Source organism: Enhydra lutris, unplaced genomic scaffold (genome assembly GCF_002288905.1).
Source record: "Enhydra lutris kenyoni isolate GAN:26980312 unplaced genomic scaffold, ASM228890v2 scaffoldscaffold8, whole genome shotgun sequence".
NCBI lineage: Eukaryota > Metazoa > Chordata > Mammalia > Carnivora > Mustelidae > Enhydra > Enhydra lutris.
The window spans coordinates 7,471,546-7,759,903 of NW_019154092.1; the positions used below are offsets into that span (position 1 = coordinate 7,471,546).

General features: G+C 42.3%; 3 protein-coding genes and 1 pseudogene across 11 annotated transcripts in view; 2 read left to right on the top strand and 2 right to left on the bottom strand.

Moving 5' to 3' along the window:
* Positions 1-127: 127 nt before the first annotated feature.
* LOC111142473 (thioredoxin domain containing 2) lies at positions 128-2,065 on the bottom strand. Of its 2 annotated transcripts, XM_022495659.1 has the most exons (4): positions 1,975-2,065; positions 1,385-1,650; positions 665-1,339; positions 128-532 (listed from the first exon to the last, which is right to left on the bottom strand). In XM_022495659.1, the coding sequence occupies exons 1-4, from the start codon at positions 2,063-2,065 to the stop codon at positions 128-130; spliced, it is 1,437 nt and encodes a 478-aa protein (XP_022351367.1). The 2 variants fall into 2 exon arrangements, with proteins under 2 accessions (XP_022351367.1, XP_022351365.1); XM_022495657.1 differs by having other exon boundaries at positions 128-1,384; positions 1,430-1,650.
* A 17,513-nt stretch (positions 2,066-19,578) lies between these two features.
* LOC111142468 (RAB31, member RAS oncogene family) lies at positions 19,579-150,129 on the bottom strand. The gene is made up of 7 exons (XM_022495642.1): positions 149,978-150,129; positions 94,118-94,197; positions 84,231-84,312; positions 62,217-62,288; positions 60,778-60,884; positions 35,558-35,667; positions 19,579-23,080 (listed from the first exon to the last, which is right to left on the bottom strand). Exons 1-7 carry the CDS (start codon positions 150,014-150,016, stop codon positions 22,983-22,985), a joined length of 588 nt encoding a protein of 195 aa, XP_022351350.1. The 5' UTR covers positions 150,017-150,129; the 3' UTR covers positions 19,579-22,982.
* Positions 150,130-176,721: 26,592 nt separating this feature from the next.
* Positions 176,722-177,310, top strand: LOC111142707 (annotated as a pseudogene).
* Positions 177,311-248,686: 71,376 nt separating this feature from the next.
* The window catches only part of LOC111142444 (protein phosphatase 4 regulatory subunit 1), a 61,209-nt gene continuing 21,537 nt past the window's right edge, over positions 248,687-288,358 (top strand). For 3 of the 8 annotated variants that reach the window (XM_022495583.1, XM_022495586.1, XM_022495589.1), the window contains exons 1-10: positions 249,005-249,088; positions 249,302-249,346; positions 268,671-268,806; positions 269,624-269,730; positions 274,363-274,505; positions 275,171-275,317; positions 277,757-277,864; positions 278,002-278,067; positions 278,746-278,904; positions 283,132-283,259. In XM_022495583.1, coding sequence (XP_022351291.1) covers positions 249,082-249,088; positions 249,302-249,346; positions 268,671-268,806; positions 269,624-269,730; positions 274,363-274,505; positions 275,171-275,317; positions 277,757-277,864; positions 278,002-278,067; positions 278,746-278,904; positions 283,132-283,259 — 1,046 coding nt within the window. In that variant the 5' untranslated portion in view covers positions 249,005-249,081. Of the gene's footprint in view, positions 248,731-249,004; positions 249,089-249,301; positions 249,347-250,335; positions 250,355-268,462; positions 268,807-269,623; positions 269,731-274,362; positions 274,506-275,170; positions 275,318-277,756; positions 277,865-278,001; positions 278,068-278,745; positions 278,905-283,131; positions 283,260-288,358 lie in introns of those variants that run through there. The other 5 variants (XM_022495591.1, XM_022495585.1, XM_022495587.1 and 2 more) reach the window with 5 other exon arrangements.

Below are 288,358 nucleotides of genomic sequence, written 5' to 3' on the forward strand. Positions count from 1 at the left end.
AAGGTGGAGTTAATACTTGATCACTTATGAGCAGACACTTTATGTCTCATCTCTTTTGGTAAATAAATTAAAAAAAAACCACAGACTATAACCAGCTGACTGTTAACAGTGCTTTCAGAGTCCACAATTACTTTAATTCTTCAATGCTTGCTTCAAGTTTTTCCTCAACGGCACCACAAAATTCTCCCACCTTTTCTTCGTTTTTATAAAACTGGAAGGTTGGGATGCAAATGATCTCCAGGTCCCTCAGCAGCTCCTCACACTCATCAGCGTCCACTTCCAGGAACACCACATCCTCATACTTCAAGGACAGGGACCGGAAAAGGGGCTTGATGGTCCTGCAAGGCCCACACCAGGTGGCCGAGAAGTCCACGGCTACCAATCTCTCCCCAGCCTCCTTGAGTGCCAACTCAAATTCCTCCTTGCTCAGGATCGCTTTCACCAGGTCCCCCTCCAGGAGTTCCATTGTCTGTGACAGCTCCAAGACATTGCCTTCTGTGGGCTGGATGACTTCTTGTGAGGACTTGGGAATGTCATCCTCCTTGGACAGGATGGTTTCTTTTGAGGACTTGAGGAGGTCACCCTCCTTGGGGTGGATGGTGTTTTCTGAGGACTTGATGTCAACCTGTCTGGGCAGGATGCTTTCCTCTAAGGACATGAGGATGTCTCCCTCCTTGGGGTGGATGATATCTTCTGACGACTTGGTGTCACTATCCCTAAGCAAGATGCTTTCATCTGAGGACTTGGAAGTGTGGCTGTGCTTGGACAGGATGGATTTTGCTAAGACCTTGGGGCTGTTGACCTGCTTAGACTGGGAATTTCTTGCTGACAACTTGGGGGCGTTGGCCCCCTTGGGCAGAATGGATTTTGCTAAGAACTTGTGGCTACTGACCTGCTTAGGCAGGATGGATTTTGCTGGGGAAATGGTGTCACCCTTCTTGGGTGGGATGTGTTGTTCTGAAGAAGTAGACATGCCATCCTCCTTTGGCAGGATGATTTTTTCCGAGGAATTGGGGATGTCATCTTGCTTGGGTGGGATATTTTTTTCTGAAGAATGGAGGGTGTCAGCCTGCTTGGGTGGGATGGGTTTTGCTGAAAAATTGGGGGTGTCAGACTTCTTGAGTGGGATGGTTTTTGCTGGGGAATTGAGGCTATCAGTCTGTTTGTATGGGGTGGTTTTAGTTGGGGAATTGGGTGTATTGCCCTGCTTGGGTGGGGTGATTTTTGCTAAGAAACTGGAAGTTTCAACATGTTTGGGTGATATGGGTTTTGCTGAGGAATTGAAGATGTCCGTCTGCTTGAGCGGGATAATTTTTTCTGGGGAGTTGGGGGTATCAGCCTGCTTGGGTGGCATTGTTTCTGCTGACAAACTGGGGATGTCGGCCTGCTTGGGCAAGATGGGCTTTGCTGAAAAACTGGGGATGTCAACCTGCTTGGGCTGTATGGTTTTTGCTGAGAAATTGGAGATGTTAATTCCCTGTACAGGTGGGAATATGTCCTTGGGCTGTGGACCTTTGGGCTCCACTGCAGGCAAGTATTGTATGTTGTTGTCCTCGTGGGCCAAGGCCTCCTCCTGGATATGTGCTGGGTCCAAGAATTCTGGGACCAACGGAGTCACATGACTGGACAGACCCTGTAATAGTGGACTTTCTGAACAAAAAAAATAAATAAATAAAAATACAGAAGACACACACACACACACACACACACACACACACACAAATTCTTATCACATACTCCAGGGAAGACTCACGTCGTTCTTAGAGCTCACAAATGTAGTTTTAGGAATGATGTATCAACTTGCATAATCACATTCAACAGAAGGCCAGGCAGTATGTGATTACACATATCTTTATATAAAGCTGTTTTTCTTTAAACACTACAACTTTTCTCTGCTTCAATCCTGTTGCCTCCTCCCTAAGCATGTGGGTGCCTAAGGTGACCCTCCTTCCTCCCACTCACCATTAGCATCACCTTGACTGGCTTCTTCTTGTTTCTCCAGACTCATTTCCGGTTCTTCCGGGGCTCCCGCTCTATCACTTTCCACTTCCAGTTCCTTGTCCATACCCACTCATACTTCACGCATGCCTCACAGTGAAGACGAGGTGGTACCCTTCAACTTCTTCCAACCTCACCAACCTACATCACACAACGAGGAAAAACTTACAGGCGGGTCGTGCTTACAACTGGTCTTCCCTAGTAGTTGAGAGTTTCATGACAGCCTTGGTTCTGGAGGCCGAGCTGGGTGTTGGCCTTGCCCGGTGCCTGCTGTGTGTTCACAGGCATTATTTCCTATAACACAGCAGACCACTGAGGTAAGTACCATTATGATCCTAACTTTACAAATAAGAAAGTTGAGCCTTGGGCAAGTTATGTAACTTGCTTAAGCTCACAAAGCCAGTAGACGGGCGGGTTCCAAGCCTGCCCTCTGCATACTACACTGAACTCTTCTGTTTGCCAAAGGATGATAACTCGAAACCATCTTTCCTACAGCCTCCCTCTAGGATTCTTCAGCCCCAGCTTTCTTTCTGACGCATCACTCTAACCATCATAGTGTCTCCTCCTAATCATGTTACTCTCCTCTACAAAGTCCTGCCTGCCTGTCAGGTGTCCTATTGAGCTATTTGGAAGGGAGTAGATATAACTGAGAAGAAGTGAAAACATCACACCTTTCATCCAAATAGATGGGAATCTGAGAGGACAGGTACCTGTGTCCTGGCCTCTGCTCTGCAAGAATGAAACCTCAGCATGGACCCAGGTTAGATGTGTTCAGAGGAAAGCTGACAGCAGAGGAGTATTTGCCCAAATTCCATTTTGGAGGCCAGGAAGAGCCCACATCCTTGTGAACTCCAAACCAACATGGCAGCTAGGGGTCCCCGGCAGAGGGCATGACTGGGTTCTTGGGCCTGGGGCAGGCTCCTGGCCGCATAGCCTGCTATGTGCAAGCCAAGGATCTGGAAATCCTGCACAGCCTGGAGTGGGGCTGTGAGAGTCCTGGGAAGACCATCTGACCTACACAGACCTCAAGGAAGAAGAAAGAAGCCACCATGAAAGGGGATTTGGGACCAGAGGCAAGAACTGGAGTCGCAGACTCAACCAGTGGGTAAGAACATGGCGGCCCACCTCCTCGATGGGACCTGTGGTCTTCAGCTGTCCTCAGTCTAGGGACCAGGCCAGACTAGCCACTTGATATGGGAAACCAGAGGCAGATGGCTGGGCCACAACCAGGCCCCATGACCCTGTGCACCCAAATATTATGGAGAAAGTGGAGGAATGGGAAAGACTGAGCTGCTACCAGAATAAGAAAGTGTTCATCAGGCTGAAATTTCACAAATAGGCAGATTAAATCCCACCCCTCAACATTCCCCCACAAATTCCCTAGACCTAGGGCTCATGGAGAAAGTAGATCCACTGTAGAACAATTTTAAAGCCACATTCTATTTGCACATCTTCATAAAAGTGAGGGGATCTGTGACCCTGTTGTGCTTAAATCTGGGGGATCTAAGCTGTGTTTTAGATTTGGCAGAATGGTTCCAGTCATTTCTACTCTTCATTCTGCAATTCAGATGCATTTCAAGCAACCTGAAATATCGATGCCTCTGAATAGTCTTCATTCAACTTGTCATAAAATGTATTTTCTCTTGAAAATACTTTTTTTCCCCCTTTTAGCACAAGCCGGTCGCCAAATTGCTCACAAACCCTTATGTCAGTTGTGGCTCTGTCATGGAGACAATAAGTCAGCTATTTTTAGGCATAGAAAGATTCATCTAATTATAAAATAGCTGGAAAGCCCACCTTTGGGCTAGGTGTCCTGGAATAATTTCTAGAACAATGAGCAGCATCACAGAACTGGGCTGCCAGAAGGTTGCGGTCTGCATGATATCAGGAAGGCAGGGAATCAGAAAGTCATTGACTCCAAGAACTTCCTGCTCTAGCTGCACTCCAGGAGAGAGAAAGCCACTGCCCCAAACCCCCTCTTAGCTCAGAGCTAGAGCTGAACTCCGGCAGAGAGGGGCAAATCTGCAAGGTGATGGCTTTCTTCTCATGCAGGTCCATCTACTGGTACAATCTATTTTGAACTCAAAACCCCCGGAGGGTAGGGGAAAGGTGCACAAAAAGTGTGGCTTTCAGGTTTCCAGGCTCTGCAATGCAGGGAAACACACAAGAAGTTGGAATAAATCCCGTGTGGAAATTCATTTCTACCCTGAGCTTACAAAAACAGCATAGCAGTCTAGTCTTTTCACACATTATGCTGGCGTAAGTTTTTTGGTTTTATAATTACAAAAATAATACATGTTCATAATAGAAACATTAGGAACAGAAGTTGAGAGAAAATAAGGATTATTCTAAGTGCCCGTCTTCAAGGATCACCACTATTAATATGGTGATATATATCCTTTGCTTTTCTTATATTTACACACAGATATTTTCAAATGAGGTAATTTTCCAGAAGGTACTTTTGCAATCCTTTTCACTGAGGAGTATATTCTCAATCTTCTCCACAGCAAAACCTATAGCAGGGGTTCGCAAACTTCTCCTGAAAAGGGACAGCTTTAGATTTTGCAGATCTCATGGTCTTGGTCACAGCCACTCAACTCCGCATTTGTAGCTTGCGAACAGCTGTTGCAGATTGAAAGATGTCCTCCCAAAATTCCCATGCTGCCGTCTTAACCCCTAATACTTCCAAATGTGACCTTTTCTGGAAATAGGGTCATTGCAGATGTAATTAGTTAAGATGAGGTCATACTGGATTAGGGTGGGCTCCTCATCAAATCTCACTAGCCTTCTTAGAGAAAGGGGGCATTTGGACACAGACAAGTATAGAGATAAGACACCGCGAAGATGCAGAAGATGGACATCGACAAAGCAAGGAGAGAGGCCTGAAACAGATCTTTTCCTCATGGTGTTCAGAAAAAACATCCCCTGTGGACACCTTGACTTTGGATTTTTAACCTCCAGAACAGTGAGAAAATACATTTCTGTGGTTTAAGTCACCCAGTCAGTTGTATGACAGCTCTAGCAAGCTAATATGGCAGCCATACAAATGGGCATGGCTACGTCCTAATAAAACTTTATTTACAAAAACAGGTAGCTGGCCAATGGACACAGTTAGCCAATCCCTGACCTACATAATCATTTTAATGACTGATGAGTGTTCCTTTAAATGGACAACCTACAATTTAAACAGTTTCCTATCGATGGACATAAAGGCTATTTTTATTATTTGCTGTTATAACCAATTTAAAAAGAAACATTTATGGATAAATGTCTTCAATTATTCTTTTTTTTTTTAATTTTTAAATTTCTTTTCAGTGTAACACTGTTCATTGTTTTTGCACCACACACAGTGCTCCATGCAATACGTGCCCTCCTTAAAACCCACCATCTGGTTCCCCCAACCTCCCACCCCCTGCCCCTTCAAAACCCTCAGGTTGTTTTTCAGAGTCTTCAATTATTCTTAATTATTTTCTTAGAATAAAATTCTAGAAATGGAATCCCTAAATCAACTGGTAGACATTTTAAAGACTTCTGTTTGTCTTTAAGGTATGAAAGTACAATTTGATGGACAAAGAAAGTTATGTCATTAGTATCTTAATTTGCATTTCCTTATTAAGTTGAATTTGTGTACGTTTTAATCATTAACTTACATTTCTTCCTTTGCAAACTGTGGTATCACAGCCTCCAGCCTCGCTTGATCATTCTTAATGGGGAGGTCGCTCCATACATGTCCATTCCCTTAACATTTTGCCAGTTATCACAGTCTTTCTCTGTGTGTCTTTTAATTTTGTTTGTGATTTTTTCGGAACAACATACAGATGTTTCCATTTTTGTGTAGTTAAATCCATCAGTTTTGTCTTTTATGATTTTCTCGTGGCATATTTGTTTATAAACTACTGAGTGTCTGATTCTAAGACTGCCTCCTCCACAGTCCCAAATGATGATAATAATAAAACCCATAACAGTAATAGTGCTAAAACTTCCCAGGATTTAATTCAATGAGAATCCCAATAATTTGGAGAGAAGTCAGTCTGTAGGTCATTCCTTTGGCTAACTTATTGAAAAGTTAGCCATCTCAGACAGATGGTAAAAAGAATCATGTATAGACACTTAGAGCTTTAATTTTTCTTCCTTCCTTTCTTTTTTTTCTTTTTCTTTTTTCTTTCTTTCCTCTTTTTTTTTTTTTTTTTGAGAAAGTAGTGAGGTGCAGAGGGAGAAGGAGAGAATATTAAGCAGGCTCCACACCCAGTGGAGCCAGATGCAGGGTTCAATCTCCCGACCCTGAGATCATGACCTGAGCTGAAATCAAGAGTCAGACGCTTAACCGACTGAGCCACCCAGGTGTGCCAGAGTTTTCATTTTTTTATACACTGCATGTATCAAACTGACCACCAACTTACTATGGAATAATAAAAAACATTTTCCCTATATTTAGACTCTTTTAGTTATTTATCATATCATTAATGGATAGGTGACAGAAAGTGAGGAAATTTAGTATGAATCAACACTAAAACACCATAAGATATAAAATAAGACGTTTTGTGCAATTTTGTAAGAACTCTGCTAGAAATCATATTTTCAATATAAGATTTGGAAGTAAAAGATTCTCTCTATTAATCACAAGTTCTCTATACTTGTAAAATCACAGTAAAATCTGGAGCATGAGAGGGTTCTCTGTGTCTTTTTTTTTTTTTTTCCCAAAGATCCTATTTATTTATTTATTTGAGACAGAGAGACAGACAGAGATAATGAGAGAGAGCGTGAACAGGAAGGAGAGGGAAAAGCGATTTCCCCACAGGAGAGGGAACCTGACGTGGGGCTCGATCCCAGGACCCTGGGATCATGACAGGACCCAAAGGCGGATGCTCAACCTACTGAGCCATCCAGGAGCCCCGATTCTCTGCATCTTTACCTCTTATATACTTTCTGATTTTTATTCCAGGAGAGAAGACAGTCTTCTAGCACAAGAATGCATTTTTATATAAATTTTAAATTTTATAATAGATTTATATCTTCAGAAAACTTGCCAAGGTTGTGCAAAGGGTTCTCACATACTCCACACCAAGTTTCCCTTATTAACCTCTTACATGACCTTTGTCACAACTAAGAACAAATACTGATATGTTATTGTTAACTAAAGGGCTATGCTTGATTCAGATTTCATTGGCTTTTCCCTCCTTTTCTCTGTTCCGGGATCCCACATTGCATTTGGTTGTCATGTCCCCTTGGGCTCCTCTGGGCTGTGACAGTTTCTCAGACTTTCTTTTTCTTCATGACCTTGGAAGGTTTGAGGAAGTACTGGTCATGTATTTTGGACAATGTCCCTCAATCTGGGACTTGTCTGGTGTTCTTCTCAGACCAGGGTTATATGTTTTGGTTTGGCGAGGAAGACCACAGAGGTAAAGTACCATTTTAATCACTTTATTATTAATTAAGCATATCAAGGGATAATATTTCAAAGTGTTATCAGGGTGACTTATCACTGATGATGTTAACCTTGAACGCCTGGCTAAGGTAGTGATTGTCAGGTTCCTCTGCTATAAGATTACTCTCTCTCCACTTTCCTTAGTGTAATCTTCGGAAGGAAGTCACTATGTAAAGCCCAAACTGAAGGCATGCCCCATCTCCTTGAGGGAGGAGAATCAACATAAATTATTGGGAATTTTTCCTGTTTGAGAGATTTGTCTCTCTCATCCTCCATTTATTTATTTGTTCAATCATTTATTTACACTAGTATGGACTCATGGACATTTATTTTATTTCTATTTATTTATTTTGTTGAGAGGCAGCGAGCAAGGGAGGGATAGAGGGAGAGGAAGAGAGAATCTTAAGCAGCCTCCACACCCAGCGAGAGCCCGCTGCAGGGCTCAACTTCACGACCCTGAAATATTGACCTGAGCTGAAATCAAGAGTTGGAAGCTTAACCTACCGAGCCACCCAGGTGCCCCTGGACATTTATTTTATACTTGGATCATAACTCAGTACTATGAAATTTATTTTTTGCTCAAATTGTTCCAGCTTTGGCCATTGAGAACTCTTTCAGATGGCTCCTGTGTCCTTTTATTGTACACATGCCTGTGGTTTGGTCTGTTGAGCACTTCCTTACTTTGGGGCACTACAAGATGCTCTAGGCTCATTCTATAGATTCCCAGCCATATCCCTAGAATCACCCATTTATCTAATGAGTCCTGCTTCCTCTTATTGGAGAATGGTATTTAGAAAACAAAATCTGAGCCAAGTGTGCTCATTGATACTGGGTGCCATTACCTTTAGACTTAGTGAGCATAACTAGGAACTATATACAGATGTAGCTAACCTGTACATACACACACATATGCAGTTATTTCTACGTCAGTATCTGTATTAAGCTAAAAGAGTTGACTTTGATTCAGTCCCACATGGTCCATTGTAGCATTTCCTCCAAGCTTGTCTGTTAACTTCTCTTCCAAAAGCGACTTGGTTCCCACTGGCTGTCATTCATTTACTTGTTCGTTCAGTTCCAGCACATGGGTAGAATGGTTTCAGGATAATTAACCTGTCCCTCCATGATTAACAACTGCATCACCTAGAGCACATTCCTTAGTACAGTTCTTTTTGTCTTTGGGCTTATCATTTCTAGTCATTTCTGAAGTTATTTAGGTCAAGTCTCTCTGTTCCCCCACCCCTTCAGTGAAATTATACCATACATTTGTAATAGGTAATAGGTATATTCTTTTGTCACATTCTGCATTTCACTCTGGGATCCCCTGCCATCTGGGTCATTGTCCCTTCCCCCCAATTTGCATACATTAAGTTCGCTCTGTGCTGCAGAGTCCTATAGGTTTGACAAATGGGTAGTATTATTATTCATCCCTACAGTACCATACAGAATAGTTTCACAGCTCTAAAAAAAGTCCTGTGCTTCACCTAGTCAACTCCCACCCTACTGCAAATTCCTGGCTGTCACTGATCTGTCTCTGTAGTCTTGCCTTTTCCAGAATGTCATATAAATGGGATCCTATCATATATAGCCTTCTCAGATCGACTCCTTTCACTTAGCAATATACATGTAAGATCCCCCATGTTGATTTTTGTGTCAATGGTTCCTTTTGATCACCGAATAGGTAATAATGCATTTTAATGAAACTGTGAGAAGCAGATCTAAGACTTTGAGTGCAGGTAGTTTATTTGGAAGGTAATCTCAGGAGACACTGGTGGGGCGGTGGGGAGGGAATTAAGCCAGCTGTCACTGTGACCATTAAGGTTCGCTCTCTCTGGGGACTGGAGGAGAGCACAGAGCATATCTCAAGGGATCCTTCCTTCCTTCCTTCTGAGTACTTTTTCCAGGGGCATTAAGTCAGCACTTCTCCTTTCCATGTACACTTGCTCCACCTGTCCCTGTAGCCACCTGAGAGAAAAGCAGGTGTTTGTAGGAAATGGTCATTTGAGAATAGAGGTGGGTGTTGACAGGCTGTGCGTGGAGCCTGGTGTCAGCAGTGTCTCTTACAAGAGATGATACGTTTGAGCAGAAGAAAGTTTTGTTTGTAGAGTCTTCAACCCTAACCAAGGGTGGCCCTGGGCACCCCTCCGGGATGGAGTTAAGAGTACTGGTCTACACTGACTTCGTGACTGTTTTTGCAAGAAAGAACTGGTATTCTGGGGAAGTGAGATGGGAAGAGAGACCCCTTCCGCGCATCCTGTACAGCTGAAAAGGGACCCTGCACAAAGCAGCTTAACTGAGGAATCAACAGGAGGGAGTAGGGAGACGGCGTTTCCCTCTACAGTGGGGTTCACGCTGTCTTTTCGGAGCATTTAGAGCTCCAGAGAGTGGGCGCTCAGAAAGAATCAGCTAGATGGTCTTGCCACGGTGCCTCTGGTGGCCATAATGGAAGAAGGCAGTCTTGGCAGACTCCCAAGGGTCTTAGGTGCCTAGGCTCAGATGGTCAGAGGGGGCTAGAGCAGGACAAGGGAGGGGAAAAGTGGATAGGTATGTGAAAGGGGCAGGGCATACAGAAGTAGAAAGGAAGGAGCTAGAAGAAGGAGCTCCATGGCCAGAGAAATGCTATTTGAACTCTTCTGGGGATCTGGGTGCGTGTGTGTGTGTGTGTGTGTGCATGTGTGTGTACCTACCATAGTGAAAACACCAATGAATGCCACTTCATAATATTTCATAATATACCGGCAGATACTAGCCAGTTCAACGTTTGTTGAGTATTTACACAGGATACAAATGAGGTTACACGTCAGGGATAAAAAGGTGAGCAGGCTCTGTGGCTACCTCCTTAGAGCTTTTATTGTAAGGAGAAAAACACACGCCATAAAATGGGGTTTCCAGTCCAAAATGGAAGCAATACAATTTATTTACATAGACAGACATATCTGTATATATGCATTTATATGTGTAAATGTACAAAATAAAGGGAAAACTTGGCTCACAGGCTATCTACAACACTCACTATTCTAATTGCTTTGAGCGGGTGAAGGGAGTAGGGAAATGGGTCTGGAAAGAAGATTAAAAGGGACTTGAGCTTTTCCTGTTATATTCAATTTCATTTTGCTTAATTAAATATGTGTGAACATGTCTATCACCAATGCTTATAAAGAAAGTGTTAATATTTGCTAACTCTGGATGGTGGGCACACACACATGGGTTTGCTGCGTAAATCTTTGAGATGTTCTATATTTGTAAGACTTTACATAAAAGAGGTGGGACAGCCACTGGACGAGGGCCTCGGTGGGTGGTGACGATGGCGTCCCTCGTGCAGGTGTCTCATGCTGCACTGGCATGTCAGCTTCTGGAGAACAGACACCTCTGCAGGGATTTAACTGGAAGCTTCAACTACCATTTTATGTGGTTCTAATAATGTACTTATTAACTGATAGAGAATATCACTTTGAGAGAGAAGTGTTCGTCACAGAGTCACTCTTCATTAAGAGACAAACCATGAGAGACTGTGGACTCTGAGAAACAAACTGAGGGTTTTGGAGGGGAGGTTGGGGGGGGTCGGGTGAGCCTGGTGGTGGGTATTAAGGAGGGCACCTATTGCATGGAGCATGGGGTGTGGTGCACAAACAATGAATTTTGGAACACACACAAAAAAAATTAAATTAAATTCGAAAAATAAAAAATGTCAAACAGTCCCCCCCCAAAAAAATTTTTTTAAAGATTTTATTTATTTATTTGACAGAGAAAGGGAGAGAGAGAGCCCAAGCAGGGGGAATGGCAGGAAGAGGGAGAGGGAGAAGCAGACTCCCTGCTGAGTAGGGAGCCTGATGCAGGGCTGGATCCCAGGACCCTGAGATCATGACCTGAGCCAAAGGCAGATGCTCAACTGACTGAGCCACCCAGGTGCCTCAAGAATTATTTTGTAATCAGATCAACAAAGTGTGGTTGTGGGCTCGCCACTAAAATATAAGAATGCTTATCTTCATAGAAGCCTTTATTTCAGCAGGGACTGCTCTGAGTGTAAAGTCATCTACATTTCATATTTCCATCCTATTTTTTTTGTCATTGATGTGACCGCCATTTAAGTATTTTTTGCGAAGGAGATCAGAAAGCAGTCAGTTGGGCAAGTCATGACACAGAGCTAGACTCAGTTTCTCTTCAGTTTCACTAGGTTCACCTACCATACCCTACTTTCCTTTAGACGATCCCCCAAATCTGCAAGATGTTATTATGGACTCGCGTGAAACAAATAGAGCCATAAATCCGTTTGAACATCTATTAGAAAATTATTTTTTACCTAGTTTGTCAGTGACATAGTAACAAACACTAACAAACTCCTAAAACATGCTAAGTGCTTTGGGGGCGCCTGGCTGGCTCAGTTGGTGGAATAGGTGACTCTTGATCTCAGGTTGTGAGATCAACACCCACTTTGGGTGTAAAGATTACATAAAAAAATAAAATCTTTAAAAGAATTCTAAGTTCCTTGAATGTCAGGCTAGACGAATAAATTGCTCACAATACCTTCTATTTTTCTAGATTACCCAAAAAGCCAAGAATGGACATTTTTAATGGGAAAAAGCTTTATTTTTTTTTAATTCAATGTGAATGCTCTTCTTTTCCACCTCCAAATGACTGGTCACACAGAGGTTTTGTCACGAACAATCAGTATTTTATCTAAGTTGTGGATCTCATGCCCTTTGTACCTGGTTCTCTGAGTTCAGTACCCCACTCATTCCTCATCAGCTCTAAGCACAGTGATACCTATGTTTTGCTCAAGGAAGAGTGGGTTAGTGACTTCACTCAGTCCCTTTGTCCTAATATTTAACCTCCAACATTTTTGTGGTTGGAAAGACTTCTGGTATAATATTTAAAGCTCTCCTGTATGAATATTTACTAGAAAAGTGTTCAGAGATGTTTTGGTAAGATTCAGGTGAGTTGTCAATTTGATGGTATTTTAATATCAATAGGTTGCTAAAGAAATTTTTAAAAATGCAGATGACCCAGCTCCTCACTCCTAGTGCAGGGACTTTGCTCTCTGCCTTGGTTCCTTGACTCTCCCAACACCCACCTGCTAGATACAAGCAGGTTAGCAGACCCCAGAGCATAGCTGTAAAAATAACACCCCCAGCATAACAGAGCAAAGCAAGCATTTCCATTGAATATCTCCTGGCACATGAATTGTGGCTTTGATGCTCAGGGTCACAGCGCTGACCTTCCTGGGAAGGACCCAAGCTCATTGTCACCATATGTGACTGTGGCATTCCAGGGGCACTCAGTGAATGGATGGATAAAAGCATGATGGATTTCAGCATGTATAGTAAGAAACCACTGAAGAAGGTTTTACATGAAAACCATTAACTTAAAAAAAAGATTTTTGCTAAAATTATCTTTACTAGCAACTGGCAGACCATCATCCTTGCCTTGGCCTCTGAATAAAGAAACAGGAGAGTGGTAAAAGGAACTATTCTTATAAGACTTTTCCAAACCATCCATACCACATACAAAATCAAAACGCGGAAAATAAATGTTTAAACGAAAAAAGATTTAAAATGTCACACCCCACACTTCATCCTGGCCACCCAGCCCTTCCTGTCAGCATCACACATTGAGTGAAATGATGTCATGCGGCATAAATCCATAAATCCTGCCTAATCCAAGTGTAAACTTCTTAAAGATAAGAGAGATTGCCTTGGCCTCTCCAGTCTTTGGCCTGGTGTGCAATGTACCAAACACTCAAGGAAACCTCGCTTGTGAGTTTTTCTTCTTTCCTTTTTTTTTAATTTTTAAAAATCTTATTTAAATTCAATTAATCATCAGTGTATCATGAGTTTCAGAGGCAGAGTTCAGAGATTGATCAGTTACATATAATACACAGTGATCATTATACCATGTGTTTACCAAGAGCAAGCACGGCTTGACTTTAACTGACAGGCTAACCTGCTACCCCAAACTCCACAGAAAAGAAGGTCTGTTACTCGCTGGTGGGGGAGCTGGGAGAAAGCTCCTAGAAGCCAGGAGAGAGGCGCAGATGGGGACCCCCCCCCCCCCCCCCGCACAGGAGAGCCACCCAGCAACCATGTAGTGAAGCAGGAGGGAGCCGCCCCAGCCCCTGCCGGGGAGAAACTGAGGCCCAGCCCAAACCAGAGCACTATTTCAGCACAGCTCACACACTGGGGATTTTCATTGTATTTGCAGTAGGGACTTACAGAAAGTTCTGAGGGGATGCCATAATCCGATCTGTACTTCAGCAAATTCGCAGTCAGCATGTTCAACAACAGACCTGTGGGCCAAAGACCTCAGGGATCAGCTAAGGAGCCGTGGCAATAGTTAAGACAGAATATATCACCCACCGCCGGAGAGGGGAAAGAGGATTCAAAATGTTCGAGAAATTCCAGAAATAGAATTTCCATCGTTTGACAAACGCCTAGGAGAAGCTGACACAGACTCTCACATTTGAAGTCTGAGCCACCAAGGGACTGCAGCTTGGGCAGCGACAGGCATCCTGGCTGAGGACGCTCCTGGCAGCCCGATGGGGGTGGGGAGGGACCTGGGGCGGGACACCCACCTGTGCCCCCACCAGGCCACTGGGAGTCAAGTTCCCGTCTCCGGAAAGAAGCCAGGCCAGACCACAGTTTGAAAGTCGAAATCATCAGACTGGATGAGATCATAAAAAGGGGGATGATCTGAGCAGCATCGGGAGCCTGTTTGGAGGACCTACCTGCAGTTAAGCAGCTAGGAGTCTAAGAAGATTGGGCAAAGGGAAATGAACAGGTGCATGAAGGAAGTTACCGGAAGCATAGAGCCCAGGCCAGAGAAGGAGGGAACGGCAGGAGGGGGGCAAGGGGACAGGCCAGAACCTCAAGTTCCTGCAGGGATGCAGGGAGAGAATGAGGAGATAGAGGCAAGTAGGGAGGTGGCTCCTCTGTATACCTATCCCTTTGAAAGTGCAGAAGGAAGGATAGAGGCCCAATTCTAAATTCAGGTGAGGAGTGAATGAATCAAGATTCTCTTTTAAGGATTTCATCAGTGTGGAGGAGAAAGGGAGGAGTTTAAGGGGGGAGGAAATGGAGGGCAGCTGAGCACCTCTAGAAGAGGTTTATGGGTATATGTCAGTTAATGTTGTGTGGGAATCAGCACAGGAGGACTTTCAGACGGAAGAAAGAAAAATTGTGGGACATGCTTTAGAAGCCAGTTGGGATCCTCTTCCAAAGGACAAGGAAAGGAGAGTGAATTAGGTACCCATCGAGAGAAAATGCGAGGTGAGGGAGAGCAAAGGAGGCTGGTCGGCCTCGGGTCACCCAGGCTTGGAACTGGGTCCTCGGACGCGTGTTCTGCCGCAGCAAAATTGCGGGACTCTGATGCCAGAGTCATTTCAAAAAGCCCGTTAAGAACTTCGGTCAGGGCTGAGCAAATGATGTCAACATCAAGGTCAGGGATACAGAGAATATCCATCAAGCTGCCGGAGCGGTGGGTCAAGGAGAGTCCCACGTGCACTTTGGGACCAGATAATAGTTCCTTGAAACCAGCACATCTCGCTAATGGAGTGATTCGGGCCTTCTGGCCTGAACTGCTTAACCCAGAGCTGCCCAGCCCCCCACTTCCTCCCGAGAGCTGGGCCTCCGCAGGGATAGAAGTTCCTCTCCAGGAACCACAAGATTGAGAGTCAGCAAAGCGCCCCGTGTTCCTTCCACACAGAGGAGAACAACAGTGCAGCAACCGCGCCCCCGCACTCCCCGCTCCCCCGCACCCCCCCCCCCCCCCCCCCCCCCCCCCCCCCCCCCCCGCTCCCCCGCACCAGATTTGTTTTATGGCTGAAATGAGATACAACTTGGAAGTATTTAGCTCACGGCAAGTATTCAATGAAGGTAAAACTCCTTTCCTTCATGCTTTGTTTTTACAGTGCTTCTAATGAGAGCAGAGAAGACAGAAGGGGATCAAAAGCTAAAAATCCCAATTGTAAAAGAAGTAAGTCCAGAGCATATCAGGTACAACATGGTGACTATAGTTTATATGCTGGATCATGAATTTGAAAGTTGCTAAGACGGGGCATCCTGAGGGGCTCCATCCGTTCAGAGTCTAGCTTTGGGCTCTGGTCATGATCTCAGTGTGCTGGGATGGAGCTCCTTGCCCAGCCCAGCGAGGAGTTGGCTTCCTCCAAGGAGAGGAACCAAAATAAGCAAGTTGCAACTAGGAGGTCACATCACAAATCGAGGTCAAAGGTCCAAGCCAATGGCATAACTGTGGCCCCAAGGTTGTCTGGGCTAAGCTCCTCATACAACAATTTTGCTTAATGTTGACATCAAACCTATGATGTGGGCACTATCCCCATTTGACAGGTGAAAACTGAGGCTCAGAGAAACCAGGTAACTTGTTCAGGATCTTATGATGGGTGAGGGGTGGACTGATTCCTACCGATGTGGTCGCTGGGCTCCTCCCAGTCAGGCTGACCTGTCTACCCCTAAAGGAACATCTCCTTCTCATTCCTGCCATTCCTGGTTCTTTTGTCTTTTCCCTTATGTTTGTTTCATCCTTGGTAAGCTTGAAAATTGCATACATCTGCTGGGGCACAGAAGGCTCATTCAGCACTGGCTCATAGTGGCCCTCAACAAATGCTTCTTTTTTTTTTTTTTTTAAAGATTTTATTTATTTAACAGAGAGAGATCACAAGTAGGCAGAGAGGCAAGCAGAGAGAGAGAGAGGGAGGAAGAAGCAGGCTCCCTGTCTAGCAGAGAGCCCGATACTGAACTCGATCCCAGGACCCTGAGATCATGACCTGAGCTGAAGGCAGAGGCTTAACCCACTGAGCCACCCAGGCAGCCCCAACAAATGCTTCTTGAATGGATGGATGGATCAATGACTTTACCAAGACAGCTATGATGAGCTACTTATGTAGGAACGGAGTTTTCCCACCCACCTCTCAAACACCACCTTCCACCTTGCTAGATGGGTAAGAGCTGGACCAGAATGACCATATGTCCTGGTGTTCCTGAGACTATGCAACTTAATCCTCTTGTTCCAGCTTGATATTAACCACATCCCCTTCACTCTCAAAGGCACCCCAGTCAGGACAATGAAGTCTGCATGTATGCAAAGGATTTTGGAACTCAAAAAGGCAAGCCCTGACAAAGCTAGTATGAATTTATGGCCTGCCTCTCCCCACTCCTACAGCACTGGACTATGGGAAGTTGAGACAGCTCGCATGCAGGCACAACCTGGGTAAGGTGAGCCCAGCACTAGCTTCCCACCAGCCTCCCAAAAAGAGGACTGAGAACTGTACCCCGCCCCAGGCTGTCATCAGGGAACCCCAACAATAGAGGAACACCTTCACTGACAGAGCACCCCCATTCCAGCCCGGGCTGCTGTCCTACCCATCTCTGAGGACCCCAGAGGAGCTCATGCTCCCATCCATAATCTTCCCAGGAGTTTTATATGGGGTACAGAAACAGACTTGAGGGGGCTGGGGCCCAAGACAAGGGAGACAGAGAGACCACTGTGCGGGCCAGGCAATGAGACCCAGGAACACTACAGCGGTCCTCCAGAAGCTTCGATGCCTTCTGGCCACCCCTTCAGCCACCCCCTGGGAGAAAAGGAAGGTTCAAACCTGAGAGTACACTAAAGCCCCCACAGTGATGGAAGCCAGTGAGTTAATGAGGTCGGACCAGCTGGGAGACCACGTCCAGCTTTCCACACTACACAGAAAGGGGGCTCAAGGTAGAAAGGAAGATATGGCAGAAAAAAGAAGAGAGTAAATTTTCATATCTCGGACTCTTATGGACAATACCACTGATTTTTAATACTGTCATTTTTAATGATTACGGTATTCTATTTTGTGGTTCTATTATAATTTATTTATTTAATCTTTTATTTATTTTTTTATTTTTAGTTAACTTCCTATCATAGATCATTTGGATTATCCCAGGCTTTTATTATTATAAATGATACTGGGACAAACACCTTAGCATGTGCGTGTCACTAATTAATAAATCCACGCTAGCCAGCTCGCATGACATGATGTCACTTGAGCAGGGTATGGAGAGAGCCCCCCGCCAGGGCAAGGAAATGGGACGTCCTGTCAAGAGCCGCGTGAGGGAGGCGATCAAGTCTTCAGTCGCTGCAACCAATCGACATCCCCAGTTCACCTGTTAAAGACCTCATACCGGAGCCACCCCGCTAAACTGTTCCCAAATCCTGCCCCTGGAAACCGTAAGACACAGGTATTCGTGGTTTTAAGACACTAAGTTCTGGTTGAATATGTATTCAGTAATAGGTAATGTGTATGTGTATTATATGTATGGCATATACATATATACCCATATATATACACACACAAGCACACACAATAATTCCTACAAATAGAAAACCAGGATTCATGGGTCACAGGATGTAGTCTTTTCAAACGTCTCAGATACATGTTATCAAGCCGCTTTCTAGAAAGATGGTGGATTTGCACTCTGACCAGCATGTACAAGAGCGCCCATCTTCCGTATGCCAACCAATGCTTGGGATTCTCTGTCTGGTGTCTCCATAAACACTGGGATGGAGAAAAGGATGCTTCACAGGTGTACCAGAAGCCAGTGGAACCAGACGGGGCTGTGTTCTCAAAACTTCGGAGAAGTCGCTCCTGGACATGGATGCTCATGAAATTAGCATCTTCTGACCGGCAAGCCTAGCTCTTGGGACAGCACTTGCCTGAGCAGGAAATGTTTAATGACTACTTAGAACAGTCACAGGCAGTCCTCACTGGTCAAGCTGAATAAAGCTCTGGGCTTTTTGCCGTGTTTTTCCAGAGCCCATAAGTCAACCAGAGTTGTTTTGTAAAAACGTGTGAGGTGCCTCAGTGCACAATTCCTCAGACCCTGGGTCCTACAAAATAAACCCTCCAGCTGGGATGGAGCAGGACGGAGGGACAGAGGAGAGGCGGGAGCAGCTATATAGAATGCTACTGACAAGGAAGGCTGGGCTGGCTAAATCCAGCAATCCATTGGGCTGTTCTAAAACATTTCCCCATCTTGCTGTAAATAGGTAACCACTTCCCAGGAGATGCAAAAGAAAGACTTGTGTTCTCACAAAATCGGAATACCGGGTCTCTTGGAGAGGATGGTTTTTATTTTGTTTCTTGTTTGATTATGTACTGCAAGTGGCTTCTCAGCACGGGGTGACTTGAATGCTGAGAACACGAGGCCCTGCCTTCCTCCCTCTACACACTCTTCCAGGTCCATCTACACATCAAGGATGCACAGAAGTACAAGACGCACAGGTGTGCGAGAGAAAGTCTGCGCGTGTCAGTGGGCAGGCGGGAGTAGCTGGGATGACAAAAGGATGCGTCAAGTCAGCCTGGTAAAATTTACTGAGAGCATGAAGCTGGCAACTACACTTCTGAATTCTTTCTAGCACATTTACGATGTCAGCTTCATCCTTCATCGCTTGTTTCCATAGCCTCCTCTCTTTGAAATAACTTAATATGGCAAAATGCATTGACTAATAAAGCACATACCTTGAAATTACCAAATGCTCTCATTTTGTCATATTGGCTTCAGATTTTTCTATCATGAAATAAATACCAGTTACTGCTGGTTAAATGCCCTTTGTTCCCCTCCCTGATCCTGTCTACTTGCTGCTGCCTTCCCACAGGTGAGCGCTGTCATGGAAGTTGATGTTTTGCCTTCTAATTCCACCTTTTACACACTCACGTTCAGCAACATACAAGATTGTTTTTGTGTAAATGTGTGTGCTTCTGTACTTCTTCAACTTGTTTTATTCGCTCATTCAGGCCACAGCTCTGTTGCTCAGGCTGTGCACTGCATAGCTCCTGAGGTTCCATTCACACAGGCCACTAGGAGAGTGGCTCCCTTGGGGGTGGGCAGTATGTACCCCTGCGTGTTTTGAGATACGTCGTTGGTGCATGAGAGATCCTGCATTCATTTTAATTACCCTATGGTTTTCATCATGTGGCTGTGCCACATTTTATTACTGATTTCCTTAGGGGAAGGCATTTTGCTATTGCAAACAGCGCCAGGGAACAGCCCCCACACATGTCTCTGTATGTAGTCCGTATGTACGATTATCTCTGGGGGATCACCTTGCTTTATTCTGAGTAACTGTGATTTTTTTAAAAAATGATCCTACTGAACATTATAAGAAAAAGACCAACTTGGTGAAACTTACAATATTTATTAGTACAAATCAGTGTGTGTTAAACCCCAATAACATACACAATGGGGTGATGTTGAGGGCAGCGCCTTGCTATAGAATACAAGGTGGAAAGGTCCTAATTGTCTGCAGCAGCGTCTTCTATACGTGAGAACTGGGTCCAGCCCAGCCAGAAGCCCTTTATAGAAACACGAGAGAAAGGAACGGTTTTCGCAACAGAGCACGGACATTGGATCCCTGGGTCTGCTTTCAACAAGGATGGCTGAAAAAGTAGACTGGATACCGAATGGATCTGAATACAGCTCAGAGCCCTTTAGTTTCTAAGCTAGCTTGAAATTCAGCTGGCTGTGAGCATTGCAGCGAGTGGAGTCCCATAAGAGGAGCTCGGCTTCAGCCCGCATACGCCATAATCCTTGACCGTAAAGGAATTATTCCCATCATCCAAACCTCCCTCGGCCCATGAATTCAGTTCTCCTTGGGGCACAGCCTTTCCATTGGCTGAAATAGTTTCAGGTCTTCAACCTTCTATAGTCTGCAAGGTAACGTCATCTGAGCACCCTGATGTACCATTTCAAGTATAAAATGGCAAGTCAATTACGTACCGACCTAAAATGCGTGCGCATGACTCCAGCGCCACCGTAGGGGTTCCCACGGGGAAATGACCCCCAGGAGAACCCAGGCCTATGCTGCACATCACATAGGCACGAGCTAGGCTCAGCCAGTGAAATGCATTACATGTCGGTGTCACAAATACAAAATCCTATTTACACATATACACGTGCGTGGAAGGAAAGAGAACGGAGGGGGGCAAAAAAGCAAAGTTTGGAAAATGATGGGAAGGATTTACATCACATGAAACAACTTGACATTCTGGAGCAACAGTCATTTCCAGGCCTTTATGTGGTATTACGTGGTTGGAGTTCAACGATCAGAACAGCCAGGAGGTAACTGCAAGGCAAAATAAAGGAAGGAAGGAAGCTTCCTCGCGGGTGAGACTGAAGCGTCTCTCTGAAGAGGAGACTCCAAGTTTCTATGAATGCATGTGTGCCCAAGTGCTGTGTACTCTTTTCCCCAGTTGCTCTGAGTAGTGATTATAAACATACTGTCATCTGACCGGCTGGAAGAGTTAAGGCAGTACGGAAAGGTAAAAGAGTGTTTCACAGCCTCAATTAGATCCTGAAATAAGACCTCGGGCTTATTCGAGGGTTGCTCCCAACATGTGATTAACATCAGCTCTTGCAAGCAAGACGCAGTCACTAAGGACCCTGCCCAGGACTGGGAACCCCGCGGGGACGTGGCCCGCCCTAGCTGGGCATCCTGAGTGACTATCTAGAGAGAGTCCCAGGTTCTCAGGGACAGCTGGATGAGGAAAGCTTCCACGATGAGGCTTCATGTCCCCCGCAAAGAGGTCATTCGATTTGCAGCCCCAATTTTTTAACTTTTGGAAGAGGCATGGTCATCCCTTGGCCTGTAAGCAGCATCATGCCGGCTGCTAGTGAAGTTGTGGGGAGAACCCTAAAAAGCCTGGAAAAGACTCTGCCAAGACTTTCCAAATGCCACTTGGAGTTTTTGAGTGCCTGCTTCGGAGAGCTAAGAGGCACGCTTGAACCAAAAATAAGTGTTTCTGGCCTGCACATCCTACAATTGTCAGACTATTCTAGCAAGCTGAGTAGAGCAGTGGAGATATCCGATTGACAACCTATTCTTGAGTTTTTCTAGAAAGAAAAGAACAATCCCTAAATCTGTGATTTCTACCTGTTTTCTTGATCGCAGTCCCCATAAATGATTGTCAACTTGGCTGTGACTCTCTCAAAGACCCCAGCTTTTTCTTGATGGCGATCTCAGTGTTCCTACCCATCAAGGGCAGGGTGGGCACAGCCTCGAGAGGATCACACTGAGTTACTGGAGTCTTGAGGTCTTTTGTCGGCTCACCATCTCTTTCCAGGCTTTTGTGTTAGAGGTTTTCTATTAATGTTTGCTGGGCCTTGAATGTTTCTAGCAAAAAAGGTACCATCTGGCCCTGTTCCCACACTGCCTGATTAACCATTCCTGAGACCAGCCAGTCTTGACGGTTTCCTAGTCCTCACAGGAGGCACGGATCCAAACATCCTTTAGGAATTTGCCCCCAGTATAAGCCCTACTAGGAAACCAACTGCATCTTGATCCCAGGTATTTATGGAAGTTAGAGTGGTAATAAGATTTGGATTTCTAGTGGAAATAGCTTTTCTTCCCTTCTGTGTCTTCTTTCCCTTTCCTTCCATTAGATTCAGACACCTTTAATTAATTGAGCAGATGGGGGAATCTAGAGCGGAAGGTTTTCTGGAAGTCTACTCACAGCTAACAGGCATTCCAGGGTTGGACCTCTGGTGAGTCCTAACGCCAGCTGCCCAAGCTTGGCATCTTCTAAAACACTCTCTTCAGTTTTGTAATTTGCCAGGGGTGGGGGTGGGATAGGGGTGTCTCGGATCTTAAGGTGCCATTGCTTCCTCCGGCTGGCTTTCCTGTAACCTACTGATTGATAATATTAGAAGTTCGCCCTATGATTTAGATTCAAACACCCTCCGGTTAATTTTCCCCCTAGATATGACACCATGACATACTGTCTTAGTAAAACCCTACTCTGTGAATTAGCCTTCTGTAAGAGAGTGGGAATTTATAACTCTAGAGATGATGTATCCCAGGCAGTTTCTGGAAAAATATTTATACCCTATATCTGTCACCATTTATACGGTAACTACTCAAATGACTCTTTCAAACTGGGCCTCCCAAGCCCAAAATTGCATGAAATATTTTAGTCGGATCTGGTTTGTTTGTTTATATATAACCAAAATGTAGAAAAACAGGCATCAAGTAGAAGTCAAAGATGTAGACAACAGTTTCTAATACATCTTTCTCTGCTTTTCATAATGGCTCAAGTGTCTAGCTTGAGTGATGATTCAATTACACTCCACTGAAAGGTAAATGAAATGAAATGAACCTTTCAGTGAAGGCTGGTCAGGTAACAGAGGCAGTGGCACTGGGTAATTTGCCAGAACTGGGCTGAGGAACCCAGGAAGTCGGAGGGAAAGGCCACCTCAGAATCCCACACACAGATAAGTCAGTGAGACTGCTATACAAATTGAAAAGCAACTTAAGGTTTTTAACAACAACAAAAAACTCAACTATACTTATTACCTAACATCTGTTCCCTCTCATGTGCATTTCATGTACAAAGGCCATTTTGTGGCAGTATGGCAGATTTTTCTGGAGTGTTCTAAAAGCCTTTTCCAGGGACATTCCCTGCCCCATGGCGGCAGGTCTTCCAGGATGCCAAGCCAGCATCTCTCTTCTCCCTACGTGGGGTGCCAGGCCGCCGAGAATGGGAGGTCGGCTCTGGCTTCTTCAAGTACAGCGGACCATGGCCCATGGGTCAGCAGCACCGCCGGCCGGCTTGCGTGGTTTGCTTCCCAAGTTTGATTGCTCCGTTGTTTCCATTCTCATGGGGGTCCAAGGGTGGGATCTGGCGACCTGGAAAAGAGGAGGCCAGTATTGATTTCCTTTTTTCCAGTCGACACCACATATAGACTGTCACCCTGCTTCAACACCTCCACTGAAAGTTTGGGTTATACAGGAAGTGGGAGGGGCCAGGAATGGCTCTTTTCCCTCATCCCTCCCTCCTTCCCTCCATCCCTCCTTCTTTCCTTGCTGATGCCTGAATTCAAGCTTCTGTTTGGAAAGTGAAGGTAAAGTAAAAGCAGCTTCCTGACCACGAATTTCTCTGGTTTTGGAACCCCACGCTCCTAAGTAAAGGGGCAAGTCCCCACCCACCTTTTGTTCATCAGCATCAGCCCAGGTGCTACCTCCCAAGGGTCGGCCCCAGTGCTGTGAGCTGCTTCATGGCCTCAGGGCTTCCGTGGTAACCATGAGGACTCATCTTTCTGCTTCTTCAAATAAAACTATAATCTTCCTAGTAATACCATTGGTTAACACTTAGTTCCCCATTCCCCATCCTGCCGTGCACGAGTCAGCTTATTTTTTTTTAATGTAATTTAAAAAATTGTCCTAGAGTCTCCGTAAATAAACACAAAGTACAAATTAAGAAGGCAAGCCTAAGGGGTAGGGAAGGGGGAGCTAAAAGGTACATGGTTTCTGAGATGATAGAGATATTCTAAAACTGTGTTGATGAACAGCTCTGTAAATGTACTAAAAACCATGGAATTGTACACTTCAAATGGATGAAATGGACAGTAGGTGAGTTTTATCTCAAAAAAGCTTTCTTTGGAAAAGGCAGTGGCATCTGGAAGTAATGAATATGTGTTTAGGACCTCACAGTTTTCAAAGATGTTCCCGGGCACTGTCTTCACATAAGGCTGTGAGGTCGGTGTGATGGTTTCTGTTGTCGTCATTTGACTAAGTCTCAGAGAGCTCAGGTCATAGCCTGTAGGTCATGTCCACAGCAAAGTGGCACAGGTGGTTCTTTGATTATCTTGATTTTCTGATGGGTCCCAAAGCCCATGTCCTTCCCACTGCACCATGTCTGCTCTCTCTGCTGCATTTCTATCCCCCATAAAAAGACATGCAACACTAGCTCTAATATAAAGGTTGTTAAAATCAGTTCATCGGTGTATCAGTTTACTAAGTAACCAGTCATTAGAAATGGAAGGGAAATTAGTTCCAAAAACAAAGACCTTCAGTGCAGGTGGAGGTTACCACCAGACTATACCGAGAGTCAAATCATCCCGGGAGAGGTACATCTTCCCCAGGGGCAGAAATAGTTAATGACAAAGGTATGGTACACTGTGTACCTTGGGTGCCATGGGCACTCATCAAAGCTCAGGCATAGAGATTAAGGTCATTGGCGATTACCCAAAATCCAAAATTAATGGTAGAGCTCTTCATTTGATGATGAAGCAGATGAGAAGGTTATAACAATTTCTGAAGGCACTATTCGGGCCACTATCCGGAAGAGCACAAAGCTAAGCAGAGCTGTCACTCATCGTTCTCAAAGCAGTTCAGTCCTGACCCAGAAGCAAATGAGAACGGAAGTACAGGTACTTTCCTCTTTTGGACATGCTGCATTTTTTTTATTAGTCATAATTAAAAGGAAGTAAACAAAATGCCTCTTCTACTTTGTCAATCTTAAGCAATGAATAGAGGGGGAAGCTTGGAATGACTACCAGTGCTGATTTATTTAGGTCTGATCTTGCCAATCGAGTTCTACTTACTCCTCCAGAGCAGGGGCTGTGTTTTGGAGGGATGACGGTGTCACACTATATCAGTATTTAAATCTGTAAGACCTCAGGTGTCTCCTGACTGTGTTAGCTGCTCCAACAGGGGCTTTGGCTTTTGCCTCCGAAATGCTCTGGGACAAAATTATAATTCTGATGGGTGTAAACTGTGGCCCTAGTTAACAAAGACAAGTACTGTCCACTGATAAGTAGTTTTGACAATTTCAAAATCAACATCCTATACTAACATCCACTTTGTGCTCTTATTGTGGTGTTAGCTCTAGAGTTAGCCAAAGAGTGGGGTGCCTGGGTGGCTCAGTCAGTTAAGCGTCTTCCTTTGGCTCAGGTCATGATCCCAGGATTCTGGGATGGAGCCCCACGTCAGGTTCCCTGCTCAGTGGAGAGCCTGCTTCTCCCTTTCACTCTGCCACTCCACCTGCTTGTGTGCACCCCCTCTCTCAAATAAATAAATAAATAAATAAAATCTTTAAAAAAAAAAGTCTGTGGAAGAACGTTATGCCTTTAGCCCTCCTATCTGTGACTCGTTCTCCATGCTTCATGTGGTAAGATCTTTCCTAGGAAACGTACGCCAAATACACCAAATGTTTCTGCATACAATACACACTGAAGTCACAAAGGTCAAGTGAAAATCTAGAAATCAAGGGGACATGGAAAGCACAACGGGAATGTCGGCAACCCTCCTTGCCCTGCCTGTCCTCTTCCCTCTTTCCAGCCTCCCACTTATCTCCTCAGTGGACAATAAGGAAGACAATATTTAGGTTGCAAGATCCAGTAGACCCAAGTCAGGCCTCGCGAAGACTCCTTTCTTTATTTGTTTTAAATTGTTAGCCGTGTTTTTGAATCAGTTTTCAAATCTGGCTTCTTAGCGACACCAGATCAGTCCCGTTTCTCTTCAGAATATTCAAAATCTCACTTATTAGAACAATGTGTTTCTCAAAGAGGGAGTTACAGCAGTTTCTTTAGACTTTGTTTTTCTCCTCTAGTACAAGGGTTCTGAGATCTGAGAATCAGTGTTGCAGTTTAGTGAACTTGGACAAGCTACTCAGTATCTCTAAGATGGCCTTTCCTCACTGATAAAAAGACCATGAGAAAGTCACCGGACAGCCACTCTGCCATATCATCTGCAGCTCTCACCAAGATGGAAGGAATCATCGATGATGAACAGGTCCTAGGGGTGTCTCAAGTGGAGTTTGCCTGGGGACAAGGGTTCAGGTACTAGGATGGGGATCCATCCTACTCTTCTACAAAACACAACCTGGGATCCCCACTTCAAAGTGAGGAGAAAGGAAACTCTTCCACTTTAAGGCAGAGGTGGAGGAAGGCCGGTCATAACAATGAGGCAAGCACCTTTAAACCAGAAGGAAGCCAACAGTGCTGTGAAAACACAACGAGCCCTGATCTTGTGATCTGAGTTATTTGGAACTCACAGAGAGGTTAAGTGTACTTAGACAAAGGAATGGTTCTGGAAAATGGCCAAGGCGTTTTGTACCAAGGCAATCATACAACTGAATCTGTATTCATTACAGAGGCACAGAATAGGACAAATACACACACACACACATACACACACACACACACACACACACACACACACACACCTGAAAGGCTCTGGGCATTATTTTCTGCAGGTTTCTACTCTTAGAAACTATCCTTTGAGTACACAATCTCCATAACAAGTCATCCTGGGGTCGAAATCCGAGGTTAGGGTGTTTATTTTAATAAGGTTGGAATTGTGTAAGATTCTGCTTGGGAAAAAAGTTAAAGGACTTTTTTTTTGAAATTCAGTTTTCCTGAAAGTTGACAGCCTTGAGAAAAAGCAGGTTTTATAAGTGATGCCTCGGGAATGCAATATGTGAAAAAAAAAAAAAAAATTCCAAGCCTATAAATTTGATCATGGCTCTGGACCGAGGGCTGACATGCTTCCACACACAACAAAAATAAAACAGTGAGCTTGGCTGCAGCTGTTCTTTTTCCTTGTGTGGAGGATGGGCCGTTCCCCGTGTGAGCCTGGAGGCCTCCCTGAGATTTCTGCTGTTCGTACTCTTCTCCCCTTTCCCTGCAGGTCTGGATTTACTTGGCTCGGCTACCTTCCGTTGAGCATTAGAAGCGTGGTAGTTGCTGTGTAACTTTATTTCTTGATCCTGATTTTCTGAACCATCCCAATTAGTAAACTGACCAATAGGACTTGGCAGTATTTACCCCTGGTAATGGCCTTTAAGCTTCTTCATTTGGGGGTAGGGGAGGTTTTCTGTGGAACACAGCAGTGGCTCACAATCAGGGAACACTGCCCTTAGAGTACAGAACGGGAGTGGGGGCAGGAGGCCGGGCATGCCACTTGAGTCATTCCCTGAACTGTCCTTTTGCTGCTGTAGAGGAGATAATACTGGAATTACTAGATGACCTTGAACATTAGAGTCTAGACCTGAGAAATGAGCTAGCATTCCTTTTGGGACCAGAATGGCTTAGGAGACACAGAATGAATGATGCTACGAGGCCTGCAGGAAGTCCAGTCAGGGACAAGGAGAGCCTTGATCTGGATGCCAGGAAAAGAAGCAGAAAACAAAGATGGGAAGGACTATGGGAAGACACCTGACAGAGAGACAGATAAAGCAAAGAGAGGGACAAAGAAAAGCAAAGATCAATGTTTAGGTTGCTGAAGGCATGGTGATGCCCACAGAGAGGAAAGAATGGGGAGGTCACCATGGGCTGTTAGTCCCAAATGCCAGAGGTCTTCAACATGGAGGGGTTCAAGTTACTCTAAAATCATTACTGAACCTTACTGTTTAAGGGCATCTCTTTCATTTTTCTTTTTAAATGAATAGGCTTTATTTATTTATCTATTTACGGAGCAGTTGTAGGTTTACAGAAAAAGTTGAGCACAAAATACAGAGAGCTCCTAATATCCTCATCCCCAACTTCCCCTGTTTTAATGACTAGCACAGCTGTGGAAGATTTATTACGAGTGATGAGCCATCACTGATTATTATGAACAGAAGTCCTTAGTTTATATTAGGGCTCATTCTTGGGTGTTGTATATCGTCTGGGTTTTGATAAAATGTATAATATTAACCATCCTCCATTACAACACCATACAGAAGAGTTTCCCTGTCCTAAAAATCCTCTGTGCTCCCTGATTCATCCCTCCCTCCTTCCTACGATGAGCCTCTGGTGACCACTGACTTTTCCACTGTCCCTGTAAGTTTGCCTTTTCTAGAATGTCTCATAGTTGGGATCATACAGTGTAACATAGCCTTTTCTGATTGGCTTCTTTCACTTAGCAATACACATTTAATGTTATACCATGTCTTTTCATGGCCTGATAGCTCATTTCTTTTTATTGTTGTATAATATTCCCTTGAATGGATACGTCCCTTTCATTTTTCTATTTTAACATTTAAAAATTATAAGACACAAAAAACACTTGCCACAAGGGGAAAATCTAACAAGACAGACTTCATCAAAATTAAGAACTTCTGCTCTTCAAAAGACATTGTCAAGAAAATGAAAAGGCAAGTCACAGCCCGAGAAAATACTCGAAAAAAAACAAATATCTGATAAATACACATGTATCCAGAATATATAAAAAATTCGATAATATGAAAGCAAACTCAACACGAAACAGGCAAAATCTGAAACAACATTTCGCCAAAGAGACACAGGAATTGCACATAAGCATATAAAAAAAAAGCAGACATTATTAGTCACCAGGAAGATGAACATTAAAATTACAAGGAGATACCACCAAAACCCCATCCAAATGACTGCAACTTTATCAACTGACCAAAACAAGTGTTGACAAGGGTGTGAAGCTACTAGAGCTCTCCCACATTTTTGACAGCAATATAAAATGCCAAAAACACTTTGGAAAACTATTTGCACTCCCTTAAAACGTTAAACATTACCGAGTAGATAAGCCAGCCATTCCACGCCGAGGTAGTTATCCATACAGACTCGTACGTGAATGTTCACAGCAAACTTACTTAAAATTGCCAAAAGCTGAAAACACCCCAAATGTTAAATGAACGAATTAACACATTTTTCCTTATGCAATGGAATACTACTGAGCAACCCGGGAACCCACCCAGCAAAGTCCATACTGTGTTAGACAACGGACTGATCTCATTTCTTGAATAAAGAAATTACATGAGGGAACAAAGGGAGAAAGATGGAGAAGGACTCTCTGGCTTACGAGAGGCTTAAGAGACATATCCACTAATCACTGTGTGTGGAATTCATTTGCATCCTGATTCAAACAGTAAAATGCAAACAGAGAAACCATTTAGGACAAACGAGACATTTGGAAATTTGAACACTGACTGTTTGGTGATATTGATAGGATAACAGCATTATTATTACTAAAGTAGTAATGAAATTGTTGCTACATAAAAAACATTACATTCTTTTTTTATTGTGTTGTATTTTATTAACATATAATGTAAAAAAGTTACACTCTGAAAACATTTACAGATGAAATGATGTCTGGAATTCCCTTCGAAATAATTCTGGTGGGGGGTGAGGGGGAGTGTGGCATAGAGATGAAACAGCTTGGTTATGCATGCATGCTGGTTCACTGGGTTATTTGGTTTACTGGTGTGCGTTTTTAAAATTTTCCAAAATAAAGCCTGTTTTTGTTTTTTAGCTCCCTGGAACCTCACCACCATGAAACAACCACTGTTAACATTCTAAGTGTATTATGTATCCTTCCAACCCTCGCCCGGAAGAATGTATTATTTACCAATATATATTATATGGTGGATATTTTTACGAAATCAAGATACTATACAAACCAGTCCGTAAATCCTGTTTCACAGTCAGCCATTTACCTTTCCACGTCAGGAAATACAGATTTACATCATTGTTTTTAAACATTAGTTTATAGTGGTGAGAGCATGGCTTTTTTAAAAAAACATTTCCCAACTTTTGGACCATTAAGTCATTTCCTGTTTTTTTTTCTTGTTTTTTTTTGTTTTGTTTTTTGTTTTTACCATCATTAATAACATTACCATAAGCTGCCATAGGCAATGAGCAGTGAGACAGACTAGAAGTTCCAGAGCATCCTGCCAGGCTTCTAGTACAGGCTACTCACTTACCAGCTGTGTGACCTGGACAAACTTTTTCATGCCTCAACTTCCCCTTATGTAAAATAGGGATGATAACAGTGCCTATTTCTCAGCAAAAAATGGTGCACAGAATGAGTTAATAAACCTTTAAGCAATTGCAACAATGGATCAGAATGAAAGCTGTGCTGTGTGCTAAACATTCCTGCTACATTTTGCACACCTGATCAATTTCTGCTTTGGAATCATTGGGATAAAGGATACGCAGGTTTAGGAGTTTTGATATCCCACTTGTACCTGTTCTGAAAACGACATTATTTCATGGACATCCTTATTATTGTAGTCCCTAAATTAACTTTTTCAGTGTCAGAAAGTAGACAGGCTTTGTCTTTGTCCTTTCCTGTCCCTTGGTGGCTTAGCTAAACCTACTTTCATTTGACAGCTAACTGCACTACTATAAAATTTGCAAACACTTCTTTTTGTTTTTAAATCTTCTCCAAACAAAAAGTAACTACTGGAGAATTGTCAAAATCCAGGGCACTTAACAAAGCTAACACTGTGCAAAGAATGATTATAAAACAAGAGCTGATCCCTGCCCACAAGTCGTAACTTTCTGCCTGTTGTAGGAACACTCTTATTTTTCCAAACCAATACGCTTGTACCTCTAATTATACTCACTTGAAAAAATATTTCTCACCTTGTTCCCAAACTACCAACAAACAAAAAAACCTAGCTTAATGTCCACAGTGTCTCCAGATGTGATTTTCAGAAGAAAGCCCTGTGTTCTCTTCTCCATAGTCAGCATTCAAATTAACTGGAACAAAAGCACAGCTGTCTGGCAGAGGTCCCACCCCAAAACAGACATTTTTCTGGTGAGCCTGCAGCCCATTTCTTTTTGCTCTTAGGGAGAGGTTTTTTAAAAAAAACCCAAACAGTATTTAAGTTGAATAATTAAAATCCACAAACCCAAACCTGTGCTTCTCACGCTCCAGAATGCAGCCTGGTAGGCTCCCATCAGATGCAGCCCCAAGATAGCCTTCATGGGCCAGAAAAGGGGACCTGGGGAACGAGGATCAGCTTGTACCACTCTCTCCCTAGGTCCCCATGCCCTGCCTGTTTCCCGTGTTCCTGATTCTACTTCCAAAAGATTTCTGAAATTCACATCCACGTTCCTCCACCCCATCCCACCCTCCCTTCTTCTGCACTACAGCAACAGCGCCCTGCCTGGGGAGCCTCATCCCCCCACCTGTCACTATCCCCATGGTCCTGTTCTTTTGCTTCAAAGCATTTATAATAATGTGTAATTATACATGTATTCGACTCTGTACCGATAGTCTGTCTCTGGCCTCGATGGCCGGCTTTGCTCGTCTTGGTGTCCTCAGTGTCTACCAAGGTACCTGACCCACAGATGAGTACAGGATATGTTTATTAAACACATGTATGAAGAGATACCAGGCCTGTCCGATGGACTGGGATCATCCATCCTTAAGTCCCCATAGTAGGGCAACGGCATTTCTCTTGATCTAGCGATCACACTGAAATATTGCCTCCGGCACATCATTAGGGAGGGTGAAGATCCAAATTCAAAAATCTGAATTCAGCCCTATCCTATTTACTCATCTTAGCGTTACGGAGAATATGACAGATCTGCTCGCAGAGACCTTGTTGTAGGTATATACCTAAAGCACCTGGAGAACCATTTAAAGTATTCATTTAACATGTTCATTTAATTTAATCATTTAAATGTGTTCAAATGTCAGAATGATGGGGAAGCCATAAGGAACCTTGGGAACCACCCAAAAGAGTTGGGGCCAATGACATTTCCATAAGGAAAAAGATAGGAACTGCACCCTTCAAGGAATTAAGATTGGCCGGGAGGAAGGAGGAGAATCACATTCAGGGTCTGAGACAGCAGATGTGTGATGGAGAAGGTAAAGCGTGATGGGGAGCAGACACGAGACCTCCAAACCCCACCTGCCAAGACCAGAGCCCAGCAGAGAGAGGAGTTTCACAAGGAAAACCATCAGGAGTTTGGTTTTGATATGTAACACCATCAAGAGTAAACAGCAACAGAGTATCTTTGTGCTTTCATACACCAGTTGAAACGCTCAAATGTACCAAAATTTTCTTGGCCAAGAATAGTTCTTTATCTTTCAACTCAAGGAGGAAAACGTCAGTGTTCCAAATAAAGGTATAAGAGCTCAAGAAAGAGAAAGGAACAACCTTGGGGAGAAATGCATGGAGGAGAACAAGCCATAGACAGCGGGGTAAAGGAGCTCCAAAACCAGGAATGGGAAAAGGGTACGTGGAGGAATGCCAACCTGAGGACACCACGTGAGGACAGGCTGTGCCCAGCTCCCCACCCCACAAAACAAGGCAGTACCCAAATCCTTTACAAGGTAGCTTCAGCCTTCACAAACAGATAATAGTTCACTAAACAATTTCCAGTTCGTAAGTACATTAACTCATGCCTAGGAAACATGGTTGTCTCTTTCTGGTTTATGAACACTCTGGGAATATAGAAGAGAATCATCTGTCTCTTCCTCCAAGTCAGCATGAATTAATTTTGTTTAAGCACACCTTTTCAAAGGGCCTTTATTCTCACCATTTTTTTTTATTGCATCTTTTCTCCCGGGCACGTTTGTCTCTGGAACATTGCTTTGGGGAGTGTACAAGTCAGCAATATCCCGTTCTATTTTGAGCTCAGGGAGGAGCGCATGTAATACAAGTAGGAACAGGGAAAAGGAAAATAAACAAAATGTCTGCCGCAGTGTATTTAGGTGTACTTGGTACTGCGTTTTAAATTAACCTGTAATTAGGCTACAACACTCCGTTCTGAAGAAATTCACCTGAAGGAGTAAAGAGGCACCAGAGCTTACAGGAGACACACGGCTAGAGGTCTTGCTGCAAGCCGTGTATAATGAGAGAAATAATTATTTGATACAGAAGATGAGGTGGTACATCTACTCTATGGCTTATATAGGAATTAATTATTTGAAGCCATAATTTGAAGCCCTCATTACCCAGTGCTTTAAACAAAACACATGCTCTTTCTTTCTTTCTTTCTCTCTCTTTTTTTTTTTTTTTTAAGATTTTATCTGTTTATTTGAGAGAGAGAGAGACCATGATTGGGGGAGGTGTGCAGGGAGAAGCAGATTCCCCGCTTAGCAGGGAGCGGGAGGTGGGGCTCGATCCCAGGACTCCGGGATCATTACCGGAGTGGAACGCAGACCCTTAACAAACTGGGCCACCCAGGCACTGCAAACACGTGCTTTTTCTCCAGTGAAGCAGACCACCAAGATCTTGGGAATTCCTTACTCAATGTCATCATCACCTTGAGCCATAAAGACCTTATGTGGGTGAAGAGATGCACCATACAAAGAGGTATATTTCTGGTAAGATATCAATACTTGCCGCTTGGGCTTATTTTCTTTTTTTTTCTTTTTTTTTTTTTTTTTAAAGATTTTATTTATTTATTTGACAGAGAGAAATCACAAGTAGGCAGAGAGGCAGGCAGAGAGAGAGGAGGAAGCAGGCTCCCTGCTGAGCAGAAAGCCCGATGTGGGGCTCGAACCCAGGACCTGGGATCATGACCTGAGCCGAAGGCAGCGGCTTAACCCACTGAGCCACCCAGGCGCCCCTGGGCTTATTTTCTTCTTTACGGTTCCTATTTCCCCCTTTATTTTAATCACGATCTGTGCACACCTCAGAAAGTCTTATAGCTCGGGCAGAAACCTCAAGCTGAATTCCAAGGGTGCAGAGCACTGTGCTTCCTTCCCTGGCCGCTGCCTTCTGCACCACCTGCCTGCCAGGGGCTCATGCTGGGGAGAGGGTTCCAGAACGGATAAGGAGCTGCACAAAGGAAAGGGGTCAATGTCATAGTCCTCAGGAGCTATCTGGCTCCACTAATTAAAACTTTTAATCAAAACAAAATGTTGAATACTTGCCTAACATACCAGAAAAGCTGAACGCCCCTGGAAAAGAATGAGTTTGACAGGAGGGAAAATGAGGTTAATGGAATGAGTTCAAGACAAAAACTCTAAGATGTCACCCAGTGTTCCACAGAAACAGAGGGCAGCCGAACAGTCCCTTCACAGCTGAGCATTGTGGCCATGACCCATTTTCAGGAAGGAGCAGGAGTCTGGGGATCCAGGGTTTCCAACATAAAATGACAGCCTAGCATTCTGGAGTTCAACTGCTAAGGTCAATGCGTTTGGAGAACATCATTCTGTTGTGAGTGTAAAACAACAGCGGGAACACAAAGCCTCTGAAGGAGGATGGGAGGAAAGGTAATGTGAACCCCAGTGAACAGTAAGACTGGGGCTGTGTGTGTTTTTGTGTATTTCTGTATCATGTAAGTAGCCCATGTCAGAGTTCCCCCTCTCCAAGTGAAATTCCCCATCAAGCCAAGAGAAACAAACAAAATAATCCCTGCTATGTGTTCTTGGAGCCTAGAGTAATGAACCAAAACTAGTTAAAAGGAAATCAGATCAGTTCTGGGAAGTGACGGCCCCTCTGACTTTGAGTGCCCCGCCAACAATGACCTCAGGGAGAAGAGAGATCAAACCATCAGTTTCCCCTCTGGAATTCCCTTCTGGAATTATCTGGAACCAGATAAGACCTTTGAGAACAACTGTCAACTGTTCAGGGGTTCAACTTTTCCTAAGGCGGGTACCCCAGGCCTCTGAGTCCCAGCCCATCAGTAAAGGTTGATACTTGGGTGAAGTCCCCCGTTATGCTCTGGGGACATCCCAGGACAGTATCCCAAGAAAGCGGGCAGCAGGAAGCTCTCTGAGGGGACCCAATGCAGAACATTTTTACCAAAGAAGTTGTGAAGGGGAAATCTGGCCATCAGCTAGAACACAGGTCTTAGATAAAGGTTATTTATGGGGAACAGCATAAAGAAAGGGAATGATAATGTGACCCAGAACAGGAGACAAAAGATGGGGCCACCTTCCCTGCCATTAACTGGCTAATTAGAAATGAGAAAAATTGACCGTCCGCCTAATTCCCAATTTCAGTTCTTGTGGGATGGAGACTCATTTTTTTTGACGACCACCAGGCGAAAGGAATTACCAAAAGTTTCCTTCATTTTGTTTGCCCAGAGTCATTCCGTTTAACACGTGACTTGAATTTCCTACACCTTATCACTGTCTGTTGTATTTCTCTCCCCCTCAACATACTAACACAACATGCTATAAAACACACACCCTCGGGCGCCTGGGTGGCTCAGTCATTAAGCGTCTTCCTTCAGCTCAGGTCATGATCCCAGAGTCCTGAGATCGAGCCCCACATCAGGCTCCCTGCTCTGTGGGAGGCCTGCTTCTCCCTCTCCCACTCCCGCTGCTTGTGTTCCCTCTCTCGCTATGTCTCTCTCTGTCAAATAGATAAATACAATCTAAAAAAAAATAAACAACAACAAACCCACATACACCCTTCTAATCATAATGACTTCTTTTGCAACACACTTATTTCATTTTGATTCATAAAACAGAGAATCGACAGGTTAAGGCACAAGAACTATGGAGTTTCCGAATCTCCATACATAGGTCAGGAGTAACAAGTGCAGACTCCAAGTTCTATATCCATGGCACCAGACAGAGTCCCTCAGAGGGAAAGCGGCACCCAGGGATTGTATCCTGTGACTCTCAGAAGCATACAAACGTAAGCAAAGTCAAAAACGCAGTTCAGATACTTACTGATTCCTTGAAAGAGCTCTTCGATATTAATAGCATTTTTCGCGCTTGTTTCAACCACAACAGCACCTATGGATTCAGCATATTCCTTAGCGTCCTTCAAGGGAACTTCCCTAGAAAAGAGGTCACACCCAGACAGAAATGAATGCTCATTTGTATAATACAAAAACCCAAAAACCAAACAGGAAGCTCATGCAGAAACAGCTCCTTTATCTAAGTTCTGTTGAATAACCACTCGGTCTCTTGGCAAATACTGAGAGCTAGTATTTGTGAAAATGGTGAAAGTTTAAAACCTGGTCACTGGCATCCATGGAGTTACATGACCTTCGCCACCCCCCATATGTAAAATGCTGTGCCCGGTTCAACTGAAGGAAAGAATTCTAGAACATTAGAAAAACTCTTTAGGAAGATGGCCACATCCATTTCAGCTTACAGAGTTCGGGCTGATTTCAATTCTTTTCCCATAAAAAATGACTCATAGTTTTTTTAACTTGTCGTGTGTATGTGCACGTACACACGTGTGCACGGTCCTGCAACACACGTGCTCTTGCGGAACTTCGTGCATTTTGTCTTTCACACGTCAGGGAGAATATGCGACAGGATGTGAATGTCTGGAAATGACCATGGTTATAGCTAAAGGCTGTGACACAATAGGACCGAACCGGACTTTCGCCTGTAAAAGTCTCTTCCTGCAGAGATGTTAGGACTTGAACTCTGCTTAAATGAATAACCTAGAAAGACATTTATTGACCTATTTTTAATAGGAAGATGCTGTGGTGGCTCCGAAGATTAAAAAGACACCGTTCCTGTTCCCCCAGAAGTTTAGTCATTTATTCAACAAATATTTATTGAGTGGCTATTATACGCCAGTCTCTCTTGTAGGTGCTAGAGAAAGCAGTAATCCCTGCCTTCTGGAACCTACCCTTGAGAGCAAAGACAAACATCCATGGTTACTCTAACCCACAACATTATAATATTTGCAAAACATGGATAATAAAGGCGATAAAGCACTTGGAATGAGAGGAAGTACAGAAGTACCAAAAGTACAGAAGTACAGGAAGTGTACAGAGGTACAGGATATACACAGAAGTACAGAAAGTGTACACAAATACAGAAAGTGTACAGAAGTACAGGAAGTGTATAGAAGTACAGGAAGTATACAGAAGTATAAGAATATAGGTAGTTTACAGAAGTATAGGAAGTGTACAGAGTACAGAAAGTGTACAGAAGTGCAGGAAGTATACAGAAGTACAGGAAGTATACACAAGTACAGGAAGTATACACAAGTACGGGAAGTGTACAGATTCACAACTGAATGATATGGTGTCAGAATGGAGAGAAGGTCAGAATGGAGCTGAGAAGGGAGGGGGTTGCCAGCAGCAATCCCGGCAGAGAGGCCGGCAGACACCTGTCTCATGCCCAGTGGCCACTAAAGAACAAGACGACAACAGGGTCAGCCCCACATTCTAGGGGAAAACGGTACACCACAGAGACAGGAGTGGGGAGGGAGGAGAAGAATTTGGAAGCTCTCGAATGCTGTGGGCGAGGGAGAATACAATGCTGGACTAGACAGATGGCTACAGGAAAAGCAGAAAGGCGGACTGAAAATCAAAACTGGGAGCGGGGTGAAGAGACTGTATCCCCCTCCCAACTCCTTCCCTTCTCTCCACCCCTCCAAATGCCTCCAAAAAGGCTATAACTGGATTATAAAGTTACTGGGGAAATCCATCCTTGGCATTTAAATTCATTATAGACCCCAAATCAAATGAGAGGAGGACTTTTCAGGAGTTTGATGGAAAAGGGCTCAAGGAGAGGTTACCATAGTAAAGGCAGGGGCCCCAGGATTCCAAACCAGAGAAAAGAAGCCTCCTGAGTTGTGTCAGTTACAATCTGTACCGCCATAATCTTTCTTACCAAAGACCCACTGGGAAAAGCTATGCTCCTTAAGCTGCCCTCTCTACTGTTTCCAACAGACAAACCCCAGACCTCTCACAAAGATTGAAGGGGGAAAAAAAAGAAACTTGAGTTTTTTGGTGGCAATGAATTTTACATTTGAAACACCCCAGAAAAGGGTTTTTCGATGTTCAATTTGGCATGTTACCCTACTTTTTATTTCTTCCTGGCAGTCACAAGCACAAATAGAAGGGTGGGGCTCATTTCTACTCAAATGAGGTTCAGGTAAGACAGGGTGTGCCTTGCTAATCTCCACCTGGGGGTAGGGGCGAGTCTGGCCATCAAGGAGGCCTCGGAGACCCCTCAGGTTGAGAGCAGATTACAGTCACATGCTTCCCTAGCCCACCTCTCCTTAGTCCCTTTGTGAGACAAAGAGGAGTGAAATAGGTTTTGCCAAGATTAAGGCAAGAACAAAGTCACTTGCTACAGAGTCCAAAATGTCCATCCTAGCATAACAGTAAGCCTGGGGGCGGGAGGCTCACCGTCTCACAGTCTACACGCTGCACCCGGAAATGGACAGATAAGAAAAGCATGTCCTCACACTTCTTCCGTGTTTAGAAATGGTCTTATGAAATAAATTATTTTCCCAAAATGACACAGTGAGTCCGGGCTGGAGGCAGGGTCTAAGACCCACTGGCTCTGCCCCTTTGCTTCCATCAGGCCTTGACACCCAACAGGCACCCACATTTCAGAGGCCATTCTTTGGATCTTTATAGACAGAAAAAATGTGGGGTTTGAAAGATCCTCAAACTGTAAGGCACCAGAGTCAGGGGCGGAGGCAAGAGAAGGGCATATCCCGTCCTCCTGAAGAACAGGTTCTTACTCAGCCTGGAGGGCCAGTGGAAGTCCCTCTAACAACAAACTGAAATCAGAAGGACCAACCACTCTTGAAACTGTCAAAACAGGTTTCCTCTACTGTGGTATAAAAAGAAATACGTATTTCCCTTCTCCTTGCTTCTTGGCACAGAGTTCCTGAAACCACGAAGTTACCTAGGTGATAGGTGTGTCCTTTGTTATTTGTAAAGAGCTCCAATATGCCAAACCTGAGTTTTTTATAGGTACGGGCCCCTAGTGAGCTTCAGATAGGGACTGGTTGCCAGAGGACCCAACCCCACGATTAGAGGGTTGAAATTTTCAGCCTCACTCTCCAACCCTGGGGACAGAAGAATTGAAGATTTAATCAATCACGACTAAGTAAGGAAACCTCTGCGAAAACTCTTGAACACAGGGCTTGGAGGGTTGGACTCGGTGAACACATGGAGGGGCTGGGAGCCCCTTGCTCTATGCATCTCTTCCCTTTGCTTGGTCCTGACTTGTATTCTTTAGAGGAAACCTATAATTATAAGTCTAGTGCTTTCCTGAGTTCATAGAACTCTGTTCTACTGAATTATCGAGCCTTCTGTGGAGGGGACCTAAGAGCCCCCGAACTGGTAGTCTGCTGGGAAGAAGTGAGGTTAACTTGGGGATACCCAAGACCTTCATCTGCCATCTGAAGTGGAGGGAGGGACAGTCTTGAAGGGCTGAGTCCTTAATCTGTGGGATCTGTGCTGACTCCGGGTAGTAACTATCGGAATTGAACGACCAGATGCCTGGTGGCATCGGCAAATTATCATTGGAACAAACAGGCACAGCTACACACAACTACAGTCTGAAGGAAGAGCCTTAAAAAGGTGAGAATTTCCTTCCTTGGAACCTCTTGCAGGTAAAATAGAAACCACTAGGAACGGCCCCAGCTGCATATAAGGATAGGCCCGCCACCCACAGCTAGAAGGAGGCCATCACTGGTCTTTTGTGATTAGGATTGCATGAGACTATGGCATCTAATGGCTTTCGTTCATTTTTTTCCAACAATTATTTACCAAGTGTCTGCCATATGCTGGACATTGTGCAAGGCATTGGAACAGGTAGATTGAAACTAATTTTCCCAAGCCAGAGCGTAAACACAGCTAGTCAATTTTGATGGGAAAGACGGTTTTTCGACTTTCTAGACCAACCTGTGTACAGAATTCTGGACTCCCAGAAATCACCCAGAAGAGTTACTGCCAGGGGCACCTGGGTGACTCGGTTAAGCCTCTGTCTTTGGCTCAGGTCACGAACCAGGGTCCTGGGATCGAGGTCCTAGTCAGGCTTCCTACTCAGCAAGGAGTCTGCTTCTCCCTCTCCCTCTGCCCCTAACCCCTACTTGTTCTCTCTCTGTCTCAAATAAATAAAATCTTAAAAAAAAAAAAAAAGACTTACTGCCAACCAGCCAGGAAGTGCAGGAAGTGTAGACGGGGCATCCTTCTCCCTTAGCACCCTTCCCACAACTGCCCCTTCAGCCCCTACCTTACATATCAGCATCACCGAGGGTTTCTTTCTTTCTTTCTTTCTTTTTTATATTTATTTATTTGATAGACAGAGATTACAAGTAGTCAGAGAGGCAGGCAGAGAGAGAGGAGGAAGCAGGCTCCCCGCTGAGCAGAGAGCCTGATGTGGGGCTCGATCCCAGGACCCTGAGACCATGACCTGAGCCGAAGACAGAGGCTTTAACCCACTGAGACACCCAGGCGCCCCCGAGGGTTTCTTTCTTAACTGTCTGATGTCCTACCCCCCACCGGAAAGCAGCCACAGGCAGGCGCAGCTGCCAGGATGCAGAGCCAACTGGAGACATGAAAGGCAGAGAAAGTGGGAAAGCTGGAGATCTGGGGAGGCTACCATCCCTTCACCAGGAAAACACTAAATTCAAGGGACATCAGAATAGACCAGAGTCAGGGTCGGGACCAAGAGCAGAGTGATGGGGAGAGAGAGCAATATGGCTCAGGCTTAGGGTGGAAACACACGGAAGGGGAGTCTTCTTTTAACCCAGGTCTGATGTTAATCAGCTTATACTTCGGCGTGGCCCACACAGCAGCCTGTCACATGTCTCAGACCTGGGCAGAGGCCAGAGCAGGCTACAGCGCTGGGAGGCTCTCCATAGGGGAAGAGGTCACAAATCAGCATTCTTGTGGGCTCCAGAGTTTTCAACGGCTGCACTGCCCTGCAAGGGTCCTTGTTTCATTGTTCAAGAGGTAACCTGGTAACATGGCAGCTGACTCATTCTAATTTCAAAGGTGTTTAATTCTCCGTGATCCTCCCCCATTGATGGCAGAGGAAGAGGAGGGCAACCACCCCAAGAAGGAATTCCTGAAGCCCTACCTGAGAGGGAGGGCATTCAAAGCTAAAGGTAGACTAAAGGCAGAATGATGCTCTGTCCCCCCTAGGGGTTCATCAGGAAGGTTCAGTTCCATGGGTTCCTCCTAGAAGTCAATAGAGATAGGTGACTCCCACGGTACCTCCCCTGCCCCAGGTCTTATGCCCCTCATTCTACCAGATGGGATGAATGCTTTATAGCAATTCTACATGTTAAGAAATTTGATATTACAAAGTGCTCAAAACAATACCCATAACATAATCAGTGCTATATCAGTGTTTCTTTAATCAGTTACTGCAAAGCTATATCAGCAAGGATGGTGGCATGGCACCATTTTCTTACAGAATGCCTCCAGAAAGACTGAGGAAATTATGCAGGTGGAGGAAACAAGTGAACAGGAGGCTCAGACTAACTACTTCAGAATCTGAAGGTCCTTCACAGGTTTATGTGACTCAACCCCTTCATTTTATGGTCCAAGAAGGCTTGCGGGCCAGTCATCGCTATTCCACAGAAGAATGAGTGAATATAGGCTACATCAGCCAACTCATTAAATACATTAATTTTGGTAAATTACCCCAAAGTTAAATTGCCTCGTATTTTGAAGTCTTTGTCTATGAAAAAACCTGACATTAATTCTGAGTAACTTGTATTCAAAGTAATAACTTCTCTTTTCTTTTTTTAAAAGATTTTATTATTTTATTTGACAGAGAGAGACAGAGACAGTGAGAGATGGAACACAAGCAGGAAGAGAGGGAGAGGAAGAGGGAGAAGTAGGCTTTCCACTGAACAGAGAACCCGATGTGGGGCTTGATTCCAGGACCCCGGGATCATGACCTGAACTAAAGGCAGATGCCTAATGACTGAGCCACCCAGGTGCCCCTAAAAATGGTAACTTTTCATAAGCATGAATATATCTTACTCTGTGACATTTTATGCATGTTCTCTAACTACTTTGGTTCATATGATTTGAATTTTTTTCTTATTTATTCATAAGTGCTCTGTGTATATTAAGAAACCTAGTCCTTTGTAACATATTTTCCACATTTCTTCAGCTTATCTTTTGTGTTTAGATCTTTGCCACACGGAAGTTTTTATGTAGTCAGACTTTTCAATTATTTTCCTCTATGGTTTCTGAGTTTTATGTCATGGTTAAACAGTTCATTCTAACTCCCAAGATTATTTTTAACAGTCATCTGCTTTCTCTAACTTTTATGGTTTTGTTATTTTACATTTAAATCCTCGTCCCACTTTCAATTTATTTTTTCTCACTTTCCCCATGACTAGTTAATTATCCCAAGACCATTTATTGAATTATCCCTTTTTTATACTTACTTAAAAATTATCTTTATCATATACTAAATTTCTCTTTGTATTTCACCCTGTTTCTTGATTCTCTCATCTATTCAATGACTTTCTGTGCAGTTCTGTGACAATGCTATATTGTTTTCTTACTGAATCATTAAAATAGATATCAATATCTGTTGGGATTTGTCCCTTCGATACTATTTCTACCTATTTATTATTATTTTTTTAAAAGATTGATTGATTTTAGAGAAAAAGAACAGGGGAAAGGGCTGAGGGACAGGGAGAAAGAATCCCAAGCAGACTGCGCAGTATGGAGCCTGACCTGGGGCTCGATCACACGACTCCAAGATCATGACCTCAGCTGACACGAAGAGTCGGATGCTCAACCAACTGAGCCAAACCAGGTGCCCCTCTGTTTATTTTTCTAGATGAATTTTAGGATCATTTTGTAAAACTCTTTTTAAATGTCTTTTTGGTAATTTGAGTGGAATCTCAGTGAATTTGTGGTTTAATTTAGAGCAAACTGACATTTTTACAATACTGAGTTTTCCTATCCAAGAAAAAGTACACCTTTTCATTGATTTAAATGTTTTGTGTCCTACCATAGCATGTATGTTTTATCTATATAGTTCTTGCTCATTTTTTGCTAAATTCATTCCTAGGATTTAAAATATTTCAAAATTTGAAAAAGGACACACATACCAGAAAAGTTTATTTCTAGTTATTTCAGGTTTGTATTGCTATTACAAAGTGGGTTTTAACATTGATTTGATTGATTTTCTAGTTGGTTAATATCTGTAGATAGGTGAAGAATAGTTATGCACTAGACAACCTTGGTTTTCCTAGTCCTGCTAACAATTCAAAAACCTCCCATGAAAATGAGGATCACGTGATTCATATATCAGATTGGCCAAGATGAAAAAGTTTAGTATCTGCAGTGTTAGAGCACAGAGAGAGAGGAAAAGTGATGCTCACACACTGTTGGCAGAATGACCATGTATTCCAAAGAGCTCATGGAAGTTTAAATGCAGAACAACCATATCCTCTAAGAAGTTTCCAGAACTTAAGCACATAAAGTTGAAAGAAAAAAAAAAAAAACAACACAAGTTGATGCTAAAAACAAAGACAAAATGAGGACAAACATTCAAGATTTCTATAGTCTGTCACAGAGCAATCATAATTCAGCCTTCTCTAGACAACCTCAGAGGATGCCCATTAATCTTTCAGAGCCTCATCTCTCAGGTGTGTTCTATAGACCACCGTCTTCATGATTATTCTGGACTCATTAGAAAAGGAGAATCATTCTGAACCAGAAAGGCCCATTAGGCAAGGCCCAGAAATAGGTATTCGGGCAACTTCCCAACAGTTTCTTATGCATTCTATGGCTTGAGCATTACTCTTCTAAGGGGTGGACTATAAAACACTGAGTTTGGTATTTCTGCAGTCTATCCAATTCATAATCTGACACTACGAAGTCATGAGTTTGGAAATCTGTATTAAGATGACTACACCTAGGACATAATCAAATACACAGGTCTCAGGCAATATTTTACAAGTGATAAAATAAAAGAAGAGTGGCCCCATGAGCTCTTCCCAAAAGAAACTTTCTGATGGCCCGGGTGTGTTCTAGAATGTATATTCTATTTCTAAACCACCAGAAAAGCAATAACCAAGCATTTCATATTCTGCCAAACTCCTGCAATAAAGCAGTTAACATTTCACTTAAAAAGTTTTGCCCCATCAGGATGCCTAGATGGCTCAGTCAGTTAAGCGTCTGCCTTCGGCTCAGGTCCTGGGATCGAGCCCTATGTCGGGGGTGGGAGTGGAGATCCCTGATCTGCAGGGACCCTGCTTTTCTCTCTCCCTGTGCTCCTCCCGCCATTCGTGCTCGCTCATATTATCTCTTTCAAATGAATAAAGAAAATCTTTTAAAAAGCAAGTTTTGCCCTATATTGTTCCTCCCTCCCCCAGCCACAGCCCCCTTCCAAGGTCAAGCTTAGAAGACCAACTAAGGGGGCGCCTGGGTGGCTCAGTGGGTTAGGCCTCTGCCTTCGGCTCAGGTCATGATCTCAGGGTCCTGGGATCGAGCCCCGCATCGGGCTCTCTGCTCAGCGGTGAGCCTACTTCCCTCTCGCTCTGCCTGCCTCTCTGCCTACCTGTGATCTCTCTCTCTCTCTGTCAAATGAATAAAAAAAATTAAAAAAAAAAGAAGACCAACTAAGCAGGCTAGGAGGAAGTGGCAAGGCAACAGTAAGCCGGATGCGGTTGTTCAATGTCTGGTGGAATTCTTTTTTGTCAAAACCATCTAACATGTTTAAGGTATTCTTGCCAAAAGCAGTAGCAATCATTCACAACATTCTGTCAGAACCCAGCGGAGGAGGGCTTGCTGTCTGCAAAGGCTCCCGTGAGCCACGAAATGGTCTCAGCCCTCAGCCCTCCCCACTCCCTCAAGCAGCCACTGAATGAATAAGCAGGGCAAGTTGTGTCACATTAGCTCACACTTTCTCTAACTGTGCAAGGTCTGTGTACCAATTCGATGAGGCCACCAGTTTAGCAATAATTAAAGCAGCAAAATTTAAAATGTTTAAAATGCTCATTCTTATAGACAACCAGATTTGTTTCCCTGTGAGGTGGAACTAAAACCAAAATGAACTTTAAAAAAAAAAGAGTAATTACCACCTTTGCAGCAAAGACCTGATGGGTCTTTCATTTACAATGAGATAAGTGCTTACGGTTAAAGCCCTCGCCATGTGCACCCTGGGAAGTGTTTCTGTTCCCATGGGACCTTGCTTACTTATTCATGTGTGTCCAGAACTGCTGTTCACCTGGGGCCACATTCCTGGTGTCGAGTTCAAACAAGCAGTGTCAGGTTCTCGCCACAGACTTAAATGGATTGTTTCTTATGGAAAATGTCAGCCTTTGAACTGAATGAGAATGGAGCAGAAAACACAGGTTCTTTAGGGAGACCTGGCCATTCCTTTGCTTCTTAAGACTTTCTCCAGACAGAGACTGAAGCTAGTCCTAAGAAGGCCGGAGAGAACCACAGGAAAGAGTTTCAAACCCTCTGAGGAGAAGCTGATCGGCCGCCATCTTCCCTCGTTCATTTGGAAATCCCTCATGGATTGTGTTTGTCCTTTTTATGAGATGCAATAGAGCATGATGGTCAAGAACACGGGCTCCGGGACAGATGGGCAGGTGTAAAGCTGTACCAACACCCTTTTAGGTACAGGACCTGACACAAGCACCTTAGCCTCCATGTCTCAATTTCCTCATCAAGGCGGGAGAAGGAGAAAGACCCTTTTACAGGATTGTGAAGATTATCGTGAACTACTTATAATAGCATGTGGCACATAGGAAGAATGTCCACTACCTAAATGAACAGTATAAAAATAGAAGTAATTATTGTGCTACTTCAAATAAATCATTGAAGAGGCTATAATCCATAATAGAAGTGACATTTTGAAACTCTGAAACTTTGGGCAGCATGGAAAGTGCAAAGAAAAAGATTACGGTATCCTCTGGGATGCCTGGCTGGCTCAGTTGGTAGAGCATATGACTTTTGATCTCAGGGTTGTGAGTTTGAGTCCCACGATGGGTGTGGAGATTACTTAAGAATAAAATCTTTTTAAAAAAAAAAGATTATTGTATCTTCTAAGAAAATCTCTAAGAACAAAAATCTTGCCACTCTGCTTTATAAACACATCTGTTCATGACTTTACGCTTGATCTTGGCCAAAAGGCTAAGAAGTGATTACATTTGTTGATGACTTCAGAAAACATCCTTCCCCTGCCCCCAAAGAAGGTTAAAATGAACTGTGTGCTTCTGAATTTAGAATCCAGAGGCATCAAAATGAACTAATGTTTATTTCACTATAGATGCAGACGGATAGATGTAGAAATAATTACAGTTGACTTTTGAGCAACATGATTCGAGGGGCACAGGTCTATGTACATAAATTCTTTTTTTTTTTTAATATTTTATTTATTTATTTGACATAGAGAGAGAAGCAAGAGCGAGCACAGGCAGACAGAGTGGCAGGTAGAGGCAGAGGGAGACGCAGGCTCCCTGAAATTCTATACTGTACTTATAAATGTGTTTTCTCTTACGATTTCCTTAATAACATTTTCTCTTCTCTAGTTTGCTTTGTTATAAGAATACAGTATATAATACATATAACATATGAAATACGTGCTGATGACCTGTTTCTATTATCGATAAGGCTTCTAGTTATATTTTTGGAAAGTCAAAATTATACCCAGACTTCAGGTGGAATGGGGGCGTCAGCACCACTGACCCCCATGTTGTCCAAGAGCCAACTGACAAAAATGTATGCACACTTGAGCAAGTATACATACCTGCATTTCCTAGCTCTGCTTGCTCAAAGGTCCTAGAACCAATGACACCCAGTGTCAACGAGCCAATACAGCCCATATTTTAGCTTTTAAATAACATTCTTCAATAAGAAGAACCAGAGCTCCTTGGAGACATGGCTGATTCTAGGGCTGAAGCCCAAAATATGCAGGAAGAGTCCATAACATCTTGTTATGCCAGAAAGGAAGGAAGTGCTTAAAAATCCAAATGATAAGCATATGTTAAAGGGACACAGGAGCCAAAAGAAAGAGCTCCCAGTGGCCAAAGCTGGAACCGTTGGAGCAACAGATGAGATAACACAGTACTGCATTATAACCTAAAGCACAAAATAAACATCTGTGAGTCCATACTGATATAAATAAATGACTGAATAAACTAGTTAAGTGGGTAGAAGTGACAAATTTCATCTGCAGAAGAATTCTAAATAATGTATGTGGATATTCCTCTCTCTCTCTTTTCTTTTAAAGATTTTATTTATTTATTTGAAAGAGAGAGAGCACAAGCAGGGGGAGCAGCAGGCAGAGGGAGAAGCAGGCTCCCCGCTGAGCAAGGGGCCCCATGCAGGATAGATCCCAGGACCCTGGGATCATGAACCGAGCCAAAGGCAGACGTTTAACTGACTGAGCCATCCAGGCATCCCTAGATCTGTCTCTCCGGGAGGGGGAGCGTAATCCCTACCCCTTGAGTGTGAACATAGACTTCCTTCCAAGAGAGCAGTAGGGAAAGTAGGGGGAGGTAACTGTACGGTGCAGAAACCTGACAAACACTACCTCAGCTGGGTAACCAAGGTCAACATCACCAGTGGTAAGTAGTAAGTAATGAAAATAGCACTTTATCACTGTGGTCTTCCTTAGCCAAACCCATAAACCCAGTCTAATCATGAGAACAACGTCAGACAAACTCTAATTGAGAGATATTCTCCAAAATACCTGACCAGGACTCCATAAAACTATTGAGGTCATCAGAAAAAAAGAAAGTCTGAGAAACTATCACAGCCCAGAGGAGCCTGGAGAGACATGACAACTAAGTGTATTATGATATCCGATATTCTGGACGGGATCTCAGAACTAAAACAAAGGAAATCAGGGAAAAATTAATGAAATCTGAGTAAAGTATGAACTTTAGTTAATAATGAAGTATCAATATCAGCTCCTTAGTTGTGACAAATGTCCTACTGTAATATAAGATGCTAATAATAGGGGAAACTTGGGGCATCTGTGTGGCATAGTTGTTTGGGTGTCTGACTCTTGGTTTCAGCTCAGATTGGGTCTTGGAGCTGTGAGATTGAGACCCCCTGTTGAGCTCCATGCTCAGCAAGGAGTCTGCTTGGTACTCCCCTCCCTCTCCTTCTGCCCCTCCCTGCCTCTAAAATAAATAAATAAATAAATAAATAAATAAATCTTAAAAAATAATAGGGGGAAGTGAGTGTGGATTATATGGGAACTCTTCATACTACATTTTCAATTTTTCTATAAATGTAAAACTATTCTGTTTTTTTAAAGATTTTTATTTATTTATTTGACAAAGAGAGACACAGAAAGAGAGGGAATACAAGCGGGGGAGTGGGGGAGGGAGAAGCAGGCTCCCCGCTGAACACGAGCCCTATGTGGGACTCAATCCCAGGACCCCGGGATCATGACCTGAGCTGAAGGCAGACGCCTAAAAACTGAGCAACCCAGGCTCCCCAACGCAAAACCATTCCAAAACAAAAGGTTTACTTAATTTTTTTAAATTAGCCATAGAAATAAATACACACACACCCAACATACACATTACCACATGTAGGTTTCAGTCCTAACACTCCCCCCACTTTCACCAGACCACAACATATCCACTTCCAAACCATACACACTTTTGATATCTTCTCTGGGGCCAACTAGGAATATTGGTTAAAGTGATTACAGACCATTTATCAGAACCTCTGATAAAGCTATACGAATTCAAACAGGTAGTTTTGGCACATAGATGGATAGACAGGCCAATGGAACAGAATAAAGTGCCCCGTTCATACATGACACGTGACATATGAATGAGATAGTGTGCATCTGTGGGAAAAGTATGGACTTTACAACCAATGCAGCTAACCATCTGGACAGCTATCAGGGAAACCTTAGACAGCAGATATAAAAATCAATTCCCAGTGATTTAAAGACAGATAGGGACATAAAACTGTAAGGTTTTAGAAAGACAATCAGCATAGGAATATCTTCATGATCTCAGGGGCGTGGAAAGACTTCTTAAATAAGACTCTTTCAGCAGCCAAAAAATATATAAATAAATAAACACCCAAAGCACAAAGGGAAAACATCAATAAATTCTATTACATAGGAATTAAGGACTTCTGATAATGCAAAGACAAAGATCGGGAAGCTGAAACATAAATTTGAAGAAAATATTTCAATATATACATATGTTTAGGGAATATATATATATATATATACACACATGTATACACACACACACACACACACACACACACACATATTTTAAACCCTTTAAATACACAACAGAAAAAGTGGCAAAGACTTGAATAGGCTCTTCACATAAGAGGAAACTAAAGGGACCCCTAAACATGTAGGAAGATGCCAACTTTCTTAGTAACTGGGGAAATGCGAGTGGAAATTACTCTCAGATGTCACTCCACACCCTCACATCTTATGGTACTAAGACTGAAGGAAGTAGAGCAACAGGAGGTCCCACACACCACTGGTCCCCACTGCGGAAAGCATTGGTGTTACCTAGGAGAACTGAGTGTGTGCTCACCCTGCGGCTCAGCAATTAAACTCTTACCCACTGGAGTCCAGAGAAATGTGTACACACAGCACTATGAGACATATGAGACTATCCAAGAAGCCATAGTCACAGTAAGACCACGCCAGAAATAACTCAAATACCCCTCACGAAGGATGAGTAAACTGTGTCATGCTCGTAAACTAGAATAGTATACAGCAATGAGAATGTACAAAATCCAGCTAACATTCATCAGGATGAATCTCCCAGGAATGTTAAGTGCAAGAGACAAGTCATCATATAATAGGTACAGTCATATTCCAATGAAAATAAAATTCAAAAACTGGCAAACCTAAATTATTTAGTAATGCAAACGTGAGTCGTAAAGCATAGAAGCAGCAAAGAAACGATGATCCCAGAAGTCAGGGTTATTTCTGGGGGGAGATGGGGGATAGGGTTGAGGAGGAAGGCTTACTCATTGATACAAGGTCATTTGTTTTATTCTTTAAAATTCCCATGATCCTTTAAAATATACATCAATGTTTTATATATTCTTAATTAAGAATATTTTACAAGGGGAAAAAAGGGGAAAATTCCAGACATCCTCGCTGGGCTCCCTCCCGAAGCTCAGCCTTCAGTTCCTTCCCTCCCATGTCCATACCAGCATCAGAAACGGGTTTACCCACTGGCACAGCATCAGAAGGAAAAGCGCATCTCGGAGCACAAAATGCACACTTAGCAGCACACACTTGACTCATGTCACATACAGAAAACACTGTGTGCATTTTAATACTGGCCATGATATTTCCAGACCTTCCATGGTGGCTTTTGATGTTCCTTGGCTTTTGGGCTTTAGTATTTGGAATAAGTTGGATTTTCACGATCTAGCATCTCAAGTTCCATTACTTGGTTTGTATCATATTAAACAAACTCTTATACTCCTTTTTGGCCCACCATCATGATGGGAGTGAGTTCTGGAGGCATATATAAGAAATAAAAGCAATGAATGTATTCTTAGCAAAAACAACAACAACAACAACAACAACAACCCCCCCAAAAAAACCCATTTATTTCCAGATGTATCTTTATCTGCTAAAGGCCCCGGGTTGATCCAAAAAATTGAAACATCCAGTGCCTGGTGATTGCAGACATGGTCGGTGTATTTGTGGGAAAGCTGTAGGAGGATTATCCTGGCTGCCAAGTCCAGGTCCCCATCCAGCTCTCACGCAGGAGATTGTACCGGTCGCTTGCTCAAGAATCTAGAATGGCTCCCACAGCCCTCCTTGAGGCTGGCAAGTACATTTCATCTCCTTAACTGGTGATAACCACAGGAAGCATTGTTAAGAAGGAGCCTGAGGCCACATAGGCTCAGGAGACAATAGGGCCAGGACTGGCAGGCAAATAATGGTGTCAGGGGTACAAGAGATGGGCACATAGGAGGAAGAAGCCCCAGATCCAATCACTCACTCTTCATTCTTTTAAGCCAGGCATAAACTATCCCCTCGGTATCCTTGTGCCTTCCGCCATTCCCCAGGCAAATGATAAGGTAAATGTTCTTCATGATCTCTGCTCCATAACACATGCCAAACTCCCATCCACCTCCATGCCTCTGTCTATTACCTTCCCTTCATGGAATTTCCTCCTACCTGACTGATCCCTGACAGGGCAGCTGAGGGCACACTTCATCCGTAAGCCTTTCCAAATCACTCCAGATGACTACAGACTTCCCTTTTCCTGAATTCTTTTGTCCCTTCTGCACCATGACATTTGGAGCTTTATTAAATATAGTCTTGTATTTACTCGTTAGATAGTTTCCTCCCATGTGTACTACTCTTGGCTTTCCAAATAGACGCAAATAGCTCTATGGAAAATACTTTTCTCTATTTTCTTGTACTTCCCATAGAACATTGCTGCACACACAAAAAAACCACAAAATTACTTGTTAATTTTAGTTAAACACTGAGAGGACCAATTTCCTTCCTCCTACTATAACCGAGTTCCACTTAGACCCTGAATGTTCTTTTCTTGGACTATCACCTCTTCACTTCAGGGAGTGTCTTGCCCCACTGGGAGCAGCCCCTCCAATCTCTCTCAGTGTTGTGCTAAGAGATACCAGAGCCTGGAGACCCTGATTCCAAGAGGGGCGTGAGGAAACTTGGTCCCTGGTTAACTCCTGGGTGGTATCTACAGGGGATGGGAGGAACCTTGGGCAGAGGGGGCTAGTGATAAAGGAGCCACCCCGCTGAGTAGAAGCTCCCTTCCAATCTCCAAGCCCTTGTCTCCATCATCAGTTGGGTTGGCTAACTTCCTACGGCTACCATTTGCAAGATAAAATATCTTAAGCTTGAGGGGAGTTCTCCTATCAGCACTTCTCCTCCACGATCCCTCCCTCACACTTTCTGATTTGTTTACAGCCCTAACCTACCAGTGAGGTGTGGGATTCCAAGAAAAAGCCAGTGGGACACACCTAAGCTTGAAGAGCAGGTCAAATTAGAATCCATTACAAGAAATCCAATGTCCAAATGATGAAGAAAGGCAAGAAGAGTTTGGGGAAGTCCAAGGGGATTTGTAAACAAGGCCAAGAGTTCAAAATAAGGAAAAGAAGATCAAGCCAAAGAACAGGCCTGGGATCTACACGAGGTAGGACTAGGGTGGAAGTAATTTCTACCAAGAAAGTACTTACAATGATGGCTACAGGTCAAGGCTTGTTTGCTAGGCTGATGGGGAAATTTGAAGGGGCAGGGGTTCTGGCCAAGAGAGGATAGGATCTCCTTTCCTTCCTCTGACACCTGAAGGATCTTGCCCCCATTGCCAACTACAACAGATGGTTCTTCCTGAGCAGGCTTTCTTGTGAAAATACCACAGCCATGTGACCCTAATCCCTTGCCCAAGCTAAAGGCAGCCAAGACAAGCTGGATATGAAGAAGTCCCAATGTTCCAGGAGGCACAAGGTGCTGGCCTAAACAGGAGCCTGAAATTAATTAGATGGAGACAAACCCACCACATCTTTCCTTCTGGCGACTCTCAGTGTGAGATGCAAAAGAGAGGGGGCCAGAGTACGGGAACGGCTTCTAAAGGGATGACACGGTGATGGGTCAGGGGTACTGGATCCTGAAAGCTGGAGAGCCACGGTTTCCATTCTCCCGAAGGGCAGGAGGGTAGGAGGGAGGCCCCAGAAGGTGTGGCCCACACAGGCCTGGGTCTATGCCCAAGTTTTCTGCACTACCTCATTCTTCCCATCATCAACTCCTATCACCTAATGCAGTGCTTTTTCAAGGATGGACCTTGGAGGCTTGTAAAAGGACCACTTTACAAAATTCACCTATCCCCAGCCTGCCACTGCCCGTTGGATCAGAATCTCAGGAGCTAGGTTTCTGGAATTGGCATGAGTCTCATGTTCATGGAACTTTCCAAACTACTGAAGCAAGGTGACCTACTTCTCTTTTTCTTTTCAAGACTTATCTGCTCCAATTCTCTGCCAGACCCAGGACAAGGCCGGGCAGTCTCTTGTGGGCTCCCAGACTTCCTGAAAAGAAGGTTTCTTTTCTCTCTAGACCCCAGGCCAAAGCTGCCCTCCTTAGAGCCACCTGGAATGAGCCCCATGCCACACATTACTTGTTCGAAAGTCCAGTGACCCACCACCGCTTGGCACTCATGCCAGCGTCTCCCACCATCCAAGCAAGACAAATCACACAGCTTCTCCTGTGTGCTCTGGGCTGCCCCTCCCTTCTAGTCCGAGGGCCTCTCAGGTCCTACACGATCAATCCAGCGGAGGTTCTGCTACTTTCTTTCAATTCTGTATTTCCCTAGAATGTCCCCAACTTGGCAATGGAGCAGGGGGGAGAGAGATGGAACCTTGTTTCTCAGGCCCCATCAGGAACAGCATACTCTCCTGCCTGGGAAGCTGGCATCGGAACTTTTCTCCAAGGCACATCTTCACTGCCAGGAAGAAAAGTGACAACCACGAGCACCTACAGTGTGCTGTATCTCCTGGGACAGAGCTACGTACAGTGTGGCCGATTCCAGTTTGCCTCCAGGCCACAGATTTCATAGTCACTTGGGCACAAGGACATTTTGTCGAGAACTCAAGATAGTCAGAGAAATATCATAAAGATCAGGTGCCTAATAAAACAAGCCAGAAGTCCTGAATTCACCCGACCAGGAGGTTTTGAATGCCTTTGACTCTGCATAGTGTGCTCAGACCTTCTTCCATCTTTTAGAACATGGAAGCATATAAAACACAGTGATGGGATGTTAGGACGTCTCCTCCATGAAGCACTTCTGTACACGCATGCCTCAAGTGGGCTGTGTCAAGTTCACAGAGTTAAGTCCATTTAAATTCCAGTACACTCTCCAAACAGGCCAGGCATACCTCTTCTTACTGACCTCCGAGCTTCCAGAACCGAAGTCCGTTAGAGGACACCGCCTCCACCTGTGGCCACGGTTACACGTGCACGTCAGATCTACACCCTCTCCAAGCCCCAAGGAAAAATAAAAAACAGCTTTCTGGCAACTACAGAAGGGCAAAATGTTTTAGGATTAGAGTAAAAGAAGGTCAAGCTCTAAATAAGGTCTGGAGTAAAGAGGTTTGGCTAACTCCCCAGAAAAATCATACCAGTGGGCACAATCTGGAGCAGACAGATCGGCTGACCGAGAACTTGATTCCACCGCCATGGAAAGGAGTCAATGGCAGATGCCCACTAGGCCCTATCATTTACTGGACTATTCCAGTCTAGCAGCCGGCGGTTTATACAAGGACTAATACACCCGGCTTCCCCTTCCCTGCTTTCCTAAATGGTAGTTTTAATATAGTTATCCTGGTTTTCTTTTGCACATTAGGTTTGTTGGGGATGGTGAAATTCATCATCTGGCCCAGTGTGTATATAAAACTTCTGTCGATCATATATAATGCATCTATAACATGCAGATATAGGGGTGTGCATGTCTCTGTGTGTAATATATACATATATATTCACATATATGCCACTGTTCTAATATTTCCTTATTATTTCTATCTAAATCAACCTTTTGTTCACTAAATTTTTTTATTGAGATCATTGTAGACCCACCTACAGTTATAAGAAATAAATTTCTCGTACACTTTGTCCAGGTTCCCCAAATTGTAACATTTTGCAAAACCATGGTATGATACGACAAATAGGATACTGACACTGGTATACTGTCTTATTCAGATTTCCCGTCTTACTGGTACTCATCTGTGTATGTGTGTGTGTGTGTGTGTGTGTGTGTGTGTTAGGCTCTATACAATTTTAACCCTTGTGTAGGTTCATGTCTCCACCACCACAGAGAAGACACCAAATAGTTCCAACATCACGAGGATCCCTGCTGTTGCCCTTTTAGAGCCACACCCACTTTCCTTCCCTTCACGTGCCCACCACATCACCCCTAAACAGACCTCCTGGCAACCACTAGTCAGTCTTCTATTTCTAAAATATTTTCAACTCAAAGTCCCATATAAATGAAATAATATACAATGAACCCTCAGAGATCAGCTTTATTCGCTCAGCATAATTGCCCTGGAGGTTCAATCCAAGTTGCCTATAGCCATGATTTGTTCCTTTTCACTGCTGCATACTATTCCGTGGCCTGGATGCACCACGGTGTGCTGAGTCATTCACCTTTCACAGGATAGCTGGGCTGATTGCAGTTTGGGGCTATTATTTTAAAAAAAGAAGCCTCCATGAATATTCATGTGCAGGTTTTGTGTGAATGTAAATTTTCATTTCTCTGGAATAAGTGCCCAAAGTATGATTGCTGGGCATATGGTAATTGCATATTTAGCTTTAAAAGAAACTGCCAGACTGTTTTCCAGAATGTACTATTTTACACGCATACTGGCAACATATGAATGTGCCAGTCTGTCCACATCCTTGCCAGCATTAGGTCTTATAACTCTTTTATTTCAGCAATTCTTACAGGTCTGCTTATGATGCTTAAGCACCTTTTCATGCCTATGCTTACCACCTTGATACTCTCCAGGGTGAAATATACTTTGCTCGTTTTCAAATTATATTTTCTTAACCATTAAGTTGTAAGCGTTCTTTATATAGCCTACATGCTTATCCTTTGTCAGATATATGGTTTGCAAATAGTTTTGCCCAGCCTGCAGCTTGCTTTTCAAGCTCTTCACACGGGCTTTCACAGAGCAAAGTGTTTTCAGTTTTGATGAAGTCCAATTTATCAATCTTTCCTTTATATGGAGTGAGCTTTTGCTGTCAAGTCTCACGATTCTTTACCTAGCTGCAAATCCTCAGGATTTTCTCACAGGAGTTTTTCTAAAAGTTTTACAGTTTTACCTTTGACATTAAGCTCTTACGATTTTTTTTCTAGAATAATTGTTACATAAAGTGTAAGATTTAGGTTGCAGTCTTCTCCCTTCTATGGATGTCCAATTACTTCAGTACCATTCATTGAAAACTAGGGGAAAAGGAGCAAAGCAAACCCAAAACACAGAAGAAAGGAAATGGTGCATAGAGAGAAAATAAATGGAATAGAAGAAGAGTGGAAAGAAATCAGTGAAACTGAATGTTGGTTCTTTGCAAAGATCAACAAAACTGACAAGCCTTCAGGTACAAAAGAAAGTTAAAATTTCTAAAATCTGGAATGGAAGAGTAGACATCCCCGCTGACCTTACAGAAAGGAAAAGGATTACAAGAGAACACTGCGCACTACACAAACAAATGAGAGAACTTAGATGAAATGAATAAGTTCCTAAAAATGTATAAATTATTCTAACTCAAGAAATAATAGAAAACTTGAACATACCTATAGCAAGTAAAGGAATTGGATTAGTATATAAAATCTTTCCACAAAAGAAAAGCCTGGGTCCAGATGGCTTCACCCGTGATTTTATCACTTAAGGAAGTTAACACCAATCTTTCACAAACTTCTGGGCAATAGAAAAGAATGGAACACTTTTCAATTCACTCTACAAAACCTCCTGCATTGATATACCAACATCAAACAAAGACAACACACACAAAAAAATGAAAACTACAGACCAATATCCTCATGAATACAGATACACACCCTCAACAAAATGAGTAAACAGAACTCAGAAGCATATAAAAAGGATTATGCATCATGGCTAAGTGGGATTTGTCCCGGGAATGCAGGTGGTTTAACATTAGAAAATCAATTAATGTAATACGTTATATTAAGAAAAAAGAACAAAAACCACATGTTCACCTCAGAAGATGCAGAAAAAAGCTGTTGGCAAAATTAAACATTCATTCATGATTAAAACAAAACAAAACACCTAGCAGACCAGGAATAAAAGGCAACTTCACCACACTGATAAAGAAGATCTACATAACACACCTGCCAACATCATAGTAAGAATGACTAAATGCTTTGCCCCTACGATCAGCAAGATTATAATGTCTGCTTTCACCATTTCTATTCCAATTGTATTGGAAGTTCTAGACAGGGTAATTAGATAAGAAAAAGAAATAAAAGGCACCCAGACTGGAAAGGAAGAAGTAAAACGGTTTTCACAGACAACAGAATCTCGTATACACTAAAAACAAACATACCATAAACGAAATTAACAAAACAATCCCATTCACAATAGCATCAAGAAAAATCAAACACTTAGGAACAAGTATAGGAAAAGAAATGCAAAATTTGTACACTGACAACTACAAGACATGAGCAAAAGAAACTAAAGAAGACCTAAATAAAATGGAAAGGCATCTCATATTCATGGATCAGAAAACAATATTGGTAAGATGCCAATAATCCCCACATTGTCCTAAAGAGTCAACATATTTCCTATTAAAATCTCAGTAGCTATTTTTTTGGTAGAAATTGAGAATAGGATCCTAATGTTCACATAGAAATGCAAATGGAAATGCAAAAGGCCCAGAGTAGTCAAACAGTCAAACAATCTTGAAATAGAAAAACTAAATTGGGTGCCTTATAATTCCCAATTTCAAACTTATAAAACTACAACAATCAAAATCATGGGGCATTAACAGAAGGATGTGTAGATCAACTGAATAGAATTAAGAGCCCAAAATAAGACTTACACTTATGGTCAACTAATTTTTGACTAAAGTTCCAAAAAAAAAAAAAATTCAATGGGGAAAGGGTTGTCTTTTCAACAAACGGTGCTGGGAATTAGATATCCACACAGGCAAAGATTAATTTGGACCCTTACCTCATAACGCACACAATAATTAACTCTAAATATAAATATAAATGTAAATACAAATATAAATGTAAGCTCTAAAATTATAAAACTCTGAGAAAACATCCAAGTAATCTCTGTGATTTGAATTAGACAGTCACTTGAGCATAACAAATAAAAAGGGAAAAATCACAAATTGGACATTACAATTTTGCACTTCAAGAGACATAATAAAGATTTTAAGGAGAGCTCATGAAAAGGAAGAAATATTTGCAAATCATGTATCTGATAAAGGACTTGTATTCAGAATACATAAAGAACACTTATAACTCAATAATAAAAAGACAAATAACTCAATTAAAAATTGGGCAGAGGATTTGAAGAGACATGTCTCCAAAGAAGATAAACGAATGACCAATAAGCATATGAGAAGGTGTTTAACATCATTAGTCATTAGAAAAATACAAACCCAAATCACATCAGCACAACTTCACACCCACTAGGATGGCAATAATGCAAAAGCCTGATAATAATGGTGTTGGTTGAGAATATAGAGAAAATTGGAACTTCGTACATTGCCAGTAGGCATACAAAGTGGTGCAGCCACTGTGGAAAACCATTGGGCAGTTCTTCAAATTGTTAAACACAGAGTTTCCACATGACCCAGAGATTTCATTTCTCATAACACACCCAAGAGAAATGAAAACATATGTCCACACTAAATTTGTCCATGATTGTTTGCAGCAGCACTTTTTAAAGTGGCCAAAAAGTGGAAACAACTGAAATTTGAAGTTTCATTCAACTAGTGAGTGGGAGAATCAAACGTGGTATATTCATATGCTGAGCTATTATTCTGCCATAAAAATGAAGGAAGTGCTACAGGCTACAACACTGAGGCATTTCAAAAACCTTATGCTCAGTGAAAGATGCCAGTCACAAAAGACCACGTAAGTGTATGATTTGTTTTCTACAAAATGTGCAGCAAAAGCAAATTTAAAAAGACAAGAAAGTATGTTAGTGGTTGCCAGGGGCTGGAAGGAGTTGGACATTGGGAGTGACCCAATTGGCATGTTCTTTGTAAGGTGATGGAAATGTTCTAAAATTAAATGTGATGATGACTGTACAACCCTAGAACTGTACAAAAATTTATTGACCTGTACACTTCAAACAGGTGGATTTTATGGTCTTTAAATGAGTTCAGTGAAATATATTTATAAATAACTTAAAATTTTTAATGATCTATTAATAAATATTTTAAAATTAAAAATCTACTAACATCCAGGGGTGCCTGCGTGGCTCAATGGGTTAAGCCTCTGCCTTCGGCTCAGGTCTGATCTCAGGGTCCTGGGATCGAGCCTGGCATCCGGCTCTCTGCTCGAGGGGAGCCTGCTTCCCCCTCCCCCTCTGCCTGCCTCTCTGCCTACTTGTGATCTCTCTCTCTCTCTCTCTCTCTGTCAAATAAATAAATAAAATCTTTAAAAATTTACTAACATCCAACTGGTCTTTCTCTTTGACCTAAGCAAACTGGTCTTTTTCACTGAGGTTGGAAAGAGAATTGCAAAGGGAGTCATTTCTTTGTCGCATGATTCAGTAACAAGTGGCATCTAACACAACATTGTGGGTAACAAAAGATATACACTCCACACTTTAAACCACAACTGCAGGATCTTGAGAAGTCGCATGCACACCTCACTGAGGCCAAACTAGAGAAGAAAGGGCACGACGCAGAAACATGAACTAGTGGGACAGCGGCCCCATGATGTGGCCACTGGAAGTAGCACCTAGGTTGTCTCCCACTGGGGATAGAGGAGCTGTGTGTGAATCTACGGTTGAAAGGGAGTTGGATGGACGACGTTAGCTGGCGCATCTTGAAAACTATACATATAGGCTTGGCACAAAGCAGAATGCCTGCCGAGAAGAATGCAATACCAGTGCATGGAAGGCAAATTCTACCCCAAGACACGGTACGTCTGTCTCCAGCTATCTGTGGCCAAGCCAACATGTCACAGACATGTTTGATCAGGCCAGGCTGTACTCTTCTAGAACGCCCCCCTCTTCAAGACTGCCTATGTTCCCACTCTCATCATGTCGATGGTGGGGAAAATCCTCTTAAGCCACCCTAATCCCCTCTCTTGGCCACAAATGCCTTGTCATGGTCTGAGAAAACCCTTCCATGGCCATTTAAACTGAAACAGAGAAAGTGCCAGAAACTAAATATGGAACATATCGAATGCCAGTCAGCAATCCTGCTTTTTAGTTCCCTTTTTCCCAAAAATAATTGAAGTGGGATTCAGTTCCATGTCACCAAGAATCCCAATTACAGTCAACTTTACAGCATTGTCTGCTTAAATTCTAGCCCATCAGTTCTGTCACAATACGGAAGGCTTAGTACCTTTAAAGTCACACCTTCACTACAATCCAGTGTTGTCAGATGACTGTGCCCGCACTCAGCAAAGAGTGTTCCTACCCTCCCAACCCACCCGCTTCTGACGACAAAAGTTAAAGGGATTCTTTTGCAATTCTAGACAAACAACCTATTACAGGGTTACAGTAAAGAACGTAGAGATCTGAGCTAAGTCTGGGGAGTTTAAAGATGTGCCCAGCCCCCGGGAGAACAAATGATTAAGTGGTGTTTATGGCTGTTATCATAAACCGATCTGATGCAATGTGATACAAAGCTTTTGAAATCCCAAAGAAACAGAGCAATTTGTCAAAGGCCATGTTAAGAGCTTCTGCAAGATCTGTTTCCATTGTTTATCAAACTTCAGCTTAATTGTACTTGGATGTGCAAAGCCTGAAGCCTGACGTTGTTGTCTTTATGAAGACCCATGACTGGAATTGCAGAGAGTTAAATTAACCAGGGGGATGGAGATGATGCAAATTCACTATTCCTTTTTCATTGCATTTTCATTTATTAAAAAGACCTAGCTTCTCAGGCTGCATAAAAAAATCTCTAGTCCCTGTGGACTGGCTCCCTGTAAACCTTGGTCCAGGTAAAGAAAGATCAACAATCCATTGTCTTTGAGGGAAACCAAAGTGCTTCTATACCATAGGTCACCTTCAAATCCTACAACAAAATAGTGAGATTTTATAGACCCAACTACACCCATAAGTTAAAGTTAGAACTGAAACAAACACGGGTGCTATGAGAAATGTTACAAATCCTAGCTCTCCTTACCATACGAGAGTGTTATTAAAATGGCCATCGTTCTAATAATGTCGATAAATAACAAAGAAGGTGACAACAAAAGTAATAAAAGCATTTAGCCCAAAGACCTCTAGAGTCAGGGATGTGACCGTGCTCAGTAGAGGAGATTAGGTTTTAATATGCACTCCTAGGTGATCCATCCAATTTGCATCTCATTATTTTCCCCTACGTCTACTCTGGTTGAACATGTACTACCCAGACCTTAAGTGGATGACCATCGATTAAATCATTACACTGAGAACAGACTTAACAACACAGGCTTGACAGCTTTTTACATGTGGACATTCAGAGATGGAGATATTTACGACACCAAAAAATTTTTTAATGCATCTTACCTAATATCTGAGAGATCACACTTGTTTCCAGCAATAGCCATTACAATGTTTTCTGGACCATGTTCCTTCAGTTCTTTCACCCATTTCTTCAGGGTATGAAATGAATCCTAAATCCAAAATGTAAATCAATCAATCACTATAAAGACCCACCAACACAATATTTCAACCAAGTAGAAATATAAACCCAACCCAATGTAACAAAGGAAAATATTTTTAGGAAACTCAAATACATTAATATCCTACCTCCATCTTGGCATAAGACTTAATATTAAGCTAAGTTACACTTAAATAGCTGTAAAAGTTTCCTTTTCTGAAACCGAGACTTGACGAAATTAAGAAAATCATGCCAGTAATTTTTTCTATAAATAACATTAATTTAAAATGATAGCCTTGGGGCACCTGGGTGGCTCAGTGGGTTAAAGCCTCTGCCTTCGGCTCGGGTCATGATCCCGGGGTCCTGGGATCGAGCCCCGCATCGGACTCTCTGCTTGGCCAGGAGCCTGCTTCTCTTCCTCTCTCTCTGCCTGTCTCTCTGCCTACTTGTGATTTCTGTCTGTCAAATAAATTAATAAAATTAAAAAAAAATAAAATAAAATGATAGCCTTGATTCAACATGAAAATGACTGAAGTCATAGAACTAGACATGTTCATGCTTATTTCAGGGAAGAAAGAGAAAGAATACAGATATACGTTATCTCTGTCTCTGTCTCTGTCTCTCTCTCTCTCCCCATTTCCCCCTCCCTCTCTTTCTCTTTTCCTCTCATCCTATTTTCTTTTCTGCTCTTCACTCACAACCCTCCTTCAGCAAACCAGTCAAGGTAGACACCACATTTATGTAGAAGAGTTCAGGATCCCATAGGTGGTAACTGTGATGGGTCATTGAACCTGCAGTCCTGTGTGCTGAGTCAGCACTCCAGGAGTGGAAAAAACCAGCCAGCAACCACTGCAGTTCCTTGACGGATATCCTAGATCCTCAATGTGATAAAAATATGGTAATACTATATATATGCAAATACACTACACATACATAAACATTATCCCTGACATTTTAAGTAGTGTGATTGAAACACTAATAGAAAATCAGCATTCCATAATTACAAAACATGCAGGACTTAAAAATAATTTTCCTCTTCCTGAAAAGCTGGCGTTCCGCAGAGCTGTACTGGCAGGCATGACCTTGCCTCTATGACGAACAGACAGTCAATTTTAAAAATAAATGATCATTGTTGTTTATTTAATTTGGCTGATAAATCTGAAATGCTTCACTGCATATAGGTTGATAAACTCAATATATGGTGATTACCTCTGCCTACCATGCTATGAAATCTGATCCCAGGCTACTGGCAAGACTCAAACCGTCAAGCCTCTGCTTCGGTCTTTCTAAGACAGAGAATCAACATACAGGGCATCAAAATTTTAAAGGGCTTTTATTTTCTTACCTGTTTCGTAATATCATATACTATGACAGCGGCAGCAGAACCACGATAGTACATGGGAGCCAGTGAATGAAACTGTTTAAGAACAATGCATAGTTTTAGGCCAAAGTCAACACATTTTATGCAACCCCAAATTAAATATAAGATTTTCCTGCTACATTATCCCTACAGGATCCCCGAATTCCCCCTAGAATTTTCCCAGGAACCCTGTTAGGCAATAAATTCTCCCCCTCCACCACACATGTGCTTGTGGCCAACAGACCATGAAATTCACTTTTGGGCAAAGGCCAAGAATAAATTTTATTTTAAATGTACCTCTTCTATGAATTTTATTTTCTCTACCGCTCATTACTTATCTAATACGACTGACCCAGGGCAATCTCATTAGAATTATTCACTGGTAAGAAAAAGATGTTTGCCAATGGGAGGACAAAAGGAGACTGGCACAGATCACAAGACCCTCTCTGAGTCCTTAATGAGGGCCACTGAGCAAGGGCGACTCTGAAACCTGCCCTCAGCCTGCACGGCTGCTGTCCCTCAAAGGCACACAGTGACACAGACAAGCTCCATTCCAGAACGTGAGCAAAGCACCCCTCACTGGTCACTAAAAGGCTCACCAGTCACTTTTGGGATAGAATCCTTTATCTCAAAAGAGGATAGATAGTTAAGCTGAGGATACATAGACATTCTATGTCTATTTTGAAGAATAGCTCTTTGAATGCATTTGAAGATGATATCGTGGAAAGGTTTTGAAAGCTGAGAAGTAAGAGATAGCCCAACAGACAAATAGACAAAAGACAGACATAGATAAATCTCCAGGGAAGAGACGGAAATTACCAATAAATATTTTAAAACATTCAATTATGCTAAAAGAAATGAAAATAAAAGCAATGAAGAGGCATGTATTAATTTATTAAATATCAAAAAGATTTATTATATCCATTGCTGGTTTGGATTTGGGCAGGGGGCCACTCTCACATGTTACATGGGGATGTGTTTTAAGACCTTCTTTGGGCACCTGGGTGGCTCAGTTGTTTAAATGTTTGCCTTTGGCTCAGGTCATGATCTCAGGGTCTTGGGTTTGAGACCCGGGTCAGGATCCCTGCTCAGTGGGGAGCCTGCTTCTCTCTGCCCATCCCCCTACTTGTGCATGTTCTCTCTCTCTTTCTCAAGCTCTCTGCCTCTCTCAAATAAATAAAATCTTTTAAAAAAAAAAAACCTTCTTATAAAAAGATGCTCAACATCACTAATCTTCAGAGAAATACAAATCAGAATCACAATGAGATATCACACCTGTTAGGATGGCTATTACCAAAAAGACAAAACATAACAAATATTGGTGAGGGTGCAGAAAAAAGGGAACCCTGATGCATCATTGGGAATATAAATTGGTGGAGTCACTGTAGAAAAGAGTACGAAGGGTCCACAAAAAACACACAACTATATGATCCAGCAATTCCCCTTTTGGATATATACCTAAAAGAAATGAAATCAAGTACTTCGAAAAGATATCTGCACTTCCACATTCATCACAGCCTTATTCACAATGCACAAGACATGGAAACAACATAAGTGCCTACTAATGAATGAATGAATGAATGAAGAAAGTGTGGTGTGTGTCTATATACACAATGGAATACTACCCAGCACTTAAAAAGGAAATCCTGCCGTTTGCAACAACATGGATGAATCTAAAATATAGTAAGCCAAATGAAAGAAGCCAGGTGTAGAAAGAAAAAAACTGCATGATCTCACTTATAGATGGAATCTTAAAAAGTCAAATACACAGAAGGAGAGAGTAGAAGGATGGTTAACAGGAGTAGGGAAGGGAAGGAATTGCAGAAATGTTGGTGAAAGGGTACAAAGTTGCAGTTACAAAGGGTGAATAAGTTCTAGAAACAACACACAGCATGGTTACTGGTTAATTATATTGTATTGATTTTGGAAATTTGCCAAAAGAGTAGATTTCAGGTGTTTTGGTCATTTACAAAAGGGAAAAGATAATTGTGAGAAGGTATGTTAACTAGTTTGACTCTAGCAATAATTTCACTACATCTATGTACCTCAAGCCATCATGTTGTACACTTTAAATATATCACTTTTTCTTTTAAAAGAGAAAGACTTTCTTTAAAAGCCACTGTTAATAATATGTATCAAAACTTAAAACGTGCATATTGTTTGACCCAGCAATTCCACTTTAGGAACGTATACTGGAGTGATCGTCACACACACCAAGATACTCATCCCTGTGTTATACATGGGAGCAAATATTTGAAAACATCCTAACGGTTCACCATAGAGAACCCATTAATGGTCTCTGAGTATAATGGAATATCCTCCAATAATTAAAACGATGGTGGGGATTTTCACATATAGGAAAAGGTTACATACTGTTGAAGGAATAAAAAACGTCTCAAAGCAGCCTATGGAGCATGCTAAGATTTAGGGTAAAATGTGAGTGGGTCTGTCTGTGTGTACAGTTACAACAATGTTTCTCAAAATGTTCATGTGGGATTTCTAGTGATGTGCACAATTTTCTTAAAAGAGCACTATACATAGCATTATACATAGCACAAATGTTTACAATGTTTTTTTTATAGAGAAAGATAGTTTCTTTTTTTTTAAAAGATTTTATTTATTTATTTGGCAGAGAGAGATCACAAGTAGGCAGAGAGGCAGGCAGAGAGAGAGGAGGAAGCAGGCTCCCTGCTGAGCAGAGAGCCTGATGCGGGGCTTGATCCCAGGACCCCGAGATCATGACCTGAGCCGAAGGCAGAGGCTTAACCCACTGAGCCACCCAGGCGCCCCCTGTTTTTTTCTTTAATAAAATAGGTTTTCAAATTAAAAAAGCAAAAGCAGCCATTTTTATTGGAGAGTAGGATAAGGAGCAGGGAGTAAGGAAGGATGGATCCTGAAGCTTTCCCAGTGAACAACAGAACCACCGTTCATTCATGTTTATTTCTCCCGGAATACTGATCGCTGAATAAAGACCTGCCAAACTGAAATGATCCTATTTGGAAATGTGAAGCACATCGGTTCCCACAATTTCCCTTTTAATGCACTGAGGAAGGCTAGTGGCGCACTCTCAAGAGTGTGGAAGGAAGCAGGCTCTTTCTTAACTCCTAGCCCTTGTGCAAGCGTCTGCCTTGAGCAGAAATCTTCCTGGTGCCTCTGTGGTTTTCATAAAAGGGAATGGGTTGGATGGGGCTCAGGATGAACCCAGGAGTTCCCAGCTGACGGCCCTTGGCCTCTTGCCAGGACTCACTGGAGGACAGCGGGCCATTTACCATGCGTGCCTTGCATATTCACTACCCAACACTGTGTGTTTGTTGTAATTGTTAGGCATCAATAAATCTACTTTTAATCTGTCCTTTGGCAATCCACTCCACGTATAGAAAATAAAAATCAGAATTCTTACCCAAAGGGAGGAAAAAGCAATGTATTTTTGAAACATTCCTGCTTTGCTAAGGGTAAGGAATGCATATAAAGTGTCCTTCAGCCCAATTACATAAAATGCCCATTTTTTTTTTTTCAAAATAGCTTCCATATAAGAAAGGTCCACTTAAACACAGCACGTAGGTACAAAATTTACATCTCAAAAAATCAAGATACTCATGGACTCAAGCACAGAGAGGAGTAAATTGTGAACATCTTCTTAAGACAGAGTCATTTTCAGCTATAATACCATGAGCTGAATCTGAAATGGTCACTGGTGTGCAGGACTCATGGATTATTGAATAGATCTTTGTATATAATGCATTACTTGTTCCTTCCTTCCTCCAAATGGAATCATGCTGAAATAAATCTGTTGGTGAAGCCACTTAAACGACTTTATTGCCGGGGACTTGGGGGTTTTAACGAGTTGAAAGTTCATCTCTAGTCCAAAACCCAATAATGCATTGACCAAAGGATAATATTTGTGGAGGACAAAAGGATAAATCACTTCTAGTTTACAATGTATACTCTTCCCCACACAAACGTAAAAACAAAAGCACCACAACTGACTTAAATACTCAACATGACGTAATTCAATTTCCGTAGAGTCCAAATTAAGACTGATGAAAACACTCACCTAAAAGATTCTTCTAGAAATACAGTTTTACAATCACAGGGGGTTGCTATAATTTTTAAATCTCACCTTGAAGAGTTCTTCAAAACTTAGGACAGACACCAGCTCAAAATTCCTTCTTCCCTAACTACCCAACAAAATATCTAGAATACTAAAAATCAGAGTACTCAGATGACTCTCAAGTGACATTTAGTTATTTAGAAAAAGCACAGGGAATTGTGAAAAGCAAATCTGACCCTCAAAAGAAATGGCTGTTCATGTACTTAGTGTGTGCAACTGTGCATTTTTAAATTTTGCGTGTCTACAGAATAAAAGAGAAGGGAACAGTCTCATTCAATGTTCTCAGACTTCTCAGCTTTTACAGATGGATGCTAACCCTGTCCCCACTACCAGGAACTGGGAGACAGAGGCATAACCTTTCTGGAAAGCAACGAAACAATGAATAGCAAGAGCAAGAAAATGTTCATACACCGATTCAAGGATTGTGCTTCTGAAGGGAATGGTCAGAGATGGTCACAAAGTAACCAGATTTCACTCCAGAACTATCAGTCATGCTGAAAAACTGGAACTTATTTCAATATCTAGCCATCAGGGACCAGAAAAGTAAATTTGTCTAGACTCCCTGTGAGTCTACATCTCTTCATACTTTGCCCTTAGCCGTGCAATGGACTGCCAGGCAGCAGTGAAACTCACGTTTCTGAAAAATAAGAGACGGCATGAGACATAAGGGGCACAGTCTGGTATTTCCCAAGGGTCTTCTACCAAACCCTAGGTTCATGAGGTGCTTTTTGGAACAAAAATATTTCTTAGCCAAATAAGTTTCAGAAACACTTTACCTAATAATGTCCCCCTGGAGATTTGTGAAGTATTATTAGTATATTAAAGGCTCTGAAAATTTCTGTAGTGAAGAAATCTTTTTGTTTTGGTTTTAACTCAGACGTCTCAATTGATTTTTTTTTTTTACCTTTGTTCAAGTAATATTTATTAACATCTTGAGACCTAGTATGCTCAGAACCCACATTAAAGGCAAAGCATGAAGAGATCTAGGGAGTCTAATAGAGCCTGGCTCTATTCTGGTAAAATGCAGGCAGTGATGTGGGAAACAAAAGCAAAAGCAAAAGAAAAAAATTCTATCTCCTTACAACTTACACACATCCTTGAGACAGGCAGAGTGACCTTCCTCTAAGGACTCAACAGTCTCGGTGTTAATAATTTAGCTTAACTTTAGCCCGACCTCCAGGATCCTATAAGTCTCCTTTCATATATAAAAATTCCTTTGGAAATTTCCTTTATGTCTACACCCCCCCAAGGTATGAGTTAGCAATCATCCTCCAAGCATATGGCCCACTGATACACATCTGAAGGGACCCATGACTAAAGTGTCACTAGTAGTAAATGACCTTTTCCTAAGAACAGCTAACCCTCCAAGGTCCTTGCTTCCAAATTCCTTAGAGACTGATGCTATCCCTAATCCACTTCCAACTTAAATGTATATAAACAGCCACTCTTCCTGACTCCAGTTCATTTCTTTCTGCCCGTAGGTCTTGTCCCGTGTTTTAATAAAACCACCCTGTTTACTTCGAAGATGTCTCAAGAATGCGTTCTTGACCATTGGCTACAAACCCCAATATTTTCAGATCAGATAACAGTGGGGGTGGGGTGAGTGGTGGTAACTAAGGTTTTTCCAGCTCTGTGATGTTACTCATGGCCAAGGTAAGGCAGACTTCAAATGGAACCTCTTTCCTTCGCCCTGCACTTGATTCTTCCAAGTGCATTACCTACAACAGAGGCCTCCTTTCTTCCCATCCCATGCACACACTGTTCAGCACACAGTGGAAAGTCTTATTCCAGGAAATATCTGAATCCTCCAGACCACCCAGTCTGCTTCAGGCAAAATTCCTTAAATGCAGGTTTGTGGCATCATAAATTCCATAGCAGCAAAAATTCTGCATGTCAAGAATGAGCAGTAGTGGAAAACTCACGAATTTTCCAAACAAGGACAGGCTCCAGCTGAGCTCTGCCTCCCTACATGAGAATTATCCAAGCCAGGCCGCTCTTGCATCAAGTCCAGGAACTTGTAGGAATGGGTCACGTGTAACGATTTTCAGACAACGCTGTCCCTGGTGAGTCGCTTGGATGCAGCCTGGGAGAACCCAGGCTGGTCTGTATCCAGTGCCAGCACACAGTGAAATTCTCACATCCTGCAGAACCCTGAGGCTATGGGCAGTCAAGGGCAGAAGCCAAAACATATCCCGAGGTTCCAAAGGATTCAAACAAAGAGGGAAGTGGTAGAGGAAAATTCTTGACATTCCCAACATTCTCAGCTGGCAAAAGCTGAATGGAAAAACCATTACCGAATGTTCTTTCTGTGCCATTCAGAAGAACGTTTCTGGTGTCTACACAGACCCTCTCTTTCCACGGAGAAGCAGAAGTCCTATTTAATAGACCCACTCAGATGTCCTAAAATCCAATAGTAGGTAGAGGTGAAGAGAAAAAGGGCTGGGACTATTAACAGTTATTTCTGAATAATAACCATGATAGGCAGAGCACCACTTATTATATGTCCAGATTGTTTTAAAAAACATTTTAATAGGATACACTACTTTACAATGAGAAAGGATTTTGACAACCACCCCCCTTCTTTCTTCTTTCTTTCAATTTGCTAATTAAAGACAAAGAGTTCCCTTGGCATCCAGGGGTCAGGGGACTGAAGCAAAAGCACCAGGAGAAAGCTGGGTTTTAGAGGTAACTTCACCTCCGGTGGACTCTTTTTTTTTTTTTTTTTATAAACATATAATATATTTTTATCCCCAGGGGTACAGGTCTGTGAATCACCAGGTTTACACACTTCACAGCACTCACCATAGCACATACCCTCCCCAATGTCCATAACCCCACCCCCCCTCTCCCAACCCCCCTCCCCCCATCAACCCTCAGTTTGTTTTGTGAGATTAAGAGTCACTTATGGTTTGTCTCCCTCCCAATCCCATCTTGTTTCATTTATTCTTCTCCTACCCCCCTAACCCCCCATGTTGCATCTCCACTTCCTCATATCAGCGAGATCATATGATAGTTGTCTTTCTCCGATTGATTTATTTCACTAAGCATGATACCCTCTAGTTCCATCGGTGGACTCTTTTTTGACAAGGAACAATGCAAACCTCCTTGGGGAGACGATGATACAACACAAATCCAAACATCCTTCCACAACATAAGGTGTTGGTGGGAAGGGCACAGATTTGTGTTTTGGAAAAGACGAGGTAATGAACTCGAGTATTCTCACCCTCAGAATAATGTGTAAGACAAAAGTCAAGGTTTTGAAATGAGGTAGAAATACATTTCTTCCCACCCACGTAATACCCAACTACAGAGAATCTCAACTCTCCTTCCTGTCTGCTAGCAAGCCATAGGAATTGCCTCCAAGTCCAGAACTCTGCCCCACCCCATCCAGAAGCTATCTGCGTTTCTCATCGCACACAGTCTCCATTCACGGGAAGGAAATGCCATGAGGGTTGGTCATGAGTCTCCCTCTCTCCATACTCTGTTCAGGTAGATTTGATCTCTCCCATCTGCATACAGCCCTCCTGTTCACAGTAAACATCCCGTCCTCGAGAGAGGTCTCCCTGCAGAATGGGACAGCAAAGCAAACATCACCTGGGATTACTCCCAGAGCAGGACAGACTTTGGCCCATGGGATTCAAAGCAGGGGCCTGACCCAGCGCTCCCCGGCGGGGGTACCTGTCCGTCCTACAGCCCCCCCCCACCATGGTGCCCCCAGGGAAGCCTGCCTTCCTGGGCACCCACAAGGAGTTCCTTGAGTCTGTGACAGCAGCTTGCTGGGAAGAGATCAGAGTCACACAAAACACATTCTCAGGCGTGTGGTTTCATTCACCCCACAAAGCGCCATGCACCCAGGCCTCTGTGCCATGTTCACCGAGAGCAGCCTGCAGACCCATCTTTCCTTTGACTGGATATCTGGAAGTTTCCACTGGAGTATTTAGATACTGTAGTGGCCACACAGCAGCCAGAAGGTTCCTGTTTTTAACTTGTGAGTTATGTTATTTACACATACCATTGAATCTATTTTTGACTTTTTAATTGTGGAAATTTTCAACCATCCGCACAAGAAGAGAGTATGGTACAACGTGCGTCCATGCTCTCATCTCCTAGTCTCAAGATCAGCCCGAACACATGGTCCCTGGCATGTTTCCACCTCCCCTCCCACCCCCCCCCCCCCCCCGGAATCTTCGGAAGCAAACACTTGACGTCATAGTCTGTTAACTGTAAAGCAGAGTGGTTTTTTTCTTCCAACAAAGTCAAATGGTGTCATTTTTCAAAATCCTTCTAACTTACTAGGCAGAAAATCCAAAGTCTGTCCTATGGTGTCATTCGGGCACTCGGCCCGGCCTCCCTCCCTCTCTCCCCAGCCCCTGGCCTCCTCCCTGCTTCCTGAACACCCAGCCACATGGAGCCCTCAGGGTTGTCCCACAGGCCTTCTCCAGACTGGACCCACCTCCGCTAGACATCCTCACGCCCATCTTTCATTCACACCTTTTTCAACAGCCATGTCTTCTGAGATCCCTTCCTGAACCCCACTCTGGGCCATAGCAGGGGCTCAAGATACACGTAAGGGCGGAACACACATGATGAATCAATAACTCTGTGAAGGCAGGTGGGCTAGGTAAAACTGTTCCCATTTTACAGATGAGAAACTGGGCTCCGAATGATTCAGTAAATTGCCCACAGATACACAGCTCTTAAAGGCTATAACCAGCCCTTGAACACAGGTCTTCTGACTCCAAATTCCATACCCTTTCCATTCCTCAGTTGCTTCCCTGAAATGAAATGCTGTGTAAATTGATGTAATGCTGATACGGTCTTACACTAAATGTATTCAGTCATTCAACAAGTATCTCCTGATCACCCGGTACATGAAGGGGGACTGTTCTAGGGAGGTGGAAGGTAGAACAACAGTCCCCAGAGATGTCCATAACTTAATCCCTGGGACCCGTAAATATGTTACGCTCCATGGCAAGGGGGCATTGAGGTTGCTAATGGATTAAGAGTGCTGACAGCTGACCTTGAGATGGGAAGACTATCATACAGTGTCCAGCATCATCATCAGGGTCTGCACAAGTGGCAGAGGTTGGCAAGAGAGTCAGAGAGTTTGGAAGATGGCTCTGCGGCTGGCCTTGAAGATGGAGGGAGGAATGTGGGCACAAATTAGGGAATGCGAGCACAAACTGGGAAATGCGGGCAGCCTCTGAGAAAGGCCAGAAACACATTCTATCCCAAAGCCTCCAGAAAGGAACACAGCCCTACCTATGTCTTGCTCTTGGCCTGGAAAGCCCTACTCGGACTCCTGACTTTCAGAAGTCGAGGGAGCTGTGAGGGATCTTTTGGAGCAGCCCCAGGAAACAAACAGAAGGTGGAGAAGAGGGGTGGAGTCAGGCCGCCTTCAAAGGGGCCGCTCTGGGGATAACTGTCTCCAAACAGCGAGCTCTGTGTTCTAAGGACACTCCAGCTGTTCCTGCTTAGACAGGTCCTTTGGCACCTCAGGAGCATGCTCTTTTGTTATTAAACGAAGTCCATGTGCCTAATTCCCTTGTCACGAATGACATTCACGGGCTTGGTCTGTATTTGAACCAGACTTAGGAAATTAGATGCAAGAAAGTAAAAAGCGAAGGGGGGAGGAGTGGGGAGGGAGAGGGGGGAATGGGGGGGGGGGGCAGGGGAGGAGAGGGGAGAAAAACACAACCAGATAAAGTGCTTCTTAGCTTCTTCTTCCTCAGCACAAGTCTTTGCCCGCAGAGAGTAGGAGAACGGAAATTGGCCTCAACCCAGGAGGCACAGACAATGCTTCATAATTAGAAGCTACTTAGGCCATCCCAGACCAAAATACACACCAGGAAAATGTCATTGCCTGACTTGTGAAGAATCTTCCCCTGGTGGCATAGCCCTCCCTCCCAGAACACTCCTGTCGCCATCCCCCCTCCCCCCACTGCCCAGAGGGACAACGCAGGCAGGTCTTGGAGGAGGGGAGACCTACCAGGGCACAAAGGACCACCGTGGGGTCTACTATGACAGAGAGGGGGCTACAGGGCCAAGGGACCGGGGCCACTTGTGGGCAGGAGCAGCTCATTTTTGCTTTGTAAGACTTGATGCTTGAGGCTACCCTCTCTGCTGTTCCTGTCTGTCCACTCCCCATTTCCTTTCCCTCACTTCCCGCCTTCCCATCGCACAGGCTTGAGGGCACTAGTGCTTGGAGTTTCCCTTAGGACTTACTAAATTTATTTTAATATATGGACATGTCCTTCCTCTTTCTTTCCCACCAGTGGCATTCTCCCCCCATCTCCTAATTTCCTAAATGACACCAACACCCCCCCAACAGGACACCTCTGGGAACGGGGCCTGCCCACAATGGTGACTCCGGACCCTGCTGCCATCGGACACCCCAACTCGAATGCCACAGTCACCCTTTCCTTGCATAGCTTCTGTCACCGAGTTTTAAACATCCCTGGAACTCTTCAGCTGTAGGGGATTCCTGAGGCTTCTTCTAAAAGGAGATGATGGGGCACAGTCCTATCCCAGGAACTGTTTACCTCATTTTTTTTTTAAAGATCTTATTTATTTATTCGACAGACAAGTAGGCAGAGAGGCAGGCAGAGACAGAGAGAGGAGGAAGCAGGCTCCCTGCCGAGCAGAGAGCCCGATGCAGGGCTCGATCCCAGGACCCTGAGATCATGACCCGAGCCGAAGGCAGAGGCTTTAACCCACTGAGCCACCCAGGCGCCCCTGTTTACCTCATTTTTAACAGCTTTTACCAGATTCACAGGCTTCTGTGTGTCTCCTTACTACATAGTCTTCATCGGGTTTTCCTTTTGAGGGGGAGTGACAGGAGTGGAGTCTGGCGAGGAGGAATATTTTCCCAATCAGGATGTCAATGCGTACTGATTAAAAGCAGCGTTCTCGGGCGCCTGGGTGGTTCAGTGGGTTAAGCCTCTGCCTTCGGCTCAGGTCATGGCCTCCGGGTCCCGGGATTGAGTCCCGCATCCTGCTCTCTGCTCAGCAGGGAGCCTGCTTCCCCCTCTCTGCCTGCCTCTCTGCCTACTTGTGATCTGTCTGTCAAGTAAATAAATAAAATCTTTTAAAAATAAATAAATAAATAAATAAATAAATAAAAGCAGTGTTCTCTTGCAAAAGGCGGGGAAGGAGAGCAAAATTACCACTTTACTTCCACTGAAGGTAAATTCTCTCGTGGGTGTGGGAAAGGTTTAAGGGTGAAGTACTTTCCCTCCAGCCATGGGTGAGGAGCAGAGTCTGCCTGTGCTTTTTGCTGCTACCGCTTGGAGCCAAGCCTGAGGCCGCAGGGCAAGCAAGAAGGAAACAAAGATCAGCTCATTCTGAGCTTCTAACAGGCCCCATTCTTCAAGGACATCCAAAGGTCAAAATTTCCTCTGACTTTGGCCACAGTCGATGAAAAGAGAACCACTCTCTTGACCACAGAGTCTGGGGCCCCGAAGAAAGAAGGAAAGAAAGCCAAAAAAAGTTTCTTTTGATGTTTGTCAAGCCCCAACTTGACCTCAGCTATCTGCTGCCTTAGTTCTCTTTTCTTTCTCAGGGACCCACGGGGGCATTTCAGCCTTGGCCTGGCTTGGCTGCCTCTCAGCTGTCTCTACATATGTCGTCCTGTCCCTGTAGGAGCCTGTGAGGGCTTGCAAAATAAGGACGAAGGAGACGAACACCACCATGGTTCCACAGCCCACTAAGCCGTCGGCTTCTGGAGGGCACTAGCGGGAGTTTGCCTTCTTCGGGTACCCAGCTCCCAGGAAAATTCCTTTTTTTTTTTGAGATTTTTTTTGAAAATTTTTGAGACTTTATTTATTTATTTGACGGAGAGCATGCACAAGCAGGGGGAGCGGCAGGCAGAGGGAGAAGCAGGCTGCCCACTTAGCAGGGAGCCCCCATGTGGGACTCGATCCCGGAACTCCGGGATCATGACCCGAGCTGAAGACAGATGTTTAACAAACTGAGTCACCCAGGCACCCCAACCAGGAACAAGCAAAGAGTAAACAAATCTTGGTGGTGTTAATATACTTATCATATTATTTTCTGGAGTGCTCGAAACATCTTAAAATTGGTGGGGAAAAGTCTGTACACTCACTACAAGAGTCACTATAAGCCTTTGAATCAATGGATTTTAGCATATTGTCACACTGTCTTGAATAGTATCTATTAAAGTAATAAAGTCTGGTCCTGGGTTAGATAATACTGCTGAAAAAAACTAAATCAGCGGCAATTAATACTATTTTGAAGATAGGTTCATTTTTTTAAAAAAACATAATTCAGTCAAGTATCATGCAATTCAAATCTAGTAATATTTTGGTAAATTATAAGTGATCACTTCACAAATATAACCTTATTTAGAGTTCTATATGAATTTGTTACAGGAAACACATTTTGACATTTCAAAGATTTAACATTGTATTCAGAATTTTTTCTTTAGGTACCATTCTGAGGTCAAGGCTGTACTTCTGGTCCACAATTAGAGATGAAAACAGCGTGCAACTTGCTTATCACATATAACTTCAAGGCTTAAGGAGTAGGTGACCTCATATTCATCTGTAGATTTAACATAATCCTTAACAAATACATCTGGAGTTTTTGCAAAACCGTAAACTCCCATCCTAAAATTCCTGTGAAATGAAAGGGATGCAGAAAAGACGAAACAATCTTTTTTTTTTTTTTTTAAAGATTTTATTTATTTGACAGACAGAGATCACAAGTGGGCAGAGAGGCAGGCAGAGAGAGGAGGAAGCCGGCTCCCCGCTGAGCAGAGAGCCCGATGCGGGGCTCGATCCCAGGACCCTGGGATCATGACCTGAGCCGAAGGCAGAGGCCTAACCACTGAGCCACCCAGGTGCCCCTAGATGAAACAATCTTGATAAAGGAAAAAGGCAGAGGACTCATGCTTCCTAATTTTCAAACTTGCTGCAAAGGATTGCAGCACCGTGGTGTTGGCAGAAGGGTAAAAATTAGATCAAAGAAAGAACTGAGTCCAGAATTAAACCACACATTCGTGGTCAACTGATTATCGTATCAACAAAGGTGCCAAGAAAATCAATTTGGGCAAAGAATAATCTTTTCAACAAACTGTGTTGGGACAGCTGATTTTGTATGATAGCCACACACGGAGAGTAAAGTTGAATCCCCTCCTTACAAGATATGCAAAAATTATAACAAATGGATCATAGCTAAGGGCAAGAGCTGAAACTATGAAGTTCTTAGAAGAACATATAGAAATAACCCTGAGTCTGGCAAAGACAAGTGTTGGTGGGAATGCAGAACCTTGTACATTGTGGGTAGGAATATAAAATGGTGCAGTGACTTTGGAGAAGTTTGGTGGATCTTCAAACTACTAAACATAGAGTTACTAGAAGACCCATCAATTTCAGTCCCAGATATATTCCCAAGAGATTAAAGAACAAAGCTATCTAAATAAAAACTTGTACGTAAATGCTTAAAGCAGCACTACTCATAAGAGCCCAAATGAGGGAGTGATCTAAATGTCCATCACCTGATGAATGGATAAACAAAATGTATGGCATCCATAGAATGGAGTATTAGCCATGAAAAAGAAAGAAGCACTGATTCAAGTTACAATGTGGATGAACATTGGTAATATTATGCTAAGTGTAAGAAGCCAGTCCCCAAAACACCCAGCATGATTCCATTTATATGAAATGTCCAAAGGAGGTGAATCTAGAGGCAGAAAGCAGCCAAGGGCTGGGGGACTTAGGAAGAAATGGGGGATGACTATTAATGGGTTTAAAATTAATTGTGGCTTGGGACGCCTGGGTGGCTCAGTTGGTTAAGCAGCTGCCTTCGGCTCAGGTCATGATCCCAGCGTCCTGGGATCGAGTCCCACATCGGGCTCCTTGCTCATCAGGGAGCCTGCTTCTCCCTCTGCCTCTGCCTGCCATTCTGTCTGCCTGTGCTTGCTCTCTCTCCCTCTCTCTCTCTGACAAATAAATAAAAAATAAAAAAAAAATTAATTGTGGCAACAGTTGCACAATCTAAAATACTAGAGTCCACTGAACTGCACCCTTTAAGTGAGTCAATTGTATGGTCTGAGAATTATATCTCATTAAAGGTGGGTTTGTATTTTTTTTTTTAATTTTATTTATTTACTTGACAGAGAGAGATCACAAGTAGGCAGAGAGGCAGGCAGAGGGTGGGGGGTGGGGGAGCAGGCTCCCTGCTGAACAAGGAGTCCAGTGCGGGGCTCAATCCCAGGACCTGAGATCATGACCTGAGCTGAAGGCAGAGGCTTAACCTACTGAGCCACCCAGGTGCCCCTGTTTTTCTTTTCCCCTTTTTTTTTTTTTTTTTTGTTTTAAGATTTTATTTATTTATTTGAGAAAGAACATGAGCAGCAGGGAAAGGAAGAAGCAGGCTTCCTGCTGAGTAGAGAGCCCGACGCGGGGCTTGATCCCAGGACCCTGGGATCATGACCTGAGCTGAAGGCAGACACTTCACGGACTGAGCCACCTAGGCACCCCTCAATAAAGCTATTTCTCCAAAAGAGAGGTAATACCCTACATGCTGATAATCCCCACAGAAACAAATGCAGACAAAAGCATTTATCAATTCATTTATCAGTTATCAGCTCAGCTGCTTCACAGGTGAAACAGGGAATGAAAACAAAAAGCTGATGAGATCGAAGCTTCAAGCAAGTCTAGAATGGGTGCAGGAGTGGACAGGAAAAGAGTTCCCCTGTCAAGGAACAGGTAAATAGAGAATTTCACACCACAGCTACCTTCATTGGGCTCTTTTCAGAAACATGGGGAGGGACCATCTCAGCGACCAGGAAGTAATGAATATACAGTAGACCATTGAACATGGGTTTGGAACTGCACAAATCCACTTAAAGGCAGATTTTTTTTTAAAAGTCCAGTACTGTAAATCCATTTTCTGTTACAATTTTCTAATAGCATTTTCTTTTCCAGAGCTGGCTTCCTGGTAGGAGTAAAGTGTATGACATGTATCACACACAATATGTGTTCTCAAGAAGGCTTCTTGACAACAATAGGTACCAGTAGTTATGTTTTTGGCGGGGGGGGGGGGCCAAAGTTGTACGTGGATTTTCAGCTATGTGGAGGGTCAGCACCCCTAACCCCCATGTTGTTCAAGGGTCCGCTGTATCTCAAAAGCCACAGGAGGGCAAACATTATCTCTACAGTTTCAGATTTCTTCACAGGAAATTCATTTTGGATGAAACATTGTAAAGTGGGTGAAAGTAGAACTCAGTGGGGAAAGACTGAGGTAGGCTCTGAAAAGAAGTTTAAGACCACACAAAGTGGAGCCTCCTAAGTACACAGATTGAGAGAATCCAGTAGAAGCCTGTGGCAGACGACATTATGACCAACAATTAAGTGTTCACCTCTGCGTGAACCGCGGTTCATGCCAGTGTGGTTTCTCACTTCCTCTAAAGGCCGTGTCTCGCTGTCACTTGACTTTGGGCTGAGCCACATGCCTTACCTCGGCCAATGGAATGTAGGCCATGTGTCATGCGCTCAGTCAGACCCTAGCATTAAGAGGCCTTGCGTCTGTGCCTCGCTGCTTGTGCTTCTGCATCGACCATGAGCTTCCTCAGGTACTACTGCCTCTCTAACCCCAGAATGAACAAGCAAGCCTCAGCCACCACACAGAAAGACCCACAGCTTGAGGAGGAGCCACTTTAGCTAGAGAGCTCTGTAATGTTTTTTTAAAGCTTTTATTTATTTATTTGACAGAGAGAGATCACAAGTAGGCAGAGAGACAGGCAGAGAGAGACGGGGAAGCAGACTCCCTGCTGAGGAGAGAGCCCGATGTAATATTTTTATAAATTTTAAATTTGAATTTAAATTTACATTTACATTACAGAGCCGAGCTCTGTAATATTTTTATAAATTTTCTGTGGGTTTAAAAGTTTTTGTTTTTGTTTCTGTAGACTCCACACCCACTGTGGAGCCCAACATGGCGCTTGAACTCACAACCCTCAGATCGAGACCTGAGTGGAGATCAAGAGTCAGCCATTTAACTGACTTAACCACCCAGGCACCCCAGTATGAGTACTTTTAAATAAAAAGATTTTAAAAAAGAAGAAGAATTAACACACACAGCCATTATTAACTAAACACCTGAAATAGTTAATAATAGTATTCTAAATTCTAAATAATTGTATTCTAAATTCTAAATAAAGTCTTGTTTATTTAAGATCATATGCAGAATTCGACAAGTTCCATCTTTTATTAGATCATACAAGTCCTATACAGTATTCAATATTGTTCTTACTTAGCATTTCTTGCATTTTCAGTGTTCCATCAATTTTTTAAATACCCCAAAAAAGACAGTAGTTAAAAATTATATACCTTCCTACATAAATCTTTGCATCATGTCATTTTTACCATTAAGTTCAAAACTCCATAATTCCTACTAAGTATTGGGGAGGGGCTATTTTTTAGTCTGCACATGTGTTCTCCAATTTCATCTTTAAAAAGTATATAATGATGAACTTAATTTCAGAAGTTAATCTAGTCAACTCCAGATATGTTAGAGTCAGAGGAGAGAGCTTTTATTCTAACCAAAGAACCATCAATTCACCTTTGTGGAATTTGTGACTGTGGTGCATTTGAAACCCAAATTTTATAAATATGACAATTCTTTCTGAGGCAGTAGGGCAGATAGATAGCCAGAACACTGACTTCAACCCAACTGAAACAAGATAATGAGATGATGTTCATATTTGTTCATGTTAGATTCTTAGAATAATATTGTTCTCACAGATCAGATCAAGAAAATGAAGCATGGAATTCTTTCAAGATATGAACATTTTAATGGAGTTATCCTATGAATTGCAATTGTTTTTTTTTTAAGATTTTATTTATTTATTTGACAGATAGAGATCACAAGTAGGCAGAGAGGCTGGCGGGGCGGGGGTGGGGGGGAGCAGGCACCCTGCTGAGCAGAGAGCCCAATGCGGGGCTCGATCCCAGAGCCCTGAGATCATGACCTGAGCCGAAGGCAGAGGCTTAACCCACTGAGCCACCCAGGCGCCCCTGCAATTGTGTTTTAAAGCAAAAACAGAATGACTTCGAAGCACACATCTAGAACGTGGAGACTGCAATTCCTATTGATGAGACTTTCTTTTCCAGGGGAGGGCGAGGGAGAGGGAGAATCCCAAGCAAGCTCCACACTCAGCATGGAGCCCGATGTGGGGCTTGATCTCATAACCCCAAGACTGTGACCTGAGCCAAAATCAGGAGTTGGCCACTTAACCAACTGAGCCACCCGGGTGCCCCCAAACATTTTTAATAACAATGAGGATATTCTAGACCCCAGTTTATGTGGAAAAGCAAAGAAGGGAGTGAAAAGGAAACCCAAAAGGAAAGATGGATGTGTTGACACAGTAGGACAGAAGTCTCAGCTCCCCATTACAAACCTTGATCAGTGGGAGACAGGAGGACAAAGCTGGGCAGATAAATTCCTTTCTCTCCCCTGGGACCATTTTGAGCTCCTCTGAGCTCACAGGAGTCATCTGCTGACCTATTGCTGAGTTCTCCTCACAGATCACAAAGCAGAAACCAGCACAACAACTCATTCCAAGAGGACAGGATAAAAACCCCCAAAAGCCCACACCAACACTACAACATGGGCACTCCAATGGCACTCTTGCCCCCACTCCACCCGTCTTGACAGCAAAACACTGAATATACAAATCTCGAAAACGGTAAGCTCCTAAAAAATTGGATTCAACAATCACTTGGTTAATTGAAAATGGTTGAATCTGAAAACACTTTTTTACAGAGGTGGTTTATGGATTACTGTTTGCCATTGAAAGGATCACAGGATGTCCGCCATATATAGCTGAATGAAAAGCCTAATTAAGACAGCATATCAAGAACGAACACTCTCTTCTACAAGAGAGGGAGGACGAGAGAGAGGGCTCCTTTTATATTTCCCGTACTCAGATGGAAGAGTGATTTTTCAAGACTATGAATTTGTGCCACAAATGTAGTCCAGAATTAATATCGTGTATGCTAGGCAGAAGTGTTTAGATAGTTCCACAAATAAACAAATACTAAGTAATTAACACATGAAAGCACTGTACTGAACATTCCCCCCTTTGAGGACACAGAATCGATGTCTTCATCTTATCAAATGATAAATCCAAGGAGATTTTGTTTGTTTAAAATTGTGAAGACTAAGAAGTACAGGAGCCAATTTCTACAAGGATATGGAGGGATAATGGAAAGCGCTGGACTCCAACAATTAATGAGACAGAACAAATAGCATAAGGCACACGCAGCAGCCGGGAAGGTATTTTTAGCTCCAACATTAGGCAACGTCATTACAAGCACGATTAAATCCAGCAACAAGCCACTAGCACGGCTGAGAAAATGCCATCACTGGAGAAATGCGAGACCGCATGGAGGGATAGCAGACAAGGACGGCCTGAGGATAACTAAATCAGGCCTTCGAGGGTTAGAGGGTTCGATGACCACAAAGGTTGTGCAGGCATTTCTCGCACGCTCTCCACAAATCTAAATTCTAAAAAGCATCCCCCTGAAGTTATCACCCAAAAGTCAGTCCCTCCTCCCTAAAGCACAAGTGTGCACTTGGCCTTCTACACATAATACTAATAATTACAAAAACAGATACTAGTAATAATATATATAACTCTGATACAATAACACAATAAATAGTATATGATACAATATGTACAATATAATAACATATATAATACTAAGCTTTTAAAAATTACATACATTGCAACATAGGCACAGATGTCTACCATCTCCAATCGTCAAATTTCAGGAAAAGCAATTAGAATAATTAGAAATCTGGTCATACGGAAGATTTTCTATTGCTGTTTTGCTTTAAGATGGTCAGAGAGCAAGCTACAAACTATAGTAGTTACTTTAGAGGACCGAATTTCATCAAAAGCAGTCACCTACTTGAATTATATCAGAATAGGTAAAGACATGTCAAATACTCTGTTTAGCTTATACAGAAATCTCTCTTCTGGAACACTGTTATTACCAAGTGAAAATGGCAGGTCATAAAGAACCCTGAACGCTTTGGGATGCCTGGGTGGCTCAGTGGGTTAAGCCGCTGCCTTCGGCTCAGGTCATGATCCCAGAGTCCCGGGATCAAGTCCTGCATCCAGTTTCTTGCTCAGTGGGGAGCCTGCTTCCCTCTCTGCATCTGCCCGCTTGTGCGCTTGCGCTCTCTCTCTCTCTCTGACAAATAAATAAAATCTTAAAATTAAAAAAAGAAAAAAAGAACCCTGAGCGTTTTGATATGAAGTTACCAACACACGCATAGTGAGAGAGCTGCAGAATGGTCACTAATGTCAATAGTGGAAACCAGGGGCACCTGGGTGGCTCAGCGGGTTAAAGCCTCTGCCTTCGGCTCAGGTCCTGATCCCAGAGTCCTGGGATCGAGCCCCGCGTCGGGCTCTCTGCTCAGCTGGGAGCCTGCTTCCCCCTCTTTCTCTCTGCCTGCCTCTCTGCCTACTTGTGATATCTGTCTGTCAAATAAATAAATAAAATCTTAAAAAAAAAAATAGTGGAAACCAGACTTATTGCGGGGATCATTTCATAATGTATAAGAATATCAAATCACTACGATGTACACCTGAAGCTAATATTGTATTACTTCAATGTAAAAACTAAGTTTAAAAAACAGTGGAGATATCTGGGTGGTGGGATTTTTGGATAATTTTACTCTCGGCTGCATGGCTTTTGTGTGATTTTTCAAGCAGAACAAAACTACAAAGCAAAGCTCAGGACCCAGACTGTTGGATCCAGATTTCAGCTTTCCACCTAATGGGCTGTGTGACCTCGAGCAAGTGATTTAACCTCTCTGTCCCTCTGTGACCTCACATATAAAGAGGGATAAAATAGTCCCCACTTCAGAGTGCTGCGAGAGGACTAAGGGTGTTTGTTAGTACACGGAAGTCATGCGAACAGTGCATGGAATGTAGCTAGCCCTCAGGAAATACCCACCAATAGTAGAAGCAGTAGTATGGCTAAGACTTTTGGTAAAATTGACTGAAGCTCATTAAAAGTGGCCGCAAAAGAAGCTACTTCATGGCCAAAAGTAAAAATGGGAGCAAAAAAGCTTCTCTGCTTAAGTTTAAATTAATAACCAAAAAACCAAACCCCAAACCCCCAAACCCTAGCAGATCGACATACTACAAATAAACGTACATAGTAGATAAAACGGAAGTTATGTAAAGATGAGATCCCTGAGTAGACATTTTCTCCTAGCATCCGTCCTCTCATTTCAGAGGTCAGCAGGCACAGCGGACTAACAGTTAGAGAGGTGCTCTAGGTAGCGACTTCGTGTGTGCAAATCTGTGCTCTCAACTTAGCAGCAAAACAGAAGACGTTCTAATGAGGTCAGCGTTTGTAGGCCAGAAGATTCGTCCTGATTAAGGAGAAAGACATCTTTAAAACCCTAGTAGCCTTAATCTATAAATGCTGGAGTAGGGAGTTATATAAAATGAAAGTTACAGAAACACACACTTGACTAGTTAGGAGTCGATAATGAAAAGGATACTTTATCCCTGGGTTCTCTTGCTTTGAGGGATAGATAATCAATAATGGAATTCAGTAGCATATTACAAGGTGGTAAGAGCTGTGGAGAAAAAGAAAGTGAGTGGAGCAAGGATGGGAAAAGGGGAAGTGTTAACCTTTGAATAGGATAGGTCGGTAGAGAAGGTGACACGTGAGCTTGAATCAGACAAGGGGAAGCTCAACCTAGTTTACTCCATAATCGTTAGCTCTGATGAAAGTTTTTTTTTTTTTTTAAGATTTTATTTATTTATTTGTCAGAGAGAGGGAGCGATCACAAGTAGGCAAAGAGGCAGGCAGAGAGAGATGGGGAAGCAGGCTCCCTCCTGAGCAGAGAGCCTGATGCGGGGCTCCATCCCAGGACCCTGAGATCACGACCTGAGCCAAAGGCAGAGGCTTAACCCACTGAGCCACCCAGGCACCCTTCTCTGATGAAAGTTTTGAGCAGGATGGAAGCCCCCATGGAAGACAAGCTAGTGGTTATCCCTGTCACTTATCTGGACTGCCCCTTTCAACTTTGATAATACACACTCCAGTGCTTACACTGTCCTGTTATAGACAAACTGTGTTGGTAACCATTTCATTTTTTTTAAATCTAAAAACATGAGCTTCTTAAATAATCTTCTCCATCAACATTTTAGGCAAATCAAAGGAATTAGGAATGAGACAAGTCATTGGATGTTTCTGGTAACCCAACGTCCATTGTCCCATTTTCCAGTAAGAGAACCCAGATTTTCCTTGGGTAACTAAGTCTACGGGACTTCCCACTGGTGTGGCTCAGGTGGGGCTGATGGCAGCTCCTACCTCTAGGGGTAGTGTATTACTGGGCCCTACAAATAGGAGTGCCAAGTCCCCCTTGAACGCTACTACAGAGTGTCAGGTTCAGGAGAGGAACACGTGACCAAACCAGGCAATGAGACACGGGGCATAACTTGCAGAAAAGAGGAGCTGTTGTCTGTGGGACTCCTCAGGTGGCAGAATGCGGGCCTAGGGTCACAGATGGAGACATCCTTGCCACCCTTAGGGAAGAGAAGGATGTGAGTCTGCCTAAAAATGAAGCCGGTCTAGAGGGAAGCAAGCAGAGAAACAGGAACAGAGCAGGGTGCCTCTGACAATACATTTGGAGGACTTGAACTTGGCCCTGACTCAAGAGGGTGACCCCATACATTTTTCACACAGTGGAAGAACACATTTCCTTTTCTGATTAAATCACTGAAGCTGGGTTCCTCTCACTCACAACCAAGTGTCTTGCCAAATACAAAAAAATCTTCCTTCGGGGACGGGGCTCAGTCTTTTCCCTAGAAAGCCAACAACCCATACACTTACCCGTTCCTGCCCAGCAGTGTCCCAGATGAGGAACTTATGAAGTTCATTTCCACAAGGCACGGTTTTGGTCATAAAAGATGCCCTGAAAAAGAGAATCAACATCTCCACGTTACCAGGCACCCCTAAAATCTTCACAAAGACTCCTGTTTCACCCAAGTTCCTCTTGCCTCAGTAAGACTCCCCAAGGTCCCTCCTGGGGGGGCCTCTAAGAGGAAAGAAGGGCTGCTAGAATCCCATCACCCAAAAGAAAATATTCTTCATATTCTGTTAGTCCAAATGGAGGCTTAAGGAAGGAAATTGTTTTTAAAAAGCCAAGAATGCGGGGCGCCTGTGTGGCTCAATGGGTTAAGCCTCTGCCTTTGGCTCAGGTCATGCTCTCGGGGTCCTGAGATCGAGCCCTGCATCGGGCTCTCTGCTCGGCAGGGAGCCTGCTTCCCCCTCCCTCTCTCTCCCTGCCTCTCTGCCTACTTGTGATCTCTGTCTGTCAAATAAATAAATAAAATCTTTAAAAAAAAAAAAAAAAGCCAAGAATGCATTCAAAGCCCCAGGCTTCCAAAAACACGGTCCTGAGATAGTATGCTCAATTGTTCTCAGATAATATGCCCCAAATCTCAGGAAAGAAAATAAAACCTAAGATTTTAAAAATGTATTATTACAACAGTGAAGAATGGACAGGGCAGCTAGTCTTTGGGCAAGTCACAGTGTGGGCCCTGCGATGGCACACAGAAAACTGCCTTCCATATGCACCCAGGCTAGGCACCCAACACTAGCAGCAATACCATATCTCATTCCCACCCTGCTTTTATACATGCAGGGGTAAAGGTTGGTGGTTCACCAAATATTTACGTTTTCTCCCTTTAAAAAAAAAAAAAAGGAAGGATTCGAAACCCTCGGCAGATAATGAAACACTTGATAGTTTCTTTTTTGCATATTTCCTGTTAATAAACCTTTTCTTTGTGTTCATGAAAGACAGAAAGATACAGTACGTGGAAAGTTTATACCCTTGACTTTTTTTGTTTTCTGATAAAGCTTCCCATTCATGAAAGTGTAGTGAGTCTCCCCAACAGTGGGACAACCAGACAAGAGAAGACTCCTCACGTGATGGAATTAAGAAGCAGATACAACCCCTGAGCAGCATTCTGGCCAAAACCAGTTCACCTGAATGTAATCCTAAGTAACCAGTAAAGCAACTCCAGAATGTGGAGCATTCTATAAGACAACTGGCCCAAATGCTTCAAGTAAGTCAACGTCATGAAAAGCAAACAAGACAAAAGGCAGGAAGATTGTTCTAGAATCTAAATTAAGAGAGAAGAAAGAGGTAAAACAACCAAATGACCCTTGACTGAATCTGGAATTAGGAGGGAAATAACTTTTAAAAGACATTTTGAGGACAACTGGAGAAATTTAAATTTAGATTTTATGTCAGATATTATCATTGAATCAGTATTAATTTTTCTAGGGGCGCATGGGTGGCTCAGTCAGTTAAGCATCTGACCCTTGCTTTTAGCTCAGGCCAAGATCTCAGGGTCATGGGATCAAGCCCCTCATTGGGCTCCACACTCAGCATGTAATCTGCTTGTCCCTTTTCTTCTGCTCCTCCCCAACCCTTTCTCTCCTCTCTCTCTCTCTCAACTAAATAAATAAAAACCTTTTTTAAAAAATTAATTTTCTATGTGTGATAATGGTATCCTCATTATGTTATTCTCAGGAGAGGCAAAGTAGAGTTTTTAGGGTTAAGGTGTCAGGCTGTCTACCCTGCTTCTTATGGCCCAGCCAACCCACCCCGTCCAGCACACTGTCCAGCCCTACGTCACTCAGCACTCACCCCAGTAATGTCTCCTCAACTTCTCCTACTTTTCCTCAACACTAAGAGGCAAACTACACAAGTCCCAAGGAGAAAAGCATATGTTCCTGCAATTCCCACACACTCCTCAAAACATACACAAAGCCAAAAGTTAACAGTTTTATTTATCAAATGACGATTGTACTAAATGGAAATTCTAAGTATTTTTCTAAGTGATATGACCCAATATTATCAAAACCACAACTGTCCCATGATGCTTTATTTCTTTTAAAGTGCTTAAAATATACACAGACTACTGATAAGAGTAAATATATTCCAAAAATGGAAATGTTTTTATTATTTTTCCCATTACAAAAGCAATAGATGGACATACCAAAAAAGAAAGTCAAAAAATGAAAGCACAGGAAAAATAGAAATTAATCGTCACGTCACCACTGAGTCACAATCACTGTTAATAAGTTGGTGTATGTTCTTCTGAATTATTTTTATATAATGATTACACCCATAATTGCTCATAATCTGCATACACTTTGTTTTCCCTCCACTCGATGTTATCATGGACATCTTTCCATTTACGTAACTATAGATCAACATCTTCATCTAAAATGACTAAATATATTACACCATATTATGGCTTTACTACCCCACTGATGGATATTTTGGTCACCTATTTTCCACTGTTATGACAATGATTAAATGGATTATCTTTGTACTTACATCTTTGTGTCCTTGTGCAACTATTTCCTTAGAAACATACATGCCACACTGGGTGGGACCAGCCTACATGCCCATGATGACAATGTTGGAGATGCCCTTCTCCCCAGCCAATCCTGATCCTTCAAATCTCTTCCAGCAGGATAAGGAGAAATGATACATCATTCCCATTTTTATTATGCTTCTTACAACTTTGAACGTCATTTTAGTGTTTACTGTTCACTTGCATTTTCCTTTAGTAAATATTTAGTTCATGACCTTTGCCCACCTTTTCATTGGGGTGGCTCCTCCTTTTCTTCTTCACTTCTTGAGTATTCTACACTAACTTTTGTTATAGTATGTTTTAAATAATATTTTTTTCTGGTTTAACCTTTAGCCTTTAACTTTATTTAGAGAAATTTTCCATAAATACCTTGGGTTTTGTTTTTACTTTGATGTAAGCCAGATTTTCATTCGTTCTTCAATAAACACTAGGCACTGGGATAAATAATACACCAACCGGGCCCTTAAAAAGTTCTCAGGCTTAGAAAACTAAGTTCATGCTTTTAAAAATCTTGGAACCAGAGATTTTTAGAGATGGAAAAAACATGCAATATCCAGGCCGATCTCTTCAGTCTACAGATCAGGGGGTAAAATCCGAGTCCTGAGAGACTGCCTTGCCCATGGTCAAAGAGTCTACCAGCACAGTCAGGAACAAAACACAGAGGCCTGCCCTCTCTTCCAGAAGGGTAGAATGAGCGGTTAAATAGCCCCTCAGTTTCCCCATCTGAGAAACAGAACCAATATCTACTTTGCATATCTGGGGGAGCTGTTGTAGGATCAAATGAGGGAATGACATCTGCGAAATTCCTGCTTGACACACAGTAAGCCTTCGAGGAACAGCTTTGTTATAGCTGTCATGCTGATCACACACACACACACACACACACACACACACACACACACACTCATGTACACACCCCTCTCTATTCCTCATTTCCTGCCACTAAAGAAAAGACTACTGATATTTGAAATGATGACTGACAATCCTTGTTCTTTTGGTTGGTTGGGTTGTTGGGTTTTTTTTTTTTCCTTTAACAGCTTTGCTCACATTCCATCTTAAAAAGCTCAAGCATCTTTTCTTCTCATTAGATTATCTTCCAGACTGGTGTGGGGGGAGCCTTGGCAATGCTGAATGGACTTCATTATCTGTGGGAACCAAAATCTGGCAGAGAAGTAACACAATTACCTTGTAAAAGTCGAAACAGAAAGGGAGACACACACATCCACACACACACACACACACACATCCACACACATATATGTTCAAGATGTCAACACAATCTGCTTGAATAGCAAAGCCAAGATTTTTCATTGTGAGTCACAGAAGACGATAAGAATGAACTCCTTTGATGCTGAAACAATGACATTTTACGGCCCATGGCCTTTCCCCGATGGTAGTTTGATCACAGTGGGAAGACAAGGGTAGACTTCGAAAGTGGACTCACTTGGTCGGAGTCATCAGTTCACTGCTCACACGCTGAGTGTGCCTCAACAAGTCACCCGGCTGCCCTGATTCTTGAGGCCAGCAGCGTTAAGAGTGAGAAAGGCCATGGGCCAGGGGCCTGAACTCAAATGTCTCCAGGACCAGGCAGCAACCATACAAATGAACCAAGGGGACTAGGTGTAAAATTAATACTGATAAAAATAATAGTAACAGTAAACAGCAGAAGTGCTATGGAAAGGAGAGTCCGCCCACCCACACAGCACCCAAGGCTCAGGGACAGTGGTTTCTGCCATGTGGGCATGGGTACCCGGTATACCAAGGCTACTGATTTTTTAAAAGAAGCCAGAAATGCAAGTTTATTATGCAAAAATCTCCTAATTCTTCATTAGTGACTTAAAAATGTAAAAGCACTGGGCAGGCTAAACAAAACACAGGGCTAAGCCAGAGTCCCAGTGCACCAAACCCAGCAGCTAGACCATGAGCACGGCGGTCTGTATATAACACAGTCCAAGAAAGGCATTTGTTCCTGCTAGCTTTAGTTTTCCGAAGCTGGGGTGTGGGAACACTTTTTTCAAAATCATAAGAGAACGTAAATTTTGAGTGAATTTTTTAATTGGGCAATTGAACTATGTCAGGAAAGGATAACAGATAAGAATGGTAGAGCCCATCTCAACCTTGACTCCAGAAGAAAAGTGAGGAATGTAGATAGAAAGCAAAACAGCCCAGAATTTACAGTCACTTAATATTATGTTTATGAAGAAATCTTAAGGTATGAGAAAATGCTTCAGTTTGAAGTTTAGCGGAAAACAGCAATTCAAAATCATATATACAAAATGTTTTAAGAGGGACACCTAGGTGGCTCAGTTGGTTAAGCCGCTGCCTTCGGCTCGGGTCATGATCCCAGGGTCCTGGGATCGAGTCCCACATCGGGCTCCTTGCTCGGCGGGGAGTCTGCTTCTTCCTCTGCCTCTGCCTGCTTGTGCTCTCTCTCTCTCTGAGACAAATAAATAAATAAAATCTTTAAAAAAAAAAAAGATGTTTAAAAAAAAATGTTTTAAGACCTAAAGCTGGTAAGTGTACAGAAAAATAAGGACAACCTTTCTGAAAAACAATTTGGCAATATCCAGCAAGAACCCTTAAGAGTGTTCATATTCTTTGACTGAATTATTCCCATTGCTATGAATTTAACTTAATGAAATAATCAGAGGTACCTACAAATATTTATGCCCCAGGATATACATCATACATTATTTTAAAAATTGGGTGCCTGGGTGGCTCAGGGGGTTAAGCCTCTGCCTTCGGCTCAGGTCATGATCCCAGTGTCCTGGGATCAAGCCCCACATCGAGCTCTCTGCTCAGCGGGGAGCCTGCTTCCTCCTCTCTCTCTGCCTGCCTCTCTGCCTACTTGTGATCTCTGTCTGTCGAATAAATAAATAAAATCTAAAAAAAAAAAATGTTAAGAAAATTATAACCTCAATGCCTTAAATGGAAAAAAGAATCATTAAAAATCATTTTTTTAAGTTTTTACGTATTTATTTATTTGAGAGAAAGAGAGATGTTGAGGAGAGAGAGAGGGCAGGGAGGAGCAGAGGGAGAGAGACAAGCAGACTCCATGCTGAATGCAGAGGCTAACACAGGGCTCGATCCCATGACCCTGAGATCATGACCTGAGCTGAAACCAAGGGTCAGATGCTTAACTGACTGTGCCACCCAGGTGTCCCCCAAATCACTGCTTTTTTATACAATGATGTATGTCAATTATTTCTCCATAAAACTGGGGAAACTTGTTTTTAAAGACCATTTAGTAAAGTGGAATTCATAATACAATGTTAAATTACTAAAGATTTTATATACATCTAGCAAAAACACTGGAAGAAGATGTATTAGATATTTACGGTAGCTACTCCCCAAGGCAAATTATGGGTTAGATTTTTTCTTCAAGATTTTGTTTATTTATTTGAGAGAGAGAGAGAGAGAGCAAGAGATAGAACACGAGCAGGAGGGAGAAGGAGAAGCAGGCTCCCCAACACAGGGCTCCATCCCAGCACCCCAGGATCTCGATCTGAGCCCAATGCAGACATTTAACCAACTGAACCACCCAGGTGCCCCAGATTATGGGTGGTTTTTATATTTTCTTCACAGTTTTCTTCATTTTCAATTTTTTATGAATTATATAATAAGAGAAAATAGTATTTCCATCATGTTTCTAAAGATTACCTGATATTATAGGAAAATGTTCTAAATATATTAAGAAGAAAAGAGGATAAAAAATTGTATGTGCACTATGATTCCAATTTTTATAAATTCTGTAGTTTTTTTAGAATGAACATGAAATTTATAATCAGAAAAATTAGACTTTAATCTTGACTCTGTCAAAGAGCTATATAGACAGCATGTAAGTGTTCCATTTATTTTGTCTTCTAAGAAATTTGTATTTATGAAAGAAAAATAAGGCAGAAGATGGAGAATGCATATTGTGCCATGTCAGGCAGAATGTGATATCATTTTTGGTTTTAGAAATTATGTATTTGTTCATCTGCATAGACACAGAAAACACTTATAAGAAGTATGTTAAATGTGCACTTTAGACTAAATATTGGTAATATAAATTGAAGAAAATGGGATCAGAGAGCTAGTAAAATCCTCTGATTTCAAGTTTTATTTTACATTTCTATGTAAGGTCTGAATTTTTCATAATAAGCCTTATAATTTGAGGAATGAATAAATAATGTTTTAATTAATAGACTTTTTTAGAGAAGTATTGGGTTTACAGAAAAAAGTGAGGATAAAGTACAGAGAGTTTCCATATAATACATAATTTTTTAAAAAACCGAAATTTGTTACACAAAGCAGAGTCAACAGAGTTTGACTTGTCTCCAAAATGGATACCAGTGGTCCATACCAATCTCCGTCAGAATGTCGTCCCTCCCACCATGAGGGGGGATTTACTTCTCCTTCCTTGAATCTGAACTGGCATTATGACTTGTTTCACCCAAGATACTGTGACCCAAATGATCTACCATTTATAAGCACAACAATGCTTATACCTATGTGTAAAAGTCATGCTTAGTGCTTACCTAAATCTTTGGTAAGAACATGCATTTCCTTTTTATTTAGAAAAATCATTACAAAAGGAAAACAGATTTGTTATTAAAAATGAATATTTTTAAGTCTAGAAAGGAGAAGATGAGAGTCTCCTCCATTTTCCAAAACCACTCTTCAGCTCTTCAGACTTAATCACTCTTAGAGGTTCCGCTTTTACTAAACACACAGAAGGGAAAATTAAGGAAAATACAAGGACATCACAGAGAAGAGTGAAAAGAATTTCATCTATAAAACTGTTTTGGGGAGCCTGGGTGGCTCCGTCAGTTAAGGGTCTGCCTTCAGCTCAGGTCATGATCTCAGGATCCCGAGATCAAGTCCCGCCTTGGGCTCCCTGCTCAGCGGGGAGCCTGCTTCTCCCTCTCCCTCTGTCTCTTCCCCCTCCAACCCTCCACACCCAGCTTGTGTGCTCTCTAGCTTTACTCTTTCTCCCAAATAAACAAACAAAATATTTTAAAAGTAAGTAAGTAAGTAAATAAATAAATAAATAAATAAATAGATCTGTCCCTGAAGGGGAGCCTCAGGGCTCAGTCTGTTCAGTGCCCAACTCTTGGTTTTCGCTCACCGGGGAGTATGCTTTAAGATTCTCTCCCTCTGGACAAACCATAAGTGACTCTTAATCTCACAAAACAAACTGAGGGTTGCTGGGGGGAGGGGGGTTGGGAGAAGGGGGATGGGGTTATAGACATTGGGGAGGGTATGTGCTATGGTGAGTGCTGTAAGTGTGTAAACCTGGCGATTCACAGACCTGTACCCCTGGGGATAAAAATATATTATATGTTTATAAAAAATAATAAAAAATTTTAAAAAAAAAGAAGATATGGTCCATATATACAATGGAGTATTATGCCTCCATCAGAATGGATGAATACCCAACTTTTGTTTCAAAATGGATGGGACTGGAGGAGATTATGCTGAGTGAAATAAGTCAGGCAGAGAGAGTCAATTATCATATAGTTTCACTTACTTGTGGAGCATAAGGAATAACACGGAGGACATTGGATGAAGGAGAGAAGTGAGTTGGGGGAAATCGGAGGGGGAGATGAACCATGAGAGACTATGGACTCTAATAAACAAATTGAGGGTTTGGGAGGGGAGGGGGCTTGGGGGGTTGGGTGAGCCTGGTGGTGGGTATTAAGGAGGGCACATATTGCATGGAGCACTGGGTGTGGTGCATAAACAATGAATCTTGGAAAACTGAAAAAATAAAATTAAAAAAAAAAAAAGATTCTCTCCCTCTGCCCCTCCCCCCTCTCAAATTAAAAAAAAAAAAGATCTTTTAAAAAACAATGTCAGCGCCTGGGTGGTTCAGTTGGTTAAGCAATTGCCTTCAGCTCGGTCATGATCCTGGAGTCCTAGGATCGAGTCTCACATCGGGCTCCTGACCCTTTCCCCTCTCATGCTCTCTCTCTCATTCTCTCTCAGATGAATAAATAAAATCTTAAAAAAAAAAAAATGCCCCCAATCCATGGAAGTGCCTATTGAGAGCCAATATCCACGGTTCTCTCCCATTATGCACACCTTGCAAGCAGAGGCACAGTCTTTCTCCCAGACTGTGTCTTCAAGAATGTTTGCATAACAAATAGTCTTGGAAGAGAAAAACAAGGTCTCACTCTAGAGGGAAGCACAGACTTGTGTACTTCCCATTATAAAAGATTTGGGTTCCCTAAACTCGGGGTCCTCTCTCAGAACTCAACTCACTGCATATAGCATTTCGTCTGATTCTCTTCACACCACCTGACAGGAAATTAGTGTTCCAGGAACCAATACAAAATGAGAACACTCCCAACTACTACTACCTCCCCTGTGTCTGATCCAGGAATCGTGTGTCCTCTGCCGACGTCTGTGCAAACTTGTTAGATTGGCGTCATGGGTCTTGGTGCATATTTTCACAAACATGTTTCTTAAGCCGTTTTAAACTACAAAATGTAGTGGATTTTATCACCTACCTCACCCCAACTACTGACCTATCGACCAATTGCTGGAGCATCTACTTTTACCCTGCTATGAATCTTCCCCACTTACAAGTGACAGAGACAATCGCCCCTATTCTCATCAATCCCACAGTGTTCCAAAAACACAGACACACATTCTTTCCCTTCTGAAGGAGACAAAACATTTGCCCTCTGCGAAGAGCGTGGTATCTTCAGGGAGAAAATTTAGTGTGTCCAATTTCAAAGAGAGTGAGAAAGTAAGCACGTGCAAAATGGCACAGCGAAGCACATCTGGCAAAAGCATCTGTAGAAAGGGGAAATGGAATAGGAAAATGCTCCTATATTCTAAGGTTGGGGGGTCTCAGATGTAAACAATCTATCTCCCTTCCCCAAGCATAAGAATTGAAATGCTAACACTTGATTAATCCAGAAAGGAGAATCCATCTGCACCCCAGACTATGGACAACTGTGCTATGTGAGTGGACTATGTTTCCAGGCTTACTGGCAGGCAACTCAAAGCAGAACCTTCGGGGATTTGTCCTGTGTCTCATCTTCCATCTGGAAATAAAGCCGACGTGATTTGCAAAGTAATGCTCTTGGAGATCAAGGAGATGGTCTTAGGCTGAAGCCCAAGAGGACAGTCGGCTGGGAAAAAAGAATTATTGGCAGGAACAGTAAGCCCGGACATCCTGCCTAGAAGTCACCGCATTTCTGTCAAAGTCTTTGCAGTTGGGATTGATTCTCACAAGCTGGGGTGAAAACTGCTTGAAGGTGCAGGCAACAAAGTGACCTCTCTGAGTGCTTTGGAAGGAAGAAATGTGACAGAGAAGAACATACAGGAACTTACCCAATGGTCGGGCTGATGTTGTGGTCAAAATGATCCTGGACAAATCGGCACACAATGCTGGATTTCCCAACCCCGGTATCCTGGAAAAGAATAAGGACACAGCCATGAAGACCAAGGTTGTCAGTTCTGACCTAGTATAAATGTAGAACCAGAGGACAGGAGAGGTTATTTCTCATTGGTGGGAGTAGGAGAAGAGGATATTTTCTTCTATCTCTCACCAGTATTTTCTAAAAGGAAATTATTTTGCTTTTGTAGAAAGAAAGAAGTATGGTAAAAATAAGCTTTAGAAACATGGCCCACATCTACACAATAATTAACCTAGAATTTATAAGTATCTCCAGAAATTTGAAAAAATGTTTAAAAGGGTCTAGAGGAGAAGTATGGTAAGGCACGGCATTGCTTTGGTAGAGACAGAACTGGTTTTGTGCAAAACCATAGCTCCCAAAAACGACATAATCTATTTTTGTAGGTATCACCCTGTAAGACTTATGAGTTCTAATTTCTGCATTTCTAACATTTGCTCTTCAGAATCTAATGGGAGCATAGTAACCTCCAGGTCTGCTTATATATAAAGGTCTCATCTCAATGCTCTCTCTTTTAAATAATTCTTTAAAGCTGATTAGGACAGAGGTCCATTATACGTCGGAAATCAAATACATGCATTTTTATCCACTCCCTCCAAACATCTTTGTCAAATGGCTTAAGGAACAAAAGACACAAATTCACAAAGTCAGACAGTTAGGAGACGAGACACCAGACAAGTGACGTCAACGAAAAGCATGTGGTCTAGTGGTCACTGAGAAAGAAGAAGTTGGAAACTTATGGGCCACCAGGGAGGAGAGCCACTGAGAAAGAAGATAAGTCGTGTCACGGAATCTATCCTGAACATATTAAGAATTGGAAGACAAGGCTGAAAGCAGCAGGAAATGTTGAAATTCTGCACAAGAACACACCCTTGGTGTTCCTGGCCACAAAACTCCTCACTTCCAGGAGGAGGTGGAAGCTGAGCCTCCAGGAAACCTGTATCAGACAGCGCTAGGCTTGGGGCCTTGAGATGCTGCTCGGGGAGCCCCATGTGACCCCAGTGCCCCATGTGAAGCCAGGCAGAAGGAGAGGGGAGTCCCCTCTGGGTAAGAGGGGAAATCCTGCAGATTCTGATATGTGGAGTCCCCCAACAAAAAGCCATCTTGCACCAGTCTACAAGCCCCAGTGCTAAGAGACCTTTCAGGACACATTTTAATCTATCAAAAATACATGCTCAGTTAAGAAATGCCACATGTTTATACCCCCCCCCACACACACACAAGAGCAGGATGCTATTTTAGAAGACTATTCAGAGAATAAGATTGACCTTAGAAATTAAAAATATGACAGTAGAAATGGAAATTTCAAAGGAAGAGCTGTAAGATTAAGTCAGGAGACTTCCCAGGAAGTAGAACATACTAGAACAAAGCAGCTGGCCTCAGTTGCCAGTCACTGCTCTTCCAAGAGGGGCGGCTGGGCAAGGAGGCACATGATTCACAGACAACTGAGACACAGAGATGTCCTCCTGTACACGTGTTCATCGTAAAGGATCAGGGTGATGTTCTGAGATCTATATGTAAAAGGGAAACAAGACATAGTTAGCCCAAGAAGAAAACAGTAGTGATGTGGTTCTCTTCTGTTAAAGGTGTCTAAAGGTCAAGGAGGAAATGTTGAAAAATTGAGATGTGCTTTTTTTTACACTGAAATACAAAATGAGACTTGAAATACCAACTGGAAATCAAAATTATTTTTACTCCTTCCTGTCTCCTGTGCTTAGAGGACAGTTCCCGCAAACATGCAGCAAGAGGGGCCCCGGCTGGTGACACTCGTCAGAATGTCACTCTCCAGAAGGTCTCCTATCCCAGGGCAAGTGGCCTTCACTGGTTGTGAGCCATAATGAAACAAAAGCACCAAAGACCGTTTATCTGCAGAGGGCACATCGATGCGAGGAGTACAAGGAGATGGAGACAGAATTAAAACACCAGCTCTCGGATTCCAGATCAATATGCTGCTGTTATTTCCGAGCCGAACCTTCAGGATGGATTCTGGCTAATGTGCCTCACATTTCCCCCCAACCCCACAAGTTGGTTCTTCTAATCTCAGTTGCTTTGAACTCCCTCTGCCCCATGGCCCCACGGATGAGTGGTTCTTGTCACCCTCTAGCCCACGCAACCCCCAGAGACCCTGAAAATCACAGGACGGCACTGCCCTACTCTTTTTTTTTTTTTTTAAGAGATTTTATTTATTTATTTGACAGATAGAGATCACAAGTAGGCAGAGAGGCAGGCAGAGAGAGAAGAGGAAGCAGGCTCCCTGCTGAGCAGAGAGCCCGATGCGGGGCTCGATCCCAGAACCCTGAGATCACAGCCTGAGCCGAAGGCAGAGGCTTAACCCTCTGAGCCACCCAGGCGCCCCATGCTGCCCTACTGTTGAAGAGAAGGAAAACGCGCTCTTCTTGCAAAGAGAACTGCTCTCTGCAAAAGGCCCCAGTGTGCAGGGCGGGGACCCATTTGTACTTTTATACATTTTTATGTCACCGAGCTCATAGCGTGCAACTCCTCCCATAGAAGCTCTCAAGTTCATTTTCCCACAAGAAATGCTAAACGATTCATCTTTGCCGTCTGTGCGCCCCCAGAAGCCAATCCTGAGATGGGGAGGTAGGGCTGATGCGAGCGCCTGTCTCGTCCATCTCTGGGGCCTCTCGTCCCCAGTGTAGGAATGAATGCTCTCTCTCGGGCTGACCACTGGGCCAGCAGGCAGTCAGCAAGCCCTGCCCTCCCTGTGCCCGGAGTGGGCAAACCCAGACAGGCAGGACGTTAGAGCCCCCCACTTCCACAGCTGGGAGAGGCACCTGGAGGAGGGGGTACCACACTCACAGGCGGGCAGGGTCGTTTGCCCAGGGCTTGGCAGACAAATCCACACCTCCCGAGTTTTGTCCCTTTTGGGCCCCCTTTAATGTCCTTTCAGCTTACACCCAGGCTCCCCCTGCTTCCAAGCTGAGAAAATCAGCCCTCCGGAATCACACTAGCCCCCAGAGGCCCTTCCTCTGTAGGCACCATGGCTCTTACTCTCTGTGAGTGAGGGGCCCCTGGGGTACAGGTTTTGGCGAGACCATGTGCCTCATGATGAGGCCTCTGCTCTAGGAAGCACATTCTGGGTCTCTCCTTTCATCCCACGCAAGGACTCTGCTCTGAACACCAGCTCCAGATCCCCAAAACAGCCCAACACAACCTGCAAGGCCCACCCTCAAAATGCCCTTGAGAATGAAAAATTCAAAAGCCATCTGGAAACGATTCCTTTCAACTCATCATCTTCCACAGATAACTCGGGCTTAAAATACCAGCTTTTCTGAATAGTTAAGGCAGCAAGCCTACCCAAATTTAGACTGAACAATTCATCCCTTCAGCCAAACTATGCTCCGTGTTTCTTTTCTTTCTACATTTCCCCTCTCGAAGTTTCTCTTTTTCTCTTTCATCTATGTGACAGGAAAAAAAAAAAAAAGAAAAAAAAAAGGAATGGCAAAGTTTAAATCTGTTTCAGAAAACACAATATTCTCAACAAAGAACTGCTTCAAATCACCTTCTGTGGCCAGTGGCTTTGCGCGGTTCCAGAAATGACCTCAGGGGGCGACTGCAGTTCCCCCGCTGGCCACCAGGGGAAGGCCCTGCTCTAGGATTGTGAGGGAGCCTGCCTCAGGGAGACGGCGCTTTTCCTGACTCTCCCGCTTTTGTGAGTTCCTCTTCCTGAAGGAGCCCCGTTCACCCGGTGACACATACCCAAGAGGGAAGCGCCACTGAGTCAGGCCTCAAGCATGCAAAAACATACAGGGTTAAATCAGGAAAAGCTGAAAGCCCGACTGAGTGAAGAAAGTCGTCCGTGAGGAAACAGAGGACGGGGGGAGGGGGGCCGGGGGGGCGGGACACGCAGCTGCCCACCGTTCTCTAAAAGGCCATTTTATTTTTAGTGGGCTTACAGGGACGGAAGGAAACTCCTCTCTGCAGATATTTTTCCGTTTCACAAGATTATGAGACTCGCAGAGTCCATCTTGTCCAGGGTCCTAGTTTTTCAAAAGAGGAAGCTGTGGGACTTCCTCAGGGTCACACAGCTGGCTGGTCAAGTCAGAACCTAATTTTCTGACTTCCGGTGAGATCCTCTTAAGGTGCTCGCCAGGTTAAATCAATCTCCTTACCAAATGTAAATTTCTTCCCCCAAAAGTCCGTCTTCTAGAACTCCCAAGGAGTATTTGTATTCCTGGATCACTGCCTTCCATTGTAGCATGATGTGTCCTCGAAAGAGATCTGCTGGGGTTTTGCCTGTAATGAAAGGCAGACATACTACCAGCTACTGGGGAGGGACTAGAATAAAACCAATTCTGATTCCACAAACCAGGAAGAAAGTTCAGTAGAATCATCCCTGGGGGGTAATCAATGTGTTATTGTATTCTCATTTGTGTGGTTGGCATCAAACCCACACTGAGGCCCAGCGATCGTTTCCATCTACTCACAGGAAAATGGATGCCTTCAGTGATATGCCTCCCATATAAGTCACTATCTGGGGCTAAGAACACAATCCTCTGAGAACCACCACTTACTCTGACATGACAATATCTGCTATTTGAACGGTCACATTTATTAATCACGTGTAAATCTGTGATTATGAAATCACAAACCACAGACTTGCAGCTGCTATCCTCTAAAACACAAGGCATCCCTTGATTCCCTCGTGGACCCTGTGACGGGCTTCAAGGAGGTGTTCCTACCTCTCAACATAAAGAACGACAGGTCCTAGGCAAGTATACCACCCCTACCTCGTCCTGCTCTCATAGAAGACATCACTCATCAGTTGAGAATATATTATTTTATTGAACCTAAAAAGGACCTCAAAACTTTTGCAACCCAGCTCTGCAGACAGTCGGTATGACTCAAGCATTGTGTGTTCCCAGAACAAATGACCATCCTTTACCACTGCCTTACTCTTCCCAACAGTCAACATGCTTCTACCATCTCCTCCTCTCCAAACTCACAAAGCACATTATAAGCCAACGTGCTTCCTGTGGAAAGGAAATGACAAGCTAGACCAAGAATCACAGACTCAGGAATTCCATTCCTAGGAATGTAGTTAAAAGAAGAAAAAAAATAATAAGCACAAAAGTTCATGGAAGTATTATTTACAGAAATCAGAAATGGCCTTCCAAAACCACTATAAATTAAATAACTTGTGGCACAGACAGGAATCTCTTAAGCTTCAATTTCATGCCAACCAAAATGTCAAAGAAGCAGAAGATGATTTGCCCATCATGTGAACTGTGGAAATGATCATTTCAGCATCTGTCTCTGGTCTAGGAATCTGAGAGAACCCACATGGCAAGAGGTTTTTTCCAGGCATCACTTACTTAAGTGTTTAGACTTGGAGACTTATGCACTTCTGAAAAGTCTTAAGTGCTTACACATTGATAAGGAGTTAAGTTAGGAATTTAGGAGGACCATGGAGGCCAGCCAGATTGTATGGAGGGAGGAAAACAATAAAGAGAGGCACAGGCAGAACCATGGGATGGTGAGTGGCTTGATCTTCGGACCCCAAAGTACAGAAAGCTGAGAACACCGCAGAGTCTGACCCGGTGGAGCAAAGGTCTCTTCAAGGACACTGGACATGCCCTTCTGCATGCACGAGATGGCCTTGTGGAGACAACAGCAGGCACAGGTGAAGAACAATGACTAGTGATTTGGGACAGTGTTGTATGTGCCTGCTTATTAGTTCCACTTCCGGGCAGATGGGGAAGAAACGTCTAGAGGAAGTGTGTGCTGCTGTTGAAGAGATGAGGTCATGGAGGAGACGATTTCCGTTTCCTGTGGCTTCAGGGTGCCTGGGTCAGGGCCTCACTACCACGCCCTGTGTCAGCTGGCCAGGTCTCTGCCATCCCGGCCAGGACTCCTCAATGGCACCACCTATCCTTCCCCAAACCCTGGAACCACCCAGAAGAGAAAGCAGAACAGTAGTGACCTAAATGAATACGCTCTGTCAAGCATATTCCCATCCTCGAAGCTCTGCAGTCTGCGCCTAATTCCAAAGAAACCCCACAGAAAGGTGGCACAAATTCCATATTAACCCACCAAGTATCTTCTTTTTAAAGCCTTGGCTAAGGGGGGGAAGATACACACCCCCATTCCACTCCTCTGCATGGAATTTATGACAAAGCAACGGGCAGAATATCCCAATCACACAGTCGAGCCATTGCTTCTGAGGGACCTCAATTGGCCGGACTAAGGACTCAAGGTCAAAACACTGCACGTCCCCCCCAGAGCTTCCAGTAAGCTCCGTGGAGAGCTCCCAGGCATCACCTCGGTTCTGTCTCTGCAACACCCTTTCCACAGGGGAGCTGAAGTACTTTGTTCCTGGATGACATTTAAAGGCTTATTGGAATTACAGACTTAATGGGCCTGTTTGCCCCTGAGCCCAAAATATCTTTGGCACTGAAATGAAAAGGGTTCGATATTTACAAATCACAGCTACCACTACCAAAAAAAAAAGTGCCGTGAAAGCAAAAAACATGATTAAATTTGATCTATAATGTGTTTGTTTTATTATCACGCTTTCTACAAGATTTCCTTCGGTGGGATGAGACCACTGTCCAAACAGAGTAAATTTCAGCCTTCATGCTCCGTTCTGGGAAAAATTTGAACTAGCAAGGCAAGAAAATCCAACTGTAGACATCTCACTGTATTTAGGAAAGCACGCCACAAAATTATTTGAGGAAAACGCAATATAAATTAAAAGCCCCTGAGCATTCCCACAAACAACTTTGCTGTGCCTTTGTCATGGTTATTTTGAAACATGTCAATGGTGTGCATTATAACAAACGTCTCAAAATCAATTTACAAAGGGAACTTAACTACGTATGCGACAAAAGAAAACTGAATTGTCTCATATTGAAAAAGGTGGGTTCTGCACCGAGTCTGAGAGTCACTCTTTTCTCTATCTACCTCATGGGGACAAAAATGCTTAGAGACATTTTAAGCATGTAAATAGCATAAGTGAATTTTTAAAAAGATTTTATTTATTTACTTGAGAAAGAGAGAGAGAAGCATGAGCAGGGGGAGGGGCAGAGGGAGAAGCAGGATCCCCGCTGAGCGGGGAGCTGGAAAGAACTGGGGCTTGATCCCAGGATCCCAGGATCATGACCTGAGCCAAAGGCAGACACTTAACCGACTGAGCCACCCAGGTGCCCCAACAGCATAAATGAATTCATGTATTTAGATCAATGCCCCTTGGGTAGTAATGAACAAAGCTTGTAAACGTCCACAGTTCTCTAGATGTATATGAGAATAATGTGAAGTCCACATACAAAGAATAAGAGGTCATTGTTTGGGATACAAAAGGTGACAAAGAAATATATAAAAATATCCCCCTAGAGTAGAAAGAAATAAACAGAAACGAGGAGCGTGAAAGCCACAAGAAGGAGATAATTAAATGGCTCCAAAGGGAACAGAAACACATGTATTCACTTACTCTCTCTCACTGAGTCCTCACAACAGCCCTTTGTAAAGCAGAGGACAGAAGGCATTGTCCACAGTTCCCATGTAAGGAAACCATGGTCTATGGTCCTAAAACTAGTGAAAGGATCATCAAGGTTCAGACATCCCCTTCCCCACGCCCAAGGCTCTATTCACCAGCCAAACCAACTCTCTCCAGAAGACATGCCTCCATCCTCATCCACTGCCTGTTCCGTCAGCAATATGCAACGACGGGAGATGAGAAAATTAAGCCCAATTCCTGCAGTCAGGACACTTAGGCTCAGACTTAAACTTCACAAACGAATCAAAGACAGGAGGTTAGAGTGATCGCACCGAGGTCATTGTTCAGGAAATCGCCGATACATCAGATGCACCACCAATGGCCATCTTCCAATGCTGCATTTGCTGGCTCATCATTTGAAATTCAGAGAGCATTTTTCTGTTAAAATCATGCTGTAAATAAATAATGATTATTTCCCAAACTTGCCACTGAACTATAGCACTCTACTTTGGAGGAATCTGATCTCTGTTTATATCTAGAGGGTAACTTACTGTTTCCATGGGAAAACTTACTCTAATTTCCAACTGGGGATTGTAGCCAGTGAGAACCAGATGTTCAGGCTTTCAGTGCAAGCAGAACACCCTGGGAGACTAAAGAGATCTTTGTTGAACAAACGGTCTAGCAGATTTGGACTCCGGCAATATTGCCAATAGCACAAATCTTCCATAGGAGCAGAATCGAGCAAAAGAGTAATATGGACAATAAGAAAAGCTGACATTTACTGAGCACATAAACAGGTCCAGGCACCAAGCTAGGCATTTCCTATGGAAAGTATCCGTTATTATCTCTCTGAGTACTGCTTCTGCTCTATTCTCTCTTCTCTCCTTCTGGGATGCTAGATATGCTTGTACTCAACTTTTTCACCTTCTTTTATATATCTCTTATATTCTTTTCTCTATTTTCCATATTCAATATCAGTTTGGAGGTCTTCTGATCTAATTTCTAGTTCTTTGTACCAATGTATCTAACCTGGTAATAATCCCATTTATTGATCAGTAACTGTATTTTTTGTCATAAAATTTTCCTTTTTTAGTTTTCGATTGCTTGCTAAATCTTGGGATTGTGATTTTATTTCCTTGAACATATTAAACATATTTATATTTTGCATATTTTTAAAGTCCACATCTGATCATTCCATTAGCCACGTCCTCTGTAGGTCTGTTTCTATTGTCTGTGAAAAGGTTAAATGGCCTTGTCTCCTCATATTTCTGGTCACATTGGATTAAGCCTTAGCATCCTCCTGTTATAGGAAGAAGTTGCAGGAACCTGAATAAGGACGTGGGTGTTGAGGCTAGGACTCCACCCAGGATCGTCCATGACTCTTAGGTAAGTGTTTAATTTTTTTTTTAAGATTTTATTTATTTATCTGACAGAGAGAGAGATCACAAGTAGACAGAGCAGCAGGCAGAGAGGGGGAAGCAGGCTCCCTGCCGAGCAGAGAGCCCGATGCGGGACTCGATCCCAGGACCCTGAGATCATGACCTGAGCCGACGGCAGAGGCTTAACCTACTGAGCCACCCAGGCGCCCCTTAGGTAAGTGTTTAAAAAGAAGTGATGGTCATGCTTCTGGGACATCATCCAGCCCCAAAGAAACCAATGCTAGGAAGAAAATATTTATGATATTTAAAACTGCCATCCCCTTTCTACTATTGTTAAATTTATTTGTCTCTCGTTATTCCAGGGTTGGCAGATCTCGTGGATTCTGAAGTTTAGACATCTTTCAGGCATGGATGTTCTGGTCCCAGTGGTGGAGTCGAGTGCCTCTTGGAGTCTCAGGGAAGCCAAAGACATGGCTGTAGTGGAGATGAGGAAAGAAGAGTACCAGGGCCTCCGTCCCTCTACTTCCCCAGCTCCTAAAGCAGTCCTCTCGGTCACCATCTCTCCCCCCGCCTTACTTCGCAGATAAGCTGAAGAAGGAAGACACTCTTTAAAAGAGGAAGGGCAGTTCCCTAGTTCCTTTACTTCTGTTATTCTTATAACAGCCCCCTGCTTCTTGGCATATCTCAGAGAGCAGTTTGTCCTCGTGTACAAACTCTGGGCAGCTAAGCAGAAATTTCAGTTTATCTAATGAATCTTAGAAGGTGTGACCTTAACCACTTAAATAAAAAAAAAGTTAACACAATCTTTTACTTAAATTGTACTTCCTGCCCAAGAAGCCAACTGTCCCTTGGCCACCTTTCTTTCCTCATAAGCAACCTATGTGTGAGCTTTCAGGTGGGCAAGACGGTCACTGGATAAATGACAATGGCATAGGTTCCCCTCTTCATAGAGGGAAAATCCACCGATCTCATGAAATACTTGGGCTACACAGGCATCAAGCACCAAACATCAGATTTTATTATATTCTGGAATTTTTCTGACAAAACACTCAATATTTGCTGTTCCCGATTTGCAGAGCTCGCAAATAAAGATAAGTAATGGTCATAATTGTAGTAGCCAGCTTCTAAAATCATTCCCAATGATCCCCATCCCCCCCCCCCTTTTGCCCCCATATTTGGTTCCCTGTATGTGGTCTGGACCTAATGATTTGCTTTTAAAAAACAAAATATGAAAGAAATGACAGTCATTCCTGAGGTTAGGTTACAAAAATTGCCCTCTTTCTGACACTCCTGCTGGCCCTCTCACCTGCCGGCTCTGAGGAAGCAAGCCACCACGCCTGGGGGGACCATGACACAAGAACTGAAAGAGGATTGAGCCCACAGCGGCCGCCAAAGCCTCAGAGCACGTCTGCAGGGGGTCTCGGTGCCAGGAACCACCAAGGGAGCTTGGAAGAAGACCCTGCCCACATCCCATTCCAAGGTGACTACAGCCCCAGCTGAAACCTGACTGCAGCCTTCTAAGCGACCCTGAGCTAGAGGACCCATGAAGCTGAGCCCAGATTCCTGACCCACAAAATGATGAGATATTCAGTGCATGCTGTCTCAAGCTGTTAAATTTTGGTGCAACTTGTTACACAGCAGTGGATAGCTAAGACAGATGTAGCAGACGGCATATATTAAGCATGGACTCTGAACCAAATTTATTTCATCCAAGCAGCAACCCTGATGAAGGAGAGCTACTCCTCCTTCGCAGAGTGGGAAGTGAAGGTTGAAGGCAGGTCAGGAGTATGAGAGGGTGGCCCAGACACATGATGACGGCAAAGCTACATGGGACTCAAGAGGCTCTGCCCCAAGAGAAGCGATTCCGAGTCCTCCTCCAGGAGCCCAGTCTCAGGCCCGTGAGAGAGAAAGATACTACGTGACTTTAACTGACAAAGCCTATTTTTAGCATGACTTAAGCCACAACAGTAAATCCAAAGTCAGCAAATACAGTTATGGGAGATAAAGACCTACAATGTAAAGCAATAATTCAATCTCAAGGGTAAACCTTTAGGGAAAAGATCGCAGCATGGAAAATCAGGAAGCAGAGAATGGGAGCTTTCAGAATTTGCTTTTAAGATCTCATTCTAGACATTTCAGAGTTGCTTTGAGCAACCACTCACACAGCTCCCTGTGTAGGACTGCATTATTTTATTGCATGCCCTTTCATGTCATTAGAAATGTTCTCCTTCATTTAAGATCATTTCCACACAGTGAGTCAGCAGGGACTCGGGCACCAGTGGGTGGGGCGGGAGCTGTTTCGGTTCTTCCCCTCCTCCTCCATCCACACGCCCTCCCTGTTGTCCTTAGGAGCCATAACAAGACACTTTAGGGGAAGTGTAGGAATGTTCTCCTACCCAACCGTCAGACCAAGGCCTTGATGGTTGGTGTTCAAGAGTGGGAAGACCAAGGGAAAAAGGAAGTGTGAAGGACACATCCGGGGGCCTCGTTTCCTCATTTCTGGGCCTGAGAGAATCCTATTGCCCCACTTCATGACTGTTCTGAAGAACGGCTCATTAAATCAATCCTAAATCTCTGTGGAGAAAATGTGTAATGGTAAAGTCTCAGATAAAAGGCAAGGCAAATATAGGCACAACCTCCCCTCTCCGGTCAGGGGGCTTCACACACACACACACACACACACACACACACACACACTATCTTAACAGCAGACACATCAACACATCAGAGCACACCAGAGCTGCAGCACCCGAAGACAGGCCAGGGCACTATGTCCTTGTCAGAATCTGATGGCCTCATGTTATTTTCCCTACCTCTGTAACCAGGCCAAAGTCAAGTTGCAGCCCAGTGAGGGCACAGCTGTAATCTGAAAGAGCAAGCCTCTCCTCTCTGCCCACCGCCACTTGACCCCAGATGAGCACATTGTCTCTTCACTCCTGTCACCCTTTTGTGGCATGAGTCATGAGTGTCAAGCATCTGATACCCCCAAAAATCACACATTACCTTTGCGGGTTGGTAAGCGTCTTCTGGTGAGAAGGTCCCTCATCAGATTCTCACTGTTACTTATGACCTAAATATTCATAAGTTCTGCTGAATCCATAGATGCCCCCCAACTCCCTGCCATTTTGAACACTGAGCATCTCTGTTTCAAGCTATGCCCCTCCCCATCTCTGAATGCCTGTGTTCAAGACAACACTGGATCCAGAACATAGAAAGAACAAAGCAACCACTGATTGTCCATCTCAGATCCACACACTGCTTGATCTCAAGACCAGTGCTGCTTAATCTCCTACTGCCTTGCTTCCCGTTCCCACCCACCCAAACAATCTGGTGAGCTCTGAAGTTGTTGTAAGGTGCACTGTTCTGAGGTCCCTCCCTCCACGCTCCACTTTCAAAGCAGAGGTCCTACCAGTGGTGGTCAACTGGTCAACCCCACGGGGGGCTGGATGAACCATTCACACAAACACACATACACACACACACACACACACACATAGTGGTGGTCAACTGGTCAACCCCAAAGGGGAATGGATGAACCATTCACACACGCACCCACCCACCCACACACACACACACACACACACACACACACACAAGCATGCATGCATGCTCACACACACAGCTTAGAACCTAGAATCAGAAAGGCCAGCCCTTATCACTTGTATGACATCAGGAAGGGAAGAAATGGTGCTTGCTGGTAAGTCCCAGCAAGATCATCTGTCCTTACCCACTCCACCCGGCCCCACCCCAAACTCCTGGTCCATGGAAGAAGAGACAAGTAAACTGGAGACTATCACATACCATACATGGTAAGTGCTAGGATGAGGAACCAAAGGGACATCGAACCCACATTTGAGAGCTCAGGGAAGGCTTTCTGGAGGCAGGGACATTAAGTCTGAAACCAAAAGGATGCATTCGCCAGGCAAGGCAGGGAGTAGGATTGGAGAACGGAGGAAGAGAGGTGGGGGAGCTGAGTTCTAGCAACAGGAGCAGAGAAGGGGAGAAAGAAAGTTTGTCCAAAAACTGAATTTAGTGGAGGTTTGAGGGTTTTTTCCCCCTGGAAGGCAAAGATGCCAGCAGCTCCCATGACCGTGTGGGACTAGCAGAAGCCCCTTCTGCCCCTTCCTCTGGCCTTTCCTGCCCATCCTGCTCTGACTACAACCCAGTTGGAAGCTTAAAAAAGCTCTCTAATCCAGAGGCTCTAGCTCCATGCTTCTGATATTCTCACACATTTTTCCGCAGGGGACCTGAAGTACATGTGTGCCCGTGACACACGCACTGTACACCTGCACCCACGCATGCGTGCACATGCATACAAATGTGCACATCGGCATGCACACACACATGCACACGCATGCACACATGCATCCACACCCCACACATGCTCTGTTACACCGGTCTGCTTTGCACCATGCTGGATCATCCTACTGTCAGCTTGGCTAAAGCAGGGATGACATTTCCCAAGATCCCTTTCTCCATAGGGTTCTGAGTTCAAACTGGCCAAAAGGGGAATTAGCCAGAAGCTGAGAATTGCTGTTGCACCACTGAAGGTCTTCAGCACACAGGTGGAAAAAGATTCCCAGCAGAGCCCACTTCTATATCCACCTCTTCTCCTGCCTGTGGCCCCAAGGCCTCCCACCAGATGTAGGCGAGAGGCAGCAGCTGTCCACAGACAGTGAGCTGCGGGCCACTTGCTGTTGGATGTGTCAGCTTCTCAGAGTTTCTGTGACAGCCCCACCCGGTCACCATGCTGTCACTTCTCTGCTTCGAGTGGTTTCCTCTGATTTTCAAGCTCCTTCTTCCAGGCCTCCCCTGGCCCCTCCACCCACATTGGTATCAAGTGTGACAACCACCATAAATCCTTTCCCACAACACAGTAGCTCTGCGTCCCTGAAGGAACACTTCAGTTAACGCCTCAGTTAACCCTTCAGTTAATGCTGACACAGCCACCAGAAAGAAGTATCTGGAAACAGGTGCAGGAGAATGCAAGCAAATGTTCCACAGCCTTGAGAGAGGTCAGGCCAGCAGGAGCAACATCATGATGATTGAACCACTAGCACAAAGAGTGTCACTCCAGCAGAACAGACCCCAGGACACTCACAGGCCAAGGACATTGTCCTAACCTGGGTAAGGAGTCCAGAACTTGTTTGAGGACAACCAATAAAAGCCACCCAGTTGTGGAGCTTGAAGAGGACTAGAGGGAAACCCAAGGAGGAAACAAAGGCCATTTAGAAGGCTGCTCTTTCATTGGCTGCATTTTTACTGAGAACCTACTATGCGCCATCATAGGTGATGACGCGCAGAGTCTATCATGTCAATGCTAAGACTCTAGAAGACCTTGGCCTGCACTCTAGGTTCAATTCTGCAGGACAGACAGAAGAAAGAGTTCATACATCCCAACTATAGTCACCTTGAAAAGTCAGCACCCTGGGCCACCTCACTCATATGAACGAACACTCAGCGCTTCTTGGATCACCCTGCCGAGATTTGGTGTAATACAGCCACCAGTAGTGATCCCTTAATCAAGACAGTAGCTGAAAGCAAATGTGATTTAATCAAACGAGATGCACACATGCTTACAGGCTGCATTAGCAGCAGCCGGGGAGATGACTGCCTGCTCACAACCAAGCCACCATCCTTATCCTCTCATGGTTCCAACAAAAGAATAGTCTTGACCCATGGTGTATTAGGAAACATCCTGTACCTATGAAGTTCAAATATATCGAGTCTAGGCCTCGATTAGCACATCTGAGACAGGAAAGGCACTTGCAAGAAAGGAAGGGAGTGTGTCAGAGGAAGGGCAGTTGGCCTTTGGAGTGTGAGCAGAAACACCCTGCATCACTAGCTACCATGCTAGCCTGACTTTCTCATGGCTTAGAATTCTGGTTTCGATTCATCTGGCACTTCCACATGTGCTTAAGAGACTTCACAAAATACAAATAAAAGTCATCGATGCATTACTACCACCCTCACTTTGGGTCTATGCTCTTTGGAGATAAATGTTAAAATAGTATCCTTAGTTTAAGAATGTGACCAGGAAACACAAAACTGCCTACATCACAGCTTCCTGAAGACTCCACCGCACATGGCAGCCTCTAAGCAGAGGTCAGCAGAAACCCCCACCTCCCTACCATTGCCCAAGCTGCCAAGATCAAAGATGAGGCACCTCTGTTCTATTATCATCCAAATGAGAGAGAGTGAGTGTGTCTGCAGATAAAGACAGACACTCAGATGTGGACAAATTTCTCAGGAACAACCTGAGTGGGTGTTATGTTGATAATAAGCAGGAAAGCCATGGAAATATACTCCGAATGCAATTCGCTCTCCTGTACCGTGTCCTCAACTGCTCCCAGCCAAAGACCAGCCAAAGGTCATGAAGAAAGCAAGTGACTGCCGATCTGCCCTTCACCGCTGTGCTGGATATTAAATTGTGGAGACAACCTCAAGTTCTTAATGCTATGGTATAAACCTGATCTAAAAAGAAACCACCCGCGACCCCTCTGGCATGGAAAACTTATCTAAAACCTTGCCAGGGGGCACCTGGGTGGCTCAGTGTGTTAAAGCCTCTGCCTTCGGCTCAGGTCACGATCTCAGGGTCCTGGGATCGAGCCCCACATCGGGCTTTCTGCTCAGTGGGAAGCCTGCTTCCCCCTATCTCTCTGTCTGCCTCTCTGCCTACTTGTGATCTGTCTGTCAAATAGATAAAATCTTTAAAAAAATAAAAAATAAAAAATAAAACCTTGCCAGAGGATAAAAAGTTCCCACTGGGGGGGCGCCTGGGTGGCTCAGGTGGTGAAATGTCTGCCTTCGGCTCAGGCCATGATCACAGGGTCCTGATATGGAGTCCCACACTGGGCTCTCTGCTCAACGGGGAGCCTTCTTCCCTCACTGTGCCTGCCGCTCCCCCTACTTGTGCTCTCTCTCTGTCAAATAAATAAATAAAATCTTAAAAAAAAGAAGAAGAAGAAGAAGTTCCCACTGACAGAGATTAATACCAAGGGCACTGAAGTGAGCCTGCCCTAAAAAGTCAGTGCTCTGGTCCAAGTAAGTGGAAATTGGCATCACCAACAAAAATGGTGACTAAGGGAAAATTAAATGGAGGACAGTTAAAGACATCAAGGCAAAAATGGAGCTTCTGGGCTTCCACGTTCCAAATCACAATATCAATGAGCTTTTAATAATGGCGGTCCTGTTATTCATAATGACAATGATGACAGGTGACATTGTGTTAGGCTAGACTCTATGCTGTTCCCCTGAATCATCTCATTTAATCTTCAACCCAATTCAATGAGAGCTGTGCTATTATCACCCCTCACAGTTGGGAAACGGGCTTAGCAACTGAACAGGCCCATGCCTCAGAAGCCCTAGCTCTTGACCTCCATCCCAACCTACTGCCTCTTGATTTAACACCGTCTGGGCTCCCAATCCTATGACAAGCCCAGAGATGCAAACAGGTATGATGATCATTCTTCTTCTGCTCTAAGCACCCTGCATGCCTAAGTCATACCCAGCTCTGTGTCAGGCACTGGAGATTCAATAGGATATCTCTCTTTTTTAAAATGATTTTAATTATTTATTTGAGAGACAGAGAAAGAGAAAGAGAGAGAGAGAGAGAACACTAGCAGGGTAAGGGTCAGAGAGAGAAGCAGACTCCCCACTGTGCAGGGAGCCCAAGGCAGGGCTAGAGCCCAGGACCCAGGGATCATGACCTGAGCCAAAGGCAGATGCCCAACCAACTGAGCCATCCAGGTGTCCCTCAGTGGGACAGCTCTTATCTCATAAGTGCACAGGTTACACAATGGGAACAAGAAATGGAGGCAGACATCAAGGCCTTAGCAGCCCAGAAGAGGTGGGCTTACATCCTGAATTCATCCTCACGACACAGAGAGATAAGTAATAGTGCACCATACATGGGAACGCTCTCTCTCCACCCCAGGGTATGACTGCTCAGAGCCAGTGGTGAGTTCCTTGGCACCCCACAATTTCCCAAAGGCATGATGTGTAAGAATATGCCCTCTGTCAACAGCTCATGAGGAGCTAAAACAATGGCCTCTCTTTACCTTAACCTACACTCTAAAGGCTCTGTGGTTCTTAGAGCAGACTTGGATTTATTACTGAATTTGACCTTCATAGTGACTCTAAGGTCATTATTCCCATTTTATGGATATAGAACTTGAGGACAGGCATAATTCACAGTCACGCTGGGATGGAGTAAGGCCAATTCCAGGCCTCTATGTCCTGGTAATTTCCTTCCCTATCACTAAACCGTCTTCAGGCCACATCTGAGCCCTAAGATGTCAACAAAACCTTACAGAACCTCAGCATGTGGGACCTTCAAACGCTGGGGAAGAACAAGTCCAGAGCTGAGAAACCTCAAAGTGAAGTAACAGGCAGTCTGTAACTTATAAACCAACAACTTTGGTCAACTTTGATATTAAAAAAATAATTTAATACAAATAAGAACAGACAATGGGATAATCTCACAGCGCAGGCCACCTTCCTGCTCACGATGATCTAAGGGATCAGTGCGTGTTTGAACTTCATATACCAGCACTGCAATCACTGCATGCATCCTCTAAAATGTGTATATTTACTTATACCCTGTGTACATGTGCTACTGTACTCAGATATTACACAACATATGAAATGTATACAGAAACACAACTTTAAAAGAATGACACGTCCATCAGGATCTTCTCAATACTATGCCACCAAAGCCCAGAGATCTACTGGATGCCGAAGCTGGTGAACTGATTTCACATTTCTGTTCATCAAAAAAGCCCCACTGACACCACAGAGAGATTTCTAATAATCACAAGCAAACACTTGGGAAGGGAGTCTCAGTGTGTCCTTCCACACAGAGGCCAGGAGACACAGAGAGACAAAGCTCCCGGAAGCTACAACTGTGTCACGTGAGGTGGAAGCTGGGGGCAGCCATCTTTTCTCTCCCTCAGAAGGAAGAAGGAGGGAAGCACCCCCAAGATAACACGCCCAGGACTACTAGTGACCGTAGGAGGTTCCTTATCTTTCTGAGGCCTTGGTACAGCAGTGGGTTACCCCATCTGAAGTTTCACACACACACACACACACACACACACACACACACACACACACATGGGGAAACATCCCTAAGGACTTTCCAGATAAGCCCTGGTCACACTACATCATCACCAATCCCCTCTTCACTCGACCCCTTCACTTCCTTGTCCCATCGTCACACACAGTTTTTTTTACAGACACTCACTCAAGTCAGTTTCTCGCACAAGTATTATTTATTACAACCCAACCATAACTTAATAACGTGCTGCTCTACCACAGTGGCTGGAGAATGATACATCAGAATAATGATTTCTCTTACCCAGAAACAGTCGACACGCAGAGCCTGGAAAAGACCTCCACCGCCTGATGTCCAGACATGCCAACAGCGAAGTCACCTGCCTCTGGCCGGAGCATCAGGAGGGCTCACTTGGCCACATTTTAAACCTGAGCGTATGTCACCCACATTGTGGGCCACAGACATGATTGCTACGCATGTACTCAGAATCCAAGTATGGAAAGTGATGTGCCTCATCTAATTTGCCAGTGAATGTTGATTTCTACACTCTAGCTTTATGAAAATACAACCGATTGACTTTATTGAAAAGAAGAGAAAGAGAGAAGAGGGGTGCCTGGTTGGTTCAGTCAGAAGAGCATGCAATTCTGGATCTCAAGGTCGTGAGATGGAGCCCCACATTGGGAGTAGAGATTACATAAATAGTTTTTTTTTTTTTAAAGAAACTTGAAAGAAAAATAAATGTGCTAGGAAAGACAGGAGTGAAGTCATCCTCTGGTTTCCATTTGTACCCTGTTCCCGTTCACATTTTGACTCTGGGGACCAACGATACTCTGCCCCCACGTCCCCCACAGGATTGACTCTCAACCAGGCAGGAAGATTACAGCTCGAATTGAAGCAACCAGGCCAAAAGTTTACAGGTAGTAATTTGCTCAGATGAGCTAAAGGAAGTATGTTTCTTCACTTAGTGGTTTGGACAACTCTGGAGATCAAGAAAGATATTGCAGACCTTCTCTGAACTCGGAGCACAAACTTCTGCTCCTCTGTGACCTAACTATATGACCTTAGCAACTACTTCCTAACTGGGTTTTCTACCTGTAAATCTGGTGCCTTGCCCACAGTGGCACAAAACAGACTCTCCCGAATGTGCAATGCTACCCAGAGTCCCTATTTCATGCGCCTGCCCTCTCCCCTAAAAAGATCAGTCTACTTCAGAATGAGTTCCCAGAGTTCCCGAGAATGCCAAGCCTACACTTCTACCACAAGACGGGATCCTTTTCTGTTAAATGGATCTAAATGACAGACTGTATCTGCGGGGGCCAAGAACACAGGGTCAGCCAGGACACACAGACGGCAGGAGCACCCTGTCATTTTGCTGACCAAGGGAAAAAAAATGGGGAGCTTGATTTTTCTATTACCTTTTTTCTTGATTCTTGATCCAAACTAGCTAGCTGCGTGTGCTTCCGTAAGACAGTAGCAGAAAGGCTGGCGGGCGTCACGATGCTATTTTCTTCTTTCTCCACAAAAGCCAAAACATAAATCCCCAGTATTGGGGCCAACATACATCTCCAAAATGTGCCCTCGTGTATTAATGTGCCACAAATTCATAAAGCACCCTCTACCCTCCCCCGTCTGATCTGTTCAAGTCACACCTGTTTGTTCGATGAGCTGGAGGCTACATTTCGATCTGGAGCTCAGTTTGGAGACACAGTGGCCTTGTAGGAAGAAAATAAAGAAATAGGCAACGGCCCACTAGCCCAAGGGTCAAGCGCTTTCTCGGCCCACCCTTTTATTCTGGGGCCTAGCCATACCCTATGGGTGGGTTTCCTTGTGGAGTCCCAAAAGAACAACTAGGACCTGCGCCCCCTACAGGTGAGAAGAGCACTCGCTAAAGATTTCTTTTAGTACGCCCATCACGCTGAAAAAAGTATACACTCTCTTTTCCAGGCCAAGAAATCAAGTCCTGGTAGCCATGCTTGGGAAAAAAAATTTTGGAAATCTTCATCAGAATTGTCTTACTCTTCATTGTTATTCCCCAGCTCTTTTAATAGGAGAAAGACAACATTACGAGAACTCCAATAAAACACAGACCCCGGGGCACCTGGGTGCCTCAGTGGGTTAAGCCTCTGCCTTCAGCTCAGGTCACGATCTCAGGGTCCTGGGATGGAGTCCTGCATCGGGCTCTCTGCTCAGCGGGGAGCCTGCTTCCCCCTCCCCACCCCCACTGCCTGTCTCTCTGCCTACTTGTGATTGCTCTCCGTCAAATAAATAAACAAAATCTTTCAAAAAAAAAAAAAAAAGAAAAGAAAACACAGACCCCCAAGAGGTCATGGCCTGGAGGGTGAGATAGCAGTGCACATTTCAGGAAACAGTCTGACAAAAGGGGAACAGAAAACAATCAAGGAGTAGAATGCATGAAAGCTGTAAATGATGATAAAACCCAGCTCCCAGGGTCCTAGGATCAAATCCCATATCGGGCTCCTTGCTCAGCAGGGAGTCTGCCTCTCTCTCTGCCTACTGTTTTCTCTGCTGGTGCTCTCTCTCTGACAAATAAATAAATATAATCTTAAAATTAAAAATCACAAGAACATAGAGAAGCCTTCCCTTTTCATCCTGTACCTTCCTGTGTCACTTGAATTTCATAATTCTATACAAAGTATTCCTTGTATATATTTTAAATAGGAACAGATGTAATCTCAGTGGAGGGATTAGGGTATCTATTTTGTACTCCTCCTTAAACGTTTCTTTTGTTGTTGTTGTTGTTGTTAAGATGTTTTAATTATTTATTTTTGCAAAGGAGAGAGAGAGCGTGAGGGCTCGTGTGCACAAGCGGGGTGGGGGGGCGGGCAGAGGGAGAAGCAGACACCATGCCAAGCACGGAGCGCAATGCGGGACTGAATCCCAGGACCCCGAGATCATGACCTGAGCCACCCAGGTGGCCTCCTTAAAATTTTCTTAATAAACGTAACATTTTACACTAACATTTCTCCCCATCCTCCTGTCTCACCCTCCACCTTCACATGACCAAAATTTAAAGTGAACGTCACCTAAGTCTCAGATTCTTGACTCTGTGAGATATGCCATGAGTAATCTGTAACGAAGCTGGTAAAGTGGGATTACAGGAAACTCACTGGAAATTGCACATAATCCTGAGAACCCCTGGGAGGGTGCTTCCTATCTCAATGCCATTGGCCAGAGGTGTCCTTTGTGGTTTGGGTGGGAAAATACTAATACTGCCAATATAAACCCTCTTCCTCCTGGGAACTAATTCCTCACATTTAAACTATATCGAACATGTAAATTATCTACCCTCATCTTTTCCAGTGGTAGTTGCTGTTGAGGTAGTAATTAGTAATTCACAATATTGTGCTATCATGACCTCTGTTCAGTTCCAAGGTTATTTTCTTCGTCCCCAAATAACCCCATGCTCATTAAGCAATTACTCCCCCATTGTCCTCTCCGCACAGCCCCTGGCAATCACAGATCTTTGTCTCTGGATTTACCTGTTCCGAATATCTCATATAAATGGGATCATACAATATGTGACCTTTTGTGACCTGCTTCTTTCGATTAGCATAGTGTTTTCCAGGTTCATCCACAGTGTATCAGGATTTCACTCCTTTTTATTTTTTTTTTTTTAAAGATTTTCTTTCATTTATCTGACAGACAGAGATCACAAGTAGGCAGAGAGGCAGGCAGAGAAAGAGGGGGAAGCAGGCTCCTTGTTGAGCAGAGAGCCCGATGTGGGCCTCAATCCCAGGACACTAAGATCATGTCCTGAGCTGAAGGCAGAGGCTTAACCCACTGAGCCACCCAGGCGTCCCTTCACTCCCTTTTGAAGCTAATATATAATCACAATTTGTTTCTCCATTCATCCATCCAAACTACGTGGGTTGTTTCCACCTTTTGGCTAGTGTGAATGATGTTGTGATGAACATTCATGTACACATATTTGTGTGAGTACCTGTTTTCAATTGTTTGTGTATATACCTCAGAGGGAAACTTCTGGGTCATATGGTAGATCTGTTTAACTTTTTGAGAAATGGCCAAACTTCTGTTTTCCACAGCAGCTGTACCATTTTACATTTCCTCCAGCTACATATGAAGGTTCCAAAATTTCCCCACATCCTCAACATTTATCATTTTCTTTTTTTTTTTTTTTTTTTTAATTACAGCCATCCTAGTGGGTGTGAAGTGGTATTTCACTGCGGTTTTAATTTGCATTTTCCTAATGACTAATGATGTCAAGAATCTTTTCATGCACTCTTGGCTATTTGTGTATTGTCTCTGGAGAAATGTTTATTCAAATCCTTTGTCTGTTTTTAAATTGGGTTATCTGTCTTTTTGTTTTTGATCTATAAGTCTATCTTACATATCTGGATATTAGATCCTCACTAGACATCTGATTTGCAAATATCTCCTTCCTGTTCTGTAAGTTGTCCTTTTACTTTCCTTTGATGCACATAATTTTTTATTTTAAATGGAATCCAACATATGCATTTTTTTTCTTTTCTTGCTTACTCTTTTGTTGTCATGTGTAAGAATCTATCGGCAAAACCAAAGTCATGAAAATTTAACCCTGTTTTCCATTAGGAACTTAATATGTTTAGACCTTATATTTCAGTCATTGATCCAATTTGAGTTAATTTCTGTATATGGTATGAAGCAGGGTTCCATTGAAACAAGTGGTTATCCAGGTGTCCCAGCACAATATGTTGAAGAGACTACTGTCCTCTTATTAAATGATCTCAGCACTCTTGTCAAAAATTGATTGTCCTTATGTAAGGGCCTAATTAGCCAGAGCGATTCCATCTCGGTTAAACAGTGATTTTGTTGTTTATGCAGTAAAACTTCAACTGACCCTGCCCCCTCAGGGGAACTTACTTAAAAGCAAGTCGGGGAAACCAGTAAAATATGGTCGACCAGTCCCTGATAACAGGGACTGATAACAGTCCCTGATAACAGAGCCCAGAATGCAAGGACAAGTCAGGCCAGGTGGAGACATCCAATCACTATCTCCCTAAAGAATGCAGGCCCCACCTTTTGGGTGCCTTTTGGGCGCCAATTCTGACCAAGGTGATAGGCTAATTCAAATAGCTACTATGGGGTGAATCGTAATTCAATTAGCCACCCGTGTGTGAGTTAGCATGACTGTGCAGCTTTCTCTATGTGTTACAATCTCATTGGCCACCTGTGTGTGGCCAGGCTCAACCACATGGCCTTTGCTCTGTAAAAGTTAGTCTATGAGGATGGGGGTTGTCGCTCTTTCTGTAAGAGACGGCCTCGACCAGTCGGTTTGATTCTCAATGCTTGGCGTGAAATAAAGCTTTGCTTGACCTTCGCTTTGTATCAGTCTCGCTCCTTTGATCACGGACCCTAACACATAGATGTATGGGTTTATTTCTGGAATCCCAATTCTATTCCTTTGGTCTACATTCCTTACACCAGGACCACACTGTTTAGCTTACTGATAATTTGTAGTGAGTTTTGAAATCAGAAGTGTGAGTCCTCCAACTTTGTTGTTCTTTTTCAAGATTATTTTAAGCTACTTGAAGCCCCTTGCAATTCCATATGAATTTAAAGACTGGCTTTTCCATTTCTGCAAAAAACAAAGCCATTGGAATTCTGACAGGAAGTGCACTGAATCTGTTCATCACTTTGGGCATTATTGCCATCTTAACAATAAGAAAGTCTTCCACGGCCTCTTCAACAAATGGTTGAAGAGGAAAATTAGACAGCAACAACGCCAAAGAATGAAATTGGGTCGCTTTCTTACACCATACACAAAAATAAATTCAAAATGGATTGAAGACCTAAATGTGAGACATGAAATCCTAGAAAAGAACACAGGCAGTAACTTCTTTGACATCGGCCATAGCAACTTCTTTCTAGATATGTCTCCTGAGACAGAGAAATAAAAGCAAAAATTCAAAGGAAACACTGGTACTAATGAGCATATGGTGTTAGAATGAAAGTGTTAAATCACTATGTTGTACACCTGAAACTAATATAACACAACACCATATGTTGACTAACTGGAATTAAAATAAAATTAAATAAATTAAAATAAAAAACTTTACGGGCACCTGGGTGACCCAATCAGTAAGCAACCGCCTTTGGGTCAGGTCATGATCTCAGGGTCCTGCGATTGAGCCCCGCATTGGGCTCCCTGCTTCCCCCTCTCTCTCTGCCACTCCCCCTGCTTGTGTGCTCTACCTCCTTCTTTCTCTCTCTCTCTCTCTCTCAAATAAATGAATAAAATAGTTTACAAAAATAAATAAAATAAAAAACGTAAAGAAAAAATATAAAATTCTGAATAAAGGTCAAATGATGATAATCTGATTTTTTAAACTTTTTATCTTATTGGATGGATTTTTAGAGATTTATTTAAAAGTACGGACTTTGTTAAACTTTTCTCTTTATGAAAAAAATAAAAAATAAAAACAAAAACACTTTACATTTAAAAAATAATAATAAGTCTTCCAGTCCATAAATGTGAGATATAGATATAGATATAGATATATACATATTTACTTAGGTCTTCTTTGATTTCTTTCAGCAAAGTTTTTAATTCTCAGTGTATAAGTCTTTCACCTCTTTGGTTAAATTTGTTTCTATGTATTTCATTCTTTTGGATCCTACTGTAAATGAAACCATTATGTTAATTTCCTTTTCAGATTGTTCACTGCTGGTATACAGAAACAAGACTGATTTTTGTGTGTTTATTTTGAACCTTGTGAATTCCTATGAATTTAACTTTGTCGAATTCATTTTTTAGCTCTTGTAGTCAGTGTGTGTGTGTGTGTGTGTATGTGTGTGTGTGTGTATTCTTTGACATTTTTTATATCTATGATCATCTGCAAACAGATAGTTTTACTTCTTCCTTTTCAATCTGGGTATCTTTTCAACTTGCCTAATTGCTCTGACTAGAACTTCTAGCACAGGCGCAAAAGTAAGCATCCTTGCCTCCTTGTCTTCAAAAGGAAAGCTTTCAGTCTTTCACCACTGAAAATGGTGGGTTTTTCATAATGCCTTTTATCATGTGGAGGTATTTCTTTCTATTTCTCAATTTTTTTATGTTTTTATTGTGAAATGGTGCTGAAATTTGTCAAATACTTTTTCTGATTGAGATGCTCATGTGGGTTTTATTTCTTCATTTTCTTCATATGGCGTAGTACATTCATTGAACTTCTGTGGAACTGCTTGCACTCCTGGGATAAATCCCATTTGGTTATGGGGGATAATCCTTTTAATATGCTGCTGAATTCCATTTGCTAGTATTTTGTTGAGGATTTCTGCATCGGTATCATAAGGAATCTTGGTCAGTTGTTTTCTTATCTTGACCTTGGTATCAGGGCAATGATAGCCTCATAAAATGAGAGAGAAAGTATCCCTTCTTTTCTATTTTTTTCTAAGAGTTTGAGAGAGATTGATGTTATTTTTTTTTTAAGGTTTTATTTATTTATTTGACAGAGAGAGACAGTGAGAGAGGGAATGCAAGCAGGAAGAGTGGGAGAAGGAGAAGCAGGCTTCCCGCTGGGCAGGAAGTCACATGCAGGGCTGGATCCCAGGACCCTGCGATCATGACCCAAGTGGAAGGGAGACGATTAATGACTGAGCCACTCAGGCGGCCCAAGACTGATGCTATTCTTTAAATGTTTAATAGAATTCACCAATAAGGCCATCTGGTCCTGAACTTTTTAATGACTGATTCAATCTCTGGTTGTAGATCTGTTCAGATTTTCTATTTTTCAGGGGGACAGTTTTGGCAGTATGTAGATAGATTTTTAGGAATTGATCCATTTAATCTAATTGTGGGGCATACAACTGCTCCTGGTATCTTCCCATACTTCTTTTCATTTCTACGAGGTCTGCAGTAACATCCTCACTTACATTCTTAATTCAGTTATTTGTTCCTCTATTTTTCTTAGCAATCTAGCTAAAGGTTCGTCAATTTTGTGGATCTTCGAAGAACCAACTTTTGGGGGGGCGCCTGGATGGCTCACCTGGTTAACTGTAAGACTCCTGATTTTAGCTCAGGTCATGATCTCAGGGTTCTGAGATCAAGCCCCACATTGGAATCCACACTGGGTACAGAGTCTGCTAGAGATTTTTCTTATCTCCCTCTCCTGCTGCCCCTCCCCCCACTCAGGCTCACTCTCTCGCTTTCTCTTTCAAATAAATAAATAAATAAAATATCTTAAAAAAAAAAAAAACAACCAACTTTTGGTTTCATTATTTTTCCCTCTGATTTTTCTAATCTCTGTTCCATTTAAGTTAGGTTATTGATTTAAAGTCTTTTTAATCCTTGCTTTTAAAGCTATAAATTTCCGAGGCGCCTGGGTGGCTCGGTGGTTAAAGCCTCTGCCTTCGGCTCGGGTCATGGTCTCGGGGTCCTGGGATCGAGCCCCGCATCGGGCTCTCTGCTTGGCGGGGAGCCTGCCTCCTCCTGTCTCTCTCTGCCTGCCTCTCTGCCTGCTTGTGATCTGTCTGTCAAATAAATTAAAAAATAAAAAAAATAAATAAAAAGCTATAAATTTCCCTCTGAGCACTGCTTTTACAACATCCCCTAATTTGACTGTGCTATTTTCATTTTAATTCATCTCAAATTGTTTTCTAAATCCCATTATCGTTTCTTCTTTAACCCATTGATTGTTTATGAGTCTATACTCATTTTTACAATATTAGAGGGAAAACCTTCCAATGTTTTGAACCCCTTAGGATTAGTTAGTTCTTCTACTTTTTGGATCCAAGTTCCTCTTACTAGGGTCCATTCCTGTCACTGGTTAAAAGAAGCACAACACCTTTATTATTTTTAATAGAGACCATAAAATGTTATGTTAAACAATAATTACCAAAGGTAAAACCATGACCCTCATAAGATACAAAATAAACATATGTTAAAGATTTAATTGACCTCATCATTAATGAGGGTGTTAGTAAAATATTACAATCAGTTCAAAGGAGAAGTCAGAGAAGCACAAATTTATATAGATTAAAGGAATGACTGAATTAATGGTTGAAACAAATTTACAGACAGATGACAAACTGGCCTTTCTTCATAATGGGGAGGGATAGTCATTTTAACCACACAAAAAGCTTTTTTCCATGTCTATAGACAGTAACTATTTAGCCTTGCTACCAGTTACCTACAACTTATAGAGCTGTAAAACATATCAAAGGCAAGGAAAAGGCCAGAATCAGATACCTTGGAAGGGTGCTCTCTACACAAGACAGTTTTCCACTGGAGGAAACACCCGGTAATCTTTCCTGCTTATGCCAACTATCCTCACAATAGGACACAGAAAATAAAAAGAGAAAAATTAAAGGTGTGAATGAGAAAAGGAACGAGCAGAGCCAACTCCACCGTGGAACAAAAATGAGAACTGAACTGAAAAAAAGCTTAATGGGCCCAGGTACCATGAGGCCCCACACCTGCAGTGTTGTTGGGAGTGGGGGAGGCAGCACAGAGAGCCCCAGGCACTGCCAAGGAAGTAAGCCTGCTTCCCCGAAGGCATTGACCACCCCAGACCACACGAGTCCACAGTGGAGAATCCATGGGCCACCATCCCGATCTCTCTGCAAACGAAGACTCACACCTCCAAGGGAGAGGCCCCAAAGGCCCTGAGCACAAGACCAAAAAACCCAATTTGGACGGCAAGATGGCCACACCTGGTGGGGCAGCTGTCACCAACCAGGCCCCAAGACCCGACTTCTACAGCCCACCTGCCCGTACTCGAAACTCATGGTCTTACACTTTTTCTTAAGCTCTTTTTTCTGGTTTACCTCTTAACTCAGGAAAATGGAAAGCGACACACCCCTCAAGTGATAGTGTCTGCCCACACCACCCAGATCCTGAGCTAAAACTCCTGACTGCCGCCCATGCAGCTGGAGTGACCCCTGGAACAACCCACAGTTGCCTTTCCTTTAGTCTAATACGAAAATCTCCACCCAAGGAGGAACACCAGCCTCACTTACGTGCATACAGTACAGGTATAAGCACGTTTCCTTAAAGCCCGTGAGCAACCTTAAAGCCCACCTCTACATACCATCCAAGGCTTCCTTATCTAAATATTCATCCGAACCCTAAACCGAAGGAACCCATGTGCCCTCTCTCAGGGAGTCACACCTTTAGACACCATTCCCTGTGATCTCCTTATATGCTGCAAATTAAGTTTTTCTTTGTGTGACACTCAGCCTGGTGCAGTTTCTGACTCACCGGGAGCGGGCTCACGTTGGGTCGGTGACACAATGGCTGACACTGCTTCCTGGGGCGCTGTGGGGACTCAGAGCGTGTCAGGGATGACTAACCAAACAGGTCCTGCACGGGTGCCCGGAAGGGAGGTGCCCTGGAGCCCAGCGGCAGGGCACACACATGGGCAGTGAAAACCAGGGACTTTTCCCACCCAGGATCCAACTCCACAACCATCTGTAAGTTGGGGTAAAGATGGGGTGGGTATCAATCCTTAAACCAATCATTGGCCCCTGGATGAACCAGCACTCCTAGACATCAAGAAAATAATCCCTAAGTTTCAAATACTTTTCAGATACGCACTATGTAAGCATTCAGGTTTTATGGTAACTGAAGGCAATACTTCATGGTCAGGTAAGCAAGATGGATAATTCAGATGTTTACATATATCCTGTTGATTTTCAGTAACAATCGTTTTATAGCTTTCAAGCCTATTTTCAAGCACATACGTTATTTGCCCATCTGTTAGGCCTTCTCCTCAAATGCCGGTAATGCCTGCATAGGGAAACTTACCACACAGAACTGAAAAAAAAAAAAATCACAAAATCAAGGAAAATAAATGATTTCAAACAAAACTGTACCAAAAGGAGGTCTGGGGGCTGAATTATTAAAGCGCTGTCATAGGTCCTCATTGTGCTGGTAAGCGTGCCAGGGCGTGTTTGCAAGAACTTTAGAAATAGTCATTTATCCCATCTACGTTTATGAATAAAAACATATCTTTTATTAGAAGACAAAAGGCTGTGAAGAAAACACTGAGAATGAATGTCCTCACCGGGTACACTTGCCCCCTCCAGGCTAGTTCAACAGGACTTGGCTGTAACTCCACCACATTAGCATTTCTTTACCCTTCCCGCCCAGACAAATGGGATGATTGTTCCCACAGGAACTTCCCAGAAGGCCTGTGGACTCTTCAGTGGGACACAGCAACAAACGGTTCGCAACCCGCCTCCTCGGGACTCTTTGAACCCCTCAAAAACGCTGTCTTGGTCTTGCCTTTGCTACCAATCCTGCAGTGTGGTATCATGATATCGTGATTCTTCCCAATCCTATCCAAATTCCTCTTTTGGAAAGACCACCTTAACTCGAACTTCTAATTCCCCATCGTCGGCCTGTGTCTCCCCGCTCCAAGAGCCTGCCGACGCTCTGGCTCCGCCAGGTGCTCAGCAAGGGGGTCAACTCTGTGACCAACAGTTGGCTGTTGGGTGAGTTCTGAGGTCAGCTCTGGACGGGAAAGAGGGCAGCAAGCTGGAGGCCCCAGGACACCCCAGGCCTGGAAGCCACTGACTCCCTTTCCTGGCCTGTCCCAAGGACCCCTGGAGTGTCAGGAGGCCTGTGGGCACTGACCGAGGGATAGGTTCCCTTCATAAAAGACAAAGGAGCCATGGGCAAAAGCAAGGTGAGTGCTTCCAAATACAACCCACACCCCCCAAGATGGCGATCTCAGGGTTCCTATGGAAAGCTGCCACACAGAGGAGCTAAGAGGCTCCTGCCACTTCCCAGCAGGGGCTGCCAGCGCTCCGTGAGGCAGACGGTGAGAGCCTGCCTGCCCTGTAGCTGTAAGACTCCCAGGCCGGGAGGCGCGGCTCACGGGATGCCCTCAAAACCCTCCGGAGAGCTGTCTGTGCACATACAGGTGAGCACTCCGGCTGGGGAGGCGTGCCGGCACACACACGGACAGTAGTGATGCGGAGAAGTGTGGCTTCTCGTGGCCTGCCTGGGAGGCCGTGCATCCCTGCTGGGCTGCTTCACAGGGCAGGGAAAGGAGAACCCTCTGGACAAATTAATGGCCATTCACAGTGCTAAACAAAACAAAAACCTCAACTGAGTGAATTTTAAAGATCTTACTGGCTTTACTCAACAACTGATGAATCAGACAGCAGCCCGTCCAGCAGATAGAGAGGAGCTCCAAAGAGGTGTACAAAATGAGAGGGTTTCATAGGCAGAGGAGGGCAGAAAAAGGAAGTTTCTAGAAAAGTGTGGGTTGTTTCAGGAAAGGTCACCTTCCTGTTGAGGACCAAAGGGGTGTCACAAGTGGATGACCTCACGAGTGCTGACCAGATATCTCCAGATTGTCCGCTTAGAGGCTAAAAGTCCTGTTTCAGAGGCTGAAACTTCCAGGAGATTGGGTATGAGGTCTTAGTTTGCTGACCTAGGTTTAACACAAGTGCCTCCATTGTGGGCCTGTCATCTCTTTTTTAACACCAGGAAAGCCCCATAAATTCAGACTCTACCGCTTCAGTTCTTGTGATGGTCTCTGTCACTTAGCGCTGGCACCCGGTTCTGGAGCCACATCCCAAGGGGGCCATTAACCACCTCTCACGCTTCACCGTGCACAGTGCTCCAACAGACTCTCACCTCCTCGAAGCAGCACCTGCCAGGGGCCTGCCCGGGACCACAGGCTAGAGTCCACGAAGATCCTGCTCTGTGTGAGCGCTCTGGTGGCCTCAAAGCCTCATCTGAGGCCACGAGCTGCCCCTCAGATCCCTGTGAGGCAATGTCACACATCATTCCCCAAGGAAATCTGCTCTTCTGTTTTATGCTATATATTGATACACTTGTAGCACTGGTGTGACAGGACCCAAAGAAGATGTGTGTTGGTGCCATTAGTTGCCTCTGGGTGAATACCAGCCCATCAACAGAACTTTAAAATTTGCATTTGGAAGAGTAAAAATACCTTTCCTGTAAAGTGATGTAATCCTTGTGCAATAATGCAAATTAAATTAAGTCTCTGAGCAAACCAACTCGTTCATCTAGAAGCATTCGGGAAGTTGGTAACATCTGTAATTCTAGATGAACTAACTTTTACTGGGAACTCAGCACATGACAGACGTGTTCCTGGATGTTCTCATTTTACTTCTGTTATCACAACAGCTCTGTGAGGTAGACATCGTTGGCCAAGTTCTACAGTGAGAGATCTGAGTCCCAGAGAGGCTCAACAGCACAACGTAAGGTCAAAAGCAAGTGACAGAGTCAGGATTCGGTTGGTGGGTCTCATTGGAACTATCTGCTCTTCCACGACCCCATCTTGCTTCTCTCTCTTTCAAGTCCAAAATCTGAGAGAAGAATCAATTCAAAGTTCCAGTCAAGGCCTGAACTCGTATTCTTTGAATTCGTATTGTGGCAAGAACCTGGTAGGAACGTAAGAGGTGTTGAAGGAGGAACCTGTGGGGACTCCATGACCCCCACTCTCCCCTCATCTGTTAGACACAGAACCCTGAGTTTCAGCTGGGTACTCGGTCATCCTTGCTGGTAGAAGCAGCCATGGGTCTCGGTTCCAGCCAACAGGATGGAAGCAGAGACAACATGTTGACCTTGTAAGCCACCAAAACCACCCTGAACCTTCTACCAGGACTAACAGAGAAGAAAGAAATGATTTCCATCCTGCCTCAGTCGCTACATATTGAAGTCTCTTGATTCAGCAACTTCGCCCAGGTCCTAATCAACGCAGCTCATCTAAGAAACTTAAAAAGATGAGGCTAAGTTCTTAGCCTGAAGAGGCTAAGAACTATCCTTACAGCTTGTTGAACCTATTCATTTGCTTTGCACCCCACTTCTTCAGAAGGGATACAAGACAAATTCATCCTGTGCCCTGGGTCTCAATTCTCACAAATTCTAAATCCTAATTTATGAGATTGATTTGTATAGTATGACACTACACTGATATCACAATCCACTTCTTTAAACCCATAGTCTTCCCAATGTCCTTACTTGGAAAATGTCTCCCACCCGTATTTAGCCATGGGGCAGGGGGCCACCATGGCTTCCCAATGGCCCAGGCTGGTGTGACATCATTCAAACCAAGGCCATGTTCACTGGTCTGCTGGACTGCCCTTCTTCTTCAGCAGCTGCATCTGCTTACACCCGAGGAAGGCCAGGTGTTGTTGCCACGGCAGTGAGCATCACTGCAATGCCGGCAGGCTGACTGCCTGCCGGGACCAGGTTGTTGGTAATCCCGTCTTGTTGGACAGACAAGACATCAGGATAGACAAAACTCTTCTTAAGACCATTCAGTAATAAGAGCTTTTAAAAGAAGCGGAAGAGAGTAGAGTATCTGGTAGAACCCTCTGACTCAGCTATTTAGAGACCCTGGCTTGTATGCTTTCTGCAATGTAATATTTCAGGCCCTCCCAGCATAACCGGCCATTGAGATTATATAATAGGTATGGGTCCATGTGTTCCAGCCTGCCATTTTCTGCCTTCGTGACCACCTATTACCAATCCAAGACTGATTTGCTGTGACACCTGCTACTATCCCATGACTAGAATAATAAACACAAGCAAATCACTTTGGCCATTACATTCCTGGTGAAGAGCTATGGTAGACGATGACATATGTCTGCTCATTAGAAGTAACACACAATTAACAGCATTATGTAGCCACCCCATACCAAGCTATTTAGGTTGTAGTAGAGACTGAGGGGGTGGTAGAGTATCTCTAATTCAGTATCTAGAGGATGCTGCTGCTTTCCCTTTGTGAAACACTTTGGATCTATTCATATTATATCGTATAAGGAATTATATGACATTACGTATATTACCTGCTTCAAAAGCATGACTGAGGCTAATCTTAAATTGAAACATATGGAATCGCTGACAAAAAGACGACTACAGAATTAAACTGACATATGGAACTGTGCTTTCTATGGCATTTGATTGGGATTTTCATGTGCTTGACCTTGTCACAGTAGCAGATCCATCATCCATGGAAAGTCATAAAACTGAGAGTGTCACCTTGGCACACTATTCAAAACTAATTAACTGAACCTGTTAGGTACATAAATCCATTGATCCATTCTCACCACTGGGACATAAAATATTTATAAGGAATATAAAGTACTAAATTTCAATAGATATTTGAAAGAGTGGGCTAGAGATATCACAGATTTAAAACAAAAATAACGAGCCCTTGCACACTTTCATGCAACAGTAATTCAAAATGCTGCCCCTAAAACCTTCCTAGCGTTAGGAGAAAACTTGGAAAGTTAGGGACAATAAAAAAAGTATTGTGCTTTCAAAATAAATCAGTGTATTCTAAAACAAATTACATACAATTTGAAAGCAAGTTAATTACCACCATGGTCTGAAGCCTTTTAGACGCTAAAAGCGTAACCCACTTAGGACTTCCCCTGTCTTTGGCAAATCTAATTATTAACAAACATTTCCCGAATTGGCTTCAGATGTGGGATATCACATTAACACAAACAACAAGTATTTATAAAAAAAATTCCCAGGATGAATGCCACTGTTCTGATGTTCTGAGCCGTCAAGAAATTTATAAGTGAACAAATACAAACTCATGGACGGGGGAAATGTCAGCTCTACCAGTCAACAAATGAACAAGAGGGAAGCGGGAGGGTAGGATGACCCCTCAGTAACAAAGAAGGCCCCTCCACACAGTCTCCAGGGTCCTGAATGTCACCTATGAGGAGGCCCTGGGCAGCTCTGATCCTGTACAGGGAGAAATGACCCATATTAAAAGATCAGTAACAGCAGTGGAGAGCACACTTCTAGAGCGTAAGTTCTAGGTTTACAATCTAGAATAAAAATTAAATGTTTTAATAATGACAAAGAAGGTATTAACTTTCTACATCAAGATGGTTAAGAGTGAGGAAAACAAACCACTCTTTTTTAAAAGAAGAAATACATGTTGATGGAATAAAATCACATACAACACATCTAGCACACAATGTTGAGGTAAAAGAGATGGGCTTTGTTTGTTTGTTTGTTTTTTAATTAACATCTAATGTATTATTTGCTTCAGGGTTACAGGTCTGTGAATCATCAGTAACATAATACACAGTACTCACCATAGCACATATACTCCCCGATGTCCATCACCCAACCTCCCCATCCCTCCCACACCCCTCCCCTCCAGCAACTCTCAGTTTGTTTCCTGAGATTAAGAGTCTTATGGTTTGTCTCCCTCCCCGGTCCCATCTTATTTCATTTTTTTCCCCTCCCTTCCCATGACAAGCCCCCGCCCTGTCTCTCAAATTCCTCATATCAGGGAGATCATATGATAATTGTCTTTCTCTAATTGACTTATTTCGCTTAGCATAATACCCTCTAGTTTTATCCATGTTGTTGCAAATGGCAAGATTTCACTTTTTGATGGCTGCATTGTATTCCATGATATATATATATATATACATATATATATATATCACATCTGCTTTATCCATTCATCTGTTGATGGACATCTAGGTTCTTTCCATAGTTTGGCTATTGTGGACATTGCTGCTATAAACATCCAGGTGCATGTGCCCCTTCAGATCACTACATTTGTATCTTCAGGGTAAATACCCTGTAGTGCAATTGCTGGGTCATAGGGTAGCTCTATTTTCAATTTCTTGGGGAACATCCACACTGTTTTCCAGAGTGGTTGCACCAGCTTGCATTCCCACCAACAGTGTAGGAGAGTTCTCCTTAAGAGACAGGCTTTTGATCATCTGGTGAGTCTTTCCCTTCCGGAGGCTCATGGATACAGTGATTTGGTCCTAGAGCCAAAGGTGGCCACCTCTGGAAGCTTCTGGTGGCCAGAGCCAAGGACAGCCTCCCAGTGCCCCTTCTGACTTAAGACTCTGTCATCCCCTGGCCGTGGTCACCGTCTCTTCTGCACCAGTCTCCCAAGCCAGCCCTGCAAGGGCTATGTGGCCTCCAGGCCCTATACGTCTTCACCTGGCCAATCCCTTATCCCTACACGGGCGGCTGGGCCCACAGAGCCGGATGGGAACCAAGACCAGGTTGAGGTGTTATGTGGTTAAGCCTTCCATAGGGATGATTCTCTGGACCTCCTTGGTCTTTCTTATCTGGGATCCTTTCTCCACCCCCACCCTGCCTCGCCTTTCCTCCTGCTCCTCAGGAACTTCCTTCACTTAATAGGACTCACTCCTCCACTCTTCCCCACTGCCGACCTGAATTGCTGCTGATTGCACCTCTTCAAGCCCATGGTCACATTTCCCACCTGGCCTGACAAAATCACCACACCCTAAAGTTAGTGTTGGAGGCTGAAGTGGTGTCTTTAAGCAGAAAGGAAATTTACATGAAAAAATTCTAGCAGAGAAATGAAAAGACACACAATGAACATAACAAAATGGTCAGAGCTCCATGGAGGGCCTGGAGTGGAGTAAAAAAGAACAAATTAATTAGAGCTAAAATATAAGAAAGGCTGTACGTGGGTCTGGGATAACAATGTGATATGAACTGAGGAGTCTGGTTCGTTGAAGCCTCCGCACCTGAAGGACACCAGTATGGGTGAGGAACCATAATGCTGCTTAACTCAGTGGGGTTTTCAGAAACTGGAGACCCCAGCTGGGGAACAGACTTTGGTGCGAGCCAAAATCACCCCACGATGTCAGGCTGGCAAAGCAAGTCTGCTGGACACGGTTCCCCGTGGCCTGCCTGCTGGGGTTACTGCCATTCCCAGGCAACACATCCTCCCCCATCCCAGCTCCCGGGGTCCAGCTCCCGGGGTCCAGCCCCCGGGCAGAGGCCAGGACACATGCCTCTGATTGGTCGGACGAGGTCATGTGCCCGTGCTGGTGTTGGGGGCATGGGGGAGCGCAGAGGTACCTGCCTTCTGAGCCTCTGCTGGGAAGGCAGGAACAGCTTCCCTGGGGAATCAATGCCAAGAGGAGTTGCCTAAAGTAAAAGACCAAGGTCTACCACATTCCTTTGGTCAAATTTCGTGGTTTGTACACCTCAGACCTGCTGCGGCACCCACCTCCAGAAAATAACTGTTCAGTGCCAAGGGAGAAGCAATTCTTGGCTCGGACACCTTTCGGGGACGTGTTCTGAGAAATGTTCTCTGTATGTGATCTGGAAACTAAGCCAACGAAGTCTCCCGTCCCATGATACCTGAGGACTGGAGGCAACGAAAGCTTGGACATTCCAGCTAAGCTGAGGCCCGTCGACTTCAAGAGCAATGACACGTCGTATATGCGCAATGTCACCGCTGACCAGCGGGAGTTCACACGCGAATGGGAAACTGAGTGGGGCCGCGTGGGGTTCCACCTTAGCGCGAAGTAACACACATCCCAGCTCACTATGACTCCATTTCCCCACTCCTTTACAGAAGAGAGTACCTCAGCAAAAAAATAAAGGTACTCTCCCAATAGATCTCAGCAACCGAACTGCAAAGCGAACGCCCCAACCCCAGTCCCTCACTGCAGCAGGTGGGGGCCTGTGGGATCGCTGTACACGAGCATTTCGTCGGACCCTTACTGATTTGTCTTTCCAGTCTCACACACTTACACTTAAACTGGCTCTCATAAAAGATCCAGCTATTTCGAACTATTCTTTTCAACAAACTTGAACAAGTGTATGCAGTTTAAAAAAGAATGCTGCAGAACACTTTCAATGTCTCATTTCAATACGCAGTGGCCTAATTGTCTATGAGGGCAGCATGGGGAACGCAGGCAACGACTTCCACTTAAGGCCGAAAGGATGAGTGAGGGCCAGGGCCTCTCCTTCCTCAGCAGCTACTCAAGGTTCCTGGCAGACATGTCCCAGCCCAGAACCATGGTCTTCGTCTTCCACCAGCAACCAGAAATGTGCCTGTGCAAAATGCTTTCCTGAGCCTCTGAAAATACCTAGTGAGCATGTCTGCGCCCCCACGTCTGGTCTCCCAGCTCTGTTTCAACACCTCCTGAGACAAAGAAAAATCCTTTCAGCCATTCTTCAAATGTCACCACCAAATCACCTTCGTAGAGATAGGCTCCATGCTGCACAAAACTGCAGACTTGGGAGTAGACACAACCCCTCAGCTAAAACCGCTGGTCCAGAGATGTGGGCTTCCCCCTTCCTCCCTGAGGACAAGCACGTCAATAACCAAACCTGGCCGTGGATCAGCCTTGGTTCCTGTCATCTTTGAAGCCAATGCGGAGCTTAATCGCAGTGTACGTAGCAAAGTTTGACCACACTCCCAGCATAGGTCACCTCATCCTGCCCCTTTACGGGAGGCAGTTAGCATGGTGATTCAACAGCACTTTCTGGAGTGGCCTGGAGGTGAACATCAGTCCTGCTGCTAACTGACCAAATGGCCCGAAGCAAGTTGGTAACTTCTTTGGGCTTCCATTTCATCTGCACAATGATGCTAATAAGAGATGCACCTTACTGGATTGGGGTAAGATGGTACAGGGAGTCTGCCCAGTGCCCAGCGTGGGTGGTTGGATAGATACCGACAGTTGACCCTTGAACAAACCAGAGGTTAGGGGTGCCGATCCCCTGCCCAGGTGAAAATCTGCATATAACTTCTGACTCCCCCCCAAACTTAACTAATAGCCTACTAATGACCGGAAGCCTTACTGATGACACAAACCATGGATTAACACGTGTTTTGTATGTTATGTATATTACAACCTACATTCTTACAATAAAGTAAGCAAGAGAAAAGAAAAGGTTAAGAAAATCAGAAGGAAAATCGTTTCTGGGGCACCTGGGTGGCTCAGTGGGTTAAAGCCTCTGCCTTCGGCTCAGGTCATGATCCCAGGGTCCCGGGATCGAGCCCCGCATTGGGGGTCTCTGCTCAGCGGGGAGCCTGCTTCCCCCTCTCTCTGTCTGCCTCTCTGCCTACTTGTGATCTCTGTCAAATAAATAAATAAAATCTTTAAAAAGAAAATCATTTCTACAGTACTGTATTTACTGAAAAAAAAAAAAAAAAACAACCCACGTATAAGTGAAAGCATGTAGTTCAAACCCGTGTTGTTCGAGGGTCATCTGTATTTACTTTCTACAACGGGTCTGAGAGGTCCGAGTGCTTCACCTTGTCTTATCCCTTCCTCCTTCCCCCGTCTTTAGTCCCATGGAACAGGAACAGGTCCCCGGCTACACAGCAATCCTCTCCATAAAATAGAATGCACTCCTTCCCCTCTACATTTTCATACACCCCTCTCTTCTCAGGGAAAATTAGACACACATCAGCAGAATTCACCTATTTTTGTGCCTAAGTATAAGAAACAGAAACCTGTTTTTAAATAATTTATATAATTTTTTAAAATAGTAACTTCACTTTACCAACCACCCCTCCCCACCGGGGGGCGGGGGGAGTGCTTCTCTAGTTGCTTCTTCCTGATAGCTGCCACCTCCAACTTCAGGGACCTAATTTACCTGGATGAACACCAGAAGACCATTCGGAGGCTCTCTCAGTCTGGGAGGGAGGGTGGGCCAGAGTCTAAAGACTAATGGAGAGGCCAGCTGCTGAAGGTCTGGGAGTTGTGCCAGAGGGTACCTGGATCTGACCAATGGAACAACAAAGAGAGGCAGAGAGCTGGGAGCCCACCACCATCTACCGTCCCAGGAGTTCTGGCCACACCCACTTTGGGCTGACTTCTGGAGATAATGACAGCCCAGGAAGATGGGACAGGGCTTGGGGTTTGGCTGGAACTGTAGGCATACAGTGGGAATCAAAATTCTAAGCTAACCTAGTAATCAGAATAAAGGAGAAACTGTGCTCCTAGAATGGCTATTGATACTGAAGAATGGGACAGCTCTGGGCATAGAAAGTGTCTTCTTCCCGGAAGCCACCTATCCCCGGTGTGAGTCGCCACAAGCAGCACTGGACCTCACTGCGGTGTGGGGTCATCGTTTCATCCACCAGAGCATATCCCCTATAGTCCGCACATGACGTGCATCAGAAACCTGGTGTCCTAAAGACCCCAGCACCGCTCACTATTTGGGGGAGATGAAGAAAGATCGAAGACCCTTTTAAGTGGACTGTGTTACATGTTAAGTTCATTTTATCCCCAACTCTTAGACTCAAAATTCCCACTGACATAGCACTTTCTGGACTAACTCCAATGGAAGGAATCCTGCTCACTCTGAAGTGGAAAAAAATAAAGATTTACACCATGGAAAATACCCAAGGGCTGTAGATGGTGGAAAGTGCAACTCATCACTCTGCTTGCTTATTTTTCTGCCACCGATCCAAACACATGGGCCACCACACTTCAGAGCCAGGCCCACCCCAGCTAAGACTCAGCTCCCAACAGCACTCTTTCCATTTAGCTACCCTAAATTTTTCACTCATTGAAGTATCTTCCAGTAACCACCAAATGAATTCAACATACACAGTGTTCCAGATTACTCTTCTCAGTGAGATGTACATTGTCATAAACAATCAAAACTCACCATACACTTAGCACCCAACAAAATCTTGCATGTTAGTAGTGGCTAATAGTGTTAAAAAGAGCGGCATAAATATCTGTTGAATGAGCAAATCAATTAACTCGTTTCAGCTTGTAGCCCTGGATGTTCAGGTTCGTAACAGCCTTATGCTGTTCAGCTACCATAAACCAATTCCTTTATACTATTTCTAAATTTTCCTGAATATGATTGATTCAGAAATGGATTTTTTTAATAGAACAATATGGAATATAGAAATAGACCCACGTACACATGGGGGTTTTGTTTATAACACAAATAGCATATCAGATCTGTAAAAAAGATGAATTAATCAGTAAACTGAGACATTTGAAAAAAGAAAAAAATAAAAAATAAATAAAAAACAAATCCCAACCTGGCTTTTGGTACCAAAATAAATTCCACTTAATCAAAAAAAGTTTAATTTAAAAAAACACACTATAAAAGTAGTAGAGCAAAATAAAAATATAGGTAAAGATTTTTATAATATTAGAGTGTGGAAGGATTTTCAAAGCAAGACATAAAACACCAAAACCATTAAAGAAAAGACAGTCATATTTGGCTAAGTAGAGGTTTTTAAATATTTGGAATGATTTTTTTTAAATACTGTAAACAAAGTAATATAGAAACCAACAAACTGAGGAAAAATAAGTGTAATATAAATGACAAAGGTTTGGTTTCTGAATATGCAAAGAATTCTCACAAATCAATAAGAAAAAAAACGACCCAATTAAAAATGGGTAAATGATGCAACTTGGAAAGTAACAGTAAAATAGTCAATAAATTTGTGAAAAGTTATTCATTATTTAAAAAGTGCAAACAAGAACAGATTATCACTTTTAACCTATAATATCAGCAGAGATAAAAAATCTCAGTGATATTCATTATTAGTAAATGTGTGGAAAATCATACTCTAAACACTTAAAAGGAAGTAAGTTAGTACAATCTTTTGGAAATTAATTTTACAATATCTTTTTAAAGATATAAACTTCATTTATCTCTGACCCAAAACTCTATTTCTGGGATTTATCCTACAGATATATTTTACACACATACATTAAAATTTGGATACAAAGACTTTATAGCAAACTATTTATAAAAACCAAAATTGGAACTATCCAAATATCTGTCATTAGGGCACCAATTAAGTAAATCATGGTATATTGTTGTGAGAGAATTCTATGTCACTCTTAAAATAAAGGAGGTAAATCATATAGCAACATGAAAAGATAGTCAAGGTTTACTTCTAGGTGAAAGATACAGGGAAAGAACACTTGCATATGTACAGACCATATCTAGAAAACTACATCAGAAACATAAGACATTACCAGATGAAGGTGGTCTTTGCACTTTTCATTTTGGAATGTTTTTGTACCATTTGTATTCTTTACAAGTATGTATTAACTCCAATCGTTAAAAAGAACTTTAGAAAAGGGCGCCCAGGTGGCTCAGCTAGTTAAGCATCTGATTCTTGATTTTGGCTCAGGTCATGATCTCAGGATTGTGAGATCAAACCCCACGTTGGACTCCACACTGAGTGTAGAGCCTGCTTAAGATTCTCTCTCTCCCTCTCCCTTTACCCCTCCCACACCACCCGTGCACGTGCCTTCTCTCTACACCCACCCCCAAAAAAAGAAGAAGAAGAAGAACTTTGAGGAAGAAGGGTCTTAGCAATAGTTTTCTTCATAGAAAGGTTTTCTTCATTAAAAATAGGCACAGTATTTTTAATACTTGATGGAATTGCTTTCAAACACCCTTGAACACTTTAAAAAAGCTTATTTATCTACAACTAATAATGCTTCCTATTTAATTAATTGATGAAAATAGGCCTCCATTGCTTTCCAATCTTCCTCATATCCCACCAAACACGGAAAATACTATACTATTTGTCTAGCACAGGACACAGTGGACACAGTGGACACGGGTGGCTGCAGCCTGCTCGTCCCCACCAGCCAAGGCTAGCGCCTGAGTCCCTGCCCCCTGTGGCATGAAGGCAGCCCTCGCCCACCACCTGGGAGGCTCCTGTTCTAGGCGCTTCTATTAAACACCACCACTTTAGTATATACTTTAAAATAATGAGATCCTTCAGTAAGTATAATTTTAAAACAAGCGAAATCGGGTGCTTGGGTGGCTCAGTCAGTTAAGCACCTGCCTTCAGCTAAGGTCATGATCCTCTGGTTCTGGGATCAAGCCCCGTCCCCGCTCAGAAGGGAGTCTGCTTCTCCCTCTCCCTCTGCCCCTTACCTCCACTTGCTCTCTCTCTGAAATAAATTTTAAAAAATCTTTTTTTAATTTAAAAATAAAAAAAATAAAAACAAGCAAAAATATAGTTGACCCTTGAACAACAGGTTTGAACCACAGGGGTCCATTCACACACAGATTTTCTTCAATGAATACACAATAGTACTGTAAATGTATTTTCTTTATAATTTTCTTAATAACATTTTTCCTCTGAAGTTAGAGAAAACTTCATTATTATAATAATGCATTATATAATATATACAAAATAGGTGTTAAATAACTTTATGTTATTGGTAAGGCTTCTGTCAACAGTAGGCTATAGTAGTAGTTATATAGTAGTAGTTAAGTTTCCAGAGGTGTCAACAGTTATACATGAATTTTCAACTGTGCAGGTGGTCAATTCCCTAATCCCCGCATTGTTCAAGGGTCCACTATAATAGCATGGTGTTAGAAGTCAGAAGAATAGCTTAGTTTTCTTTCTTTTTTGCTTTTCTTTTCTTCTTTCTTTCTTTTTGAAGGCTAGTGCCAGGAAGGAGGAACATGGGTGGGCTTCTGACGGACTGGTCACTTTCTGGACCTGCACGTTTGTGGTTATACAGGTCTCCTCATTTTAGTGAAAATCCATTTTGCACCACATTTAACATCTGTGCAGTTTTTTTTATACGAATGTTATACTTCAACATAAAAGTTTCAAGAGTATGTTATAAATTTGGTTGAGTTAGTAAAAATAATGAAGTTCAACAATACGGAGTAAATCAAAAACTATTATTAGCACATACGTCTTGCAGATCCCATAGCAGAGAAGATTAAAGAAAACTTCTAAATTGGAATCCTCTCGTAGAACCATCTATTCAAACTCCCCTAAGCCTTTTGAGGTTATCGGGATGTAAAATGGTTCATGGCGGGAGAGTAAGAGAATTTTCTGACTATGATTTCCCAGGCAGGATTCCCTGGTAGAAGTTACGTGAGTTAGTTAAGTGGCGAAGACAGGAGAGGTCTTCCCGTGTCCCTGCCCAGAGGTTTATCCAGGCTGGCACGGTTGTGGTGACAGTCATACCAGCAGACATGTCACAGGCCCCACCCATCTTGCAGGCTGGCGGTCCTGATGGATTGCTCACAACTTGCAAACTGACATTCCCGACATAGCGCTTAACAGGCATCCGGGGGGAGAGTAACGAACTAAAAGGACCAAAGTAAAACACTGCTTCCTGCACACATGAACCAGGAAATGGGGAAAGGCGAGAAAGCCAGGGCTCCCGGCCGCTCCCCCCACACACAGGCTCTGGACCTGGAGCAAAACAGTCAACACCCCAAGCTCAGTGTCTCGCACCTGCGAATCGGGGACAGGAAGTGCACCCTGTAGGTGCACCACGCACTACATCCATACAGAGTGCTGCTGCTTTGCTGTCGTTGTCATCGTGCATTAGAGCCCGTGGGGACATGTTAGGACCTCCCCACTCTCATCAGGATCCTGATGCTGTACTTTGCCTCTTCATATGTAATACATTCCCAGAACTGAGAATCAGCCGTCTTATGTCCTGAAACACCTGCCAGCGACCCTAACATGCTGGGAATTTGCCTCCTTTTCTTCCATGGACATACTTCAAACCTGGTTCAGTGGTTATTATTTTTTAAACATGGGACCTTCTATTTTATTTTTTTAAGATTTTATTTATTTATTTGTCAGAGAGAGAGCACAAGCAGGCAGAGTGGCAAGCGGAGGCAGAGAGAGAAGCAGGCTCCCCACTTAGCAAGGAGCCCCATGTGGGACTTGATCCCAGGACCCTGGAATCATGACCTGAGCCGAAGGCAGTGGCTTAACCGACTGAGCCACCCAGGCGTCCCAACCTTTTATTTTTTAATAATCCCATTCTATCGAACCATTACTGCATGCCGGCTGTGCACAAGTGATCTGGAACCAATAACGATCAAGTTTTGCGGCACAGCAAAGTAGTTCAGTGCATTGTGTCCTGGAGCCAAACAAAGCTAGTTCCAGTCCACGAAGCCTCCCTTCTTAGTAGTCAATTTGTGCCTGTCCCTAATTCCTAAGCTTCAATCTGCTCATGAGCAAGGTGGAGACAATAACAGAACCCCCGTAATGCCATAAGGTATATAAAGCACTTACTCAGTTGAGGGAGATTAAATATGGCCACCGATTCTTGGCATTCCTCCCATTAAGAGGTGGAGCGTAAATCTCCTCCCTTTGCTTCTGGGCTGGCCTCAGTGACTTCCTCCATCAATCACACCTGACAGATATGCCATTCTGGGCTCTTCCTCCCAAAGCTCATGGAACACTCACTCTGGAAACAACCAGCCCCCAGATGACAAGTCTCCCTCCCCTGAGACTCCACGCTACGAAGAAACCCATGCTAACTGCAGGGAGAGGCCACATGGAGAGAGACACCTGCTTAGCCCTGGCTGGCCCGGCCACCCCAGCAGAAGCACCAGACCTGTGAGTGGCACAGCCCGCAGAGGGTTCCCACCCCAGCCAGCACCGGCCTGCGATCGGCAAGGAAACCCAGGCAAGAGCTACCCTCAAGAGCCCAGTCAAACCACAGAACTGGGAGAATAAAAAACAATGCCTTGTTCTTTGAAGCTACTCGGGGTGGATGGCTTGTTACACAGCAGTGGTAACTGACACACTCAGAAGGGGCCTGGCGCACAAGTCAGACTCAGCACATGTCCGCTGTTAGGATTACAGAGATACTCACACACTAGCCTGAGTTCAAGCTCATCTATGCAGCGACACCCTTCTTAATCAAAGGCATTCGGAAGCGCCCTATTGATCGGGGAAGAACGGGGTACGTTTTAGTTTCAGTTCCAGGACTGTGCACCGATCTTTCCCAACCAACTATCGAGGACCCAGCTGGGTTAGGGGTAGGGGCAATTAGAAACCATTGTAGTGCTTCTGAGGAAGAAGCCAAGGATGTCTGAAGACACAGGCAGAGTGTCCGTAACTATGTTGCTGGAAAACAAGAACAAGGATGTGCGCATCTAGTTAGCAGTGACACAACAGTGGTGATTCACAAGTCAGAAGCGTGGGGCTGACAGAAGTGAAATGTGCAGTAACCCAATTCACATTAACAGCAGCAATGCACTCAAATCAGTAAATCATACAGCTAAACTTTTAACAACAATATTTTTTAAATATTTCCATTTTTATTGTGCAACAGTACAGATTAGGTTATGTTACTAAGATTAACCTACAAGGAGGTCTACAAATAATACAACTCATCTGTTTAAATAGGGATCTTTCGGGGTTTCTGGGTGGTTTAGTCATTAAGCAATTGCCTTTGGCCGGTGCTGGGATCGAGTCCCGCATTGGGCTCTTTGCTCAGCGGGAAGCCTGCTTCTCCCTCTCCCACTCGCACTACTTGTGTTCCTTCTCTTGCTGTCCCTCTCTCTGTGTCAAATAAATAAATAAAATCTTTAAAAAATAAACTAATTAATAATTAATTAATTAAACAGGGATCTTTCTTTTTAAAATCTATAGACCAGAAAAAAAATCTATAAACCCTATTTATTACTAGTTCCTTTTAAACTGAATTATTCTGGAAGATCTATAAATCTGAGCTTGTGATTCTCAAGCTTATATGAATAATGCTTTTATGAGAAGAACATTCTTTTAAAAGCCTAATGCCTTCTTTGGCCACATACACAACAGAATCCAGGTATCCCTATGGGAGGGTCTCGGATTTCCAAGGCTGTCCATGAGCTGCATCACACCAGAAAAAGTAGCAAGACTGTACGGTTGAGGCCTCCTCCTCTGGGAATAGAATCCTGGGCCAGCACTTGGCATTGTTAAGAACGTACCTCCACATTGCAGCGGACCCTGATTTCTAGAATACAGCCTCCTTTCCCATGGTCCTGCCAACATCAGACGCTTCATGAGGGACAAGAGCACCATTAACCCAAGGACAACCTTAATGGTTAGAGCAGTGTTTCTCAGGCTCTTTTAAGCCTCCGTAGGCTTTTTTTAAGGGGAAAAGCAATCCCATCCATGGATCCCAATGTAGACATTAATGGCAGTGTAAATAAATGCAAATGATTAAAGGACACACAAACTGCTTATGATATTCTGAAACTATAAACAAAAATGTATTAATTAAATGCAAAGTGAAGTACAAAACCAACAACATTCAGATGAATATCAGTCTGCTGTGATGTATCGTGTTGCTCTGCTAAACTGAAATAGCCCAGGGCTGGGGAGCACTCAGAGGTCAGCATGTTGTCACCGTGTGACTGTATGGTTCCCTCCCACTCCATACATGATCTGTCAGCAAAGTATTCACTTCTACCTTCAAACAGCCAAAGCGGGACCCCACTCACAGCCTAGGCTGCTACACTGTGGTGGAAATCACGGTGCCCTGGCCTTCCACCAGTTCCCCTGCCTGTGGTCTACCCTCCACAGCTGCTGGAGCCATCTGCCTAAAAGAAAGGTCAGACCATTGCTACTCTTCTGTCCCAAACCTCCAACAGTGCTCCCACCCCATTCCCTGCCCTTCCCTGCCTCCAGCTTTCTCTCCACCGCAGACATCCCCAGTACTCGGCATTTAAGAGCAGTGATCACTCTTGCTGCAATGTCGGCTCCACAAGGTCAGGACTGTGGGTCCGATTTGTCACCTGCTGTATGCCCATGCCCTGGCACAGTGCCTGGTAAAAATCCGGGACGTGCCACAGGATCGCTGGGTCTTCACGTGGCCCCCTGCGTTATTTCTGTCTGAACTCTGCCTGGGCTCTTGTCCCATGAGCCAGTTCTTACGGGCATTGAAGTTGACGCACTTTTGTCACACAGCGATCACCCTGAAGATCCAGGAGGTAATTTTCTTTCCTTTTTAAAGAACAGCCTCGAAAACAGGCACAAAAAGCTATGGACCCTGTGGGGCAGAATGCCAGACCCACAACTTTCCAAAACCCCATTTTGAGAAAGACTAGCTTTGAGAGCGCTGGGGAAGCCAGAGCAGTCACGAGGAGACCAAACAGTGACATGCAGGGATAAGAACATAGCATCCTGATGAGCCCTTCCAGCGGGCTTGTGTCCTGCTGAGGACAGACCTGGCCTCCCGTGGCCTGTAGGCATAACCTTCACGGTTTCAAGGACCCCTCAAGGTCTCACCCAAATTAGTTCCAGTTTTAGTGTCAAATTATCAGTCATTACCGGTAACAACCAAAGGGAATCTCTCCCTGTCAAACGTCTCCTTGGCCTTGCAGCAAATTTTTACAGGTTTTAAATGACCGACACAAGCAACCACGTGCTCATTAAATAAACCAAGGAAGAGAAAGAGTAAGTCATATTTAAGTGCAAATTAGGCCCCACCCCCACAGGGATCACCACTTGGATAAATGGGTCTTTTTAGGAATTTTTCCTGTCAGTGAATGCCCATGTAAGCAGCGCCTCTCCCACTCACTCCCTCCCCATTTCCCTCCTCTGCCCTGGGCCTACGTGGTTCAGCAGCAGACACCTGCACGGCCTCCCTGACCTCTCCCAAACTCCCTGGCCCTTCCTTGGGAACATGGGGCAATGAAGTATCACGTGACACCCCACAGGGTCACCAGGGGTTGATTCCCATGTGTGTCCCATCACAACAAGGACACGGCTGGACTATAAACCTAAGGACATTGTCCCCTTCTCTCTGGGAAACTGTTCTACGCACTACAGCCCAGCCCAGCAGCCACGTAGCGCATCTCCCAGTGAGTAGCTCCATTCCTCTCTAAAGGCACATGCAGCCCTCAGTTAAACCTTCATCCACTTTACACAGACCCTTGTTGTCCTGCGTTACTCTCCAAAGGGTAAGCCTGGCTGGGGGTTCTGGTCTGTACTGGCATCAGGACGGAAGGTTACCAGGCTCAGCTCAGCACGCACTCCCCCACTCAGCAGTGGGGAAGCCCATGAGGAACAGGCTAGAAACACCCCCTCTATGAGCTAAGCCCCGATGCCTCTTTCAAGGAGGACAGTCTGATGATTCATCGATGAGAGGTGGGGAGAATAAGAAAACAAATTAAACGGATGGAAGAAAGTGATCCTGCAGGGCAAGAAAGAACAGAGACGACAACAACAACAACAACAAAACAGTAGAGCAAGACCGTGAACTTGATGTTGACCAGAAAATTAAGAGCGGTCATCTAAACGTAAGACCAAAGACAGGGAGAGAAGAGGGGCTACAAAAAGGGGAACCAGGGCGTTGAGGAAGGCAGGTAGGCTGATTTCTTAATACCTGCAGGATTTTCAGTTAACAAGAGGAAACAAGACTGTGGCAAGTTTGTACAATCCTATGTCATTATAAAGAAACAAGGCTGAAGGCATCGTCCTGGATCCCTCAGTCTTTGTGGTCTCAAATGGAAATCAGCATCTCAGTCATTGCCCCCTCCCCATAATTAGATTCAAAATTTAATTAAGATGAGCATATGTTACTTTACAACAAAAAAAAATAGCTTCAGAAGATCATTATGAAAAAATTTAGAAAGGAGCGCCTTGGTGGCTCAGTGGGTTAAGCCTCTGCCTTCAGCTCAGGTCATGATCTCAGGGTCCTGGGATCAAGCCCCACACAGGGCTCTCTGCTCAGCAGGGAACCTGCTTCCTCCTCTCTGTCTCTGCCTGCCTCTCTGCATACTTGTCATCTCTATCTGTCAAATAAATAAATAAAATCTTAAAAAAAAAATTAGAAAGTATTTTAGCTCCTGAAATGAAAAATAATTTAATAAAGAAGGAATAATAATTCTAAGTTTTTTTTTTTTTTTTTTTTTTAAAAAAAAAAAAAAAAAAAAAAAAGACTTTCTTAATTAAGCTTACCATAAGTGTAAATGTCATGGCCAATAGTTTGACCAGAAAACAAACCAACCAACCAACAAAAAACCCATGGGAACACTTTGCTCTTTCCCTTTGCCAGCAGAGGGCAAGTGGGCAACTCTACATGACAGTCTCCAGGCACATGTACACTCACATTCCTCTCTCTCCCTCTCTTTCCCTCTTTCTCTCCCTTTCTTCCCCCCAGCCCTTCTCCCCTTTTCTTGTCTTCCTTTCTCTCCTCCCACTCCCTCTCCCTCTCTCTCTCCCCTTTCAGGAAAGTCGGACTATGCTTTCTACCAGCAGATCTCAGTCAGAAGATCTCCTGCACTCCAGGAGAGCAGAGAGGAAGTGATAGTGGATAAAGCAGGTATCTTCTTCTTCTAGAAAAACAAATACTGTCAACGAAAAAGGATCCAGCTCTCTGCTACTTTGTTCAAAGTAGAGAAAATAGGAGGGAAGTGATTTCCCCTGGGTTCTGCTTTGCTCTCCCACAGGTCCCCCAGGTGCCTCTGGGGGAACCGAAAGCAGCCTGGGGCTGCCTTTTGGGCTAAATCTTGAGCAAGCAGAAGCTGAGTTCATGACCTCCAGAGAAGGTAGAGCAGGTCTGAGGCCACAGGAGCAAGGAAATAGGTCTGAAAAAGATTCACTGCAACAGAAGATTCCACAGTGAGAAACCCATTCAGTGACCCTGATGTTAAATCCCTCCTTTTCTTTTCCTTATTTCTGCTGATAAAGTGAAGCAACAAGAAAGACAGCTATTTCCTCAGGAGCTACATGCCTCTCAGCAGTTCAGTGGTCAGGCCATGAGACCTAAGCTGCAAAACTAAAGTCAACCCCTGGGTAAAGCAGAGGGCTGGGCTGGTCTCCGAGGGAGACTGGGCACTCTCACCCACCAACCTACCTATGTGCTCCCCACCACCCAGAGCTCCTGTGTCCCTCCCCCAGCTCTGGGCCAGGTCTGTTTCTCCACAGAGAGCACTGACCACCTTCTAACCAGCCATAGAATCTGCTTTCCCACCTTCTGCTAAGATGGAGTAAGCTCCACAAGGGACATGAGCACCTAAAAAATAAGGCATCTCAACACCTTGAGAGGGTGTCTCCTCACCGAAATGCATAACCCAGAAGAAGCAAGGAGGTAACAATCAGACAAATGGAGATCTTGGGACTTTCTACAAGACAAAGGGTCTGGATTCGTAGCAGAAGAAAAAGAGGGGAGTGGTTTAAATGACAGACATGACAAGCAAATGTAGTTCAAGGTCTCTTACTGTGGATTTTTAAAACAACTATAAAGGACATGGGGGGACAGTTGGAAAATCTAAATATGAACCATGAACGATGAACGATATTCTTGATATTATATCTGTGTTCAATGCTGGGGATATGACAGGTGTGCATGCAGGAGAATGTCTTTTTTCTCCGAAAAGATACATACTTAAGTATTTGGGCTTTAAATGGTATAAAGTCCACAACTGACTTTCCGATGGTTCAAGAAAGAGAAATAGTATTATTTAATACATTAGAGAAAAAAGAGATAATGCAAGACTGGCAAAATGTCACCCCCACTGAATATAGGTGAGAGACCCACATTCGTTGCACTACTCTTTCTAACATTTTGTGAGTCTGAGACTTTTCAACATAAAACAAGGGAAAGGGGGAGTTAAAAATAAAAAGACCCAAAAAATAAATAAATAAATAAATAAATATAAATAAAAATAAAAAGACCCTATGCTAGGGAGATAGTGGGGTCAACAGGATGGTGGTCAGCCTGGGAGTGGAAGGGCTGTGCCCCCTGTCTACCACACCCTCCAACCACCTCAACACTCCAGAAAATACCGTGAGATCTGGAGCCCCACCTGCTCTCCCCAGTGCCTAGGGTGGTCCACACCCACCTCTCCATTCTTGTCAAAGCCCTGGGTGTCCTCTGGGGCTATTCAAACCCTTCCCTCTTGGAGAGGCTTTCCCAGATTGTTCATTCCCAAGCCCTTCTGTGCTCAATTTCACTTCCGCAGCTCCCACTAAACCACGTGACACCTCCAGCGCCCCTCACCTCCATCCCTGTGGCCGGGAATGCTAGTTCCTTTGCATGTGCCTGTCTTTCCTGCCCAACCAGGAACCTCTCCATCACCAGCAGCAACTAGAACCCCGCCTTCCCTGTTTTCTGTCTCCAGCAGAGATAGCCCAGCAGCAAAAATTTTCTGTCCCTCACCTGTCCTCACCTCTAATAAGATGGATGACAGTCAGTATTCGTCATCATCTTACTCTTCTGCCATGCATGGCTCTGTGGCAGGTGCTGTCACAGGAATCCAAGCGATGTCACTTAGTTCACCGCTGATCTGTCCCCATCCCCGGAATGGCAGATTACTTCAAAAGAGAAGGATCATCGAGGCTGTCCTGTCTACCTACAGCCACCCACAGCTCCTGGCATGAAAGGAGCACCAGATAAACGGTGACTGGTTGAATATTCGAATGCCTCTTCATGTTCAAGCACATATTAGAAATTATAAAAGCAAAAATAAATGAAGAGCACCTGGGTGGCTCAGTCCGTTGAGCGGCTGAGCTGCTGACTCTTGGTTTCGGCCCAGGTCATGATCTCAGGGTCGTGGGATGAAGCCCCTTTAGTCGCTCTGGCTCAGCATGAAGTCCGCTTGAGAGTCTCTCTCTCTCTCTCTCCCTCTGTCCCTCCCCCTTCGTGCTCCCGTGCACTCGCACACTCCCTCTTTAAAATAAATAAGCAAATCTTAAAAAAAAAAAAAAAGATAAACTAAAGTGTAATATTTTCATAGACATTCAAGCACTAAAAGTAGCCTCGCTTGTTGGACACAAGTCTGAAGACCTTTTCTAATTCATGAGCTCAAAATCTTTTCATGTCTTAGCATCTTAAAATGCAAAGTTTTGTATTTTCTAATGGCCATGGACTTGGAGCAGTCCTGAAGGACTCACACTCACGAGAACAGGGACACTGGGCCAGGGGAAGGCATGGGGGCCACATGCCTGACAAGGGTCGGGGAGGGACGATGAGAAGTTTGAAAATGATTTACGAGCGACTCTGACGCATACCCAGACACAAGCTGAGCTCTGGAAGCAGAGGGAGACATGCAGCCACACTGACCCTGAACAAAAGAGGAACAAACAGAGCCTGGTGGGTTCTACCTGCCTGGCCTGGGTGCTCCGTGTTACTGTGTGTTGTGTGCTCCTGGAAACACGTCCCACTGTGTCATTTATATTTATTTTCAAACCTGAACCACACTTCCCACAAAGGGCCCAGTTTAATAGAGGAATCAAGTTTGATAAGAAAGAAATTAGGTTGGGGCACCTGGGTGGCTCAGTCAGTGGAGCGTCTGCCTCCAGCTCAGGTCATGATCCCAGGGTCCTGGGTGCAGCAGGGACTCTGATTCTCCCTCTCCCTGTGCCCTCTGCTCATTCTCTCTCTCTCTCTCTCTCTCTCTCTCAAAGAAATAAATAAAATCTTTAAAAGGAAAAAAAAAAAGAAAGAAAGAAATGAGGTTTCTAGCCTGTCTGTACCCTCCCCCAGCAGCCCCCTCCCATGAAATGCTGGTTTCTGGGAACAACTGAAAACGACCATGTTAGACTCTCAGACTGGGAAAGCAATTCTGATGACTGCCTGGCCCAATCCTCCCCCATCCCACCCACTCCTTCCTTCCACAATGACCCGCACAGATTCATATAACCCTATGAATACTAGCGGGACGCTCCCTATCACCCAAAGCAGCCCATCTGAGGTTCCACGGCTCTGACTGATCTGCTTACTGTGAGCAGAAATCTGTCCCACCCTCGGGTCCTAGAGCCTCTGGGGATCACACAGCCCCCTCCTGCGAAGGCCATGCACACCTCTGAAGTCTCCACTGTCCAGATGTCACACCACATCCCAGGGGTCTGCTCCATGAAGAACCACCACACAGATTCTAAGAAAGGCCAGAAGGATAGGCGTCCCCAAGCTCCTTACCAGAAGCAGGACACCCCTGGTTGCCTTTTAACCTTGCCACTCAGCTGTTGAGGAAGTGGCAGAATCTCTAAACTGTCGTCAAGACAACCGAAGTCCAAATATAAATGTCTTTGGGATTCCATCCGGAAGCAGTTTTTAAGTGTACACACCCAGAGGAAATAATAAAATAAAAGAAAGCTCCTCTCCTGCCCCCCAGCCGCCCCTCCTCCTACTTCTCCTCTTCTCCCTTCTCTCCCTCTCTCTCTCTCCCCTTGCTTTTTGCCACGTGGTGATGTGTGTTAAAAATGCATACTGGGAAGCTTTCCACCTTTGGGGTTGGAACAGCTGCTGCCTCAATATTGTTTTTGTTAGTTTTTTTTTTTTAACATACTTTGCTGTTTTTAAGGGGGTTGTTTTTAAGCTACGTGTTTCATAATACTAGTTCAGATTACAAAGAGGGACGATTGGCACTTTATTGACAAGAACAAGACTCCTGGGTCCCAGGGGTTTAATAAGGACCCTATCCCAGTGTGTGACCCTGTCCTGCATGGCTGGCTTCCACGGGTGGCCTGCCTTCTCCCAGGAAAGGGCATTCACAGAGGCCTAGAAAAAAACATGAGAAAGTCCACCCATGAAAATAATGAGAGCCAAGAATTTATAATAAGTAGCCTAAATAAATCCAAAACTCTGAAGTCCTTGGTTTTTCTAAGAGCACAAAACATTCGGAGAATGTCCCACAGACTGCCGTGAATTCTACTTGGGAGCACTTCTGGCTCCCTCTGGTTTCCACCTGTTGCAAATGACCCTCCTGTTGGGAACCTCCAACCGCGCAGCAGAGATTGCAGACTACAGTGAAGAGGAATGAAACTCTGCACTGCCCTCGCCTACAACAACCTTGGGCCACAAACAGGAAGTGCATCCCTGCGGGTAACGATGGAGCAATCAGGGCAAACAGCTAGGCACAAAAACACCAGCCCCTCACAGTCCCCAGTGAGACAGCCAGACTTCAGCTAGGAGGACCGCATCCTCGATCACCTTCTCAAAGGCGCCCGAAAACAAGTGACAGGAACAGAAGGCATGGCTTGTAGGGTCTCAGTCATACTGAGACTTCAGGCACATGTGGTAGTGGCTGAAAAACAGGAAGCTGAGTGCTAGCCCCATGCAAGACTTCATCCAGAAAACTGGACCTCCCAACAGAGAGAACCAAAGGAGCTCAGGACTCCTGGTAAAATTTTGAGGGTCCATTCAGACATGGCCTTGATCCCTTCTTTTAGTCACTGACCCGTAAGGTTCTTTCTCAAATCGAGCAAACCCCACCTTTAACCCAAGGTGATTAAAGTGGCTTTGACCTCCCTCAAACGCTCCCTCAATCTCACTCAGACAAGCCCCCCTAATATGATGAGCCGCTAAGAATACAGCCTTATCACTCACAGCTTGCCCAGGACAGGCCCGGCCCAAGTACAGGACTTAAGAAATTCTACTCAGTGTGGGCAACAAGGTCATTGGCCCTCTGACCTAAACAAGACAAAAACCTGGAGCCACTCAAAAAAACCAAGGGCTGAGGATACGGTATTACATGGGTGAACCGGCAAGCCTCCATCTGCCCAGAAATACCTTCTTACTCTGGCAGAGTTCTTTCCTCGCAAGCCAATCCCCTACCAACAGAGCCACTGTAAAGACCCAGCAAACAAGGGTGAGGCACTGTCTCCAGGAAGCCACTAAAAGAGTGTGCTTTGCTCTGAGAGATCAAAGAAAAGAAGCAAAGGGACTTCCTCCAGCTATCTCATCTCCCAGCCTTACTAATTGTCACCCTGGAATCACAGGTTAGCAGGAAATGGCACCGCGTATCTTAGCAGATCATCTGGTATAATCCTCTGCCTTAAAAGGGAAGATGTTATGATGTCCATTTTCTAGAAGAGTCAACTGAAGTCCTTGCCCAGAATTGCACAGCGAGTGATCTGTTTCCTTGTAAAAGGATACAAAGACTCGTCCCTGAGCAGTGAAGATAATTCATGTGATGGGTAGGGCCTGTGCCACCTATGTAGGGGGCGAGGCTGCAAAACATTTCCTACTTTGTTTACTCCCGAGGCCAATCTCCGTGCACACAACGCACGTCAAAGTTGCTCTTGATTCCTTGGGACACGACATTCCTTCCAAGTCTCTGAAAGCCTTCCATGAGGCTGAAATGACCCCTCGCAAGTAAAACACAAGATGGCCGAAATGTATGTCAGGACTATGATGGAGAGGCTAACTGAGAGTGGAACCCACGCCGGCAACACTAAGAAAAGTCCACAGAGGAAGACCAGGACGGGAGCCTTTGCAGATCCCAGCTGTGGTTGAGCAAGCCAGGAGGGCGGGCACACCAGGGAGTTTGTGACCAGGCTAACAGCAAAGGGAGGGCCTTTGCCAGGTCTTCTGGAATTCTAACCGAACTGGACGATCTAGTGTAAATGACAGTTCTGGCAAAAGACAGGGACAGGAGGCAGTCAAGAACACTGTCCAGAGATTCCAGAAGGGCCTAGATGGAGCCCAGACACTTGGCTGGTCTGGCACAATTCCATCCTAACCTGGAATTATTTCCTCATTATAGGAGTCTCTCCATCTCTCCTGACCAGTTAGCATTTCTTGTAAATAACAATGGGTTTCCCCTTTTGCTACCCTTTTTGTAGGAAATAGTTTTCTTGGGAGACCGGATTTGCCAGAGGCAGTACCCTCCGGAGTCCTTGCCAAAGGCTGCAGGAAACTCGGCTTAAAACCAGCTCTTTCAAAAGAACAAATTCTGGAATTTGATGTGGGCACCCAAAAGGAAATGACCCGTAATATTATCTGAGCTCTCTGCGGCTGGTTTCCAGAGACTGTCCTGCATCCCCGGACAGGTCGGCCGAGGCGACGGGCTGGGGTATCTGTTTCTATCTGTTTCTTGGCTTCTTTCCCATTTCCTCAGACTCGGAAAGACCCACTTGGGGAAGGGAAACGGTGATCCGGGGAGACTTTCCCATCCTGCCTTCTTTCTCCGGAGCACGGAAGTTTCCGAGGCGCTAAGCAATCCAATACTTGCCCTTCACCTTCCAGCCAGGGCATCCCCTCGCGTTCGCTCGCCTTTGGCTGGGCTTTCTTTCCCACCCACTTCCCCGCCACCTCCCCAAAAAGTGAATAAACCAATTGCCCCCGAGAGGCAGAAAGGATCTGGAGCCTGGGCTGAGTAACCTAAAGTTTCCGCCGGAAGGAAATTATCAAAGGCGAAGGAGAAAGCCCTCGGAGGCCGGAGGGACCGCGGCGGCGGCGGCCAGGAGCCGCGGCCCCTCCGCCTATCCCCGCCGAGGGTCCCGCGGCCGGGCCCGAGCGCTGCGGGGCCAGCGCGGATCCCGGGAGACGCGGCAGCCGGTGAACGAGCGAGCAGCTCCCGCGCAGGCTCGCACCCGACCGCCGCCGGGCTGGGAAGAGGGGCGCACGGACGCGGGGGGTGCGCAGGGGACGGCGGAGGGACGCACGGCCGGGGGTGTCCCCGGCGGATGGCGGCGCAGGACTCACCCCGAGAAGACACACTTTGAGCTCCCGTATCGCCATCATGTGCTCGGGGCCGGACCGGGCAGGGGCTCAGCATCCTCCAGGGCCGGGGCCGCGCCGCGCCCGCGCCCAGCCAGCGGCCGCCAGTCTCCGCCTTTCGCTCGCGGCAGCCCGCGGGCGGGACCGCGGCTGCTGCTATTTCTGGGCCGCCGGCCCCGCCGCGGTCGGTCACGTGGCCGCCGGCCGGCTCCTCCCGGGGCTTCGGGTCTAACCTCGGCGGCCCCCAGCTCCCAGGAACGCCCCCCCAACGGCGTCAGCCACCCCGGGGCAGCCACCCCGGGGCAGCCACCCCCTCCCCCGGGACCTGCGGCGTTCCTGGCAGCGTGCCTCCTCCCTCAGACCCGCTCAGCGGCCAGACCCCGCTCTGCTGAGTTCCCTCCGGCATCTGCCTCGCCAGTCCCTCCCGGCCGCAGTGCCCCACGGGGTGTAAGGAGAACAGGATCTCCCCGTGGGTGGGGGGAGACCCCACGGGTGGTTGCGTCCCTGAGGATTCCATTCCTCATCTCCGAGTGGATGCTGTCAGCTGAGGTCCTTTATGGGGAGCACTCCGAAGTCCCCCAGCGGTCCCATCGTTATAGGACACTCTAGGATTGCCGCAGCAATGAAGCCAGAACGTAGATGTGAGGATGAGAAGGAACAGTTGACTTTGCAACCCACCTTCTCCTCCTGCAAGTTCCTAATGCGAGGGTTTCCACGAACTCCCATGTAGTTCTTCACCCTCAGCCCTGAGTTCATTCTTCCATGTGTACTTGAAAACGGTTCTCGAAGCAGAGGTCTATAACTCCCTCCAAAACAGTTGTGTCCCTGTCTGAAAAAGGAAATGCACATTGCCGAGAGGAAGCTGCCTTGCTCAGTACAGAAAATGCTATAATTTGCCTGGGCAGACACCCACCCTCAGAAATATAGCTAGAAATATGTAGCTCCCAGAATGGACCATCCTTCCTTAACCAGCAAATAAAAAGAGGTTCAGGCTGGAGACAGTCAAGGAAGTCTTGCGGGACTGTCCTTTCTTCTCCGTCCATAGCCCAGTAAACCTTGTCCACTGAAATGACTTCACTTCTTGCTACTACAGACATGTCACCTTTTTGGACACATCCACCTGAGTAATCCACGGGCATTTCAGATGGGAAATAACATGATTTTGTCTGTTTGTTTTTTAAGATTTTATTTATTTATTTGACAGAGACATAGCGAGAGAGCAAACACAAGCAGGAGGAGTGGGAAAGGGAGAAGCAGGCTTCCCCGCCAAGCAGGGAGCCCAATGCGGGGCTCTATCCCAGGACCCTGGGATCATGACCTGAGCCTAAGGCAGATGCTTAACAACTGAGCCACCCAGGCGCCCCATAAGATCCTTTTTCTTAAACTTTATCCCTCATCCCGAACTCTTAGGCCTCTCTCCTGACTTGCCAATTTTGGTCAATGACATTTCCATTCCCCCAGTGGACCACCCACTTTCGTCATCTGGCTTTATTTCTATTGAAGCCATGTTGAAGCAACCTAGCACCCTCGTGACACCGCCTCCCCCATCCAGTGGGAGCTTTGGAATCAAGACCTCCAGAGAGAAGAATCCTGGATCTCTAGAATCAAGACAGGCCCCCAAACTGACAGTTGGCATTTAAATTCCCCAGAGCAGCAGGGTCTTCGGTGGCCAGGTACAGGCTTCTGGAGGGTTACTCACACAAATCTGGACTACGTGGTTCAAAAAACAGCCATGGACAAGACACGAGTCTTGTTCAACATGGAGATTATTGTATCAGCATCTGTCCTTGGTTTAGTATCCAAAGCAAGGACAGTCTTTTATGTGAGCAGTGAGAAAAGAGGTCTGCCTAGAGTTACGCAACCCTGGTCACAATACCTCCCTGTCCTCAGATTTGCTGAGCAGAGAGCAAGGGCAACACAGTTGCAGAGACATACCGTGGTAGAGTGGCTCTGTGGCCAATGCCTGCAGCCACCTTCCCTAACACCTCTTCTGTCCCTGATAGTATGGCTTGAGTCTCCGTGTACAGTCACTTGCCTTTGGCCTTTCTTCTCATTTCCCGAAAGCCCATCAGACCAGAATGGAAGGCTTTCCATGTTTTCTACCCTCTGGAATGAGTGGGAACTTGTAAACTACTGTGGGTCACCGAGGGCAGGACCATTCCCAGACAAAAATGAGCTGACAGAATTTCTCTTTCATTCCCTTACCCTTTTTCATGATTCTTCTCCTCCATGCTCTTCTCCATTAGCCTAGGTGTTTGGGGGTACTTGTTTGTTTTCTGGGCCCTCCCCAAACAATCCCTTACGCAGGTCTCCTGTCCCCAGGCCCCCAGAATCACTCAGATCTGTTTATCCTTCTTCCCACCCCCAGCTCCAGTAAAAATCACAGCATTTAGGGCACCAGAGTGGCTCAGTTGTTTAAGCAATTCCCACTCTTGATTTGGGCTCAAGTCATGATCTGTTTTTGAGAAATCGAGCCCTGTGGGGTTCCATGCTAGGCATGGAGCATGCTGAAGATTCTCTCTCCCACTCCCTCTTCCCCTCCCCCCACCTCCACCTCCCCTCTCTGCCCCTGCTCTTAAAAAAACAAACAAACAAACAAACAAAACACCTCATTTGTGCCAAATTCTGGTCAGCTTTACAAAGTAGCAGTCCTAATCTGTCAAATGGACCCCCTTCATGGGTATATACCCCTTCCTCAGCCTCAGAAACTTAAAATTGGCCTCCTGAAAAACCTGGTCTGCGTGGCTGTCCCAAGGTGATGCATAATGCTCTCGCCCAGGAAGAAGGGGTGATGATGATACCATGACACATATTTTGGGAATGACAAGATCCTGGGTAGCTCTCAACTTTTAAAGATATAATGTTCTCTGTGAATGCTATTATTACACTCTTTGATTACTGTGCTAAGCGCCTGTCCTGACTCCTCTGGATTTTCTGTGTAGGAAGATGTTCTGATATAACTGAAGCAGGGATCAACATTCAGTGATACATAACTGAGAACTTACGAAATTAAATAAAATAGAACAAGCAAGTGTTCTTAAGAGACCTCTGTTAAAGTAAAAGTTCACTGTACTAACTCAGACTCCTGCCTTTCTGCTGCTTTAAAGACTTCAGTGATGGGACGCCTGGGTGGCTGAGTCCACTGAACCTCTGTCTTCGGCTCAGGTCATGATCTCAGGGTCCTGGGATCAAGCCCCACATCGGGCTCCCTGCTCAGCGGGGAGTCTGCTTCTCCCTCTTACTCTCCCTCTGCGTTCTCTTTCTCTCTCTCAAATAAATACATAAAATCTTTAAAAATAAGCAAATGAAGCCTTCAGTGGCACCAAACGAAATGAACTCCCAAGCTGTTCAGGACATCTTGCCATACCCTCCCCAAGCCAGCCTCTCCTCTGCCCACCTGGAAAAACCCGTCATTGTTCAGAGACCCTCTCAGATTTCACCCCTCACCTCTTAGCATTTATTCAACACAAATAAAGGAATTAACAACTAAATCCCCTTTACAACAAGTCAGCCTCCAAACAGATCAGCAGATGAAATTACCCATCTCTATGAAAGGTATCCATAAAAAAAAAGAAAGAAAGAAAGAAAGAAAGGTATCCATAGTTTATACGAAGGATAATCTCTGTTTTACTAGGGTTTAATTTTTTTTTTTTTAAGATTTTATTTATTTGACAGAGAGAGAGACATCACAAGTAGGCAGAGAGGCGGGCAGAGAGAGAGGGCAGAGAGAGAGGGGGGAGGAAGCAGGCTTCCCGCAGAGCAGAGAGCCCGACGCGGGGCTCGATCCCAGGACCCTGGGATCAAGACCTGAGCCGAAGGCAGAGGCTTTAACCCACTGAGCCACCCAGGCGCCCCTTTACTAGGGTTTAAAAAGGACAAATAATGTCTTAAAAAGAAAAGTGACTAGGAATGAATGGCTTTTCACCTCAGCTAGGACTTTTCTCCATCAGGATCTTTGACCTCTCAGGCTATTCAGATAAGACTACTGTTTCAGGGGTAATGCATGACGAGGCCCTAGGATTCAGGGGCTACACACAGAATGGATGCTTGAGCATGGTTACTCATCCTTGGACCACTTCTCAGAAGTTTGCACATGCGATACCCTTTCAAAGAAAAGAGGAATTCTCCGATGAGTACTTAGAGTAATTCTACCGAGTGACCAGAAAGTGACTGGGAAAACCGCCTCATTCTTTCTGTAAAAATCTAGCAAAAGCCAATAAGAGCCATAAAACTGGTCACGTTTTTTTGATCCAGCAAATCCGTTTTTGGACAGTCACCTAGAAATAAGCACAAATAGTGACCCAATACAAAGCCTGCCTGTTTGCACCCAAACATGCGTACAAGAAACAAAGAAACATGCGAGAGGAACAGAAAAATCATCTCTGCCGAGATAAAGGGAGTGGAGCTACATCCACGGCAAGTGAAGGGACTAGACAATAGACATCCCTTCACTCTCAGGGAGCAAGTAAGCAAAGGACAATGCTTCTCTGGGATATGCTTAATGGTGCACAGCGGCAGGTGTCACCTAGGTGGTAAATGCTATGTGTATGCTGGGGTACTTACAGAGAAATTTCTGTGAAATTTCTTACAGGTAAGTGTCTGTGAGAATCACCTGAAACAAAATTGGGTCTGCATGTTACAGAGGCTAAGCCACACAAATGTGTTACAACTCCCCAGGCTGCAGGCTGAACTCAGCGGGCTGGGGGTGAGTCATCTGGCCTGCTAGAAGGCCAGTTAAGGAAAAATTAAAATGTTTCCGAACCTTGTTTTTAATAATTGTATCTTTTCTTTTTGGAACTTTGGTGTCTGCTATATCGGTTAAATAGCCTTTTAATATATCTCATTTTCTGAGCCCTTTCTTCTTTTCTCCCTACTTTCCTTCTTTCCTTCCCTGCTTCCTTCCTTTCCTCCTTTCTTTCTTCCTTCTTTCTCTCTTTTCTTCCTTTTCTCCTTTTCCTTCCTTTTGTCCTTCCTTCCTTCCCTCCTTTCTTTCTTTCTTAAGTTTCAGATATTTTCTGACTAGCACATGCTGCTCTCTCTTACCTGCAGTTCAGACCCTTTAAACACACTTTGAGAAGCTAAACTCCTGAACATACCAGTTAAGCCAGAGATTTGAGGGATTTTAGGAACGCAGAAGTGAAAGGGCCCCACGATTCACCCACAGACTCAGAGAAGGAGAAAGCAGCCTGAAAGGGATTCTGAGTGGCTGAGAATCCTGGGAACAGAAGGAGCCTCCATCGTGGGAAGGAGAATGGTCCCCATGCACCTGGAATAGGGCAGCATGGCAAAGGGCGTGGTAGGTAAGTGGATACACATTCCTCTGTGAATGACTGTTCTCCCTTAGCCACTCTGGTTGTCTTCATCTTCACGTGGAAAGGATGGTGGCATCTCTTAGAAGCTCAGGAAGGGCAGCTAAAGATGTTAGTGAGCTGTCAGCTCTTCAAATAATGGATGGAGGAGGGTCAAGACCCATTTTCTTCATTGTCTCCATTACCACCTGAATGGGAGTACTCAGAAATGTTCAAGAACGAACAGATCACCCAAAATTAAAACAATGGAGGACTCCGTTGGGCTCTCATAAAGGACTGGCAGTAAGTAGCAATGATTAGATTTTCCAGACATACCTCCCTGGGTCTCCACACTGAGCACCTCCTCACCTAATGACCTCTTCATGGACACTCCTGCCCACTGGCCTGTAAAGTCTTTCCAATCCCTGGTTGAGCTCAGAGGGTTGAGTTAGAAGAAGATACAAGATACATATTAACACCTCCCACAAAATATAAATGAATGGATTCAGCAGGGAGACCACCACTCCAAACCCATAAATAGTATGTAACCCAGTCAGTCCTCTTCTCTCCTTGCTTATTTGTAAAATTGAGAAATGAAATTATAATGATGCAGCCCAAAGTCAACCCAACTCATTTTCATTTCTTAGGCCATCAGTAGGTTGTCCTTTCCCACCATTCATGTGAGTTTCACTGTCATTGCTTGGAGTAATGCTAGGAATTTAGGATACACTTTTTTCTTAAAGGAGATTGTGTGTGACTTTTTTTTTTTGTTCTTTGACATTTGTTATCAAACTAGAACACTGATTTTTAGATGTTGGAAACAACTCTCATATCTTCAGGAATTTTTGTTTTTAATTGTTGACATAGCCATTCAGCAGATGGCAGATGCTGACTATGGGCTAGATACTGGGCGTGGAACCAAGTGAGACAGAGAACATCCACTGGCGCGGAGCCCACAATGGAAACAGGCAAACAAATAAACCGGCAATTCTCCTACGCTGTTACATGTCTGACGTTCAGTACTTCTGTTTTATGTTTTATTTTTCTTACTCTTCTGATTGAGAAAATGAGATAATTTCCAGAGTCAGCAAACCTTGAATGCAATAAAACCCAGTCCCCAAGTAAGGGAGATGATGATCAAGAAGGATAGAGTTTGAACCTAGTCATTCAGGAGGTGAGTGTCCGTGTGCGTGCACATGCGTGCGTGTGTGTGTGTGTGTGTGTGTCGACAGACACAGAGATCTTTGTTCTGACTGAATTCCCCAACACTGCCCTAGGCTAGGAAGAGCCTAATGCTAACAATCCCCTAATTCCAAGTGCCTCTCAAAAGACCTAAGTACCTAGTTTAATGGTTAACTAAGTTGTCTTCAGGGTTTAATTACATTGGAACGCTCACATTTTGTGTTTCTATTATTGTGGTTATTGTTGAACTATCACTCTCATTGTTATTCATTGACTTGCTTGATTTGCCAGTGTGACAGAGCCTGTCCTAAATCGTCTGTTAATCGCTCCTTAGAGCAGCACGTATTTGACGCTCTGAAGGGGTTTGAGTGAGTCGATGAGTGAGTGAGTTGAGTGTGTCCCCTCCACGTATAATCTCCAGAGTGGTGGGGCAGAAAGAGCACCTGACAGCAGATGGAAGGAGGTTTACATCAAGGGTCCTTCATCCCCTGTTTGTGTGAATTTAGGGAAATTCCCGAATCTCTTAGACCTGCAGTTTCATATTCTGTTAGGGTGGTTTGGAAGAGCTGTTGCATTATTTGGGGGAAGATTACATTAGGTGTGTGTGCATGTGTGTGTGTGCGTGTGTGTGTGTATGACTAGCAAACCTGGATGACTGACTGTCCCAGTTTGTATGGGACTGTCCAAGTTTTAATACTGAAAATCCTGCATCCCTGGGAAACCCTCAGTCCCATGCAAAAAGGGCCGGTTGGTCATCCTATTCGCTTCCTGAATCTTGTAAGACTCTTTCTGGGTTGCTATTATCCTTAAAAAGGAAGTGTGAACTTCCAACCAGCCCCACTTCCTTCCTCAGTTTTTCAGCTCTGAATATAGAAAGGACTCTAGTTTAGAATGCAGCACCAAAACTTTACACAGATCCATCAACATCTAAATTACCTATAAGCTTTCATCATTTTACACCCGGTTCACATGGAAGACTTAAATATGCAAATTATAACTTCAGCTAAATAACAGTTATTTCACTGAATGACATGCTAGATTTTTAAAAACAGGAACTAGGAAAAGATTGCTTAGTTTTCCAGGCCCCTGATAAGGCCCCTTTCCCCCTTTTGGTGGTTTATACTTTACTCTGTCTCTCATTTCTGATGCCCCCTCCCTATCTTCCCACACATACATCTCAAATGTTGTATTCTTCTACTGAACTAAAACTTTCTGTCAGAACCCATCATAGCTCTGGTGGAAGGGATTTTTAAGGCAAAAAATCCTTTCTTGGGTAAATATTCTGGGAAGTTGAGTTTCCTCCAAATACTTACGCCCTTAGCATAAGACATGTGGTCTCCTGAGTTTCAAGCTATGGCACCTCTCTTGGTTCTGCCATCAGCGGTTGTTAGGAAACAGTGTGCCAAAGTCATCCAGTGGGATGCTGTGGAGGCTGAGGTGGGAGGGCTCTGGCTCTATTTCTCCTAAATGGAGAAAGGAAAATGCAGATTTACTTTCAGAAATCACAAGGAGACAGACTGATAGATTTGAACACATAAAAGTGAATTCCTTCTTTATGCAGGAAATATTATAAACATAATTTTTAAACTGCAATCTAAAAGAATATTTGGCATAAATACGACTCAGTTAGTGATCATAATATGGAAAGCATTAAAATGTTAAAAAAAGGAAGAAAGAAACTAAGATCCCATTAGAAAAAAAATGAACAGACACTAAGATTAGATATAAGGCAAAGATATTCCCTCTCACCACTACTTTTCAACATCAAACTGGATGTTGCTAGTTTCTTGCTAATGCAATAAACAAGAAAAGGAAATTAAAATGTATACATATTTTAAAGGAAGGCACAGAACTTCCTTTGCTATCAGATGACATTATTGTCTATGTAGAAAATCTGGAAGAATTGATTAAAAAAAAAAGCAAACCTGAAACTAATAAGCAATTATACCTAGGTTGCAGGATACAAGCTTCATACACAAAAGTCAATCACTTTCTTGTATACTAGCAATGAACAAGTAGAATTTGAAATTAAAAACACAATACCATTTACATTATCACCTCGAAAATTGAAATACTTAGGTATAAATCTAACAAAATAAGTGTAAGATCTACATGAAGAAAACTATAAAACTCTGATGAATGAAATCAAAGAAGATACATGTTCATATAGGAACACTAAATATTATCAGTTCTCCCAAATTGATCTATAGATTCAACACAATGGATGTTTGTGGATGTTGACAAGCATTCTAAAGTTTATATGGAGAGGCAAAAGACCCAGAATAGCCAACCTGATATTAAAGGAGAAGAACAAATATGGAGGACTGACACTACTTGACCTTAAGACTCACTTTAAAGCTATAGTAATCAAAAGAGTGTGGTATTGATGAAACACTAGACAAATAGATCAATGGAACAAAATAAAGAGCCTGGAAATAAACCCCCATAAATATAGTCAACTGATCTTTGACAAAGGCTCACAGGCAATACAATGAAGCAAAACTAGTCTTTCAACAGATAGTGGTAGAACAACAAATCCCTGGGTTGTATAATAGAATTACCTATTGGTAATTCTACCTATTAGAATTACCAAAATCCAGAACACTGACCACACCAAATGCAGTGAAGATGTGAAGCAACCCGAACTCTCTTTCATCGCTCCTGGGAACTCAAAATTGTATGACCACTTTAGAAGACAGATTGGCAGTTTCTTATAAAGCTAAACATAATCTCACCATATAATTCAAAATCATCCTGCTTAGTATTGACTCAAAGGAGTTGAAAAAGTAATATCTATACAAAAACTTGCACATAGACATTTATAGCAGTTATTCATAATTGTCAAAAGTTGGAAGCAACCAAGATGTCTTTCAGTATGTGAATAGATTTACTGTGGTACATCCAGGCAATGGGATATAATTCAGTCTTAAATAGAAATGAGCTGTCAAGCCATAAAAGACATGGAGGATTATTATATGCATATTACTAGGTGAAAGAAGCCAGTCTGAAAAGGCTACACCCTGTATGATTCCAACTATATGACATTCTGAGACTATTTAAGATCAGTGGTTGCCAGGGGTTAGGGATCAAGGGAAGAGATGACAGAGTGGAGCACAGGGATTTCCAGGCTAATGAAAATACTTTGCATGATACTGTAATGAAGGATACAGGTCATTATACATTTGTCCACACCCATAGAATACACAACACTAAGAGTGAACTCCTAATGTAAACTATGGACTCTGATTCTAATGTCCCAACACAGGTTATCAATTTTAAAAACCATACCCTCTGGTGAGGGATTTTTATAATAGAGGAAGCTATGCATGTGTGGGGCCAGAAGGAATATGGGAAATCTCTCTACTGTAGTTCCTCCCTTATCCACAGTTTTGCTTTCTGAGGTTCCATTTACCCATGGTCAACTGTGGTCCAGAAGCGGATGATCATCCTTCTGACATATCATCAGAAAGTCAATAGTGGTCTAAAGCTATGTCACAATGCCTAGGTCATTCACCTCACTTCATCTCCTCATGTAGGCACTTCATCATCTTACATCATGAAGGGTAAGTACAATAAGATCTTTAGAGGGAGACCACTTTTATTACAGTGTATTGTTATAATTGTTCTATCTCATTATTAGTTGTCATTGTTCATCTCTTATTGCCTAATTTATAAATCAAACTCTATATATCTATATATAGTTATATATATATATATAACTATATAAATAAATAAATATATATATATATATATACATATATATATATATATAATCTGTAAGGGCCTGGTTGGCCAGAGGGAGTCATTTTGTGTTTATGCAGCAAACTTAGATTGACCCCATGCAGTAAACTTAGATTGACCCTGCCCCTCCCAGAGGAACTTACTTGCAAAGCCTAGATACAGGGCGGATCAGGCCAGGTGAAGACATCCAATCAGTGGGGCGCGCATATATCTACTAGGGTAAATTGAAATTCAATTGGCCACCCGTGTGTTACCTAGCAGTTTTTTCTGTGTGTGGCAGACTTAGCATGACTGTGCAGTTTTCTCTGTGTATTGCAATCTCATTGGCCACCTGTGTATAGCCCGGCTAAACTACCTCTATAAAAGTTAGTCTGTGAGGCTGGGAGGGGTCGCCTCTTTGCAAGAGACAGCCCTGACCAGTCAGTTTGATTCTCGATGCTTGGCACGAAATAAAGCTTTGCTTGACCTTCGCTTTGTATCAGTCTCGCTCCTTTGATTACGGACCCTAACATAATCTATAAATCAAACTCTATAATATATACAGGGTTCTGTCTGATCTGTGGTTTCAGGTGTGCACTGCAGGTCTTGGAATGCACGCCCATGGATAAGGGGAGGCTATTGTACCCTCCTCACAAATTTGCTGCAAACTCATCTAGAAAAATCATCTTTAAAAAATGAGCGGACACGACCAGGCAATCCCCAAGTAGGAAATGAATGGACAAAGAAAATGTTCAATTTCATAAGTAAAAATAAAAATGAACCATCCAGAAACTATTATTTGCTTATCAAATGATCAGTCATAAAACCTAAAGCTCCATGCTGCTGTGAGTGGGGTAGAAAGTGAAATGGTCATTCAGGGTGTCCTGAGGGTAAGTTGGCTTGACCTCTTTGGAATTACACATTGTTTCTTCCTTTTTGTATTTTTAATTGAAGTATAGTTGATATTTGATATTGTATTAGTTTCAGGTATACAACATAGCAATTTGACATTGATATGTTAATATCCTCACAGCCATTCTGTCATGTGGATACCTTCACCCATCATTTCTCTGTTGAAACATCGATTTGTTTTCTCAGTGAGCAAAATCATACTTTCATCAAGCTTACTTTTGGGTTCTGATGAGAAGGGAGATAAAGGATCTGAAAATTTTCTGCTCTTTGCCAAATACATATTTGCATATAGAAGATAAGGAGGGGAGGAAAAGGGACCTTGAGGATTTAGGTCAGGACAACTGGGAAAACACTCCTCTTTTGAATATGAAAACCCCTGGATGGGAAGAAGACTCTTTAAAAACAAGAGTGAACACTAACCGAGTGTTGATGGCAACTGGATACCAGGTACCACTCTGCCAACTATCTTTTATCAATTTTGTCACTGTCTTCCTGACTAGAATAAGGTGCAATTGTTCTTGAAATGGAGGCAGAGAGGTCTCTGGAAAGATCTGCTTTTATGGGCCACTGCCAGGATTCAAGCCCAGACATTGCTACTATTCAATGAGCCCTTTACTTGGTTTCTAGTTTGTTTCTAGTTTCTAGGTGTTGGCAAGGATATGCAGGTAAAATGATGAGCTAAGGCAAAGTAAAATATTCAAGCTAGACATGGAGAGTCTGGAGTTTGCTGCAAAGATGAAAGAGTTGGTGCTGGCATACACACACACACACTCTCACACACACACACACACACACACACACACACTGCTTTTTGGACAGATCCCATTCCTCCCTGTTGACTGGAAGCTTCCGGGGTCCAGGATGGTATCCTGAACATTTTGGTTATCTCTACAGGGCCAAGGAGTCTCCCCAGAGTGTAAAAATAATAAATATTTGTGGAACACATGAGATCATGTCTATGAAACACAGAATTTTCCACTCACAGTATTATTCTTGATGCCCTAAATTTCTTAACAAAGAGCAAACAATAAACCCAATAGTATTTGTGATGGTGAACTTCATGTGTTAACTTGGTTTGCCCATGGTACCTAGATATTTGGTCAAATATTATTCTAGATGTTTCTGTGAAGATATTTCTGTGAAGATATTTCTAGATAAGATGAACATTTAAATTAGAAGACTTTGGGTAAAGCAGATTACCCTTCATAATGTGGGTAGGAGTCCTCCAATCAGTTGAAGGTCTTTGTAGAAAGAGACTGACATCCCCAAAGGAAAAGGGAATTCTGCTAATAGACAGCCTTCAGACTTGAACTGTGACTGTACCCTGACTCTCCATCCAGCTGGTCTCACTACAGAGTTTGGACTTGCCAGCCCCCAGAATCAAATGAGTCAATTCCTTAAAATAAATTTCTTTTTATATATGTATATATACACACATTATACACATCCTATCAGTTTTGTTTCTCCAGTGAACCCTAGCTAATACAATATTTACCTGGTTCTTTCTTTGTCCTGAATCTGCTACCCAATATGCATACACACTACTTGTGACTCTGTTTCCCCAATATTAACCAGGAACCCACCATGTGGCCAGGAGCTAGAGTTGCAAAAGGTCAACTAAGAGGCATCAAGAAACCCGCAGTCTGAACTTGCCTTTGACCATGACCCTTTGAAGAAATAGACTGCTTCTCAAACCTCTATAGTCATGGCCACACCATGAGAATACACGAACATAAATGTAAGTTTGGGCCACATCCGTGTTGTGAGGAGAGGACCATGATGACTTAAAAAGAAAAATACAAAGTGGAGGAGCTTCCGGGTTGGCATATGTTGGTAGGTAGCACACTGGGAGATGGTGTGCAATCTCCAGCTCTTTCCCACCCTGTGCATCTCTTCCATTTGGCTGTTCCTGGGTTATAGCCTCATCATAAGCCAACAATCTAGAGCAAGATGGCAGAAGAGTAGGAGATCTAAATATTGTCAGGTCCCCGGACTTCAGCTAGTTAGTTATCAAACCATTCTGAACACCTACAAGCTCAACAGGAGATTGAAAAGAAGAAGAGCAGCAATTCTAGGAACAGAAAAGCGATGATTTTCTGGAAGGTAAGATATGCAGAGAAGTGAATCTGAGGTGATATACGGGAAGATAGACCATGGGGGGCAGGGCCGGCTCCCAGCAAGCAGTGGAGCAGCAGAGCACAAAATCAGAACTTTTAGAAGTCTGCTCCACTGAGGGACATCACTCCAGAGGCTAAGCAGTGGGTGTAATCCTTGCAGGGACAGTATGGTCTCAGGACCCTTGGGTACACAAAAAGACCAGGGGTGTCTGAGTGCGGGAGAGCTCCCAGGTATTGGAGCAGGGAAGCCAGTGCGGAAACAGAGCTAAGGAGGGGCTCTCAGCTTGGGGTTACCATAAACTGTGATTCAAGGCACAGTCAGGCCATTGCTCTTCAAACAGGGACCCCACAAGTGGCAGATCTGGGGAGACTCATCTTCCTCCTCCGGGAGGAGCAGCACAGGAGCACATGGCAGGAATCTGCTGGGTTTGGAGACTCCAAATGGGGCTGTGCACCAGAGATAGAAATGCTCGGTCCCAGGCCGGGTGAGCATGGAGTGCAGCGGACACCAGGGAGATGGGAGGGATTGACTGCTTTTCTCTGAGGGCACACTCAGAAGCGGGGCCTTGAGCTCTTGGCTCCTCCAGGGCCAGAGATTGGGAGGCTGCATCTTCATTCTCCTCCTCCAAAGCTGTAAGAAAAGCATTCAGGGAACAAAAAGCTACTGAGAGCGAACCCGAGCAGATTACTTGGCCCCTGGCAAGGATGGTACAATTCTGCCTCAGGTAAAGACATTTGAGAATCACAGCAACAGTTCCCTCCCCCAGAAAATCAGCAAGAACATCCAGCCACGACCAAGTTTGCTGATCAATGAGAACTGTGGAACTCCAGAGCTAGGGAATGCAACACACAGAATTCATAGCTCTTTTCCCATGATTTTTTAGTCTTTCAAAGTTAAATTTTTAAATTTTTTTCTTATTCTATTTTTTAAGTTTTTCCTTTTTCCTAACTTAACCTTTTAAAAATATTTTATCTTATCAATACCTTTTTAAAAAATCTTTTAAAATTTTCATTGTTATAGTCATATCCTATCCCTTCACTGTATTTTACCTTTTTTTTTTTTGTATACATATAGGTTTTTCTTCCTTTAAAATTTTAAGATAGAGGGCGCCTGGGTGGCTCAGTGGGTTAAGCCTCTGCCTTCAGCTCAGGTCATGATCCCGGGGTCCTGGGATCGAGCCTCGCATCGGGCTCTCTGCTCAGCGGGGAGCCTGCTTCCTCCTCTCTCTCTGCCTGCCTCTCTGCCTACTTGTGATATCTCTCTCTCTCTGTCAAATAAAAAGATAAAATCTTAAAAAAAAAATTTTAAGATAGAGTTTCTTCTAACAGATCAAAATATACCCTAAATTTAGCATATGGCTTTGTTCTAGTTTCCAGCCTGATCACATTCCTTCCTCTTCTTTTTTTTTTTTCTTTTTTCAACCAACTTCTTATCTTACCAATTCCTTTTTAGATTTAGAATCCTTTTTAATCTTCACCTTTACAGTCATATGCCATCCCTTCATTGTGTTTACCCTTATTTTTGTATATATATAAGTTTTCTTCTTTAAAATTTTGGGAGACAGTTTCTTCTAACAGACCAAAAATACCAAAAATCAAGTGTGTGGTTCTGTTATATTCACCAGTCTAATATATATAATTTTTTAAATTTTTCTTTCTCCTTTCTTCTCCCCCTGGTTTTGGGTCTCTTCCGATTTGGTTATTGTATATTTTTCTGGGGTTGTTGCTACCCTTTTAGTATTTTGTTCTCTCATTCATCTATTCTTTTCTGGATAAAATGACAAAACGAAACAAAACAAAACAAGAGGCAGTATTGATGGCTAGGGACCTAATCAATACAGACATTAGTAAGATGTCAGAACTGGAGTTCAGAATGATAACTATAAAGATGCTAGCTGGACTCGAAAAAAGCATGGAACATACTAGAGAATCTCTTTCTGTAGAAACAAAAGAACTAAAATCTAACCAAGTTGCAGTCAAAACTATTAATGAGGTGCAATCAAAACTGGAGGTTCTTACTGCTAGGATAAATGAGATAAAAGAGAGAATGAGATAAAAGAGAGAATTAGTGATATAGGAGAAGAAATGATAGAGAATAAAGAAGCTGAGAAAAAGAGAGACAAACAACTATTGGACCATGAAAGGAGAATTTGAGAGATAAGTGACACCATAAGATGAAGCAATATTAGAATAATTGGGATCCGAGAAGAAGAAGAAAGAGAAAGAGGGTACAGAAGGTATATTGGAGCAAATTATAGCAGAGAATTTCCTTAATTTGGTGAAGGGAACAAGCATCAAAATCCAGAAGGCACAGAGGATCCCCCCTCAAAAGCAATAAAAATAGATCCACACCCCATCATCTAATAGTAAAACTTACAAGTCTCAGTGACAAAGAGAAAACCCTGAAAGCTGCTTGGGACAAGAGGTCTGTAGCATACAATGGTAGAAATATTAGATTGGTAACAGACCTATCTACAGAGACCTGGCAGGCAAGAAAGGACTGGCATGTTGTAGTCAAAGCACTAAACAAGAAAAATATACAGACAAGAATACTATACCCAGCTAGGCTATCACTAAATATAGAAAGAGAGATAAAAAGCTTCCAGGACAAACAAAAACTAAAAGAATTTGCAAACACCAACCCAGCCCTACAGGAAATATTGAAAGAGGTCCTCTAAGCAAAGAGAGAACCTAAAAGTAATAGACCAGAAAAGAACAGAGACAATATACAGTAACAGTCACCTTGTAGGCAATATGATGGCACTAAATTCATATCTCTTGTTAGTTACCCTGAGTGTAAATGGGTTATCTGACACAGGGTATCAGAATGGATTAAAAAACAAACAAACATCAATATGCTGTCTGCAATAGACTCATTTAGACCCAAAAGCACCTCCAGATTTAAAGTGAGGGTGTGGAAAACAATTTACTGTGCTAGGGGACATCAAAAGAAAGCTAGGTGGCAATCCCAATATCAGATAAATTAGATTTTAAGCCAAAGACTATAATAAGAGATGAGGAAGAACATTATATCATATTTAAAGGGCCTGTCCAACAAGAACATCTAACAATTTTAAATATGCCCCTAACATGGGAGCAGCCAATTATATAGACCAATTAATAACCAAATCAAAGAAACACATCAAAAATAATACAAAAACAGTAGGGGATTTTAACACCTCCATCACTGAAATGGACAGATCATCCATGCAAAAGATCAAAAAGGAAATAAAGGCTTTAAATCACACACTGGACCAGATGGGCATCACAGGTATATTCAGAACATTCCACTCCAAAGCAACAGAATACACATACTTCTCTAGTGCACATGGAACATTCTGCAGAATAGATCACATCCTGGGTCACAAATCAGGTCTCAACCAGTACCAAAAGACTGGAATCATTCCCTGCCTCTTTTCAGACCACAATGCTTTGAAACTAGAACTCAACCACAAGAGGAAAATTGGAAAGAACTCAAATACATGGAGGCTAAAGAGCATCCTACTAAAGAATGAATGGGTCAACCAGGAAATTAAAGAAGAATTTTTAAAAATTCATGGAAACAAATGAAAATGAAAACACAACTGTTCAGAATCTTTGGGACACAGCTAAGGCAGTCCTGAGAGGAAAGTATAGCAATACAAGCCTTTCTCAAGAAAAAAGAAAGGTCTCAAATACACAACCTAACCCTACACCTAAAGGAGCTGGAGAAAGAACAGCAAAGAAAGCCTAAACCCAGCAGGAGAAGAGAAATAATAAAGATCAAAGCAGAAATCAATGAAATAGAAACCAAAAGAAGAGTAGAACAAATCAACGAAAATAGGAGCTGGTTCTTTGAAAGAATTAATAAGACTGATAAATCACTGGCCAGACCTAACAGAAATTAAAGAGAAAGGACCCAAATTAATAAAATCACGAATGAAAGGGGAGAGATCACAACCAATACCAAAGAAATACAAACAATTATAAGACCATATTATGAGCAACTATACACCAGCAAATTTGACAATCTGGAAGAAATGGATGCATTCCTAGAGACATGCAAATTACAAAAGCCGAACCAGGAAGAAATAGAAAACCTGAACAGACCCTTAACTAGGAAGGAAATTGAAGCAGTATTCAAAAATCTCCCGAAAAACAAAAGCCCAGGGTCAGACGGCTTCCCAGGGGAATTCTACCAAACATTTAAAGAGGAATTAATACCTATTCTCCTGAAACTGTTCCAAAAAACAGAAATGGAAGCAAAACTTCCAAACTCATTTTATGAGGCAGCATTACCTTGATCCCAAAACCAGACAAAGACCCCATCAAAAAGGAGAATTTCAGACCAATATCCTTGATGAACATGGATGCCAAAATTCTTACCAAAATATTAGCCAATAGAATCCAACAGTACAATAAAAGGATTATTCACCAGGACCAAGTGGGATTTATTCCTGGGCTGCAAGTTTGGTTCAACATCCCAAATCAATCAATGTGATACACTTCATAAATCAAAGAAATGACAAGAACAATATCATCCTCTCAAGAGATGCAGAAAAAGCATTGACAAAGTACAACTCCTTTCTTGATTAAAACTCTTCAGAGTGTAGGGATAGAAGGTATATACCTCAATATCATAAAAGCATTCCTTAAAAAACAGACAGCAAATATCATTCTCAATGGGAAAAAACTGTGAGCTTTTCCCCTAAGGTCAGGAACATGGCAGAGCTGTCCACTATCACCACTGCTATTCAACATAGTACTAGAAGTCCTAGCCTCAGCAATCAGACAACAAAAAGAAATAAAAGGCATCCAAGTAAGCAAAGAAGAAGTCAAACTCTCACTGTTTGCAGATGATATGATACTTTATGTGGAAAACCCAAAAGACTCCACTCCAAATCTGCAGAACTCAAACAGGAATTCAGTAAAGTGTCAGGATATAAAATCAATCACAGAAAGCAGTTGCATTTCTATACACCAATAGCAAGACAAAAGAAAGAAATTAAGGAGTCAATCCCATTTATAACTGCACCCAGAACCATAAGATACCTAGGGAAAAAAACCTAAATAAACAGGCAAAGAAGCTGTACTCAGGAAACTATAAAGTATTCATGAAAGAAATTGAGGGAGACACAAAGAATTGGAAAAACAAGCCATGCTCATGTATTGGAAGAACAAATATGGTGAAAATGTCTATTCTACTTACTTAAATGTCTATCTACACATTTAATTCAATCCTTATCAAAATACCATCAATTTTTTTCAAAGAAATGGAACAAATAATCTTAAAATTTATATGGAACCAGAAAAGACCCTGAATAGCCAGGGGAATGTTGAAAAGGAAAACCTAAGTTGGCAGCATCACAATTCCAGAATTAAAGCTCTATTACAAAGCTGTCATCATCAAGACAGTATGGTACTGGCACAAAAACAGACACATAGATCAATGGAACAGAATAGAGAGCCCAGAAATGGACCCTCATCTCTAATCTTTGACATCTCTAATCTTTGACAAAGCAGGAAAGAATGTCCAATGGAAAAGAGACAGTCTCTTCAACAAATGGTGTTGGGAAAATTGGACAGCCACATGCAGAAGAATGAAACTGGACCATTTACATACGCCACACACAAAAATAGACTCAAAATGGATGAAAGACCTCAATGTGAGACAGGAAGCCATCAAAATCCTTGAGGAGAACATAGGCATCAGCCTCTTTAACCTCACCCTCAGCAACTTCTTCCAAGAAACATGGCCAAAGGCAAGGGAACCAAGGGTAAGAATGAACTATTGGGACTTCATCAAGATCAAAAGCTTTTGCACAGCAAAGGAAACAGTCAACAAAACCAATAGACATTGTATGTTAATAAAATAAAATAATATATATTAATAAAATGAAATGAAATGAAATAAATGCAAAGTGGAGATAATAGATCCAGGTCTAAAGCAGAAAAAAACACAGCCTATAAGATTTAAGCTAGTGACCAAGAAGTGGCAAGAGTAGAGAGAAGAAGCTGGTAGAGAAGCAGAGATGAGTCAAAGCTGACAAGGCTAGCTCAGAATAATGTAGCAGGGCTATCGCATGGGAAGGGTTGGATCCAAGGAGGACAAGGCACCACTTGGGGATGATTTTACTGACCAGGCCACCGGGCTGTCCAGAACCTCATCTGGACTGCAATATCTAGCCTGAACTCAAGGGCACAATCCAGAGAAGTGAAACAGAAAAGGCATGATTACTTCTTCACTATCTAGGGGAATTGAGAGAGGAGGTTACAGCTTGGACCAGGAGTAGAAAAGAGTTGTTTAGAAAATGAAAGAGAGAAGCAATATAAAATTCTACAATGTTAAACCAGAGCCAGCTGGTGAGAATAACAAGACTGCAACTTAGCTACATGGGTAAAGTATTGGAGGCACATAGTAGATGCTCAACAATTATTTGCTGGGAAAAATGAATGGATGAACCAATGAAATCCTTGAGACATGGGGCCACCTGAATGAAAGAGGAAAACCAAAGGAAAGTAGAAAGAAGGGCTGGATGCCAAGGAGGAGACCTCTAGATGGTGAGTGGTGGGAAGTTACCACTTCTGCTGGCGACTGCGTGCTTCCTCATGCTGGTCCCGTCCTGTGTTGCTCATGTCAGTCTGACTTCTCAGTCCCAGCATCTGGGACACACATCGGTCCCAAAGCTCAGGCTCAATCCTGCCTTTGCAGATAACACTCAGGTATTCTTGAAGTTATCCAGAGCTGGTACTCTCCTTTTTCTTTCTTTTAAAGATTTATTTATTTATTTGACAGAGAGAGAGAGAGAGCACAAGCAGGGGGAGCAGCAAGCAGAAGAAGAGGGAGAATCAGGCTCCCCACTGAGCGGGGAACCCAATGTGGGTCTTGATCCCAAGGCCCTGGGACCATGACCTGAGCCAAAGGCAGATGCTTAACTGAAGAGACACCCAGGCACTCCCTTTTTCTCCTTTTCTGAAGCAGTTTTATAATTATGTAAGTAATATCTGGTCATTTGTTGAAAACTAAGAGACACTATGACAAAGGAGAAATCACCATCCAAAACACAAACATATACACACACAACTAATAGTAAGTATTTCTGATCTTTTTTCTTATATGTAAGGTTACATCCTGGAATGGTTATAACCATTCTACATACATAACTTCGTATTTTTTTTACCTATTAACATTACATCTAAAACAGTTTCATGTGACATAATCTGATTATGTAAGAAATATGTTGAGGGGTTTTTTTATTATAATAAAATACACAGGACATAAAATTTTCCATTAGTGACATTTAGTGTACCCCAAGATTGTGCACCTGTCACCACTATCCAGTTCTAGAACATTTTCATCACCTCAAATAGAAAGCTTCTATCCATTAAGCAGTCATTTTCCACAGCCCCCTCTCCCCAGCCCCCAGCACTCACTGATCTGCTTTCTGTCTCTGTGGATTTGCCAACTCACCTAAATGGAATCATACAGTTCATGGTCCTTTGTGACTGGCTTCCTCGGCTTAGCATAGTCTTCAAGGTCCATCCGCATTGTGGCATGTGTTAGCACTTCATTCCTTTTTATGTGATACTGTTTTAAATTCTACTCTTTGGCTCAAAACTCTTGTGTGGCTCCCGATTGCCTATCCAAATCAAGTCTGAGCTCCCTCACATGGCACCCACTATTCTACAAAATCCGGTCTGCCTGTCTTACCTGCACCAACCTACACTACTTGCTGGCCTCTGCACCTCTGCCTAAGCCTCAGTCTCTGCAGCTCTAAACCTGTGGTTCTCAAAGTATGGTCCCCAGAGCAGCCGCAGGAACATCACCACTTGGGAAACTGTCATACAAACTGAGAGACCCAGTTCTGTGTGTTGATTCTGATAAATATTAAGTTTGAGAGCCATGGGTCTAAATCACAACAGCCCTCAAAGTCTGGCTCATATGCTGTGTCCCTAAAACTTCGGCTTTCTCTCTCCTCTTACTTCCCATTGGAAATTTTCCTACCTCCTTGTGGGGATTTTTCACTTTTTACACTACGTTGTAGTCATATCTCCACCACCAGAATGCATTGCGTTATTTAGTTTATCTTAACACTGAGAAGAGGTCTGGAGAAGATGATTTTGAAGGTTGTCTCCCGCTGAGATTTCTGGCATGAACTCTCAAGGACAGGTCTGGAATTTCCATACATCTTTCATTGCACATTGTAGCTGAAAGTGTGGCTCCCCCACTGTATGGGACAGACTTCTGTCAACCTGCAGCAAAATGAGAAGAGAAAAAAAGATAAAGTAATAAGCTTCCTTTACACCAAATGTATCCAAGTATATTATCCTGAGGTTATAACTTTCCTGTTTTGCGGGTATTATAATGTCCTTTCTTTTTTCAAGTAGGCTCCATGCCCAGCATGGAGCCCAATGCGGGGTTTGAACTCACGACCCCAAGATCAAGGCCCAAGCCAAGAGATCAAGAGTCGGACGCTTAACCAACTAAGCCACCCAGATGCCCCAAAATGCTTTCTCTTATGAATGACACCAGTCATAGAGGGAATGTTTGGACTTCGGGGGTCTTATCTGGGTTTCTGTTGTATTTTCTTACAAGTCTATTATCAGATATCAGGTGTTCTCATTGTATTGCTCTGTCTGGGAATCCATGGCCTATCAAGATGTTGGGCGTGGGAGTTGCTCAGCCAGAGAGGTGTTTGGAAGCACTGCTCTGGAACCATCTGGGAATGCCGGGCTTCTACACAGTTTAGGAGCCCTCACTGGGTCATATTCAGCTTCAAAACTGCTCTCCCATACCGAGTCAGTGCCTGCTGTAAATATGTCAGAGCCATAGCTCAGAGATCACAGAGCTCAGCTTAGAAAGAGATAAGGCAGAGGGAAACCCACTGCTGGGTGATAAGGGTCTTCAACATGCATGATGGAAAGCAGTTTGAAGGAAAGCAAACCTCCTACATTCCAGCCTTGTAGGTTTATGCACATACATACACACGCACTAACTAGAGCTATAAAAACAGCTGATGAGTACTTAAAATCTGAACTTTGAGGAATTGCAGATGGAATGTCTATGAAAGTCCTGAGATTTTTTTTTAAATAGCCTACTCCATGGTCCATATCAACAGAGATCAGCACATTAAACCCCAGCAGATATTAAGTAAGCAGAGAAAAGTTCAGAATGAGCAGGATGAGACAGGCCAGACATCATTCTCCCAGGCGTAATTGGCAAGAGAGTGATAGATTACTGACAGTATTCATGTTTCAGCTGAGTGGTGATAAACTCAATCCAGCTCACTCAGAAATGAGTTCAGCTCGTCTCATTTTATTATTATTGCCATATTTATAAAGTCTTCAGTAGATTAAAGAATCCTCTACCAGATGATTTTTTAGAAATTCTGCCCAGTTTGGAAAGACACTTTCCTCTACGGAATGCTCCTTCTACCAAAAAATTAAAATAAAATGAAGTGGGCTTTAGGGGTGGGAGGGCCCAGCAGTGACTGTTTTACTACCTACCCAACTCCCTGACCAATGACTGGACCACAGGTAGGCATAGGTGGATATCCGACTGAAAACAGACCAACAAAATTCTCTCACAGGAATTTGGAATTGAGGCCCTGAGATTCTATTCAGTCTCTACATGCATCTGGAACAAAGGTGCTAGAAACCCAGGTGATGATATAACATGAGCCACATAGAAGAGGGTGTATATAGATATCCGTAGATATAACATGAGCATGACGTAGAAGAGGGTGTGAAGCCAGGTTGTAGAGAGACAAATGGGTTTTGACCATGTTTCAAGAGGAAGAGAGAGTCTAGGAAATGACGGACAGGGTTCCAGTCAGCCCTCCAGTTTCTGGGTCAGGCTTCTCCTGAGAGATCCACATTCCCTGACTTGGATCTCTGAACTACCCATGAAACGTACCACAGTCCCCTTCTTGACTCACGTGAGCAGGAAGTGAAGTTCCATTTCTTAGAGCCCAAAGAAATTCAGTGAGGACGGATCCTTCCAGCCAAACCCAAACCCAAATAACAATGCCACTCAAGATTCTGGTGTCGCAGGAGAGCAAACCAGGCACCCTTGACGAGAAGTGAGCCTCACAGGACCACAGACACACTGGCACGACACCAATCCTAGCAACCAGGGGAAGCTCAAGAAATAACAAATCAATCAAGTAACCAAAGAACAGCTTAGAAAGGGTATTTGAAAGACTGGTGCATTACAACTAGCGATGAGTTAAGACAAGATAGCCGCCTTCAAATGACACAAGCATATTCAAAAAGGGGGAAAGACTGGCACCCATTTTCTTTCTTTTTGGACTCATACCTTACCTCATTTGAGGGGAAAAAATTGATCTGGCTAAATTCTGATGTCCTCCAGATGGCAAAGTAGCCATCAAAGAGGAAAAGCCACAGAGTGGCCCATTTCCGCTCATCTACAGGAGAGACATACTCTTCAAGGAATTGTCCGAGGTGGCATATGATCTGGAGCAAGGATTTAACGGTCCTCCTGTCTCTCCTGGAGACTCAAAGCAAAACCAAGTGGCAGGTGTGACTCCCTGCTGGGAAGTGGTAGGACTCCATGGTGGTCCCCAGTGCCTATCCAGAGACTCCCAGCAGCCTGCCACATCTTCGCTTGTCCACCCTGAACAAGAACAATGTGTGCATTCACGCGGCTGAATGCAGCTGGTTTTTAAAAAACTTTCCACCATGACTGCCTTTTTTCTTTGAGGTCATTATTTCATTAAAATGACATTTTTAGTGACACACGTGTGATAACAGATGGAATAACGAGTGAGATTTTAATTTTTTATACCAGTCTTCACTAGACAAGATATGGAGTTAACAACTTTACATCAGCTCCTCCCAATGTTTTGTTTTGTTCTTCTATGTGCACGTGTGTGTGTGTGCGTATTTAGTTGTTTGTATGTTTGTTTATACTGCTCCAGAAATCCAAGAGACTGGAACTACTCTCCTTTCTCACCTTCTGCCATGACATATTCATGTGTGAACTATATGACCTTAAGCCCCTATCCAACCATGGATTCTAGACTCTAGGATTGAACTTTATTCGTAACAAACCTTGCAATCTGTCCTAACACTCGATGTGGACAAGCAGAAGAAAGCAACATGTCTCCCTCTAGAATCGCTCTTGACTTGCCTCAACTTTCTAGCCTGAATTTTCTAGCTAAGGAGCTGCTGCCAAATGGGGAAATTTATAGTGTTACACTGAGAGAGACATTAGAGTTTTGCCTCAAACTTTCTGTTTTGAAAATTTTTGAGTCTACCAAGATGTTAAAAGAATTGAACAAATCATTCAGATATCCTTCACTGTCACCATATATATAAACCACATATATATTTATTATATATAAACCATATATATGTGGTTTATATATATTTATCAATATATATTTTCATTTATATATTATATATAATAATATAAATATAAAATAAATATTAAAATATTAATAACTATAAAATTTATGTTTATAAACCATATATATGTGGTGTGTATATATATATTTATATATATATATATATATGAGACACTTTTTTTGGCTGTACCATTTGAAAGTAAATGAGACTTATCATCACATTTCACCCTTAAGTACTTCAGCATATATTTCCCCAAAACAAAAACATTCTCATATAAAACTAAAATAACATTATCATTCTCAAGATATTTAACTTTGAGAAACAATTAATAATATTGTTACATTAATAGTTATTATAATAATTTGTCATTGTATTCGTTAATTAATATGAACTATATAACCCAGTTTCATGCCTTGTTCTACCTTTCATGATTTCTGACATTTTTGAAAAGCTAGTTGTCTGGTAGAATGTCTTCTATACTCTGGACTTGTCTGTTTTCCCTAAATTAGAGGCAGGTTGAGCATTTTGGCAAGAATACTACAAAGGTGGTATTGTATTCTTCCCCCTCACATCAGAGCAGGGGTCTCGGTTGCAAATGTATCCCATTACTGGTGATCTTAATTCAATTAAGATGGCATCTACCGGATTTCTCATTGTAAAGGTAACTTTTCCCTCTCTAGTGAGTAAGTAATCTGACACAGTAAGGGTTTCAGATTCACCTTTCACTTTTCCTGCCCCAGACCCGCAAGTCAGCTATTTCTGTAAGGATCCCTGATTTTTTTTTTTTTTAAAGATTTTATCTATTTATCCGACAGAGAGATCACAAGTGGGCAGAGAGGCAGGCAGAGAGAGAGGAGGAAGCAGGCCTCCCGCTGAGCAGAGAGCCCGACGCGGGGCCCAATCCCAGGACCCCGAGACCACGACCCGAGCCGAAGGCAGCGGCCCAACCCACTGAGCCACCCAGGTGCCCCGGATCCCTGATTTTTTTAAACATTAGGATTTTGGTGCTAAGTATTTCAGTGACATTGGAAAGAGCATATAGTTTCTTTCAATGGATTCGATTAAAGGAACAAAGAAAGATGAGTTCATACTAATGCAACCACAGCTCTTCTTTCTCACCTCCCCACCATGACTTATTTTCCCCTTCCCTGGTTCTGAACAACGTAAAACATCTATCCTACAACGTAGAGAAAACAGTTCCAATGTAGGTAAACCAGTACCACTTCCACTACCACAAAACTACTAAGCAAATTCAGGTTTTCTCAACAATTTCTTTTGTCCTCAAATCCACTAAGATCGTACAACCAGAGCACATAGTTTAAAAGGTAATTGCATTGTTTTTTCCTCTGTGGTCATGTAATTTGATATACAGTTAGGTTTGTTTGTTTCTATTTATATTCAATTTTAGGTAGATTTCGTTTTGTGTTATGGACTGAATTGCCCCCCCCAAGTTCATATGTTAAAGCCCTAATTCCACTTATTTGTTATTATTATTTAGAGATGGGGCCCATAGAAAGGGTAGTTATAGTTAAACAAAGTCATAAGGGTAAGGCCCTGATCTGATAGGATTATTGTCCTTACAAGGAGAGACCCCACAGAGCCTCCTCACTCTCTCTCAATCTCTCTCTATCTCTGTGGGAGTGCACTGAAGGTGAGCATAGAGCAAGCAGGGGGTCGTCTGCGAGCCAGAAAGAGAGCCCTCCTCAGAAACTGAATTGGCCAAACCCTGGTATCACTTCTAGCCTCCAGAACTGTGAGAAGATAAATTTCTGTTGTTTCAGCCACCCAAGAGATTCTGATATTTTGTGATGTCAACCTTTGCCTTGTTCTTCCACTTACTGTTGATTTCTTATAGGACTCTGGGACACCTGCCTCTCTGGAACAGTAGGGTTGTGGCCAGAATGAACATACAGATGGGAAAAAAAATAATAATCAGCAAGTCTATATGCTTCAGATGTCTCTACGTAGATTACAGTTATTAATACAGGACTCCTAGAACAAATCAGACAGTGTCTGAGATAATTTTTTAGGGAAACCAAGCCTAAATGGGAGGTTAGCCTGAAATATCATCTGGTCAGTGATAAAACCAAGATTGAAAGCCATACTTTCTCTAGATCCAAAGTTTGTGTTTTAAATATCGTGCTATAGAGTCTGCGACATGAGGTGCTGAGGGTGAGAGCCACCCACTTACAGTCACCGGTTCGGTGGTCAAGGCAATGCCCAAAGCCAAGGGGAAGCCAGGAGACAGAAGTTCAGTTACAATGTTAACCCGAAACGGCTGAACCAGAATGCTCAATGGAAAGCAGCGTCATGGGTCCAGTGGTCCCACATCTGACATGCCTGGGACCACACCAAATCCGTGCCGCAGAACCTGGCGGAGATGGGGTTGGCTATGGACCCCAACAAGGCGGTTCCCCTCCGTAAGAGAAAGGTGAAGGCCATGGATGTGGATGTAGAGGAGAGGCCTAAGGAGCTCGTGCAGAAGCCCTATGTGCTAAACGACCTGGAGGCAGAAGCCAGCCTTCCAGAAAAGAAAGGAAACACACTGTCTCGAGACCTCATTGACTATGTACGCTACGTGGTGGAGAAGCATGGAGAGGACTAAAAAGGCTATGGCCCGGGATGAGAGGAATTATTATCCACGTACCCGGAAACAGATTCGGAATAAGATCAATGTCTGTAAGTGTTTTTACCCAGGGGAGTGATTCTTTGCAGAAGAATAAGAGGGAGGTTGAATGATTGGCTTATGCCTGCCCCAGGCTGAGGTCTCCTCCTGGATCAGAGAAGCTCAAAGCCAGCGGTTAAGGCAAGGAGGGGGATGTGGCTAAATGAGGCTGGTCAAACCCCAGGAATCAGAAGGTTAAACACACATGCACACGCACGCACACATACTCCCCTTTCTGAAGGGAAGGAACGGTCTCCAAGAGGCTTCTGAGGGCCCTGAGAAAAGCCAGAACCTATTGTTTTCAGCGTGGGTGGTTTGTTTACATATAGTCTGTACATAATAAAAAGACCATTTTATAAATAAATAAATAAATATCATGCTATATACTACAAGGAAAAATAAAGAGTTAATAAAGGATGGGGCACCTGGGTGACTCAGTCGTTAAGCGTCTGCCTTTGGCTCAGGTCATGATCTCAGGGTCCTGTAATTGAGCCCTGCATCAGCCTCCCTGCTCAGTGGGAAGCCTTCCTCTCCCTCTCCCCCTCCCCCTGCTTGTGTTCCCTCTTTTGCTGTGTCTCTCTCTGTCGAATAAATAAAATCCTTAAAATAAAGAGTTAATAAAGATTAATAAGAGTTTTGGGGATTATAATGAGCCTGTGGAAAAACTATTCATTATGCATTTATAAATAATAGATAAATATATACACATGTAAATATTTTTCTCATGTGCATAAAGAAAAACGAACAGGTTGACTTGGATTTATCTGAAGAAGGGTGGGAGCATGACTGAATGCACTGGGATTGTGGCCAACCTCCAATGCATCTTTTGACATAAAACTCACCCTTAGGGAACAAAGAACTGCTGCATCCAAGTCAGTCCAAGAAAGTTCAAGGTTGCTTCAATTTCTCCCATTCCAGAGAGGTGGGAAAGAACTGTGATGACCATGCCAACACCCATAGTAGAAGAAAAGAGAGATTGAATGAGGTCAAACTTTACCATTGGGAAACATAATCAGGTGGCATGAAAACTTTCAAAAGAGATAGCATTTACAATTAAGATTTTAAGCCTGGAGAGCATCATTTGGGTCCCTTTCTTGGTATGTATTTTAGAAGAATTAGAAGTGCCAACATTGATCCAAGAGACAGAGGGATTTAGCGTGTCTGAGTCCAAGGTTGTGGTTATCCCCAAGAGCAGATCATCTCTGCTTTGCCTGAACCTGGCAACAAGAGCCAATAAATCCCCTGTTGTGGTTTAGGCAAGGTGCAGTTTCACTTGCAAACCAAGACCCCTGACTAGTACATACATCACCATTAACCCTCACAATGGCCTGTAGGGGAACTAGGAACAATTTTGTAATGAGAAAACTAAATTTCACATACTGTAATTAACTTATTTAAGGTGGTATACTTAGCAAGTGGCAGGTAGGATTTGAACCAAGGTACTCTGAGGCTGAAGCACTTTTCAGTAGATTATATTATGGAAAACACTGTACATTCAACAACTCTATTAACACAAAGTTTATTTGTTAAAAAAATATAGAATATAACATGTGTTTTGTTTTTCCTTACTTCTCAGTTATCATGAAAGAAACAAGGAGAATGTTATTGAGCACCCACCAATGCTAAATTCTTTCGAATATGTGAGATCATTATCCCCCGCAGCAAACCCGTGAATCATCCCCATGGATAGATGAGGATACAGAGCTGCAGAAAGTGTAATTAGTAATTATCCATTTACTAATCCATTAACTAATTATCCTGTTAGTCAGTAAGTAACAGGACTAAAGTACAATGTCTTCTGAACAGAATTCTGAGGTTTTCTTAACGCTACCAAATTCCTTCTTCCTGGTGTAGGATTTGATTGTTTTACCCAGTTCCACAATTGAAGGTGCTAACAATCACTGAGTGGCCTTTACTCCTCCAGGGAGTAAGTGAGGTCTTATGAGAAACTAACCAGCTCAAGGGACGACTTTCCATGTTCGACCCGGTTTCAGTGGTAAAAACTGGTAGAAACCATCATAGCATTTCTGGGCAATTACCTCAAGCTCAGCTGACTTTAGTATTCATCAACAATAATGAATTTACAAAACCCAGAGTGAGTGTCCAGGCAAATAAATTACCTCATTTATATGTTATTGTCCTGGCTAATAAAGTTTACATTGATAAGAACCAAAAGTGGAACACAGCTTGGAAAACCAAATGTTTTCACTCATGACCATTAAAAATCCTAGACCATTTCTGAAACATTTTTATCATCCTATGACCATCAGTTAAATTTTTCTTCATAACAGTATTAGATTCCAAGTTAAAACATCAGCACTTTAAATGTTTAACATGTTTTTATTAACAGTTTCCTTTGCTCTTATAATGGCCCAGAGACTCACTCTTTCAGGCACTGAAAAGATGGTAAAAGAGCTTTACTACTTCCTTTTGGAGGATTCCAAACAGATTTATCTTTTTCTTTCTGAATGCATTTTTTAATGTATTCGGGTATAAACGTGCATACAGAAAAGCTCAGAAACCATAAAGTGAACACTTTGGTGAATCACCCACATTGAGTGCACTCATCTAACCAACACCCAGATCAGGAAATACCAGAACCTTAGAGTCATCCCCGTCTTGGTCCTCCTCCAAGTAACTACCTCTCTCCAAAGGTAATGACTATCCTGGCTTTTAATGCAATAGATTTGTTTTGCCTGTTGAACTTAATGTAAATAGAATCATAAAGTCCTATGCATCAGCCTGTTGGGTACTTACTGTACAGTGGAATTGCTAGATCATAAAATATGAATACATTCAGTTTGGGTTGATGCCACTGGTTTTGCGAGTTGGTTGCATGAATTTATATGCTCCCCAGTAGAGTATGAGCATTCCGATGGCTACAGTTGTCCAAGTGGTTTGTTGGAATTTACAGTTGCCCTTGCAGAGTATGAGCATTCCAGTTGCTCCAGATCCTTACCAATACTTGATGTTTCTCTTTTTCAAGAATTTTAACCATTCTGGTGGGTATGCAGTAATATTTCATAGTGGTTTTAATCTGAATTTCTCCAATGACTGATGAGATTGAGCCTCTCTCCTTATGTTTCATGATGGTTCGATTAGTCTTTTCTACCAGCCACTAAATGAGGGAGATACTCAAAATCTTGGTCCTAAATATTCTCTTCTCATCTCGTTCTTATACTATTTCAATAACTAATGTTTATCTGCAGCTTGAATTACCTGTCATTTTCTTTCATTCTTTATTCATTTAATGTACATTTACTCAGGGCGCCTGGGTGGCTCAGTCAGTTAAGCATCTGCTTTTGGTTCAGGTCATGATCTCAGGGTCCTGGGATCAAGCCCCGTGTCTGGCTCCCTGCTCCGTGAGGGGTCTGTTTCTCTCTCCGCCTTTCACCCTTCCCCCCAACTTGTGCTCTCTCACTCTCAAATAAATAAATAAAATCTTTCAAAAAAAATGTACACACCTCACCTAAGAAGATGACTACATATGGAAAGATTCTCAACATCATATATTGTCAGGGAATTGCAAATTAAAATGATTAGATACTACTAAAAATAGCAGTCAAAATTCAAAACACCGTCAATGCCAAATGCTGGCAAGGATGTGAAACAAAATGAACTCTCATTCATTGCTGGTGAAAATACAAAATGGGACAGCCACTTTGGAAAACAGTTTGGTGATATCTTAAAAACAAAGCATTCTTCTACCATATGATCCAGCAGTTGCACTCCTTGATATTTACCCAGAGGAGCTGAAAACACACCCACACAAAATCTGGGTATTTAGAGCAATTTTATTCATACTTGCCAAAATTTGGAAGCAACCAAGATGTCCTGCAATAGGTGAACATGTAAGTAATCTCTGGCACATCCATACAATGGAATATTATTCAGCACTAAAAAGAAATGCACTCTCAAGCCATAAAGAGACATGGAGGAATCTTAAACACACGTTGCTAAGTGAAGAAAGCCAAATGAAAAGTCTGCCCATTGTAAAATTCCAACTGTATAACATCTTGCTAAAGACAAAACTATGATGACATGGAAAACATCAGACATGGAAAACATTGGGGAGAGGGAAGAATGAATGGGTGAGATAGAGCACAAAGGATTTTTAGGGCAGTGAAACTATTCTGTATGATACTGTAATCGTGGATACATGTTATTATACATTGTCTAAGCCCAAAAGATGTGCAATGCCTAGAGTGAATCCTAATACAAACTATGTACTTTGGGCGATAATGATGTTCATTCAGTGATTATAACAAAGGTACCACTCAGGAGCAGGATATTGTTGGGGGAAGCATGTGTGTCGTGAGGGGGCAAGGTATGTATAGGAGCTCTTCGCACTTTCTGCTCAATTTTTCCATGAATGTAAAACTGCCCCCCAAGAAATAAAGCCAATCTAATGAAAAAAAAAGAAAAGAAAAGAAAAAGGAAAGGGAAGGGAAGGAGAGGAAAGGTAAAGGAAGGAAAGGAGAGGAGAGGAAAGGGAAAAAAAGGACAAGACAAGACCTCTTTCTGTTCTTATATTCTAGTGACAGAAGCAGTCGTTAATCAAAGAAGAATGCAAATAAATGTAAAACCACAATTGGTAATTTCTCCAAGTGCCACAAAGGTGAGATAGATATATGGTGTTGTTGGGGGAGGGGGTTATTATAGGCATGGGGGTCGGGAAAGGTAACCCTGAGAAAGTGACAGTTGATCTGGAATCAAGGAAAAGTAGGGGGTCACTATGCAAAGGGGAAGGGGAGAAGGATTTGGGACAGATGGAATAACATATGCAAAGGTAAGTCACATCAAGCATGACATCTCTGAGCAAGTGAAGGCCAGGAAGGCACAGATGATTTCAAAATCATCTTCATGGCCAAGTAAAATTCCATATACCACATCTTCTTTGCCCTTTCATCAGTGGATATTTGGGCTGTCTCCAAGTCTGGCTATTTTTGGTAATGCTGCTATAAATTTGGAGTGTATGTACCCTTTCGTATCCCTTGGGTAAATACCTATGCAATTGCTGGATTGTAGCAAAACATTCTATTTTCAACTTTTTGAGAAACCTCCATACTGTTCTCCAGAGTGGTGGCACCAGTTTGAATTCCCACCAACAATGTAAGAAGGTTCCCCCTTTCTCCTCATCCTTGCCAACACCTGTTGTTTTTTGTGTTGTAAATTTAACCATTCTGACAGGTGTGAGGCGGTAGCTCATCATGGTTTTGGTTCGCATTTCCCTGATGTTGAGTGATGTTGAGCATCTTATCATGTGTTTGTTGGCCATCTGGATGTCTTCTTTGGAAAAGTGTCTATTCATGTCTTCTGCCCATTTCTTTTTTTTTTTTTTTTTAGTTTAATTTAATTTAATTTTAATTTTTTAAATTTTTAAATTTTTTTATAAACATACAATGTATTTTTATCCCCAGGGGTACAGGTCTGTGAATCGCCGGGTTTACACACTTCACAGCACTCACCATAGCACATACCCTCCCCAATGTCCATAACCCCACCACCCTCTCCTGAACACCCTCCCCCCAGCAGCCCTCAGTTTGTTTTGTGAGATTAAGAGTCACTTATGGTTTGTCTCCCTCCCGATCCCATCTTGTTTCATTTACTCTTTTCCTACCCCCCAAACCCCAACATTGCATCTCCATTTCCTCATATCAGGGAGATCATATGATGGTTGTCTTTCTCCGACTGACTTATTTCGCTAAACATAATACCCTCTAGTTCCATCCACGTCATATGGGGGTATGTTAACTAACTAAACTTTAAATTTAAAAAAAGAAAAAAAATCATCTTCAGTGTTGACCTTTCCTTTGAGCTCCAGATTCCTTTATCTAACCAGCTACCTGACATTTTACCTTGCATGTCTCTTGGATATCTAAACCTACACAATCCTCTCTCCAACTCTGGTCTCCTTTATTCTTGTCCCTGCACAATGTTTGGAAGCTTCTCCTAATCCCCTCTACAAAGATCTGTCTCTTTTACCTTCCAGACATATTTCAAGGTTGTCCACTTCTCTGCATCTCTATTGCCTCTCCTGGGATGTGGGCCACCATGGTCTCCTGTTAGGATTCTTGCACTAGCATCCTGAGCGGTCTACTCACAGACACCTCTTGCCCTCCTCAGGATACTTTCCACACCGTAATTGGAATGACTTTTCAAAACTGAAACTTGATTATATCCTATCCCTTGCTTAAAACCCAACAATGATTTCCAATTGCTCTTAGGATAAAGACCGTGGTCTTTTGTAACCACCGTCTAATACACCGTGTAAGATCTGGCCTTAAATCTCTGCCCCACATTTCACCACCCTCATCCATCCCACACTTCAGTCCCAGAGGTCCTATCCTACCCCAAAGTGCATACCATGCTCCTGTTGTCTTTGCACATCCTTTCTCTTCTTCTGGGATGGTTCCCTCTCTTTGTGGTCTGTAAACACCTACACGTCTTTCAGATCTCAGCTTAAACATCCCTGTCTGAAAGAAGCTTTCCCCAACTCGACCCTAGATCAAGTCCCAGGATCTGCTCTCATCACTCTGACTTCCTTTCTTCCAGAGAACTTATATCTGCACTATTCTGACTGTATCTGACAATTCTGACTATATCTCTCCTTCAGGAGAGAGTAATGTCCAAGAACCTAGAAAATGTTTGTTTTTACAACTTCAGGTCTTAGCATAGTCCTAAATAATAGAAATGCAATTGGAAATTTTTCACCCAATAAGGAGCACCCTCCTTGCTATCCTGTTATCTTCTTGGTTTTGGAAGTCCCCTCTCATTAGACAGCTCACCTTATGAAAGAGTAGAGGTGACTTCCTTTGCACTGTAGTACATAGGAAGGTTACCCTCGGGCCCCACGTCCCCTGAAATAATGTCTATCAGCTCACTATGGTGTTTTATTATATTAATATTTTATCTATATATTTATCTGAGAAGAGCATGCAAGTGGGTGGAGGAGCAGAAGGAGAGAGACAAGCAGACTCCATGCTGAGTGCAGAGTGCAACTTGGGGCTCCATCTCATGACCCTGAGATCATGACCTGAGCCTAAATGAAGAGTCAGATGCTTAACTGACCGAACCACCCATAGATCCATTCCCGTTAGGTAAAGCCAAACAGAGCGGTCCAATCGCCACTAGCCACATGCTGTTGTTGAGCATGTGAAATGTGGCTGATCAAAACAGAGATGGGCTGTAAGCATGAAATTCAATTCACAAAATTTTGAGGACTTGGTATGAGAAAAGGAGTTCAAAATATCTCATTAACTTTTTTATCAATTGCATGTTAAATGATAATATCTTGGATATAATGGGTTAAATAAATATATTATTAAAATTAATTTAACCTGTTTCTTTGTACTTTTTCAAACGTAGCTACTAGATAATTTAAAATTACATGTGTGGTTCACATTATATACCTATTGGACAATGCCTTTCTAGCACGTAACTTTCAAAATAGAAAAATTACTACATCATTCATGTCTCCCAACGAATTAGCATAATTTTTTTAAATTCCACTAGAGTGAAACAGATCTAGGAGCCGTTTTGTGTCATGTAATAGGAGCCAGCTTTGGCGCTCACTTAGGCCTGAAAAAAATGGTAATTAGAGGGAGATATCAATTGAACAGCTTGAAGGATAGCCAACGGAAAACACATGTAAGACTCAGGAAGGGAATGAACTTGAAGAGCAACATCATCTGGACCTTCCATTTTGCTTCTGTCAGCACATCGGATTTCTTCTTCTTTTCGTCTACAGGCTGCTGGATGTCTCTGCCTATTCCACCCACGTGGCAGGTCCTGACCAACACACCATCCCTGAACTCCACCTACTAAAGTGATATTCACACACAAACCTCAACTGCCCCTGCACTGCAGGCTAACTGTGCTGGAATGGGGCATCAGCCTCTAGAATAGGGCACTTACAGCAGAGAGCACCAAGACATGGGGACAATAGGAGAGGAATCCCAAAATACAACACAAAGGGAAGGGAACAGTCTGTCTACTTAACAGCTCTGTCTCAGCTTGAATTGGGTCATCACGGAAAGAACCGAGGGAGATCAGATTTTTCTGGACATAGTTGGGAAGGAATAAGGAGCCAGATGAAGACCTCCAGGAAATCAGGCAGACCAGTGAGAACTCAAAAGTACAATCAGCAGAGGTGGGAAGAGAGAATTGACATTGTGACATGTGGCCTTCATGACCTCTGAAGAAGAAAAACAGATAGAGAACAAATGAACAGACATGAAATAGTTAAATGTGACTCCTAAGCCTTTCTTTTCCAGGAACTGACCTAAATTCTGTTTGTCTGCCTACATGGAGTTGTGGTTAGGAACGCATTTCTGAGGGATTGGTGTGGTTTCAATGTTTTCCAGTGTCTGGTGGAAACAGAGCTATGAAAGTTGAATGTTCAGGGACTTTTGTTTGGGTTTTGAAACAGGAACATTTTTGAAATACTGAAAATGTTATTCTTTCATTTTATTATTTTACTTAAAGAGGTACTCTTTATGTAAAACCAAGTTTTCAGCTACTAACATAAACACTTTAACTAGTTCCCCTTTTTGTTCTAAAGGCAGTTCCAGATATTATAATTTTAGAGGGAGGGAGGCAGGGTGTGGGGCAGATGGAAGGATAGAGAGAAGGAGAGAGAAAGGAAAAGAGAAAGAGAGAGAACATAACAAGTGAAAAGGACATTTAGGACAGTTATGCATGTTCTTCCTGAATGTTCTAGCTAATCGCTACGTCCCTTTTCTTCCTTTGGCTGGGCAGATCTTTCTATGGAGTGTAACCTATTGGGAAAAGTTAGAATTTATCTGAGGCAGCCATTTGCACTTGACTTTTAATATCTTCAAATAATGTGTATGACCAGATGCTTTCACTACTTACACATAAAGGAAGTTCACTATGTTTGCTTTCTTATTTTCTTATTGGAATGTAGATCTAATATAGTTTCATTTACTAGATTTAGAAAAAAATATAGAAGCTAAAAAGGGGGTCCTAGATTTCTATTTCTGGCCAAAATGGAGTAACAGATACCTGATTTATATTCCTGCCTTGAGACAAACCCTTGTCCCCACGCCCCAAAAAAAGTTAGATCAAGAAAAGTTTCAGGACCCTGGATTCAGGAAATGAATGATACCAGCTAGGCAAGAAGCTGGTTAAAATCAGATTCCCAGGCCCCAACCCAAAGATTCTTGTCTCTACAGTTCTGTAGTATGGCTTCTATGTATTTTATTTTCATAATTTTGTTTACTTATTTTAATGTATATCATACATGTACTAAAAAATATAAATGGTACCAAAATGTTAGTAACCACTGAAGCTAGGTAATGGATATATGGGGATTCACTATACTGTTCTCTCTATTTTTCTATACTCTGAAATTTTTTATAATAATTTTTTAAGGTTTAAAAAAAAAACTCAAACTGATGCCAAGTAGAAATTTGGATCTACATAAAGGAATGAAGAACACCAGGTATGGTTTATTATATGGTAAATTTCTGATGTTTTCTTACTGTTTAAATATATTTTAAAGATCATTGGCTGCACAAAAATGGGAACAGTGTGCTACAGAGAATATAACATATATAAAAGCAAAATGTGTGATAACAACAGCACAAAAGTTGAGAAGGGAGAAATAGAAGTTCAATATTCTAATACTATACATCCAGTGTTATAATATCACTTAAAGGTAGATTGTGATAAGTTAAAAACATATCCTATAAACTCCAAAGCAATTACTTAAATAATACAAGAGTTACAGGTAATAAGTCAAGAAAAGGTATAAGATGGAATGATAAAAAAAAATACTCAGTTAATTCAAAGGAAAAAAGAAGAGAAAGGGGAAGGAACACAGAGAAATGAGTCATATAGAAAACAAATAGCAAGATAATACATCTCACTAAAGCATTTCAATAATCACTAAATGTGAATGGTCTAAACACTCTAATTAAAAGGCCTTCTAAAGGAAACAGTTAACAAAACCAAAAGACAACTGACAGAATGGGAGAAGATATTTGCAAACGACATATCAGATAAAGGGCTAGTATCCAAAATCTATAAAGAGCTTAGCAAACTCAACACCCAAAGAACAAATAATCCAATCCAAGAAATGGGCAGAGGGCATAAACAGACATTTCTGCAAAGAAGACATCCAGATGGCCAACATGAAAAAATGCTCCATATTACTCAGCATCAGGGAAATACAAATCAAAACCACAATGAGATACCACCTCACACCAGTGAGAATGGCTAAAATTAACAAGTCAGGAAATGACAGATGCTGGCGAGGATGTGGAGAAAGGGGAACCCTCCTACACTGTTGGTGGGAATGCAAGCTGGTGCAACCACACTGGAAAACAGCATGGAGGTTCCTCAAAATGTTGAAAATAGAGCTACCCTATGACCCAGCAATTGCACTACTGGGTATTTACCCTAAAGATACAAAAGTAGTGATCCGAAGGGGCACGTGCACCAGAATGTTTTTAGCAGCAATGTCCACAATAGCCAAACTATGGAAAGAACCTAGATGTCCATCAACAGATGAATGGATAAAGAAGATGTGGTGTATATGTATACAATGGAATACTATGGATCCATCAAAAGAAATGAAACCTTACCATTTGCAACAATGTGGATGGAACTAGAGGGTATTATGCTTAGCGAAATAAGTCAATCGGAGAAAGACAGCTATCATATGATCTCCCTGATATGAGGAAGTGGAGATGCCACATGGGGGGTTTGGGGGGTAGGGAAAGAATAAATGAAACAAGATGGGATCGGGAGGGAGACAAACCATAAGAGACTCTTAGTCTCACAAAACAAACTGAGGGTTGCTGGGGAGAGGGGGGTAGGGAGAGGGTGGTGGGATTATGGACATTGGGGAGGGTATGTGCTATGGTGAGTGCTGTGAAGTGTGTAAGCCTGGCGATTCACAGACCTGTACCCCTGGGGCTAATAATACATTATATGTTTATTAAAAAAATTTAAAAATTAAGAAAAAACAGAGCTCTGAAAGGCTAAAGAAATTTTTTTTTAAAATGACACTCTAATTTTCAGGTTGGATTAAAAAAACGAAATACAACTGCATGCTGCCCATAACACACTTTTTTTTAAAAGATTTTATTTTCTTATTTGAGAGAGAGAACAAACAGGGGAGAGAGGCAGAGGGTGAGAGAGTAGCAGACTCTCCAGTGAGCAGGGAGCCCGCTATGGGACTCAATCCCAGGACCCTGAGACCATGACCTGAGCTGAAGGCAGATGCTTAACCAACTGAGCCACCCAGGTGCCCCCACAAACACACTTTAAATATAAAAACACAGAGAGTTAAAAGTAGAATAATGGAAAAATATATGCTACGCTCATCAAAAGAAAGATGGAGTGGCTATATCAACATCAAAGTAGATTTTAGAGCAAAGAATATTACCAGTGAAAAAAGAAGGTCATTTCAAAATGATAAAGGGGTCAATTCATAAGGAGGCCAGAATAATCTTAAATGTTTAGGCACATAATAACTGAGCTGAAAAATAGATGAAATACAAACTGACAGAATTGCAAGGGGAAACATGAATCTATAATTATAGTCAGAGATTCCAACAATCCTCAATAATTGGTGGTAGAAGAATTAAATAGAAAATCATTAAGAATACGGAAAACCTGAGAAACATAGTCAAATCATAGTCCATATTTTTATTTCATCATATTCCACCTTCAAATAATAATACATCATATCCATTTCTGAAAAAAAGAAATACTTGGTAAACTAGAAATAGAAGGAAATATTGTCAACCTGATAAAAAGCATCTACATAAACTTACAGCTAATATCATACTTAATGGTGGAAGACTGAAGTCTTTCTGCCTAAGATTAAGGACAAAACAAGGACTTATGCTTTTACTACTTTTTTTCAACAAACATATTGAGATTCAAGCCAGTGTGATAAAAGAAAAATATAAAATAAGAATAAGTATAGCCAGATTGAGAAGGAGTAAGTAAAACTCTTTCTTTATAGATGACTTGATCATTCTGTGTAGAAAATTACAAGAAATCTACTAAAACTAGTAAATATGTTTATCAGGATTGCAAGATGCAAGATCAATAGTAGAAAATCAATTCCAAGGGCACCTGGGTGACTCAGTTGGTTAAGCGTCTGCCTTCGGTTCAGGCCACAATCCCAAGGTTCTGGGATCAAGCTCCGAATCCAGCCCCGCATTGGGCTGCTTGCTCAGTGGGGAGACTGCTTCTTTCTCTGCCGGCCACTCCCCCTGCTTATGCTCTCTCTCTCTCTCTAAAAAAAAAATAAATAATTTTAAAAAATATATCATTTATAATAACATCAAAAATTATGAAATTCTTAAGAATAAATCGGACAAAAGATGTGCAAGACCTATACACGAAACTATAAAACATTGCTGAAGGAATTTAAGTAAGACCTAAATAAAAGGAGATATACACTTTATTTGCTGACTGACTCAATATTGTTAAGATGTCAATCCTCCATAAATTGATTTCTAGTTTTAACATAATCTGAATCCAAATCTCAACAGACTTTTTTATGGAAATTGACAAGATGATGCTAAAATTCACATGGAAACACAAAGAACCCATATAGACAAAACACCTTTGGAAAAGAAAAAGAAAGTTGGAGGTTGACCACTACTTTTCTTGAAGACTTCTTTTACAGCTACAGTAATCCAAACAGCATAGAATTGGCATATGGACACAAAGCTCAGTAGAACAAAAGAGGGGGTCCAGAAATAGACCCACACCTATATGAACACTTGATTTTTGACAAAGATACCAAGACAAGTCACAGATATTGAAACAGTTGAATATTCATATGAAAAAAAGAACTTTGTTTCATACATACATGCATGTTTGCATGGTTCATACATGCAAAAATGAACTCAAAATAGGTCTTTGACCTATATATAAAAGCTAAAATTACTGAACATCTAGGAACAAACAGAAGAAAACTTTTGTGCCCTTGGGTTAATTGAAGGTTTTGTGATACCACCCCTAAAAGCATGACCTACTAAAGAAAAATTGATTTTTTTTTCAAAATTAAAAGCTTCTGTTCTTCAAAAGACACTATGGAGCAAATGAAAAGACAAGCCATAGAATGGGGGAAAATATTTGCAAATCATGTATCTGATAAATGACTCGTATGTAGCATACATGAAGATCTCTGAAAACTGGATAATAAGAAAACAAACAATTTTAGAATGGGCAAAAGATCTGAATAAACATTCACCAAAGAAGATCTGAATAGCAAATTTTCACATTGAAAGATATGTAACATCATTACACATTAGGGAAGTGAAATTTAAAACCCCAGTAAGATACCTCTACTCACCTATTAGACTGACCCAAATTAAGACTGATCATTTCAAGGGGTGGTGAACCCCTCATACACTACTGGTGGGAATGTAGAATGTTACAGCCCTTTGGGAGAAAAGTTTTGCAGTTTCTTAAAAACATAAACATTTACATATCATATGAAACAGACATTTTATTCTTAAACACCAAAAGGAATGAAAACATATGTTTATAGCACTTTGGTATTTTTTTAAAGATTTTAAAATTTATTTTAGAGAAAGAGAATGTGTAAGAGGTAGAGGGTTGCTGAGGGAGAGGGAGTGAGAAAGAATCTCAAGCAGACTCCCTCTGAGCACAGAGCCCTACCTGGGGCCCGATCCCATGACTCTGAGATCATGACATGAGCCAAAACCAATAAGATGTTCTACTGACTGAACCACCCAGCTGCCCCTTATAACACTTTATTGATAGTTGCCTCAAATTGGAAATAGTCCTAAGTCCATCGACAGGTGAATGGATAAACAATTGTGGTTGTGATGTTGTGATTTATAATAAGAAATACATATTTGGGGGCACTTGGGTGGCTCAGTGGGTTAAAGCCTCTGCCTTCGGCTCGGGTCGTGATCTCAGGGTCCTGGGATCGAGCCCCACATTGGGCTCTCTGCTCAGCAGGCAGCCTGCTTCCCCCTTTCTCTCTGCCTGCCTCTCTGCCTACTTGTGATCTCTGTCTGTCAAATAAATAAATAAATATTTTTTTTAAAAAAAGAAATATATATTTGGTCTTTGTCCCTATTCTTGGCACAGAGCTTCTAAAACCCTTCAAATTTCTTAAGTAATAAGAGCTATAAAGATAAGAATCTTCTGTTAGATTCTTCTGGTTGACCCTTTCTACCGCATCTGAGTTTATGTTAGTGAGGCAAATTTTGGAAAGCCCCTAGATAACCAACCACAGGATGGGGCTCGTTGCCAGGGGAACCAACCATGCCCTTAGAGGTGTGGAACTTTCAGGGGCCGGAGGTTGACTTAAGCACCGATGGCCAATGATCTAATCAACCATGCTTATGTAATGAAACTTCCATAAAACCTCAAAGACCAGGGTTCCTCAGAGTTTCTGGGGCAAGGCATTGTGCCTGAAGAAGGCATGGAAACTCTGTGCCTCTTCCCCCATACATTACCCTCCACATATCTTCCATCTGGATGTTCATTTGTATCCTTTGAAAGATTCTTTGTAATAAATCAGCAATAGTAAGGACAGAGTTTTGCGAGCCATTTTAGTGAATGGTCAAACCCCAGGAGGTTATCATAGGCACCTCTGATATAGAACTGATAGGTCAGAAGCACAAAGTGACAATCTGGACTTACGGTTGGCATCCAAAGTTGGGACAATCTTACAAGACCGAGCTCGTCACCTGTGGGATCTGATGCTGTCTCCAGAAGATAAAGTCAGAATTGAGTTACACTGTAGGACACCCAGCTGGTGAGAGAAACACCCACATGTTTGGTGACCAGAAGTTGTCAGAAGCGAAGCAGCATTGAGAGTACAGAAGTATTCTGAGGGTAGAATTTCAAGGAGGCACAGTAGAGATGTTCCCACTGGGTGGTATATTTGCCAAATCCACTGCCCACGACCCCCATCCCTGCTGCAGAGACAAGCAACCGAGACTGATTATCCATTTGATAGAAACAGGAGGCACAGGCAATGTCCAGTCAGACCATAAATGAGTTGCAAATTATTTTAGAATTTCATCTCTGTGGAAAAAGAAGATACTCAAACAGAATCAGGTGAGCACTTTGAATAAGCAATCTGAGGAGAAGTTGGTAGTCAAAAGCTATTTCAAGTCCCCCTGGACCACACTCCCAGTTCTCATTTCAGATGGACTTGTATCCTTTTCTGGCAACTAAAATTCCCTTGTACAGCTGGAATTTTTTCGCCCCACATATTTTCTTCTTTTTTTTTTTCCACATATTTTCAATAGACAGTGGTCTTACCTATTATTTTGAAGGAGAAAAGTTGAGACCCAAAAATTCCACTGATCTTGATCAGGGCTTTCAAATGTTCTGAAAGTTCATCATAGAAACCCCAAGGTAAAAACACTGTCTCCCCAGATATTGAAACTCTTTTGCTGACCTAATATTGGAGCTGGGAGAGGAGCATAGGAAATAAAATTAATGGACCAGAGCTCAATTTATTTAAAGCTTTGGTTAAAAATAAGTTTGCTGCATGTCCACAATAGCCAAACTATGGAAAGAACCTAGATGTCCATCAACAGATGAATGGATAAAGAAGATGTGGTATATATACACAATGGAATACTATGCAGCCATCAAAAGAAATGAAATCTTGCCATTTGCGACGACGTGGATAGAACTAAAGGGTATTATGCTTAATGAAATAAGTCAGTCAGAGAAAGACAACCATCATATGATCTCCCTGATATGAAGAAGTGGAGATGCAACGTGGGGGGTTTGGGGGGTAGGAAAAGAATAAATGAAACAAGATGGGATCGGGAGGGAGACAAACCATAAGTGACTCTTAATCTCACAAAACAAGAAACTGAGGGTTGCTGGGGGGAGGGGGTTCGGGAGAGGATGGTGGGGTTATGGACATTGGGGAGGGTATGTGCTATGGTGAGTGCTGTGAAGTGTGTAAACCTGGTGATTCACAGACCTGTACCCCTGGGGCTAATAATACATTATATGTTTATTAAAAATTAAAAAAAAAATAAGTTTGCTGCTTTGAATTGTTTCCAGAGAAATCACTGAGATGATGTCCAGTCGTGGAAGAAAACAGTTGCACAGGAGGGCACTAAGCCCCCTAGAATCTTCGATAACCCACAAAGTTCTATTTTTCAAATGGACCTTTGTCGCAATAGTATATACAGTGAATAAAATCTATGCCACCATAAAAGATGTGCACAGAGATATGATACATAAGTAAAAAGTGGGAGTTTACCATGACATACTGCTCTGATTTCACCCAGATGGCTAACTGCTAACATTTCTCAGGTGGAAATGCTGTGGCCAGTCCATTGGTTTCACACGATAAGTTAAAAGTTCTTAAAGTTCTGCAAATCAAAACTTCTCTATTTTCTCTAACATCTAATTCTAGGAATCTAGGGACACCACGACTGGTGAAGTGTTGAAGATCCCAGGTGTTCAAGTGTCTATGACTGCTGTAAAAATTTCAGAATGGGATGCACCAGTGACTACACTCGGTGGGATATACCAGTGACCACACTCGGTGCTTTCTGTGCGTGCGTTACCCCCTCTAGTCCTCACAATGATAGTATCGCCCACTGCTCTGATCACCCTGCTTTTGCAGAGGAGGGAATGAGACCTTACAGGAAGAGCAGGCTGGAACCACCCTCTTGCCCAAATTCCCCCATGTCCTTGGGCAGTTCCCTGACTCTTCTCTGCAGCAGGGTTAGACCCGCCTCTGTGTGGTTTCTAACCTCTGACATTAGATGGCAGTGACTGGAAGCTGAACAGGTCCTTCCAGGTCCGCTGTTCTCGTAGGAAGCAATGAAAGGGAAACATCTGTGTTACAGAAACTCAGAGATGAAAGGAACATCTTTTACTGCTCTAGCATGAAATTTTATTTCTGGTTGACATCCATTTACTATGCATGAGAGAAATGATTAAATTGCTTCAAGAAGTATATACTAAATCGCATGATGCTCACACAGGGGCAAGAGAGTGCCATTTGGAGGAGAGGTTTGTATTTGTTGATATCTAACTACCTTTTGCCTGTAGCCAGAGGATCACGTGACTTGCGGGAGTCCAAGACTTCCCCACTCACAAGGGTGTGGTTTAGAGGGGGCAGAGCCCCCAGCCACCGGTGTGAGAGAGCCATGACTAAGGCCTCTCAGAACAATACCTGTAAAGTATTAGCTCCAGTTCTAAGAACTCTGTTATTCCATTAAAGGTAGAGAGGTCATAACTAGCGAACCCACCCAGGGGATGATGAATGGAACCAGAGAAAAGGCAGGGCCTGCCAGTTCAGGTTTAGAATTTCTAGAAAAGCGTCCTTGTGAATCTGACGGCCTTTACATGCTGGAATATTTCTATTTCACTATAAAAAGGATATTTCAGTTTCCCTCTTGTCTAGCATCCAATTCAGAATATTGAATTTTAGGGGCACCTGGGTGGCTCAGTGGGTTAAGCAACCACCTTAGACTCAAGTCTTGATCCCAGAGTCCTGAGATCAAGTCCAGCATTGTCTCCCTGCTCAGCAGGTCTCCCCTCCCTTTGCACCTTCCCTCTGCCCCTTCCACCAACCCCTCCTCCCTGCTCTTGCCCTCTCACTCAAATAAATAAATAAAATCTTTCAAAAAATTAAATTTTATTTAGTGAATGAATGAAAAAATAATTTTTCTTTAGATTGCACAGATATTTCTCATACACGATCACTTTTTCTTCTAATTTCTTTTTCTCTAAGGAGAACAAAGGAAGGAAATTATATAGTCAAAAGCAAACATGAGTTTTGGAAAACATAAAACTATACATTTGATAGACAAACGCAAGAGCTCTGAAAGAAACAAAGAATTTGTGGGGCATCTGGGTGGCTCAGTCAGTTAGGCGTCTGCCTTCTACTACGGTCATGATCAAGTCCAGGTCCTGGGATCAAGTCCGGTATCAGGCTCCCTGCTCAGCAGGGAGTCTGCTTCTCCTTCTACCACTCCCCCTGCTATCTCTCTCTCAAAACAAACAAACAAACAAACAAACTTAAAAAGAAAGGAATTTGTGGACGGATGTAAACAAAACAACATCATTTGAACATCATTTCACTAAGACAGAGTCAGGGAATATAACCACAGTTAATATGTGAGATTTCTGTGAAAAAAAATTTTTTTACATGTATGACATAATTTTCTTAGAAAACATAAATGATCAAAACTTATATAAACAATAAAAATATTAACAGGATTATTTAAAAGTAAACTATCTGACTCTAAATTTCATAGGAAAGACAAACAATAATGTCCGGAAAAAAACTGAAAAACTAAAAAAAAAAATAATTGAGAGGAGAGTGGTCCTATCAGATATTAAAATGTATTTAAAAACTACAGCAATTAGGGACGCCTGGGTGGCTCAGTTGGTTAAGCGGCTGCCTTCGGCTCAGGTCATGATCCCAGCGTCCTGGGATCGAGTCCCACATCGGGCTCCTTGCTCAGCGGGGAGCCTGCTTCTCCCTCTGCCTCTGCCTACCACTCTGTCTGCCTGTGCTCATGCTCTCTCAATCTCTCTCTCTCTAACAAATAAATAAATAAAATATAAAAACTACAGCAATTAAAGTTGTGTGGTACTGACACTTGAATAAAGATATCAACGGACTGGAACATCATGAAGTCCAGACTAGACTTAAAAGAAATATGAAAATTTAGTGTAGGACACTAGTGGCATTTCAAATCATGGAGGAAAGATGTGTTATTCAATACATATGTTTTTAAAGATTCTATATATTAATTTGAGAGAGATTGAGAGCACAAGCACAGGAGAGATGCAGAGGGACAAGCAAACTCCCCACTGAACAGAGAGCCCGACCTGGGGTAAGATAGTAGGATATATATACATAGATGCTTATACACATATGCATATACCTGTAATGACATACGTATGCTGTGTGTACATATGTACCAGTAAGGAATCAATCAGAGAAGCAGAACCCCTAGAAATGCTGTAGAATAAAGAATTCACATCTAGGGATTGGACTATACACAACTGTGGGAGCTGATTAACCGGCCTCAATTCAGCTCTTTATTCTGCACCTGGTTTTAAACCTGTTGTCACAGGACTGTGGTCAGGCAAGAAAGACACATGGGAAATGAGAGGGAATTAGGGACTCACTCCGACCCTCTTCCCCTCCCACCTGGTACCCAGACAGATCCCCCAGGCTCTGGAGGACTCTGCCGGTAAAAGATGAGCCGGCAGATTAACAATAAACGTGCTGGAGCTCCAACAGGGCCTGGTCTATACTGAATGTCAGAGAGTAAGCATGACTACTTCAAATTTTCTGGCAAATTTCTCCTATGTCCAACCTTGGGCTGAGAGCTACTGGGAAGGGAATTCTGGGAAATGTAGTTCTGTTTAGCCATGTTGCCATATTATTAAGCCGTATATGTCTATATAGTATGTATTTATATACATATGTATATATAACACAATTTATGTTAATTAGGAATCCAGCTGTTTGATATAAGAGGGAGAAGATAGGAATATAAAAGTCTAGACGTGAAGCCCCTGGTGTACTTAATTTGAATTGAGAGGTAAGTATGAACTCATGATGTATTTCTCTTTTTTGGAAAAAAAAGAATTAGTATGCCTTTCCTAGCTTGAAACTGGAAAGGCCTTGAAGCAATGAGGACCCTGTGGCCTCCAGAGACCATTTCTCACTAAAAGGAACAAGGGCTTCTTGGAGAAATGGCTGTTTACAGGCCCCGGGGCAGGGAAAGTACAGGGTGAACAACAACTGAGCAAGGAAACAATCAGCAACTTGGAGGTTAATGTCAAAGACTCAGGAACCAACTTCAAGGGAAGATTGAAATATATGGGATCTACAAAAACTCATCAACTCATCATTATACTGAAAGAGGAAAAGAAAAACACACGTGTGCACATTCAACAACTCATCAATAAACCAGTGGCCGGAGAATGGTCTCTACACTGGTACTTTAACCCTGAGTTTCCGCAAAGATGGGAGACGTCACCATTCACTCTATGAAGGTGTCCTAAGCCTGATGTGAAAAGCTGACAAAGCAGCACAGAGAAGTAAATGGCCATCAACATCCTTTGTGATAGAAGCAGAGCATTAATAAAATATGAACAAATGGAATGCAATCACATCAGAAGACGAATAGGAATCTATTACCTTTAGAGAATCCTGCCACATTTTTGAGGTTACAAAAACAATCCTCCCTGGTTTCTTCCAGGGCTTTTTGGTCTCAGTTTTTATAGATAACATTTATTGATCCCAGGGTAGGATGTGAGGAATGTTACCCATTTCCCCTAAAGTCATGTTTATTGTCAAAATATTCAAACATACACAAAAGTTGACTTTACATGCAGGATAGAATGACTTCCTGTCCTCCAGCTTTAACCGTTATATTTGATGATTTCTGCTTTAGCAATACCCCTCACACCCATTTCCTCCAACTCAACTATGTTATAGCTGTGAAGTCTGGATTTCATAATGTTCTAGTCCACGGATCTGTCTAGTAAAGTGCTAGCACCACATAATTTTAACTGCTGTCACTTTCAATACATTTTATTGTTTTATGGAAAACATAACCTTCTGCCTGAAATACTCCAGATTACTCTAAGAGATTAAAAATTGAATTATTTTCTTTTTTTTAAACATAACCACAACATATTTAGTATCTTCTCTTTAAAAAAAAAAAAGTTGCTTTAATATTATCAAATAAAAAGTCAGTGTTTAAATTTTCCCAACTGTTGGGGCACCTTGGTGGCTCACTTGATTAAGCATCAGGTTCTTGGTTTCGGTTCAGGTCATGATCTCAGGGTCGTGGGATCAAGCCCTGTGTGTGTCTCCACGCTCAGCACAGAGCCTGCCTGAGATTCTTTTCCTCTCCCTCTCCCTCCTCCTTCCCTTCCTCCCCCCTGCACTCACTCACATGTACTCTCTTTCTCTCTCTAAAAAGAAATAAGTAAAATCTTTTAAAAAAAAATTCACAACTGTCTTCCCAATGTCTTTTCCCAATCAGTTTGTTCAAAGGAGGGTTCAAACTAGGTCCAAACAATGCATTTGCTAAGTCTCAAGGTTCTTTTAGACTTCAACAATTTACCTCCCCTCTCCATTTTATTCCTACCATTTATCTGTTGAAGATGTTGGGACAATTTTCCCATAGAATTTCTCGCCATCTGATTTTGGTATATGGAACCCTTGTTGCTCATTTAGTATTTAATATACCCCCTTATTACTTGTAAACTGATGGTTAGATCCAAAAACTTGTTGATATTCAGAACAGTTAGGTTGGAGGCAGAAATACTTCCAAGGTAAGGCTGTCTATTTCCTAGAGCATCCCATGTGGAAGAACACTCAGGTCTGGTTGTCTGACCCCTTAGTCACACCAAGATTGAGCAGTGATTCAGGTATGGTCAGCCCGACCATCCACTCCCTATCAACTCTTTCCCTGCTGGCTTTAGAGGTCATTCTTGATTGCCTGCATCTATTATTTGATTAAAAGAGACACACTGTGATTTTCCAATTGTATCTTTCTCCCTGCGATCATTAACTTTGCTCCCTCTCTAAAGAAGAACTTGTCCCATCAACTATTATCTATTGTGAAGCAACCCACCCGCCAAGGAAGCAGAATAAATGCTTCACCTTTTCCCTTTATGTCCCAATTTTGGAAAGAGTTAATCAGTGCCTTATCAAACCTGGAGCTGTCTCACTTCTTGTGCTCTCCAGTCCCCTCTTCACCTGAGTCAGCTTTTGTCCGTCCTTTAGAGGAATTCCTTGTGGATGTGGTCATATCCCCCACTATCGACTTTCAGGACTGTTCTTCTAGAACAGTTAAGAACTCTTTTGGTTGCTAGTAACAGAACGTAGTTTGGAAAAGCTTAAGAAAAAAACATGTAATTTCTTGGCAAGATACTAGTTATCGCAGATCCTTGGAAGATCTAATCCAGGAGGAGAGGGAGTCAGGCCAAGCTTTGAATACCTCAGCAGAAGGCATTTGTAGACCTTCTCTTTAGAGAGTCATCCCTTGTGTGTCTCAGAGTCAGCAGCACTGACTTCCAGAGCCTGAATGCAGGAATTTAGTCCACTGTCCAGTCAGAGAGAACAGTTCCCACAAGTTCCTTCCTTCTAATACAGTTGCAATATCAATTGCAAGTTGGAGGGGTTCCCCAAACCACCTTCAGTGTTTATAATACTGATAGTTTTGGTTTATTACAGAGAAAAAAAATACAGATTAAAGTCAGCCAAGGGCAGGGACACATGAGGCAGAGTCCAGCAGGGCCCAGACATGGAGCTTCTATCTGGTCATCTTCTCCAGATTTGCTGCGGTTGATGTTAACTTCTCTCAGCCACGATGGGACAATATATATGGAGGCCTGCCAACCAGGAAAGCTGACCAGAGCCTTTGGTGTCCAGAGTTTTTATTGGGACTTGATCACATACTACCCACGTGGCTGGACTCTAGCCTCCAACCCCTAAAGATCTGGCCGATACCTTTCATCTCTAGTTCCTTCCAGAAGCAGAACTGATTCCATGTAGCCCAAAGTCCCCATCATAAATCACGTTGTAAGACTGTCCAGTGGACCAAGCTCCTGGGCAAACAAAGACACTCCCACCAGGCAGGACATTCCGGAGCCAGGAGATCACCTCCCAGGAGCTGAGGGAGAAGGCCAGACTTCCTTTTGGGTCAGGTTAATTCTTCACTGCACATTGGGTCCATCACAAGTTTAAAATTACACAAGAGACAGAAACAGATTAGTCCAGTATCTACAAAATCACATAGTTCAGACATAGCCACTAGAAAAAGACCTTCTCTATGTTACGTGCGTACTTCTTCCCCTATCCATTTAGAGATGCTCCTGTCTAACACAACTGAGCTAATCGATCACGCATCCCTCTTTCCCCAAGAGGACACGACCCAAGTTAAATTCAACAGCTGCCTGCGAAAGTCATTTCAGGGAGCCACATTCCCCAGGGTCAGAAATCTCAGGCCAGGCCCACGCTTCTCTAGTTCTGCTGAGATCCCCTTTCAGTGTTCTGCACCTTAGGGACATGGGCCCATTCCAGCGACAATATCACATTCAATATCAAGTAGAAGAGAGAGAGGGAAAAAAGGACAAATTATAATAACTTCTTTTAAGAAGGAAAAAGGGTGGTAATTAGTTGACACTGGCAATCAGCCATAAAATACAGATGGAAGCACTTTATTTATTTTTCTATAGCTGGTTTCAAGGTTGGGCTGGTGTCACAAGTTGAATTATGTCCCCTCCAAAAGATACAATGTATCAGAATGTGACTGGATTTGGAAAGAGGGTCTTTACAAAGGTAGTCAAGTTAAAACAGGGTCATTGGGGTGGGCCCTAATCCAATATGGCCGATGCCCTTATAAAAAGGGGAAATTTGGACACAGAGACAGGCATGTACAGAGGCAAGATTTTGTGAAGAGTTGCAGAAAAAGATGGCCATCTACAAGTCAAAAAGACAGACCTGGAATGGATCCTCCCCTAGCATCCTCAGAGAGAGCATGGCTTTGCTGACACATTGATTTCAGACTTCTGGCCTCCAGAGCTTCAAGACAATCAATGCCTGCTGTTCTAAACCAACTCAGCCTGTGGTGCTTTGTGCCAGCAACCCTAGCAAACTAACCCAGCTGGCATTTATGACTTCCCTCTTCCACAGTGTCATCTATCTGGTGGCTGCGGCCCACCCTTACTCACTGGGTTACTTGTCTGGGTGAGGAGGCCCAAACCTTACTCAGGATCTAGCTCTTCAGACAAAACTATGATGCCCTTGGGCATAAAGAGCCTCAGAAAGCCCTGGGGCCGTTTCATCTTCTAATTTCAAAGGAACCATCATGGCATCCTTGCCACAAACTCCAAGCTCACTGTCTGGACGTGTGACAATTAAGGACTTACTGCCTAGCTCCACAACTAACCTCATTCCAGGGTTGTTTTCTTTGAAAGCAGGAACCTCACTCACTGCAGATTTCAGAGCGTATGTTTGGTACAACCTGTCTTTGATGTTCCAGTTCTCACAAGATGCAGAGGGAGACAAAGGGAAAGATAGCCCAAGAATGGAGTTTAGAGGAACAACATCTCACCCTTCAGGCACGTCCATTCCATTGGCTGAAGGTCTCCAGGTCCTTGCCGCATGTCTGTGACTGGCTGTGAGCAGACACAACAGAAACAACCCTAGGTGAGTCATTGCCCTGTTGCCTCAGGCTTCCCCAAAGAGATGGCCACTGTGGGGCCCTCCCTTATATGGGCTGGTTGGGTCTAGTACTGACTCTTCTCAAGAGGAGACAAGCACTATGGTGAGTGCTGTGAAGTGTGTAAACCTGGCGATTCACAGACCTGTACCCCTGGGGATAAAAAGATATGTTTATAAAAAATAAAATTAAAAAAAAAAAAAAAGAGGAGACAAGCATTCAGAAGCCAGCATTAGGACAAATATCCCACATATATTTTAACTCTATTTTAAACATAGTGTCAAAACCTAATATTGTACTATAACTATAGGTCGCATCATGTAGTTTTATCTCTAACGCCATCAAGATTCTTATCACCAGAGGACAGTCTAGGGACCAAAGAAAGAAAGATGAGGTAAGCATCCTAGTGTGTTTCTACAAACACACAAACTTTTCAGAAGGATGCATGATTGAGTGCTAAGCAGGAGGTACTGGGATGAGGGCAAAAGATAAAGAGGAGTAAAAGACTTTTGCTTTTTATTTCATGATTTTCTCAATTGTTTGAATTTCTAAACATAAACACGTATTAGTTTTACAATTTAACAAAAGGGTTTCTCTGTGGATGGATAGATGGATGGATGGATGGATGGATGGATGGATGGATGGATGAAGAAAATGTGGTCTATACATACAGTGGACTGTTAGTCAGCCTTAAAAAGAAGGGACATCCTGACACAGGGTACAACATGGATGAACCTTGAGGATATCATGTTAAGTGAAATAAGCCAGTCACCAAAAAAAAGAAATATTTACTATATGTTTCCACTTATACGAGGAAACTAGAGCAGTCAAATTCATACAGACAAAAGGTAGACTCATGGTTGCCATAGGTCAGGGGAGGCAGGAATGGGGAGTTATTGCTTAACAGATGAAGAATTTCAGTTTTGAATGATGGTGAGAGTTCTGGAGATGGACAGTGGTCGCGGGTGCACAATGTAGATATAATTGATGTCGTTGGACTGTATACTTAGGAATGGTTAAAATGGTAAATTTTGTATTATCCAGTTTATGTATTATACATTCTATCACAATTTACTAAATTACCTTCTTAGGAATTATCTTTTGTTCTTTACCATTAGTCCATTTATTTGCATGAAGTCTTTATGCATTAGAAGATATTAACCTTGTTTCATTTGCATTTACTTAGCGTATATCTCAAAATTTGTCATTTATTTCCTTTTCTATTTGGAAAATTGGATTTTTTTTTAAAGAAAAAAAGAAAGAGTGAAAAAAAGAGAGAGTGAGAGAGAGCACAAGTTGAGAAGCAGGCTCCCCACGAGGGGGGAGACCGAGGCAGGGCTCAATCCCAGAACCCTGGGAGCATGACCAGAGCTTAACTGACTGAGCCACCCAGGTGTCCCAGTAAAATGGGATTTTTGTTAACTTAGAAGTTTATCATAATTATTTAGTCACTTAAAAATCTTTTCCTTTGGGATTTCCCTTACAACTTCAAGCTTCTGAAGCCGCCTACCCATCTTAGTGTTTTGATATTTTTTCAGTTTTTTCTTTTTTCACACTTATTTCTTTAACTCATCAGTTTTGAAACGTAAGTAATTGAATAATTTTTCATTCCTACTGAGTAGAGATGATTATTTAATCATATATTAAAATTTAAATATAATAAATCCAGTCGTTTGACTTTCTGTTTTGTGCCATCGAGGAGTGTGTTTTATTTTACATTGCTACAACCCTATTGAATTACTGCAGTTTTGTGTGGCAGCTTACATTTTGCAAAAAAAAAAAAAAAAAAAAATGGCTGCAATGATATTTCCTATCCCGCACGGTCTTCTAGAACTTTTGCATTCCTCTATTAAGATCTGGAAGCTGTGTTCCCTCGCCTTTAAACTGGATAGACCCTTGTAACTGCCTCAAGGAATGTGATGCAGTGAAGCTGACCACGGGTGACACTGGCTGCGGGGGGTCCTGAGTCATATCCAAGAAGTGCTGCTACCCCAAGTCCACCATGTTGGAGAGAGCATGTGGAAGAGAGAGATGACCCGGAGCCCCATAGGTCCAGCCTTAGCAATTTGAGTCTTCTTCGCCTAAGTACCTACCAGGTCTGGGAGTGAGCAGCTTTGTTTTGGGGTTTTTTTTTTTTTTTTTTTGAGAGTTTATTTATTTCGGGTGCCTGGGTGGCTCAGTGGGGTAAAGCCTCTGCCTTCGGCTCAGGTCATGATCCCAGGGTTCTGGGATCGAGCCCCACATTGGGCTCTCTGCTCAGTGGGGAGCCTGTCTCCTCCTCCTCTCTCTCTCTCTCTCTCTCTGCCTGCCTCTCTGCCTACTTGTGATCTCTGTCTGTCAAATAAATAATAAAATCTTCAGGGAAAAAAAAAAGAGTGCTTCCCTCTTAAAAAAAAAAAAAAGAGTTTATTTTTTTCTTTGAGAGTGAGAGAGCATAAGCAGAGAGAAGCAGACTCCCCAGTAAGCAGGGAGCCCAACATGGGGCTCGATCCCAGGATCCCGGAATCATGACCTGAGCCAAAGGCAGATGCTTAACCGACTGAACCACCCAGGTGCCCGTGGGAGTGACCATTTGTTTAGACATCTCCAGCCACCACCATCTGACTGTAATGCCACGTGGACTCCCAGGTAGAAATCCCATAGCTGAGTCCTGTCAATGCCCAGATTCATGAGAGATGGTGATGAAATGATTATTGCTATTTAAGCCACTGAATTTGGGGTGATTTCTTATACAGCAATAGATCACCAGAATAGTTTATAAATATGTATTAGAGTAGTGCTGCCAATTTTTCAAAATTGTAGTCATTACTATTTGCATACATTTATTCTTCCCTTGAATTTTAAAATTATTTAGTTCCATTCCTTCTTCCTTCAAGTTTCTTTTCTTACAATCTGTTATAGTTGTAACCCTATCTATATAGAATCCCACTATCTTTTTAAATAACGTGTCTAAAACCTTTTCTCCATAGCTACACAGCTTCATAATTATATTTACTTAAATTTTGTCTCTATCATTGGACATTAAAGTTATGCCATCTTTTTTTTCACATTTATAAAGAATGTTGTAACAGATACCTTCATGCATGTGGTCTTTTCAAATAATGAACTCTCTCTCCAGGGTAATTTCTTTGAGGCGTGTCAAAGAAGTTGGGGCATTTTGGGGGTTGATATAGAATACCAAACTGCTTTCCAAAAAGGCTGTAACAATTTGCACTCCTCATCAGTCATTCCTATAGGTAGCACCACAATTCCTCTAGAACTGGCTATTATAATTTGCATAATTTAATTTTAGTAAAGATTGTTTTCTCATTTTTTGTTTGACTTGCATTTCTTTTCCTTTGCTATTTTACTTATTTATTTGAAAGTGAGAGAGAGAGAGAGAGAGCATGAGCAGAGGGGAGAGGAAGAGGGATAGAGAGAATCAGACACCCCTCTGAGCAGGGAGCCCTATGCGGGGCTCGATACCAGGACCCCGGCATCATGACCCGAGCTGAAGACAGATGCTTAACTGACTGAGCCACCCTGGCACCCTTGATTTGTATTTCTTTGATTCCTAGTGATGTTGGACATTTTCCCATTCATGAACTGTGGACTGTCTATTCATTTCCTTTGTTAATTTCTATCTTGGAATCATAGTTTTTCCTATTAACACTGTGAGTTTTTTAGGGTTTAGCTCTATTTTATAGTGAATGCTATGGGTGTGTTAACCTTAAAAATAAAACTGCCAGTCATTTTGCCAGCAAAAATAAATTTATACAGGAATAGCAGAGAATTGAAGCTCAGAACTTGCAAGCCACAGCAAAACTATAGACAAGCCCAGGGAACAAAGAAAGGGGAGGAATGCTCTTTGCTCTTTTACAGAGGAAAGAGAGGCATGAGGAGGGGTTGTTAAAAGCAAGTCCATTGGACTAAACTGGGAGTTCAAAGTGTGGTGGCTTTTCTTTGGCTGAGCTGTGACATTCTCTCACTGGTTGGGCTGTTGGGGGGGGCTGGGAAGAGAAAACCCTTCTTCCTCCAGGTGGGGTAATAAAACAGCATTGACTTGCAGGGTACATCTCTTCCTGTTTGGGTCTGCAATGGACAAGGAATGGTAGGGTGAGAGAGCTCCCCCTTCTGGCTTCCCAATTCCATTTTAAATGAGATTTCCCTTTATTTCACAGTTGCCACTTAGAACCCCCTTGAAAACTGGGTGCTCTCACTGCCCCACTGTCAGGGAGACTAGCTGTGGACATTTCGAAACCGCTTCCCTCTCTGATAATTGTCTTCAGGGAAGGGAACACCTTGCTCAAGGTTAGACCCCCTCTCTGAGGACACCCATAGATGAGTCCCCTAGAAACTAGGCCCCTTGACTCAATGTGAAACAGTTCTTAGAGGCCATCTGAAGCCTTGGCTGCTGCTAGATCACTGCTCAGCCTCTCCCTCCGCCAGCTCTGCTGCCCTCTCTCACTCGAGAGGCTGTTTCTAGAACCCTCTCCAATAAACTTTCAGCCTTACTGAAGTATAATTGACAATTGAATTGTAAGATATTTAAACTATGAACGTGATGATTTGATATATATCTATAAATATATACATTGTGAAAGAATTTTCCCATTGAGTTAATTAACTTATTCATCACCTCACATATTTACTTTTTTTTATTTTTTTTGGTGAGAACATCCAAGTTGTACTGTTAGCAAACTTCAATTATATAGTAGAGTGTTGTCAGCTATAATCGCCAAGTCATATAGCAGATTCTCAGATCTCATTCCTCATATCCGAAAGTTTATCACCTTTTACCAACCTCTCCCTATTTCTCCCACCCCCAGCCCCTGGTAACCACCATTCTACTCTCCATGAGTTCGGCCATTTCTTTTTTTTTTTTTAATATTTTATTTATTTATTTGAAAGAGAGAGGGAGAGGGGGAGGGAGCACGAGCAGGGGGAGTGGCAGAGGGAGAAGCAGACTCTCCACTGAGCAGGGAACCCGATGCGGGACTCAATCCCAGGACCCTGGGATCATATGACCTGAGCCGAAGGCAGATGCTTAACCAACTGAGTCACCCAGGTGCCTGAGTTTGACTTTTTTAAAGATTCCACACAGAAGAGATACGGTGCAATATTTGTGTTTCTCTGTCCGGCTGATTTCAGTTTGCACAATGCCTTCCAGGTTCAGCCACGTTGTCACAAATGACGGGACTTCCTTCATTTTTAAGGCTGAATAATAAACATTTTGCTATATAAATCCATCACATTTCTTGATCCATTCATCTGTTGACAGCAACTTAGAGCCAAAAAAAAAAAAAATGTTGTATACCAAAGCTGCATCTGAGCCTGTTGCCAGGGAACCTGATCTAAGGCAACAATTAATCACTTGTTTCTTATCGACCTGTGATATTTCCCCATCTTTTAATTTTTTCACCTTTTTTGTTACTTGCAGATACTGGATTTCAAAAGATGCATTCACATCCTTTCTTTGCTATGTGATTTCTTCTAAACTTAAAAGGCTTCCTCACATCCACACGCCCAAGGGCTGATTACTATTCTGTTATTTTTTCTTCCAGTCTTCCTACCGTTGCCATTTTATTCTTAGCTTCTACTTGTAATGAACTTAATTTTAGCAAAGGATTTGAAGCGAACGAGTAAATGCCATTTGTTGACTATGCCTCTCTTTCTTCATTTGTGATGCCTCCATTTTACCGTAGATGGAGGCTGTGATCTTACTAAATTCTGCAGCTCCAAGAAGGGTTCTGAAGAAATACTGCTTGGAAATGATTATCAATGCTGTCAACAACTTCCTCCCCGTGCCTAGACTTCTCAAAGATTCTTGTCCTATTGATGAAGTGCTCTGGCCAATCTCCCCTCTCTGCTCCCCTTCAGCAAGGCCAAGCACATTACCATGTTGAAGAAGAAGGTTGGATCCCAACACTGGCCCTCTTTCACTTTCCAAGAAACTTGCCCATGCATTAACAAACTGGTAACTTTGCTCTCAAATACCAAATGGAACTTTGTATTCAATACAGATGTGTATGGCCAAATTGCCAAGAAAACTTTCACAATTTCACTTCTTAATTAAGCCAAATATTGTAAATGGGGTGGCGGGAGGGAACGGGTATTAAGTTAAGGTCAGAATTTTATTGTCCAGTAAGCACACTTCTTGTGTGTATTGCCAAATGAAGATAATATGCCCTTTTAATACACAGTCAGCACATTCAGGTTCTGCCAAGCAGGCATGAGGCTTATTTCAAAAGATCCTAGTGTATTTTGTGCCAACCAAGAAGTTTTTATTCAGATCCGTCGGCAGAGCCTCAGCCAATGGATGTGTTTTCACTTGTGTGTTTTTTCCTCATAAGCGTTCATGAGAAACCTATTTATAACGTTTCCCAAACTAGAATTTCTGAACAAATCTGAATGGAATTCACACGTTCAAAGCTGAGGTGCAGTCAACACAGCCCCTGAAATGAAAGGAAGGGCCATGATATTCGGAGAGCTGGGTCTCCCACAAAGCCCCCTTGATGAGCTGTGCGCACCCGTGCGACCAACCCACAGAGCATCTCCTCAGCGTTCTTGGGTTGGGGGGGAGTAGGGAGGTGGGTGTCGCATGCATTCATACACATCACACAGGACTCCAGCCGCTCAAGGTCTCCAGCATTAGAACTGTCCAAACTTCCCTTAATAGGGATTCACTGGGTAAACCCACTTTCTTCCCATTGCCATTTGCCTTTTTGATTTCTTTTCTTCTCCCCAAATTCCTGCCTCCTCTCCTTTCTTGGCAGCACTCTATGTCTCCTCCCTTGCTCCCAGATGTTAGCAGATCCCGAACATTCTGTGGCATCTTAGAGATTTTCCCAGCCCCCTCCCCGAGTTGGAAATCAGAGCTATTCTCATTTCTGCTGTATCTGCTAAAGAGAGGAAGGGTACAAACACAGGAGCCCAAGGTTATACAGAGTGGGGAGGAAGGGGCTTTGGGTGATTCTCCACCTCCCAGATGGAAGTTGGGTTTTTGCTTTTTGGTGACTGTTTCCAAGTATACATGTTTTGAATTATATAAAGTTCACACTGACAGATTTAATCTCTTTATCATGGCCCTCTTTGGGTTTTCACATGGACTCAAATCTCCATTCCAAGCCTTGCTGGCATGTGTGAATTTACTGCAAAGAAAGAGTATTGGTTCCACTCACGGAGAAGCCTCGTCCATCAACATGGCTGTGGTAGGAACCAGGCCGATGTACACTTCCCTAATTCCTGAGTAACACAACCACAGAGTTTTGGTACTATCTACGTATTTCCACTGATAGACATGTTCTCACTTCTTCCCACCTCATTATCTGCTCCCCTCTGTAACTGCTGTTTTAAGTGTGTGGAGTGCAGAAATTGGGGCAGCTGACTCAGAAGCCCACAGATGTCTTTGGGCAACCACTGTACCCAATCTGAGAAGTGGGTAAAGCCACACTCATGGATGACCCAAGAAGGTTGGTTGAGACACTGTGACAACTTCCTGGAAAGGTTTCAACACATTTTTTGTTAATCTTGTTGAAGATGAAGGGCCACGCAAGGTATTCACAAAGGCATGACTCAGGCCACCTTGCATGGATACCTTCAGCCTTCTTCCCCAAGACCTGAATAAAACTGCCCTACTCACTCTTGGGTCACACCCTTAGTCACTGACACATCTCAGGTAGCATGTCTCATATATCCATTTTTGGACCTGATCAATCTTTGCATTTGCCTGAAGGGCAAGCTCAGCATGAGGGCCAGAAACCAAGGCCTGATTTGACCTGAAGAGACTTCCCCAGGCCCAGCCATCTTTTGCCGGAAGTCAGGACGGGGCAGCTAGGTGATTTACCAGTTTCTCACCCTGGGGGAAAGTGCATTTATGTGGCTGGGAAAGCCTGCCCCACCAAAAAATCGCTGGAACCATCAAACATCTTGTGGTGGAGACTGCCAGTTGTCCAAGTCCAGTGTTCCCTATTCAAAGAGTTTAGACGGAGCACATGGTTGCCCAGCAAAGACTACATTTCCCAGACACCCGGGAGGCTAGGCGTGGCCCAGTGACTAAGTTAGTAAGTGACTAAGCAATGAGCAACTTCCTCATTGCTTGAAAGGAAATTGCTCCTCCTAAACTTCTGCTTTTTGTCCTTCCCTAAAGTGGGAAACAAAGTGCCCAAGGTTGAACAGACCTTTGACCAGGCCCTAGTTGGACCGCAACTGTGATCTAATACAGGGTTCTTAGAACCTTCTGTGCTGTGGACACCTTAGAGGCTGGTGACACCTGGGAATACCTTCTCAGGAAAATAAGTGTGTAAAAAAAAATACATCACAAAACACCCACAAGAGTGCCTAAAGTTTCAAAGACAGATAACCCCTTATATTTGTGAGAACGTGGGACAACTGGAGCTGTTATACATTGCTTGTTAACAGGAGTATAATCTTGTTCAGCCATTTTGAGAAATAGTTTGGCAGTCTCCCCTCAAGCTAAACATATGTGTACCCATGACCCGGCAATCCCACCCATACGATTATATCCAAGGGAAGTGAGTGTACATATATACTCAGAATATATATCGGAACACCTGCATGGTAATACCAGTTGAGCGTCTGACTCTTGGTTTTGGCTCAGGTTGAAGTCTCCTGGTTGTGTAATTGAGCCCTGAATCGGGCTCCACATTCAGCCAGAGTCTGTTTGCATTTCTCTCTCCCTCTTCCTCTGCCTCTCCCCACCATGCACAGTGCTCTCTTTCTCTCTAAAATAAATAAATAAATCTTAAAAAATGAAAGACATGTATATAAGAATGTTCATAGTAGCTTTATTTATGTCAAAAAACAAGAAGTAACTTATGTCCATCAACAGAATAGACAAATCAATTGTTTCTATTCATAAAATGAAATGCTACATAAAATAAAGGGAATGGGTTAAAATACACACAAAAACTTGGATGAATTTCAAGACATTATGTTGAGTTGAAAGAAGCGAACACAAAAGTGTATACACACTTACTAGACTTTGTGGTTATCATTTTGCAATAGATAGAAATAGCAAATCCTCATGTTACACATTTGAAATTAATATAATTTTATGGGCCAATTATGTCCCAATAAAAAAATATTCCAGAGTCACAGGGAGAGATGAATAGGCAGAGCACAGGTGGGTTTTAGGGCAGTGAAACTATTCTGCATGATATTCTAATAACAGATATATATCATGAGCATTTGTCCAAATCCAACACCAAGACAATCCAACACCAAGAGGAAACCCAAAAGTAAACTATGGACTGGGTGATTATGACCTGTCAATAAATAAATAAAAAAAAGTATACCATTCTGGAAAGTTGTTAATGAAGGGAGACTGTGCATGTGTGGGAACAGGGCCAATATGGGAAATCTCTGTACTTCCCTCTTAATTTTGTTATAAACCTAAAACTGCTCTAAAAATAATTAAGTCTTAAAAAAAGTATACTTTGAACATAATAAATAAATAAATTTGAACATAATAAATAAATAAACTCACTGTATAATTTCATTTACATGAATGTTAAGAACAGATAACACTAATTAATGATAATGGAAGTCTGAATAATCATTACCTTCACAAGAGAGGCACCGCAAAAGGACCAAGGAAGTATCTGGGGTAATGAAAAATTTCTATATTTTCATACCATTAAAATGTATATTTTTACCTGCTCTTACAAGATTTGTGTTTATTTATTCACTTTACTGTATATATTAACACAGTGAAAAAGTAGAATACATACATACATTCATAAAATATACAATTCTTGTATTCTATATCAAGAATATACAATTCTGGGGTGCCTGGGTGGCTCAGTCAATTAATCATCTGTCTTCAGCTCAGGTCATGATCTTAGGGTCCTGGGATCAAGCCCCACATCAGGCTCCCTGCTCAGTGGGGAATTCTGCCTCTCCCTCTCCATCTGCCTTTCTCCCTCCGCATGGTCTCTCTCTAAAATGAATAGATAAAACATTAAAAAAGAAGAAGAAGAAGAAGAATATACAATTCTTGGGGCACCTGGCTGGCTCAGTTGGTAGAGCATGCAACTCTTGATCTTGGGGTCATGAGTTCCAGTCTCATGTTGGGGGGTAGAGTTGACTTAAAAAAAACTTAAAAATTTTAAAGAAATCATATTGGAATACACTATTAAAATATCATAAATGTTTAAAAAACTAATTTGTATATAGCAGCACGTATATTTCTTTAGCGATTAATCACAGAGTAAGTAGCAACAAGTCTAATAACTACCACAATTTCAAAGTGCTGATGAATGTGATATCTGAAGACAATTGAAATTGATGTAAAGTATTTTTTATTTGTACTGGTGATAAATTTATAAATATTGCTAATAATACTATGTTTCATTGCTTATATTCGTAATTGAAAGAAATGCTGAATATAAAAGAGACTTAATTTTTTTTTTCCTTTCAAATTTATAGTGCTTCTGAACTCTATCCATGGAGTCTTTGGAGGTCCAAAAACCCCAGTTTAGTAGCCTCGAAGGATGGTAGAGCAACAGTATGGGGGGTACCGGGCTCCCACAGTGGCCATGTGGAGCAGAGCCTCTGATGATCTGGCCCATTTTCCATAGGGCTATTAAGCAAAAGACAAAGTTCTATTTTTGATGAGTCATCCTATGCTCTTCGTCACAGCAGCTTAGCCTTTGCCCCTCACTAATTCACATCCCTATTCAGTGAATTCGTGAACCTATGACCCTCTTTCACCAAATCCAAGTGGAGAACTACTTCTTAGACCCTGGCTATGTGGCACCTATTGTCCCTACAGTGAAATCCATAATGGAAACCCATTATGTTTATCCTCTCCTACAAGATACATATATCAGAGAGCCCTAGTGTCCTGCCCCTCTCCCCCAGTTTCAATCCCCAGGCCTTTAAATGGAAAAGCATGTTAAAGGGCTCTGGCTTAGAATTACAATATCATTTCCCTATGTCTTAAGTTATTTCCAAAAAAGATAAAATATGTATAATTTTGAAAAATTAAAACCCTACATACTTACTACCCTGTGGTGCCTAGATGGGGTGGTTGGGAAACACAGCCCCACTGGGAGCCTGGGTAAGCAGGTCATGGGCTTCTGGTCTCAGCAGTGGTCATTATCTCAGGCCACATGAGGGCTGCCGCCTAGGAGCTCTAGAAAAACTCTGAACCCTAATAGGTACATAGTGACTAAAACTTGTCTTCAGCCTATCCCATCTGTTAGTGTCACCTTCCAAAACTCGGACTGATAAGCAAGGAGAAAATTTCCTCCCTGAGACGAGTTAGAATTGTCCAAAATGTTTAAGAAAATCAAATTGGGGCACATAGGTGGCTCAGTCAAGTAAGTGTCTGACTCTTGACTTCTGCTCAAGTCATGAACTCAAGATCCTGGGATGGAGTCCCATATCTGGCTACCTGTTCAGTGAGGAGTCTGCTTCTCCCTCTCCCTCTGCGCCTCCCCACTCGAGCTCTCTCTCTTTCTCTCTGGAATAAATAAATAAATCTTACTTTTTTTTTTTAATGTAGTTTCTTTTTTTTTTTTAAAGATTTTATTTATTCATTTGACAGACAGAGATCACAAGTAGGCAGAGAGGCAGGCAGAGAGAGAGGAAGGGAAGCAGGCTCCCTGCTGAGCAGAGAGCCCGATGTGGGGCTCAATCCCAGGACCCTGGGGTCATGACCTGAGCTGAAGGCAGAGGCTCAACCCACTGAGCCACCCAGGCGCCCCTCTTTTTTTTTTTTTTTTTTTTAGGATTATTTATTTATTTATTTGACAGAGACAGTGAGAGAGGGAATAGAAGCAGGAGGAGTAGGAAAGGGAGAAGCAGGCTTCCCACGGAGCAGGGAACCTGATGTGGGGCTGGATCCCAGGACCCTGGGATCATGACCTGAGCTGAAGGCCGATGCTTAAGGACTGAGCCACCCACGTGCCCAATAAATATATCTTTAAAAAAAAAAAAAAGAAAAAGAAAATCAAACCTCCAGCATTTAATAAATGGATTTTTGTGTTTTGGAATTTGTGAATTTGAAATTTATATGCTTGCAAAGTTTTTAATGATTGACTTATCAGAGTCAGAGAAGTTAGGGCAGTGATTCAAATTTAAAATGTGTAATTATTTGATTTGTGATTATTTCGTTGAAATCTCATCATGCTTTTTTACTGTTAGAATGCCAAAGAGAATAAAAGTTCAAATTTTCATGTTTTATTAACTACTTAGGAACCTGAGGGTCTTCTGAGTGATGCAGTCGGTTAAGCATCAACTCTTGGTTTCTGCTCAGGTCGTGCAGGGTCATGAGATCGAGCCCTGCTTCCAGCTCTGCACTCTGCAGGGAGTCTGCTTAAGTTTCCGATTCTCTCTCTCTCCCTCTGTCCCTCCCCACCACCATTAAAATAAATCTTAAAAAAAAAAAAAAAAAAAAAAAAGAACTTGAGAAAGTTTTAAAGTTTGAGATGCTTAAAAATATTGAGTGTATTATAATGATACAGTTTGAAATATCTAAGGGAACTTAAGTTGTAAAAATTCCTCTGAAAGGAATGGCCAGAAGGTATCAAATTAATAAATAGAGTAAGAAAGCTGAATTGAGGACAAATGCTTAAGAAAGAATTAAGTTTTGACTATTTTTAAGTAATTGGGATTTATTTTCAACCTTAAAATAAACCTCTAAACAATCAAGAAAAACTCTTCTTTATAGACCAAAACCAAACTGAGACACCTGACAACCACCTACCCAGAAACCCTTGTTTGTGAGAGTCTCGCGCTGGCCCTGGGACCCCTGGTAAAATGTGAACTTCTCAGCCTCCACTCCAGACTAAATCAGGAATTGGGGTGAAGTCTGAGAGCTGTGGGTTTCCCTTTCATGTGCCAGAGATGAGGACACTACTAGAGCATTGAAGTCTATTTGATATTAATGTCATGCTTCCAGTGAGGAATTTAAAATGCTTTCATACAATATCCGATAATATCTGAATGTGTGGTAATCGTTAACTCCAGGCAGAGTGGGCTTAAAAATGTCTCCATGGTAACGGTTCGCTCTCTGGTCTCCATGGTGAGGCTTATAAGGACCCTCCCATTCGCTTTATTTTAAATGCTAGATTATTTTGCTGTTGATCAGACCCACGTAAAGAGCTGAGTTTTTCAAAACAACTCTAGCCCCATTTCAGGAGTACTATTTTTAAAAAAAGAAAATAGGAGACTATTAGCAATAAATCAGTCTCTCTCATGAAAGCTCATTTTATACGGCAATGAATTAGAATATCGAGGTCAAATGATGTGAAACTGAATTAAATAGCCTATTTTTAAAATCTGACATCTATTTGTCAGAGATCATTTCGTATTATTTAATACATAAAAGGATTCATTGTTCAACCAGACATCATTTTATGCATTAAAAATGTATAAATCATCTCAGTATCCTTGATGCAGGAAACATAGTTCTCATCGTCTAACACAGCTTACCCAGATGTCTGATCACGGGAGAACCCATTGACAAATTGCTGTTGAATCAAACCGCCGGTCCATGATTGGGAGAAGACCTCACAATTAAAGACACCGTCTAACACAAGTTGTCCCTTCAAAACTGTCGCAAAGTGTACCCTGTTTTCCCCTTTGTTAAGGTCTGGGTTCATTTGAGAACAGAACTGCCAAATAAGGAAGCACTCTGTACATTCCAACCTCCGGGCCCCAAAGAGCAATAAACATCTATTGATTGATCGATTGCCTGCGAAAGGGTAGAAACTAGTCACTGGAAGGGCTGAAATGAACAGATTGTCAGTGGTCTGTTCAACGCTGACCATGTTTTCCAGGGGAGGATGAAATAGCCCCAAGCAGCACAACAGACGTACTTTCCTCTTTAGAAAAGAGAGCTGCCTCTGTTCTAGGGGGTCCAGCCTCTCTTGGGGTACCCGTCTGAGGGCCTTTGTTCCGGGCTCCCATTCTGCCCACTCACTCACTTCTAGCTGTGCTGCCTCCGAAGGTGCGTTCAGCTCGGTGGTGGGAAAGTTTCATCCTTCCTACAGCTCAGCTGGACGGGAGGCTCCGTGGAGTCACCCCCCGCGGGAGTGTTGGTCGCTTCATTCCTTCTCTTCCTGCTTCTCTGTCTCTCAGAGCCAAGTCTATTACCAATTTGTTGATTGAGAATGAATGAATGATCATGAATGAATGAGTGGCTCCAGAGGGCACGAGCAAGGGCACGGGGAGAGAAGTACTTCATGGGGGTGTGGAGGGGGCACTGTTGCCTTGGACCCGCCCAATCCATGAGTGCCGGGGTGCAGCCGGCCTCAGTAGTCCCCCTCACACACCCCACCCCCTCCGGTGGTAACATGCAACCCTCTCTGACCCTGCCTCCCAGGTCCTTCCGCGCACGAGCTCCACGCTTATCTTCACTGCGTTCCTTTTCTTCACTTTATTCCACCCCAACTCATCTCACTTTACTTTTGGAACAAAGGCCTTTCATTCTTCTGTTCTCACGGCGCTCTAGTCCCTTCCCCTGTTCATACATTAAGCTTCCTGTTAAAAACAAGTATTCTTCTAAAAGTATCATAGAGGTTACCTGTGCTGATTTAAGGGGGAAACCACGGTAGGCTCTGTTTGGCCCCTCAAAAGTCTGCTTCAGGTTCCGGTCTCCAACACTACCAAATGTCTTTTTAAAGTCACCCAGCATCCTGAGCCCCTGGTTTTCTCCATCCTTAAGATAAGCTGAAAAACACAGACCGTTTCTGAGTTCCCTTTTAGGTCAGGATTCTCTTCTTTGCCTCTGTGCCCATGACAGGGCCAGGCATGTTGGACACTGAGGTCATGTCCCCAGGACACATGCCCTCATGTAGCACAGCTGGGGGCCCTGGGGCAGAGCGGAGACCAAGTCGAGGCCTCTGTCCTGGGCCAACAGAGATAAATGATACATGCACGCCATTCATTCTGCTATCCTAAAGACAGCGAGTGTCTTTTCAGGAACTCTGGAGCTTATGGGAAGCTGAGTTGGAAACCGATGGTGTTGGGAGCCTGAGTGGTTCAATCAGCAGTTTATTTATTTATTTTAAAAAAAATAGATTTTATTTATTTGTCAGAGAAAGAGCGAGAGAGAAAGCACAAGAAGGAGAAACAGCAAGTAGAGGGAGAAGGAGAAGCAGGTTCCCTGCTGAGCAGGGAACCCGATGCTGGGCTCCATCCCAGGACCCTGGGATCATGACCTGAGCCAAAGGCAGATGCTTATCTGACTGAGCTACCCAAGCGTTCCAATCAGCAGTTTATTCAGACAAACTTAACTGAACAGTATCTTGGTCATCTGTATGGTTTTTATTAAATGAGCTTCTTCATTCTTGGGATAACTTTTGCCCTGGATCTCCTTAAAGTGATATTCAATCTCTACTATGGTATATAGGCAGAATAAGCGTCCTCCCCCCCGCCCCGCAAAGATATTCCCACACTAATCCCTGGAACCCATGTGTATGTTAGGTTACATGGCAAGGGGGAATTAAGGTTACATATGGAATTAAGATGGTTTTAAAGAGATTCTTCTGGATCACCCAGGGGGCCCCAGTATAATCACAAGTGTTTTAAAACAGAAGAGGGGGTGCCTGGGTGGTTCAGTAGTTAAGTGTCTGCCTTGGGTTCAGGTCATGATCTCAGGGTTCTGGGATCAAGCCCCGCATTGGGCTCCCTGTTCGGCAAGAAGCCTGCTTCTCCCTCTCCCACTCCCCCTGCTGTGTTCCCTCTCTTGCTGTGTCTCTCTGTCAAACAAATAAATAAAATCTTTAAAAGTTAATTAATTAATTGATTAATTAAAAAGAGGAAGGCAGGAGGGTTCAGAGTCAAGGAGGATACTTGAGGACACCAGCTGCTGGCACTGAAGATGGAAGGAGACAAGAGCCCACAATGCAGGGAGTTCCCAGAGGTAGAAAAATTCAAGGAAACAGGTTCTCCCTTAGAGCCCCCAGACCAACACCTTGTTTTTCACTCAGTAAGAGCCTTCTCAGACTTCTGACCTCCAAAAGTATAAGAGAACAAATGTCGTTTTTAAGCCACTAATTATGTGGAAATTTATATCAGCAATGATGGGAAACTCATAGAAGGTATGTATCTTCACGCTTCAGAAAGGTACTATAATGATTTCATTTAGATGGCTGAAAACTGATCCACTTAAAGCAAAAGAAATAGTCCATTAAAAACTCCAGAATAAAACTACAAGGAAATGAAATGCACATTATTCTTCTGAGTTGAAAAAAATAGACGTGTTCCATCTTTCATTGTCATTGTGTGAGCTGCGAGTACCAATTGGTCATGGCAGTAGGAACTGAGGGGAAGGAAGGGTCGGAAATTAGCACGAGGTAGGAAACTGGGCTGGACCTGAAAGGTGCTCAGACACCAGGTTTCAGATTCAAAAGAAAAGTCAGAATGTTGGAACCCTGGATAGCAAAGATCTCAGCAGGACTAGGTAGGTGTTGGGGACCACAGAGGTGTCCCGACATTCAAGGCAGGGTTAGAAGCTGGAAAGAAGATAAAGACAGCAGACATAGGGCACCCCAGTGGGAAAGCTTTTAAAATAAGGGACCGTCGCCATCAGCCAAGATGCCTCATACACACTCCCTGATGAGCCCAGGGCCGTTCTGAGGCGGGACCAGGTGAGATGTATTTAGGTGATGCCTGCTGACAGAGAGTGGAACCACAGCAAAGGACACATTTTGACATGTGCCCTATTATAGAAGAAGTGGTTTTCCTTATCTGGTCGTTCTTTAAAGTTTGTACTATGAAAAATTTCATGTGCATACCCAAGAAGACAGATGGCCCATTTAATCTGCACCCCCAACTGCTTGCCTCCTGGAGAAGCCAGTCCCAGACATCATATCGCTTCACCTCGAAATGTTTCAGCACTTGTCTCTAAAAGGTAAGGACTCTACCTGCCAAGTGTTTAATAAAAATACTCATGCTAAATTGTTTTAGCTCGACCTGCTCTCCTGACCTGCTTCTCTGGTCCCCACCCTCCCACCAGTCTGATTTATCTTCATCCTTTGGAAATACTGTAATTGGCTAGCAGCTGGGAAATCTGGGAACCATCGCTGACAGCCACACTCCTATCAACACTATATCCCAGGTGCATTGGAATTTGCAATCGGTAAAGGACTTATACGCGTGTACGTCCAACTCTCCAGAACGCTTCGCATTCTAGCAGACGCTGGCAACATCTCTCGCGATCCTTTCTGCCTTTCAAGTGTAGGGATATAGTTCAAGTGAACTAGTATTATAGGCAGGAAAGTGGGTTATTGCAAAGCTGTTTGAAACAGGTAGCATCACAATTTCCCCATAACTCATCCCTCCACGTTATCAGACTCTGGGGGAAAGCCAGGGAGTTGGCAAGGTATTTCAAATGTGTTGTGTCATTGAAAAACCGTCCTCTGGAGTTGGCACTGTTACAAAGTATAATGGCACTTTCCCCCTTTTTACAAATAAGAAATCTCAAGTATCAGGAAGGTGAGGGCGCTTGTTCAGGATCAACTCTGGAACACTCTGGAACACTCTGGAACACCCGCCCAGGTCCGTCTGGCTCCTACACTGGGCAGTGATTGGCCACACCACACCCCAGCCCTGCCCTGCCCAGCCTTCCTGCAGCCTCACTGTCACCCGTTCCCTCTTCCCCGAGGGCAGCAAAGGAGTTGGCTGCTGGAGCTCTAGATCCTTTACCCCCAGTGCTAAATACTTCAGTATATTTTAGTGAAGAATGGAAAATAAACAGATCACTCATCTCCAAGCACCTCAAATCCTAGAGTTCCACTTTCTGGAAGGTTAATGAAACTGAAACTTCAGGGTCTCTCACTTTCTGAGACTCCTGCGGCGCCCTACTAATATGTTCACACAGTCTTATGTTTTTGTAAAATTGGCAAAAGTCAGTGATTTTTATATTATTATTATTTTTTAAAGAGAGCCCCCAAAGTTCTGGAAGCTGTCTGCTCTATAGCTTGGATACCCCCACCACCACCACCAATCTCCCCAATCCCAGAAGCCTTGACCACCCTTGTGATGTTGGCTTGAGACCTGGAGAGGGAAGTGGAGGAGGGAACCCTGGTCCCACATCCTGTGGCGGGGCAGCAGGAAGCTGTGTGTCTATCTCCGAACATTTGAACAGCCCGAACTTTACCATAGGAACCCTGACACTGTATCTATGTGCAGTTGAAAGAATGTATTTGTAATATTCAAGTACACTGTGGGCTACATGAGCTTTTGTGGGCAGACCAGGGACACCAAAGACCAGATAGAATATTGTTTCTATGCACAACACGTTCCAAATATCAATGGTCAACAGAAAAAGAAATTGTACACCACCAACGGAAATTTGTTAGTTGCACGTGTACAGATCCTACCCGTTCCTCAAGCCTCAATCTGAATATCTGCTTTACAAGCCTTCCTGGATTGGCTCTAACCTGAGTTACTCCTTTGTGTTCTGAAATTCCAACATCTAATAGCACTTTTCACCTTCTTCCTTGAATGATAGGTATTTGTGTACCTGACTTAGCTTGTCTACTCTACTACAAGTCCAAGTGGGGGAGTGGCCCCTTTCTTACTCATCTTGAAATCCCATTAGTGTCTAAACACACGGATCCATAAATACTCATTGGTTGAATAAATGAATGCATTCATGATTGAGTGAATAAAATTTGTTAGGGGTCCATCTCTCTCTTGAATTCGTCTTAAAAATCTTATTTATTGGGGAGCCTAGGTGGCTTGGTCATTAAGTGACTGCCTTCGGCTCAGGTCATGATCCCAGCCAGGGTCCTGGGATCAAGCCTGCTTCTCCCTCTTCTGCTCCCCCGGCTTGTGTGAGCTCTCTCTCTCTCTCTCTTTCTCTCTCCTTCTCTCTGTGAAATAAATAAAATAAAATCTTAAAAAAAAAAAACCTGAAAAACCGAAGAGCCCTCATTTTCTCCATGACATCATCTTAGACTAGAAGCTTCTCCTACAGATAATTGGTACTTTTCTTGTGGGAAATGGGTTCCCTGACTTTTTATCCCCATGGACCCAATGGGGAGTTGGCAGAATTCATTTCCTTCTCCTGACTTCTTAACAGCCGTAAACAGCACAGGGAGTCCTCCTCCTTGCCCAAGGTCTCCCCTTCTATAGTTTGCACAAGGATAGGTGTGGCTGAGGGATAGGTATAAAAGCCAAGATAAGAGCCCCACAAGGCTCTTGGCCACAGGGCTGAGTCACTTGTCTCCAAGCCGTCACCAAAGCATGGGTTTTGTTTTCAAGTGATCTGAGATGAAATGGCACTTGTTAAAGAAGAGAAATTCCGTACATTTTTGATAACAAGATAACAGCAGGATAAACAACTACCCAGTTCACATTGTTTTATACGGTACTTGGGGGATTATAATGAAGGCTCTGCAGGACATCTCTACGAAGTCAAATCAGAACAAGGAACACTGAACCAGTGCTTTGAATACGACGGGCTTACACCTGGGCTGGCACCATCATCCTATCACGCCCATCGACAGTTGAGGAAAGTCAGGCCCAGCCAACCTGAGTGGGTAGCTCAAGATCTTTTTTTGAACCTTGTAAATTCGAGACAGGGAAAAGAGGAAATAGAGGTGAAGGAAAGGGTGAGGGAATTAGAGCTCCATCTCAACCCTGCCCATCTGATGTCTCCTCTTTTTTCCACTCCCCTGGTCATGCTCCTCATGATTAAACTGTTAAAGGTTCATAATCAGACACATTTGGGTAAGAATCTTACTTCCAGCTTGTGCTAACTCTGCAACCTTGGGCTACTTTCACTAGGGTTCAATTTTCCCACCACTTCCCTATCGCTGGAGATGGTACTTCCTCGGAGTATCATCATGAGTGCTAAATGCAGTGTGCGTGGAGTCTGAGTTAGGACAGACCCTTAGCCAACGATCCTCCTATCCTTTCCTATCCATATTCCACACTAGGATTCTATCTCCTACAGCATCCAGCTCTGGATATTTGTTATTGAGTCTTTAGCTTACAGAGCTTTGGTCCTGGGGTATCGAGAAGTGATGGACCAGCCCCAGACACATTTCTTCCTCTGCGTTTGTACAAGCTGCTTCTGTCAGGAGCCAGGAGGGGTCTGGAAACAGCCGCGGTGGCCTCCCCTTCATTTCCAGCAGCCCCTTCCGCTTCTCCAGCCCACTTACTGCTCCTTGCCAAGTCTGAGTCGCCTTGTTTGACTTTCTGATAAGAGATGGGGGAGCAGTAATGCTGCTTATTCATATTTATTTGCCCTAGACTTTGACACTTCACAACAACACATAGCACGGCCTAATGGTCTTCAACACTGCCCCTAATAGATTGGAATTTCCTGGACCCCCTTAGTGCCAAGCCTTTATGTTCTCCTCAATGGAAGGGAGTAAATGAGGCACAAGAGATAGCCAACAACTTAATTGTCCTTGGTGCCCAAGCTTGGCGGACTTCTGCAGGCTTTGGTTATTAATGCAATTGGAGCAGAAAAAAACTGATACAATTGAGCAGAGAACCATTATTAACCGGGCTTAAAAAGAGACAAAGATGCATAAGCAAGTGCAATAGGTCAAAGAAAAAATTTAATACGGAGGGCAAAGCAGCAAAGATAGTTGCAAATGCCAAATAGTCTCACATGTTTTAAAGGGACAAGAGGCACTTTTTTTTTTTTTTATGTGTGATACAGATGGCTTGTTTTTGGTGTCCCGAATGACGGCACTCAGTGTCAGTCTACCATCTGTGATAGTGCCTAGGTTTTATTTTACAAAACTGAGACGTGGTATTGCACCCAATTTTTTTGTTTTGTTTTGTTTTGTTTTTAATCATTTTTTAAATTTATTTTCAGCATAACAGTATTCATTGTTTCCCAATTTTTTTTTAATCTGTTCCTTGAGAGAATTCCCATTAGGATCTTCCATTTTTCAATGTTCTGAAAGATGGGTATCTTGAAATTACCTAGGTAACTGCCAGCAAGTACAGTTTTGACGTTGTTGGCACTGAATTCCAGAAGCACAGGGCCCGAGCTGGTCAGAGAGAAACAGTGGTTATTTGTGAAGGAGAAGACGCTGAGAGCTCCGTGTCTCCGTGACCGGAGGCAAGACCCAGCTCACCTCTAAGGCTTCAGACCTTTATTTGGTGAAATGCAGTGGTAAGGAACAGAGTGAGTTCTTAAGAGCTTACACATCCATCAGAACCCAAGCCACAGTGTGGGAAGAACCGCAAGTCATTTCCACAAATACCCGTGGCTTTGTGTAAGTATGAACATATAACAAGGAAGTCTGTTATTTTACTCTAAAATTGTTTTTCCATTTTTAAAGGAAGTCTGGTTGCCTTACAATGACCACACAAATCTGTGAGTGATTTATTAAACTTCTCAAATGCATCATTTCTCCAAACAACCGAGGACCCGTTAAGAGGAGGAAACAGTTGTATTTCCACCTAGCAAATAATGTTGGTCATACTGAGTACAGGCACATTTGCTTTCTAGATGTGCCCTTGAACATGTAGTGTATAATGTGATAGGAAGTCTTTATCTTAACAAAAGGACAGCAATCCACACACAGTCTTAACACTAAAGGAGTACGTATTTTCTTAAAAGAAGTTGGTTGGCCTTCTTAGAAGAGGGAAGGAAAGGTTTTCAGTCTTGTCAAAGAAAAAGTTTTAACAGATTTGATTTTATTTGATTGGATTTAAAATAGAAACACAAGAAAACTGCTTGACCTGTAATAGCAGGACTTTGCCTGATTCATAAAAATTCCCATGCATATAATCATTTTACTTTTCAAATCTTCCATATACAAATTTAAACTCCCTCAGTATGAGCAAGGAAAACTAATACTTGGAGAGTGTCTAAAATATGCCAGGCATTTTGTTGGGAACTCTGATACATTGTTTCAATTAATTTCTACCAGAGCCCTGGGACATGTGTGGTTAGGAGCTACTCTAGAGACCACTTTATTATATGGCTTCTGGTTGCATCAAAGATAAGACATTCATTTCAGTCCATTCATTTCCAATGTGTCTGCTACCAAAAGAAATAGAATTAGGACATTGAAGTCCTTTTCTCATAGAATATGACTTTATCACTGATAAACCATTTGTGTCTTGAGTGGTCTTAAAACTAATATCATATTGTAAAATTGTATCCAAGAAAGAGAACTGAACAATTTTTCGAGTCAAAAATCCAAGTTCTTGTGCAGCATCTTGAGGTTATAACTTCAATGACAGAAATAATGAAGTAGATACATTCATCATAGACCTTAACATTCAATTGGGGAGCCTTAAACTATTCCAGCAGGCTTGGGTCGTATTTTTCAAATTACATTTTCCCATATAAGAGTATCAGTTGAGCAAATATTCTCTCAGAATCCAACCCTACAACTGCGAATTATGTAAACATTTTGTGGTCATGTTTTCTGTGAAATATATGGTTTTGAATCTGGAAGAACGGAGGAAAGCAGAATCTAGTAGTTTTGTAAAAATGATCACCAAGTCCCTGAAGTACTTGGGCTCGTTCTTCATCTCTTAGGTCATTTTATATAAGTGTATAAACATATGGGTCAGTACCCTAGCAACCGCAAAGACCACGTCAGCAGGAAGTCATCCAACAGCATTCCACAGCCCTGACTCTTCCCAGAACATCGGAAGCAAGGAACGTTGCTCTTCTCTTTCCTAAGTGTGGAAACAATGAGATTATTTCTAATGTAAAGCTAATTCAATGTACGTGGGGGGTAAAGGAGGAAAACACTGAACATGAGCTCTGTGGCTCTCATGGGATTTGATTACTCTACAATTATAAGGGCAGAATTGATTTCAGATAGTTCTGAGTTGTCAAATTGGAAAAAGCCATCATGAAGGGAAAAGAAATATGGGAATGGGACTTCTACCAACTGATGAATTGATTGGTAGATTTAGCTGGTCTCTACTGAGGTACTAAAACGACAGCTTTAACACAACATTTGTGAGGTATTGATGTTTCTGGAGAATGCCAGAAAGTTAATATCCCCTCAAGATTCAAAGGAATACACCCCAGATTGTGGTACTTCAGGCCATTTTATGCCCTGAGATAACAGGAAGACATTTGGGGAAAGGCAGATCTGCTCCCAGACAGTTGCCCACCAGTAAGCCCCTAAGCATGGCTTCACTGAGAATTATCACTAGAAATTCTCACTAGAAAAAGTTAAATCACTGGGGCACTGCTTCAGTGAGTTACGTGTTTGACTCTCAAGCTCAGCTCAGGTCTTGATCTCAGGGTCAAGAGTTGAAAGCCCTGTGTTAAATAAATAAAAATATAAATAAAGTTAAATCATTTCACTGTTCTACATGTCATTCCATCTATATGAAAGATTCCATGGAAGATATAAGATATAGTTGGACGTGGTCTTCATATTGTATTTTACAACTGCTACTTCAGGGGCACCTGGGTGGCTCAGGGGGTTAAGCCTCTGCCCCCAGCCCAGGTCATGGTCTCAGGGTCCTGGGATCGAGCCCCGCATCGGGCTCTCTGCTGAGCAGGGAGCCTACTTCCCCTTCTCTCTCTGTCTGCCTCTCTGCATACTTGTGATCTCTCTTTCTGTCAAATAAATAAACAAAATCTTTCAAACAAAAAACAAAAAACAAACTGCTACTTCAATACACCTGATCTCTAAATGTCTAGGCAAGGAGTAAAATGCTCCAAATTAAACTGAAATGGAATTTCTTCTATGTGTGTAGAGTGATGCTGAACTTTACCATAGACTATAGATATGTGATATCCTGACTACATGTTACTAATTGCACTTCTGATATCTTTTCAGTTCTGTCATTAAGGATTCATTTATTAAAATTTCCTAAGTGCCCAACCTCTCTCAGGCATGCACTCTAATTACTAAGACTACAACAGTAAAGGGATAGAATGACCCTAATTCTCATGGGTCTTGCATTCTTATTATGGAAATTGAGGGCTTTACTGTATTTTGGTTGAGGGTACAATTTTAGATAGGAAGTTACAGGAAAGACACCAATTAAATTTAGATGCACTTTGAAAATAAGGGGTGGGGGGACACCTGGGTGGCTCAGTTGGTCAAGCAACTGCCTTCAGCTCAGGTCATGATCCCAGGGTCCCTGGATCAAGTCCTGCATCGGGCTCCCAGTTCCATGGGGAGTCTGCTGCTCCCTCTGACCTTCTCCCCTCTCATACTCTCTCTCAAATAAATAAATAAAATCTTAAAAAAGAAAAGAAAAAAAGAACCCTAAATATGTCATGCTGGTTGGAAAGCTATGACTTTGGATGACTCAGAATGGCACCAACATTGAAGTTCTTCTACAGAAGAACAGGTTGTTCTTCTGTAATAGCACAGAATTCTGCAGAGCAAAACACTGGATATCTCATTAATCACTTATTTATTAAACACTGGGACAGTTAATTTTATGTGTCAACTTGGTTAGGCCACAGTACCCAGATATTTGGCCAAACATCGCAGATGTTGCCATGAAGGACTTTTTTTTCCTTTCTTTCTTTTTTCTTTTCTTTTTTTTTTTTTTTTTAGGTGAGATTTGATGTTTAAATCAATAGACTGGGTAAAGCAGATAGCTCTCCAAATGTGGGTGGGCCTTGTTCAATCAGGTGAAGGCCTTAATAGAACAAGGAGAGGAGGGAATTCTACTAGCAAGCTCCCTTCAAACTCAAACTGCAGGCTTATCTCTTCCCGGGGTCTCCAGACTGCGAGCCTTATGATTTTGGACTTGCCAGCGTCCATAATCATCCATTCCTTAAATCTTTCTCTGTCTTTTTGTTCCTTTCTGTTGATCTCTGTCTCTGTCTCTCTGTATCTCTCTCAATATATCCTATTAGTTTTGTTTCTTTGGAGAACCTTGACTAATACAAGCATCTACATCACTTTGAGAGATGATGAACCGCCATGGAAGCCAGAGTTCAAGCTATGCATGTAAACAAGAAGGAACAAAACTTGTGAGATTTGCCTATTTAGGAAGGATGTTCACATATACATTAAATATTCATGCAAGTTTGTTGTTATCACCAATTTACAAATAAGGAATCAGAGGCTCAGAGAATTTAAATGGTTTGTGCAAGTTCATACAGCTAATAAATGAGAAAGCCAGGAAACTGTTCAAACATAAATTTGAAACCATTTTGAAAATTTTCAAAACAAAAAAATACAGAGAAGAATGCAGTATAATCTACCCATTAACTAGATTTAACAAAAAATATTCAACACCTTTACTTCATCTTTTGCTGAAAAGTTGTCTCTTAGAGATGTGTCATTTTATCTTTAAATACTTAGAATGTTCCTCTGAAAAATGGGGACATTTTCCTACAGAACTAGAGAAGTATTATCACCAAACTTAGGGAGCAGTAATTCCCTTCTCATCAACAAATACCCAGGCAATATTCAAATTCTCCCCATTGTGCCAAAATCATTTTGACAGATGATTTATTCAAACCAAATTCCAATTGAGATTACACCTCCCATTTGGCCATTAAAAAATTTTAAATTTTCTTTTCATCAGTACTCCTCTGCTGCTTTTAATTTTGACATTGACTTACTGAAGTGACCTACTCTCCTGTTTTCTCTCCCACTTTCTGGAATTCTCCGTTTTCTGCAAAGGCTATTTCACTTGGTCTCGGGTCTCTTGTATTTCCAGTAACTTGGAAATTAGAGGTTAAAACTTGATGAGGGGCATCTGGGTGGCTCAGTGGGTTAAGCCTCTGCCTCTGGCTCAGGTCATGGTCTCAGGGTCCTGGCATCGGCCTCTCTGCTCAGCAAGGAGCCTGCTTCCCCCTCTGTCTCTGCCTGCCTCTCTGCCTAATTGTGATCTCTCTCTCTGTCAAATAAATAAATAAAATCTTAAAAAAAAAAAAAACAACTTGACGATATTCAGGTTAAACGTGTTATCGTTCTACCATATCACCCTGATTTCTTTGTACCCGTCATAATTATCCCCCTAGCTTTGTCAGCGCTTTTTTTCATTTGCGGAAGTGGAGAAACCAGGAAATACCTTGCCGATGAGAATTCTGGGCTCACTATAGCAGGCCTCAACCCTTCATACCAAAGGGGCTTTCTACCTCTTGGTGAATTATCTCTAAGGCTGAACAGTTGACTAATTGACTAATTGAAGACGACTCCTGTCCTCATCAATTTATTTAATAAAAGAGAAGTGAGAGTGCTACCAATTTGCCAGAAAACAGAATTTGGGTCCTCTTTCCAAACATTCATGGTTGTCTACACAGTTGCAGTTTTGGCCTGGCCCTTTCAGTAGCCAATAGCCACTTGGGTTAAAGGAGCATCTGTGGGCTACCATGTCGTGTGGACCCCATACAGGGATTCAGCTTGTCATCTGGCTGATTATAGCTATTTTCCAATCAGCCCAGTTGACCATGATTATGAAAGAACTTACTGAAAAGATACGATTTCTGCAATTTAAAGATTAGCCTTTCACATCTTTCTTCTTAATGGTACCTCTACAAATTTTTTTTTCATTCCTATGGAGGTAAACTAATTTTACTTCTAAAGATGGAATCAGCTTAAAATGGAAGATGTTCATTCCATGCTTAATTCAAGAAACTTTTTTGTTGTTGTTTCACATATTGGGGAGGGGAACAGGAGGAAGATATGCCCCAGGAGAGAACATTCTCAGATACTTCTTTAAAAACAGTTGCAAATTCCTTCTGACAATCACAGCTCAAAAGCATTCAGTTCAAGGGTGCGTGGTTGGATTGTGTAAACAGTTGTACTTCCACTAAGTAAGGCACTTTGTTACGGGCTTTGTGGGGACTGCAAAAAGGACTTTAGTTTTGTACTGATGCCCAGCTGGTTCATTGCACAAAGCAATAGTGAAGCTGGAAAAAGCTGATGGATGTATCGTGCCTATACTGCCTGTAGCATGTTCTAGATGCATGAGGTTCTTTAAAGTGGAGACATATGGGTGGTCTCTTGTAGCTGGGGAAGCCATTTCCAGGCACTTCCACTACTTTGTTTCATCTGACTCTCAAAACAGCTCAAGTTTGGAAAATCACACAGAGGGAAGCCACACTCACCAGATGATGTACAGAATAGGCTTAGCATCCCAGGGGTGGTTCTTGCATCAGGAGACAGAGAGAAGAGGTCTTGTAGATCCCAAGTCCCCGGGGTGGGGGGGGGTACCAGGCACATGGTCCCCAATAAAAGAGAGGTGGTTTAGCATGACCCTTATTTTACAGAAGAAACAGAGTCTTTTTTAGAAGCCAGGTACCTGTCAGATAAGGAGCTTTCAGTAATGACATGTATTCTAAATAAATGAGAGTAAAGGCGAGGTCACACTGTTCAAAGATGGCAGAGATAAAGTTAGGTCCCAGCCATTCTTTCAACCCCACATTTCCAATGTTCTGTATTTATTGTTTATGGGCAGATGGGTAGGCTGCTTGTTTTATTTTAAACAGCAAATAGCACAGCCCTATTCCTTGATTTATAGGACTCCAAGGAAAGGCCTTTAACAAAAGGCAAGACAACCCACCTCCCAGGGATTTTTCTCCTCTCTTGACTTAAGAACATACCCCACAAATGATTGATTCAATTCAGGTGCTGCGTGTCTTGCACTTGAACCTTTACCCAAAAGAGCATTATCCTTGTTCCTGAAATTTATGAACATGGAGAGTTTTACAAAACTGTATCCTTGATGTCACCCCAGCATTCCCAAAGACATAGATGCTTTTTGAATTGGAATTCGGTGTCTTTTTACTGCTCTTTTTAATCTACTTTGCATTCTTAGCATATTGCTGTAACCACGGCTGCTGGTTAGGGTAAGAGAAGGAGCTGGTCACACGACCCTGGCCCGTCCCTGCAGCCTGGCTTCAGCCCACCCTGTTCCTGGGCTTCCCAGCCAGGTCTTCAGGGATTGGGAACCCCGGCCTTGGTTTATTGCCCTTTTTTCATTCAATACAAACATGTCTTCTATGAAAACAATCATACATTCTTATACATGAAATTTGGAAAATCTCTCTCAAGATTCACCCTTTTGATTTTTTAAACTTTTTCAAGGCAGTGTGATAGATGTTCTATTTAAGAAGAGGACATTTGAAGGGCACCTGGGTGGCCCAGTCAGTTAAGCCTCTGCCTTCGGTTCAGGTCATGGTCCCGGAGTCCTGGGATGAGGCCCACACTGGGCTCCCTGCTCAGTGGGAAGCCTGCTTCTCCTTCTCCCACTCCCCCTGCTTGTGTTCTCTCTCTCACTGCCTCTCTCTCTCTCTGTCAAATAAATAAATAAAATCTTAAAAATAAAAAAAGAGGAAGAAGAGGACATTTGACAATTTAAAAATCTGAAAGAAGCAATCGTTATTTAATGCAAATTTTTGAGATTAGTCCATGCCTTCACCACAAGCGAAGCTTTGTGTGTGTCAGTGGCCCTCAAAGTGTGGCCCCCAAACCATCAGGACAGGGATGCTATGTCAGAAATGCGAATTCTCAGGCCCGCCCCGGCCCTACTAAATCTGGGTGGAGCCCAGCAGTCTGTGCTTTGAAAAGCCTTCCGAGGTATTTCCAAGCGAACTACAGTTTGAGAACCACTGTTCCGAGGCTTCCGTAACGTGCTCAGCAGACGGCTAAACTCCCTAACCCAAGCGGGTCGATGGAATTCACGGTCAACTAAAGCACGTGGATGACATCAGTTCCTCAGTCTGATGCTTGGACTCCATTACATCCTTAAATAAACGTCATCTCTTTAGTCAACCAATACAATTTAAATCACTAGGCCAAGAAAATGGGTCATGCATCCTGGTGCAGGTCCTCTGGACTCTGGTGGATGTGGCAGTGTGGTTAGTGACACAGTGACCCGCAGACACGGGGCTGGACATGGAAACACAAGGCCACGAGAGGCGGTTTGTGCCTGTGGATCGTGTGGCCAGACCTGTGAACAGAGCCCACGTGTGCTGCTTCCAGAGACTTCTCCCTATAGGCTGGGACTGTGGGATAGTGGTCACGGATTAACTGAAACGTGCTTCCATGGAATCTGTGCTTCCCGCCAGACCAGGTTCCCCAGGAGGCACATCAAGGAGCAAGCAGAGAACTCAGGCCCTCGGCGAGTTTTCACTGAGTCTCTTTCAATTAGCTTCCCTGGAAATGTTTATGTAAAATGAAAATGAAAAAAATCACACAAAAATAGGCTATGCCTCCATGGGTCTGTGTACACTAAATACAGACTGAAAATTAGAAATGACGATTACTTAAAAATCAGAATTATGAGGTTCCTTGTTCTTCCCTGTTGCCTGTGTACCTAGTTTACAATGTTTAAACCTACTTTAAAATTAAGTACTTACTTTATTTTAAACCTACTTTAAAATAAGCCAGGGGCACCTGGGTGGCTCATGGATTAAGCATCTGCCTTCGGCTAGGGTCATGATCCCAGGGTTCTGGGATGGAGCCCCGAATCGGGCTCTCTGCTCAGCAGGGAGCCTGCTTCCCCCTCTCTCTCTGCCTGCCTCTCTGCCTAATTGTGATCTCTGTCTGTCAAATAAATAAATAAAAATCTTTAAAAAAAGAAAGAAAGAAAGAAAGAAAAGTACCTACAATAAATAAATAAATAAACAAATAAATAAATGAATAACAAAGTAGCTACTCTGAAACTTCTGGGGGGGAAGGCCTGGGTTTCAGCCCTTGCTCTGCCCCAGACTATCCATGTGGCCTTACCCAGCTTTCCACCTGTCAGAGCTTCAAGCTCCTCATCTGTAATTTAGAACTAGCACCTGCCCTTTGATCTCGCCCAACTGTTTTGATTAGCAACCGAAATAATTTATAAAGGGGTTTATAAGTTGCAAAATGAAAGAGAAAAGGCCTATGTTATGGGGCACTTGGCAGTTCTGCACTCAGGCAGGCGTATTTATTAAATATCCTTGGTAGGCGGTGCCCAGTAGCAGCAAAGCAGGAAGCAAACAGCAACGAAACAGCAGTCTTCTGGGCCAGATTGCCACCCCCTGTGTTCTGGTTTAGCATAGGGACGCCGGTGACACAGGTATTGGGGAGGTGGCAGGAACGGAAAAAAACGAATGTGGAAACCAGTACTTATTGGTAAGTCTGATTAAAATCAAGATGTGGCCCTCGGTGTCTTGCATGGTGGCCCTGGGGGCCTTTCTTGTTCTTGTCCTAATTGCTCATCGGATTCTGCTTGGCGTCCTCAGTGACCTTTCTCTCCTCCATTCAGAAACATGAGTCTGAGAAACCACTTCACGGTGGTACAGCTGCAGCGATCTGTGGCTCCCCGAGCTTGCGATCTTGGGGGAACCTGAAAAGTTGGTATTTTCAGTGTCTTGTCTGTTGGGGTACTGGCCTGACGCTACCAGGAACTGTTCTCCCGGAGGAGGGACCAGTGCCAGCTGGGCTCTACGACGAAGATAGTACAGCTGACAAGGCCTGAGGCTAGCTCTGCACAGTCTCCCACCCTCACTTTCTTCATCGGAAAAATGGGGTCAATCCCAGCCCCGGCCTCATCGACCGCTCTTTAAGGTATGATTGTTTTGATTTTCAGGAGAGTCTCATGAGAAGGCTGCAGGCCACCATGCCCAATACTAGTAGGCTCACTAGTGTCCAGAGATGACGTCTGAGCTGCCCCAGCCCATGGCCACAGAGGGTGAGGAACTAGAGGCAAGATTCTGGGTCCCAACAAAAGGTAGGAATGGACCAGCTCACTTCAACTTTGGTGCATGAAGGTCATAAACCCCACCGCCTACAGATGGCTGAGGCAAGCACTGGACCCTCTTTCCCAGTTCCATTCCCCTCCCTTGAATTGATTCCTGTAAGGGACCAGCATCCACAAGGAAGCAGCCTGCCAGAGCACAGTTGTGGTTGGTGCCCGAGGAGCATGCCTCATGTAGGACCCCCAACCAAATGCTTTGTTTGCCCAGGCTCTTCAGATTCACCCTGACTGTTCCCAGAGCACCCTCTGCCCCCTTCCCTCAAATCACTCAACACATTTCATTATGATAGTTTTACTCTCTACTGTCCCTAGACTGTGAACTCGTTGAACACATTTTCCCTACACAACCCTAATCCTGAAACATATGGAAGGCACTGAGTAAATATTTTTCTGAATGAATGAATGAATAATACTTGTGTAGTAGGCCTAGTTCTTGGACATCTGCCTCCATCTGAAGTGGGATTTCCTGAGAATAAATTGAGATAAAAGGGAAGGTTTATTTGTCCTTTGGCATCTCCGGGAGCCCTGGTGCTATCTGAACAGAAAAATGACACTAAATCTCACCCTAGAAGGGTAAGTGGGGTCCTGGCCATGCTGGTCTGGATTGGCATATGACGTCTCAGAGTCTGAGTCCAGAAGCCTGCATAGAGCCAAGATAGAGCCATCCTTGAGAAGTGACTTATGAAGCCATGGAGACTAGCCAGAGGGTCATCCATCCAGAGAGATAAGTAGGGGAAGAAGATTCCAGGTTTAAGCTGAGTGGATGAAAACCAGAGAAGCCGAATAGCGAAGAAGCTTCAAGCAGGGCATGAGGGACGGGCCCTTTCCATGCTCTGCTTCCATGTGGGGGGATCCATACAGCCTCTGGGCCAGGACTGCTCCCTAACTGTGCTGACTGTATTTAACCGTCTCTTGCCAGCAGCCGTTAGGTGTCCCACATGCTTTTCCAGTTGGATTAACTCTCAGCGTCTCTACCCATCACTAAGCTAGACTGCTTCTGAATGTAGGAATCTAGGTAATAAGAAATGGTCTGTCTGACATGTCTAACCGTTTGAAGAATTGATGAGGTCCCTTTTACTCACAGCACCCCAGCTGCATTCCAAAGATTGATCTCAATATCTTTCTCATTTTTAGGATTATGAAAAAGGCAATACAGCGACATATACCACAGACATGGTTGGGTTTGTTACCTCTGTTTGTCATTATCTCCTCCAGTTCCCTCCTCCTCCATCCAGGCAAGGCCCACTTGGACTTGGCATGTGTCCAGCTTTTCACCTGGAGATTCCCTTGAAAGCTCTGGTGTGTATCCCCCAAGCCTTCCCAATCCTGGACAACAGAAGGTAGTATATTTGTCCCATCTGGACTCTCAATCTTGGGTCCTGGTCCACTGGCTAGCAGGGACATTAAATCTTCCAAAGAAATGCCTCTGTCTTCTCTATCTTCCCAGTGCACTAGTAAAATGCTTTATCTGCAAAGTCAAAGCACCTTGATCAAGGTTCTTTTCTCCCTTCACTTCTTCAGGAGAAGCTTATCCTCCCCATGCCCATTGTAGTCAAATAAGCATGTCTCACATAGAAATATTTAAAATATAAAATGGTTTTTTAATTCTGATACAATATATATATAACATAAAATGCACCATTTTTAAAAAGATTTTATTTATTTATTTGACAGAGTTCACAAGTAGGCAGAGAGGCAGGCAGAGAGAGAGAGGAGGAAGCAGGCTCCCTGCTGAGCAGAGAGCCCGACGAGGGGCTCGATCCCAACACCCCGGGATTATGACCTGAGCCGAAGGCAGAGGCTTTAACCCACTGAGCCACCCAGGCGCCCCCAAAATACGTCATTTTTAAGTAGACAATTCACTGGCATTAAGTAGATTCACACTGTTGTGCAACAATCATGACCATCCATCTCCAGAATTTTCTCATCTTCCCAAACTAAAACTCTCTACCCAGGAAACACTAATGTCCATTCTCCTCCCCACCTCCCAGGCAACAACCACCATTCATTCTACTTTCTGTCTCATATAAGTGGAATCATACAGCTGTTGTTGTTTTGTGACTGGTTTATTTCACTTAGAACAATGGCCTCAAGTTTCATCATGTTGTAATATGTGTCAGAACGGCCTTCCTTTTTAAGGCTGTATAATATTCCTGTGTGTGTGTATGTGTTTGTCACATTTGATTTGTCTATTCATCCATCAGTGGACACTTGGATTGCTATTTTTTGGCTATTGTGGATAATGCTACTATGAACATTGTTGTGCAATGTTGAGTCCCTGCTTTCAATTCTTTTGGGTGTATACTGGGAAGTGGAATAGCTGGGTTCTATGGTAATCCCATGTTGAATTTCTTGAGGAACCATCAGAGTGGTTTCTTCAACAGCTGTCCCATCGTACGTTCGCGCCACTAATGCAGAAATGCTCGTTTCTCCACATCCCTGCCGATGTTTGTACTTTTTTCTTTTTTTAATAAAGCCAGTCTATTTTTTTAAAGATTTTATTTATTTATTTGAGAAAGTGAGCGAGCAAGAGAGATAAGAGGGTAGAAGGTCAGAGGGAGAAGCAGACTCTCTGCAGAGCTGGGATCCTGGTACGGGACTCAATCCCGGCGCTCCAAGAGTGGGACCGTTAAGCTGAACCGTTAAGCAGTCGCTTAACCCACTGAGCCACCCAGGCGCCCCAACTTACTCTATTTTTTTAATAAAGTCATTTGAGTGGCTTTATGAAGCAACATATCCTGTGGTTTTGACTTGTATTTCCCTAACAAATAGTGATAATGAATACATCTTCATGTGCTTATTGGCCATTTGTATCTTTTGGTGGAAAATGTCTATTCAAGTCCTCTGCCCATTAAATATAGAAAATAATTTTTACTGTAATCAAAGGAACTCATTTCTTACTGTTCTTTTATATATATGAATATTCATATCTTATTACAGGCTTATTTCCCTTATCAACCCATACTGATTTGGGACATAGCGAGGAAAAATATAAAGAAACTGTAGGCAAGTTGTATGACGTGAATGTAAATATGCACGTATATGCCGTACTTACTCATTACCTACATTTGAGCAGTGCGCCGAATGCTTTTCATGGTAAAACACCAAATAACCAAATCTTAAAAATCATACTCAGCCAAAGCCGGAAGAGCTCCACATTCACTCAAAGCTGAAGCAGAAGCTGAAACTCGCCATCACAGATTAAACCTCGGCAGTATGAAAATAAAGTGACAAGCTGTCAAAAACTTAATTAGGATTTTAATTTGGTCCTTAAATATTTTAGTAACCAATATTTTAAAGTTTGACATTATCGCGCAGGAACAAAATTTGTCATTTTGTTGCCATCTGTGAGACCACTTTTGCAGGCACTTCCCTGCCCATTCACCAGACTCAACTGTCACCAGCATTTTGAACAAATGGCATTAACCTTTTATGCGTGACAACATAATTTGGTTTTCAGAACTGACTTTTCTTAAAGGAACTGCACACCTAGGAACATCTCAAAAATATCTTTTATCTTCAATTACCAAAAAATGCTTGGCAGATCACAGCAAACATTTGGCAGTCTTTTTTTTTTTTTTTTAAGAATTATTTATTTATTTGACAGCACAAGTAAAAGCTGAGGAAGACAGAGACCCAAGCAAACTCCCCCTCCTCCCGCTGAGTGGGCAGTGCCAGACAGAGGTTCCACCTCAGCACCCTGAGATCAGGAACCCACCTGAAACCAAGAGTTGGATGCATAACCAACGGAGCCACCCAGGCAGCCCAGCAAGCTTTATATTTTAATGTTGAATTTCTATTGGCTCAACTGTATAAAGAATTGTTTTCTTCTAAGTGTTTTTACAGCATCTATTTTTAAGTTTATTAGAAGGAACAAAATGTATTTGGGATACCTAGTTTTTCTCTAACACATTTTTTAAAAAAGATTTTATTTCGGGACGCCTGGGTGGCTCAGTTGGTTAAGCATCTGCCTTCAGCTCAGGTCATGATCCTGGGGTCCTGGGATCGAGTCCCACATGGGGCTCCTTGATTGGCAGGGAGCCTGCTTCTCCCTCTGCCTGCTGCTTCCTCTGCTTGGCTCCTTCTCTCTGACAAATGAATAAATAAAATCTTTTTTTCTAAAAAAAAAAAGATTTTATTTATCTGAGAGAGAATGAGAGAGAGAGCGAGAGAGAGCATGAGCGTGGGGAGGGTCAGAGGGAGAAGCAGATTCCCAGCCAAGCAGGGAGCCTGATGGGGGACTCGATTCCAGGGCTCCAGGATCATGACCTGCGTCGAAAGCAGTCGCTTAACCAATTGAGACACCCAGCTCCCTCTCTAACATCTTTTTTTAAAGATTTTATTAATTTATTTTACAGAAAGAGTGCACACGAGAAAGCTGGGGCTCAGGCAGAGGGAGAGGGAGAGAGAGAGACTCTCAAAACAGACTCCCTGCTGTGCATGGATTGGGATTCTATGGGGCTCGATTCCACAATCCTGAAATCATGAACTGAGCCAAAACCAAGAGTCAGTCGCTTAAACTGACTGAGCCACCCAGGTACCCCACCAATAATTCTTTTTTCCGACTACTGACACACTTTAGTGTATCTATTGGGATTAAAGATAGCTCATCATGGATTTACTGTACACCTTTTTGGAATTTTTTTTTTCCTTGAGGAATTGAGATGGCAAAGTTGACATTGTGATTTTAATAATACTCTCATGAGATATAAAGAATTTTCAAACGGAACGTTTTTTTAAAAGACTCTTGGCTTAAAGAGAATTTTTTAAAACCTAAATCAAATGCAGTTGTTACAGATTATTTTGATTAGTGATAGAATTGCGAGTACAACAAACAATTCTGAAAAGATTGGAATCATGATATAATCACTATTCTATTACTTTATGTTAGTAATTATATTTTTATTAAAATTTTTTGGTCCAAAAATATATAATGTTCTTTCTAAAGTTAACTATCTAAAACACTTTCATTTAGGGGCGCCTGGGTGTCTCAGTGGGTTAAAGCCTCTGCCTTCAGCTCGGGTCATGATCCCAGGGTTCTGGGATCGAGTTCCGCATTGGGCTCTTGGCTCCTTGGGGAGCCTGCTTCCTCCTCTCTCTCTGCCTGCCTCTCTGCCTACTTGCGATCTCTGTCTGTCAAATAAATAAATAAAATCTTAAAAAAATAAATAAATAAAAATAAAACACTTTCATTTAAAGATTTCATAATATTCATGAATACTGCAGCATTTACTCAGGCAATTATAAATTTATGTAGCACTTTTCACTGGCAGAATTTCAACATGGGAAGTACGTAAGGAGATTTTCCTCCAAGTTATATTTAGAATGCCTAATTGTATTTTAAAGGGTATCTTCAGGGACGCCTGGGTGGCTCAGTTGGTTAAGCAGCTGCCTTCGGCTCAGGTCATGATCCCAGCGTCCTGGGATCGAGTCCCTCATCGGGCTCCTTGCTCGGCAGGGAGCCTGCTTCTCCCTCTGCCTCTGCCTGCCACTCTGTCTGCCTGTGCTCGCTCTCTCTCTCTCTCTGACAAATAAACAAAACAAAACAAAAAGGGTATCTTCAAATAATAACAACAAATCCACACCAGAGTTATTGCCATTGTTGACACTGTCACACCGATTAGTTTCTGCTTTGGGAAACTGTGTGTAGCTTGAACATTGAGCAGCAGCATATCAGGGATTCTAGAAATGTCGCTCCAGAAGCACTGGGCTGTTTGGCCTTCCAAAGGCTGAAAACAAAGCTGAAGTTAAATCTCAGAGCTGGGCTGAGCACCAAGGCTGAAGTCCAATGCCATTACGTCCCTAAGATATGCATTATTTATCTCTAAAGCAGCTGAAAGATAGAAATGAGAGCTCCGTGAGCATGGGAAACCCCAGGCCATCTTGAGCGCCATTAAATTTGGGGGGCTGTCCTTTGCATTTTCTGAAGAGCAGCAACAGTTAAAAATAGAAAGCAATCAGAGGCAAAGTTTATTGGCATTCAGCCAGATCTACTACATAACATTACTCCTTATGTCAGTAATTTCGGATGCTGAGAACAGATGACTATTAGTAAGTTCTCTGTTGAGTTTACTTACTGAGCCATTACCACGTGCCAGCTGCTGTCTCAGCACTTTACAGTACTAAGGCCTCCAGTCTTCACCAGGGGCACTTTTATTTTATGATTGTCCTTCCACAAACATGGAAGCCAAGTCAGAAAGAGGTGAGGCAATTGTTCAAAATCCACAGACATGGGACGGCAAAGCCAGGATCTAAATCTGACTCCACCATGCTTGGCCGGGTGTGTGCGAGTCATGTGCACAGGGAGGGACTGTCCCATGATTGGCTCCAGATGCTCTGTTTTCTCAAGTTCTGGGCCTGGGGACTTTCGCTGGGGCTTTATGCCCAAGGGGCATGGAGGTGCAGGAAGAAACGGATCACCCAAAATTGCAGCTGAGGAAAACACAGTTGAAGACTTAACAGGGAACGGAAGAGATAAGGGGTAAAGGAGAAAAGATAGGTAGGAATAAAATAAAGGATGTACACTGGTTTCTTTAATTGGCCTGGAGAAAGGTAAAATTTACCTTGCTCATAGAAGAACACTTTGTTTGAAAGGACAAAATAATTAGTAAACAATTAAATTGAATTAGGTAAACATTTTTTCTCCCTCTTCTGCCTCCTTCTTCTTCTTCCTCCTCTCCCTCGTGTCCTCCCCCCCACCTCCCTGGGCTTTTCCGGAAGAGGCAAATCATTTTTTTCTGAGTAATTTTTTTAAATCGTGGTAAAAAGAGGCCACATAATATTAAATTTACCATCTTAACCATGTTTAAGTGTACAATTTAGTAGTGTTAAGTAGAGTCACATTGCTGGCATGCTTAATAAGATTTCATAAAAGTAAAACATGCAAATAGAAAAAAAAATGCCCAAATCATAAGATACAGCATGAAAAATTATTACAAAGTTCACACAAATGCAACCTTCACTCAGGTTAAGAGATGGAGTGTTTCCAACACCCAGAAGCCCTGCTCAAGTCTTCTTTTAATCCTTTCCACCCATCCCCCACCCTCCCACCCCCAATTAATTTCTAAACTGACTTCTAACACCCAAGATTAGTTTTGCCTGTTCTTAAATTTTGAACAGATGGAATCATATAGAATGTATTCCTCGCTGTCTGGCTTCTATCAGTTGATGTTACATCTGTGACTCATTCATGTTACAGTATGTGACACTTGCTCATTCATTTCTGTTGCTATGTAGTATTCCATAATACGAATATACTGCAACCTTATCTATCCATCCTGAATGCTGATGGACACTTGAATTTTTCAAGTTTGGGAGTTTTTACAAATAACAGTGTACATAAGGTGTACCTGTCTTTTGGAGTGGGATTGCTGGATCATAGGTTCTGCACGTGTTTTGCGTTAGAAATTATTGCCAACTATTTTCTAAAGTGGTTGAACCAAATGTATGAATTGTATGAAAGTTGAGTCACTCTATGTGATAGACAGAATAAAGCTCCCCCTGTAAAAGCGTCCACTGTCCTACTTCCCAGAATCTGTAAACATATTATCTTACATGGCAAAAGGGGCTTTGCAGCTGGAAATAAATTAAGGATCTTGGCAGAGAGGGATTGCTCTGGATGATACGGTGGGCCCAATGTCATCACGTGAGTCCTTAAATGTGGGGGAGAGAGGAAGAGAGTCGGAGGAGATGTGACCATGGAGGGATGGTCATAGAGAGGTAATGTTGCTGGCTATGAAGATGAAGGAAGAAGGACAAGAGCCAAGAAACATGGAGGTCCTTAGAAGCCAGAAAAAGCAGGGAAACAAATTTTCCTATAGATCCTCTAGAAAGGAACGCAGCCCTGTTAAAACATTGATGTAGCCCAGGGAGACTCGTGTCGGACTTTAGACCCACAGAACTGTAAGAGAATACATTTGAGTTGCTTTGAGTCACTGAATTTGTGGCAGTTTGTGATAGTATCAAGAGAAAACTAATAGACTCCACGTCCCCAACAATATTTGGTATTTCAAGCTTCTCGCTCTTCTGGTGGGTGTATTATAGTATCTCACCATAGTTTTGATTTATATTCCCCTGATGAGAAGTTTATATTAAGCACCTTTTTCTAAGTTTCTCAGCCATGCGGATATGTTCTTTTATGATGTCTGTATGTATTGCCTGTTTTCCTATTGATTGTCCTTTCCTTATTGATTTGTGTAGTTCTTCGTATATCTTTGTATGTATATTATCTTCCACTTTATAGCATCTGTTTTCCCTCTCCTAATAGTGTCTTTGCACAACAGAACTTCTGGTATACTCTAGTTTATCTTTTTCCTCACGGCTAGTGTTATTGTGTCTAAGAAATCATCCCCTACACCACGGCCAAGGAGATATTCTTCAAGAAGATCTTTGGAAACTTTATTGTTTTACATTTCATATTTGTATCACAACCCCTCTGGAATTGGTTTTTGTGCATGGAGTGAGGTAGGGTCAAGTTTCTTTTCTTTCTTTTTTTTTTTCCCCTCACATGGCACCCCAGTTGACCCAGCATCAGGGTTCTGTTTCAATTCTACAGTGCTACTTCTGTCCTTCTCTTACTACTCTACATCGGTGCTGCTGTCACAAACCAGGTGATTCACACGTGTGCGGGCCTGTTTCTGGACTCTTTTTTGGTCTATTTGTTATGTCCATTCCAACACCACATACTCTTTATCTTTGTGGCTTTAGTATAAGTCTGGATGTCCAACAAAGGAAATTCCTCTCCTTTCTTTGTTGTCCTTCAAAATTATTGACAATTCTTGCCTTGGCCCTTTGCAGTTCCTTAGACATTTCAAATCAGATGGTCAACATGCACACACAAATTTGTGTGTACACACACGGATTGCTCAGATTTTTAATAGGAATGAGTTGAATCTTATGCAGTTGACATCTTAACAAAATTGAGTTTCCTAATCCATGGTCTTGATGGAGCCTGACATTTTACTTAAGAATTTAATAAATTTCCCTCCATAATGTCTTTCTAGTTTTGTATGTAATGGTCCTGCATATCTTTCATTAGATTCATTTCTAGGATTTGACTTTTTAAACATTATTGTAAATGGTATTACATTTTTAGATCTATGTATAATTATTGAATACTGACATACATAGACCGGACAAACCTTGTGTCCAGTGACTTGGCTAAATTTACTTCTTAATAATTTATTTATGGATTCTTGTATTTTCTACATAAACAATCACACCATTTATGAATAATGACAGCTTTACTCTGGAAGAGGCACATTTGGAACCCCCATACATTACTGATGAGAATATAAAATGGCATGGCTGCTTTGGACACCAGCTGGCAATTCCTCAAAACACTAAAGATAGAGTTACCATGGGATCCAGCAATCCCAATCCTAGGTATATATCCAGATGAACGGAAAGCATGAATCCACACACAAACTTGCAAAGAAATGTTTACAGTGGCATTATTCATAATAGCTAAAAAGTGGAAACAATCTAAAGGTCCATTAACTATTGAGTGGATAAATAAAACATCTATCTGTATAAGAAGGTATTATTCATCCGTACAAAGGAATAGAATACTGATAGATGCTACAACATAGATGAAACTTGAAACATTATGCCGAGTGAAAGAAGACAGTCACTAAAGATCATATATCTTATGAATCCATTTATATACAACATCCAGTACAGGCAAATCCATCCAGAGATAAATTAGTGATTTCCTGGGGACCGAAGTGTATGTGGGTTAGGTAACGGGGAGTGACTATTAATGATACGTTTCTTTTGAGGGTGATGAAATGTTCTCAAACTAGATGGGGCGATGGTAGGACAACTCTGTGAATATTCTGAAAACCATTGAACTCTACACTTTATTTGGGTCACTTTTTTTTTAAGATTTTATTTATTTGACAGACAGAGATCACAAATAGGCAGAGAGGCAGGCAGGGCCGGGGGAAGCAGGCTTCCTGCTGAGCAGAGAGCCTGATGCAGGGCTCAATCCCAGGATCCTGGGATCATGCTCAGAGCCGGAGGCAGAGGCTTTAACCCACTGAGCCACCCAGGTGCCCCTATTTGGGTATGTGATTTATAGTATGTGATTTATATCTCGATAAAGCATGTTTAAAAATTTTTATGTAGGACCTTGAAAGCTTAAAAATGGAGGTAAAGGGACAATAATTGTTCTGTAGTATAATGGCTGAACTGGGAGATTTTTGGCATTTCTTATTTTTCCATTATACTGTTTTGGAATTTTATACATGTGTTTTTTTAAAAAGATTTTATTGATTTATTTTAGAGAGAAAGAAAGAGTGTGTGTGAGTGGAGGGGAGAGAGAATCCTGAGCAGGCTCCACATCCAGCACAGAGCCTGATGCGGGGCTCGATCTCGTGACCCCAAGATTGTGACCTGAGCAAAACCAAGAGCTGGATACGCAACAAGATGAGCCACTCAGGTGCCCTTTACATTATTTTTATAACTGGAAAAATAAAAAAGAATATATGTCACAAAGAGGTAGAATCTCTCCCTCCTTTTCTCCCCCCAGTAGAGACAACAACAAAAACGAACAAACAGAAACAACAAGAACATAGTTTGAAGGAGCAATGAATTAGCACCCGAATTCAAGATTGTCTTAACCCAGGATAACTTGGCTTAAACCAGAAGAGTTAAGTGGTGGTAAACAGCAGCTAAGGAAGCAAAGGGCGTTTGGTGGAAAGGCTATATATAGATATTTTTTTTTATTATATATTATATTATTATATCAGATTACATCACATTATTTTATCAGTTTATATCACAATATTATATCAGTTTCAGGTGTACATCACAGGGATCAGACACTTGTACATGCTGCAAACTGATCACCACAGTGAGTCTCATTACTGGGACTAAGGCACATGTTTGGGATTTTCATGGGATTGGTATGAGCAAAATACAGAAAGACAGTTTTTGCATCCTTGGCCAGAATGAATTAAAAAAACCTAGTTAGAAAGTTGCTAGACGGGTTTGAAGTGGTTAATACTCTGGTCAGGATGTTATGCAAGAAAAGGGTGAAAAGGTGATCTTGAAGGTTTCAGTGGTTCAATCAGCAGGGGATAGTGATGGCCTAGTTGGCAAGACCATACACCTAAAAGGACAGAGGCTTTCTCGATGCCAGAGAAATTGGCTGGGGAAGTTTTGATGGAAAAGTTGTGGACATGATATACAAATGCTATCAGAATGAGGATTCCAAAAAAAAAGAAAAAAAAAAAAGGGCAGAAAGAAAGGAAGAAAAGGAAAGAATGAGGATTCCAGTGTCTGAATTCCAACTCCCCTATTTGCGATCTGACTTTTGACAAATTACTTAACCTCTTTGAGCTTTGGTTTCCCTTATTTTAAAAACAGTAACATCGGTGGCGCCTGGGTGGCTCAGTCAGTTAAGTGTCTGCCTTCCCTCAGGTCATGATCCTGGGAGTCCTCGGATCAGCCCCTGTCCTGCTCCCTGCTCAGTCGGGGGTCTGCTTCTCCTTCTGCCCCTCCCCCCTGCTAACACCTTCTCCCTCTCCCACAACCCTTCTCCCCCTGCTCATGTTCTCTCCCTCTCTTTCTCAAATAAATAAAATTTTTAAAAAGAAAGGGTAATACAGCATTGTTTTAAGAGTTAAATCATGAAGTATATAAAAGCACTCAGCATACTATCTGACACATAGAACTCAAAAATGTTGCCAAATGCACTATATTACCATTGGGGAAATGGAGCGGAGGGTACACAGGACATCCCTGTCCATGTTTTGCAACCTCCTGTAAATCTGAAATTATTTCAAAATAAACAGTTTAAAAAACGGATTGGTTCTCTTGTGTACAAATCGCATTGTATCACTGCGCTATTTTTTTTTTTTTAATTTTTAAATTTTATTTTTTAAATTTCACAGCATTACTGTGAAGTGACCTTAAAATCAACGTATGGTTTATTCGAGGAGTTTATCTGGGGTCAGTATGTGGTTTACCTATGGTCTTCTCCTGATTCAGCTGGACTCATGTGTCCGGGTTTAGAAGAATAAACATTTCGTCAGCACATCCTCTGTGGGGTAGACTCTTCCAGATTGCTTTGAACCACAGCTAACGTTTCCAGCATTTTAAGAGAGAGGCACAAAGAAAATTAACGCTGCTATTCTAATGTACTCATTGCTTGCCATTTTCACATTTTAGGATTTACCATAAACTTAAACATTGGGAAGCAAATTGTAGAGGCTGCTGTACCTTGGCTGAAATAACTACATTCTCAGGGAAGAATCCCTTGGGCTCTACTAACGTTTTCTACTTGTTTTACGGTAGTTGTTCCAACAGGATGCTCTATTCTACTCAGAACAAGCCTGTGCTCAGACTTGCAATAGCGGCTGACCCTGAGAAGGAGCTTCTGTTCTGCCACATTCCACAGGCAGCCTTCAACTCTTGTAAATAGAGAAAGAAGAGCTTGAATAGGGATGACTCCGATGGGGCTCATTTTATATTATGGCTGACTGTTGACTTCCTCCTCTATTCTTTCGTTTTCAGCATGGTCTGAGAAAATGTATCGTTAGCTGATGTGAGTAAAAAGAGATCCGTTGTCTTTGAAAAACAAAACCAAACTATGAAAGGTCTAGGAAAGGCTAAGTTTTCACGTTTTGGAAGGTCACCTTGACATAGAACTTTAAAGGGAGCTAGAAGAGGCAAGGGAACAAAGAGATAAGAAAAATTGTACACAAATATTTACCTTTATACAACTTACCAGAATGTATAAAGGAGGCTTTCGATAAGAGATTAATTGGGGCAATTAGTTAAAAAAGAAAAAAAAAGAGGAAAATGTTTGGTCTTTTTACTGGGAATGGCAGTCTATGAGGGACATCTCACCAACCTGGCTCCCAAAAACACAGAGATGAATAAAAATGAATATTAAACATTTGTTTAAAAAGTACTTTCTCTTATAAGTATTTCTCCATTTTCAGACTGATCCTATTTTTTTTACTGTTCAAAACAATAACTAATAAATCTGCCTGTTATACCTTCTCAGCTTTGGGAATGAACATTCTAAAGAAAACAATAAACGGTTCAATTACCGATACAAAAATTAATAAATGTGATATCTTCACGCAAGGCCAGGTAGGTTTTTTAAACTGGTAATATTTTCCCCTGATAGTTATTGTGTTTGTTTTTGAAGAGCCAAATACACCCATTTCCAAGGCTCTTTGGCAACTAATGGAAGTTTTCACGAATATTTAAAAGAGTACTTACTCTGAAAAATCCAGGGCTTTGTAGCCACAAACTCAGATAATACTTTAAGACTTTATTTGTTTATTTGATACAGAGAGAGAGAGAGAGACAGTGAGAGAGTGGACACAAGCAGGGAGAGTGAGAGAGGAAGAAGCAGGCCTTCCACCAAGCAGGAAGCCCGATGAGAGACTCCATCCCAGTACCCCGGGATCATGACCTGAGCTGAAGGCAGACACTTAATCCACTGAGCCACCCAGGTGCTCCTCAGATAACACTTTTTAAAAAATGGACTTGTGGGGCGCCTGGGTGGCTCAGTGGGTTAAAGCCTCTGCCTTCGGCTCAGGTCATGATCCCAGGGTCCTGGGATCGAGCCCCGCATTGGGCTCTCTGCTCGGCGGGAGCCTGCCTCCCCCTCTCTCTGTGCCTGCCTCTCTGCCTACTTGTGATTTCTGTCTGTCAAATAAATAAAATCTTAAAAAAAAAAAAAAATGGACTTGTAGGGGTGCCTGGGTGGCTCAGTGGGTTAAAGCCTCTGCCTTCGGTTCGGGTCATGATCCGGGGTCCTGGGATTGAGCCCTGCACATCATCATGCTCTCTGCTCAGCAGGGAGGCTGCTTCCCCCTCTCTCTCTGCCTGCCTCTCTGCCTACTTGTGATCTCTATCGGTCAAATAAATAAATAAGTAAATCTTTTTAAAAAATTGGACTTGTAGGGTGCTGGCTAGCTCAGTTGGAGGAACACGTGACTCTTGATCTCCAGGTTGTATGTTTGAGCCCCATGTTTGCGCTAGAGATTACTTAAAAAAGAAAAAAAAAACCTTTTAAAGAAAATTGATTTGTGACATTCCCTCTATTTTACAGATTTCAGTGGAAAACAGGCTCAGAGTTGACACTTCCTGTTGTGCTCTTACCACCAACAACAGCTTCTGGGACCCACAGGCTACATTATAAGTGAAATTGGGGTAAGGGTATACGGAAAATAACTGCATTCTTTGTTTAGATACCATTTTTTTATAAGGAGGGGACAGAGTGAATTTTGTTAAGTTCCGGTTTAAAAACCATTTATCTTGGGGTGCCCAGGTGGCTCAGTCGGTTGGGCATCTACCTTGGGCTCAGGTCATGATCCCAGGGTCCTGGGATCAAGTCCTACCTCAGGCTCTCTACTCTGCAGGGAGCCTGCTTCTCCCTCTCCTTCTGCGGCTCCTCTTGCTTGTGCTCTCTGTGTCAAATAAATTAATAAAATTAAAAAAAAATAAAATAAAAACCATTTATCTTATCTTTATGACAGAAGTAGAGAAAGAAAATCAAATGTAAAACATATGTACTTACGCTGAACTGTGAATAAGGAAATCCTCACTGAAATGTCTAAAAACCACACTGCCTAAAGGGTCTGTAGTAACATGTAAAGCAGGTAGGATAACAAATGCATAGTTCTTGAAGAAAATGGACAGAATTACACAGAGATGCCTCCTTTGCTGCCTTCCCAGACAATAGTGAGATGAAGTTTACTGAGGCCTAGATACCAAAAGCAGAGTTCCTTCGTCTTTTGGTACCCCAGGCTAGCAATTGGTACATAATTTCTGTTTTCCCACCATTGCTGAGCATTATAATAAACCTGACTTCTGGGTAGATTGGCCAGTTTTCGTTGTCTTTGTATAAGCAGTGGCTGAAGTATAGTAGATACTCTGTAGGTTTTGTGTTCTTGCGAAATCACCAGCTTAGCGCCAAGAGCCAAATCCTCTCCCCTCCTCCTTTCTACACAGAACTGCTAAAAACAGTAGGTGGTCAACAAGACAAATATTCGCAAGCAGGGTAGAACTCTCATGGACTGAATCAACTGGGGCTGGTTTCTCTTAATAGTTTGTGAATTTCTAGCTGTCATTTGAGAATTGGTGTCAGCTGAATTCACATAAGGGCATTCTGCAAGGGAAAGAAAGAAATAGGCTATGAGTTTGGCCTTTAGTTTTAATTATTTTATATTTGAGAAAATTAGACACACATTTGGAGTAATAGATTCTATTCTGATTTTTATTTGCTTTTAGAAATTTAATACACACTATACTATCTGTGGTCCACCTTGTCATAGCTGAGGGAAGTTTTTAGAATAGCTATGTGGGGCCCATTTTATTACACAGAATTATGAATTTCAGAGGATCGATCTGATCCTTAGTCGGATTCTCAATGGCATTAAATGCCAATACAATGGGATAAGGTGCCCACCCCCTTGCGGTCAAAAATCTATGTGAAACTTCTGACTCCCCAAAACTTAACTGTTTATAGCCTACTGTTGACTCAAAGCCTTACCAATAACCCAGTTGATCTGTGTATAATATGTATATCCTGCATTCTTACAATAATACCTAACTTTTTCTTTTTCCGCTATTTCTAGGCTATGCTGCTTTTTTTCAAATCGTTGCAAATCTCCCCAAATTTTTCTAATGTATTTATTTTTAAAAACCTACATACAGTTCAAACCTGCGTAGTTCAAGGGTCAATCGATAGCGTCCTTGGTGAAGACCACAATACAGAAAGGGACAAGCTGATGATTCAGAGTTCCCTGTCCTCTTCCAGAAACCAGACCTGTCAATATGGCATCAATTAAACAACTGGATGTTTTGTTCTCCACTTCGGGAGATTAACATTTTGGAGGCCTCAGGTGGAGCTGGAATAGATTAGAGTCTTGGAGACAGGGCTGTGTGAAATGGAGTCAGAAAACCTGGATTCAGCCTCCGCTTTGCTTTTGGGCTAATCACTTAACGCATGTTTAAAAAAAAAAAGCGGGAATAATAAAATTAGTAATAGTGATTTCAGCCGTGCCCATCAGGTGCTCGCGAAATTATTTAAACTAAAGAAGTAACATGCTGGGTTCCTCATTCTTCATCAATCCCAGGAATCCTGAGCCAGGTGTCAGCCTTCATTTACAAACGGGTTACACACCTAAGTAAACGGCAGAATCGGGATCTGAACCCAGGTCCGCCGGCGCTCTTGCCCGAGCATTTCCCGCTTTGCCAGCGCACGAAGGGCAGGCCACGGGGGCAATAATCTGTGCCTCGGACTTACACGCGCTGGGTGGGAAAGTGGGCTGCACTAGGATGACTTTGTCACTCAACAGCGGTACAGCCGAGCCCTGGGCTTTGTTACCAGCCACTTCGCGAGGGCCCCCGGCGTGCGGGGAGGCGGCGCTTCCTCCACCCGGAGGGTGGGACCCTCGGCCTCCGCCGGGCCTCGGATCGCCGACGACGTACGTGCAAGCCCTGGGAAGGGGGCGCTGGGCGGCGAACGGCGAGTCCGCGAAGAAGGGCCGCGGCCGACGAGGCGGTGGGCGAGGCCGGTGACCCAATAAAGCCTGCCGGGCCGCGGGAGACCCCACCCGGGCCCGGTTCCGGGCACACGCCGCAGGGTCCCGGGCCGGCGGCAGCTCGCGCGCGCCCGTCGCAGCGCTCGGCTTGAGGGCGCCTCCGGCCGAGGGTGTGAGCGCGCGCCGCCGGGCCGGGCCGGGAGCGAGGGAGGAGGGAGGAGGGAGCGCCCGCCGCCCGGGAGCCGCGCGGAGCGGCGGGGCGAAGCGGGGCGAGGCGGGGCGAGGCGGGGCGAGGCCCGGGGCCCGCGGCGCCCGCCCGCCCTTCGGCGTCCGGGAGCCGCTCCGCCCGCGGCCCAGGCCCGGGCCCTCGGCCCGCCCCGCGCGTGCCCGCGCGCGCGCCCCCGCCGGCCCGTCCCTCCTCCTTGCCGCCCCTCCCGCGCGCGCTCCCCGACTCCCCGGCTCGCGCCGCTCCATGTAGCCCCGGATCCCCGGGAGACCGAGGAGGAGGGGGCGACCACAAGATGGCGGGTACGTGGCCCCCTGTCCTCCGGGCGGCGGCGGCGGCGCCTCCTCCCCGCGTCCGCCCGCCAGCCGCCCGCCGCCGCCGCCGCCGCCCCGACTCGCGGCCGGCGCGGGGTCTGGCGCGGCGAGGCGCCGCGGGGCCGGGAGGGCGGGCGGCGGGGGCGGCGCGCCGGGTCCCGGGGGCGCTGACCGGGCCTTTCTTCTCTCCCCTCGGCGCAGACCTCTCGCTGCTCCAGGAGGACCTGCAGGAGGACGCGGACGGATGTGAGTGCGCCCGCCGCGCTGTCGCGGCTCCGGCGGCCCGCGGGGAGCGGCCGGGAAGGAAGGGCGGGCGGCGGCGGCCTGGGCCCGGCCGGCGGGGACTGGGCTCGGCGAGGCGTGGCCCTGGGCCGGCGGGGGCCGCGAACTGGAGGGAGCTTTGCGCTTCGGGAAGGGAACGGCGCGCCCGGGTCCGCGGGCGGCGAGAGATGCCCTGTCTGACGCCCGAGCTCGGGCCCCGCCGCGTCGCCCACCCTCGCATCACCCCCCCGGGTGCCTGTGGGCTCGGGGCCCGCTCGGCGTCTGTTTCGGGAGGAGAAAGTGGCGGGGCTGAAATGTGAAATGGGCATTTGGGGTCTGCTTGTTCCCAGTGGGGGGCCCTTCGCGGACCGCCCCCACCCCCTCGCCTCTCCCCTCAGGAAGAGGCTCCGAGAAGGAAGGTGTGTTTTCTTAGAGTTGCTCGCAAGTATCACTCGGCGGCCAGCTGTAGGGGAGCCTGGTCTCGGTTCCGCCGCCTCGGGTCAGTTACCCGGGCTCTCACTGTGTGGAGACTACATACCTGTAATTTCCCTTTAGCCCGGAGCAGTTTTTAGATTGCCTCGACACCCCCTGTGATTTGTGGATTACGGGAAGGATAGAAGGTGTGGCCTTAGCAGGAGTTACTAGGTTTGGAGAGAGTATTTCTTTAACGCATGTACGTTCGCCAGTCACCCAGACCTCCCTAAATATTACAGTTTCAGCTTTTCTTTGAGAAAGGGAAGTTTTAAGAGAGTCGATCTTTTGTTTAAAAAAGCAAAAAAAAAAAAACACACAGACTTTGACATTGTGTCCAGAATAGTGTCAGGAAGGAACTGATAATTTAGAAAGGAATTTGTTTATTTCGTGTGTGCTTTTCTAAGCATCAGAAGATAATTTGGAAATGGTTCTGCGTTGAAATGATAACCACGGTAGAATTTGTGGTGTATTTAGGGGAAAGCCTGCCCGATGCGGAGATTTACTGTGGCTAATACTTAGGTAAGTAATTCAGAGATGGTTGCAGTCTGAGATTGCTCTTTTAAATATCGGGTCGTTAATCCTTAGCGTCGTCTAATGTGGTTTTCCTTGGCCAAATTAAGCTTAATTTTTAAATTCCTAAATGTTTTGAGTGAAGTAAGGGGGAATTTACTATTCAGAAGCGTTCTCTGAAAAGAGTAATTATTTTTAAAGCAAATGAACCATATGCAGAATTAACTTTTGCTAACTCGGGGTTGTTTATTTAAGTTAAAAAAAAAAAACAACCTCTCTTAAAGGGAGCAGTGCTAATGTAGTGAAGGACAGCTTCTGCATTTCACCTGATGTCATATGTTGTGCCTGCTAGCAAGTTTAAAAGGTTATTCAAGGCAGCCATTGATGGCTTGCAGAATTGGAAAGGTGGCTTTGACTGTTACCTCCAACAGGGGCTTCTCATTCCTGTAATTAGGTTCAAGACTCAGCAGGTGTTTAGGAATGTGTGAAGGAAGGACTTCTGCCTATTATTTTCACTGAGATGCCATGCATGTAGAGCATGACCTGTGGTGTGAGTTTCCTCATTGACCCTAAAGGAGCACAGTCTAGAGGGGAAAGCACACCTGTGAAGAACTCAACAATGGTTTATTCATAAGCCTCAAGACTTGTGTGTACTGAGGATATAGCTCTGCAAAGGATGGTCACAGTCTATGCCCTCTAGTGGTTTACAAGCAGTTTTAGTATAAGTGTGATAATGAGGATATCAGAGGCAGTGAACCTCAGTAGTTAATAGACAAAACTCCGAAGCCAGATTGTTTTGTTCCAGTTTTGGTATTGTCACTTTGGACAGACTCGTACAGCTGACTTAACCTGGTCCAGATGCTGAAGTTGTCGTTTGTAGATAGGCATAATAGGTATTGCCTGTTTAGAGCCTTATGTAAATGAACGCACAGAAAGCACTTAGAACAGTACTTGGTAAATAGTGCTATTATATGGTGGTGCTTAGGAGTGAAGAGGAAGGGAAGCTTAAAGAACAGAGAAGGAAATACTGATGTTGAAAATTACACTACAGAATTAATGTAATTATAGATTCTGCTGATGCTTGCAATTAACTTATTAAAGGTTTAATTTAGGATAAAACAGACATCTGAAGGCATAGTTTATTTGCATATTTATAAATTGGTTGAAGACTTTGTTAGAATAATTGTTGGGTTTTTTTTTGTTTTTGTTTTTGTTTTTTTTCAGTTGCTATAGTTTTCATAGGTACCTTTATCCGGAATATTTAGGAACAAAGGATCTTTGAACATGTGGCCAGTTGAAGGACCACTTGCTGTTTATTGTGAAGGGAGAAAGAATGAGGGGGAAATCTGGCTATGGTGTCGAGGTCAAGGGTGAGAGAAAATGAGAAAGCTTGTTACATCCTGGAGAAGGTGGAGGACCAGGGATGTCGGAAAGAATGGATCTTGGGCTACCCTTACAGTGGGAATGTTATCATAGGAGCCGATTTTCTGTCCGAAGCAGTTCTGGTATGGAGGCCTGCTTCCGGAGTAGTTGTGTACCAGGTCCTGCTGCTTCAGCCAAGCTAAGTCTGAGTCAGCCCTTGTGATGGGAAGACATCACTTTCTGGCCAAACTCGAGAGTCTTGGTTGTCTTTCCTAAATGCAGAATCTAGACAAAAAGAGAGTAAATATAATAGTACAGGTGATCTGTTGCTATGGAGACTAGGAGAGGACCTGGGTGTGGTCTGGATTTTGAATCGAGGGGGGCATTGCCAAGCCTTGATAAGAGTCTTAGGTCTTTTGTTTTGGTTTAAGTCCCAAAGTCTCTGTACAGAGCCTGTAGAAAAGTGGGCAGAATGGGGAAAAGGTTGGTCAAAGACTGACTTGGCTGATAGCCTTGAGAAAAAGAAATGAAATCCTAGTATGTGAAAAATGGTGCTTTGTATGTACATAGCAGAAGGTCATAAAGGTAAGTAAATGAAATGACTAGGTACTGTTAAGTTTGTCTTAGGTTAAAAGTGGTACTTTCCATACTGTACCGTGAAACATACTTTGAATTTCAAAGTGAAAGAAAGCCAGTGACACCCATTTGAATAGGTATCTCAGCAGAGTGACTTCAGAGTCCGGGGAAATCCTGTTTCTTGAATAATGGGAGGCCATGCAAAATTACAGGTAGACTTTCAAAGAGAGAGATTTTAAATTTCTATTATCAGTTTTCCAAGGATGCAGTTTAGATTTACATTCCATTTGCTGGATTTCTAAAATAGGTGAGATAGGGCTTATAGTAATCTTCTGTAAGATTGGATGAGTTAGAAGGCTGTTGTATTCTGATAAGTTAGCTGACGTGCAAGGGACTAAATTATTTTCTCAGGAAACAAAACTCCTTAACTACCAGTCAGAATTTTCAGGTAGGCCTCCTGGTTCTAAATATTTATTGGAAATACTTTCTTTTCTTAAATCGCTTAGTTTACAGCATTGAGCATCAGCCCAAGCCTGTTGTATAGGCAGTTTGTTTGAACCCATGCTTAAAATACCCTTGAGGATTAATCTAGCGTGCTGTATGTGGTTTGATTTAACCGAGAGGTCATTCAGATGAAGCTTGGGTGTAATATAGCTTATTTAGTGTTTATGTTAACTTTTCTTTCAGCTGTAACTAGCGTGACGTCGAAGAGCCTTTGGAACTATGTTATGTCATATGCCATACCGCAGAATTGTTCATATTCGAAGAAGTTTTGGAAAATTTTTACACTATATTCTTTTTCAGGTTTGAGGGCACTATTGGATTAGAGTGAATTAAGGATGGGTCCGGGACTAACTGGGTATATTTGCTCGGACTGTGCTTCTTTCAAAGAGTCTCTGGGCCCTCGGACTACTTTTGAAAACTAGTTTTGATAAGATTCTTAATGTCCTTGCCACCTAAGGGAAGTAAGGAGGAAAAAAGTAGGGCTGTGTGTAGTAGCGGCCGGGGAATCAATTAAAAAGCTGTAGGAAGGTGCCCTTGAAAGTCATAATATTTAGAAGTGTTGTTAAATGGGGGTTTGGAAGAGTGAGTCATGAGACTTGATAGCATATTTTGATGGCTACCAACAAGACTACACAGGAAAAGTCTTTATTTAGAGATAATATAATTAATATCCTAGAAAAGCACGTTTAAAATTGGTTTTAGTGGTACCCACATGTATATAGAATGAGTTAATGATGTGCTGGGTAACAATTCTCTGCAGAATTTTTTTTCTTTTTTTTTTTTTTTTTAAGATAAAAGGGGAAAACCCTTTTTTGTAAATATGCGCATCAGCTGCCTGGGCTTGTATCTGCATGACTTGGGGGAAAGATGAACAGCCCTTGCTGGGTAAAGTTGATTAGTCTGCCACATTTGACCACTGGTTTATTATTTCTGGTACTTTTGCCTCAGTTCCTCATCTCATCAATACAAAGAATTTATATTTTAAACTATTCACTCCTCTGTTCACCTTTTATTTTGCTTTGGGATTTTTCTCTCTTGATGGCAAAATCAGCTACATGATGGAGTGGGCAGTCCCTAGGCTGAATTAAAGTATTACTTTGCCTCTGCCTTCAGCTCAGGTCATGGTCTCAGGGTCCTGGGATGGAGCCCCACATCAGGCTCTCTGCTCAGCAGGGAGCCTGCTTCCTCCCTCTCTCTGCCTGCCTCTCTGCCTCCTTGTGATCTCTCTGTCAAATAAATAAATAAAATCTTTAGGAAAAAAAAAAGAGTTACTCTGCATTTAACTTGGATCTGAAAATAAACCTAATTTAATGTTTTGGAAGGAGGAGTGGTGGCACACCTGTGGGGTTTGGGCTAAGGTTAAGAGGCCTATATTCCCTCTAAGTTCTGAAGCAGGTACTTCTGCACTGATCTTTCGTCTGGCAGGTCACCTAAGGTCCCCCTTCTCCAGATCCATCCTTCGATCCTCCTGACTGTTCAGTCAAGTGTTCTTAGCTCTTTACCCTCCTAGACTTGGTAGCAGACTTGTTCTCTGGCCTACTTGGTGTCAAGTTGGTGTTTGAGCATTTATCATGCTGTAATTCTGGAACACCTCTCAGTGTAGTTCTTTTTTTAAGATTTTATTTGAGAGTGCGCGTGCACAAGTGGGCAGAGAGGGAGACGGAGAAGCAGACTCACTGCTCAGCGGGGATCCCCACGTGGGGCCTAGATCCTGGGATCATGACTTGAGTGAGCCACCCAGGTGCCCCAATCCCAGTCTAGTTCTGTGCAGAGGAAAGAGCACTTGGTTTTGTAAACATTAGGCCTGCATTCAGATTCTGCCCATTGCTGTTTATTCACTTATTATCTTGAGCAGATAACTTCTTGAGCAGAAAAACTTTTTTTCTCAGCTCTTCTCTGTCCTTAAAACGTTGATGGACGCTTGGAATGATTCCAGTTTTTGGCTGTTACAAATAAAGCTCTGGTGAGCATTCATGTACAAGTCTTTGTGTGGACACATATGGTCTTTCTCTTGGGTATATACCTAGGAGTAGAATGGCTGTCTCCCTTTTTAAGGAACTGCCAAACTGTTTTCCAAAGTGGTTGTACCATTTTACACTCCCACCAGCGGTGTGTGAGAGTTCCCAGTGCTCCATACCCTTGCCAGCGTTTGGTGTGGGCAGTCTTCATTCTAGCTGTCCTATTAAGTATGTATGGTGGTTTAGGTTGTTTTGTTTTGTTGTAGTTTGAATTTGCATTTTCTTAATGACTAATAATGCTCATATTTTCCTGTGCTCATTTGCCATCTATATGTCTTTGACGAAGTGCCTGTTCAAATCTTTTGCCCATTCTTTCATTGGGTATTTATTTTCTTACTAAGTTTTGGGAGTTCTTTATATATTCCAGGCACCAGTTCTTTCTCAGGTATGTGATTTGCAAATACTATCTTCTGTGTGTAACTTGTCTTATTTTTAGCAGTGTCTTTAGAGGAGCAGAAGTTTTGAATTTTGAGGTTCAGTTTATTATTTTTTCACAAATGCCCTTTATCAGGTTGAGAAACTTCCCTGAGTTTACTGAGAGCTTTTTTGAAATTAGGAGTGGATGTTGGATTTTGTCACATTCTTTTTCTACAACTATGGTTTTATTTTTTTAAAATACGAATTATATTGATTTTTTTTAACTGAATGCCATTAATTTTTTGAATGGGAAATTTCATTCAGATAAGATGACAGCAGATGAGTCATCATATCCCTGCTTACCCTCAACTTTCATTTACCCACCTCTAACATCTGGGCTTTTGTAGGGGGAGTAGAGAGGAGGCAGCCAGAGTACTTTAATGACATCCCAGGTGTCATTTTATTTTAACTATAAATATTTCACAAGGCATATACCTGAAATATGTGTAATCTGTGAGTGGAAGGGTATCTAAGATCCAGTAAATAATGTAACTAAGGTATAGTAAATAATGAAAGTTTGAATAATTAAATTCTTTTCTTTCTTTTCTTTTTTTTTTTTTAAAAAGATTTATTTACTTGAGAGGGCATGCGTGGAGGGGAGGGGCAGAGGGAGAAGAGAGAACTCAAGCAGGCTCCACATCCATAATAGGGCTGGACAGGGGGCTACATCTCAGAACCCTGAGATCATGACCGGAGCCGAAATCAAGAGCTGGATTCTGAACTAACTAAGCCACCCAGACACCCTAAATGATTGTTCTTTAGACATTGGCCTTGTTGGTACTACTGCAATAAAGCATATTTGAATAATTACTAAATTTACTTTCATATTGATCACCAGATTAAGAGAAGCAACATCTTGTTTATTTTTATCATGCTAAGCACATTTTGCCCTTGTGGGCTAGCCTTTATGGTAGCAAAAGAATACTAGTGAACAGAAGTTGAGTTTTCTATTTTAAATTGGTTTGCCAGGGGGTTGGGGGGTTGCATGAGTCTGCTGGTGGGTGTTAAGGAGGGCACGTATTGCATGGAGCACTAGGTGTGGTGTATAAACAATGAATTTTGGAACACTGAAAAGAAATAAAATAAAAAGTTTGCCAATATCATCTAGACAATCACATAAACTTCTAAAATTGTGAGCTGTGCTGTACCTCTAGTGAGCCAGTGATCCCAGAATTACTGAAATCAAGAGCTAGAGGGCAAATTATATTATCGTTCTTTAAGCAGAAGAAAGTTTAATAAGCCCAGGGTCTCCCAGATAAGGGTGGCAAGGTGGCTAGAATACAATTCAGATCTTGAAGGTGTTGATGTCCTTTTCCTAGATCTCATCTAACATAGCTCTTTAGTTGAAAAAGAGAGGTGGGAGAAATTTCTGGATTTCATTTTTTTAATTACCATTTGTCATACTGTGTGTTGGGCATTGTGCTATAACCTTATAGTACTCCCCATGAGGTCTGTGGTAAGAGCAAAGTTACAAAAGTGGTATCAGATGAGGCTTATCTGATGGTTAAATAATTTGCTCAGTCCCCTAACTTGAAAGTGTTAGGTTAATGAACCTCTGTGACACAGTCTTTCTTACTTTATTACCTTTGACTACTGTGTTCTTCCTGCCTTCCAATTTGACTTCCCTTAATTTATCACTTACTTAGGTCATTAACCTCGTAAAGGTTCTGAAGGATACAAAGGTACTAACATGCTCTAAGTATTCGGTAGGTAAAATAATTTTTGTCCTGAGTTGCTCATGTTTGTCATGGAAATGTTAGGAGCAAAATACACACTTTCCCTTTGTGTTTAAAGCACTCATGAACGGGGGAGACAGTCGTTGCAGTAAAAGTGGGATGGGATCTGATATATCTGATCTTCACATCAAGTGATCATTCTAAAATCTGAATTTATATTTAAACTAACTATACTGTTTTAAATTTATAGTCAGTCAGACTTGATAAAAATCATTTTTACATTTAGTGTATTAACTTAGTGTTTGCTAGAAATAACTTCAAAACTTCAAATAAAATCAAGACTCCACTTAATGGAGTATTAGAGATTGGTGGTAATTTGGACCTGGATTAGCTCTAATTTTATATTTGGATTACCTATGGAGAAAAGGATTACTAACCAACTTAGTAGGGTTAATAAGACTATGAGGAAAATGTTTACTCACTGAAGGGAACAAACAACACATCTATAATGTATAGGGAATCCACACTTGCAAGGGCTTTAGTGTGCCGCATGTTCCTCTGGCAAATACTGTTCAGGAAGCATGTGATCTTGGTAACTAATTTGACAGAAGGTAAACACACTGATGCCTCTTCTATTTATATGTAGACTTCAGGGAAATGTTTTTAGAATATTCACATAGAATGAACTTTAGGAAATTATTCTTGCTTAACTTCAATTAGGAGATTAAACATGCTATAGGATGCCTTTATATGTCCCAGTAAAGATCATTTCTGAGGATTTAGTGAACTTTTAATATTTTATATTTAAAGGAAAGCTATCTGGTGAACATGTCACAAAGTGCAAATTTAAACAACATACCTGTTGCTTGATGTTATACGTTCCTTCAGATCTGTTGTTTCTCTTAATCATTTTTTCCCCAAGCAATGGCTTAATTGCATTTCTGCTACATTCCTAGACCAGGGATTGGAAAGTCAGTGAAGGAACAGACTGTAAATATTTTAGGTTTTTTGGGCCATGTTGTCTCTGTTGCAGCTACTCAGGTCTGCCTGCGTAGGATGAAAACAGCCCCAGACAGTACAGAAATGAATGAGCATAGCTGCCTGCCTGCTCTATGCACAAATCAGACTGGGGGCCAGCTTCACCTGCTGGCAGTGATTTGCTACCCCTGCACTGTACTGTTCAGTCCAAGGTCTGTAACATTTTTACTCTTTACCTATAATAGTACCCATCACACTGTAGACCTTCAGCACATACTTGCTAAGGTGAGTCATGGTTTTTCTGGCTAAGCTAAATACGGTCATAAAACCTTAATTGTAGTCAAATAGTGAAGTAATTTATTTTCAGAGTAAATGTGAAAAATTGATTTAATTGAATTGAAAATTTTCAGACCCACACAGAAGTTTCACAGGTGTTCTAGTTAATTCCCAAAATTCTTCACCTACCTCCAACTAGTGTTAACATTTTGCCAGACAGCTCTATTTTTCCTATACATCACACACACACACACACACACACACACACACACACACAATGTAATATATACATTGTTCTTAATCTTCTTTGCATCTTTTTTTAAAGATGTTATTTATTTATTTGACAGACAGATCACAAGCAGGCAGAGAGACAGGCAGAGAGGGAGGAGGAAGCAGGCTCCCCGCTGAGCAGAGAGCCCGATGTGGGACTCAATCCCAGGACCCTGGGATCATGACCCAATCCAAAGGCAGAGGCTCAATGCACTGAGCCACCCAGGCGCCCCTTCTTTGCATCTTTTAAGAATAAGTTTAGAAATCAGACCCTTTAGCCTGGATCTCCTAAGAGCAAGGCCATTCTCTCATAATCAGCCATCAGATTCACAAAATGTAACATTGATACAATTCAAATATGTAAGAAGTAGTCATTTTCAAATTTCACCAGTTGTTTGATAATGTTTTTTATGGCAACCATTTTACCAATCCAGCTCCAGCATTGCATTTAGTTGTAATGCCTCTTTGAAAGCCTTTATCTTTCATGATATTAATATTTTTGAAGAATCAATTTGGTTTTATGTTTCCTCATGATTTGATTAAGGTTTTGCCTTTCTTTCTTTCTTTTTTAAACAGGAATACTATGTAAGCAATTCTGTGATTTTCTCAGTGCTTCATCTCAAGAGGCACCTGATGTCAGTTGTCCATTATTGGTGGTGGTAATTTTAACGACTTGATTAAGGTGATGTCTGCAAGATTTCTCCACCTAAAGATTCTGTTCTTTCCTTTTATAATTAGTAAGGGGAATAGTTGGACACTGAGGAAATACCTCATTCCCAAACAGACTTCTACCCATTAGTATTAGAATGTGTCTGTGATTCTTACTTGAATCCATTTACATTTACTGGTTGGCAGTCTGCTTTACGGAAGAGCATCCCCTTCCTCCCTATTCATTTGTTGGCTTGTTTATTAAAATATCATCTTAAAGCCCATATCTTAAGGTAAGACTTTTATAAAAATGATTAAATCTCCAAGGTACATCTTGTTTTCATTTTCTAAAAAGAATGTAAAGAATTGGGAGACAAAATTTGGCAAATTTTATTGTGGTCTAAGTAGTATCAAGGGAAGAAAAATGGGAGGAGGGAGGACGCATTGTCTGTTTTTTGTGGTTTTTTTTTTCCCCCTATTTTAGAGGCTATTATTAGAGACTATATGGTGAATGAAAGGATGCTGTGTCGTGATCAAGCTTGGTGAAAGTCAGGTTCCAGAAATTAACCATTCTCTTTGGTGTGGTACCTCTCAAAGGCATTAATATGCTAATGAGCTTGTCACTATCTTAGCGGAGGATGAAGTACTCTAGTCCCCTGAAGTATCCCTGTGGGCTACCTTTCACTAACATGTTAATTAATGTGCATTATTCAGGAGAAGCATTAGACTTTTTTTTTTTTTTTTTTTTTAAGGTAATAAAAGGATGAACAGGACAGTCTATGCCTTCAGAGAATTTATCTATGCTGGAACTGGGGGCAGGCAAAAGAAAATGAAAGAAGGAAAAACAACTCAAACACTGCTATTGCTGGCAGAATAAAAGCTAGGGCACCCAGACTGGGGGATTCAAAGGAGGAAGAGATCTTAATTAGAAGAGGAGGGGCACCTGGGTAGCTAAGTTGGTTAAGCAACTGCCTTTGGCTGGCATCCTGTTCCTGAAGCCCCAGGATCCCAGAGTTTCAGGATGGAGTCCTGCATCAGGCTCCCTGCTCAGTGGGGGGCCTGCTTCCGCTCTGACCCTCTCCCCTTTCATGCTTGTTCGCTCTCTCTCAAATAAATAAAATCCTAAAAAAAGAAAAAGGAAACTGAATGGTGTTTGTAAATAGGTAAGTTTAAACTGAGATGTGGGTAAAAGGGCAGAAGTGGGACAGATGTAATAAGGACAATAGGACAGGAGGGTTGTGGGAATTGTGACTGGAAATGGGCTCCTGTATGGTTGTGCAAGAGAGGGAAAGATGCTGTGCCAGATCATGGAGTCCCTTGAATTACAGCAGGAGAAAGTGAGTCCCTTAACCCTGGCTGACTGGGAGTTTTGGGGTGGAGGAGGGAGGGGGGAGGAAGGGCAGGGAGTGTATTGAACAGAGTAGAGCTTTAGGAAGATAGAAGTGGTTGTGATGTGTAAACTGGGGTAGAATGAGGGGAGATGAAGTCAGTGATGGAGGGTAGTGGTCTTCAAAGTTATTCACTGTATACTTCCTAAAATAGTTTCAAAAACAGTTTCATGCATTTTTAAGTTTATAGTTATTTTTTAAAACAAAACTTATAAATGTAACTGTTACAAAGTTTAAAAAAATCTACATAGCATAGCACTTTGATGACTTTTGTCATCCATTTTCAAGAATAAACTTTTAAGTTGGGAATGTTAGCCTGTTCTTTTTATCTTGATATCTTTCCATTTCCTACACAATTTTACTGAATAGGTATCTCAACAGAATGGATGGGGCTTTTTAAAAAGATTTTTTTTTTTAAGTTTTTTTTTTGTTTGTTTTTGAGAGAGAGCAGGAGCATGGGGAGGGACAGAGGGAGAGCTATAGGGAGAAGCCGACTCCCCTGCTCAGTGGGGAGCCTGAAGCATGAGCCAAAGTCACTTAACCAACTGGGCCATCCAGGTCCCCTGCATAGGGCTTTTTAAAAAGTGATGTATGGGTTGCCTGGGTGGCTCAGATGTTAAGCGTCTGCCTTAGGCTCAGGTCATGATCTTAGGGTCTTGGGATGCAGTTCTGCATCAGGCTCCCTGCCTGGTGGGAAGCCTGCTTCTCCCTCTCCCACTCCCCCTCCTTGTGTTCCCCCTCTTGCTGTCTTTCCCTCTCTCTGGCAAATAAATAAAATGGTAAAAAATAAAAATAAGTCATGTGTGTATTCATGATGAATATAGTTTGCCAGAATGAGACAATATTTAGCATCCATTTCTACCTTTTAAGACCTGTGTGCACTGAGAAATTTTGTTGATACAGATACGTTGATGGAAATGGTTTTGTTAGCAGCACTAATTTCCTTGAATTTCTTCAAGCTTATATACTAAAATTTTTAAAGACATGTTTTTAATGAGCTATCAGTCTTTCCAATTTTTTGAAAGCAAAGAATTAAAACATATCTGACTTGTAAATGTCTTTGTTACAGTCTTTAGAGCGTTGATTCCAGTAGTATCTCCGTGGGTCTGTTTGACAGTGGAGGTTTTTCCAGCCTTGGGGCAGTGTAACATGGTGGTCTTGGAGCCGAGAGAGATGTCTTTACTTGTCCTGTGGAGGCTGGAGATTGTAAAAGGGAAAGCCTTAGGATCCAAACTCCTAGACACATTTTTGCAATGAGTACTGGACTTTGGGGGTCTAAGATATCCCTTCAAGTCATCCATCTGATTTATTCCCAGGAAAATCTTTGTGTCCCTCGTGGGGTTCAGGTGCCCTGGTTTGCTCTCAGCAAAAGACATCAGAACCTCTGAATGAGGGTGTTGGGAACTGAGAGGTGGGAATACAGAATATTTTATAAAAGTAGAATTTATAGTTCTTAGCAACTGACTAAATGATGGGGGCCAGAAAGGCATATTAAAAAGGAAACTGTATGGGCATCTGGGTGGCTCAGTGGGTTAAAGCCTCTGCCTTCAGCTCAGGTCATGATCCTAGGGTCCTGGGATGGAGCCCCACATCAGGCTCTCTGCTCAGCATGGAGCCTGCTTCCCCCCACCCCCACCACCTGCCTCTCTGCCTACTTGTGATCTCTGTCTGTCAAATAAATAAATAAAATCTTAAAGTCTACAGTTACTTTTTTTTTTTTAATGTTTGAGAACTCAAGATCACAGGAGAAAGCCCTTGAAGAAGAGCTGATTTTTAGAAGATCTGTTTGGACAGTTTAATTTTTAGAACAAATGTGACATTGAGGTGGAGATTCTATGATGTACCTGCAAATATGGATCTGGCATCAGGGCAGGAGAATTTTGGAGGTTATTTGCATTATAGGTGATTATAGAAGCCACGCATTTTCAAGGTCGAGGGAGGGGACGGTGTGTGTGTGTGTGTAAAACATGAGGACAAAGTAGAAGGAAACTACCTACATAAAACGATGAGAAAAAAATACTAATCCAGAAAGGTTGAAAAATACTCAGGATGGTGTACTTCCAGAGAACCCAAGCAAAGAGAATTTAAGAGGAGGGTATTGGGATAGTGAAAGTCAGCTTTGTCAAGTGCTGTAGAGAAGTAGCACAATTGATCTAAGAAGGGCCCTCTAGTTTTGGCAAATTACTGCTGATCCTTAAGACGAGAATCCCAAGAGTGAAGGAAAATAGGCCAGATTACTTGTCTTGAGGAGGAGGTGAAGGCTGCGTAGGGAACTTACCTCTTCAAGAAATTTGATGAAAAATCATTTTAGAGACTAGCAAGCTTAAGTTCTGGATCGAGTGTCAGGAAAAAAACCCAAGTACTCAGAATTGACTTTAATTACCTTTATATTGCCCATAGAGTATAGTGTACAGGCCTTATCTTCCCTCCACCATTGTAATGTTATTGTTTCCGTAGTTGAGTCTTAGATGAGGTGGTTGGTGTTTAAAGGCAGTGTTGTTGGAAAAATATATCTTTCTACAGCAGTAGCATGAGAAGCACTTGTGTATCTTCTCGTGCTTTTTTTTTTTTTTTTTAAAGATTTTATTTATTTATTTGACAGAGAGATCACAAGTAGGCAGAGAGGCAGTCAGAGAGAGAGAGGAGGAAGCAGGCTCCCCGCGGAGCAGAGAGCCCGATGCGGGCCTCGATCCCAGGACCCTGGGACCATGACCTGAGCCGAAGGCAGAGGCTTTAACCCACTGAGCCACCCAGGCGCCCTCTTCTCGTGCTTTTAAGCATATCTGTGGTCAAGAGTAGAACAGTGGTCGGGAATCTACTCAGACTGTTCTTCCTTGCTTTTGTTCTGGCTGCCCGCACTCTTGGCCCCTGACTAAGTGCTGCAGAGTTCATCAGATACCTTTATGATGGTAAAGTAGGAGCGGGGTTGATTTTTTGAGGGTAGTTCTGGGAACTTAGGGATTTGGCACATCTTCTGAGAATTTAAGGTTTAAGAATAGTAGATTCAAAATTCTTACTGAAAGAGCATGAAATTAGCATGAATTTGTAGTATGTCTGAGCATTGTTAACAAGGAATAGAAAAGAGACTTACGATGATGCAGGTAGAACCAGGATTGTCTCCACTGAATTACAATGTTGTACTCTTAAAGGGGCTAAGGCTCCTATATACTTCTTTCCCCCTCTTCTGCTGCAGTGACTAAGAGTGTCAGATAATCAGGAGAGGAGTAATGTGATACCTGGGGTTGTCTTAGAATGCTGTGTAAAGGCAAAAGGTCTTTGGCTTGGAAAAGAAGGCTTCTTGTTTAACTTCTAAAAAAAAATGTGGTTTTAATTAATAATTGAGAATTTTAATAAAGTGTTAGCGTAGCACAGTTGAATAAGCGTATATTCTGCCCAGAATTGTTGCCCAAAAGAGGTAACAACTGTTGAATTTAACTAAGTTGTTGCTTAGCATCCCTGTGCCATTCCTAATTACAGGGTGGCAGTGTGACTTCTCTAGCCAGGTAAGGGGATATTGCAAAATGTGATAATGTTACTTTTTAAAAAATTAGAAGGCTAGGTTGATTCTGGTTGGCCACATTCTCCTACTCTTCCTGTCTCCCTTCTTTGGGAATCCTGTGTCCCACCTTGTGCTACAGTCCTTGGGCAGTTTGCCAGACATGGCATGGTTTGCCTTTACTCCCTCACCATCCTTAGATCTCTCTGCTGGGAATGCCCTCTTCCTGCCCTCTGTCCTGCTTGGCAACTCCAGTGTATCTTCCAAGAACTGCCTGATTTTTTGAAGTCTTGTACTCACCAGGGCAAATTTAGACATACAACAACTAAAAGCATATAATAGTTACCAATATACTGTGTATATTCTTATACTGTCTATCTTTCTTTGTATGTGTACACATATCTGGACATACATACTTCCACGCATGTACTTTGTCTAGTGTTTATATCTGTGTTCCTTATTGAGTGCTTGGCACTCCCAGTATATGGGCTGCCCTACTTACTGGTTGAAATGGATGAAAACATTTAAAAATAAATGAAAACCACATTGAGATTCTCTGTATCTAGAAACAGACCTAAATGCACAGGGAAGGAAACATTTACTCATTTGCCTGACTCCATGTTAGAGACTTTATAGACGTTACCTTAGAATGCGTGTCTTAAAAAGTCTTTCCCTTTATTTTGTAGATGAGGAAGCAGACCCAAATTAATTAGGTATTTGTGTTAAGTTCATATAGTTCATGAGTAGCAAAACATGAGATTTGAACCCAGATCTGTCTTACTTTGAAGAGCCTCTATCCTTTTCACACCACTGTTCACTGTCACTATGTAGAGGTTAAATTAATCATCTTGAAACTTCCACATGGGTCCAACTTTAAACTTTTACATTTTCCTTAAATTTAAAATAGCTAAAAATTGGACCATTGCTTTCTGCTCCTTTGGATTTCCTTTGGTGCTGGTGCAAGGAGCTGAGAATAGGTAGAGGATACATCCTGAACTGTAAGGATATTTTCTCTCTTCCACTATATAACCTCTTAGCTTATTACAAAGGGAAGTATTCTGTTTTATAAGTTAACAAAGAGAAGTGTCATTTTTCTGTTGTTAACGTTCTCATCATTTTTTTCTTGATCTCTCAGTGTGTATTGTAACACACTTGGTTTTTATAATTTGGGAGTAGAAGGATCTGTTGAGTCTAATTTCCTATTAGGAATTCTCTTCTATTAGGGTTCTGTTAGAATTCACTAAAACCCACAAGTTTTCATTGAACGATTGAAGAGTGCACTTACGATGACGAGCACTAAGTAACGTATAGAATTATTGAATCAATTATATTGTGCACCTGAAATTAATATAACACTGTATGTTAACTCTACTGGAATTAAAGTAAATACTTAAGTAAAAAAATTTTTTTAAAAAGATGTCATATAGCTTTTTCATGGAAGCATTTATTTTGTAATTAAATGTGGGGTTTTGAAAACGTGAAGATTGCCCACTTAAGTGTTTATTGGAATCCTGTCTCTCATGCAGAGCTTGCAAGTCCTCTTCCTTTTTCTACTCCATCCTGGTTGCCCTTCAGCTAAGACATTAAGTTTCCTGGGGAAGAGGAAGTATAGGAATTTGGGGAGGTCAGGTAATTTGAAAAAGCATTTTAGAGTGATCATTGTCTTTAATATGCTTTTTGGTCAGTTTGAAATTTCAAATAACATGAAAAGATGACCTGATTTTTCTTACTTCATCAGTGGAGGAGCCTAGGTTTTTAAGGCTGTGAAGCCCTAAGGGCTGCTGCTGCCATAGTGTCAAAGCCTCTGTAAACTTAAATAAGTTAACCAGAAAGAAGATGCTCAGGTGGGGTATGGAGGCATGAAACGTCTCTCTTCATCTGCAGTAATGGTCCTTGTCTTTGTCTTTTGTGTAATACTAATATCACCACTTTGGCTTTTTTAGGCTTACTGCTTCATGTTATATCTTTGGTGTAAAAGAAAAAAAAATTATTTTCAACCTGTTGGTTGAAATTTTGGCTTTAAAACTATGTCTCTGGTGGATAGGCTATAGTTAGTTGGGTGTTACTTTTTTATTAGTTGGGGATCTCTGCTTTTAAGTGTATAGTCCGCTTATACGGTATGTAATTACTGGTCTGGTTGGATTAGGTCTGGTTTTTTTCTATCTGTCTCTCTTTTTTATCCTCTGTTGCTTTTTTCCTGACTTTCTTTTGGGTTAATGATATTTTTTAGTATTGCATTTTAATTCCCCTATTGGCTTTCTAGCCATTCTTTTTTGTGTATTTTAGAGAGTACTCACAAGGATTGTAACCCTTAATCACTGTCTAGTTAGTGTTCTTGCATAAACTATAGGATCCTTATTAACAGTTCAGCTACATTTACTACCTCTGTGTTGTCTGTTTTATCGGAGAATGTTATTTACTGTACCATCACTCAGTATATGCTGTAGGGTTTTTTCGTTAGTGGTAATAGTCTTTTTTTATTGATTATTTTTATGTTTCTCTTCTTGTAACCTGTGGCAGACATTTGCAAGATAACTGAGTAAGACTTAAGTGTGTACTCTGTCATATGGGAACCAAATCCTCATGGCCTCCATAAAGATGAGATCCAGAGCCTTATTAGTCCAATCAAAAACTGATGAAGAAATCTTGAGTTCAGAAAGGAGGGTTCAGGCCAGGATGAATCCACAGATACTGGCAGGAGAAAACAGTTCTAGGAGATAAAAGTGAAGCTTTGTCACCATTGCCTGTGCCAGAGTGGAACATCTCCTTTTGTAGAGAACTCATTCATTGTCAACCGTGGTGGTTAGAGTGGTGTCCAGATGTGAAGCAAAATACAGTTTTGTTGCCTTCTTAAATATGGTTGTTCCACAATCTGCATTTGAATTAGTAGGGGTATTTATTAAAAATGAGTGTTCCTGGAGCTTACCCCAAACCTCCATAATCAGTATTTGACTGTGCCACCTGCTGTCTGCATTTCAAGTTAAGTGCTCCAAGCTTGCCTTATACACGGCAATGTTGGACAGTCGCCACTCTAGGAGTCCTGGCTTTCTAAGGACCAGTATCATGATTTTAATGGTTATCTTTAAGATTAACAAGTATGAGACTGATGAAACAGTTTGGTCATAGTCATAGAATTCTAGAGCCTGCATAAAGGTACCTTTGAGGTCATGCTAGCTCAACAGTCCTGTACTAGAAGGAGAAAAACAGAGGCCAAATAAGAGTATCTGAGTGGTTTTTACAACTTTCTGATTCAAAATAAATACTGTGCTATGAATTATAGATCAGCATAAACTGTATAAAAGTTGTCTGCACTATGTAAGTAATTATTTTAATGTTAGGTGTTATTTTTAATCCAGTTTGAAAATCTCTGCCTTTTAATTGGGGGTATTGATACTATTTGTGCTCAGCAAGGTTATTGACATGGTTGGGTTTAAATCTCACAGCTTTCTGTGTGTCCTGTCTCCTCTTTTATCCTCTTTTTTTGCCTTTTGTATGGAATATTTTTTTTATGATTCCATTTTATGGCCTTATTGGCTTACTAGCTATATATCTTTGGTGGATTTGGGTTTTTTTTTTTTTTTTTTTTTTTTTTGATGTTTAATGGCTACTGTAGAGTTTCTGATTAGTGTACATCTTTAAACAGTCTGCCTTCAAGTAACATGTTATCTTCTCACAGTGTTAAGAACAGTGTACTTTGCCCTTTTCCTGCCTTTGTGCTGTTGTAGTCACACATCTTAACTTCTATATATGTTAGAAACCCGAAGTACATTTTTTTAAAGTTTTTATTTAAATTCCAGTTAGCATATAGTGTAATTAGTTTCAGATGTACGATACAGTGATTCAGCACATCCATTCAACACCTGGTGCTCATCACAAGTGCCCCCCCCAATCCCCATCACCTATTTCACCGACCTCCCCTCTGTTCATTCTAGTTAAGAGTAGATTTTTTATCTTTTTTTTTGCATTGCATATTTTTACTTTAAACAATTATCTTTCAAAGAGATTTTTAAATAAAGTCTTTTGTACAATTGGTATAATTTTCTTTTTACTTGAAGGACTTTAATAATTCTTATAGTGTGGGTTTGCTAGTGATGATGTCTGTCAGCTTTGTGTGTTTGAAATCTGTATATTTGAAAGATATGAATTTCAGAGATATTTTAAGGATGTTTATTTATTGGCTACAGAATTGTAGGTTGACTTTTTTTTGTTTTGTTTTTGGTTTTTTTTTTTTTTTTTTTTTTTTTCTTTTTTCTTTTAGTACTTCAAGGAATGCTCTTCTCTCTCCTGGCTTATATTGTTTCTGATGAGAAGTCTGCTAGAATTCTTACATTTGTTTTTTTTTTTTTTTTTTTTGCTTAAAATGTGAGTTATTCTGACTGCATTGCAGAATTTACTTTACCAGTGTTTGACATTTTATTTAGAAGTTGTTAGTGTTCTGATTGAACATGTAAGTTCTCAGTGATCACACTGTGCTGAGTTTTCATAGCCTCTGTCCCCTCTGTTTCTAGAGACAACTAGACATACCTGTAGAAAAAGGAGAGGGAGCATCCTTGAGTCTTTCATGGCTTGAATGTAAGAGTTGATGTAAGAATCTCTTGTGATCCTTTATATCACTCCAGAAACATTAAAGATAGTCTTACTTATGCTGCTTCAGACAGGCAAGGGTACTTTTTAGTTTCAGAGTGTTATAAGGAATATTTCTGATGTCTCTGATAGTTGGTGTGGATGACTACAGCTCAGAGTCTGATGTGATTATTATACCTTCAGCCCTGGACTTTGTCTCACAAGATGAAATGTTGACGCCACTGGGGAGACTGGACAAGTATGCTGCAAGTGAGAACGTGTTTAACAGGTATGTGCCTATTCTTTTCCTCGTGGAAGTGGAAGGATTAATTATTACGTTCATTTCAATAGGGAAAATCCAGTTTTTCAGTTTAAAGTAGTATTAACATGTGTAGTCTCAGCCAGCATGTTTTGTTAATAATCACAGCCAAGGCCTCTTTTATAATTGTTTATTCCTTGATCCTAGTAAGCATGTGACACTCTTTGTTAGCATTTTGGCAAAAAAAGAAAACCCAAAACAAATAAAAACACCATTACCTTTTTGGTGTTCGGCATAATTTTAATATTTGTGTAAAGTGATCACTGAGGGAAGTATATTATTCTTTCAACAGATGATGCTGTAAACCTACTATGTGCCAGGTGATGTTCAAGGGGATTGGGACGCTTCCTAATGCGTTGTTTCTCCAACTGTGGTCCCCAGGATACCTGTATCAGTTTTCTGGGAAATCTGAAAGTCTTAAATTTTTTGAGTATAGATGTATAAATCTCAGTAAAAATGTGTGAAGGTAATATTTTACAGAATGAGGAATGTGTGTATTTTCCTATAATTTGATAGTTGAAGATAACTGAAATTTTGTAGAATTTTCAGTGACCTTAGAAATTTGTCACTTCAGTTAAAGATGAAAAATATTTTGGTAAATACTCAGTCTCTTGTTAACAATAAAATCCATGCTGGTGTTTGTCACTTAGGAGATTAGTAACTTAATGTATGTTATAAAATATCTTAAGAAAAAAATTCTTTAAAATCATGTAGAGTCTACCTTTTGGAATTCTAAATATTACTTATTAACACTGCTAAGCACTATATCATTTTCTTTTTCTTTTAGACAAATGGTGGCCCGGAGTTTGCTGGACACATTGAGGGAAGTCTGCGATGATGAAAGAGATTGCATTGCTGTTTTGGAAAGAATTAGCAGATTAGCTGACGATTCAGGTATACATTTATGCAGAGAAAGGTTTCTTTAACCAAATTTGAGGTTTTATGAACTAATGAAAAACTTAGTGTATTATGAGACTTCTTTAAAAGATTTCCTAAATAAATTACCAAATACATCAGTAAGAAAAAGAAAAAAAACTTTGTAAGAGCCACATTTTGTGGTTGGTTTAATTTTGGAAATTTCTCATCAGAAAAATCTACAAGTTGTTTTTGCATCATGTATGTTAATATTTTAGGATTGCTGAAAACTTAAAAATAATTTTGAATAAATTTTAAAAGGGATGGAGTGAGCTATAACTTTTTTAAGGCAAATATAAAATGCTTCTATCAGTCATGATAAAACTAGAGCGTTTGTCTCCAAGGAGAAGATAGGATGGTCTGCTTAAGAAAGAGGTAAACCTGCGGTGCCTGCGTGGCTCAGTGGGTTAAAGTCTCTGCCTTCCGCTCAGGACATGATACCAGAGTCCTGGGATTGCAAGCTGGCTCTCTGCTCAGCAGGGAGCCTGCTTCCCTTCCTCTCTCTTTGCCGGCCTCTCTGCCTACTTGTGATCTCGGTCTGTCAAATAAATAAATAAAATTTTTTTTTAAATGTTTAAAAAAAAGAAGTAAACCTGACTTCAATATGGTTATATTAAGTTTCTTAATATTTTTTCTTGAGGCAAAATATGCATAACATAAACCTTACCATTCTAACTTAATCTTAAGTCATATGCATATCTTTATTTTTTATTTTAGAAACAATTCAAAAATAATTTTTTTTCTTAAACCGATTCTCTTTATTAAAATGTCTTATTTTTCACTTTCTAACAAACTTTTTGGCATGTAAGCACTCTGATTTTTAATTTTTAGATGGGCTCATCTTTTGGTGAGCAATTTGTTTTATGGGACTATGTTTTACTATTTACATAAGCCTTAAGTGTTTTTTTATTTTCCTATAGAGTAGAAAAAAATTCATAAGCTTACAAATAATCTGTCTAATGGTGACATCTAATGATGATATATGTACTTGCTTATATATGTATGCTTGTTCCAGAATGGTTTTAGGAGAATCTCCTCAATTATAATTTTCATTACTTATTTTTTGCATTGTGGCTATTCCTTAGTTATTAGAATAGATATTCTTTAGGGAGAAATTTGTGTTTATTTTCTTTTACCTGTTTGTCACCCATAGTACTTGTTTTTATAAATATATTTATCTATATATAGTTGACCCTTGAACATGGGTTTGAACTGTGCAGGTCCATTGATTTTTTTTCGTTGAGTACAGTACTTTAAATGTATTTTCCTTATGATTTTTTAATAACATATTCTTTTCCCTAGCTTACTTTATTGTAAGAATACAGCATACAATACGTAAAACATAAAAAGTACGTGTTAATCGACTTGTTATTGGTAAGGCTCTCAGTCAACAGTAGGCTAATAGTAGTCAGGTTTTGGGGGTGTCAAAAGTTTTATGTGGATTTTCTACACAGGGAGGGGTCAGTGCCCCAGCCCCTTAGTTGTTCAAGGGTCAACTGTATATTTTTTTTTTAAATATACTCTCAAGTTTTTGAGTTCATGGTAAATATCTCTATTGACTTTCACATTTTTTGTTCATTTGATAAGCGTAATACAGTGCACAGTCCTAGGCCAGATTCTAGAATAAATGCTAGAGCAGTTACTAAGGTGAATAAGAATTCCTGTCATCAAATTAACAGTTTAATGAATGCAAATAACTTACAAATAATACTTTATAACAGGGAGAGTTGTTGCTGGTTTCAGAAAGTTAGTGACATTTAGTTAAAGTTAGTAGAATAATGAGGTACAGAGAAGGGAAACAGCATACTCAGGAGAAGAAAAGACTGGTTTAGAGGATTAAGGAGTTCAAAATAGTGGCCCATTTGGTCAACAGGTAGTTTACTGAGTCTACGGCTTAAAATAATGAGGCTGTTCAATAAAGCAGTCGAGGGCTAGATTGTAGGGGTCCATACCGTGCCATCCTAGAGTGTGTTTTTATGATATAGAACAGTAATGTACCAGTACAGACACTTGGTGACATAGATGGGCAACAGGAACACTTGTTGGGGAGCTCTGTTACTTTAATATTGAATAAAACTCACTACAAAAAGTACATGGACTGGGGTGCCTGGGTGGCTCAGTGGGTAAAGCCTCTGCCTTTGGCTCAGGTCATGATCTCAGGGTCCTGGGATCGAGCCCCGCCTCTGGCTTTCTGCCCAGCAGGGAGCCTGCTTCTCTTCCTCTCTCTCTGCCTGCCTCTCTACCTACTTGTCATCTCTCTCTGTCAAATAAATAAAATCTTTCAAAAACAAAAAAAAAGTACATGGACTATAAATTTTCAGCTCCATGAAGTAAAGCAAAATGAAGGCCCATGTAATTACTACTCAGATCAAGAGATAAAACTAGCATCCCGGAAACCATTTCAGGGCACCTTCTCATTTCTGTCCTGTTCTTCTTTCCCAAGGTAAATCCATGTTTTGACCCCTAAGTGTGTAGATTAATTTTCCCCTCTGAACTTTTATATGGAATCATACTGAAAATGTTCTTTTGTGTCTAGCTTCTTTATACTTCTGAAGCTTATCATGTTGGTGTGTAACTGTATGTATAGATTTTTTAAAATTGAAACAGAAAAGAGTTGGATGAAAAAAACTTACTAAATTAGTAGTAAATTTAAACAAGCATTTGCTATATGAAAATCCTAAAACTATGAGTAATAACTTTAGGGAAATAAAAAAATCAAGATAAAAGTTGATAAGGATAAGGCAGATGAAAGATTTAAAGGTTCTAAGCTCCTTGTTTGCTTAAGAGAATGGAATATATGCATTAATTTTACAACTGTATATTTTTCAGTAGTCATGATCAGCCCAGCTTATCAAGTTAGAAACCTTGGACTCAACTCCCTTTTCTTCATTCTCTTCAGCCATCATAGTAGCTCTGAAATCCCTCCCCAGCACTTCAGTTCCTCCCATATGACTCACAGTGTGTTCATTTCTTGACTCTGTTTTGTTCCATTGGTCTGTTTGCCTAACCAGGTCTTTGAAGAAAGAAAAGTTACTGATCACATTCTTTTTCTTTTTTTTTTTTAAATATTTTATTTATTTATTTAAGAGAGGGACTGAGCAGTGGGGAGGGACCAAGGAAGAGGGAGAAGCAGACTCTTGGCTGAACAAAGAGCCTGATGTGGGTGAGAGCATGACTTTAGCCAAAGGCAGACGCCCAACCAACTGAGCCACCCAGGCACTCCTACTGATTTCATTCTTAACCAGAACTGTAACTTGTATCCTTCTTTTGCTTCAAAAATATGTATAATTATTAGGTCCATGTAAGCAAATACAGGGTCAGTGAGGAAAAGGAGAGGCCTATGTCTTTTTTTTTTTTAACTAATTATTTTTCAAAACAGAAGCACTATTTTGTTCAGTTACTGTCTAACTTCAAATGGCAGAACCATGTAATAGAAATTCCAAATATTGGTTTGTTGATAAGATTCTTAGCTTTGTAAGATGCTAGTGCATTTTCTCCTGATGCTTTCATTAATTTCTGTTTGTTGAAATCTAAAGTTCCTCTGGACCCATGCATGCATATTTACCTTAAAGTAACTGTAATGATATAATCATTAATACCAAGGTTCTAATTAGGTCTGATGTAATGAATTGTATTGATAATCTGTCATGTCTGTATGTGTCTTGGTCATTTGCATTTCTTCTGAGAACTGCTTGTTCTTATCCTTATTTTCTTCCTTGTGTTCATTTAAACAATGGGTTCTTTGTATATTTAGTTATTAATACTTTGTTATATGTATATTTTCTCCCAAGCCAGCTTGCCTTTTAACTGAGTATGGTACCTGTTGTCTATAATGGAGGCTTTATAAAGTGGAATTAGTTGGTCTCAAAGTTGGTTTGGGGGTTTTGTTTGCCTTGGAAGGGCTTCTCACCTCAAGATTAAACATTTTTTTTAATGTTGTCTTTTAGTGCTTTTGATCTTTAAAAAAAAAATGTTTGGAACTTTAATTAACAATTCATGTATGATATGCAGGATAGGCATCATCCTTTTTTCTCACATAACTGATTCTCCTGCCATTACTCTGTCTTAAAACCCAGAGATTTGAAATGCTATATTTGTCATTCTTTTGCTGTACATACTTGGGTCTTTCAGATTTTTTGTTTCTTTAAATTGATTGGTCTACTTTATTTTAATCTTAGTTAATTTTAACTATAAATTCTGTATTCATTGATTAAATTTAGGTTAGGAACCGGTCCTTATGACTTGTCCTAGGAGGCTCTTAAATAGTTCATAGATATTACATATTTTGTTGATGTGAATATTGGATATTTAACCCCTAGCATATGTGACACAATTAGGTGATGGATAAATTTGGTCATAATAGGAAATGATTGCATACTTAGTGCACAGTAGGAAGATAGAAGCCTGGGGATGGGAGTAGGATCTTCCTTTTACTTGAAGCGTTGACCTGCATATGATTGTGAAAAAGGATCCTAGAGTTAGAGTACACTGTGTAAGTCCCTTTTATGCTGAGGATGGAAGTCCAGAGCTTTCCTGAGTAGTCTTAAGCCCAGGCAAAGATTTTGTTAATTTGGGGTAATGTGTTTGTTCACATTTCTGTTATTTCAATAGAACCGACGGTGAGAGCAGAGCTGATGGAACAGGTGCCTCATATTGCATTGTTTTGTCAAGAAAACCGGCCTTCAATCCCATATGCTTTTTCCAAATACTTACTGCCTATTGTGGTTAGATATCTTGCAGATCAGAATAATCAGGTAAGAGTGCCATTTACATATTCTTACATTTACCATGTTGTATGTAGAATGGCCTCTCCTAGCTGGTCTCATTTGAGTGCTTTTTCCTCTTCAGCTTCATTATTCTGTTTTTCAAAATGACTTTGTGTCTTAGACAAGATATGTTGAGAGTCTGGCAAATCTAGAAAGTCCCCTTAATGCCATGATAAGACAGTGCCCAGTAGCTGCATTCTTACATGGTACCCTCGTGGGTGCCCCTCAGAAAGTTTGCTAATTAGAGAGTCACTGTTCACAGGGGTGGCTTTCCTTTTGCACATGTGATAGCATGTGAGCTGGGAGGAGGGGCAGAGGGAGAGGGAGAGAAGCCGACCTCCTGCTGAGCAGGATACCCAATGCAGGGCTCAGTCCCAGGGTCTGGGATCAAGAGTTGGGTGCCCAACCGGCTGAGCCACCTGGGCACCCCACAAGGATGGCTTTCCTGTTCCAGTTCATTTGTCGTATCACAGTCTGCCAAGTTCTGTCTTGGCAATAGCTGGAGAAAATAGCAACAAGTTTTTTATTTGCAAAGTTTTGCCAGTTATGAATCCCTTTAAGTTGAGATGAAAAGTCTTCACTTTCGTGAAAATCAAGTAATAGGGTCTTGTTACATCATGTATGTATTTTGTTTATTCTGATTTTTTTCCTAGGTAAGAAAAACAAGTCAGGCAGCTTTGCTGGCTCTGCTGGAGCAGGAGTTAATTGAGCGATTTGATGTGGAGACCAAAGTGTGCCCCGTCCTCATAGAGCTAACTGCCCCAGATAGCAACGATGATGTGAAAACAGAAGCTGTGGCTGTAAGTAGAAGACACTTTTTCTTTAAAAGGCAAAAATTCGTCACTGTTTTGACAAATAGGAGGTGCTCAAATATTGTAGAATGTACTATGGAGTGTATTAGGTATCATAGTAGCCCCAGAGCATTAGAAAGGTCTAGAGAGGGACATAGGCACACAAAAGAGGTCTGTGTTTTGCGGGCCCCAGTTGTGCTTTGCACCTGTGAATTAGATGGGCTCTATCGCAGGGCTCTGAGAAAGCAAGATATGCAGCAAGAGAATAATAAGTAACTGTAAATTCATTATTATGGAAAAAGAAGATGGGAGAAATAATCAGTGCAGTTAAAAAACAAAAACCCAGTATTGGATGAAGAAACATTGGTGAAACTCTAGTTGCTATTAAACACTTTTCTAGGCACTATGTAAGCACAGGAGAAAAAAATAGCTCCTGCCCTTGACATTGTGGTCTTTGGGGGAAGGATAGTCAGGCAAGTAATTTTATAATGATATATAATAAGTGATAGAAATTGTGATGATAAGAAAAACACATGAATTAAATCATGTACATAAAAAAGTCCGGTTTAACAAGTCCATCTAAAATTTCAGCTCTACTTGGAAAATGAGAGTTTACTGTTTAAACCTAAAATAGGGACATCTGGCTGGCTCAGTTGGTGGCGTGTGTGATTCTTTGTCTTAGGGTTATGCGTTCGAACCCCATGTTGGTTGTAGAGATTACCTAAAAATAAAATAAAAAATAAAACCCTAAAATAATAGCATCTTGTAGATATGAAAAGAATTACACAAAAATTGGGTAATGTTTCTGGATCATTAGGATGAATTAAGTTGTTTCTATAGTCCCCTTTCCCTTGGAAATGTCTTGATTCCATTATTTTATTTTTTAGATACTCCATACCAGTTAATAGTAAATTTAGATACTTTTCAGTAATATCACTTTTATTGAAATGAAATTCACATAATGAAAAACCATTTTAAAGTGTACAATTAAGTTAGCATTTAGTACATTCACCATGTTGTACAATCAGCACCTCTGTCACATTCCAAAGTGTAGCATTTTTTTTTTTCCCACAAATTCCTCAATGAAGAAAATCAGTTTTCGCATAACTGAGGAGAGTTTAACTTGCTTGGTTATTTTTATGGGACTTAACAATAGTGAAGCATTATAACTAATGGACTATATATCCAGCACTAGAATGAAACCCAGGATTCTTCTACAGTCGGTTTATTTATTTTATCATGTTCTGCACATCCTAGCTTTCTAGTTGTTCTCTATCTTGGAGATAATTCATTCTGATGAATTTAATTACGTTAGATCAGTGATACAGGATGTAACTTCAGATCTTTAGGGCTTGAAGATGCTTAGAAACAGTATAGAGTCAAAGAACAAAACTGGCTTTGGAATTTGGGAAATACAGATGTCACCACGAGTTGTGAGGATGCTGGGATTTTGATAAGGATTGTGTTGAATCTATAAATCAGTTTGGAGATAATCACCCACCTAACAATCCATGGTCGATTTCCCCATTTATTTAGGTGTTTTATGTTTCTCCTCAATGTTTTGTAGTTTTCAGTAGACAGCACATCTGTATTTTGTTGAACCATGTTTCTTAACATTGCTGTGAATGATACTGTTTTTAAATGTTTTCATTTCCTTGGTTCATTTTTGGTTCTGGTATATGTCCTACAAACTTCCTAAGCCCACTTATTTGTTCTAGTGGCTTTTCTGTAGAGTCCTTGGGATTTTTCTATATAGAGAATCATGTCCTGTATGAATAATGTTTTCTTTCTCTTCTCATCATGTTTGTATGGGCTAGGAGTAGGTATAGTAATAACAGACCATCAGGTGTCTTTCTGTACTAACTGGAGGGTGGAGTGGGGTATTTATTTAAATAACACTGGGCCAATTTTCAAACATAGTTCATCCTCGTTTGCCTGGACTGCGTTACCTGAAACTGCGTGTTGGAACTGGGTCCCTGTCTTCATTAGAACCGAGGGACGCAGTTCTCTTCTGCACGAGTTTCTGTTAACTTGGTACTTTGCAAGGTAAGGACTGCCTCTAGAGAGTCTTCTCTTAGCAGTACAAGTATACTGAGCCCAAATTATTCTTGTGGATCATCTTTCCTTTGAACAGTGACCATTTGTTTTCTTACTGTTAAAGTTATCAGGCAAAATAATATGATTGAAACTATACTCAGAAATGAAATTTTTCAGATTATCTCTGGGTTTACTGTGCATTTGGTAATTATTGATAGTAGTAAATATCTATTTTTCTCCCTTGAACCTGGATAAATAAGATGAATGTTGTTTGTGATGTATGCGGGAAAATGATGCCACAACCTATTTTATATTTTCTAAAGCATATACTTTTGATAAGTTAGCAGACTTAACTGGAAAAGTCTTAGTTTGAAGATGTTTTCAGTGTGCTTTTGTTCTTATCCATTTTAGATAATGTGCAAAATGGCTCCCATGGTTGGGAAGGACATTACAGAGCGTCTTATCCTCCCTAGGTTTTGTGAGATGTGCTGTGATTGCAGAATGTTTCATGTTCGAAAGGTATTTTTTAGGCATTTTGTTTGTTTAAGAACACATGGTTATAGTGGTTACTGTATTGATACGTGAAACTTAAAAGATTGTTTTAAAAGCCCTGTGTTTGGATGATTTTGAAATGTCAGTGATGCTTCTATTGTCAGGTCTGTGCTGCCAATTTTGGAGACATCTGCAGTGTAGTTGGCCAGCAAGCTACTGAGGAGATGTTGGTGAGTAGTGCAGAGATAGAGGGGTAACAGAGGGGTAAGCAGTCCATTACAGAGTAATACATCAAGTTTAAAATGCATACATTTACCCCCACATTTTATTAACACAGTCTCATGAATGCAAACCAGAAAGATAATATGACTCTGAGTTTGGGAGTTTACATTTCTATAATCTAGGCACTTGAATTGTGTTTTGATTATAGTTTGTTAAAAATGCAGATATGTGATATGTAAGGACCGTTGATGTATTTTTACCTCTCCCATTCCTACTAAACAAATCAATTGTACTCGAAGAAATCTGTAATTTTATTGCAACGCTCAAGTATTCTAGTGACAAATCTACAGCTTGTTATTTTTAAGTGGTTAGTGCCTGGGATATACATGCTTCGTGTACCAGTTAACCTACTTGAAGAGTCTCTGAAACCATCCATTAGGCAAAACAGTTTAGGTACAAACTTTTGCATGAAACTGAAGCTATGTTTGTTGTTTCTGCTTTTCCAGTCAGCAGGGCTATGAATGAGGTGTGATTTATTTCAAATTGCTGAGGTTTAGTACGCAACAGGTCTTCTAAATTATTACAGGAAAATCTAGTATTTTGAAACACTGTGAAAGCAGAAAATGAAATAAAATGAATCTCTGAAACCCGCGTTGCCTGCCTAACACACCACTGTCCTTGCGTAGCTGCCCAGGTTTTTCCAGCTTTGTTCTGATAACGTGTGGGGAGTCCGGAAGGCCTGTGCCGAATGCTTCATGGCGGTTTCCTGTGCGACATGTCAAGAAATCCGACGGACTAAACTGTCAGCACTGTTTATTAATTTGATCAGTGATCCTTCACGTTGGGTAGGGTTTTGTCTAATTCTCATTTTTGTAGAAAAATACATTTTACACAAAACATGATTTTGATTTCATGATTTAAGAAATAATTATGGTATTGGTAATTGTTTTAGGAGTAGACAGGTAAACTATATTAACTTTTTTTTTAACTGGACAAAACTTCTGTATAAATAGAAATCACATTCATTCTAAGGATATGATGTGGTATATTGATTTTCAGGCATTAAACCTTTGATAAGTCTCACCTGGCCATAGTGTAATAATTTTTGATATCTTGCTGGACTGTTTGCTACTATTTTGTTAGGGGTTTTTATATCCATATTATAAGAGATAATGGTCTATAGTTTCTTGTGGCTTTTTTTGGGAGGGTTTGTTTTGTTAACAGGGTAATAATGGCCTCGTAAAACAAGTTGGGAAGGGCTCCCTCTTTGTTTTGGGAGAATTTGTGAAGAATCAGTGTTCTCATTTAAATGTTGAGTAGACTTCAGTGATGATACTGGCTCAGTTTGGACTTTTCCTTTGTATGTAGTTTTGTTTGTTTTGTGTTTCCTAATCTCTTTACTTGTTATAGGGTTATTCAGATAATCTTCACTTGTTAGAGAGTTATTCAGATAATTTTTTCTTGAGTCAGTTTTAGTAGTTTGTCTAGGAATTTGTCTGTTTTATGTAAGTTATCTAATTTGCTGGTATTTGATCTGTAGTATTTTCTTCATAATCTTGGTATTTCTGTAACGTCAGTAGTAATGTCCCTTCTTTCTGGTTCTAGTGTCTTTGTCTCTTGGCCATACTGCTGAAGGTTTGTCTGTTCTGTTCATATTTTTAAAGCTTTAGTTTCATCAGTGTTCTCTTTATTTCTGTTCTTCATTTCATTAGCTTCCACTCTAATCTATATTATACCCTCTCCTCTGCTGCTCTTTATTTTTCCAATGTCTTGAGGCAGAAGATTAAGTTAGTAGTTTGAGATCATCCTTCCTTCTTTGAGTTACCATCCAGGGTAACTGGCTTTTAACCTGAAGAGCTTCCTTTTGTGTTTATTGTCCTATAAATGTGGTAGCAACAAATTCTGTTTCTGCTTATCTGGGTATGTCTGTATTTTGCTTTCATTTTTGAAAGATAGCTTTGTTGGGTACAGGGCTCTTGGTTAACACGGTGTTTTTGTTTTGTTTTCAGTTTCTTCGAACACTTTGTGTCTTACCCCCTGCCCTCCGGTCTCTTGTTTTTGCAGGAAGTTAGGTTTATTTTATTGGGGTTCTCTTGTAAGTGGTATGTCACTTTCCTTTTGCCACTTTCAATATCTTCTTGCTTTTGACTTTTGGCATTTTCACTATGATGTGTTTGTAGATATCGTAATTTATCCTACATGTTGAGCTGCTTTCATGTGTAAATTACTGATTTTTAATAAATTTGGGAACATTTTGAGCCATCATTTCTTCAGATATTGTGTCTTTTCTCTCCTGGTATTCCCATTACACATATAATGATGCACTTAATGGAGTCCCACATTTTCTGAGATTCTGTTCATTTTTCCTCATTTTCTTTTTTCTCTCTGTTCTTTGCTAAACTTTATTAATATACCTTGAGTTCCCTCATTTTTTTTCCTACCAGTTCAGAACTACTTAAGTTTATGTGGTGAGTTTTTATTTCAATCATTATACCTTTCAACTCAAGAATTTCCATCTGGTTCTCTTCATGTCCTCATACCTTCCTTTACTTCTTTACTCATGCTTTCCTTTCATTCTGTGAACAATTTATAATGGTCACTTCGAAGTTTTTTTCTAAGTCCAACATCTTAGTGTTCTCACACGTAGTTTCTGTCCCTTAATTTTTCCCCCAGTCTATGGATTATACTTCTTTGTTCCTTTGCATGCTTTATAATTTTTTTTAACCTGGTCATTTTAGATAATACAGCAGATTTGGGTACTTCTATCCCTCTCTGGGGCTTGTTACTGGTACTTGTTTGTTTAGTGACTGGCTGGAATGTGTTAGTGGATTCTTATTCCCCCCCTCCAGGAGGCACAGCTCTGGGCATGTCTACATGCCTACCTCCCATCCTGGGATGACCTCATTTTGATGAGAGTGGGAGGGACAGCAGCCCCAGGTTCTCTTGGCTCATCTCTCCTGGCCTTACAAGCTGGGGCAGGGACTATATTCTGAGTATTCTCAGAGCCCAGGGTTCTGAGCCACGTCCAAGGTAGAGCTTCCATTCTACCAATGGGCATTGTGCAGAAGAAGGTATGCCCAGCAGGTAGCAGGGGACAGGATGATAAACCTCAAAGGCCCTTGGCTGGAGGCTAGAAGAGAGGGAGGCCGTTGCTGCTGGCTGCAACAGTCTGCACTAGAGGTTCTGCCTCCCTGGTTCAAATACCACGGACTGGCTTTACTGAATATTTATAGATATTCCCTCTTTTGTTGTCTGCCCTAAGGGCTATTTCCAGAGGTTTTACTTGGTGGGGTTTTGGGTGGGTTGTTTTTGGGTCCCCCCCCCCCCATTTTCAACAATTTCACTGGAGAGTGGGTGAGTGGCTCTCCTTATGCTGTCGTGCCTGAAATAGTTCTCAGGACCTTACCATATTCATTTTCCAGACAGACGCCACAGAGAGGAAAGACTATTAAGCCTTAAGCACGACTTTGTTTAAAATGTATAAGATTGTTAGAAAAAATTATGTGGCGTATTTGGAATTTTCATTTTGACTTTATCATTGTCTTGGCTTAGTGATATACAGTATTTCCTGCTAATTTGGGAATATGTTTATATTAAAATGAAGGACTCCTGGGGGTGCCTAGGTGGCTCAGGTCATGATCCCAGGGTCCTAGGATCGAGCCCCCCATCGGGCTCTCTTAGCAGGGGGCCTGCTTCCTCTTCCCCCTCTGCCTGCTTCTCTGCCTACTTGTGATCTTTCTCTCTCTGTCAAATAAATAAATAAAACTTTAAAAAAAATGGACTCCTGAAATCTGTCATTTGAAGTGTATATAAATCCGGTAAGGGTTTGAGACAACTTCAGAGTTTTAACAGTATCCAGAGTAGACTAAACTCTTGCATATAATTTTGAAAGTTACCTTTTATGTTTTTATAGAAGTAACATTTTATTGACTGTAAAGGAGAAAAGGACCTGTAAGTTCACACATAGGTTTCTCTTTGCTATCTTGTATATAATTCTAGCCTTTTTAAAAAAATCAATTGAATCATTTTTATCTGCTTCCCCCAGAAGGTAAATACTAATAATAGGCAAACTTCACATGTATTTGCCTTTGCAGAATTTACACATGTCATGTAATCGTTGGTTTTTTTTTTTTTTTTTAAGATTTTATGTATTTATTTGACAGAGATCACAAGTAGGCAGAGAAGGCAGGTAGAGAGAGGGGGAAGCAGGCTCCCTGCTGAGCAGAGTGCCTGATGCGGGGCTTGATCCCAGGACCCTGGGATCATGACCTGAGCCAAAGGCAGAGTCTTAACCCACTGAGCCACCCAGGCTTCCCTCTAATCCTCATTTTAAACCATGGAAAAGGTATTGTTATGCCTCAAGGGCAAGGTCTTAGAGAAATTGGTTTGCAGTTTCTTCCATCATAATTGCCTCTTTCAGATTGTGTCCTCCTCCTGCTTCCTTTCATAAAACCTCTCTCCCCCAGTTTTTTTTTTAATCAAGATTATAAAAATAATACAGGAATATAATATGAAATAAAATTCTATAACCCTTTTTTCTGCTCTCCTACTTGAGACATTCATGGATGACAGTAGTATGTGCATCCAGATTTTTGTGAAATACATTTTAAGTCGGTATTCTGTTTCTGATAAGTGCGTCCATAGTTCTGACACATCTGTCTTGTTTCCTTGTAGAAAGCAGATTATAGTCTTGCCTAGCAGAAAACATGAAATGGATTTATCACATTTTGTCAACTTTATTGCTCTATATTTTCTGTTTGGCAGTCTTCATTTTCTTCATTCTGTTTTCCTGGAAAATGCTGCAGGATATCCTTTAGTTCCATGCAGATGCTCTGTGGGATCTCATATTTATATTCTCAGGGCATAAATATTAAAGGTAGATTTTAAAAAATTGAAAGTAAAAAAAGTTTATGAAGAATTCTAAATCCTAGCAGAAGTATGATAGTTCTGAATGTGGGAAAGCTTTGTAGAAAACACCTTATTATTATTTTAACCATACTTAGTATATGGTAAGTAGACTGTTAATAATCCCTTAATTTTAAGTTTTATTACTGTCCTCTTTTTCTTTGTAGGTTCGCCAAGCGGCTTTTCAGTCTCTGGGACCTTTCATATCTACTTTTGCTAATCCATCTAGCTCAGGCCAGTATTTTAAAGAAGAAAGCAAAAGCTCAGAAGATACATCAGTAGAAGACAAAAATAGGTATGATTTCTTTAAACTTCACTTTCCAGCTTTATTGCTTGTAAACATATTTTTCGTTTCTTCTATAATGTTCTTTTTGGAGACTTTGCTATTTCTCTTGATTGTAAAAATGGGTAGATACTTTTAAAGAGCTATATTTTAAATATATTTGTTAAATGTCTCTTTGGTTAGTTACGTCTTAAGTGAGAAGGCGAAGACACGTATAGCACACTGAACTTGGTCCTGGCCATAGAGAAAAGTATAAATGACAGATGTGATGATAATTTTTGAATGTTTATTTAATAAATTAGTTACCTAGTAAACCATTTATTGACATTTGGAATAGATGAAGTAATTGTTCTACAGTTTAAAGTGTTTAGTGTTTTAAATTCCTAATTTAGGAATATGTTTTAGTATGTAGTCCATTTCTTACTATTATTTTTCCTTTCAGTCAATTAATTTAATTGTGGATCTTGAACTCTGCCTGCAGAATGAGGATTATAATCTCTCAATTTAGGGAGAAAGTATTATAATGATCAGCTGATGTACTGATTAACTAGAATATCAACTTTAAGTGTAATAGGGCAACTAATTTTAAAATAAAAAGGACAACTCTGATTTTTATTTTTAAATTTTTTTACATTAAAAAATTCCGAGTTTCCGTTTTTAAAACTTATTATACTATATACTCAGGGGAAAAAAGAAATCAAGCCTAATTTAGCGCATGGGAAATACGCACTTTTACAGGTGTGCACTTGAAATAATTTAGAACCTGTTTTTGAAACAGTCCCTACTATAATGCTTGAGTTACCATAGTGTCTTGTCCCTCCCTTGTCATGATGCTAATGGACATTTTCTTCTGTAGGTCTTGATACTGTGATATTTGCTTTCTTGGTGTTTTGATTTGGCAGTTCTTCCTTTCTTCTCTGCTGCCTTGTTTTACCTTTTTGCCCGTTCTCCTACTGTCCTGCTGAATAGCCAAACAAACCTGAGGTACTGTTTTTTGTAAAGGAAGAAAATCACTCTAAACCTGTCTTCCTAGCAAGCAAATTCTGTCAGTTCTTTTGAAAAACAGCTGCTGCAAGGAGTTTGACAAAAATGATGATGGGGGGAAATGTTATGTTTTTCATTTTTAAAGTCCGTGTACCTTGTTCACTACCTAATTGTGCAAAGACTATTACTTTATTTTTAAATCTGGAGAGAGTCTAGTAAGTGAAAATATAAATTTACAGAGAATTTTATAGGTCAGGGGTCAGCAAACTTTCTGTAAAAGGCCAAATAATAAATATTTTCAGTCTCTGCCACGACTGCTAACCTCTGCTTTGTAGGATGAAAGCAGCCATAAACCGCATGTAAGTGGATGGGCTTGGCTGCGCACCAGTAAAACTTTACTGACAAAAATAGTTGGAGTGGCTACCGTGGCCAGTGGTTGTACTGACTGCCTGTGTAGGACATTACTGGAAGAGATATTTAAAGGTAGTTATCTTTTACCTACAAACCTTAATTCCTCTTCCATTGTAATGAGGTATGTCTTAATGTCAAGTCAGTACTTTTTGTAGCATTGTATTTTCACTATATTGTTAGACTTTATTGAATCGTGTTACTGGTAGAAGGGAGGGAAGAGAGAATTTCTGGCTAAGGAATGAGTTGTATTAAATACCGTAGAAGTAGTTTTACTTCCTAACTTCAAAAAAAAAAAACAAAAAACAGTCCTATGTATTATTAGTCTCAGAACCATTAGTTTGTTTACCCTCTTAAATACTGCACTGGCTTTTGTTCTAAGCTGTCTTAAAACTTATTTCGTTATTTAAGATTGGTTGGTTGATTATATGGAAATTAATTGAGCACCTACTACGAACCAGCTCCTATAGATAGAAATCAAGAATTCGGTTCCTGTTCTCAAGGTCCTCTCCAGTTTTCCTAAAATTCAGATCTCCCAAACAAATATCTTACAAAGTAAGCAAGGTTTTGACAGTCTGTTTCCCCTACTATTTATTACATAGTTTTCATCTGATCCTAGAAACATTTAATATCACTTAATACTCTCTGAAGCCTTTATTGATTTTAGATCTCTGACTTTGTATACCAGATTTATCTTTCACCCTAGATTGGGCTACTACTGCTTCTTGGAAGGTGTTAATAAAGGCTACTTCCAGAAGCAGAGTTAAAAATTTGTATTTGCATTTTTTAAATTATGTAAAATAAGCATTCCCTTGTTTTCTTAGTTGAGCAAACTGTTACATTGTTCTCTGAATACACTTATATTCTTTTGGTTCTCTTTGCTTTCTGTTTGAGAAGCTGTTCTGTTCCATCCGTACCCATTTAACAAAGTGAACTATCAGTGTTTGCTGTCTGTAGACTCACTACTTCCACTAATCTTTTCTTGAGGTTTTTTTGAAATTCAGAGCTTTTGCATCTTGGCTGTAGCACTGGAGTGAGAGCACTGATTTCTGATCCCATCTTTTCAATTGTGTATTCACGTGTATCCCACAGCAGACTGCAGGTCCGTTTGCTGTGGCAGTTGAGTTCTGAGTTTTTGCGTGTAGAGCACCTTCACTGGGCCTGGCACAGAGTTGGCATATAATAAACCTTGAATGAATCGTAAGGGAATCTTTAATCTCAGAAGCCTTAAATAGGTATACTACTTCTGTCACTTTTTATCAGTCCAGCATAATGCCAGCTGTGTGACAGTAAAATTGATGGTTGCTGGTACAAATTTGGAAATATTTCAGTGATGTGAAAACTTCATTCGGCTAATTCACGGTACAGAAAAGAGGTATGTCCTTTGCTTTTGTGTCAGGACACACTGCTGCTTGACCAGCTGTGCCACTGGTCATTTTCTCCTGGAAATACGTGCACTGATTTTTCTAGGCCCACAGTCTGTAGTCCAGAACTCGGAGGGTATTAATAGAAAACTTATGTAGACACTACAGGAAAATTAAGGTTCTGGTAGAGAAATTTCTGGCTTACCCTGATACTCTTGTTACTTGTATCTCTTAGGAAATGGGGTAATTCTCTCATTTGGCAGAATCAGAGTTCTTTTCAGCCTTCGAAATGATTTTTACTTGTATAATAGCATTTGGAAATCTGACAGCTAAGAATATCAGAATTTTAGTATTTAGCAGCTGGATCTTGCATTGACTAACTCCCAGCTCTGGGAAAAATTAGTATTCAGATAACTTATGTTTTTGCCAATTCATACATGTAGTAGTTCTTCCCAGAATTTACCAGTAGGGAAATTTTTTTTTTTTGTCTCCTTAAAACCATGCTAGGAGTTTTAAGTTTGGACAGACTAGTAATTGTAACATTAGACAAATAGAATGACTTCGCCTTTCTTTTTTTTTTTTTTTACCCCTAAGAGTATTAAAGTTTAATCGTAATGGCATGGTGAGAATAGTAATTAAGAAATTTTAGGCCCAAGGAATAGTTTTGCATACTGAATGGCCTTTGTTGTTGTTGTTTGAGAGAGGGAGGGAGAGGGGCAAAGGGAGAGAGAGAATCTTAAGCAGGCTCCACTCCCAGTACAGAGCCCAAGATGGGGCTCCATCTCACAACCCTGAGATCATGACCTGAGCTGAACGCAAGAGTCAAATGCTTAACCCACTGAGCCACCCAGGTACCCTCTGAATGGCCTTTTTAATTAGGTTCTTTTGTGTATTTTAAATGCAGGGTTTTTTAAAAATTTATCAGATAATAGATGAAGACTTACAAGTTTTAACCCATTTGGTCTCCATTCCCACCAAACAGTATCTTGTTACTCTAATTTTTTACATTTAGTTTTCATAACAGAAAAACTGCAAAAATAGCACAAAGAATCCATATGCCCTTCAGATTCTCGAAATGTTAACCTTCTACCATATTTGCTTTATTGATCTTTTTTCTGAATACTTTGAGGTTTTAGACATGATATTCTTTTTTGCCTTTCTTCAGTATTTCACTGTGTATTTCCTCAAAATGTAGGCATTTATACATAACCATGGTTCGATTACCCAAATTAAGAAATTAACATAGGTATATTATGTCATCTAATCTGGAGACTTTATTCAAATTTCAGCAGTTATCCCACTAAATTTTTTAAAACAGAAGATGTCTTTTAATAAGGATCATGTGATTGGCAAATATGTAATTCATGTAGAAGACATTTATTTGGCATAACAGTATTAGCTTCAAGAACTGTTCTGGAGAGGGAAGGAATATTAAAGGTTGCCTAAGCCTGTGTCTCATCCTAACTACTAAGGAGTAAATGTGGAATCATGGGGGCCTTGAAAGGCTCACAGGTTTAGGGCAATGCAGTGCTGGCCGTGGGACAAGGACCTGGGAACTCGGGGCCCAGCTCACACGCAGATGTAACTACTCTGTTGTACATGCACACTGTCTATTTTGCAGTCCTAAGAATAGAAGGGAAACACCAGAAGTAAAATGCTGTCATTATGCGGTACATTTTCAGATGACTTCTTACATATTTTTTCTATATTTTTTTCAAGTTTCATTAAAATAATCATGTGTTTTTAAAAAATACATATTTTTGAAAATAATGTGAACATTACCCTGAGATAAAGTGCAGAGGGCAGTTGATAATTTCATGGGAATGTATATGGTGGCTACTAAAACTAGGAGAGGACACCAGTGTTCGTGTCGCCTTCTGTTTGCTCAGTCCTGGTGAGCCTCCTCTTGAGTACCTTTCACTGTGTGTACGTAAAGGCACACGCTGTTTCCAGGAGCTCCTTTCATTTTTTTTCCCCACACTCAACTCTCAAATTTACCTACACATCCATCCTTACTTCCCTCTCACGTTTCTTATCAAAGAGGTGTCTTGGCCCCTTGAATCTGTGCACCTCTGTTCTTGAGCTCACATTCTTCTTTCTTCTTAGAAGGACAGTGCTCCTATCAGGGATAGCATCTCCTGTGCCTGCAGTTCCTACAACTCTTCTGGCCTCTTTCTCTATGGCACCCCGAAAAGAATGCCTTCACTCTGATACTCATTGTGTCTTTCATGTTTCCATTCCTCTTTCTTGCCTCACACCCATCTAAGTCCTGCACACGGCCTTCTGAACTGATGACCTTCAACTCAGTCCCTGGTATCTGACCGGTTTCCCATGGACGTCCCCCTCCCCCAGAAT

What these genes read in the sequence shown, in the direction of transcription:
- LOC111142473 (XM_022495657.1), bottom strand. Translation starts at nt 2,065, where the DNA reads ATGGACAAGGAACTGGAAGTGGAAAGTGATAGAGCGGGAGCCCCGGAA. An exon ending in ACAAGAAGAAGCCAGTCAAG is followed by an intron (nt 1,651 to 1,974) that starts GTGATGCTAATG and finishes TTTTTTGTTCAG; the next exon opens with AAAGTCCACTATTACAGGGT. An exon ending in AAACCATACAGCCCAAGCAG is followed by an intron (nt 1,385 to 1,429) that starts GTTGACATCCCC and finishes TTGCCCAAGCAG; the next exon opens with GCCGACATCCCCAGTTTGTC.
- LOC111142468 (XM_022495642.1), bottom strand. Translation starts at nt 150,016, where the DNA reads ATGATGGCGATACGGGAGCTCAAAGTGTGTCTTCTCGGG. An exon ending in AACATCAGCCCGACCATTGG is followed by an intron (nt 84,313 to 94,117) that starts GTAAGTTCCTGT and finishes TCTCTTTTTCAG; the next exon opens with GGCATCTTTTATGACCAAAA. An exon ending in AGAGCTCTTTCAAGGAATCA is followed by an intron (nt 23,081 to 35,557) that starts GTAAGTATCTGA and finishes CCTCTTTTCCAG; the next exon opens with GTCGCCAGATCCCACCCTTG.